A 218,999-nucleotide genomic window follows, 5' to 3' on the forward strand; every position below is an offset into this window, starting at 1 on the left:
AAAGAAGAAAAGATATTTGGGCAGATGGGCTCCTTTAGTCTTGTAGCTCACATGGGCTTGGTTTCGCCTGTTGAACATGATATCAGGAAACAGAATTGAAATCTCATTTCTTTCTAAATCTAGCATTTCTATAGCAATTGTCACCATGGTATCCTGATGTGTTCTGACAAGGGAAGTTTCACTTTTTAAAAAATGTGGTAATGAGGGAAAGAGAATCTCCTTTCATGCTTAACCTTGGAGGCATTTCTTTAATGAAGAACTCAGAAATGTGTTTTTGTGGGACAGAAGCTCCAACATAGTGACCCAACTTGTACCAGTGAGGCTCTCAATGACCAGCCTACCAATATCCTGCTGAATCTTTGAATATAAGGGTTGGGAACTAGCTCAAGTTCAAGCACTACTTGTGTAGCTTTTTTCAGTATTAATCTCACCTGTCCAAATTAATCTTCACTCATCTGTGTTAATCTCATTTAATCCTCAATAACCTGGTGGAGTAAATATTGCAAGGATCCCATTTTAAGAGACAGAAACAGAACCACTGAAAATCAGGAACTTGGCCCAGGTCACAAGAAAATCATGCTCCAGTCCCTGTGAACTGCAATAGGTTTCTGCAGTTTCCTCATTCAGCTCTCATGGAAAGGCTCCAGAGGGCATGAGGATGCCATTCACACAGACCACCAAGTGAGCAGCACACCTGGAAGCTGTACAGTGTGGGCAGTCTGGGGCCTTGTGACGCTGATGGAAAATGTTTGCATGCAAGGTATTCTGCACACACCAATAAGACATGCTGGGTTCTGACAATTCATGGTGGGCTGGCTGTAAATCATTTTTTCCTCAGAATCATTAAATGATATTCAAAATCAAGTGGTGGTAATGGGACAGAAAATATCTTAAACCTTGTCAGATTGCATGTTTATTCTGTCCATGTGCTGACACTCTAAATCTCAACACTTTTTTTTTGGAGAAGGAGCCTTTAGGAAGTACTTACAGTTAGATTAGGTTGTAAGGGTGCTGTCCTTGGAGGATATTAGTGACCAAACAGCAAGAGATTCACTTTTTCCACTAGCTGTCTCCCTCCTTCCCTCTGCACACACTAAGAAAAGTCCATACACAGACACAGTAACAAGCTGGCCCTTTGCAAATCAAGAAGGCTTGAACAAGAACCAATGCCATTTTGATGATGGACTTCCCAGCCTACAAAATTACAAAAAATAAAAGAAAGAAAGAAATCCTTATGGAAGATAAGAAAGTAACATGATTATGAGAAAACATGTAAAATGAAATAAAACAGGACAGGTAGAGATTCCAGCCAGCTGGTGAGGACCTGCCTCAACTTTGGAGACTCAGAATGAGCCCAGAAGTATCAGATCATCTGAATTTTTGAGAGATTGCAAAGTTGAAGTTTTGTATTAAATTTCCCAGTGGCTAAGTGCTGGCAATTTATTCCTTTTTTCAAAAAACAATATACTGTATGTATCATACAAAAGATGTCTACTTACTTGATTTAGTCCATTGGTTCACATTATGCTAGATGTGTGTGTGCGTGTGCGTGTGCGTGTGCGTGTGCGTGTGTGTGTGTGTGTGTGTGTGTGTGTGTTTGAAACAGGGTCTCACTAGTTGTTCAGGCTGGCCTTGAACTCACTATGTAGCCTAGGATAGCCTCAAACTCATGGCAATCTTCCTGCCTCAGGCTCCCAAGTGTTGGGTTGTAGGTGTATCCCTAGCTTTCAGTGGGATTTAATATTCTGAATTAGTTTACAGCTTGTGACCACAGCTGTGCATAACACCTAATAACATTTTAAATTTAAATTTAAAATAGTATTTTAAAACAGTACTATGTTTTATTTGATTAAAACTTATTTTTACTTCATAAATGTAACATAAATCAATGTGACCCTCCAATTTATATGACCCATCCTAAATTGCTCTATTAAGATTTTTGCAAGCTCTTACTGAGTTTTAAATATTTAATCTAAAATCATGGGATGTTTGGTTTATAATTAAAAATTTATATAAATATCCTTGTTAGCACTATTGTAGAATTGCAGGATCATTTTATTAAATTCCATAAATTTCTTTATGGTACTCCAAGTATATCAGAATAATTGTTAATTCTTTAACAGGAATAGGAAGGAGATGAAAACTGTAAGAAATGTCAAAATCTACTAAGAGCTTACTGTAGGCCCAGGTACACACTGCCCCAATTGCTTTACATGAGTTAATTTATTCCTCTCAACACCTTGTAGAAGGAAGAGCCATTATGATTGTCACTTCTCAGAAGTAACAGCGACATTACATGTGCCTATGGCCACAGAACTAGAAGGAGCTTTTACTCATGAACTTTGCACTTAGCTGCTCTTCTCCAGTAAGTGACCTGACTCATGTTTTGTTTGGGCGATGAGACATTTGGTGGTCTTTAAACTCTTTTCTTAGCATATCCTATTTAGCTTATTGAGACTTCAAAATAGGTACATTAATTATATTAGTATACTCTTTAAAAATGTGAACATTTTAAAATACAAATTTTTTAAAAACTAAAAAATGTATTTTAATATTCATTGATCTGTGATTTATAATAAGCATTTAATTCAATTATGAATGTAGGCCACGATAGACTTGGCAGTAGCATCAGAGACCAGGTCAGAGAAGAAATTGTAGATATTTGAAAATCATAGTACAATGGTTGTAGAGAGTTCAAAAATTATTTACATTCCCGGAAACTTTGAAATTATCAATTGGGTTTGTCATTGTATTTTATATTTACTGTGCCAATAAAAAAGCACTTTTTTTTTACTACATTACAAATTTATTTTAATATGAACAGTTTGATCACTGGATTTTATATCCTTTATGATCCTATTGATTTTGTTGTTTGTCTTTTTGTAATGCTGGAATAGAACCCAGGGCCTCACTCATGCTAGACAAGTGCTCTGTCACTGAGTGACAGTTTCTAGCCCATCCTATGTGTTTTATTTGGAACATTCAATATTGTTTTCCTCAGAAAGAATCCATAGTTTTCATAACAGTGCCAAAAGTGGCCCATAACACAAAGTAAGAAAGTAATGCTACATGTTTGTCTGTCTTTTCATGTGTCCACATATTGGTTCCATTCAATTGACATGAATAAATGTTGATTGAGATCATTGAACAGAACTGTTTGCACTCACTGTTGGAATGTCCACTTTGTATGATTTACTTTTGTAACTTGAACATCTATTTCTGTGAGGACAATATGTAATTTATTGGCTAGTGATTTCTTACTGCTTTTTTTTTTTTTGAAACTATGTATTATTTCTACCCTTTTTCTGTTTTGTTTTTTCTTTTTTTATCTCTTTAAATAAAAAAATGTTGATTGACTATTGTGTGCTGGGCTTATAGTATAGAACCACTGATTATCATTTGATCTTAAAATCTATAAAATCTGCACAGTCTTCTCAGAATCTTCATATCTGAGATGCCTTTGATCACTGAAATACGCCCACTTAACTGTTAGTCTTTGCGCTCTAAAGGGAACTCAAGGCTGACCTTATTCTTGTCCTCCTCTTTTCAAATCTCTCCTCTTTTCAATTCTAACTTTTGTCTTATTTTTTGAAACTCACACAGGCATGCACTTCCTACCATAGAAGTGGAGCATCACACTTTTTAAAAACTGTTGAAAGTTTGAGCTTCCTGGCATTACATTCTATGACTTCAATGTCAGCATGGCTTTTCATGTCTGACTATAGAAGAGTGGTAGATCAGTGCCTGGATTCTGTTTGTGAATAGCAATTGAACAATCTAAGCTGGATTCACCCCTACTCCCAGGAAGGAAAAAACAAACAGTACTGTCCTGGATACCATCCAATTAGGCAAGAAACATTAGGAAGTTTTGCTGTAAACCCTCTCTATAAAAATAAACACATGTGGTTTTCAAATCCAGTCATGACAGAGGAGCTAGTGTTAGAGAAATCCTCCTAGATAAATAAAAGGGGACCGTGTATATAAACAACTGTTAGTAGCAAGCCATAGCAGGTCATGAATTGGGGCAGGACTTTTAGGAGCTGTTATTCCTGAGGGAAGGGCTGGGATAGATTTAGGAGCAACTGGGGAATAAAGGTGAGCTTTACTGGGCTAAGAAGAGAGGTTTTGGGGGTGGCCTGAGTGTTTAGGACTTTTAAGGACAAAGTTTCAGAGAGGAATGATCTTCAGAGACAGTGAAAAAACCTGCACATGATTTCATCTCAAAATGTAGGTTGAATTCTAAGCGGAATAGATGCAGGATGAGATTCTCAAGAAAATCAGCACAAAACAGTATCTGAGAGGCCTAAGAGCTGAGGGAAAAACTATATATAGCATAACATAAATAGCACACATTAAAACAAAACAAAATAAACCTCTAGTCAAGCTAGGAAGGATGACTGAAGGCTGTAATGCTAGCACTCTGGGAGGCTGAGGCAGGTGGATCACAAGTTTGAGCCCCACCTGTGCAACTTAGTGTCTTAAAAAGATCTTGCCTCAAAATAAACAAATAAGAAAAGGGTTAAAAATGCAATTCAATGCAAAGGCCCTGGGTTCTAACCCTTGTACCATTAAGAAGCCAAAAAAGAAAAAAAAAAAAAAAAAAAAACCAACATCAAAAAAAATACCCTCTAACTATAAAAGAAGAAAAATAGATAATTGGATTACGTTAAGACTTTTGCTATTTACATGTTCATAAAAATATTTTCCTTCTAGAAGTGTTATTGTTTAACTTTTCATGTATAAATATGATTCTGTTTTTATTATTTTATAGCTCTAAATATGATTCAGAGATAACAGAATAATGCAATGTGGGTTTTTTATAACCCTTTACCTACTGCTCAGAGTTGGTGAATCTGAAGCAGGCTCAGTTCAGTTGCTTGTTAGGACGTCCTCTACTGCCAGCACTTCAGATTTGGGAATCCGGGACTGGAGTTTGCTGCCACTATTTCCATTGGCATCTATGGCTGTTTCAGGTGAGGATGGGGTGCTTCAAACTGGAACATCAAACCAAGCTGTCTTGTGCTAGCACTGTACGTACTGAGGCAAGATCTTTTCAAGACACTAAGTTGATCAGGCTGGGCTCAAACTTGTGGTCCACCTGCTTTAACCTCTAAGAGTGCTGGGATTACAGTGTTTTGTGATAACATTACAGCTTTTGGATAGTCGGTGATAAGGAGGTAGAGGCTGAAAGTTGACAAAGGAAGGCCCTTAGTATGTGTCAAAGGGAGGAAAAGGCAGTGGTAAAATGCATCCCATGTGAACTCGTTTTTTAAAAGACATTAATACTGAAACTGATAAACAATGAATATTAAATGATGATGCAATGATAAAATGAATTTGACTCTGATAGTAACAGCCAGTATGTGGCTGGCCCTGCTTTTTCTATGAAGAAAAAGTATTTATTGTATTGCTAACATAAAACATTTTCAATAATAAAATGTTTTCTGCCAGAATAAAGCATTCCAGACTGGTTAAACTTTAAATGCTGATTTTTCAGAAGTAATTTTTTAATTCTACAAGGGATCTTGTCTTCTCAGAATGTAAATAGCAATACCCATGTTTTGTCTTTCATTTCTTTAGTCACAAATATACTTAAGTCTTCAACTCTAGCCATCACATTGTTTTGTAAATATTGTGACTCATTACATTTCATATTATTATTCAACTCCTGATTTCTCTCTCAACTTCTTTTCAAATAATGTCATCACATTTGCAGGTGAATTTAGATGATCTGAATTAATAAAGAAACAATCTTGATGGACAAAAGTAACTATACATTGTCATCAAGTGGGATTTGGAAGCATTGTAGGGTGAAACTTACGGCTCGAAAACCCAAATGTATTTGAAGCTTTATTCACTTAGTGTATATCAGGTGATTATGCTTAGAGAATGTTGATGCTTTACTTTATATCACAATTACACATAGAACTATCCATTTATGACTTTTTTCTACTTCTGCATGCTAAGTAAATCCTGAATCAATCATAAAAGCCATCTGCATATTTATTAAGATTGAAAGGAATCATCTGAGGTTCTTTATCCTTCAAGTATTACATTTCCTTTTGTATTAAACAATACATACTTTATAGTGAAAAGAAAATCTCAGCTTTGATTTTCTACTGGCTCAGACTCCTAATCAGAGAAGGAAAAAAAGGCCTGATCTCATAACTTATTTATATAGTTTTTAAACTTTCTAAGAAAATAAAGCTCTGCTATAATTAATACCTAATGGTATAAACATCCCTGCCTTGATGGTTGCCTAGTAACTACACACACTGCGGGCTTGTGGGGCTGCTAAAGAAGCTGAATAAACAGAAATACTCAGCTCCACTTCCAACGCAGGTGGATGAGGAGCAGTACTGGCCAGATTCTTCTGTTAAAAAATTTTTTTTCCATAATGGTTTTGCATTAAAATATCCTTCCACAGTATAACTTACTTTTGCAAATGATTTCTGCAAGTCAGAGTCCAAACTAGAGTAGTGGTTTAAAATTTTAAAAATATTTAAGGGAAATGAACCAATTCTAATTTGATGTTCTATATTAGCCCAAAGTCTGTCAGTGACTGGGCCAAGGAATAATGCTCTTATACCATCTTTAGCTATTCAATAAAATATGATACATGGACATCATTTTAGCAACTGAGTGACAAAATACAGTTCTTGGTTAAAGGTGCTATAAGAAAGCGATGGGGTCATTGACATAGTTATTTACATTTAGCTTTGTTTGCTTTCTATACACCAGATTTAACTCCCTGGTAATGTTTTGCTTTAACACAGGTAAACTTAGTTTGCATTAGCTTGGCACAGACAAACTACATTTGGTGGAGGGGGCCTTCCAAATTCATAGGTTATTGACAAGGGTATCAAAGTAGATGCAAATTAAGTTTATTGAATAACATCCACAAAAAGCCTGCCACATGTAGATAATGGTACGTTGCCTATTAGTGAATGTAGTTAGGTCATATGGTAACTCATTTCTGGCAGTATCTTGATTTCTAAGACATATGTTAGACATACAGCACTGGAAGTGCATTTGCACTCTTTGTTACAGAATTCCTGATATCAAGATTTGGGACTTCCTAGGTTAAGTTGTCCCCATGTGGGCTGGTGCAATAAGTGTGGGCTATAATATTTAAAATATATTACCGTGGTCTTTGGATATAGTCAGAAATGAAATACTACTCAGTAATTTTGTCATTTGGCAATACTAAGACAGGATAACATATGGTTTGCTCTGTGTAATTAACAAATGCTGTCATTTTACTGAGATAAAGTATGATCTTGTTCCCTGATGGAAACTGTTTTAGGATTTATGTATCTTCTTTTATCTTTGCACATGGAAGGAAGAATGCTGTTATACCACTATGTATAACTCTTTGTTTTTTTGACTTACTGGGTTGGAGAATGTGATTGGTAAGGATAAAGACATGGTTTAATTGGAAAACCACTTGTTTCCTCAACCACTGTCTGTATTCCCAGAGGACTCATTTCTCTACTCTTTAAAGAGATTCTTGAAGCGTGAGCTATAGCTCCAACACAAGCACCTCTATTCCAAGGTTTGGAAAATAGCCTCAAATTCTTTTGTCAGTGGGAAATCAACACATCATCATTACATTCAAAGGAGAAAATAATGTAAATGCAAATTTTCTCAATTTGCATTATATTCAGTAAAACTTTTGGGGGATTGAACCCAGGGCCCTTGCAATGAGCTACACCCTTTCCTTTTTTTTTTTTTTTTTTTTTTTTTCCTTGTAATTTTGCAACACGTTAGGGTTAAATTGCTGAATTGCTCAGACCGGGCTCAAATTTGTGAACCTCCAGCCTCAGTGTCCCGAGTTTCTCCTTCCATTTTAATGAAATGAAAGGAATTTACTAAGAATCATGATTCAGATCCAGGCAAGGTGATGCACACCTATAATTCCAGCATTCTGGAGGCCAGAAGCAGGAGGACTGAAAGTTCCAGTCCAGCCTAGGCAATTTAGTTGCTTAGGGAAAACTTGTTTCAAATTTTTAAAAAATTGTGAAAGGGCTGAAGATATAGTTCAGTGTGAAAACCCTGGCTGAAATCGCCAGTACAAAAAAATAAAAAAAATCATGATTCATTTTCGTTACAAGGATTTCTCTTCTTGCTGTTATATTTTTTTTCTGTGTCTTGTTATGCTCTACCTTTCAGAAATTTTCACACTAGGTCTGGGATATCCTTCGTTGTTATTATTATTTAGTTGTTTAATGAAGCTCCCAAAGATTTAATTTCTGGAGCCATTAAGTCACTACCCTTTCAGATCTATTTGGTTTGACTGTAATAGACTTCATTTTTGTGCTGCAAAGAAAGTCTTTCAGAACGAGTTAATATGTAATTGCAGCAGATGTTAATTCTCAGGAGAGAAGTTAGACCCGCAAGCGTGTTCCTGTGGAGAACAGTCCTGGCCCAGCTCTCCACGCTGACTTCTAACGCACTGCTTCTGTCCACTAGGCAGTACTCTTGGCAGTGGCAGTTTTAAGATAAAGTAAATGCTTGGCTTCTCTTTCCCAGGTCCAGGCATTGGGCATTTAGAAAATGTGCTGTCCTGCGGTTTTTATGCTAGTTTGTGTTTTCCTTTTACACACACACACACACACACACACACACACGCACGCACGGGTGCATACCAACATGTACTCAGGACCGCACGCACAAGTGAGAGGGAAGAAAACCAGTCAGGGATTAGTTCCTTTCCGACATGAGCATCTGCTTTAATTGTATTTAGACAAACCCAATCTCTTTCTTTCCAGGGATGGGTTATGTCACTTCATTTCACATTTCTGTAATCCCTAAGTGAAGTCCATCCCTTTTTCCCCCAGAAGTGAGCCAGTTAATTTCTTGGGTAGTAATTCAGCAACAGTAGAAAGAAAAATGATGGTGTGTATATATGAAAATGCATTTTGAAAAGAACAGGGAAGGTTCTTGGTTCCAACTTTAAATATTGACTGATAATTCAACATCTAACTTTTACTGTCAAATGTATTTCTTTTACTAGATAAGGAGCCTAGACATTTTAATATTGACCTGCTGGGAATATTTCATTTAAAAAAATAAAAAGAGGGGGGATGTAGCAAACAAGGTTGGAAACCAACGGGCCCAAAGAGGCAGCAGCTATTAAAGTCAAAGAAAATAAATGAGTGCTCACAAGATAATCTGCAGTGAGTCTCCAGCCTCTGACCTTTAACCCTAGGGTTCCAGGTGAAAGTTTTTTTTTTTTTTTTTTTAACCTTTCTTTTGAAAAAGTACTACTTGCACTTTTATTGATCAACCCCCTTTAGGTTTCTGTAGAAAAGGTTTTCTCTACTTGGTTTGTGTCATATTTGGAGCCAGCTTGAAGGTGAAGCAATAAAAGTGTCAAAACCTTTCATTAGGAGTTCACCAAGAAAGAGGAGACAGAGGAGGAGAAGAAATCTTTGGTCTGTAACCCCTGGACTAAACATTCTAGTCATTCATCTTCTGGAATTTGACGTGCAGGATTTGGTTACGGTTGACTTTGCTTCTTTGAGACACAGTCTGAATGCCTCAATTTGATTTTTTGCTTTCAACACATTTTTAGGGATCTGAAGATTTGGGAAGGGCTGTACCATATGGTCTTGATAAGATGATAGATTTTCACATTTTGGAATTGGCAGGAAAGGGTAGGAACTGAATTCATTGTGAGAAGGGAAAATTAAACTCTGGGGCCTAACTCATCTCATGAAAATTCTAGAGCTCTGGGTCTCTGTGGAGTCAATCTGAACAATGGTTTTGTGTGTGAGTGTGCATGTGTGGGTCCATATGTCCCCCCATGTACAGGAAGAAGTCTTTGTCTCAAGTGGAAGTCTTCCTGCTCTGACACTGTTTTGGAGAAGAAACCTCTGACAATGTCAAAGAACAAAATAGGGGCCCTAAGCCCCACCTTTCCTGCAAAGGAGATGTCCAGAAAGGCACTGGCTCTGAGGGGCACTAAAAGATGACAGAGGCGCGCTTCTCATTAGGGAGTGGACGATTGTGAAGAAGGTCTGAAGTGGACAAGGGATAAACACAAAGCAGGTGTACCGTACACGGAGTGGAAAGGACCCTGGCAGCCAGGAAATGAAGAAGGGGGTGGCTTCCGTGAGGGTTGACGGGGGACAGAGCCAGCTCAAGCAAAGGATGTTCGCTCTTTCCTCAGTCTTAGAGCGCAGACAGAGCCAGAAGCGGGGAGCCCCCAGCTCGGCGAGGCTCCGCTCGGGAGAGGCCGGGGGCGCCTCCTGTCTCAGCCTCTCGGAGCCCTGCGCTCGCCCCCGCGCGCGCCGGGCAGTCCCAGGCCGGGCCGAGCGCCCACTGCTCTCACTCGCGAGTCCGGGACGCCGCCAGCCGGCCCAGGCCGGGCCGAGCCGGGCCGGGCCGGGCCGGGGGCGGGGCTGGGGCGCGCGCTCCGGCGCGCGGCGGGTTAAGCGGCGGGGGCGGCGGCAGAGGGAGGAGGGAGCTCGGCGGCGGCGGCGGCGGCGGCGGCGGCGGCCGGGGCTCCGAGGCTCCGAGGCTCCGAGCGCCGTCCGCGCGGAGAGGGCTGAGCCCGAGCCGCCGCTCCGAGCTCGCATTCGGTTCCGCGGGTGGAGGAAGATGGCGACGGACGGCGCGAGCTGCGAGCCCGACTTGTCCCGCGCCCCGGAGGACGCGGCTGCGGCCACGGCGGAGGCGGCGGTAACCGAGGTCCCGGGGCGGGGGCGGGAGGAGGGGACCCCGCTGGAGCCGACCCAGGTCCCCGGTGCCCCTCGATCCCAGACCCTCGGGGCGCCCTCTCCCCTCGGTTTGGCCCTTCCCCTCGGAGCGTCCCTTCCTCGAGGTGCCCCGACGGACACGGGCGGGTTCCGGTGGGGCGAGGTGGCCAGCGGGCTGGGGGTCCTGGCATCCTGTGCCAACCCTGGCCCACCTCTTCCCGCCCCCGGGATTCGGCCGGGACCGCGTCAGTGCGGGCGGCGGAGCGGACCCCCCATTGTTCATCACTGGCAGCAGGCGCCCGTCTTGGGTGCCTGGCACCTCTGCGCGGACCCGGAGGGCACGAGGCGGAGGACCCGTCGCTGGGCAGATGTGGGGATGCCCATTGTGTGTGTGTGTGTGTGCGCGCGCGTGTGTGTGTTCCTCGGTTCCTGTGCCTGGAGAGGCCCGGAGCGCCACCGTTTCGGGTCCCGTTGCCCCTCCTGCACTTGGCGGTGGCAGGGTCTTGCTTCTCAAGGTAGTGCCCGACCGAGGTGGAAGGTTTGCACCTGGTTTCTATGTTGTTCCCTTTCGCTGGTTTCTGAAAGAGGAATCCTCCTCCGTCCCTAGCTGATCTTGGCTTTGGCACCCAAAATATGCCCGACAACAGAGACTGGTGGGTGGTTTTCAACCTCTACAGACACTGGGGAGGATGATTTATATTTTCTGGGTGGAAAACGTTCTTAGGGTTTGGAAAACGGCTTCGCAGGGTTTGCAAAGATCTCTAAAGAAAGGCCGATCTGGGGAGCGCCTCCCACTCTCGGCCGGATCTGGCAGCTCCCGCCAGTGATTCCGAGGGGGATGGTGCGAGTGGATCGCGGACGCCCCCTTGATTCCTCCCACCACCTGGGCTGAGTCTGAGTGCGAGCGACCGAGGCCAGGGCGGGGCGTGAACGCCGGAGCTGCCTCGCCTCCTCCCACTGTGGAAGGTAGGGCTGGAAGAAGAGGGAGAGTTCTGGAGGAAAGTGGGGGTTAGAGGAGCTGCTTTTGGATAGGAAAGGCACTGAGAGAGGCAGGAAAGAGGGCTGCTGATCTCTGCTTGGAAACTGGCAAATTTTGACCTAAAACTTTAGGAAAATCGAGTTTTCATTCTTTGCATGGAAGATGAGAACTTGTAAAAGAGTTCTAATGAAACCCTTCCACTGGTGAATCAGTTTCCCTGAGGTACAATAAGGAAGTTAGCTAGCTGTTAAAACAACAGACCTCTCTGAGAAGTTGAAAGCTTTGCGCGCTTGCATCCCCAAGAGATGGCTAGGGGAAGGGAGGAGGGGGAGGAGGAATAAAAAGGTGTGTGTCTGTGTCCCAGAGGGCTGAATTTGTTTGATTACCTAGAAGGGGCTTCTTTCTGCGTCGCTTAGTATTTTAATCACCTGACATTTAAAGGCAAACATCTGATTTATCGTGTACAGCTGACATATAGATTTATTGGACTGTAAACAATGTCTTGGTTGCCAGGAATATTTTTACCCTAGCAAAGCCAATGTTTCCAGCCTGCTGCTTAGGATTCGGATTTTTTCTGCTGCTCCTTTGGGATTTGATAATTTTACCCTTGTTAATGAGAATGGCCATGAAAAATCTGTGAAAATGAACCTTCTTTGTTATTGATGTAGACTCCATTAGAGCTCCAAGATGCAGATGGTTCTTAACCTAATAGGTTTCTTTTTAAAAATAACTTTGAACTTTTAAGTAAAAATTGGATGATTTCTTATGCAGCAAAACTGGGCTTTTTAATTTTTCCAGTTAGTTTTGACTTGGAAGGATACAGCTGCTTTATATCAGCCTCTTGACTGAGACTGATATTTAAATTGAAAAACTAGGTAAAGGAATGATACTTTTATAACTGCTTTTTAAAAAGTGGTGTTAAAAAAGGCATATTCTAAATTTTGGGTGCTTGTCAATAGATGACTTATTTTAATGGATAGTTCTCTTTTTGTATTTTGGAGATTTAGTTCATTTCAAATTGATTTACATATTGTGCATTTTTATATATACATTTGGCAGCAAGGAGCCAAAGGAGCCTCCAAAGAAGTAGGCTATTTTTGAACATGAATGTTTTCACCGAGTTTTGACTATTTAGATTGTTGCCTAGGAACAAGTTTAATTTATAGTTTTTAGTTTTGTATCATTTTCAGTAGACTGTTTTAAATTTAGTTTGTGATTCTTGTAGTTAGCAGTTTAAATACTGAAAGCATCCCAAGTGTAAAGCTGGCTAACAGCTACAGTATTCAGTAGGATCATATTAATAGTGTTTGCTATGAACTAGGCCAGAAGATCTGAGTTATTTTCAGTGCCTCGGCCCAGTGTGACGACTTTTATAGGCCATATTGATAGTTCTGTTCTGAAACTATCTCCTAATAAATAAGGCAGTATGAAAAACAGAAATTTTCTGATTTTTATTGTCACTAATGAATTTAGGAGCTAAAGGAAAATGGAGATCTATTTAGAGCAATATTTGGGAAGCCAACCAGTGTTTTTTTTATTATTCTGGTCTTTCTGAAGCAGCTAATATGCAAAAACTAGGTATAAAGTTTGTTGTCATAGTGATAGTGACAAGTACTTGGACAATGTTTTTGTTAAAAAGTGCACAACAGTGATGCTAAACAAATTAATAGAATTTTTTTTCCTTTTTTTAAAACAATTTTTAAATTTTTCTTTAGAGATAGGATCTAGCTATGTGATTTAGGCCATTCTTGAATTTAATGTATAGCCTAGGCTACTCTTGAACTCTCCTTCCTCTTGCCTCAGCCTCTTGAGTGCTAGGATTATAAAATTTTCCTGTCAGCCACATTTTTGTATTTTAGAATATAGTACTGAGTGTAAATTCAATGAAAATAACCTTATTACCAATTTCACCAAGTTCTCTCAAACAACTAAATTATATATCAGCTATGGAATATTCAAAATTTCATAGAATATTCAGCAGGCAGTCGTGAGTTCGATCCCCGGTACCGATAAAAAGCAAAAAGACAAAAAAAAAAAAAATTTCATAGAATATTCAGAAGAAATGATATAGACTTATCACACCCACTGAACGTATTGAAAGGCAAATAAACAGCATTTTTGCTGCCCCCAAATAACATATTTCAAGTGATAGAAATTGTCATATACAAGGGAATCAAATCAGAGACTATGGTGTCATAACAGGTACAAATGATTTACACTAGAAGTATTGGGAGGAAGAATTAGAGAATTCCCAACAGAAAGATAGCATCTCGTGGGTCTTGAGATACATGGAAGACACTGACAATCCAGGAGGCAGTGTACACTATGACTGGTTCCTCAAATGCTTTTGTTTGTTGTTTTGAGAAAGGCACATAAAAAGAGGTTTCAGAGATGATTATAGAAGTTTTGATTTTAGCCTCAGTATGTGCTTTAGAAGAAATAGCTTAAAATGTACACAAATTGACTGGAATATTTTCCAAAGATAGGAATCTAACCACTTTCAGTGTGATGCTTTCCACTCTATTTTTTGTCTTAAATGATAGGTTGTATATTTCTGCTTGCACCTATTTTGTTTTGTTGGGTTGTTGGGTTGCTGTTCTTGCCATTATTTATGACAAGAGCAGTTTTGTAGAGAGAAAAACATTTGTCCTATTTGTGATTGAATCTGTGCCTCGGCTAGATTGCCAGTTGGTTCTATCATCATGTGTTTCACATAAATTTATGAATTGAGAAAATGTTTCACAGCCTTAGTGCTTAACAGTTTATAGATATCTGCTGTTGATCATGTGGACAGCAAGACTATGGCTGTGAGAAACTAAACTCTTTGATCAAGAAGAGTTGCGGGAGTTTATTTGTAAAAGAAAGCACAGGTTCCTTAGCACAGTGAGATAAAATGTCAAAACGCCCATCAAAAGCTGTGTCATGATACCTAATGTTGATTGGTTAATTAGAAAATTTTCTTCATGTGATGCCAGATTACAATAAGATCATTAGCTTGTGGTTTATAATATCTAATATCATAGTTATTGCAAATCTCAAGTCAAAATATGACCCTGATTTTTATCTTTTTCCATTTTAATTTTTATATTTACCCCCTACCCTGACCGACTGCTTTTCTCATGCTTTCCAGATTTAAAGTTTTTCAACACTACTAGTTTGTCTTTGGATTCCTTGTCTTCCAGGTTAAACTGAGCATAAGTAGTGGTAAGGGTGACCCTCAGTTCTTTCAATAATGAGTCAAAGCGGTGTCATCCACTGAGACATGGAGGATGTGATGATGGATAGATGAACAAGAGACAGATGGAGGAAAGTACAGATAATGAGAACAGGGAATGAAAGGAAAAACAAAGCAGAAGGGAGATCTGACAGGGTCTTCAAATAGTCTTGAACTGTGCAGAATGTGGAGCTAGAATTCAACTTCAAATGCCACGTCTTTGCCTACTTCCATGCCACCTAAATCTATTTGAGTATTGCTTTGGAAAGAGACTTTATTCAAATGTATTGTATTTGATTGGATTCATCTCCATCAGAACTCCATTGCAAAGCTTAGATAGCATTGAAAGGAAGACCTGTCTTGTCTCTTCAGTGAAAGAAGTGGAGAACAGTTACCAGAGAATAATGATGATGGCATCAATATATAAAGAATTTTTAAATTTTTATTTTAATCCTTTATAAATAAATTGTACAGAGATGGGCACATACTAGCAATGTAGAACTTGGTGCCAACAATATAGAAATTCTTATTTTAGGGGGGAAATTGTATTTTTTTAAAAAGTTTTTAGTAAGCAACTAATAGGTTGAGGATTGATTAGAGTGATTGCTGTAGATAATGCAGAATAGCCAAGTTAACATTACTGTGTATGGTTGTTTATTAATTATTTAATCTTGTCCGTTTTGTGTTTCATTGAAAAGGCAGCAAGATGATTCCAAAGGCCTGGATAAGATCTCCCACAAAATCATTTTGTTTTCCATGCCCCAGCCCTGTCATTTGAAAGCCAGCATGCTGACATTTGCCACCTATAGAGAATCAAGACAATATTCTTCAAAGCATTACAGGCTTCTTAAAGGACCATTGTTAGATCTGGATGTCTCCTTGCGTGTACAGCTCATCTGTGTCAGGCTGTTGGAACATTGAAAGCTGAGTTTTGATGGACATAGATTTGTTTTTTCTAGGTTGTGGCCCTTTCTTTCCCTGAAGAGGAAATGGAGTCTGAGAAAGGATCCGAGAGGAGGAAAAGGGAGGTAACTGGGCTTAATTATTAGGGAAGGCCATCCCTGACTGAGCCAGTTCTCTGCTTTTCATTCCAGCTTTCTCTTAGTTAAAATTAGTTGCATCCATTACCAGGTTTCCTTCCTGACATTGTTTCCTTGTCAATATTACCTCCTCCCAATGGATGAAGTGCCTCCTCTTGCATGAACGACCCCAGAATGTGGTGGATTTGAGATGCATAGTAGACTCCATGTCCTCGGAATGTTGGTTTAGAGGCTTCCTTGCCTTTCAGGTTACAGTGAATGACTTGCGTATCATTAACTGAATGAGTGGACAGTTACTTAGTACCTCCTAATATAATATGGTTCTTGGTGATTTTTTTTTCCTTAGGCTTCATGCACTAGGCACTTAACACCAAAAGTTGGGCTAACCATACATCTCAGATAAGATCATGGGAAATGGTAATATTCCTATTGACCTGACACATCAAGTGAGGGTGAGGAAATAGTGAACAGTCATTGTAAGTTTAATATGTGGAAATGCACACAGCAGGACATGATTAATTGCCAAATGAAATGAAACAGGAGTCTCCAAGACTGAATTGAGGCAGCAGAGTATTTCTGGATTATAGGAGGCGTGCATTAGTGGGCTTCCAGCTATTCACTGAAGAAAGATGGAATCAAATGAGAAGACAAAGGGGACTTAGAGCAAAATGAGAGATATACATCCCATCATGAGAACTCTTCTGTGTAGAGAGAGGAATCAGGACGAATACTAAAACAAGAAGTAACAAGCAATTTTTTAAATAGTTTAAAACAATGAAAAGCATGTAATTTTCTTTATGAAAAATCTTATAATGGACTAAATTCACACTGCATTCTTAGAAAGCTAGATTTAATTTTTTCCACATTAATAATAGTCTTCCGTTTTTTTTTTATCAGTTTGAAATTTCAAGATGTCCCGTTTTGTATTTCCTTCTTTACAGTCCTCTTTCATCTATATCACACAAGTCTTGCTTACAGAGTTCTAAATGCATTTTTAATTATTAGCATACATCATTAGACTAGGAGGAAAATACATTTCTGTAACTTCTGAGAAAAGAGGCAAAAATCAGTTTTCCCCAAGTACTTCTCAAAGGCTTTTAGTCTCAGGGAATGACCTAAATTTCCTTAGGCCAATAATTCAGTTACCCTGCTGATATGTGAAATCAAAACATTTGGTGGCTGGAGGAGATTTTAGAGATCATTTAGGCTAGTATCATCATTTTACTGATTAGAAACCTGAGAACCAAACAGATGAAACTTGTTTGCTTTCTTTGCAGATCGGTCACTAGCACATGTCTCACCATGCCTTGCAGTCTACATGCTTTCTTAGACAACCTTCCTTTTCTGTAGTTTAAAGTCATTGATAAAGGCAGGTGCAGCCCACTGAATTTTAAGGTTGGAAGGGTCCAAGGATCCAAGGAAGGATCATTGACAGGAAGAGCCGGAGAATATGTGTGACTTTTTGTTTGGTTCCCTGGTTTTATCCAGTATCCCTGATAAGACTGATTTGTTTGGGCAAAGGTTTGAGGGGCACTTGGGCACCGTGGCTCAGATTATCTCCTGAACACTTTTTTTTTGTAACTAGTCTGTATGCTGACTCTGTTGGTTCACCCAAGGGTATTGGCAAGGCCCTTTTGGCCCTATTTGACTGTGGCTGTTGAATTCCCCGCATAAACCCAGTGTTTTAGATTTGGAAGGAGAGATGAGGAAATTTGGTGTTGGCCTGTGTTTAATTCTGGCAGTTTAATATGACTAAATTCAGCCAGTTTCTGTTTTGTCTGCTTTCTGTCTCCCTGTCTGTATGAGAAAATCCTGAAGAATGCCTGCAGCACACCACCTTGATTAACTCAGGGCTGCAAAAACTGCTGTGTGTGAACACTGAGAGTTTGTAGTATTGTTCCTTTTTTCATTTATATATACATATATTATAAATAAGTACATTTTAATAATTAATACAGTACACAGTAAATTAATACTATATTATTAGACATGCCTTGTCATATCCCATAAAAGAGCATTTTCTACTTGGTGTCTAGAGGCTGGATTTTTTATACTAAGTATTCATAAGCACTTTTCCTATAACACTTCTTTTCCTGGCAAATGTAGTGGTGTAAGAGTGACTTGTGGTGTTGAAATTTAGCAGCTCTGCTTTGTTTTTTATTATTTTGAGTCCCTTTCTATCACTAATACATGATGAATTTTTCTTTTTTAACTGGGAAGTGAGAAAAGAAATCTGACAGTGAGCATGTCTAATGTGATTATTGGGGAGGGGGTCATGTTTTTACAGACACCTTGATGGAAATCTTAATTTTTTTTATGTGAAGCACAGTATTTAGCTCTATTCTATGTTCTGTCTTGAAACTTGGACTGTCAAGGTTGTCTTTTATAAATAGATTATAAGATTTAGGACAATTTTATTATAATTATAAAAATTTAGGTCAATCTTATTATAAGATTTAGGACAATTATTTTTGCTTTGTACCAAAGAAACATTAATGATTTTTTTTGCAACTTTCAGTACCTTTGTATCATGCATACATCAGATAAATGCCATTTCTTAATTGGGACTTTTGTTTCTATACTTATTTTTCCAAAAATAGCAAAATGCATTACATTTGTTTATAAAATAACCTAAGTCTTAAGATCTCTAGCATGTTTTTTTCATACTTTCTGTTTTTCTTTTACTCTTTTTTTTGGCCAGAATAGGAGTGGGAAATTAATATTTTCAGAATGAAAATCTGAAACAATTACTATAATATTTTTATTATTTAAAGCCAGGAATTAGTGTTTTACTGGGGAAAAAGACATATAGGGAAGAGAGAGATACACATTATACTGTATGAAGTATTACTTAATACATTGTGATTAGAGAAGGATTTATTTTTACCATTTTGTGTGACAATCTATGGCTCAGCAAGGACCCTTGTAACAATTTTTTTTAAAAAATGAATTTTTTTTGATGATACAAAGAAAAACAGTTGGTGCAGGGCACATGCTGGTGACAGAAGCATGGTGAGTTCTCTTAACTCAAACATCAATCAGGATCTTGGCAATGTTCTTTATAATTTGTTAGTTTTTAACGTGGTATACTTTGCTTATAAAGTTTTAGGGAAACAAGGACAGTAAAACATATGATTAATTAAAACCTTTAAACCAAGCAGGAGCAACATTAATACGACATTAACCTTTAAAACACCTAGGAGTTACGCTTATTGCCCCATCTCAGTAGAAAAAACCAGGATACAAGTCTGTCTTTCATCATAGTCAATAAACTGTGTTTATTGTGTTTAGGCTGGTAGGTTTTCAGAGCAACTGGCTCTGAGCCAGTGTCCCACTCCTCCCTACATAAAACATTTGGATTAATAGTAACTGCCTGTGTTTATTTAGTACTTACATGTTCTTGTTTAATCCTCGTTAGAACTTTGAAGAGTAGATGTTAGGATTTTTATGGTATGCATGAGAAAACAAGAGACTCGGGTAAATTGTAGGTATGCTTTTTAAAGTGCAGTTTTCCATCAGCAATATCAGCAACAGCTTGTTAGAAAGGCAAATTCATACCCTGCCCTGGTTACTGAATTAGAATTTCTAGGAACGGGCCTCAGCATGTAGTTCATGTTTTAAGCAAAAGTATCCAAGTGATTGTTAGGCGTGCCAGAGTTTTAGAACAATTGTTTAGAAGGCTGTATGTGCTAATGCCCTGTAGTGGAAATGAAAGTTGGAACCTGGTATACTGGATCTTACTGTTTACTGGGAACAGCTGTAAACCTTCTAAACAGTGTTCTTCCAGAGCTATATATATGTTAGACCTGCTATAGATTTATCTCTTCTCTCTTTCCTTCCATAGGCCCTTTTAATTTCTATTTTCTAAATAATTGCTCTATCTTGTGTATATGTGCAAAAAAAAACAATTTAGATAGGAAGATCTTTTAAAAATCTTCCTTCGTAGCACCACCTAACACTGATCTTTTTCCCTTTTATAGCATCATATCTCCTTCCAAAAGGCTTCTTTGAAATGAGATGTGACTCATCTTTGTCATGCTTTGTAAGAACCCTGAGATCATTTTTGTGCTTGGTTATAACAATACTGTTCTGTATTCATAGGGATAGCCTGGTGTGAAGTACATAAATGCAAAAATAATTCTTATTGGTTAAGTTATTAGAATGGCGGCTTTTAATCTGATCTTACAGAGCCTATTCTGGAATGTTGGTACAGTGTGGTATAAAGTGTGAAGACACAACGCAGTATACAGTATATATAAATATATATGTATGTATGTATATGTATATATATATATATATATATGTTTTATAGTTTACTAGTTGCATGATTTGCATATGTTATCTGACTGAGCTGTAGTTTGCTTAACTAGAAAATAGAGATGATACTCTCCCATGGATTAGAGTTGGTTCCTTGAGAATACTTTGAAAACCATTCCAGGCTACAGATGTGATTTAATATTCTGGAGTAAAGAGTAGCTTCTGAAGTTGGGTGCAAGGAGAGATTTGGGGATGAATGTGCCTGGGTTGGTCAATTGAGATCTGCACAGAAGGGACCTGTAGAGGGAATGTCAAATGAGACTCCCCAGAGGGCGGGTGGAGGACTTCAGGCTTTAGGCTCACTGGGGCCTGGCCTTGAGCACCCTAGCTAACCTCGATGGGTTGTATCTGTGAAATGAATGTCAGAGACTGACTTGAGAAAGTTATGAGGACAGAAGTTATTGTTGAAAGCAAAGAAATTGAGAATCAATGCAGGCAAGAGCCTTGAATTAGGATGCAGTCACCAGGGAAAGAATGTAGGAGTGTGGGAGGGGTAGAAGAATGTTGGGAGAGGATTTGTGACCCCCAGGGCTCCATGCTGACGCCTAACAGGACAGCTGGATCTCTAGAAGACCTACTTACTTATTCTAGCCTCAGGTCCCTAACTGGCCTGCCTTATAAAATGACAAGTAGCTACAGAGAATAAGGATAAGAAAATACTTTGATAACTCTATAGCAGGATTTCACCTGATAATAGGTCTGTATTACTGAACATGAGTAGTGGTGCAGGCTTATTAAAAGCGTATCCTAAAAACACCAAGAAAATAAACAACAAGAGTACATCTGTGTGTGTGTATATGTGTGTGTGTGTGTGTGTGTGTGTGTGTGTGTGTGTATGTGTGTGTGTGTGTGTGTGTGTGTGTGTTTTGGTGAGAGAGAGTTGACAAAATAAACACGTTGCTTTGAAAGTGGCAATGATAGTTGGTTTTGCCCATTCCTTGTGGGAATGTGAATCTGGTATTACCTGCTTGACTTTTGAAGGGAAGCCTGTATGTGTGCGTGATCTTCAGTTTTTATCATGTTGACCGAATAAAGGAGACAAAAAAAATAGGACCAAGTTATACACATCTGCAGGCCAGATTTGCTTATAGGCTGCCGACCGGTGGCCTCTGCTGCAGAGTGTTCTGTAAACATGACCTGCTATTATTGGAGGTCCTGGAATTCATAATAACCTCCCAGGAGCCTTTCTGTCAGCCTTCTTCTAGGAATACATCTGTGTTTGCTTTGCTACCCTGAAACCCTTCCGCCTCCAACATATCCCAGACCTGTTTTGATACAGACTCCAGGGACTTTGAATTTGTGCCACATAATTTGAAAAGATTCAGAATCCATGCACATGCAGGCGGGCTGGAAAGTGTATCTCCTTAGAGGAGAGATTTGAGAGAGGGCATTAAGAAGGTTAAGACAGAGGTTTTCTGTTGTCCAACAGTACCTGGGTGCCTCTTGCATTTACTGAGCCCCTGGGATAAAAATGATCCATTGTATACCTAGAGGATATGTGTATCTTTCTTAGAAATAGTTCTTCATGACTTTTTAAAAAATTTGTATTGCAGAAAAAAGAATTCGATGTGGACACACTCAGTAAATCAGAGCTGCGAATGCTCCTCAGCGTGATGGAGGGGGAGCTGGAGGCCAGAGACCTGGTGATTGAGGCCCTGCGGGTAAGAGCACTCTAGGCATGGTGTCCTTGCTGTGTGATTTTCTTTTCTCATGGAATCAGTGATAGAGATTCTTCTCCTTAATTTTTGAATAGAGTAGATTTAAAAAGTTAAATCAGGTTAAAATGTGCCCCTCACTCCATATATCAATGCAAAACCTTTGAGACTGACAGACACTGATGGTCACTGAGATGTGGGTGACTGAGGATAAGCTGTTGAATATGGGTGGCTTGAGAATCAGCTGTATTTCAGAAATCTTTTTCTGCCTCATATGCCTTTTTGGTTAAAGACGTATATTTAAAAAAATTATTAAGTTGGTATCATTTATGAGGGCAGTGAGGAAAAATTAAGAAAAATCATTTTTAAAAATACTGCTAATTATTTCCCTTCATATATAAATTACAAGGCTTTTTTTAATTTTAGAAACTTAGAGTTCAAAGTAATTATATATGTAATATATCTTCAAATTATTATATCATCTTGTCATTTAAAAATATTTCATTATAGTTTGCAAAGCATATATTAAAAGTTTCGGTGAAGTTTTTTTTTTTCAATATTGATTAAATTTTCTTGATGTCACATTACTTGGATATTCCAGATCTTATAATATTTTGCCATATGAATCAAGTAGAAATTTGTGTTGTTTTCCTTTTGTGTATGTAGTATTTTGTACAAGTAGATGTTTCTTGGCTTTCAATAATTTAGCTGAAAAGGATATAGTATGTAGAAAGTATGCCTTCATCTTATTTTTTGAGGGAGTGTTTTCTCAAAGTCTGCCTGAAGGAGTTTATTTTGACACATGAAATTTTGTAGAATGTGAGCAAATTGTTGCCTGTGAAAAGAGCTTACCTGGTAAAGAAGGCATGTAGGGGTGGTGAAGGTTACCCATGATGGAGAAAGGTAGATGTGGTGAGAACCTAGTCATGGAGGAGATGAGCTAGTTCCCAAATTGAAGTCTTTGGTGTATTTCCACAGGTCCGAAGTTGGGACAGTACGTATCTGATAACCCAACAATTGGATGACAGAGAATAACTTTCTCAGAATAGTGATATAGTGACAGCATTAGCAAGCCAATATTAAGGTGTAAATGTTGCCTTTTAATCCCAAGTTTTACCAAGAAGACATTTGTACAGTTGGTGGTGAGAGGTATCCATCCTCTTCCACATTGGTAAGATAGATATCCTTGAAGGAACTTTCTGAGGCAGTACATCACTAATATGTGGTGGCTTCATCAGAACAAGGGTGCAGTCACTTATTGAGGCTGAGAGCATAGCCTTTTGGGACCAAACAGAAGCAAAGAGTTCCAGCTATACTTTGGATATTTTCCTATTCTTCACTATTAACATGTGAAAAGCATCAGTACTGTGGAATTTCCCACTGTTCACATAAATATGTGAACATTTAGTAGAGCCTGAAGTCACCTGTACTTTTTAGTTTGATTGGAATTCTAGTAGAAGTGAAAGCTTGCTAATGGTCAAGATATGTTAAAGTGTACATTTTTTGTAGAATCAATGACAAGGACCCTTGTATGATACCATGGGTCAGTGGTCTGTATCACCATCAGATCTAGCATCTCATTTTCACAAAATATTATGTATGACCCTTTACTATCCTGTCATGAGATTTATGGATAATTGCACATATGAATAGATCATACTAAAAAACATGCCACAATTACATTGTGATTTAAAGAGAGTAGGGAAAGGGGGCTGGGGATTTAGCTCAGTGGCATAAGTGCCTGCCTTAAAAGCAGGCAGTCGTGAGTTCAATCCCCAGTACTGATAAAAAGGAAAAAGACAAAAAAAAAAAAAAAAAAAGAGTAGGGAAGTAATTTATAATAAAATATTTATTTCTATATATAAATGCTAACATATGCATAGACTCTAAGACATGGTAAAGTAGGTGTCTCTTTGCACGTGTCTCTTGCATGGATGTTAATGCCAAAGTTGTAAAGGAGTTCTGACCCCAGAGTACCATATTGTTGACTTAGTAAAGTGATTTTTTTTTTTTTTTGAAATGAGATGACTTTTTATAAAGTTCCAAACAAACATACATATTTTCATGGAAATTGAATTCCTGGAAAATTCAGTTTAAAATAATTAAGATAATTTATTTACAAGGAAAAAAGAGTTAATCCCTTGATTTGAAGATTCTAGTGAAAGGAATGAGCAGAGGGACATTTGAAAGTTTTAGGGGACCTGGATATTTCCAGGGTGTGTGGCAGTTCCTTCTCCCTGCCCCATGGTGCCATTTACTATGAAAATAAACCACTCTTGCGGCTCCTTGAAACACCTTGGAGTCCTCTGCTTCTATGGGAAAGCACTAGCTGGGACTGATCTGTTTTGCTTGTAAGACTAAAAACAAACAAGAAGGGATCTCAAAGAGATGACAACCTAGCTAAGGTCAGAAGCGGTGGCATGCACTGGAGTTTTCGGCTGCATTTTCACACAACCTCCCTTGTTGAACATGGTATATAGGGGGATTTTTAAACATATTGGAGTGCTGTTTTGCCATGAAGAAAGATAATTGTGAGTCATTTGTAGAAAAATGGCTGTATCTTGAGACCAAAATGTTAAGTAAAATAAATCAGACATAATAAGCATCAATATTACGTGGTTTCTCTTAGATGAGAAACCAAGGTTTTAAGTAAAGAACAAAATAAAAGATTGATATTAGGAAGTAGGGAGATCTTTCTCAAATGGGAGAAGGATCAAGGGATGGAGGGGAAAAGGAAGCGGGAATGAAAAAAAAGAAATGAAGATGTATTATGTATGTACATTTGCCAACTCTACACTAGGAATGTAAATAGTACTGCAAATATGTACTAATGAAAAGTAAAATTGAGAATTTTGATTTAATATTCAAGCAATTGTATATTTTTAAGAGTAGGTGGTAATGTCATTTTCTCACACCTGGGGTAGGTGGCAGAGACTCACCATGGTGACTCACTGGTTGACTATTCTCTGGGGCATTCAGCGGAACTGGTCAAATATTTACTTGGGTACAAATATGCCATTTAGTTGCCTTTTCTTGTAAATTGAAAGCTAATGTTCCAGAAAGAAACTGAGAAGATGTGAAACTTTTATTTCATGTTTCAAAATAAACTTATTCCTAGATTAAGAATCAAAAGTTCCTTAAGCAGTATTTAGTATGCTGCTTTTCAACTGGCATTTTTAAAGCCAAAAGTAGCATTTCCCTGATAATAGAATATATTTAACATAATGTGTAAATCAAGATACCTAATATGTACCCTGAACCGTAATAGATTTAGAAATGATTTTATGAGGTATTCAAATTATTTAGAATTTTAAGATCAAAAAAATTAAAAATTAAAAATTTTAAATCTTTTCTATCCTGATGATTTTCATTTTCAAGCTGTCACAAAAATTCCATATGTAGATCATTGAATTAACAGTAACACATTTTTCAGAACAATCTGTACAGTTTTTAGAAGAATGCTGTGGTGAAATCTAAAAAAGCAAAAAATATATTGAGCTCAAACAAAACAGCTTTTTTTTTTAGATTTTTAAAATGCTTCTCTCTAACTTAAATTGGCTTACAGATAAGTGTCATTAGAGTTAAGAACATATAATGGAAAATATTTTTATCTGAAGCAAATGACAATAATAATAGTAAATTTCACCATAGCATTCTTTTTTTTTTTTTTTTTTTTTTGTCTTTTTCCTTTTTATCAGTACCGGGGACCGAACTCACGACTGCCTGCTTTCAAGGTGGGCGCTTATGCCGCTGAGCTAAACCCCCAGTCCCCACCATAGCATTCTTAAGAAATACTTAAGTAGTTACAGATCAGACAAACAGATGGATAGACACACATCAGACAATTATTAATAGACTGAGTGCACTCAGTTGTATTTGGCCGACTTTAGAGTAACTCTTTTATATTTCAGAACTTTTATAGGTCAAATAACAGAGCTATCTTGTAATAAGAATTAGAATAAAACCCTTTTTCTTATAATCAGTATTTCTTAGTATTTTATTTTGTCTCAAGGATTTTGGCAACTCCATGTCCTCTTATCTAGTCCTGGATCAGTCACCTCTATACCTTCTGATACCTACCCAGGCTTATTTTTTTTTTCCTAACTGTGGAAACTCCACCTGCAAGGGGCGACCCCAAGGCAGCTTTTGTTGTGTTTTTATCTATCTTTGACTGTCTGTACTTTATGGTTTATTTTTGTCTCTATGAGGTGGAGGCTGTGTACCTGGCCTGGGTATGGACTACAGTATTTAAACAGGATAAAATATCTCTCCCCAGGAAGGAAACTGGGCTTTTAGGCATAATTAGAAATGAGTGAGTGAAGAGAAAGCCATCCCGGTTACAGTTTACAGGTAGAGAAATGGCAGGCTACCTCTTTTACTGAGGTATGACGGCAGGAAGGAGGACCAGGGTTAAAAAAGAAGAACCAAGAGGCATGTGCCAGTGTCCAGCAATACTGTGGTTTATATTTGTTTTGTTTTCCTATCGTCATAAGTGCTTGGGGCTTCTCCATGGAACTTACTGACAGCCAGCCGGAGAGAGAAGGCAGAGTGCCTCTGGGCCCTTGGGTCTTGCTAGACCAGCTGGGAAGATGAGCTTGACTCTGGAGCCTCTGCCTTAAAGTGTAGTCTCACTTTCAGTGGCCAGGTTTTCAGTCCATGGGGTAGGAGGCCTCTTAAGGCAGTCCCTCATAAGGTGACCTGGCTTTCTGCAGTAGTGGCAGGTGACTTTAGTTGTTGAGCCTTTCTTGGAGCTCCAGGCGTCAGAGTGAGGGTCTGTTCTTTTGAAGGCTAAAACAGTGGCAACCATTTCTTTTTGGTCTCTTTGTTTTTTCCTCCTTGTTTCCTCTTGGTCTTGGTTATAGAATACTAAGGAGGCAGTTTTTACTAAAGTATCAAGTGAACTATGTGGAGCTAAAGCTATTTTTGTAACTTTTTCTTAATATCTGTGACTAACTGGGTAATGAACTTGTCTTTAGGAATAACCTGTCTTTCTATTGAATCGGAAGTTACGGATGTATGTTTTATCAGTGCCTCTCATAAATGACATAAGAAGGCAAAGGGGTTTACATCTTTCCTCTGATAAATAGTTGACACTTCAAAATAACTGGAGAGTTTGGTTTTTTTTTTTTGTTTTGTTTTTGTTTTTTTGTCCTTCTTACACCTTCCAGAATATACACCTGAAAGTTTTTCTGACTCTAATCTGTCTGGCCGTTAGGCTAGTAGGGGTCTTGAGTAGGGACTGCTTGGGCTCCATTGGGAACTGGTTGTTCCACTGGTTGTTTATCTTCTGACTTTATAAAGTTAAGATGGTATTCATCCCCAAATGTAGTAGTAGCTTGTAATGCTGCTTACTTATCAGTAGAAGTTAATGCTTTAACAGTAACATTACCTCTTGCTAATTTAATTTGTAATTCTAAGTAAGTCCTCTGAAGACTTCAGTGTACTTATCAAGATCTTCTGAAAACTTTCCTAGACATTGGTTGGTCTGCCTTAGGTCACTGAGAGTAAGGACATGTGAACATGGGTAGTCTCATATGGCTTATAATTATACTTTAAGAACAAATAAGAATTATTTCTTAATGTAAAGAAACTTTGAACATAATGTAATTCTAACCATTTTTTCTCTTACAGTACAATTCTAGTTGTAAAATAGCGTTGTAATTAATAATTCTCTTTCTATTCCTCTTTGGCTCTAGAGAGTAGGCAGGCCATGTGTAAGTATAAAAAAGTATCAAATGGCTCTTCTTTTACTATATAAGGGTCAAACATGTCCCAGTGCTTAGGAATATATTCTGAAGGAATGAGATTTTGACACAGAGTTCCCTGTATCTGAAATGCGAAAAAGAAAGAATGAGTGTCCCTTTAATTTCTGTTTGTTTTGCACATGCTTGGGGCATCACTCCAGTTAATTCCACTCCAGAGCAGGTGGATGCCATCTGGAGAGAGACCAGAAGGTGAAATTTGACCAGCCTATCCACCTTCCTACTGGTGCATAATTTTCTCTTTCCAGGGAACTCGTGTTCTTATTTCCATAAGTGTTTTTTGCAAGCACAAGTTGATCTCAGCTCTAACAGTCATATTTAAAGAAGGCAGCACTGCTTAGTACTAAGCTTCTGCTTTCTACTTCTTTGAAAGAGAAGGTAAGTAGCAAAAAGTGAGTTGGAAGTAGTGGGAGCACTTCTCACCCCACAAAGGAAATCATATCTAGAGATAGGTAAAAATGGCCTGGAGAAAAATCCAGCCTTGGGTCCTACAGGAAGAAGTCTCTAAGACATTCCTGTTATCTGCCTAGTAACCTAGGCAACCTTTTCTAGCAGCAACACAAGGCTATGCTTTAAGTCCATTTGAAAAGTTTTATATTGCTGGTGCTCACAGATTTAAACTTATATCCATCCCCCACAATCACATTTCACGTTAGTAAAGAACATTTATCAGTCTTTTATGCACACATGAAAGAAAAAGGCTGTCTCTTTCTTATTTTTAGCATATCCAAGGCACAAAAGCAAATCACTCTCCTGATAGCTGTTTTCCTCCTTGAAAGGCAAACAGTTATTGAAAGATGCCTCAGTCTGAGTTCCAGAGGGAGAAATGGTCTAACAACAAGGTGGTTCTAAGTGAACTCCCAATGAGTGGGAGAAAAATTAGGGTTTGTAATTTATAAGCAAGTCTAAGCCTGTAGCTCAGCTCTTAATGGTGGCTTTAAGAAAGGGCTTTAACAGCTTCCACTGAGGAACCTTTGGTTATCCACCAGAGAGTAGCTCTGGTCATCACCTCTCAGTTGTCCTCTAAGTTTTCATTGGCCCTTGCAACCAGAGATTGGTCTATGAAAGGAAATCCAACTGCCTGTGTCTTCAACATCCATTGACTATTGGCCTCAGTGGGGGTTCACCAGATAGTGCTAGAAAACCTGTCCTGTACTTTTAAGTGTGTTGTGGGTGCTCTAAGATCCTTTAGCCAGAAGAGTAAGCACTGTTGTTAGTTTTGTGAGGGATAGATAAAAGCCTGAGCTAAATGCAGACTAGATTTTATTTAAAAAAAAGACCATTTTACATTTTGTGTCACAGTCTAACTAGATGGTGCTCTAATGCTACTTTTTCTTAACACTGTTGTCTGAGATAACAAACCATAATAGTCAAGTCAGACTAAGTAAATTCAACAATTAAAAGTGGCATATAGCAAGAATAAAATGTCCCATTACAGAGGCATCACAACCTTTCCATGTTTTCAACTTAAATTTATCCTTATAACAAAACACTAAGCAGTTGACAAAGACATAAAATAAAATTCAAAGCATAAATACTTTGATTACCTAAGCAAGTCACAGTCCAAAATCTGTGAAACAAAATCAAACTGTTTCTTCCATCCAGTCATCTTGGTGGAAAATCTCCAAATGATTTAGAGAGTACAATCTAGGAATGATATATCACTGCCAAATGATATAAGGGAAATGCACACTAAGCTCATGTTCTCTAAGATTGAAGAATGAATTCTAGGAACAGTGGAGGGTAAGAGCAGTATGTATTGAGGAAAAGAAAGCTGTATTTATTGGGGAAATAAAGCTGCTAAGAGACAAGGGATCCCAGGTGGATTCCCCTATTTTCCAGAATAAAATGTGAATGATTCTATAATAGATATAATAAGTGACATAATTTTTGTTGAAGGGGATATCATATTTTAAAAATTATATTGATGGAGAATCTGAATTTCATAAAGCTGTTTAGCTGAGTTTTATTTTACTTTAATCACATTTGTTGTTGGTTTCCCCTTAATTACAGAATATAGGAATGTATCTTGGATTAATATGTTTGTTCAAATGAAGTACAGAATAAAATGCTTTGAACTTTAATAAAGAATGTGCTCAAGGAAAAGCAGCTACATTATCTGAAAACCAAAATAGAGCTATTTGAGTTAAATTTAATTGAATGTTGAAAATTTGAGTCAGCAGTTTTATCTAGAAACCAGCAATTCAAGGTTATTTTAGTGTCTGGCCTTCATTTCTTTTCCTCACTACTATGCTAGTATTCTTATGAGTAACTTAGTGAATGGGGAGCAAGGACAAGATGATGAAAATGCTAATTGCAAAATTTTAAAAAGTGAAAATTATTTGTTTTGGCATGCATTTTATAGGACCAGCTTGCCATCCTTAGCATAAATTTGCATAAATGTAATATTAAATCAGTGTCTTTGTTTGGTAGTTATCCTCACATTTTCTCAATGCTTTCCTTTTAATTAAAAGATAGTTTACTGTATTAAAGGCACAGAAATCTTCTTAACCTTCATAGACAGACTATGTAATGCAGACTTTCAGTTACTATTACTTGCGATGAAATTTCAAAAATATAGCTCATTTAACATTTCTTCAGATAGATTGCATTTGTACCTGTGGTCACATTAAAGACAAGTCAAATTGTAGAATTGCCATATACACGCATCTACAACAAAGAGACCCAAAGTATAACAGAAGTCCTCTCCCTGTACACACAGGTTCTTGAGGTGAGTGACGCCAGCTGCAGAGACAACCTTGTGCCAAGCAGACATTCAGTAGTCAGGGTTATTTCTGTTACTTCTCCTCTTAGGAAGTTGGCCTCGTGTGCATTGTTGAAGCTGGGTTCAATCCAATTCCACATTAGTGCGTGGTGAAGGAGAAAGAAAGTGAAAGACAGACAGCTTCCTCTAAGCACATGCTGTGCTTTCTTCTACACAGTCACACCCACGAATGTAGGTGAGAAATTTTGGACGTGTCTTGCTGCATAGGAGGCTGGGAAATGGCCCTGGATGGCTGCAGTGTAGTACTATGGAAAAGGATTTTGAAGGACCTTAACAACCTGTGAAAGTCCAAGAATAGGTTTCTCTTGATTTAGTGTTACATTATGAAGAACCCTGGAGTATGATAAAGAAAGATAAGTACTTATTCTTTTCTCCTTTTTTCCCTCAATAGTTATTCAGTTCCTTTTAGACACTAGGCATGAAAGTAATATTTGAAGCACATATTATGCAAAAATTGTGTACATTTAGGAATGTCTGTGTCCCAACTTTGTATTTTAAAATTGTTCTTGAAACTGCCATTTGGGCCTCAATTACTTTTTTTTTAGAATACTAATCAATATGTTCCAAGTTTGTGTAGGATGTTCCTACTCCAATACCTGGTCATTGGGTTTGAATTAAATAAATTTAAAGCTTTTTAATGATATGTTTTTAAAATGTTTTCTCTTAACCTTGGTGCTGTTGACCTTTGAAACTGGATTTTTTTGTTGTGGCAGAGCTGTGCTATGCATTGCAAAATATTTAGCAGCATCCAGCAGTGGTGGCTTCCCAATAAATGCCAGAGCACCTCCCACTTAGGATGTCATCCAGTTCTTCCCAGGAGGGGCAAAATTTGCTTCACTTGGGAATTGCAATACTTTAAAGTAACATTGGCATTACTGGAAATGCCACTTTAAAAACCATTCTTCAGGACCTGGGATTTAGCTCAGTGGCATAAGTACTTGCCTAGCAAGCACAAGGTCCTGAGTTCGATCCTTAAAAAAAAAAAAACAAAAACTATTGGTTAAAGTGACTGTAAGAATTTTAAATATGATTTAAATGCATTGTATTATTATGCAGTGATTTTCTTATGCAATATTGAGCCTTAAAAACTAATCTGAAAATGCTTATTTTGCAAATACCATGACCTTTTAAAAACATGCATACTTTCCTGTTTAAAATTGTGTTCTACTTTCTCATGCAGAACCTAAATGCTTTATTTTTCAAATTGAAAACTCCTTCTGATTATGTATAGCTCTGTGCCAGCATCTTGACATAGAACATAGGTGATCTCTTTAAATAGAATAATGTTTCCACTCTAGGTTTTTAAAATGCTATCAGTATACAGCAGAGTATTGAGTATATTTTTCATATGACATGTCTGCCAAATACTGATAAAAGAATACAATCTGGCTTTTATTAATTTCAGCTGAGTGAACATGCAGTCTTTTGTATTTGAGAATTCTCCTATGAATGCAGGCAATTGACTGGCCAAAACATTTGTGCTCTTCATTTTAATTAATGAATGAATTTGCTGTGCAGAGCTGAATTCATGAAAACTTAACATCAATTTCTTTCCTTCCTTGTCTGCGGAGATAACACTTTTCCATGACTAGAGAAAGGAGGAGTGTTGGCCAGAATTTATGTTGTTTCTGCAAGGAAATCAGTTTTCATAAAGTACAAAGAGCTAATGATATTTGAATAGCATGTATTTTTTCCCAAAACACAGGAACTGTGAATTTTCTGTCTTCTAAGAACTCTTGTCTAATAGTTACTGTTGTGAAAGAAAAAATTAATATCAGATAAAATATATGTAATTTATATTTTATATATAATATATTATGCTATATATAATTATATATATAATATGTATTATATAAAATTTATATCTATAAATTAAGATGAGGCTTTCCCAGTTCAGTAATATATTGTAGATCCATACCAGAAGTATGATAAAACCACGATCATAAATAGAATGAAACTAAGAATATATTTCTGTACACTTTGAAGATTACTACAGTTGTGAGGATTGTCCATTGAACAATACATTTTTAGATTAGATCTGTTCAACCAGAAAATGTAGGGTGGCCCTTTCAGTCATTCTGGTGATATTTTAGCCACCTGTTATTCTTAACACTCAAAGGTCAAAGTACAAGCCTTGGGTTTTTGTAGAAATTTCTCTTACATTTATTACTACTAATGTATCTTAATTTAAAGGAAAAAACTACTTCTCTGGTTATGGTTTTTGGGGTAAAATATGAGGTTTTTGTTTTTAACCTGTCACAGTGAAAGTGTAAATACATTTTGAGTAAATGAAATGAGGAAAAAGCTAGATCCCGTATTTCCAAAAGCGACTGGAACGGAGTGAAGAGAGTAAGCAAGGGGATCCATGCACTCATTCCTTCACTCATCAGCTGCTGTCTTTCTAATCCTCTGCATGTGCCCTGGGTCAGGGGGTTCCTAGTGAATGAGGACTGTGATTTCTCTTTCTGTGGATGTTAGATGCTAGTGGGACAGATGGGCATCGAACTGATAAATATGTAGATGAATTATATTTAATAGTGTATTTGGGCAAAGAACAATTCATGAACTGGACAGCACTCATAGCCAGAAAAGGTTCAGAGAGTTCTGCTGGGCAGTTTGGACAGTTAGTATTTGTTGACAGTACAAAAAGAGCTTGATTGATTGCAGCTGGGCACTTGGTTTTATTTGAATGTGGTCTCAGCAGTTGGCAACCTGTGATTGGTTGACACTGGGCTGCTTGTGATTGATTGGCCAATACTCAGTTGTTAGCTACTTCTAAATTAGGTTTTCAGTTTGTCTACATGGTAAGTTTGGTTGTGGCTCGTATGAGACAGCCTCATGCCAGTGGCCTCCTGCTTATTTGATTAAAATAAAAATATGGAAGTACAAATTATAATTTTAGAAGAAAAAGAAACAATACTGTGAGAGATTATGGAGAAGACTGCAGTCTAGATGGGGTCAGGGCAGGCTTTCTGAGGAAGTGAGACCCCTAGACTCCACAGTAGAGAGACACCATCTGCTCTGCTGGAAGGAGGTTCAGGTGCAGGGGGATACCATAGGCAAAGAATTCAGAGAGAAAAGAGCTTGGAAATACATTGCTATTATTTTATTTATTTATTTATTTATTTATTTATTTATTTATGGGATTGGGGATTCAATCCCGGGCTTTCTTGATGAACTACAGACCTAGCCCCTTCATTTCTTTAAATTTTGAGACAAGGTCTTGCTGAGTCACTAAATTGCCCAGGTTGGACCCAAACATGGAATCTCCCTGCCTCAGCCTTGAGCAGTGCTGGATGACAGTTGAGCGCCACCACACCCAGCTGAATTTGACAGTTTATATGAATTCCAATGTGTCAGAGAGAGAAATTTGTAAGACTAGATAAGGAGACAGGCTTGGGTGACAATGCAAACCATGATGATACCTTTGACTTTTATATCAGGTGGGAGGAACATTGGATTACCTGAATTTCAGAATGCTTGTGATTTAGTTGGCATTTTCTAAAACAGAATTTCCAAAAAGCAATTATATTGCACTTGATGTTTTGCTTTCAAAGTGTTTTTTGTTTGTTTGTTTATATGGGGTTGGTTTGTTCATTTGTTTGGTTTTTGTCCTGGGGATACGACACAGGGCCTTCATACTGAGTACCCACCTTTCTCAGGCAGAATCTTACCAGGATCCTAAGTTTCCCAAGCTGGGCTGAAAACATGCAATCGTTCTCTAGCCTCCCAGAGTACTGGGGTTACAGGCAAGAAGCACCATGCCCAGTTTAAAAGTTTTAATTTATTAATTGTAAATATTTAAAATGTATCACAAGTTTCAAGGAGGCAAGGATACATAAATATTGTCAGCTGCTGGGCCGACACAGGAGTGCCAGGGTGGGAGCAGAGCATCCGCAGGGGTCATCTGGGAGCGGCGGGTACTCAGGTGCTGCCCTTTTCTAAGGTATGGAAAATGTGCTTCCTCGTCACTGCCTTGCTCAGCAATGGACAGTTTTGCTTCAGATCATTAAGTTATCTAATTATGGTTTTCGGTTGAGATTGATATAAGATAATGTTCTCCACTTGACAGTTTTTTTTTTTAAAAGGCAAAATTCTGTCTTTGGTTTTATTGTCACTTATTCACTTCACCACAGTTTTTAAATGAATTTTATTTTTAGAAATCTTTTGAGGATTTAAAAGAGCTATATATTTCCAAAGATGCACTTGTTATAAAATCAAATGAATTCTTCCATATAGATTGAGGTAAAATAGCAGAAGACTGCTTCACATAGTGCTGAAAGGGACTTGATCTTTGAACTAAGTCTGAATGTGCTCTGCTCTAGTAGATCCATGCTAGCTTCTTTTTGAGTGGGTCATTGTAGTGTTTATGGCGATCTGATGACCCCATGCAGAAATTACATGCTAGAGTAGACAAGCTCTTCAGCAATCTGTATCACTCTGATGAAATTCTTCTATGAAAAATAGGATCAGTGCCAGGCATCTTGCCTATATTCAAATGAGATTACATCTCATATGGCGCTTAAGTTTTCATGGTTAAAATATCATAGTAAACTCTTAGGAAGCTTTTAGGCTCATGATGCAACTCAGTGGTTGAGTGGTTGCTTAGTGTGTACAAGGACCTAGGTTCAATGGCCAGCCCCTAAAACAAACAAAAACACCCAGTTCTTCAGTGACTTTAGAGTACCTCAAGCATGGTATTAAGCAGTAAACACAGAAACTCATCTAGTTGGGAAAAGTCACCCATTTACTATCTGGGCTTCCAAGCTATTCTATCATCAAGGTTACCTTTAAATCTCTGCATAAATGGAACAAACGCATGTTTCAATATTGTACCTTCTTGCCTAATGCACCATCATAGGTTTGTTTGTATTGTAAGGATTAACCATGTAATACACCCCAAGGCCCAGAGTCAGCTTGTAAAACATAGCAGGTACTTGAAAAAAAAATTGTATTTTCATCTAAATCTGTCTCGATAGACTTTTTCTTGAACTATCTTATTCTCCATGTCCTTCAAAAGTTATAAGGCCGATCTTGGTTACATGGTTCCAGTGTTCTCAAGTGGGCATTTGTTAGAAAATGCCAGTCCAGATGGGAACGATGACTAATCTGTGTCTGTTAATTTATCTGCACAGCAGGCATAAGACCAGCCAGAAAATAATCAGTGTTAGGAAATCAGATAGGTATTATGGATGGTCAGACCACAGGCTAGTAAGAGCTAGGATCAGTGACGCTTCTCAAACTTAAGTGACCACTGTCTGTTGTCCCAATGGTTAGCTAGGAGAGACCTTGGATGAGGTGAAGTGGCATTTGTCACATGTTACTCAAACATTTCCTAAAACAAAACTACCCCGCCCCCTCAAATTTAAGAATTTGGAAAACTTTTAAAGTATAATGGAAATAGTATATAGAATATTCTTAATTTTTAAGAAGTAACTTAATTTTAAAGAAGTAACTTTTAAATAAGGATGGCTTGGTGAGTGTCTTATATGGTACATACCTACAGGTCCAGCTAGTCAGGAAGCTGAGGCCAGACCCCTTGAGCCCAGGAGTTTCAGGCAATCCTGTGCAACACAGAGATCAGACCCATGAATTATTTATACACTTAATTCCCAACTGTCAGTCTGTTTCCCGAATGTCTGTGTTTAAGCAGTGTATTCTGTACTAATGTTGTTAATGTTAAGTTTTGGTTTTTGGTTGAATCATTTTCAGCTCTGCATGAAAATGATTTCAGTCCTGCTTATGACCATAACCATCAGACAATTTCAAAAAAGAGGTTGTTTTGTTCTTTTAAATTAAAGCAGTGTCTTTTCTATAATCTCCTCCCTCCACCCCATATCTGTGAACTTTTCATGAGTTTACTTCCTTTGCCTGCAGATGGAATTTGAGCAATAGATTGAGATGAAAAGACTTAACATTGTTGGGTTTTGTTTATGAGGCAGGCAGTTCACCTGTGTTATCTCCTTCTAGCCCTATGAAATCCACTGTGATCAGTGATATTACCCCCACTTTAAGAATGGAGACACTGAGAGAAGCCATTTTCTGACTGACCCCTTAAGTCTACTGTCGCCAGAGGCAGTATTCAATACTGAATATTAAGTACTGTACTCAGAAGTAAGCCTTTGTGGAACTGGAGGTCATCATTCACATATTCTTTATTTCACTCTAAATGCTGCACATTCTCAGAACTTCTCTCACGCACCTGCAGGCAGCTGTAAATAGTAAAAGCTACACAGAAATCATAGCAACAAAGAAATTGTTAATCAGTGTTTAATCATTCACTTGCTGCTCACCCAAATGATTGCAAGTAATTGTAAACAGAATTAAGTCCTTTATGATTTCTCAGATCTTACTGATTGGCAATTACGATAATATAGACAAGCATCATTGATTATTAATGTTTTTGTCATCCTATTAATTATCATACCTAAAGTTTGTACTTTTTGTAATTGGGATGTGATTCTGTCTTCTTCTGATGAAAGAAAACAGTGCATGACCCAAGTTTGCTGTTAAACAAATGATAAGAGATTTCTGAAATGAACAAGGACCTAATTACTAAGCAACCATTCTTTCTCATTTGACCCTTTTCTCACATTTCAGTCATTTCTAAATCTGTTTCTTATAGTTGCATTTGATTTTGTAATATTTGATCAATTTGTTTTGGATCTAAAAAAGATTAGTAAATTGAGTTTTTAGTAAGAATTTAGCTGGTTTTCCATGAAAGGCTCTTATACTAACTTCCTTAATATTATATAATCTTTTGACTTTTCACAATCAATACAAATGATTGTGAGGGTAGATTTGGAAAGCCAGGGCAACAGTAAAAGCACTGTCAGTGAAACCTCAATGTTATAGATAACGGGTAGGTTAGAATGCAGTGGTAACTAGCTTTGTAGAAAGTTCAGGTTTTCTTTTACAGAACCCCAATCAGCAGAATCTAGTTTTACATTATCCTGAGTAAACTTTTAAAGATCCTGTATGCTAACAGGGAGTTGACAGTTGTTTTCCCCTAATGAGTCTAGTTTCTCAAGGTACTGAGTATACATCTTCATAGATACTTTCAAAAGTACATCTGGTTTTTTTGCTGGGTTTCTTTAAAAATAATGAGCCCTTACAAGTGTGCTGGGAAGCCACTTTCCATCGCTTCTCCTTGGCCATAGCAAGTTCCGTGTGATTTTGTGCATATTGGGAAGCGGACAGTAAGATGTATGGTGGGTTTGGTGGGAGGGTAAATAGGACACTTAGTTAATGAAAAGGCTTTAGAAGTCTTTAATGGTTATTGTGCATGTGTTACACCCTTAATGAGTTTAAACTTTATGGGGTTGAAAGTTGAGACTCACTTTAGGACCTGGGATAGGAAAAGGATAGGATAAAATAGTGTTTAAGAGAGATAGTATTAACCACTTTGGGAAGTATATTGACAGAAAAAGGCAGAAAGAGGGGATCTGAGGCAGCGGTTACAGTTAAAACTTACTCTGTGGTTCTGTACAGCCAATTTGGGCGATGACTCTAAATGCACGTGGGTTGCATGTATGTGTGGGGGGTGTTATTAACAGGACTTGCATAGACATGGGATTCTGAGTAAAGATACTCCCCCAACCAAAGCGTACAGTATTTCCTGAAGACAGAAAACTATTACTCCTAAAGCAATTTCAGTGTCAGGGTAAAAACTTTTATTCTTGAGGACTTGGTGTTTATACCCTACATGAATTCATGCCCAAGCCATTCAGCACCTGCTCTGGCTCTCCCGAATACCTGTGCAGTGCGAGTCATTCGACATACATTTATCGGAGCCTGTCACACCAGGTCTTGTGTGGGGTGCTGGGGAAAGAGTGTAAACGAGACAGTGTTGGTGCTCGTGGGACTTACTGTATAGTAAAGGACACTAACTGGAATTTACAGGTTCCATTACGAGAAGTGTAGCAATAGCCAAGTACTAAGAACTAATAATAGGTACCCTAACTGATTGAGCATTTTTATAAGACCCACTAGCAAAGGTAGTATAAAAAGAGTCAAAGTAAAACTACTAAAAACTAAACTAAATATGAAGATTTTAAATTTAGTGAGACAAAATAATTATTTCTCTGGTGTAGTCTTCATCCTTGTTCCCCTAAATTCTGTGTTACTTCCCAAAAGGTGTTTCTTGTTGTGTGGCTGTATGCTGTGTCTTCATCTGGTCCCTCCTTCCATGCAGATGGTGGCCTCGTGGTCTCTTTTACATGTAAAGTGAATGTTAATCTCCTTTATTTATTACTCACTGAGTTATTTGAGTATGCAAAGCCCTGTGGCTGTTGTGTGCCACTGAGTTTAGAGAGATGCTTTTGTTTGCTTAGGAGCCCTATTTATATTTATGGACGCTTGATCTCATTTCAGCTCTGGTACTCTGGGAGGTTAGGAAAGTGAAGACCAAGGTTGTATTTTTTTTTGCTTTAAAATAAATTCTTTTTCAAGGGAGTTCTACATCTATTCACAAAATGAGATGTCTTGTGAGTATTTTCACTGTAGAAATAGGTGAGCTTTGTGATGAGCACTGCTTAGGTGCTGACCTACGATTTGCTGTGCTAGAAAGGATAAGTGGCATGTGGAGAAGACCTGTTCCTGCCTTGTCATCTGTTGCCTGCGTGGTTTATAAACAATCCCAAAACAGTAGTTTGTAGTCATTTACTTTGCTCCCTATCTGACTTTTTTCTCCTTTCTGTGACAAAATACCTGACACCCAAGTTGAGGGAGGAAAGGTTTATTTAGCCCAGTTTGTAGAGGTTTCAGTCATCCTTGACTGGCTCCAAGGTAGGATGGCACATGGCAGAGGGAGGGTAGTTCATGGTGGTGGAAGACAGCACCAACAAGAGCAAAAAGGGCAGGGGTGAGCTTGGTTCTTCCCCATATATTGCATGCAGGCTACCTGCCCAAGGGTGGGTGTAACACTCACACCCTTAATCCTGGCACTGGACCAGCCCGTTTGCCTGTATGATTTTGTAGCATTTGCTAGTGTTGCCTCTTTTCATCTTTCTTTATTCCCCATTTTCAGGCTGAAAAGTATATTTTTCTATTCAGCTATGATTAGGCAAAGCAGTATCTAAAGAATTTGAACATAAACAAAAGCATAAAAGCAGTTATGTCAGTGTTGCTTAAAGAAAATGAGAGTCGATGTCAAATACTTTTTATTTAGAATAGTTTTTATCAGAATAAATGATGATGGCTTGTAATTTAAATGTTTTTCCATTACAAATTTGTGAGTATGCTTTATAGTGTAAGTATTGTCGGTTGACATTAGACAGGTGTTTTCCATAGAAGTGAAATAATTTTGCTAAATATTTCCCCTAATAAACTTACTTGGACTTGGAAAGTCATCAGTTTGAAAGCTTATCAGTTTTCCACATGGCTGTTTTTTGGATGTGCAAACTGCATTTATGGTTCTACTTGTCATTGCTTTGAAAACTAGTTTATACTACACTTTTCTTTGGTGCTTTTCAAATAATATAAAATGTTGTAAGCACTTTGGTAACCCTATTATCTAAAATTTTATTTAGCCCTTTTCTTCTTCCCCAAGAATGGTGTAAGGACTTTGGTAGAGCCTTGTTACATGTCTGTGGTGTCCCTTAGAGTCTTAAATTGATTCTAAGTCAATTTGTTTTTAAATTGTAACAAAGTATTACGTTTGGTAAACTTTACTAACCAGGCATAGCTTTCAGTAAGCTTCAAGGTGAGCTTTAAAATGAGTTTTATTATGAGAGAATATTAATTTACATAATTTTTCCTGAAAAGCCACAATATTCAAGAAGCTAGTTTTAAAATGTGTGATATAGTTTAACAGAAGTATAAAGATTATGATAGTAATAACAGTGGAGACCTTTAAACCTTTATATTAACATATCAACTTTGTAACTTATAACAACTTGCTCTACTGGCTCTACCAGTACTTGTTCATTTTCTTAACTGGGTCCATAGCATTGTATGTTATTTTAAAGTCGTATCTCACTTTTGTATTTTTTGTATGTGATCCAGTGGACCCCAGTGGAATTAGACTTTCTCTGATTCCATTTTTCCTCCTCGTGACCGGGTTTTACTTTTTCACCTACCACACAGTTTTACAGTCTTTCCATGGAAACATGTAGCATTTGATTTTAAATTATTGACTTAAAGATTTCCCAGTAATCCCACTGCCACAATGTGGTTATATTGCCAGGTTATATTCTTCACTTTTTAATCAAGCATTTAAAGCATTTTTAGTCTTTCTAGTATTCATGTCTTTACCTGCTTCACTCTCCTATATTTCATATATTGCAGAATCAAAACCTCATTAATGCTCTGTATTATCTCATCACTATTTTTCTGGTAGCTGTGCACTAGGATGATATTCAGGATACTTATCAGTGATTCAAAAGGCTGTCTAACTAGACAGGAGAGATCACACACAATCTACCATCTAGATGTGTACTAGAACTGTGAACAACAGGCCTTCCACATGTGGTTTTTAGTGACATTCTCCCTGGAAAACCCTCCCAGTCTGTCCCAGCCCAGTCAAATGCATTGTTTGTAAAAATCTATTATCGTAATGAGCACTGGTGGCACCTGTTTTGATTTTACAGCAACCTGAAACATGTAATTTAGATGAGTACAATCATAAATAATGAAATTTGCAAGGACTTTTAATAGCAGTGCTATTTAAAATAAGTTTTCTGTAATTATTAAAGAAATAAATGTTCTTTGTAGACTTCTGCAGCATAAAAAGGGGACTTTTGCGTCACTCAAAGGTAATCATTTTTCGCTGTTAAAAAACACATACATCGTTCTGAAAAATGGCGAAATGATCTGTAATAGTAATTTGTACAACCTGCTTGCTTTTTTAGTATATTGAGAACATGTCTCTAGACATTCTTCAACATTGTTTTATAATCACTGTGTATCATTTACTTAATGAAAGCAGTTTTCCTGACATTTGCTTACTCATTTAGAACACATGAACTATTGCAGCAATTTCTCCTTTCCAGATCCCTGATTCTCTTGGTACTCCTTCGGCAAAGCCCTGGTGCTTGTTAAATTCAACTCTCTGCTTAGCTCATGCCCAATGCCCACACCTGTAGGGTTGCGCAGGCCTGGAGAAGAACCTTTCATCTTGCGAACTGGACTCACTTTAAATTCACAGGCATATCATCCTGTTAGCCTTTTGTGCTCCTTGGAGTTGGATGGCATTTCTTGGTGCTGTTACTCAGCTCTTCTAAATTGTTTGACACTTTCTTTTCTATTTTGAGACCTTTAGTGTCTCTTGCCTTTGCTTCACTCTGCTGCTTTCAATTTCTCTGAGCATAAGAGCAGTCAGAAAGAATGTCTGTCCTTAGCCCAGCACAAGTGCATGCCTACTTAGCCACTCAGTACTCAAGAGGCCAAGGCAGGAGGATCCCATTCAAGTGTGAGACTTTGTCTCAAAGTACAGTTTAGAAACATGCTACGTAGCTTTGTGTACCCTGGATTCAGTCCCTGTTACCACAAAATAAAGCAACAAACTATCCATCCTTTTTCACCATGACATCAGCACACATACTCGCTTTTTCTGCTCTCCGGGAAGACCATCTGTGTTCATGGCTCAGGTTTACCTGGCCATGCATACTTAGTTCTGTGTCCTCACAGAACTAAGGAACTCAGGAACACTTCTTTCAGTGAATATCTCCACCCTTCTGTGTCAGCAGGTTTTTTTCTCAAATTGACCCTGTCTCCCCTATGGCTTCTGTGAGGTTTCTTTTTTTTCTTTCACAAAAATCCTTGCTAAAGTTGTCTACTAACTGACCCGAATTCCTTTGCTTTCATTTGTACCTATTGTAATGACTTTTTCCAACATTAGTCCAACCACAAGTCACCCATTTTTGTAGTTGCAAGGATAACAATTGTGAAGTAAGACTTGGCTTCTCTTTTCCTCCCACATCCCCAATCCAGCCTCTCTGTAAATCTCACTGCCTCTGAAACACACATCCCTAATCCTACTGCTGCTTACCCTTGTGCTCTTACTACCATGTGTTAGTCTCCTTTTGCTTCTCTACCAAATTATCTCAAATTTGTTGTTTTATAAACAACACAGATTTAGCCAGGTATGTGGCACACTCCTGTAACCCCAGCACTCTGAGAGAGGCTGAGGCAGGAAGATTGCTGCAAGTTTGAGACCAGACTGGGCTACAAAGTAAGCCCAAGGCCAGGCTGAACTGCCTCAAAAACCAAAAAACAAAAGATTTATTATTTCAAATCACAGATTTATTATTTCAAATTCTGGAGATCAGAACCTTCTAGGTCTGTAGAACCCACTTCTTGTTCCTCCAGGTTCTAGGGGCTGCCTGCAGTCCTTGACTTGTGGTCACTTTCTCCATCTTCAAAGCCAGCAGCACTGCAGATTCTATCTGTCTTTCTCTGACCTCAGTTTCTGTTGTCACATCGTTCTCTGAGTGAAGGCTTCTGTCTTTCCCATATAAGGACCCTAGCAATTATATTTACCCACTCAGGATAATCCAGGATTATTTTATCATTTCTTAATCCTTAACTCTATTGCATTTGCAAAGACCTTGTTGCCATGTAATTTATTCAGAGTCCCAGGCATTAGGATGTGGACTATCTGGGGGTCACCATTCTGCCTACCACACCCCACTTGTCTGGAATGTTTGAACAGTTTGCTAGCGGGTCCCTTGCTTCTGCAATGCATTGTGGTTTGCTCTCGTACCAACTACAGTGACCTTATTGCAACAGATTTCAGACCGTGTACGCTTCAGCTTCTGCTAGTGTGCTCTATCTGAGTAATGATAATGACTTTCTAGTGGCCTCAAAGCCTTATGTTCTGCATTCCTGTGTATCTGATACATTGCATGTTCTCACATTTGTTTTCATTTTTCCACTAGAAAGTAAACTCCATGATGTCAGGGATTTTTTCTTTCCTGCTCTGATGTATTCAGCTCTATAAAATTTTGTTGAATGACTACATTGACTTCAAGTTTCCCATTAAATATAGATGCATCTTTCTATCAAAGAAGTTGCATCAATATTGTGTAGACATAGAAATAATTTCCCATTTTTAACTTTCCAATCTTACACAAAAATATATTTCTCTGATTTTAGGTGAATGCATGTTTCCTATTTAGATTTTCTTTTTCTTAGATGTTATTAGAGCCACCACAGAGGACAACATTTAAGTATTTTCTAATTCTCTTGTGCTCCTGAGTATCCATTTTTATGGAGACAAGAATGCTGTGCTTTATTTTGGCTTTTTAAATGTGTAATTCCACAGTACAGTACATAGAAAATGGTTAGTGGTTAGGAAACCTGGTAGAGCTTGTGAGAAATTGTCCAACTTAGGTTTGTTTTTTCTCATTGATTCCTACATGCCTTTCCCAAAACAAGAGGTGCTGCCTTGTGTTTTGTGCCTGGGTTCTAGAACCCTTCTAAGTGGCATCCACATTTGTTGCCTTTGATCTGGATTGTAATACTTGTTGTCACTCTTTTTTTTCTGTTTTGTTTTGACTTTCTATTTTTTTAATATCCCATCATGTTTTAGTCATCATGGAAGAGTGAACTTTTCTTTGACCACCCTAATGAGTCGTGTCTCTAAATTTATGTATGTAGCATAGAATCATATACTCATCAAGCCTTTTCTTTTTCCTCAATTCTTATGTGTACAATTTCTGGTGAAGAGGAAAGGTTCACTAGAAAGGCCAGGCTCTACTAAATCTGAAGCGTGCTTTTATCTCTGGAGAGGAACGAGGCAGACACTATCACCACAGTGGCCTTTGATGTTTGGAGGTTGCTGTTCTTTTGTTATCCTTCTGGCACAAGTATAGATGGAGGACTCTTCACCCTCTGTAATAACACTGATTCAAGGCTGAAATGCTCCAGCAAACTTAATGAATGGATAGCGATGAAAGGAAAATAAAGACAGAGGAGCAGAGTACAGACTAGCAGTTCTCAAGGTGTACACAGGGAGCCAGGGGCCCAAAACCCTCCTAAGTAGTGTATGGAGTCAAAACAGTTTTCTTAATAATACTAGACATTGTGTTCTTTTTCTTCTGTCTTTCCATCATGAAGCTTCATTGGGCTTCCCAGCTGCTACAATGGCATATGATTTCCCGACACATTATATGGGAAGAAGCGAGTCTTTTATTAAACCAGATATTAGTGTGTGGGAATGCAAAACAATGCCTTTCTTCTCAACTAACTTGTTTAGATTTGGAAAAATTTAATGATTTTGTAATATCCTGTTGTTTATGTCAACATTTGCTAGATTTATTGTTTTAAACTGACTTAAATGTTTTTGGTTTTAATTTTTAATAACATAGCAATAACTGTAAGTTACATTTTAAAAAGCTGTTTATGCTTTTAATAATTTTTTGGAGTGTAAAAGGGTTCTGAGATCAGAAATGTAGAGAACCTGTAGTCTAGATAACTTGGCTTTTGAAACAGTTCACTTATATTCAGCTGCTCGCACTCCCTTTACCCCTTCTTCTGTCAGAGCCAGTGCTGGAGTATTTAAATTTCTCAGGTATATGATGTTTCTTGACTGCCTGCTCTCACCTAACCATTCTGACTTCCCACTTGAGAACGAAGCTTTCCTCCATACTACATGAGTGACCTGAACTCTCCTTGAAGAGACAAGCACCGTACTCTCCAGCAAAGCCAGCTACCTGCAGGTGATGCCCAGCGTGCACTTCAATGAGCACCAGGTCACATGCATAGGGGAGGAGGCTGGAAAAGCTGCTGTGGTCCTGCAGTGCGCCTCACCCCAGTTCCATGTCAGGGATGTGGGTGGAGGTTAGAAGCATCTCCTGTCCTCTGACTCTCTTTGACTGAAGGATTGGTTGTTAAGGATACCGCTTTTCCACAGGGATGATTTTTTTTTCCCCCTGCTAGATTGTTTCTAGCACTATAAAGGTTTGAAAAATCTGTGGTTTCGGGAAACCTGAATGCTTACATGTAAATTTGTACAAATGTGCTCTTACTATGTATGGATTGTGTGAAAGGGTATGAATGCATGTTTGCACATATGTGTACAGTCAGTTGAACCTATGTGTATGTGTCCCACATAAATTTGGAATGCTAAATCTTTTAAGGTTAGGAAAGTAATTGGAGTCAGTTTTAGAAATGTATTGATCAAGAGTTGATTATTTAGTAGTTTGTTAGAGTTAATGATCATAAACCAAATGTGTGACAAAGACTGCTTTCCATTTTAAGGGAAGATTTTCAGAAGTAAACATACATTTCTCCGTGGGACCCTGAGGTCGTTACACTGTAGATAATCAAGTGGAAATATAGTGACACTTTTCTTTTTTTACATTTTTTTTAAATCTTTTTTATCGGTACCGGGGATCGAACTCATGACCGCCTGCTTGCAAGGCAGGTGCTTATGCCGCTGAACTAAATCCCCAGCCCCTATCATGACACTTTTCACATGGCCAGAATCTGTAAGTGCTCAGGACCCACCAAGGAAATAGGACTAGGACTGGGCGTCAGATTCCTGCCTCTCTTCAGTTTGTGATGTCAGAGATTTGCTGTTACACCAGTCTCTCTACATTTGTGACAATGTATTTGAAGACCACTAGTGAATTCTTGAAACCACAGATCGTGGGTGTACATACAGTGTGTATAGATATACACATGTATAGTGATATGTGTATATATATATTTGTGTATGTAGTGTATGTACATAACCATACAGATACATAGTTTAATTTATAAATTAGTCACAGTAAGCAATTACAATAATAAGGTACTATGATTATAAAAAGATAGTATGATGAGTTATTTAAAACTTACGAATTGTTTATTTCTGGAATTTTCCATGTCCTGTTTTTGTACCACAGTTGACTGTAGGCAGCTGACACTGTTGAAGGGGAAACTGCCCATAGTGAGGGAACCAGTGTACTTGTTAGTGGGAGCATTTTTGTTAAATTACCATGGTGTGGTAGTGCTAATAAGAACACATTAGCCAAAGTAAAGTGCCAGGATTAAAATGAAGAACCTACAAGCATATTGAATGTAACAGTTCGTCCACTGAGGCCAACCTGGGCTATGTAGTAAGACCTTGTTTCAAAAAAAACCCAAAATACAAACAAACAAGAAGTGTTGAATTTTTTTCTTTCTTATGATTGCTTCAGTTGTTTCTAAAGGATTTCACCACAGTATCAGATGACTTACAAAGGGCAGTTCTGTGATTCTAACATAAGGCATTGAGTCTATAAATCTGGAGTATTAACTACAGTGTTCCCTAAATCTCAGTTAGTCATTACAAGTGGCATAACAGTTATCATAATGTGCTCAGCATTCAATGAATCTATATATGTAAACTCTGATAGTTATAATTAACACTTAACCTGGTACTTATAATCTGCCAGGCAAAGAGACTGAGAGGAATATATTAAAATAATTATAAATCATGATGAGATTTTCTGCTAACAAATAGCATGTTGATTTCTACTTTTGATAGGATGGTTAGAGAAAACCTTAAATTGAATATTACTGTTTTCTCTGGGAAATGATTATGAAACTAAGGAGATTAAATTTTAAACGATTTTTTAAAAGCTCTCATCTGAACCATTTCTATTCATTATTAAACAAAAATGAAGAAAACGCTTTGAAGAAGTGAAGAAATTCCAAATAATAAAGTGGTAGTATGATTCCCACCTACTACATAAATTCATTTAACTAAAGATATTTGTAGGAACAACCCCAGGAAATTATAGTTGGTCCTTTATTCTAGTGCAGCTTTTTCTTAGTATTTTGCCAGATATGCCGCTGTTTTCATTAACATTTTTATAAAGGCTAAATTAGAAGTGATATATATGTGTTGCCCTCCCAAATTAAATATAGTAGATTTTTAGAGACTATCTCAGATCTTCCAAGCTAGATCACCTGCTAAGCAACCTCTCTTTTAAAAGAGAAAAAAATTACTGAATTCATGGCTATCAGTCTTTTGAATGTCTAGAGCAGGTCTCAAAGATTGGATGTGTGATTAATGCAGTTACTATATTAACACATTTTAAAAATCCCTTTTTTGAACAATTGGTGTCTGAAGAGAAAAATTTTCTGTGGTTTTTCCTCAGCCTTCCTTCTCTCCGGGAAAAAAGACAAGGTGCCAGATAACCGCATTAAACTCTTTAGTAAAAGTACTAGCATTGGAGATGGTACTCACGTGTCCAGCATTCTTTATAACAGGCCCCATTTTCCTGGATGGGAAATTGCACTCTCCAGTCATCCTGATGGCGGGTCTGGGCTCACACCTTTGGGATCAGAGTCTAGAGTGTTTTTCCCATTTTACCCTGGTGGTTGCTAATATCAAAGATGGGCTCTTCCACTTGGGGAACGTTTGTGGAAAGCATTAGCATATCTGATGCCATCTTGTTGTGTGGTACTTACCTCCACAGAGTGTCTTCCCTCAGGAGCCTCTATCCCTCAGGGTAATGTTTCCAGTGTCCATGTCCATATAACAAACTACTAGAATCTTGTTGCTTTAAGTGGCGATTTATTTATTTCCAGGTCTTCGTGGGTTGCCTGGGCTGAGCTGGACTAGTTACAGGATCTAGTGGTAGGAGCTGAGGCTGAGAAGCTGGAGGGAGGCTGGCTCATCAGCACTGTGTGGGCCACAGTCTCAAGGAGCTGTCACTTTTCTGGGGCACTCATGTCATCCTGTATAAACAAGGACTTGATATTTTCTTAACTGGAGAAACTGGTTAGGGCAAATGATAGACCAAAGAAAATAGCCAGGGAGAGCTGAGAAAGGAGGAGGAAAAACCAGAGTCTGGAGAGGATGCTATCAGTGAGTGTTAGTGGAGAGGACAAAAGCAGTTGAGGTTTATTAGGCTGGCAGATGTTTGTAAGTGAACATTTTGTTATGGTTGCCATTGTTATATAAAACTTTCTAATTTAGTACCTTATTAATGGATTTTTTGATTGCAAGTGACAGAAACCAAATACTTCCCAAGAAGTGTATTGGCTTATGTAACTATTGTGTAACTGTGAAAAATTATCAGACTAGGGTATAGCTTTTAGGTATGGTCACTTCCAGCAGCTCAAAAAATGTCAATCAGAACTCAGTCTTACTCTCTGCCTCTCTCAGTCCTAATTTCTTCTGGTTAGCTCTATTTGGGCAAAAACTAACTGGATTTCCTAAAAACTAACATTGGTAGAAAAGATAGAGCGGAGTACTTTTTATACAAGAGTAAAGTTTATTAACACATTTGGTCAATACTCTTAAAGATTACTGTCTTCAGTTTTGTAAAGAGAACCATGAGGAAAAGACAAGGAATCATAAAAACTCTTAGCTTGATAATCTGAGAACATGGCTTGTATTTCACCTGTGATGATGGAGCTTCCCCTAACCAACTTGGACAGGGTAGTTTGAAAGAGGCGTGTCAATTATTCACTCTGCTTGAGAGTAACAGAACAAACACTTCTCACTGATGGAGGTAACATGTTTTGTGCTGTATGTTCATCATCTCTATGCTTTATGACAGTTCTGTGATTTAGTTATTGTAATCTGTGTTTTGCATATGGAAACTAAAGGTTGAAATGGTTAGTAACTTGGCAGAGGTTACAGAGCTAGCAAATTGTAGAGCCAAACTTCAAATTCAGCCGATTGGAAAGCAGAGCCCCCAGTCTGGACTGAATATGTGGCCCTGGATCCTGTAATCTCCACTTTTCTTTCCAAATGGTTATCCAGTCATATAGCATGTTACTGTAGATCTCTGACATGTGGACAAGACACACTAATAACTCGCCATGCTGTCCTTGGGGCTCAGTATCATTCCTGCAAATGTTTTTAAAATGCAATTTCACTTGTCCCCTGTGGGAGGCTGGATGTTCAGAACATCTGTCCACTCATGACAGCAGGTGAGCTTGGATTTAGAATTCCACCTAAGGTTGTAAATGCATTGTAAGCTGTTTTCCCTTTTATTGATGCTGGGCATTATCTGAAGAGTGTAGGAGAACTGGAACACTCTGGCACCACTTTGCAGCGCTCTCAAGAAGTACCTCTGGATAAACAGTAAAATCTGAATTGGTTTGCTTATGTAGATTTTGAAGGGCCAGACTTGTTTGTTTCAAGAACATAAGTAAATCTAACTTAGCTCCTTCTGTGTATACTGAATTAGTTTGTATATCTCCAGTTCTGGCTTAAAACAAATTATGCAACCTCATCACTTGAAACCATACACTTGAATACTCTTACATGAGATTTCTCTAGATGTAAAATGGAGAAATTTATGATCAACATTTTCAAAAGTAGTGTTTATTCATTTTTAAATGTTAGTTTTTGTTAGAGTTCTTAAAAATTGACTTTGGTACAAATTCTTTCCCTTGAACTGTGTGTACTTATCTTGAATTACAGCAGTCAAAAAGTTTCAGTCTTAAACTATCTTTCATGAAAATGAAGAGGTCAACTTGTTTATATCACTTATCACTTCTTAATTGAAGTAAATTTCATAATTGTGTTAAGTAAGAAATGAAAAAGAGATTAGCATAAATTTCTAGCCCAGAAACAGGTTATTTTCTCTTGTGATATTTTTTTTTGTTTTGATCACTGTGTATTCAGGCTGGCCTTGAATTATGTAGGCTTGGCTGGCTTTGAACCCTTGGTGATCCTCCTGTCTCACCCTCCTAAGTGCTGGGATTATAATTGTCTGACTCTTCTCTGTGTGTGTGTGTATGTGTGTGTACTAAAGGGGTTCTGCTATGAATTTTAAAATAATATTGTATACCACTGTACTATATTCATGTGAAAATAGATGTGTAAGTCAATACATTTGATTAGTTGAGTCAACATTAAGGTGTTATCTGTATTTATTTATTATGGGTAGTTTAAATGAGAGTAAGCTGTGTCTGAAATTTTTACTGATCAATTTTCTAATGTATACTTTCAATCTAAAAGCTCTAGTTCAAAGCAGCACAGCTAACCATTACCATTATTCAGTTCTGACATTAGCAAGGCACTTAATTCCTAAAGATTGTTTACTGTGTAATAAGTACTGTAGGCTGTGTTCCTGATAAACATCAGTATGGCCCAATGTCTCTCTTAAAGCTTAAAGTCTTGGAGGAGAAGAGAGATGAACTTGCAGACAAAAGCAGTGTCATGGTGAAATAACAAGGATTCAGTAAAGAACTATATGCAGAATAACAGTGGAGGCACCAGGGGAAATCGACCAGCATTGGGGTGGGTAGGGAAAGGCTTACATAAAAGACAAAATAAACACTGGCTCTGGTGGATAAATGCAGCTTCCAGCTGTATTTGCACAGGCATGACACAGCATGGTGAACTCAGGCCTCTGTAAATACTTTTGCAGCTAAACTTTGTTATAAAATATACCTGCTATTGTTTTATTCTGATATGGTAAGACACAGAGACATGGAAATGACTCTTCATGCTCAGGAACCCTAGAAACAGGAAGTATAACGTATCACCAGAACTGCACGAGAAAGTGCTAGGGATGATCAAGAGGCAGAAGAGCCAGGGAAAGCCTGCCTGGGCTTTATTGTGGTTCTCATGAGAAGGAATGGGTGAGGCAGAGTGATCAGGTGTTGAACTGGTTAGTCTGAATAATTTCAGCAAACTCCGGAGTATGGGCACTGAGCCTGATTGTCTGATAACCTGGTCTTGGAAAGATTAGGGGAGAGGGTAGTGGAGCAGTGTATAAAAGTTCTGCAAAGGAATAGAGAGAAGATATGATTCTGCATTGGTTGGTTCACAGATACACATACTCTCTGAGAGGAGTCATTTGCTATTTCTAAGAATTGTCAAGTCTTGGTAGTGGGGATCATTCTCTCCCTTGTCAGTAAGGTTGCAAATGCCAGAACAGAAAGAATACACAGATAATGTACAGAGACACAGATGAAAAGCAGCGGGATGTAGTATATAAGAAATAAGACAATAGAGACTAAGAGATCACATCATATAAAGCCTTGAGGCAACCTTGAGCTTGAATGCTGAGTCTTGAAGGGCTTTCTGAAGCCTTAAGAAATGGGGTGCAGATCTATACTGTACAGTGATCCCTCTTCACAACATAGAGGATTGTATATGAGCAGGGTTTTGGGTCGAGTTGGGGAGACCAAGCAGGAGACTGCTGCAAGTGTCTGTGTGAAAGACAACCAAAGATAAGAGTAACACTGTGGTCACTGGGATAGGGCGTGGGGGATAAATTGAGTGATATTTCAGGTGTAATAGTTATTCACCTTTCTGAGTAACTTTGAGTGAGAGGGAGACCAACATGTCACTAACACTCAGGTTTCAGATGAGATACAAGATGATAGTGCAGAATATGAGGATCGCAGGTGTGGTACACAATATGAGGTAAGAGGTGTTTGATGGAAAAGACAGAGCTCAGTCTCATACTTTAAAAGGACTGATGAACATGCAGTGCAAGTTATTTAGCAGATCATTGGATTTAGGGTTTTGGTAGAATAATTTTGGTCATAGAATATTTTTTAAAACACTTTGAGACAAAAGAATGATAGCAAAGCATAAAAGTGGTAATCATAGAGGCAAAGAAATAGTTTTCCCAGGGAAAGATAAGACAAGGAGCAGAATAATAAGAGAACCTCAAAAGGAAACTGATCCTTGCAAGAAGGAAAGCAAGGCTGAGTATCAGGAGGACAGGATGGTTTTGAAGTGAAGTACTATAATAACTTTATATTCAAGGAGAATTTGTCCCAGAATCCTGTATGGATAGCAAGTCTGTGGGTGCTCAAGTTATTCATAGTATTTGCATGTAACCTAAGCACATTCTCCCCCATAATTTAAATCATTTCTGAATCATTTCTGATACCTCATACAATGTAAATGCTGTGTTGTAGTTATTGTTAAGGAAATAATGACAAAAAGTCTGCACATATCCACTGTGGAAGCAGTTTTTATCTTTGACTATTTTCAGTTCGAGGTGATTGAATCCCCAGATGTGGAATCTGTGGACAGGAGGACTGACTGTCTAGTGAATGAAATATCCACTGTGGAACTAGTGATGCCTTGTAGGACTGGCCTCTGAGCAAAATAATTAAATGGAACAGGAGTGGGCTTGACTTAGTGGGCCATAGTGACTTTGAAAAATCTCAATGTACATAGTCTCTAAAATCTATTACACCTGTTCCTTAGAGAGACCAAAGGGAGAAGACTATGGACAGACTACAGTTTAACATTGAAAAATAATAGATAGAAGGATAGAATCATGGGAAGAAACGTCATGAACTCTACAACAGACAAAGAAGGAAAGTGGTTGGGGAATGGGAGGTAAACCGGGGAGATACTGGGACTTTGTGCTGTGATGATGCTCATGAACATGTGAGGGAAAGTTCTAGTGAAGGCTGTTGCAGACAAGGATATTTAAGAAATTATGAACTCTTATTCTTTTCTTTCTCCATAAGATGTAGGGCCTCCTGAATAGTGATATTGTTCTCAGTTAATGGAGAATCTAGAATCTTAGAAAAAACATAAAAATGTCTTATCTAAGTGTTTGAAATTAAGTGGTATACTAGATAATGTTTCATTCACTGATTTACCCTTTTCTTTACCCCAAGATTCATTTACCTTAAAAACTAAATGAAGAAAAATGCTGACACTTGGAAACATAGTTAGTGCTTTTTCTAGCCAATAGGCTCTTTTGGCCACTTGGAAGTCTAGGCTGTTCATCCCTATGAGGTAGTTCAAATATAAATTCCTGATGTGATCTTGTGGAAAAAACAAACCAACAAACTATAAGCATTGTGTTTTCACTGAATTCAGAAAGGAGAAACAGGCAGCTTCCAAGAACAAGTAGCCAGAGAAAGGAATGCTCTAGAGAGGAGCATTCATAAACAAGGAAGAGCAAGCAACTGCTATTGGGAAGCCTTCAGCTCTTAATGACTCTGCTGCCCTTTGGGTCCTTCTTCCAGATATTGTACAACCGCTGAGCACAACATCATCCTAGGGGCTCACTTCGTTTTTCTAATACTTCACTTTTGCTTCCAAATCAATGATGTTTGAAGAGGGAAGGGGAAGGAATAGGAGTTGCCGGATCCACTGGGATGTTCTGCTTGTCTTTGCTTGTTCACTCACACATAGGCTGACAGACTTTCCAGTCCTGGGAAAGATTCTTAGTATTAATAAAATTCTTCATGTTAGACAATCTCTCTAGTGTCCTTGCTGCTGGCCTTCTAGTATGACTCAACAGACTGGTAGCAAAAGCTTGCAACACACGTATGTCACCTGTAGAGGTGCATTTATTCAATTATTATCTTCTTTGACTTAAAAGAGAATTTGATCTCCTGTTATATACATTCTGAACTTGGAAATGTATTACATTCTGTGCTTGGAAATGTATTAAAAAGTTATATAATCATTGCTGTTAACACTGAAAAATTGGAACTTAAATGACAATTGCTGATATTAAATTGGTTTTAAAAATAATTATCTTGGAAATGAATTAAAATTCTTTTCTCTGCAAAAGTTCCTTTAAATTGTCATTCTAATGGATTCTTCTGTTGCTATTGGTGTTTATATAGAATGGAGTAGAAATTGTTTCAATGAATGCCAGAATCAGTTCTCAAGAACATGTTACCCTTCTCAAACAGAACTGCAAGTATCCATGTGCCTGATAAAAATAGGCCACGCAGGCAACACAATCTGCATGTTCACTGGCAAGCACAGGATTATTTTAGAAGGGTTTGAAAGTGAATGCCAGTACTGAGTCGGCTCAGATGGCTACAAAGATGCCTCACATGTTCAGATCACTCTTTTGTAAATTCTGATGTGCAGTTTGATTAGTTAATTTGAACATAGAAATATTGTAACCTGGGCTGTTAGTATGATTTCTACTTGGGATATTCACTGTAGCAATATCCACAAAGGCAGGTAAATTACACCTGTACCCCTTTATCTCTGACTGGTGGGGAGAGATGCCTAATGGGAATGGGAAGAGAATATGTGGGGGTGGGGCCCTTACTAGTCCTGCTGTGTCTTGGGAAGGTCCACTGCATGATGAAAAGGAAGGCCTGCAGATGAAAGAAAATTGCTGACCTTTAGTTTGACTTGTAGTAACTACAGGCTTAAAGTTCTGTTTAAAGTAGTTTCTATGTAACTAATGAAAGTTTTAAGAACTGGTGTGGTTTGTGCAGTCCCATGCTTAATTAACTTAGTGTTTTTTATGATCCTTATGTTCTCCAGGAATATTAATAGGCAATTTGGTATATTAAAGGACAGAGACAGATGCCTTCATTCTCTGCTCCAGGATAGAGTGGGTGGGAATGGCTGGATTCTCATCTTCTTCCTGTAGCGAATTCCAGCGAGCTCTGTCATATGCCACCTACACAGAAAAGTGGCATCATCTGCTTTTTGGCCACCAAGCCTTCAGGCGCACATTCCACTTTCATCAAGAAAGTGGATGGCATAGTTTGAAGAAGGGAAAATGGATTCTTACCAGAAGAGACTTCAAAAATAAACTTCAGGTTTACTGTGTTCCAAAATTGATCACATCCAGTCCTAAATTACATTCTAGACCCAGGAAGTTATTCCTATTCATCTCAGGCTGAATATCTCTAGAAGAGACACCACATTTTAGTGTTTCATCATGTGTTGCACATGTTTTCAGTATTCTGTAATTTATTCTGCATTACAGATGATTTCAGTACACCACTCTCTTCCCATCTTGCCCACAAATGCTAAGCAGAATAAGGAAGTCAAGGGAATCTAGTTGCTAAAGCAAAACACCATTGCTTGATGAATTCTTCTGAATAAATGATGTAATGTAAAACAAAAAGTCTAGCAAAAATAGAAGCAGTGGAGCATGTTTACCCATGTGAACCACTGCAAACAGGACTGTGACAAATGACCTGTTCAACTGAATATGAATAACAAATTGCCTGTGTACTTACTATACTTGATGATTTATAAGGCATTTCTCATAGCTGTTATTGCATCATCTATAGTGGAGGAAGACAGACAAAACTAAATGTTCTAAAATGGAGCCTTCATGTTTCTGTAAAAGACATTTGTCCTACTGAAACCTTACTATTCCTTGAAGGAGACCAGCTCGATCCTCCTCCCTTCTGGCCAGATCTGTGTGCCTTTGAATTAAGGTAACGAGAAGTTTCCTATTGACAGTTTGCACATTTACCACTTCTTTGAGGGACCTGTATTTGCTTTATTGCAGCCTATGATGAAGTTGCCCTCCAAGGACTCTGCTATCTCTGAGCTTGCCGCTTAGGCTATGTAGCAATTTTCTGGCAGCCCCAGAGGTTTTCATTGCTCTAGAGAGTAGCAAGAGAAGTACAATTCTTCAAATGACTGGGGAGCACTTGAAGGCAGTAAAATTACTGGCAGGGTTTGAATAAAACTGTATGCAAACTGTTGACATTCCTTTTCCCTTGATTGTTTTTGGTATGGGGTGAGTCATTTTCAGTTGGTAGATGGTGAGAATGTTAAGATCTTTCTGTTTATTTTCTCCAGATGCTCAGCAGTTCTTGTAATTGGGTAGGAACTCCTCAGTGGCCCAGGCTGGTCCTATGAGGACTTGGGGTGGGTGCAGTAGCAGAGCAAAACTGGCTCTGCCATGCTCTCTTGTCCTGCGGAATTTCATTTTTATCCAATTTATCTTTCGTGGAGTTATAAAAGGGAGCATATTTAGTGTTCTTACTGCAATCTCTGCCCACAGAAATCATCTGTGGTATTATCCCCTATAGACAAGGTACTGTCTTTATTTCTGTTTTTCACTTTTTAGTTTTTTGTGCTAGGATACTTATGTTGTTAACATTGTTCCCACACCCACTGCTGTTTCTACATTTCTTTTCTTGAGTCACCAATGAGCAGGCATTTCCAGAATTGTCCTGGAAAACTACACTGTTCCAAAAATACTAAAACACTTACAGATACTGCTTGCGTTCTCTTAAGGTTTTCATTTCCTGGTTTATTTGGGTATCTTCTAACTTGTTCATTTTAGGCAAGATTTTTTTTCTATTATGTGGCAAAATAGTCTAAATGATTAAATATTAAGACATTCTCAGAAAAGCCAAACAGAGGATGATTTGTGGAGTTAAATGATGTAAACAACATGCATGTTAGGTGTGTGGGAATGGTGGATCCAATTTGGAAATTTTCTGAGCATGTAAAGGCAGAACCTATGAAATCCCTACCAGAGTGGTTGATGCAGAGATGCTCCGTCCCCCCAATGTGACGATGGTTTCTTAGGGATAACTTGAGACCACACTTCAGAAGCCTTATTTTTCAAATACTTACTTTGAGCTTACTGGTCAATCAAAACTTAGCTGTATTTTAAATCATTAGAGCCTATTTTCTTATACCATTGTCTCTTTAGTGAAGCTATTATTTTGCTGGTTTATTAAATGTTATTAACTTGGATAAGTGTTATGATGGAGTTGTTTGAAAATTGAGTCAATTTAGTTTCTAAAAGCTGTAGAAAATATCACAAGATGATGATTTAACCCTAGCATGCATGCATGGGCATGCATGTATATATGTATATGAGATTTTAAACTTAATCAAATGAATGAATGGCTTCTCTTCATTTATTTTAGGGCAACAAACAGTATACATGCCCATCTCCAAATTTATTCTGAAAGCTAAAAACTATACCGATTAATAAGAGCAAAGGTTATAAAGCTAGTAGCACAACAATGTTTCCTTTCTCTAAATATAATGCCTCCAAGAGCATCATGTATATTAGAACTGATTTCATGTATTAAGGAATGGTATTGAAATAGAATTGTATTTTGTATTTTGATTTAAGTCTTTGGCTTTTGCTTCATAATTCTTATAAAAGAGTTCCTTAAGTTTTTTGTGTCTAACATTGTACATAGTTCTCCTAAGTGTTGGATGATAATGGTGATGCGTTCTATCCATGACAGGTTGATTACATTTGACTTCACGAGTAGTCATTCTTTTTGTTGCCTGGGGCAACAGTAGACCAAACAAGCAAGTGGCCAACTGTGAATGTTTGCAGGAGATCACAGGTAGTTCTGGTGAGCAATCAGAATTGAATTCTGCTGCTTTAGCAGTTTGAATCATGATATTTAACAGAAAAATGGAAATGAGAATACTTCCAAAGATATTTTAAAATATTTACTCTCAAATTTATGCAAATTGTTTGAAAATACACTTTTGTTTTGGTACCGCAAATTGAACTCATGACCTTGCACTTGCCAAGCAGGCATTTAGATCATTCAGCTATATTCCCGGCCACCAGAATACACTATTTTAAAGATAAAATTTAAATGAAGTCACAACTTTTTTAATAATAAGAATTAAATTATCGAAACGTCTTCTCTCAAACACATCTCAGGCTTATGCAATATTCCAATTAAAATTTTTAATTTATAGATATTGATATAAATTAAATTTTATCTAGAGGAATAAGCTGGATGTATAGCATAAAATTTTTAAAAAATGAATACTGTTCAGTAGTATTCAACTGTACTTTTGGTTGGTAGCGGTCAATAATAAAAATAATTTTTATTGATAATTATGGCTAAAAATAGAAAACCAAAGATTAAAATTAGACCTACTATTATAGAAATAAAATTTATAATGACAAAAGACAGTTAATTAAAAAGGCATAATTATACATGTTTATGTGGTCATAATAGAGCCTCAACAAAACCTGACAGAAATAGACAATTTCATAATTTTAGTAGATTTTAATGTCTCTCTTTACTTAATAGAACTAGAAAAATCTCAGTAAAACATAGAAAATATGAATAATATTTTTAATCACCTTGATTAATTGACGTTTGTAGGACATGAAATTCAACAACTGTAAAAAATAAATTCTTGCAAGGACACAGGGTGGATGTGTTGGGAGAGACCATATGCTGAGCCACAAAACAAATCTTGCTTTAAACAGATCTAAATAATGTGGAGTGTATTCAGTGACCTCAATAAAATTAAACAAAAAATGAATCACAGCTATTTAGCAAAACTGCAAATATTTGTGAATTTTTGGAAAAGATCTCTTCAATTCGTGTATCAAAGATAAAAATCAAAAGACAATTAGAAGCCAGATGTGATAGTACATCTCTGTGACCTCAGCACTTGGAGGGCTGAGTCAGGAGGATCAAGGGCATACCTTGTAGTACCTGCCAGGTTTAAGGTAAGCCTGGACTATGTAGCAAGACTTTGTCTAAGTAAGTAAGTAAATAAATAAAACAAGCCAGGCAGCTGGGTAGTTGTGGTAGGACATGCTTGTAATCCCAGTACTTGAAAGGCTGAGGCAGGAGGGAGGCCAGCCGTAGACCACTTGATACCACATCTCAGAAAAACAAAAACAAAACAAAGAGCTGAATGACAGCAAACCATAACATATTAAATCATGTGATACAGCAAAAGTGCTTCTGAAAAGAAAATTAGAGCTTTAGAAGAGAAAGACATAAAACCAACAAGCCAAGATTTTACTCTCAGAATTGACAAAAGTGAAAGAAGTAAAAGTAAATGGAAATTTTTTACTTTTGCATTTTGTCAAAGAGCAACAAAAAAACCATAGACAGTAGAAAAAAATGAAACCCAAAACTGACTCATGGGTGAGATTAACAAAGTGGATACACTGTGGCTGGTATGAACAAAAACAAAAGAATACAAATTACCTATAATAAGAATGAACAAAGGGATTATCATTCCAGGTGCTGCCGCTGTTGAAAGGATATTAAATAAATACAAGCAGCTGTAGACTACTATGAATACTTTGAATAATGAATATGTAAAGGGACATTTTTTGATAAAATGCTACTTACAAAATTGGTAGAAGTAAAAATCCAAATGGGTTTTTCTGTGGGGAGGGTGCTGGGAATGGAACCCAGGACCTTCCAAATCTAAGCCCCTAGCCCACCTTCATTTTAAAAATCAAATTCATTATTTAAAAGAATAGAACAAAATATTTTTTCTGATAGAAAATCTCAAGCCTAAATACATAATTTCATTGGAGAATTCTTCCAAACATTAAAAATAAGTAATATGCATAAGTACTTTTGGAAAACACAGGAGGCAACTTTATAGCCCAACTCATTTATGAAGTCTGAAGTGCCCAAATCCCTGAACTGACAAAGATATTAAAAAACCAAATTGCAAAAAATCCCTCGCAACTAAGCAAAATATTAGCAAATTAAATACCAAATAATAATAAAACCAAATGAATTCATCATATTAATGACTTAAAGGAGAAAAAAGACCATACATGTTCTTAGTAACAGATACTGAAACTTTTCAACAGCAAACCAGAAGTAGTGGAGAACTTCCTCACGGTGACAAACAGCTATAACAGTGATAGTGGAGGGATGCAATTGCATTTTTCACTCTTAAGTTTTTTTTTTTTTTTTTTGTCTTTTTCTTTTTTTATCGGTACCGGGGATCGAACTCGCGACTGCCTGCTTGCAAGGCAGGCGCTTATGCCGCTGAGCTAAATCCCCAGCCCCGAATTTTTCACTCTTCAGAGCGGCAGCAAGGGAGGGATGCCTACTTATACCTCCTCGCTGCAGCTATGTGTTGGCAGAGCTAGTCATTAAGTATGAGAATGAAAAGAAAGAGACATAAAAGTTTTACATTTGCAGGTATTATTGCTTATGAGAACATACTAGGGAGTCTTCAAAAACAATTCCTAAAACTAATTAATTTATCAAGTTGCAAAATACGAAGTTCTATTTCAAATTCTGGAGCTGGGCATGGTAGCACACTTCTGTAATCCCAACACTCAGGAGGCTGAGACAGGAGAATTACTGCAAGTTCAAGGCCAGTCTGGGCTACCTAATGAATTCAAGGCCAGCTTGAACTACATAGTGAGACCCTCTCTAAAAAAATAAAATAAAAATTATGAAACTGGGTAGTGGATATATGGATGATAGCTGCCCTCTTTTTTATGTTTGGAAATTTTTCAGTTAAAAACCTAGTAGAATTATGTGCTAGTAGAAAAATAAGTTATAAGACTTAAAAAGTAAATTTATTGAAAGACATCCAAGTCAAAGATTTTGTGCTTAAAAAACATAAAATTGCTGAGAGACTATAAAGATCTCCCTAAAGCCAATCAAAATTTCAGGAGGCTCATTTATAGAAACATATAATCGGATTCTAAAATTTACATGAGAATCAGAGATCCTGGAATGACAGAAGTAGTTTTAAAAGGAAACTTTTAAGGACTTACTCTTAAACTTACTAGAAAACAAAAACAAAACAAAACAACAACAAAACCACATATGTACCTCATTGGAATAGAAGAATTGAGAAATAGATCCATACATATGTAATCAGTTAATTTTTTTTCAATGCAGAATTAAAAAAATTGAAAGGGAAAAAGGATAGTCCCAGGGGGCAGGGTTGAGGCAGGGTCTCAGTAGGAAGTGACAGCTATTTTTAAACTCACTTGTGTCACCCAAGCCTAGTTAAGGATAGACTTTTCAACAAATGATTAAACATTGTATCCATAGTTGTAAACATCAAAGTTATTTTCCCCCAAACACTAGACACAAGTATTACCTTAAAGTAGATTGTGGCCTTTAGTGAAAGATCAAATACGTTGAACTTCTAGGAAAAAATTATGTAATGTCAGATAAGCTAAAAGTGCCTTAAATTTTATAAAATTTAAAAATGGTTAACTTGAATAAAAAGCATTCTTTTTAAGTAATAGTGAAGAAAAAAGGCAATTTTTAGAGTTGGAGAAAATGCAATACACATGTCTGACAAAGGACTCCTATTCAGGACACATACAGTTCAATAAAAATTACTCCCATTTAAAAAAATAATTTACCTAAGAAGACATGCAAAGACTAGATGAGATTGTTATGGCTAAAGTAGGCTAATATGTGAGAAATTAGTCTTGTGCTGCTAGTGAGTGTATGAACTGACACACTTCTTGTAAAGAATTTGGTAATAAATGTCAAAAGGCTGAAAATATTTTGTTCCTTAGTCAAGTAATGCTACATCTATGGATTACTCTAGTACGTAAATGGGTTTACATACATATTTTTAGTGAGTAATCAAAAACAAACTAATGATAAAAAATGCAAGATTTTTTTGAATGAGGGTTTGTTCATGAAATTCCATTAAAATACTGAGGGAGATTATTTTTTGAAATGGAGCATATTTACAAAGTGAAATAGATAGTCATTTATAGTATTCACTTAAATCCTCAATAAGTCTTCTTAATATATCCTTCGAAAAGATAACTTGAATAATACAAATCAAACTTAATGGTAACTATCTTTTGATGATTGAATTATCACTGATTTTTTTTTTCTCTTTGGTCAGTATTTTCCCAGGTTGTTCAGCCAGCATGTATTATTTTAAATACAGACATAAAATTTCTAGTAAAATCAGTTTGAATAAGTGCAGGTTTAGATTGATTTGTTAATGTTCAATAATAATGCCTCTGTCATATATTTATTTTGTCTTTCATAATGAAATATTCATGTATAATTCCAGCCACTAGAAATGAGTAGTCCCTGTTACAGAAGCCATTACTTCTAACCATCTTAAATACCTCACTGGTATATGTGGGGTATTCTGGTAGTAGTTCTTTTAAGTTACAAGGTTGTAAAAGTTGTAAACATATAACTAATTATAGTGATTCAGTACCCTGGGGACAGAATCCAGTTTGGTTCATCCTTCTTCCAGTTCTGATGGATAGGTAGTGGCTACCTAGAGTTCGGTATTAAGATAAATTTCAGGACTTTTTCTAGATTTGGCTTAAATTGTGCTGATAATTAGATAATGTCTGTTCTTGGCAAGAAAGCAGCAAAGGACAGAACTTGTATCCTATTCTTGACTTTATTAGGGATTAAAGGTGATCCTGTTTGCTACAGATGAGCATGGACCTCCAAACCTTGCTGAGATCAGCCTGGAGGGAATGTGTGTAAGATGACATATGAAGTAAAGCAAAAGTGTCATGAGACTTCAGAGACAGGGATTACTTCTGGTTCTGCCTTCTGTAAAATCTGACTATTCCTGGTTTCTGTTAGGATTGTTTACATTTATGAGAGAGAATTCATAACTTATTGAAGCATATCTTTCAAGTTTTAGCCTCAGTCAAGAACTAAATAAATCTGTCTTGATAATATGATTCAAAATTTGTATTGTTTTTTTCCTGGCGTGAGAATTTCTGCACGTGGAGACTATGATTCCATACGCAGGAAGCATGTTGTACATGGCAGAAAGGTTGGAGTTATGGGAGATGAGAAGGAAAACTTGTCTCCTCTGGTCTTCTCAACATTGCATGGCAGACATGTGACACCATGACCGTCCTGCTAGCTTCCACCCCCATGAATGCTGCCTTAGCTGAGCAGAGTCTGAGATATATTTATGGAAATGAACTCTCTTTTAACATTCCTAACTCTGGAAGTTAGGTTGTGTTCCCGGGTAATAAATACCTAAAGCTTTCTGATCACTGGAGGACAGTGACTATCCTTTTGCAGAAGACTCTGTGACTTTCATATTGCTATCCTTTCCTGTGCAGTTACCCATCTGCTGAAAGAGAATCAAAGGGAGTATGAATGGAAATGTGGAAAATTCACCCTTATGCTATTCTGCCCTCTTAGTGTGAAGATGAGTTCTGAGAACTACGGTTTATCTCTGGCTTCCTTTTCCTTTTTGTTTGTAATAGTATCCGCTCTACTGCCCTTCTTAGAAGAAGTAATTTTTTCTACTTGACCTCTTTCCACAAAAGATGGAGATTTAGGGCTGAATAGGTAAACTTTGGTGTTGACTGTTTGGGAAAAACTCTCTGTACTTTCCATCCTAGTTGACTTTGAATCATTGTATTTCTAGATTTAACAGGAATGAAGCAGTTTTGAAGCCAAAGTCTTCCCTAAGTTTTGAGTGCTCTGCATTACCTTGTTACTGTGTGTGTTCTTCGCCTGGGTTTGAAATATAGCCAGAGACAGAGTTCAGGCCAGTCTAGTGCAACCCATTGTGTCTTTGGAGCAGCTTTGACTCTTAAGGTTGTTTGTTACATAGGCTGTAATGCTGTTCCTTAAGAACATCTCTTTATACTTCGTATGTAAATTTATATATTTCAGTGTTATAGAGAACATAAAATTGAACTCATGGGGTACTATGCAATGTTTCATGAAATCTTTCTTTAATCATAAAGTGTTCAACTAGGAGACTATCACAATTGTGCCTCCATAAATCTCTTTTAAGCATCTCTGATTCTTTCTACTCTTTCACTTGAGTCTTGTTTTCAAATCCTTTTGCTGTGGTTCATTTTTTTCCCCCAGTGCGTCAGCCTAAAGTGAATCAGCAGTTCAGGTTGTATAGTGTAGGCTTAAAAAGAGCCAACATTCAACCTAGCAATCTTATTCTAAGGCCTACAACTCTAGCCACTAAAAGATCCTTATGATTAGAGTAGTTTTCTGCTGATGAATGAATGGTCAAGTTGCTGGTTTGGGGTACAGGAATGGGCAATGTTCATTTCATTGTTTATGCACGTTGAACCAACTGTTGATTCAAACTCCTAAGTGTTTTTAATACTTGCTTCTGTATTTGTCTTCCAACTGATTTGTGTCTTCTTGCCTAAGTCAGATTGGACTTCACATTTCACCCATCCCCAGTGACTTTGTATCCTTGGCACCAAGATAGTGACAGCTGTGTTGGGGAGCCCAGAGCTGAGACAGGATTCCTCAGCAGTCTTTTTGAAGGTAGATCTGCATTATTACTGGTTTGTGGTTTTTTTAAATTTTAGATGACCAGTGGTTTGGGGAAAAGAAACCTTAAAACTTTTAAATTTTACACATATATGATATATTCTGTGAAGAATCTTAAAACAAATGGATTAAGTCATTTTGGGATTGTAGCATAGGTAACAGTTATTTTTTAAGTCATGTGTAGTCTTCCAAACTACTCTAATCATAATGATCTTTTAGTGGCCAGAGTTGTAGGCTTCAGAATAAGATTGCTAGGTTGAATGTCAGCTCTTTTTAAAGTGACTTAGGCCAAGTAAGTGAATCTAAACCTCAATCTGCTTGTCTGTAAAATCTGAGTTAAAATAATTACTGTTTTCTGGTCTTATTTTCATGACAAAATGAATTTAAAAAATTCTTGCACTAAATAAGAAGCCCTCAAAAATTATCTTTTATTACTATTTTTTAAAAAATTGTTACATAATTTTTCCAGCTTTTCAGAAGGTAAAATTATCTTAGTTATGTTTGTCAATTTGTGTTAAAATGTACTGTATCATGTTTCATAACATTTTAACTACAATTTACAATGCAAGTTTTAGTTTCTTTTCCCAGGAGCATTACATATGTGTTACATTTCCATTATAGTAATGGAAAGTACTTGAGATAATCAGTTTATATGGAGGACAGGTTTATTTTGGCTCATATTTTGAGAGGCTCCAGTCCATGATTGCTTTTAGGCTTCTTTGTGGTGTGTGTGTGTGTGTGTGTGTGTGTGGTGTGTTGTGTGTGGTGTTTGTGTGTGAGCAGCACATCATGGCAGGAGCACATGGCCAAATGAATCACAGAGTGTTTGTTTCCTGGTCAGGAATAGGAGAGAGGAAGCGGAATAGACTGAGGCCCCTCAGTCTTGTTGAAAAGCACTCCCAGTGACCCAAACTTCTAGGCCTCTTAAAGAGTTCACCATCTGCCAATAGAGCCAAACTGAGGACCACATGTTTAACACACGAACCTTTGGAGCACTGCTGACCAAATTATAGCATCATGCAATAGAAAAAGATATTTTAAGCACTTTCTCTTTTCTTCTTACTAATTATGTTCAGACTAGTTTGAAACAGCTAAACAAGGAAAGCCAAAGTAAGTCTGTTTAGCTTAAATCTTGTAGTGATTCTGATGATGTTTTTATTTCTTTGCTTGTGACTTTCTCAAGATTTTATACAACTTCAGTTTCAGTGAAATTGTATTTCATTCAGGATAACTAGGCTTGAGAGTTCCTTCAAGAGTCTGTTTTTTAATTATATTTTCTGCGTATCTTCATAATGAGTCATTTCCCTGAAATACATTTTATCCTCATGTAATTCTGATATACAAATCAGGAAATTATGTGCATAATCAGCTCTTCCTTTTTTTTCTTTTTAAGGAAGGGTCTCCTCAAACCCAGTATGATAAAATTTCACACCTTTTTTGTTACATGGTCTCCTTATATATTAAACTTTCTGCATTATTGATCTGCCCTTATTTTTTAAGAAGCAGAGCCTCATAGTGTTCCAGGGCTGGTCCCAAGCTCAAGTAATCATCCAGTCCCAACCTCCAAAATGAAGAATGTTCTACTGTGCCAGGCTGTTGATTTGCTCTTACTGAAAATAACATGGCCAGGTTTGGTGGCACATGCTTGTGATCTCAGCACTATGGGAGACCCATACAGGATTATTGCAAGTTTAAACCCAACCCAATTTAGACTCTGTCTCAAAATAAAAAATAGAACAGGATGGAGGTATAGCTCAGTGCAAAGGCCTAGGTCCAGTCCTCAATACCACATAAAACAAAAAGTAAGTACATTGAAAATAAGTACTCTATTTCGAACTAAGCCATCCTAACAAAGATAAACTTTTTATAAAAACGTTAGAGGAATAAGCATGTTGTTGGCTAAAATATAAGTAGTGTTTTCAGGTGGCTTGGCTTGTGCTCGAGTCCAGGTGCTTCCCTGAATCTAAGCTAAACTCTGAACCTTTTAAGATTAGCAGAAGAGGAGATGGTGGCAGCTAGGGTCAGTGTCAGTGGACAGTTACTTGGGGCCAGAGGGTTATCTGTCCTTAGCTGTGAACATGATATAGACAAAGGCCCTGGGCAAGGGGCGGGAGTATTGAAGGCCATAAACAAAATGGCTGAGAAGGTTTCCATTTCAGAAACTGCCCTTTGAGTTTTATGGTATATGTATGACAGGTGTTGTATACAGTCCACAGTGGAATGTACAAAGAGCCATGGAAAACCAATGGTCCCCCTGAAATTGCTGTCACCAATTTAAGATTAGAGAGTTAATTGAGTCCTTCTCAGGATCATCTTTTGCTGTTTTAGGCAATAGGTGAACTGAGCCTTATCCACCATTTTCTCTACAGTTAGCTCTGCATGGAGGATTCTGACTGGCCTAACTTCTACCCTAAGTTTCTAGTAGATCGCTCCAAGATGAAAAGATTTTACTTCCTCCAGTTAGGAAAGGAAACCTGAGCAATTTTCTCAGAATACTCTGGGTGACGTAAACCATTTTCTTGAACCTGGTAGATGCTACCTTTATCCCCAATAAAGCAAGCATCCTTTATGAAGGAAGTGTGCATTATATACCCTTCGTATGCCCTGTGGTAGGTTAGAAGAATGTCACGTAAGTAAGTCTCTCACTTGAAAAGAACTCAAAGCAAAATGGTTAAGAGAAGACAGAGTTCAGGTAATAGCACAATGACCAGACACCTCCCATAAATCAGACAGTACAGAGTGAATTTTCTGCTGGCCACACCAAGCTGTGCTTTGACTAGGAAAGTGTCATGCTATTTTAGACTTGATTGCCCTCTGTTAAGAGCACAGCATCTCTCTAGCCTTCCAAAAGCCTGTCAAGTACACATGCAGAGCTGGCTGCCTGGGCCCTGCAGGAATGTGTATGTCTACACTGCTCAGCATCTTGGTAGTGAGATCTTGGAATTTCCAAGTTGCCTGAAGTTCGCAGGTACATAATTGGAATAACCGTGTTTTTCTTCTTTCAGTTGGGAAAATTCATCCACCCAGGGTAGGAAATGTTGACAGAAAAAATTTTTCTGAATCTTTCTAGTAAGAATCAGTGAAAAATTGATATTTTTTAATACCAAGAATATAAAAATTGATTTTAAAGTGAGTTTTTTAGTGTATAATTTGCCATATTCCATATGAAGAATCCACTAAGAGTTGATTTGAAAGCAGTTCTTCATGTCTTTCAAACCTCAAATCAAGATAAGCTACTACCTGGTTCTTTAGAAGTCTGACAGAAAGATAGAAAGCTCTGGGCAAAACTGAAAATTTTATGTCTTAGGATTACTAATTCTATAAATCTTATAAGCATAGACACAAAACACATGTTAGATACTTATATAAACATAATGTGTATGGTCATAGAATACAGTTATTACAGTACTTGACAACTCAAAACAATAAAACTGAGTTCAGAGGTTCATTTAATATTATTGGAGTAAATGAGGTCATTGACATTCATTTTACCTGAAGTACTTACACTTTTAGGAACTTAAAAAGTTGAAATCAGGTTTGTTGTCTAAAAAACGCAAGGTTTCTAAGAGAATAAATGAAACTTGCTTTATTTTTCTCATTTTGAAAACTAAAGATAATCAGGAACATAGTTTCTTAGTTAGCAATTGTTTTGGTTACTTTTCTCTTGTTGCTGAGACAAAATACCCAACAGTCAAAATTAAGGAGGGAAAGATTTATTTAGCTTCCAGTTTGCAGAGGTTTCAGTCATAATCAGCTGACTCCAAGGCAAAGTGGTACAGCACAGGAGCAACAGTTCAAGGCCGCAGAAGAAAGCAAAAGCAACCAGAGCAAAAGGAGGGAAAGAGGTAGCCTCTTCTACTCCCTTATTTTGTAAGCAGGCTGCTCACTCACCCAGGATGAGTGTAGTACTCAATCTGGCTCCACATCCTGCCTTACACAAGCTGAGGAACTCTGCCTTTACCAAGTGAGGACCCTGGCACTCTGCTAAGTCAAACTTCTAATCTTCTCAAGTGGACACAATGTATCAACCATTACAGCAATAAACAGAGAACCACCATTTCTACCTTAAAAGAAATCTAATGTACATATCTTGTACCTCATTGTAAAGATCAGGCAGTCAGTTCATATTTGCAAAGCAAAGTAATTAGCATTTCCATGTGCATGATCAAGTATGTGTATAATGATACAGCATTTTCAGCAGAAAAAAAAGTCAGTATTTTAAAATTTCATATGTGACTGTCCATTAAAGCTAGTAATTAAACATTTTTTGACAATCTACTGTATGTCTTGGGAGACAGTGTGGTAATTTGAAACATGTACATAATATATAATGATCAAATCTAAATAGCATTTGCAACTCCTAAAATGTAATTTCTTTGGGAACTTCTAAACTCCTCTCTTCTAGTTATTTTGAGATAATTGTTGTAAACTATAGTTAAACTTATGGACTAAAGGACATTAGAGCATATCCCTCTTCTCTAACTGTGTTTTAGCATTGGTTATACGATCTCCCACTATACCTTCTCTTTCTCTAGTGATTACTATTCTATTCTCTCTAGGTCAGCATTTTTAGCTTCACATACAAGTGAGACCATGTGGCTGACTTATTTCATGTCACATGCTTCTGGTTCTATCCATGTTCCTAAAAATGACTGGATTTCAATTTTTTTACAGTGTGTGTATATATATACATTACCTTTTCTTCCTTTATTCATCTGTCAATAGGCACCTCCATTGAGTTTGTATCTTGGTGTCTGGTTATTTTTCTCTCATTGCTGAGACAAAATGCCTGACACCAACAGTTAAAGTAGGAAAAGTTCATTTAGCTCACAGTTTGTAGAGGTTTCAGTCCATAATCTGCTACTCCAAGGGAGGGTGGCTTCCCAAAAGAGAAAAGCTCATAATGGGCAGAAGATAGCAAAACAAACAAGAGACCTTAACAGCATCTTTCCATGGCTTTTACCCCGAATCTAGGCTTCTGGGATTAAGGTGGTACTAAACCAATCAGTGGACTGATTCTGTCATCCCTCAGCCTTAATCCTACAGTGGTACTGTGAATTAGTCACACACTGTAAATTCAGTCACTTCTAAAAAAACAAAAAGCCCCACCTATGACCACATGAGGCTTTTGGGGGACATCATATTGTGAATAAAGGTAGACATTTTAAGATAAAACTAAACAAAATAAAAACACACAAAATACTTCACACTACTTTAAAAGTTTTTAGCATTTTCCAGACCAGAAGATTTACTGGGTAGAACTAGAAGTGAATCCATGATATTTACCTCTTTTGTAAACATTAATTTCAACCCATTCATTAAAGCTTCACTCTGATTTAAGAATAACCTATGTGCTAAGAAATGACTTGAGTTAGTGTTGTATTATATATCATAAAGTATCTTTCCTGGGTAAACAGACAGTTCATCCAGATGTAGTAATGAAAATAGGTTGTTAAAATGTAAATTTCAGCAGGGAACCCATAATGATAAATATGAAATAGTAAAGTAAAGATGAAGATATAAATTTGCAGAAGAAATATTTGAAATAGGTTTTGACTTACAAACCTTTTACCTACATTGAGAGTATAAAAAATTTGAATGGCCTTAGATGAAAGTGGAAGATTTCATCAAAGTGCGTTTTCCTCCAGAGAACTGTGTGATGGGTCTTACTTTGTCTAGTAGCTTTTCCCTTCATCTCAAGTGAAGACAAAAGGCTCCAAGGAAGACTATGTAATGACTTAATAGCTTTTTTCTGCAGATCTTGTGGGGCTAAGTGAAGGAAGGGTTGAATAAACAGCCATTCTGTGGATGTGAAAAAGGGGCCACAGTGACTGGTGGAGATTGTCAATTTGGTGTGGATAAAGATTTGTGAATGTTTTCAAGGTGGGGCTATGGACATCAGAATGGGAATAAGAATGACTCAGGGAATGACTAGGTCAGTCTAGAGAGAACTCAGGATCTCCTTCAGTAAAATCTAGATTTGAAATTCTGCATAGGGAGCATATGCAGGCTGGCTTCATGGACATTCAGCCTGTGTCCTTGGAAAGATCATGCTATTAAAAAGGCCCCATGCTTGGTTAGATGTTATACTGTTGCCATCTTAAAATTCTTAGTAATGTTTTAAGTTAAAAGCCCCATGTTTCCATTTTGTACTGGATCCTGCAGATTAAGTAGTCTGTTCTCAATTTATGCCTACACTGAGGAATTTTGATAAAGGGGCCTTAATAATGGAAGAGGGGCACCCTTTAAGAAAAGCAGCAAGTACTTCATGAGAAAAGAATGAGCATTAAATACTGATGTTCAGCCGATAAATATGGCAGTCCAACTGAATTGGTCAGGTACCCTATTACAAATTCCCTCACTTCTCCTTCCTCATCCACCTCCAGCTCCTCCAGGCTCAGAGAGGTCTAGAGCAGCATAGAAAGAGGGCAGAGAGGCTTTGATAATAGGGTGTTGGTGTTGCCCTGCAGCAGATGCCAGCCTGTGAGGGAAAGCTGCCATGGATTTCCAAATAGCCACATTGAGACGTCGGATGGCTGAAGGTGACTATAGACTTTCATTAAATAAAAGTGATGAGAAAACCATAGGACTGTTCAAGCTTTTATCCAAGGATGAGAGAGGAACTACACTGAATAAATATGAAGAGAAAAGTGAAGTACAAAATGGAATTGCATTTGAAATTGCATCTTTCAAGTGATACTTACTCAGTGTATTGATTATATAATTGAATTTGAAGAGTGTAGAAACATCAGAGGCTTTTAACTCATAAACTCCGTTGTCTTTTAAATTTGAAATGATTTTGTGAAAGCTAGATTCAATTTTATGGTAGAACTAGACTTGTTTTACTTCTTAACCTAATTTGGTAATAAAAAAAGAAATGTTAGATTTTTCCCATTTGACATAGCATTTATTTATGTAGTTGTTCCCTTGCTGATGGTGGTCTAAAAATGGGAAAGTTTAATTGTTTAATGACTTACTGATATGTAGTATTTCTTTATAAAACATATTTAACATTTGAGAGACTTGAGCTTGGTTTTATTATAATTTAGCCCCCCCCCCCATGGTAGTGACATGGAGTAAGTTTTCTGTGCAGTGGCTGTTCCAAAATGACCTGAATTAGGAAAATGCTAACCAGTTTTCAATACATTTCTGCTGTTTTCAATACATACTGCTGTTATATTTTATGCAGACTGTTAAAGGTTAATTATAGAAAATTATATTTAGTGTGTTCATTACATGACTATGAAATTAAGTTGGTCACCAATGGACTGACATTTAGACTAAATGAAGTCGCATTCTTTCCTGGGATTCTGTGAACTATATTTAAATGGCCTTTAACCATGAGGAGATAATTGCATTTTTAAAAATTTTCTGGAGGCGTTGTATTTTGTCAGGCTTTATAAAATATGTTTACTATGATTTTCTTACATAAAAAATTTTGGAGATTATTTTCTTTTTCTAGCGAATGCCCTTATGCTTACTGTCTAGGAAGAAAACACATATGGAATTTACTTGTTATTACTTAACCTAGTTATTCTTTGAAATACAAGTTCTATAATGATAGAGATAATTTTATTTTGAACTTTTGCTAAAATTTGTTTTGTCAGTATTTCTTTGTTTTAAATTTTTAATTTGTTGAAGTTCTTGGTGTACAGTCTAATAACTTGTACATGTATAGTGTATAATATCACAGATTTCACTTTAAATTGGAAAAGGTTACACTCAAAATTTGGGTTTGAAAGGGAACTTCATCATTCTTTCTTTTTTTGGTACTGGAAATTGAACTCATGACTTCATGCCTGCCACACAAGTGCCACTGAGCTATGTCCCTGGCCTGTCATTTATATTATAAATGACAATGTTCATAAGTAAAGAAACTTCCCATCACTATGACAAAACACCTAAGGTAATCAATTTAAAGGGAGCAGAGATTCATTTTGGCTTATGGTTTTAGAAGTTTCAGTTCATGGCCACTTGGTCCTACTGCTTTAAGCCTATGGTAGCACAATATACCTGAGCAGGAGCATGTGGTGGAGGAGGCTATTCCCCTCTTGATGGTTAGCAAGAAAAAGGAAGAAGAGGTCCCAAAGTGCCCTTCAAGGGCACACTTTGGCAACCTAACTTCCTTCTAGTTGGCCCCTACCTCCTCTTGTACTTCCTAGTTATACCACAAGTTAGGTACCCAGCCTTTACCAGATGGGCTTTTGGGGAACCTTCAAGGTCTGAATATAGCTTTAAAATTGGACTGATAGCAGGCCAGAGTAGGCAGGGGTTAGGGATCACAGTGGCCTTTCTCTCACCACTTGACCTTGTAAGCCATCATGGCAGTAGTACAGTCATGAAACCTTATAACATAATTCTGTGTATTTTTTATTTTGTTTTTCAATACATGCCTCTAATTTTGTTCTAGGCTCGCAGGAAGGAGGTGTTTATCCAGGAACGATATGGAAGATTTAATCTAAATGACCCATTCTTGGCACTCCAGAGAGACTATGAAGCAGGTGCTGGTGACAAAGAAAAGAAGCCCGTTTGTACCAACCCCCTCTCCATCCTGGAAGCAGTCATGGCCCACTGTAGGAAAATGCAGGAAAGGATGTCTGCCCAGCTGGCTGCCGCTGAGAGCAGGCAAAAGAAGGTACTGAGGTTTTCAGACAATTTTATCTCCATAATATAGAGTAAAATGAAGAAACCAACGCTGAGGTGGTTGTTTTTTAATACATTTTCTGTAAAGATTGTTAACTACTTAGAAGTACTGAATGCTGGCTGGATCTGTGTCCCTTTTAAAGTGAAACTTAAAATGTTTACAGTGTAACTGAACATGATACTACATCATAATATATGATAATGAAATTGTGTTTACCATAATAGTGACTGAGACTTTCTTTCAAATATGTATTTTGAGGCACTCTTGGCTTGTTTTCCCAGTGCAGCAAGACACTTAGTTTCATGGTAGCTCACTCCAGCAGCACAGCTCAGACTCTGTGATCATCGTGACTCTCCTGAGGTGATTTATGTCTAGTGCTTATCCAAAATATTCCTTTGCAATTTGAAACTTTTTATTATTTTGCTCTTTATTATTTCCTTGAATAATGAAAATAATCTGAAGAGAATGTGAAGAAAGTTGCTGTGGGTGAATATCCAGGGCCACTGTGTGTCATCAAAAAGTCCTGATTTCTGCCAACTCACTTGGGATCTACTAGCCATGGCAGCGCAGATCCCCAGACCACCTCCCCTCTTCCCTTCCCTCCAAACACTCACATTTCTTGCACTTGTGTACCAAGTTTGAGAAAAACTTACTTTGATCAGCCTAAGCAAGTAAGTTTCAATTTTGTCCTTCTGATGTGCTGCAAAGACTATTATTGCTTTTATTAGAAAAGAAAGGGAGTCAGATAAGCTAATGATGTCTCGCATGATTAGAATTCAGACTAATATGTTTTCCTCACAATTATTAAAGCATAAATTAAACTGTTTCTTCTAGTTGCCCTTTTGAGATAATCCTGTCTCACATTTAACACCTGGTAGACAACCTGAATATATGTGCTGTAAATATTTATGATAATGCTGTTAAACATGTGTCTTTCATTAACATATGAATACCAGTGTTCTGGTGCAGGTGTTGAATAAAAGCAGACATTTTCCTCAGGATATTACATGATAGAAAGCTAAAGCTCTGAGTGAAATAGTAAAGAATAGAATTTGCCTCCATGGACATGAGGCAAAATTAGTTTTACTCTGGACTCTGCAAACTCTCTGCAAAGCTCTGCCGACAACCACTAAGGTCTCTGGAGGTTTTCAAAAGTCCCCACAAACCACATAATCAGGAGCCAGCTTATTTCAGCTGATGTCACTGAAACTCATTTGTACTTCTTGGATGGAGTGTGTTTCAATGATGTTCTTAATGTATCAAATGAACTACATCATAGTAAATTATTTCTGCCGCATTTTATGCTGCATTCTCAAAAACCAAGAAGATATTTTGCTTTAATACATAAGAATGTATGCTTTCCTCAATTTTACTTTACTTTTGTATTTTCTTTATCATTTCTTTTTTAGGTGAAAAAGAAATGACCTATTTCTAGTTGAATCAAAGATTTTATTATCTGGTCGATTAAAAAAAATCAACTTACATCCTGTTTACTTCTGAATGACTGGGTCATTTCCAACCTGGCCGACTGTGAAAGGAAACTGTTTCTGTCCTATGGGCCGTGAGAGGCCGATGGTCTGGCTCCCCGTATAAGAGGGATACAGGAGGCCTTTATGGCCAAATTCATTGGCTATATAGTCTCAGTGAAGAGTCGCTTTGACACTGTGCTGCTTTTTGTTCTTACAGAATATTCTAATAGATTAGAGTGTGTGAAAAGAGTTACAGTTTATTTTTTTTACCCAGTACCTTTACTTATAAATAACACATCAGCTGATCAAAAGCAGAAACCCTGAAGTTATCTTTAATAACAAATTATCTTTTCCCTTTAGTCTTAAAAGTGTTTTAACCAAATGTCTTCAGTTCCCTGACACAGAATAAACTGCAGCTTTAGCTATCTGCAAACAGGAAGGAAAAAGAAATCATTATTTGAAATGAGCCCCATTCCTTACATTACTAACAGCAGAAGTCTGAGAAAGCAAAGATTCCATTATCTTCATTTCAAATATTTAGTATCTAACACTGGCATATCTCTCTTGTAATTCTGAGACACTTGGCTTGCACACTGCTCTCCTTGGCCTGTGCAGGCGGGAGAGAGGCCCCGTGCTCATTCATGTGTTGGCTCCTGCTGAGACTACTAATGGGAGGGTTAACTGTTTGATCATTTGTGTGCCAGAGAAATTTGGGCAAAAGTCAATTTAGCAAATGGGCTGAGCCTGTAAAACCACTTTGAATAAGCTAATGAGTAATCATCCTAGGGAACTTGGCCTCCAGGTAAACGCCTTGTTTTGAGCCAGAAACTGAGGGCCAGGGCAAAAGGTATTTTTGTTTTGCTTTGCTTTGTTTATATTGTGCATCACTTTTTAATAGACCATTTAGTTTAATGTATTTGAACAGTAAGGAAGGAATGTATATTTTTTCAAGTATTTTATTCATATTTACAAAGTGTCATTTATAGCCCTGATACAGAAAATTTGAACAGCGCCTTTAAATATAAAACCCATAATAATTACAATATTCAGGGAAAAGCCCAAGAATAGCTCTGTGTATCAGATACAGCCTTTTCTAGGTGGCAGCTTGGTGTAATTGGGTCAGCTACTTGGCAGTAGATGGCTTTGATAGGACTGAGTTTAACCAAGGAAAGCCAGTGTTCATTGGTTTAGGTGGAAAGGACATTTACTGACTGACAGAAACATTAGCCACTTCACAGCATGGTTCTGCAAAACTGAAACACCAAGAGCTTAGTACTCACCAGCCAGTGTCAGACACATGTTCTCTGCAGAGATTGTCTGTAGTAGTTAAGGCTCATGCTGAGGAGAGCTAGAAGCTGCAGCTCACTCCTTGGCTGTACTCTTGCCAGACAGCACAGTGCATCAGTGCATCTGTGCCAGGTGTGACTACCCAGCCTTGCTTCATCGCTCATTGCCTGTTGGAAGCCAGTACACGTTTATGGGACTGACCAAGCTGGAGCCACCACTCCTCCTCCCTCAATCGCTACATGGAAGAACAGGAAAGGAATCTGTAGACATATGTGGTGCCCAAGGTAGAAAATTCTCCTAATACATGGAGTTTCCAATGATAGATAACTGAAGAAATGGTACACCCAAAAGGAAATTATTTCACATGCCATTTTTTCATATAATGAATTATTTATCATATTTGATGCTGCCACTTATATTCAGTTCTCTTTCATCGTATAATTGTTACGTTATCAACGTATATAAATATCATTTAAATTGCTTTCCAGAATTTCATCCAAGAATAACATACTAATCATCTATAATAACATTTTTAGGAACAATGTTTAGCATGTTTTATACACTCAAGATTATTTTAGCCTATTCCTAAATGTGTAAATCCTGATGCATAATTCATTGTTACATTTCAAGATGCATTTCCATCTCCCAGGAGCATTGCAGAGCAGTTGTTAGTGGGGAGCCAGAGACTTAGTTCTGTGACTCTGAAGTGAGATTTAAGGACAGGGCAATGTGCCTCAGCCTTATGGGAAGATACCAGCAAAAATCCTGCTTTCAGGCAGCCTTTCCTCTCTATATTACAGTTTTTAGGGAAAGGGAAGATGAGAACTGCAAAGCCCAAATTGCTGACCAGTGCCTACAGGACTTTTAAGATAGAACTTTTAAAAAGCCCTTTAGTATGTCGTATTATTATATGTTTGTTTAATAGGGTTGAACGGTGGGTAGGGGAGACTAAAGGAAGACCAAGACAGGGTAGGGAGAGCAATAAAGAGTATTCTTAAATGTCATAAGAGAATTTTGTGATGTGAAGAACATATACTCTGCTTTCTCATTTAGTAAATGACCATAATTACTTTCCTTGCTGTTTTCCACTTTGAATTAAAGCTAACTGCCTTTGTGTTGCTGCTCTGCCCCCACCTCTGTAGCTTTCCCTCTCCTTGTGTGAAACCTTCTGTTTCAGGTCTCCTCATTCATGGCTCCCAGTGTGGGTGCTATTCTGGGAGCCACCACCCACTTTCTCACTACCGGGGAAGCTGTGTTAGTTCCTTCAAATGCTTCTACACTACCCACTGCAGAAGGCATTGCTGATACTGCTCTCTGAAAAAGTGTCCTTAGCCCCTACTTGCAAATGATTCTGAGAATGTGATATAAATCAGACAATATTAAAACAGAGGAAAGCCGAACTCAAGACTTTGTGTATTCTATGGTTCCTGTATAATTTAGTATGGAATTCTGATAGCTCGCCTCTGCAAAATTCTTATGTTTGAGAATTGGAGTTCGTCAATTTTTGTATCTTAAAAAGTAGCTGGTGCTCCTTGTACATAGCTGGCACTTGACCTGATTTTTTTTCTTCAAAAGCTATTTTAAATAGATTTTTAACAAATGAACATCACTGATATTTAGATTATTGAAATTTAAACAAGTGCATGGTTACTTCCATTCTGATGACCTGAGCTATCCTATTTGTTCATGAAAATATAAAACTGAAGCTACCTTGTTGATAGGAAAAGTCAGCAGACTCAAAGAACTCCTGGTGGAATGAGGGGGGGAGATTTCAAGATTGTATGATCAAGTCCAGACAGAGCTTTAGGGACTCACCTAAGATGTAATGCGTTTACAGGGCATTTGTTAAGCACATGCTGTGCACTGTTGAGTTAACTCACTTGGTCCTTAGAATATTATTTAATAGGTATGATTATTATTTCATTTTGACATAAACAGGAAAAGGCCACAGGCAGTTTGTACAACTCATCTTTTTCTTCTTTCTCTTTTAAACATTGGAGCACAATAGTCTACCTCCAAAGTTCATGTACTTAATCACTTTGTTCTGTGCCTCTGAAGACCATGTGGCCACTTGGAAATCTCCTGCATCTGACACTTGGACACTATATTCACTGTGCACTTTTTCCTTAATGCTAGACAAATTATAAGTCCTCAGTAGCTTAGATTTTTAATTTTAACATTTCTTTATATAATTTACTTAAAGTTGAGGGATACAGACCACCACCCTCCAGTCCCACCTCCATGCTGGCAGTAGAACCAAGGGCTGCAGGCATGTTAGGCAGATGCTCTGCCTCTGAGCTACATCCCATTCCTATGGATACAGATTTAAATACTTTTGTCCCAGTAGCCCTGTGGTCAAGATAATACCTGAAAGTTTGAGAACACACACATATGCACATGCACACATATACACTCATATGAATCAAAGGTTACTTCTGATGCTTTTATTTATTTTTGTTTTTATTTTATTTTTGGTACTGGGGATCAAACTCATGACCTCACACTTGCCAGGCTGGCACTTATGCCGCTGAGCTAAACTCCCCACCCCATCTGACACTTTTAATGTTACTTGTGTGATTGATCCAAGTTTATGCCTCACAAAGAGCCAAGTGTTTGCATGTCAGTCAACATATATTAATAAGGGTCATTGCAGTTAAAAGCAGAGGCTACTGAAAAGATTTTGCTTAAAATAGGGCACTTTTTTCACATATTATGGAGAACAAAAATGAGGAAATGTATAACCCGTAAAGAATCTTCAGTTTGGGCACCAGCAGCACTGGTGGTTTTAGAAATTTATTGGTCTCATAAAACTTAATCAAATAGGGGCTAGGCTTTTGAACCAAAAAGGAAAGAATTCCAATATTAATTTACCATACGAAAATACTCAAAGTCGTATGTCATCACTTTGTTTTTAAGGACAGATTGTCTTCAGTGCTATTTGGTACCAGTCTCTTGGTGTATCTTATCAGCTGTCTTTTCCCTTCATCATTGCTTTCTCTGGCTTCCTAGGGGAATGCCTTAAATCTATGAAAGTCCTGATGTTTGCACCCATACCACTTGAATCTTGCTTCTCTCTGTAATTATGTCTCCTGGTGGGATTCAGATATGTCCTTTGGATGACTTAAAACTTCCTTGATGTGGAAGAAAGCCATTTGTCCTTGGTTCTCATTTTTATTTTGTGTCTTTGAAGAAATTCCTCCTCATATTCAAATGGTTTACCATAATAGGTTTTTATATAACGCACTTTTCTTCCAGTGTAGGTTTTCCCCAATGTGCAATTTTTTCGACATTGTTTAGTTTCCTATTTATAGAAAAACTTCTGTTATACAATATCAATATCACTTTTGCCCCATCTGATTTATTATTTCTGCTTCTCCCCAATAAACATAAACACAAGTATTCAGGCACACCTTTTTTCTGAACAGTTAGTAAATTAGACACTTTTTTTAATCTCTAAGTGTATGTGTATTTCTTAAAAATGGATAATGCTTTCATTAGTCACATGTGCTTTACAAAACTGGAATAGTTATAATTCCTTTTTATCTAACTCATATATTCACTTATTATGTTTCCCAATAATGATCTTATTAGCATCAAAAGCTTTTTCTTCCAGTTTAAGGTTATGCATTGCATACAGTTTCAGGTCTTGTAAGTTTCCTTTAAGCTTAGTTCCTCACCTTTTCTTACAGTTTTTTTCATTGATATCATCCAGAGAGCACAGGCTAAGTATTTTGTAAAGTTTCATTCAGTTTTGCAATTTGTCTATTGTTTCCTAATAGTCTTTGGTCTTGGTTGATACATTTTAGGCAAGAATATGCTAGAAGTGATACAAGTCAAAAAGTATAGGATTTTGATCTTTCCCAAACCAAACCACATAATACTACATTGATCACCTGGGAAAGGTGGTATCTGCCAGGTTTCATACTGTTTATAAAACAGTTAATTCTGTGCAAACCAAGCTCATAGTCTCACAAAGTCAAAGAACGAAATCACAAACACGGAAAAAGTTAGGAGAATGTTTAAGGAGAAGAAAAATAACTCCTAGATTTCCAGGAGGGACCCCAAGTGAGTGTCACATGGCATCTCAATTCAAAGCCACTATGGAAAAGTGGAGCTTGGGAATTGTTTGGTTGTTTAATGACCATCTGTCACAGGTGGCTCTGGATTCAAAATGACCAGTTGGAACTCAGGTTCTCTGACACAGTTACCCCGCATGTATGATTTGAAGAAAAGGCTGGGGATATCGCCCAGTGGCACAGTGCCTGCCTGGCAAATCCAAGTTCCTGAGTTTGATTCCCACTGCAAAAAAAAAGTTAAATGACAGAAACTGGGATTTTAAAGAAAAAAAAAAAAAAACAGTTACTTTGCATTCCTTAAAACTTGGGAATTTAGTGGAGAGGAACTGCAGTCCTCCTTTAGTAGGGAGGAGCCTGCATTCTGTGTTGCTTCATAAAGTTCATTCTTGGTCCAAAGTTCAAGTTCGCTGTCAACTCTTGTTTTTTACCAATGTGGCCAGTCACTCAGCTCTATCTTGGCCCTTCCCCAGCCAGCTGCCTTACTCATAAGCTCACTAAATAAACTTTTTTTTTTTTTTTTTTTTGGTCTTTTTCTTTTTTTTATTGGTACCGGGGATCGAACTAACGACTGCCTGCTTGCAAGGCAGGTGCTTATGCCGCTGAGCTAAATCCCCAGCCCCTAAATAAACTTTTTAAAACATTAAGTCTCTTGTGACATTAGTGACTAAATTGGTTGGGAAATAATTTGAGATTCTTTAGAGATCTTGTTATCCATTAAATATTCATCCAATAGTTTTATATCTGTTGATGATTTCTAACCCCACCTTTCCTTCTCCATTTATGATTAACAATCACTGTAAAGAACAGCTTTTCTTTCTCTGTTCACTTTTTTAATGTTTATATCAGTGTGGAGTCATGGATTCTCGGAATTAGAAACTCACTATCATGGTTTATATACTCAAAATTGTCACAGATTTGTGATCTTTGCCTCAGGCTCAATTGATGTGTTCCCATCATTCTTTGGGCGTGTCTTTACTTTCCTGCAGAAAGCTGTTTCCAACTCACCTTGTTTTTCATTTCAACTCAAGGAATTATTTCATCAAGGAGCATATGTTTCTTTTGTAATACAAAATGGTATTTACAGCTAGAAATTCATGGATTTACTATACACATATACACATCTGTGCTTCATCTGCCTCTCAGTGTAATAACCCATGAGTTCATGGTGCTGTTGCCACCCTTGATTCTAACCTGAAATGACAAAAGTATATTGTAGTTTTTGTATGTGAGGCCTTTAAGTAACAGTGAGGAACATGACTTCTGTTTACTTCGGTATATTACTTACTCAAGCCTAGAACACACAGACTAGTTTTTAGACTTCGTTAGTTCGTACTGTTGTTAACAACAACAACAGCAAGCCTGGAATTCAGTATTTGATTAGTTTTTTAAGAAAAAATTTACATGTGTCATAAGTGTGCATATGAAATGCATTTTGAATATGCATGCATATCTGTAATGAAGCCCTAACAAAAGGCAGAATATTTCCATCACTTGAGATGTGCTCCCTTTCCCAACTCAGGCAACCACTGAACACTGCTGATTTTTTTCATCATGGGTTAATCTTGCCTGTACTGGAACTTCAGGTAAATGAGAACTTTGGTTATAGTAAACCCTAAGTGCAGGACCTGTACATCTCCCAAATTGATTTCTCTTAATCAAACTTGTGTTGCCTATCATAGGTCCATGGCATTTACATCTTTTAAAAATCAGTTTGCTCGCTTCTCCAAAAATTTGCTGGAATTGAAATTTTGTATACTCTGAAGATAAATATTGTGAGAATTGACAGGTTAACAAAATTTTGTCTTCTAACCCATGATCATAGTATGTTTCTGCATTTCTTTGGATCTTTAATTTCTATTGGCAATATTTTATTGTTTGCAGCACAGTGGTCTTAAGTGTCATTTATTGATTTCATTCCTATATTATTTTTTAATTAAAATACTTTCCTATATGTTTGTTACTAGTATATGGGAATTCAGTTTATTGTTATATTCTATGATCTTCCTAAATTACATAATAGTTCAGGCAGTTACTTTTTATGTTGCACTTCATTTTCTAGGTAAACGTGTTGAGTATGAATAGAGCACATTTTGCTTTTCCAAACTGCCTGCCTGCATTTACCTTCCCACCCCTGCATCATTGCAGGGATAGAACCTCTGCTATATGTTAAAAGGAGTGATGAATATGGACTTCTTTGCTTTTTCCTTTTCTTAAGGAGAAAATATTGTACTTCGCACCATTAACTAGATAATAATTATGCCATTTTATAGATACTCTATCTCTTTGAGTTGCCATTCTATTTCTTATTGAAAGATTGCATTTTGATGAATATGTTTTGAATTTTGAAAAATGATTTATCTCCATCTGTTGATATAATCATGGTCTTTCTGTCCTCCTAAAGTGGTAACTTACACAGCTTTATTTTTGAATACTAAACCTATATTTGACTCCTAAAATATTTTGCTAAGGAATTTTGTGTCTGTGTTCAGAAGGCTGTATATATATATAAATATATATAAATGTATATACATATTTATACACAATAGATATTTATATATTTATATATTGTGTGCAGTAAATCCCTAACTTATAAACATTCAAGTTGCAAACTCGCAGAGATGTATAGTATAAGACTCACTTTGTCAGCTTATGAACAAATGTGATGTATAAACAATTCTGGAATAGAATTCTAAGTCAGGGACTTCCTGTATTTATATAGGATATATTATATATGTGATATATGTTTTTATATATGATTTGGGGGGAAGTGAACCAATACTACGTATTGAATCTAGGGCATTACACATGCTAGGCTAGTGTTTTAGTTCTGAGCAATATTCCCAAGCTTTTTTATTTCATTTTGAGTCAGGATCTTGCTAAATTGCCCAAGATAGCCTACAACTTGTGATCCTCCTGCCTTAGCCTCTTTAATAGCTGATACTACATGCATAATTCATCATACTCAGGTGGTTTAATGATCTTAATTGATTTTATTTTTATTCTAGAATTGAACAACGCTTCATTTCATAAATGAAGTTTTGATGGGCTTAATAGAGATTTGTTTTATAGACAAAGGCTGAAGAAAGAAACAGGAACAAAATGAATTGATCATTTCAAAGTTACTTTCTTTGTAACATGGACAGAAAAACAGAGTAGGAAAATAACTGATTAGTTAACATCGGGTTATGTCAGGTTACTTCTTTTGCATATTAAAGCAGTGGAAACTCTTCATCATGTTAGTATATCCTGGCCAGTTTGGGAAATTTGGCTGTTATCTTTCTAATTCTGACTTGAGAAGTAAAAAGTTTAGTTTTATCTTGATGATGTGTACTTTAGTGTGAATGACTGTGCATTAGTATAGGAGTTTTGCTCAAAACAGTGGCTTCCTATAAGTTTTAACACATGGCTCTTTCATTTGATACTATGAAGTTATTACTACTACACTCTATTTTGCAAATAAGGGAAGCATATACAACCAATCTTTAGAGTGCTAACTAATTCAAGTCTCACACAACTAAGAAGTTTGGGATCAAAACTTAGTACTACATTTTGATCTTTTTGGCCCAAAGACTTTGTCCCTGGTCAGAATGGTCAAGGAATATTTTTAATATACAATTATTTTTGTAGGCCTCATTGGTATGTTCCTATAATTCTAGGATTCTGGAAGCTGAAACAGAAGAATTTAAGCCCAGCCTGGGAAATTTAGAAAACTCAACCTCAAAATAGGAGAGGAAAAAGAAGGGTAGGGCTGTAGCTCAGTGGAAAGGTTTTATATTTAATCACTAGTGCCCTCCTCCACAAATTAAAGCATGTCTCTTTGTTTCTATACTGACTGGAAGAATTTCATAGAGAGCAGATGCTGGATATTTATAAAGAATGTTGTGATAACTGATACAGCAAGTCCTAAAGGTGACGGGGAAGAATAAAGTTAACTGTTGAAGAAGAATCTAATGCTGAACAGATGGAAGCCATTTCCCCTTAGATTAAACAGAAGAACATAGGCAGGTTGGTAAGGCTCTAATAAAAGCTTAAGGGAAGAGACCAGATGCTGAATAGGGAATGAGCTAGTGAGTGAATGAGTTTGGATTTTCTTGATAACAGAGTCTCTGGTAGACTAGCAGTCCTTTGAATGGTCATTGGATAAAGTTTTGGTAAAGTAGCAAAGGTCAAATAATCCTGTAGTAAATGGTAAAAGAAACTAAACAAAGGTACAGTGATGGATGGCTGAGGGTTAGAACTCAGTGGAGTTCGGTGTCATGTCTGTAGTAGGTGTATCCTTCAGGAGATTTTCTGTGTGCTCTGCTGCCTGTGGGAAGATTAAAAAGACATGTGTTCATCTGAGATGGAATTTATGAGATGCAAATGATAGGACAACAAAGCTATAAGAATTATGAGTGCTTTATAGTAATAGAGCTTTCTATATAAATAAATTGAGTTGCTCTTCTGCTGGAATGCTTTTTTATATTTGATTCTGAACTAAAGGATGAAATTTATTTCAAAATTAAAATGCAGTGATCCATAGTGAAGGAATACCATTGGCAAGATGTATAATAAGAAAAAGGTTGGTTAAAACAAGTAGAACCCTGAATGATTGTCATGATTTTGACCTCGGTTAGCTGAAGACATCAGAGAAATCGCTAACGTGACCTGTAGTAAATTTTGTGTAATGAGGATGGGACTTGAAATTCTACAACATGATTTTCCACCTTCAGAGGTAAATTGGGATATTCACGTTTTGAAAGTAAACTGAAAAATGACCTAACTTGTGCTTTTCCTTACATTGTTAGAGTTCTTTAACATGAAATACAGCTTCCTAATAGTCCTGTCTTTATGGGCACCTTTTCATGGAAGTCTGTGACTTGGTACAGTTGGAAGACTTAAATGTGCTTTAGCCAATAATAGATCAAATTTTCTGTGAGGCACCTATACAAATAAAATATATATATATATATACAAATGTTCTACAGCTTTGGTTCCCCAAATCTTTTCTGACCTACTTATAAAGTCACTCTTATAATTTCATATAATGGAACACAGTGTGATGTTTTTCTTGAGGAACTATATTTCTGATCACCTATTTATGAGATCCATCCCACAATTGCTATTTAAAAACTGTTCTTCAAAGCAGAAAACATCCCAAAGTAAATAAAGAGTATCTCTGAGCCCCAGCTGGGCAGTGACCCAGTTTAATGTCTCTTTCCTCTGTTATGGATGATTGGAATCTGAGTTCAGTAAATATTGGCTCTCATGGGAACATATAGGTTTAGTGTCAGATTATTTCAGTAAAGCAAATATCAAAATAGATAACTGTTTGATCTTTCAGTGAGTTATATAAATGTTCTGCTAAGATTGTACTGTAGTCTGCTAAGTGTAGAATAGTGTTATATTTTAAGCATATGTATAACTAAAAATATTCGTTACTGCGAAAAACTGTGAAGAATCATCTGAGCTTTTGGAAAAATAGCCCATAGACCTGCTTGACACAGATTGTCAATTTGAAAGAAAAACCACCATATCTGTTAACCATTGTAAAGAAGAATACAACAAAATGAGATATGCCTTATATTTGTTTTTAACATCTAAAGGTGAGAAAAGGTACCTCCCATGTCTTTAACCTGCTAGGTCTACTTTAACCTTTGTGAGCTGACAAGCCCTCAGTGGACTGCAGTAAATGTCTCTTTCATTGGACAGACGAGCCAACCTGACAACTGGGTGGCAGCTTGAGAAGTACCCTTTGCTCTTCACAACCCAAATAAAGATATTCCCCTAGAGGGAAATGAGAAACCCATATTAGAACAGTGCGGCTGTAAAGCTGCCACATATCCAGAAAGCCCACCAGTGTTTTCACGTTTGATGTTTCTGTGGACTAGTATTAATTTCTTTCATTGATTGATTCGTTCAACAACTTGCTAAGCGTTGCTCTATGATAGCTACTGTTCTAGGATTGGGGCCATAGTGAGTCACAGTCCTTGGCCTCAGGAAGAAACTACATTCTAATAGAGGCATGTAGGTACTAACCACAGGTGACAGGTGTAGGGGAGGAGGCACTGTTCTCAGGTGACACCAAGGGGCAGTGCAGCAGAGCCCTGAAGGAAAGAAAGGAGCCAGCCTCTTGTGTAATTAGGTGCTTTTCTTTTTCTTTTTCAAAGAAAATCCCACCTGGAGAGAGAAAGAATTTTTTTTTTTTTAATTTTATTTAAGAGGAAAAAGAGAAAAACACAAAACAAAACAAAGCGATGTAAGGGTACTCTGTTCTACATCATGTGCTATGTCTATCCTTGGTTTTGACTGACAGCTTTGTTTTGCCATATTTGACTTTATTCTCTCCCCCCAAAAAAGTAATAAGAACTAAGGAGTAATAAAATCCAAAATGTGTAAATTTTGTTGTAAAAAAGAGAGGGGAAAAAAAAAGAGCTCTAACGGATATAACAGCAAGTGTGTTTGGGGGTGTTAAATGGCTGACTATATTAATGTTTTTGGATCATTGAACGCAGCTGTTTGCAGTCTCTCTGTTTGAATGTCAACTTTGTATTCTTTGATACTGTGATTTGAGAGAAAGACTTTTAAAAGCTACGTGTTTTGGTCAGTCAATTGAGAAATATTTGTTTTCTGGAAAGCACTAATGCTAGGGACCTATGGTTCAGTGAGCAGCCAGCTCCTTTTTGTGAAGGGAGAACAGACAGCCCCATACCTGGGCAGTGCGATGAGTAGGGAAGGCCCCACTCACTGGTCACACTTGACCTACACAAGAGCATCTTGCAAAGGTTTGGAAATGTGTGGTGGAAATCTGGGTGACAGGTCTAGATGGTCAAAGGTCCCAGGGCAGGATCATGTGGCAGAAGTACTAGGAGAGCAGAGTAGCTAAATGAGAGAGCAGGATTAGAGAGACATGATCAGACTTCCAGTTCACTGACTCTAATTACCACTCTGAGAAGATAATTACTTAGCTCTTTATGCTTTTCAAAAACTTTCATATATGATTTCATGATTTCCACAATAATTATATGACATCCAAAAGAAGTTCATGTATTTTGTTAAGTGGTAAGATTGGTGAATATTGGAGTTTAGAATTTAACTTAGAATTTAACCCGAGTCCTTTTCATGATTCTTAACCCAAAGATTAGGAAATATTTGAAAGCACTAAACCCTTTAAATATCACCAGTTCCCTCACAAAGTTCTACTTTTGCAGAAATTGAACTCACTAAATTCTGTGCTGCAGCTTGAAGTATCTGATTATTTCCTCTTTCTCTGTACTTTAATAGATTAAAACAATTGTTGTTGTTACTTGGATGTTTTTCACGAAGCCATTTTACAGCTATTTTCATATTGTAAAGAGTCTTTGAAATATTTTTATCACAACACATTCTGAAAATGTGGCATTTTTGCTGACCGAAACCATACAGTGGTTAGAACATTAATAAAAACTTCCCCCACAAACCTCTTTGGTAAGAAGAATATTGTGTATGTTAATCTGGGTTTCCCTGTGAATGTTTTCCAGCTGGAAATGGAAAAGCTTCAGCTACAAGCCCTTGAGCAAGAGCACAAGAAGCTGGCTGCCCGCCTGGAGGAAGAGCGGGGCAAGAACAAGCAGGTGGTCCTGATGCTGGTGAAGGAGTGTAAACAGCTCTCAGGCAAAGTCATAGAAGAAGCCCAGAAACTGGAAGAAGTAATGACCAAACTGGAGGAGGAAAGGAAAAAGACGAATGAGTTAGAAGAGGAACTCTCAGTGGAGAAGCGGCGAAGTGCAGAAATGGAAGCGCAGATGGAGAAGCAGCTCTCAGAGTTTGATACTGAACGTTCCCAGCTTCGGGCCAAGCTGAACCGAGAAGAAGCACACACCACTGACCTCAAAGAAGAGATAGACAAGATGAAAAAAATGATCGAGCAGCTGAAGAGAGGAAGTGACACCAAGCCAAGCCTTTCCCTCCCACGGAAGACAAAAGATAGGCGTCTGGTGTCCATATCTGTAGGAACAGAAGGACCTGTTGCTAAGTCTGTTGCTTGTCAGACTGACCTACTGACTGAAAGCACGGACCAGGGGAAGAAGGTGCCTTTGACTGTGCCTGGAAAGCCTTCTGCAGGAAGCCCCCTAGTTTCTACAAATGCAAAGGGAAATGTGTGCACCAGTGCTCCATTGATCAGACCTGGTATTGACAGGCAGGCTTCCCACAGTGACTTGATCAGCTCCTCTCAACCCCCTCCCCCACCTCCAAGTGCAAGCAAAATTGAGGAAAATGGACCAAGCTCTGGCTCAGCACCTGATGTAACAAGTAGCACACCCCCACTTCCCAGTAGTGCACCCCCCACTACTGCTCAGACATCAGGCACAGCTCCCCAGACCTATTCACAAGTTCCACCTACGCACAGTTTACATTCACCATGTGCCAATGCATCTTTGCATCCAGGTCTAAACCCACGGATCCAAGCAGCTAGATTCAGATTTCAGGGCAATGCTAATGACCCAGACCAAAACGGAAATACTACACAAAGCCCTCCACCAAGAGATATCTCTCCTACCAGTCGTGACAACCTAGTGGCCAAACAGCTAGCGCGGAATACTGTGACCCAAGCGCTGTCAAGATTTACAAGCCCTCAAACTGGCGCTCCCCCTAGGCCTGGAGCGCCCCCTGCAGGGGATGGCGGCACCCACCCTCCAGTCAGTCGAACCGGTGTAAAGACTCCCGGTGTACCACGTGTTGATAGGGGAAATCCTCCTCCTATCCCTCCAAAAAAGCCAGGGCTCTCCCAGACTCCTTCTCCACCTCACCCCCAACTCAAGGTTATTATGGATAGCAGCAGGGCCTCAAATGCAGGGGCCAAAATTGATAACAAAAGTGTGGTTTCACCTCCCTCCAGTCTACCACAAGGGAGCAGGGTAACAAGTGAGGAGAGCGCCCCTAAGTCATCCTCCCCTCAGCTGCCACCAAAACCATCCATAGATTTAACTGTGGCATCTACAGGCTGTGCAGTTTCAGCCCTGGCCACGTCTCAGGTGGGTGCCTGGCCTGCTGAATCCCCTGGACTGAGCCCACCTGCATGTTCAGACAGGTCCCTTGTCGTCCCCACCACCATTGCCTTTCGCTCTTCCATAAGCCCCATTAGTGCCTCATCCTGTAGACCAGGTGCCTCAGACAGCCTCCTGGTAACAGCATCAGGTAAAGGGATTGAAATCTTATACCCTTTGAAAGAATGTGGCCTGTCCTCTCACTTGCCTTAATTTTCTTCACGTTGCTTTGAAACTTTTTTTAAAAATTTTATTTAGTTTTCCTATTTCTTTCCTCTCTTTTGTAATTTTCTTTCATGGCTCCTGGGTATGGTGATTCATCTTGCTCTATGAATTGCAGTTTCGTTATGCTAAGTGCTTTCTTTTAAGATAATCTGAAAGCAGTGATTTGAAGCACATGGAGACCATTAATTTAGAGTGACTAAAACATTTCTGTGAGTGGAGAGAGTATCTCTTCTTATTAAATAATTATCTCACAAAACCTCAATATTAATGGATCATGACTAGACAGTATGTGTTTGGTTCTGTCCCTTCTGGGATTTTTCTTTTTTAGGTCAGTACTTTCTGAAATAATAAATTGATTGGGTTTGCCCTGTAGTTGGTATATTCTGAGTTTTAATATTAATTTGATTGTTAAGGTTCTGTTCTTACCCTCAGAAACAGAATGTAAATGTTCTTGGTTTATTTCAAAAGGCATTTGTGCTATTTTAAGATACTGTCTTCCAGCATTGAGGACAGATGGATCACGTAGCATGTGGGCTACTTATAGATGCTTTCCATCATAGATGTAATTTATAAAGTCACTGAATCTGGGACTGTTGAAGACAGAACTAGATTTTTTCTTCTTCCTGTTGTAAAGTGTTAGAGCAAACATACTCCTTTCTGCCCCTTGCTGGAGACTGAACACAAGGACCTGGGCATGCTAGGAAAGTATTATTGAGCTACATCTTCAGTTCGTGTTGTTTTTGAGAAAACACCTTGCTACATTGCCCAGGCTGGCTTTAAATTTACAATCCTCCTGCACCAGCCTCCCAAGTAGCTGGGATTACAGGTATGGGTCATCACACTCAGCTTCAAAGCAAGCATTACTTTTTATTGCCATGACCAAATTAGTTTTCTTTCTTTCTTTTTTTCTTTGCAGTGCTGGGGATCAAACCTAAGACCCTGTGTATCCTAGACAATCACTCAGCCTCTCAGCTGTTCTCCATTTCTGCTGAATTAATCCTTTGTTGCGCATCTGTGGCTGTAAAATAATGCTACAGTGTTAGCCTGTTGATGTTTTGGAGAAGCATTCTACCATGGGATGTTAGTAGTTAGCAAATATTATTGATTCTAAAGGGAGAGAGGTTTAAAAGTTAAAGGAAGATATGAATAGTATAATATTTGAAATTTAGGAGAGTAAGAATTCAAAACACAGGTACCACTACTTACTACTATCAGGTAAGAAGATCAGTATACCATAATTTATCTAATTATAAGCTATCTCCTTGAAATTAAGCTCTTTGAGAGGCTGTGTCCATATTTTGAGATGCACAATTAAGAATTAGAAACAGCATGGGCTTTGCAGTTATCAGATCTGCGTTGGAATCTAGATCTTGCCTTTTACAACTGCATTTTTATGATCTTTCTCACACTGAGCAAGTTTTCTCTTCCTTTACATGGATTTTAGGCCATTTAGGGGGCAGGGGCGGCTGTTAGGATCAAATTCCATTACAAGTCAAAGAGCACAGCATTGAGCTTGGACCAGTGTGAGTAATCACTAAATAGAGGTATTGCTGCCTCAGTGATACTGTTGCTTACAGCATTGCATGATACCTTTACAGGAATCGACATTTTTATTCAAAATGGTATTACTGAGACAAGGTTGGCTAGATCTCAAAAATTAAGCCCACCTCCCATAGAAGAGAGGGAGAACTGGAGAATGTATCATAAGCTCTGTAAACTGCCATAGAAGTTGCAAAAATGTCTGGAGCATTGGCTATGCTTTGCATAGATTGTAAAATAGAAAATGTTACCCAGGGTATGTAAATTCTGTCAGTTGGGGTTTTTGTTGTTGTTGTTTTCCTTTTAATGCAAGGCATTTGTCCTTTGGTATCGTGAGCTCTACTAGCTGTTGCCTTCGTCATTGGTATGATTCCCAGTCGGGCTGCAGATGCCTTTTGGGCTCAGCAGAGAAGGTTTAAGACCAGCATCTGTGTAACGAGGAGCATTTTGTCAGCAGAATTTTAAGCTTTAAAAGATGGAAAATTTCTAAATTGTTGTATATTTTCTAGAACAACCTGTCTATAGCATACAGTGGAATTTTGTATGAAGGATCCAGGAGAATAAATTTGATGAATTTGCTTGTGTCTGGGGAACCAAAGACAATATACATAATAGTTTCAAAAACATGGCAGACACTGATGGTACATGCAGTTTGGCCCTTGCTTTATATTCTGTGATGTTTATAACTTGGCTGAAATATTCTCAGAAGTATAGGATTGCCTTTTGTGGAATAACAGGTTTCTGCTGTTTAAGTGTAATTATGGCTTCTGAGCCAGGTAAGGTGGCATGTGCCTATAATCCCAGAAGTCTGGGAAGTTGAGGCAGATGAATTGCAAGTTTGAACCTAACCTGGACAACTTGGTGCAACTCTGTCATAAAAAATAGAAAGTTCTGAGTATGTAGCTCAATATAAAGATCTTGGGTTCAATCCCCAGTATTAAGGTGGGGCAGAGATAGATACAGCTTCTTAAGGAAGAGAGGAAGTACCTAAGGTCTTCAGTCCTTCAAATGTTTACTGAATACCTCCTCTTCTGTTCAGGGAATAGAAATGTTATACTGTTGCATGAGAGAATTGTATAGCTTTGTATCTCTACAGTGGGTCTAGGTCAGTCTCAATTTTCAGTGAGATATAGGATTATAACTCTGTAGTCCATTTAGATTGCCCCAACTTTTCTTCTTTCGATGATGCTGAGGATCAGACCTTATGTACACTAGGCAAGTGCTCTGCTACTGAACTATACTCCCCACTCAGTCGACCTGGATTTTGTCAGCATTACCACTGCATATAGTAAGCAGCAGAGCTCCCTGTGTCCTGCTTTTTTTAACCCAAATGTGCCTAGGTGACTCTCCAAGTCATAAGCTCATTGGAAGATATTAACACAAACATCCACTAACACCCCTGTCATTGCTAGCAACAGGCATGGGGACAGAGCACATGTGCCAGATACCTAGCAGATGTCTATTTCCATTTCCATGATCAAGGAAACACAGACTTGCGTGTGAGAAAGCCAGGGTGGTCCATCCCTGCCCCTATTCGATATCACCCGGAAAGCAGATTTCCTCAGAGCTATTAGTAGTTTTGCCACCTAAAAATGAAAATAGTGAGTCAAAACATTTGTTTCCAAACCAAAGAATGTCTGAAATTCGCCTGATGAATTGTGAAGTACCAGTTTACTGCTTTGTTCTCCTGGAGACTCACTAGATCTCAGATCTTTTCTAAAATATTTGTGTGTGTCCATGTCAGCTTCTATCTGTGACAGTTACAATTAATTTAAACCCCTAACAAGAACTGGAATAACTGGATTACATGGTAGATTACTGTAAATATACTCGTAATTTCTATAGCCACATCTTAAATTTCAAAAGTGTTTTAAATTCTAAATGAATTAGAATTTGTAACTCTCCAACTTGTCAGCTGAACCCATTTCAATTGTTGGATGCACAAAATCTAAATCAGAAATCACTCCAGGCAACTGAGTTTCCATACCCTTGGAAAATTATTTTCTGTTTTCTTTCTGTTGTTGGGCACATTTTATTTAATTTGGTTCAGACTTTTTTTCTTTAGTTAAACATATTTTAAAAATTATTCTCATGGATGATTGGCTTAGAGGCTAAATCAGAACACAAGAATAATCTGGGCTATGATATTAACCTTCTGCCCTCTCTGAAGCTGATGCCGGAAGCTGTTCTTATTTCCTCCTCCACCCACCATTGCATGTTCTATCCATTCCCTTCCTGGCATGCTGTGTGGACGCTCACCTTTACTAATGTTTGTGTATGACACTGCAAAGTTGAATGCCTTTCTAACTTCAGTAGAGTAGTTGTGTGAATATAGATCTGTTCTGTGATTACTAAACGAGTCAACTAAGTGTTACCATTTATATTATTGCCAGGTATTTCAGATGAACAATACCTTCTTATTGTTATAGTGAAATTTTATTTTGTTTTTCCTGTATCTATAACAGGATTTATTAACAATAAGTGTGTGCTACAGAGGATTGCAAATGATAGTTAATATGTAACATTTATTTAAAGTTTAAGAAACATGGTATTATAAAGTATTTTTATGAAGATTTTTATAGTCTTACAGTCCTCTAAGAAAATAAGAAAACTAACATTCTGTAGTTCTGTGGGACAGAAAGAGAACTATGAGACTCTTCAGTGGCCTAAGGCTTGAGAAAATTTTTTATTAAAGTTTTTAACTTGCTGGATGAGGTGGCACATGCCTATAAATTCAGTTGGCAGGAGGCTGAGGCAGGAGAATGACAAGTTCAAGGCCAGCCTGGGCCACATAGTAAGACCCTGTTGCCAAGAAAAAAAAAAGGCATTTTTATCTTTCAGATAATTTTACATTGCAATGGAATTTTCCAAGAAATTATGTCTATATTTTAATGTTTTCATATTAAGCAGTTAGAAAATATATTTACATTTAAATTGCCTCCTTCTAAATCCTAGAAAAAAGGAATGAAAACAAAATTCAAATGAATAGCCAGTTGTTGCAGGGCATGGTGGTGTGTCTGTAATCCCAGCATCCCAGCCCATGGGAGGCTATGACAGAAGGATTGCTATAAGTTCAAGGCCAGCCTGAACTACATAGCAAGACCCTGTTTCAAACCGCCTCCCACAGAAGAATAGCCAATGGTTTAATATATATGTTGACATTCATAGAAGAATAACTAAGCCACCTTGGGTGAGATAGAGATCAAGAGAGAGACACATAGCAGGAGCCATAGTCCATCCTGTTCCACAGAGGACTGTAGTGTGATGCCTTTGTGTTGCCTGTGTTTGCTTTACAGTCAAGGTTTATAATTTCTCTGTTTATCATTTATTTCTAATAAGTACTGATTTAATTTTTGTGGGCCTGTTTTTTTGTTTGTTTTTAAGAAAATACAAAAGGTAAAATGTACCAGAGAGGAGCCTTCTTGTAAGTATGAAGTGAAAATACGACTTTTGTAAGAAGACCTAATGAATATCAATGGGAAAATATCACAGAGTTTAGAAAAATATTGAATTCTATAAGCATTTTGTCTGTCACTATAATCCTAATAGGGCAAAAACAAATTACTTCATGAACTCATATAATTGATTATGAACATGCACACAATTTTTAAAAAATAGCACAGTTTCATTTGTATAAATGACTACTGTTTAGTTTTTTTATATAAAGAAGTTTTTACTAAGAAATTTCAATATTTATTAAAATTAAAGACCAGTGGCTTAACATTTAATAACAATTGTTTTATATATATATATATATATTAATATAGTACCTTCCTATCTGGAAATATGATTCTGATATTAATGTGCAGAGAATGCAAAATATCTGTTTATTGTTTCTGATTAAAGGTTATTTACTGTATATGTGGAAAGTGTGCCCTAAGGAAGGAGTACGTGTACATGACATTATTTTGAAGTGTTGGATTTCTTTAAATCCAATCTTTAAGGAAACCAGAAGGACTTATTTTGGAAACTCACTGTACTTAAGCCTAAAAGATACAAATACCTCTATATCACTTTAAATAAACATTTTACATTACTGTTTTTGCAGCCTTTTGATCAAGGAAGAATTCAGAAAATTTTCCATGCTGTATACAACCAACTTCATACCCTTAACAGATTCTCTTCTAAAGCTGCTAAATTCTGATAAGAAATATCTAACCCTGATAACTCCTAACGATTTTTGTTAAAACTGTATGATAGTGTCCTGTTTTATTGGCTGATTAAAAGTTTGTTAGACCTGTTGTAAAAATTCCATTGTAATATAGTCTACAAAGTTGTTATTGAATATTTGTACTGCTATATTTTAGGTTCAGTTATATATGTTGGGTTTCTATTAGCTCTTAAAACTTAGTAGTAGTTAACATCATCAGTTTTATTGCCAAATAAGGTAATTGAAGAAATATAAATAGATTCCTTGACAGTGTTAGATCTATCTTAATAGATTATGTATTTATAATTAAATTTGAAACACAGTTAAGAAAGGTAGTCTATTTTATACTGTCATTTTATCTATCCAGAAAAATAATTTAACTTTCTTAGACTGATACTGAAATTGAGGAAACCTTTATATCATTTTAAAATTCAAATTGTTTTGAAATTGTGAAGAATTTAAACTTTAAATATGTGACAGCCATTTTAATTTCCTAAAACTAGTCACTACTTTTAACACTTGTCTGTGTAAGACTGACAACTAAAAATAATTTGTCACCATGTGTGTGAATTTAATTAGTAGCAGATATAAGATCTGAAATAACAGTATAGACTTGTGCTAAGAAAATATTAACAGATTGATAATGTTAAAAACCACATAATACTCTAGTGATCTGTGTTCATATGTCTGTGTGTGCGTATGTATATAATTCAGGAAGGAATAGTAATATCTGTCTCATGTCCTTACTCCCTCTCTCTAACGAGGGTCACTTTAACCTACAGGCTGGTCACCCTCCCTAACCCCTTTGCTAATGAGTGGTGGTCCTGCCCCCCTGGCTGGCAGGCCCACCCTTCTTCAGCAAGCTGCTGCCCAGGGAAATGTCACTTTATTATCAATGCTGCTTAATGAAGAAGGACTGGATATTAATTACACCTGTGAAGATGGCCATTCTGCCTTGTATTCTGCTGCTAAGAATGGACATACAGGTAAAAATGGAGTGATCTTTCTTCACACCCCACGCAGGCCAAAGGACTGACGGTGAACAGCACTTGTAACTGCTGTTAAAAGCAGAAAGTTCATTTGGTTTCAGTTTTCTTTTAGAGATAGTAATAGATAATTTTCTACATGAGATTTAAAGTTTTATGAATATTTAAATTCAATGTTATTTAATGTAAACTTTTACCACAGCTGATTAAAAATAATCTCTGTTTTGTGCACAATGAAATGTGCGTTTATAAGTTTGAGATCTATTTGCTACAAAGTACATTTTAGAATAAAGCTGTCCATCTTTCGTCCACCTTTGTTCAGGACAAAATAACTTGTCTGTTAGAAATAACTAATGGGGGAGAAAGACCATTAGAGCTTTCAAAAATGCTACAGTGAGGGGGACTTTTGGTAGCTAAGAGAGATCATAGATCTGAAATTGTTCTGTGGTTGCAACAACATATATTTTTTTTATTTTTTATTTTTTTGCAGAGAACTGAAAAGTTGTATAACTCTAAATGGCATATCAATGAAGATTTGAAATTATTTAAAATACAAATTCTGTACTTAGATATACTAAAATATATGGTAGTAAAGAAAAAATAAACTGCAAATATACAATCCAATAGCATTGCATATGTTAGTCATCTGATTGTAAATTTACTCAGATAATTTCAAATTCTGGTAAGCTAAGATAGCCCAGTAGTTCCAGAGTACTTTAGAATTTTTCAAAAAATGGGAATTTTCATTAATGTAGAGGAACTACATCCAAGTAATAATAATGAATGGGAGCAGTAGTTAATAGGATGTCCAAGGTATCTGTTTTTATGTAACTTCTTCATTATCCTCAGTCCTGCGGTTAGAGTAGGATGGCCATATACAAATGCACTTAATGATTAAATTAATATCATAAAGCAAGAATTTATGTAAATAAAAATAATGGTATTCCAAGTTGATAAGTGGATTTGGTTTGTTGTACAGAAACATTGTTCCTGGGATAGGCTGATGCAAAACAATGTGGTAAATCATTTTCTGGTATATAACGTTGCTCATCAGTAACTCTTCCTAAAGCATTGGAAAAAACATCATGCCTTACGGAGTAGTGGGGCATCATAAACTTGGGAGAAAAGAAGCAGTTTTCCTTATGAAATAATCTGGAATCTCAGGTCTACCATAATAGAATTGTTCAGATTAGCTGCATAGGGTAGAGGTCCTTTGGGTTTCAAATCTGTCTGCAGCTTGCAGAAAATTTGCTTCATCATAACTCAAAGTGGGAATTAAAATTGCTTTCTATTAAAATCTACAGACTGTGTGAGATTGCTGCTGAATGCAGATGCCGAAGTCAATGCTGCTGATAAAAATGGCTTCACACCCTTGTGTGCTGCAGCTGCTCAGGGACATTTTGAGTAAGTGATGCTTTTAATTCTTTTTTTTTTAATCTGAAAATAGTCTGTTTTTACATTTTGCAAACATATTTTAGCTCCAGCTAAATGTATAAGTTAGTGCTTAAAATCCATTAGCAAGTAAGTTCAATAAACGTATTTGCAGTAGGAGACTGTTGAGAATGTTGCTGTTTGCTATTTTTTGCCAAGCTCTACAAAGGCTTTTTACTTACAACAGTATTGAAAGTAAAACAGATTTATATTGTTTTAATGTTTTTAACTTCCTAATGGCAATTTACTTAGTAATATTAAATCCAAGATACTCATTTTCTTTCTCTGTTTTAAAATACTGAGGAAGGAATTTTACATTTTGAAAGTAATTCAGTTATCAAACCGCTAAGGGAACTAGGTGTGTTGCACACCTGTAATCCTGGCACACAGGAAGGTGAAGCAGGAGGGCAGATAGTTTGAGGCTAACTACGCTACAAAGTGAGACCCTGTCTCAAAAAAAATGCTTATTATCGAACACAACCTTGCACTTGCCAGGCAGGTGCTTATGCCGCAGAGCTAAACCCTTAGTCATTAGCATGGTTTTAAAAACATCATATTTTAATAATAGATCTTTGACTCCATGGCATAGCAGTTGTGGGAAACGCAGCTGCTTTCCACCTTTTTAGTTCAACTGTCCTAGTACAAATGTTATTAGCAATTTGGAGAATTTTTTAAAAATGGATTTTCAAGTTCACATCAATGTTAGTGACCATAGGTATAAATTCCATAGTACTTAAAATGTATCATTAATATATAGGATTATTTTTCTACACATCTAACACCTGTCTCATCACTCCAACTTTACTGTTGAAAATCAGAGACACTGATTTTTTGTTCTTTTTAAATGTATACTGAATCTCAAAAAATAGATTTTTCCTTCTGGGTTATGCTTTTACTTTTACCTGTCACCTGGCAGTGTGTGGGAACAGTTGCTTAGAAGGTGAAACAGTCACAGGAATGGAGACAGAGAGAGCTTTGTAAAATGAAAAAAACTCTGAGATTCAATCTAGGAGTCTGTTAATTTTAGTATGTATGATACTCACATGTATCAACATGTAAGTTATTTATACATACCAAAATAGATTATAGATATATTTTAACCAGACACTGTAAAGGAAAGCAGAAAAACCAGGCATCCGAGTGTCTTTTTTAAAGTGAATTGCTTTTTAAGATTAGTCTTTTTTCCTAAAATTTTTTCTGAACCAATTTTGCAAACTCAAACTCAAGCTCTGCGTTTTGCTAGTCACTAAGTTGCCACCCAGTCTTGACTTCACCTTCTTTCTTTTCTTCCTCCCCGAGTTTCTGCATAGCTGCCCTGGTCATCCAGACCTTTCAGGAGACAGGACAGTCTCCATCGTCTTTCATCTCTAAGACAGCTTTTTCTCAGACTCCTTGCTACTTTTTATAAAGGAAGCACATGATGCCTTGCTGTCTATACTATTTATAATTGTTTTCTCAAGCGAAAAATTGCAGAATGATTCAGCGTCTTGACTTTTCTCAAGGGGGGGACTATTTTGAACCACAAATTCCAGTTTGTGTGTATGTGTGTGTGTGTGTACATGTATCCAGTAAGATTAAACCATTCATTTTGATAAGTTAAGCTATTCCAAAGACCCCCTTTTTTTTTGTCCTTTTCATTTTTATCAGTACCAGGGATCAAACTCATGACCACACACTTGCAAGGCAGCTGCTTATGCTGTTGAACTAAATCCCCAGCCCCTAAAGACTTCATTTTTTCAAATTGATTAAAGAGAAGTGACTTAAGCCACAATTTATCACTTAATTAAATCTTAAATTTTCATACAATTAAATTTGATGATTAAAATATATTTGTAGCTTTGCAAAAAACCCATGCAATAAAATCCACAAAAATTGATATATATATATAAAGATATATATATATATATATATATATATAGATGCAGAGTTATTTTAACATTGTTTATAGTTAGAATCCTAGCCAGATTGTATCTTTTAGGAGTTAAACCCAATTTTTATGAAATTAATCATTATCTTGTGTTTAGGTGTGTAGAATTATTAATTGCATATGATGCTAACATTAATCATGCTGCTGCTGGAGGACAGACACCTCTATACCTGGCCTGTAAAAACGGAAATAAAGAATGTATTAAACTCTTATTGGAAGCTGGCACTGACCGGAGTGTAAAAACCAGAGTGAGTACCTATTTATATATGTGATTTACAATGCATCTGCAAACTCTGTAGCTAGAAAAACCAAGTGTAATTAGTCTCCCATATCTAAATCTCTTACATGTTCAGATTCAACCAATTTTGGATCAAAAAATTTTAATTGTATATGAATTGCCCTTGTGCACACTTTCTTGTCAGTTCCTAAACAATGCGGTGTAACAACTGTTTAGATATCATTAATAGATATTATAAATAATCTAGGCATGACTTAAAGAATGGGTATGTGAGATTATATACAAATGTTATGTCATGTTTTATAAAAGACGTGAGCATATGCAAAGGGGAATCCTAGGACCAGTTCCTATGGGTACCGAGTGATGTCTGTACATTAGAACATAGGTTACTTAGTTCTATTTCACTTTAGGGTATTATGTTTTGGAAGTGCATAACCTCTTGAGTCTCTTCCTTGCTCAGGAAAAGCCTTGTGCATTAATTCAAGCAGTGTTTCAACCTGTGAACCTCAAATTACTCATCTATAAAATGAGAAATATTGTGTTGTATTTCTAGAACTAGGGAAAGCAGCAGGAGTATAAGTTTTTATTCCTTCAACAGTTACAGTAATGCTTCAGTTCACGAATTTAATTTTTTCTTCTTTACTGTGTTCACAAAGTAATCAAATTCAGTGGTTAGGTTCATTGTTGACCTTATGGGGAAATTTGATTTGGTTCATGACCAATTCAATTTGTGACCAGAATTGTGGAAAGAATTAAGTTTGTGAACCAAAGTATCAGTGTAGTGATCTTAGTGGGCTGCCTTAAGAAATTATGACAACAAATACAGACAGGTAAGTATAAAGTAGGATACAATAAGCCAAGTGTAAGCATTTCCATTGAATCTTATTGCTAGAGCTTTAAAATTAAAAAGCTCTCCTAGTAATTTTTTTTAAATCTGAGAAAATAGTTTAATTTTTCATTTCTGTTATTTTATCCAAAATTCTGGTGTTCATGTATACCTATTATAAAATCTTACTGAAAAATAAATGAATTTTGTTATTTAAGCTGAATAAAAAATAAGCAGTGCACATAGAATGGTAAATCACAGCCTGTGTAAGAAAACAAAGAAATTCATGCTCATAAACTAGTTATTGTTGAGCTGGACAAAAGTATAGAGATAACCAGTATAATAGGGAAATCTTAAGAGAGTAATTATGTCTTGTGCTTTTTAATAAGAACGCATCAGAGGAGAATGGGATACTGAAAGTGTTTTTCCTGGAAATGCTTTATGGCTATTGTAAGGTAAACTTGGGACTCTCAGACAAGCTTACACTCTGTAGCGGGCTTACATAAGGCTGCTGCCCAACCACTGAAGTCTGCAACCCAACTGAGCACAGCCATGAGACTGATTCACCTGACAGGAACCTGATGATGATACTCCATTCTGGTTGGTACCTGTCCATGGTTTTGGTTTGGCCATCCATGGTCTTACTGATGTGAGGTCCAGACAAGAGCAAAAGCCAAATCATCAGCAATCAACATCAGCAAATGATCAGATGACCTAGTATAAACAGAAGTTGCTGTCATTTCTTATCTGTTTCTCTGTCTTTCACTGCATTGTTTAAGGGAAAAAGTGTTGTAACTCACTGAACCATACTTAAGATAATAATATAAAATATACCATATGAAAAATTAGAGCATAAAGCTAAAATAAAAATTAGTTCTTTCATGAAATACTTTTAAAACAAAGGAAGATAGGTGCCTCTGTAGCAAGCAGACCCATCTATGTATAAAAATGAAAGATTCTAGATGGAACCAAGGTTTCCTCTAGAACACTGTTGATTATACTTTTGTGCATCTTAATCATCTAGCGGGAGTGGTAGACCCTCAACCCCATCCCCAAAATTTCCGATTCAGTAGATCAGGGATAAGTTGTATGTACCTGTATGTCTAGAAGATTCTCAGAGAACCTAATGTTCCTGTACTGGGGACCATGCCTAAAGAGCAGTATCCCAGGAAAGAGTTGCATGTCTTACCCTGACAGCCAACCGAGTGATGGAAGCTTCAAAGTAGAAAATGAACCAAAGTAGAGAAACTTCAGTTGGAACACTTCTTAAATTTTTCATAATCAGTATCCCTTTGTAATCACAAAACATTCAGCAGATTCATAGATTTCTAGTGAAATGGTTTGGCTTTGTCAAATTTTTTTAGCTTACATGTCTACATTTCCCCTATTATCTAGAATCTTTCCTTCTGGAAAGGTTGGTATAAATTTTGAAAATGATCACAGGCCACTGCCTTTTAAGTTAAACAGGTTTATAGCAGCATTCTCTTAGTGCATTACTACTAATATTATTATTACAATTTAAAAAAAACTTTAGGCTAAAGTCATTCCCTTTTATAGTATTAGATTGAGATTAGATTATTATATATAATCCTCAGTTTATGGGTCTGGGCAGTACCTCCTCCCTCCAGATGATTAATCATTAGGTGGAAATGATTATAAAACAGCAAGCATGCGTCATAGTAGTGGGCAATCAGTGGCCAACAGAGATGAGGTAACTTTGGCTAGTTAGCGATCATCAGGATTGGATTGCCTACTTCCGCAGCTTAGTGCTCCATGCCCACAGACATTGAGAGGTGGATGGACTTTGAATAACACTGTTCTCAACATCAGTGTTGTCATCAACCCTTTCTCCCTGGTCATTTTATTTCAGGATGGGTGGACACCAGTCCATGCAGCTGTGGAAACTGGGAACGTGGACAGCCTCAAGCTCCTTATGTTCCACCAAGCACCCGCTCGTGGAAACCCTCAGAGTGAGGAGGAGTGTGAGCCTGGCTCCTGTGCCTTGGATGGAGGGGAAGAGAGTCCTGAAGACACATCCCAGCCTGTTGTTTCTGCAGACCTCATTAACCAGGCTGACAGAGAGGGCTGGACTGCTGCCCATATTGCAGCTTCAAAAGATTTCAAGGTGTGTGTGGTGGTGGCAGCTGGGCTCATCACACAGTTGTAATTTAGTGAGTTCCAATGTTTTTAGATGTTGATTGAATGATGTAAATTGAATAATTGGAGAGTGATTGATACTCTTACAGAAAATGATGAGCTACTGGTACAAACAGACATTTTTCCTATCCAGCAAATATTTATGGTCAAGGGTATAAGATGTTTTATTTTAAAAAATCATTGTACAGTGGTACCTTGGGTCATGAACATAATTTGTTCAGTGATTTCAGAAAAGGTGGCCATGTTTTTGTTTGTGCAGGGAAGATGGCCATGGTCATGTTTGTCACCCTATGGAGAGTTTACAAAAACAAAATTTTGCCAAATGCAAAATTGTTCGTGAACAAAAGTATTTGTGAGCTAAGGAACCACTGTATTTGGAGTGTTAATAATAAATGAGAGTAATTACAGTAATTGCAGACATTTGTCTCAATAATGGTAGAAAAAGCAGATAGTGTGTCCATGTAGTTGCTCATCTCACTACTAAATGCAGGTCCAGAACTACCCCATTCTGTAGAGTTTGTGATCTTACTCTGTGTCCTCACCTGCCACACTTACTGCCTGTACTAACCTCCTGATATCTAATGGGAGCTCTAGGTTTCACTCATCAGATATAATACAAAAAGATTCAGATTATTAAAGAAATAGCATAGTATAGTAGGCCTCATGATTTTTCTATCTAAACCACTGTGGCAATAACAGGCTTTATAAATAATAATCTATTGGGAAATTCCTGAGTGCAAGGCACTGACACACCAACATTTGCAGGGTTGATATTTGCCAGTGGACACTTCCTAGTCATTACAAGTATATGACAAGAGAAACACAAAAATGAATGTGGGGTAATGGACATGCTTCTGGAACAGCATAGAAATGCAGTGATTGTGAAAAAAAAAGAAAGAGACCGTGCAGTTTTAAAGAGCTGCAATGGGAATGTTAGACTTAAGAGTGACTTATTCTGGAGGAGAAGGGAATTTATTTTGGGCTTTTCAGACTGGGCTAAATTTACTACTTAACACTGGAAAAGAGATTAAAGTGGAGGAGGAAATAAAAATGGAGACATGGAGTAGAAAAATGGTAACACCTTAAATTCTACTAATGAAGGGTAGTGAAAAATACAGTTAGACTGAATTTAATTGTAGGCAGGGGGCCTTCACTGACATTTAAAAATTTACAAGTGAAATTTTGCAATGAAATTAATTTACCAGTGAAAGCAAAGCTATTGGAATATTTTAGACAAACAAGATAAATCAGTTGTGTACCTCAGATTCATTAATTTAGCAGTAACATTTTGAAGATTTTGGGTTATGAACAATTTGGTAGCAGAGAGAAAATAAAGGAGTACAAGATACTAAGAACAGTGGAACTAATGAGGGACATTATAAGCTAGGAGTGTTCAAGGGTTGAACGCAGAATAGAAGGGAAGATGAGGGAGCTGAATGGAAGGATAATGGTGTTCCAGAGAAAGGACAGGGATCTCTGTGTTCCAGAGGATAGGCTGTGGTTTTAAGTATGCTAGATATAAGTGCTTTGATATGTTTCTTCCAAATGGAAACATCTAGAAATGTGTGTTGAGAACATCTGCTTGAGTAACTTCCTGTTATTATCTATTACAAAACCTGTTTATTTTGAATATTGGCTTTTAAAAAGTGATAAGTATAATTTAATTTGGTACTGATTAGCTGTAGGTTTTTCCCATTTCATCCTTTAACAAAATACAAAAATTCTGAGGCTTTGATATACACCATTAGTGATTTAAGTGGAATGCAATATAATATTTGACATAAAAGTATTTGGAAGAACCAAAGTGGGAAATGCGAACAGTTCAAATTTGAAAATGCGTAGTTATTCTAAAACTGTCTCATTTGATGTTGGAGAGCTGCAAAGCGGGGGTAGTTTGCAACCTAAAGCCACCCTTGAAAGGTGGGTTGTCCTTGAACTCAGATAAAGTAAAAGAAAAACCTGAGCATCCTTGACTTTCATAAATTCATCATCTGTACTCTCTTGGTAGGCAGACAGAGAGAAATCCGCTCCCCGGGGGTTATAGAAGGAAGTTGCCTTGCTGCTACTGAGCTCCTTCATTATAACTCCATTATGAACTCCTGATTAGCATGAGGGCTCTGATAAGCAAAGATGATATCTTCACTGATTCCCAGGATGCAAGGAGTGAAAAGAATTTACCAGCAAATAGGAAATGTAGGGGGGAAAAGAGTTTATTTAGATCATAGAACACTGTCAAGAGGGCCAGTGGGGCAGTTTCCAAGAACTGCAATATCAGGGTAAGAAATGGTTTGTTTTGTTTTAAAAGTTTAAAGATGTAGAAAATTTGTCTAGTGAATGTGATTACCATAATGATATCTTTTCCCAGATCAGTTGATACTCACTAGATCTTCAGGAAGCTACATCTTCAGGGAACACATGCATTGCATTTAAAATGTTTGCAATTTTAATATTGAGAAGACCATTTTCCCTGGCTTATAGTAGTCCTTTTAGCTTTAGTGAAGAAGTCTTTATATACCTTTCAGAGAAAGTGGGTTAAGTCATTGGATGGAATAAATAGGCCTTACATCAAAGGTTTGCTTTTGTCTTGTGAAGACTTGACCGGTATTGTTTTCTTATGAATAGCTGCAAAGAGTGGGATGGCCTGTGAGGGAGCTGGATGGCTATAGCATGAGTTCTGTTGCTGAGTTTTAACATTTTGTTGTTGATAGCAAGCCACTGTACTCTCTTTCTTTTAAGAGTTGTAAGTTTTGAGTATTTTGTTCCAGCACCAGAAAAGTTAACTGATACAGGAAGTTTATATCAGAGGTCATTACTGTGACTATACCTGACCATATGGTTTGAAAGTCTTTGGAATTAGTTTCGAGGAGCAACTTGGAAAGATTTGGAGGTGCAGGCTAGAGAAGCCCTAGAATGCCATTAACAGAACTTGATGAATGATGCTAGTTGAAGCTCAGAAGACCAGCACATTGCTATCAATGCAGACAGTAAGGATAAGGCTCAACAGATTTCAGTTAAGAACAAGGACTCTAGTGGAAAATGAATTAGAGGCCTGGTGTGTTACATTCTAGCAAGGAATTTGTCTACATTCTGCCCGTGTTATAAGGCTTCTTGTAATACTCAGATTAGGGGTAGTAGTTTGATTAATCTGGTGGAAGAGATTCCTGTGTTGTCCAACATTCTAACTATCACATGGGTACCTTGGCTTCTTTTATCCTGATTTATAGTGCAAATGAAGGGCAAAAAACAGAGCAGAAACATATGAAAACCAAATTTTGACCCAGAAGGAATTATATGTAAATTTGGGGCCAAGGAAAAACATGGTTGCTGAAAAAGATTAACACTAATGAGCAGTCAAGTACTTTTCATCAGGACAATGAGAAAGATTACTTGAAGATAAGTAAGGAAATGTACAGATCTCACCAATTTCAAGATCAGAGAGTAAAATGGTAAACTCATTTGAAAAGCTGCTTCAAGAAGAGAGCCCCAGGGTACCTTGCTCATTCAGGGTCATAGAGGGAATATATTTCCCAAAGTTTAGCCATCTAGGCACTCAGGTCTCTACAGCTATGGTCCTAGGGAGACTGGATACCTCTCTAGTTTGTAGCAGACCTTGATATCATCCAGGAAGTGCTGCTGCATTGTTAGGCATTCAGAATATAGTTGTGGAGTCAGAAATTTCAAAGGAATGCCTAAGAAGCCAAGAAATGTACCTCTGAGAGCACCATGTGAAGTTGTGATAATGAAGGCAAAGAGACGAGAATACCCAGGAAACTGGAGATGCCAGGAACATGGACTGTCTGCAGAGAAAGGCTATAGGTAGTGAAAGAAGCCAGTACAAGAGAGAAGCCATGTGGACTGCAGCCAAGAAGGCCTCGAGGGCAGTACTGCTCAAACCCTTTGTAACCCACATCTTACCACAACCTGCTCTGGGTACAAGATACATAAGACAATGTTTGCCCAGCTGGATTTTTTTCTTTTTGCTTTGGTCTGAATCTTTTCTTTCCCCTATTTCTCCCTTTTGGAATAGGAATATTTACTGTATGCCACTGTAAGTTGACAGTGTTTAGTTATATTTTGCTTTTAACAGCTAACAATTTGCCTTGTGTCTCAGAGGAGAATTTAGACTTGGACTTTTCAACACTGCTGAAAGTGTTAAAATTTTGATGACTTTTTGAGATGGACAGGAGTCTTTTGAAGCCCAGGGATAGAATGTTATGCTTTAATTATAGAATGTTTCTCCAAAGTTCTTTGGGTTCAGAATGGGGCTTTTGGAATGTGACTGGGACTTGGGAGCACTATTACTTATTGGTGGGTTTATCCTTTGATAGATTCTCAATTAAATGTGCTGTTAGAACTTAGGACCTGGCTGGAAAAGGTATGCCACTAAGGGCATGCCATTAGAGGGTATATCTCATGCCCTGGATCATCGCTTTTTCTCTTTGCTTTCTGGGTATCTTGAGGTAAACAAGTTTTTTCCATCATGCCCTTTCACCATTGCATTTCTGCCTTGGAACCAGCCAACTATAGATTAAAAATCCCAAAACCATAAATTAAACCTGTCTTGGGAGCTGTGGGCACCCAAGTATTTTTCCCCAGCAACAGCTAATTAATACAGGAATCATATGTAAAGATGGGGCCATTGGAGGTGAGGTTGCTAGATAGATAAACACCATTAAAAAGAAACCAAGTACTCAGTACAGGGACAGGAAGAAAAATGTCTTGAAGGTATCTCAGAAATAAGGGAGACATTACTCACAGACTCCAGGACACATAAATGTAAACCTTTCATTTGAGAGCACACAGCTGGGCTCCCTGCTGCAGAAGACTTGCCTAAGGAATTGGTTCCATGAGATTAATTTTACCATGCTCACCTAACCAAATGCATCAGAGCCTGCTCCAGCCATGGTCCAGAGAGACCTGACTATTGTTCTCCTGACAGCAGACCTTAACATTGTTCATATGATGCTTGTTTTATGGAGCATGCAAAATGTAAGAGTTGTGGGTTCAATGTTTTCCACCGAAATTTCAAAGTAAGACCTGGGAGCCTTGGCAAGTAATGCTTGTAAGGGCAGTTTGTGAAGTTACAGCAGTGAAGCCAAAGATTCAGTAGAAATCTCATGAAGTCAGAGATGCCAGGAACTTGGAATATCTGTTGAGGAAGGCTGCACACCACTAAGAGGAGCCAGCCCAAGACAAAGGCCATTTGGTCCACAATGGGCAAGGCCAGAGGGATGGGACCACCTTAGAACTCAAATTTAATCACCATGTACCCTGTATCTTGGATATACAATATGGTATTTAATGATTTCCCTGCTGAGTTTCAGTGTATCTCTGGTGTGATTTTTATTCTATATCACTATGTTCAGTGATGGTGAAGCTCTTACAGCTTTCAGTGGTACAAACACTGTATTGCAACATGGGTGCCATAAGTTTGCCGCCACTGCCCTATACCTCCCTTTTGGAATGGGAATGTTTCTCTTGTGTCAGGATTATGTAGCTTGTTATTTATTTTTACAGAGATGCCTTCAATCTCAGAAGAGACTTGAGATTTGACTTTTGAACTGAGCTAGAACTGTTGAGACTTTGGTGAAGAAATCTTATTTTTTTGGCATTTTCAGTTGTATCCAAGATAGCTGTATATCATGTTATGCAGATTTTGAACTTGTGTTTGGGGATTAAGTATCATTTAAGGAGATGTGTTTGAGGATTAAGTTGATAAGCAGTAGGATGTGATGGTTATGTTTGATTGCATCAATTCGATTGGGAGCTCCCTAGAGGTTTGGTGATGCACATTTCTGGGTGTGTCTAGGTACATATGTCATAGAGGGATGACCTTGCGTACTATACCTAGTCCCTCCCTTTCCTCCATTGCTCACCTGCCCTGCTTCCTGGCTGTTAGGAACTAAGCATATTTGCTGTGCCACAGCTTTCTGCGATGATGTTTCTGCCTTGGAGTTAGCTGACCTTGGACTAAAACCATTAGCAAATTAAACTTCTTTAAATAGCAAATGTTAGATATTATGTCTCTGCAACAGGAAATTATTCTCTTGTATTATTTTACTTTCAGAAGTGTATGATGAATTTTTGACAAGAGACTTTAAAAAGTGTGAATAACAACATTCATACACTGCTAGCATGTTAAAATATAGATTTTCTGGGGGCTAGGGATTTAGCTCAGCGGCATAAGTGCCTGCCTTGCAAGCAGGCAGTCGTGAGTTCGATCCTACTGATAAAAAGGAAAAAGACAAAATATATATATATATATATATATATATATAGAGAGAGAGAGAGAGAGAGAGAGAGATGTTCTTTAGCTCTAGAATGGACATTTGATCCTTTAGTCTGTGTTCTTCATTTTATGATTAGGATTTAAGCCCCAAAGGGTCTAATAGATAGAAGTTGGGGATAAAGCCAGGTTACCTGATTCAATTACTCTTTTCCTTTCTAGTCAAAAGTAGAAAATATGTTTGTATCATTTCTTAAAAAGATGTTTCTAGTTTGGCTGAGTTGCTAAGGGCAGTTTTCTAAAAAACGAATTATAATTATGAATGTATTGGTGGAAAGATTCTACACTGATCACAAGTAGAGCATTAAAAAATATATTGTTTCTCTCTACAGCAGCTTATGTCTAGTCTACACATGGTGCGGGTAACAGCATTACCTAAGATGCAAGCCTTATTGTCTACCTAGTTCTACTAGGGAATAGTAGGACTTCATAGTTCAAAGGGACATAACTCATCCAGTCCAAATTCCTTGTGTTGTAGACAAAGAAATCAAGTCTTAGCAAATGGTGAAACTGATTTTTCACCAGTTCATAAATGATCAGATTGTCAAATCAATGCTTGCTCCATTTTAGTCCTTGATCTTTTCCCACTGGCTAGGATATCTGTGTAAATTATTGTCTGATGTTTTGTATAGGACTACTTCTCTCACAAGCTGGGCTGTGACTACTCCTCAAAAAATGCTACACTTAAGGATGTCTTTTTTTAATCACTTGGTGTGAATAGTTAAATTCTTAATAAAACTTTTCTATCATGAGACTTTGAGCACCTTAAATTCCTGTAACAGAAAAGTTAAGGAGAGTTTCTGAATTTGAGCATCTATGTCAGTGAAGCACAGCTAGTGTTTGTTACATCTGTGAAACTGTGACTTTCTCACTATGGGGAGAGTAGGTTTTACTTCTAGCTTATTTGTTTTCAAACTCTGTGGCTTCCTGTCGCTCATACTCTTGTTGGGCTCACTGGGCTATTTAATATATTAACTCTTCAATACAAACACCTTTCTCCCTGGGCTTCCAGAACCCTTCATTTTTCCTTCTGACTTCACTTTGGCAACTTCTCAGCTCCCTTTTCATCTACCACCTCATGTTTTTATATAACATATCCATGTTTTTTTCAGATTTAACTGCAGTTCCTACAGTAAATAGTCCCAAATGCATGTCTCCACAGCTTTTTACCTTGACTTTTTAAAAAAATGTCTTCAGGATATGTATTTCCAGCATCTTGCAAATCACGTCTAGGCAGACCCACTGGTCTCTATTCTGGAGTGGCCACCTGTCAGGACTGTGGTGTGACTGAGGCATTATTACCTTATTGTAGCCATATGAGAGTTAGCTATTTCCTTTCCCTATAGCAGCCACCAGTTGTCCACTAGGTTTCCATCAATTAGATGTGTTCAGAGGTCTGTATGAAGCCCCAAATTTGTATTCCCCTTCCCTGTATTTTAGCTGCAAAGAGAACAAGATAGTAGATGTTGCTGAAGTTCTGCCTTGCCACACAGATTTTTGGAATTGGTTTAAAGAGGGAAAAGTTACTTAAGATGCCTACAAAACACCAAGTTATGGGAACTAGATGGTTCTCAGAATAAATAGAAATCATTTCTTTTCTAGATAAGTACAGTGGTACCTCAGTTCACAAACTTAATTTGTTCCATGATCCTGGGAAAGATGGCCACATATATGTTCATGCAAGAAAGAGGCCATGGTTGTGTCCATCACCTGATGCAGAGTTCACAAACAAAAACAAAAGTTTTCTAAACACTACTGTTTGTAGTGTTATCAAATTGTTCATAAACAAAAGCATTTTTTAACCAAAGTACCGCTTCATTTCCTTTAGTTGTTAAATTTTTTTTGAAATTGCCAGACTGTGTGTAAACAAAGGCAAGGTCTTCTTAAAATACACATTTCAGATTGTTCAGTGAATTAAATTATTACTTGCTTCTGGACAGTGGTGACTAAGGGGCAAAACCCTACAGGGAACATAAATTCAGCCAGCCAGAGTTATGCTCCACCCATCCTGAGGCATAGTCTTTCACCTGAGGTATAGACCTTCTGGTATCTGTCCACTTGCACCTCACATCCATCTGGCCTTAGGCCCTTTTTCTCCTCTCTGTGTCCATTTTCCCTGGAGTAATCATGTTGATCCCCAGAATATAATCGCTAGGGATTGCAATATTTTATCCATAGTGCTGCTATGTGTTTCCCAGGACCATCCACAAATGTGCTATCACAGGGCATCTTTTGAATAACTAGTAGTAGAAACTTTGAGGTTTACCGAGTCTGGCCGACCTATCCTGTTATACCAGTGGAGCCATTCAGTACCCTCTTTTACTCCTTATGATGATCATGCTCCACAGGGAGCTCCATGTGGGTGCGTATTTGGGCCCTGGTGTGTACCATAGCCAGTCTGCTGTGTCTCTAGGTTTTTCTCTTAATCTAATGGCATCATCTGCCATTTGTGTTTACTTGCTTCATTTTCTTAACTTAATGACTTCAAATGATCAGTATAGCTCTGGATTTCATCCTCTATAAGTGAACTTAGAATATGTTCCTCCTCCATCCACTGACAGGCACTGCCCTAAAGACCCCCAATCTTCTGTTGAGTGCATGTATTCTGGGTCCTCTTCCAGTCTCCCCATCTCTAGTGCCCACCCCTGCATTGCCATGAGAGCAGCCATCCTAGCAGATTAATACTGTGATGGAACTTACATGCCTCACATCTTTCTAGGGCTCTGCCATGCTCAGCGTAAGACAGGACAGTCCAGCTCCTTTCTGCTGGCCTCCATTCACCTCCCCACAGGGTGCTTCTGTCTCTTCACCCTTCCTAGTGCACAGTGCTATAGCCATGCACTGCTGGCCTGTGTGTACATCCTGTGCTTTCTTTCCTCTCCCAGGAATGCTTATGCTCTTCCCATTGGCTCTTTTGCTGGTTCTTATTCCTTTCACCTCCTATGACTTAAGGTGTTCCCAGTCACCTCTCTGTATTTTTCTTAGAGGGCTTGTGCTTTATTGATATTCTACACCCCTTTTCCTCTCTATTGCCTCTGAAAAATTACTCTTTCATCTTTGAGTGACTGGGCTATGGCAGTTCTTTCATAACTGGTCTTTCTCCCTTTACCCTCTTCATTTCCACCATATCTTCCTGTGTGCAACCATCAGCTTTTAGAACAGAAGCAGTCATGGTATTTTCTACCTACACATGTCACTGTGTCTACAGTCAAGCCGGAAAGCTGCTCAGCACTCACCCCTCCACACAAAATCGAGCTGACTGTCTTTGGCCACTCACCTACATCTCCCTTCTTGCTCATGCCACAATTTCCCACTGTACCGGCATGCATCTCCCCTTGCTGCAGTGCAGTGAGTACAAGTCCATACCCAAAGGCTGGGCCTTATCTGTGGATTTACAAACTGTTTTTGCTTTTTCCCCCTGATATCCAATCTCAGACTCTTAGCTCCCTGCCATGACTTTGATTTTATCTCCAACTCTTTGAACTTGGAAGTTTCTGCTTAATCTCCTTGGCACCTTGGTTCTCAGCTCTCCTCAGAGGACCATGGTAGAAACTGCTTATCATCCCTTGACGTCTCTTCTGCTTTTTCTCTGTAATGGATCTCTGTTTTCCTCTGGGCCCAAGATCATCAGTCTGATTTAAAGATTGCATTCTCCAACCCTCATTTCAAGTAGCAATGAACTTAAGGGACATGAGTGAAAGTGAAAATTGAAGCCTAAATGTGCTGTTACTTTGGGGCCTATGGCCCCAAATGTGATACTCTGGTCATGAGTGACACCACCCAAAAGGCAGGAAGCCTGGATGGAGTATAAAGGGACAGAAAGAAGCTGCTTCACTACTTAGGAGAAACTTAAACCCATCCATCTGGGTCCCTGAGTAGGATGCCCTGCCTAGTTTAGGACCGCTGGGAATCCACTTCGGTGATTGTGTCATAGCATTTGTCCTCTTCACACAGTCCCCTCCAGCAAGGAGAGAAGGAACATAGATACTTCCTCTCCCTCCCCCTTTTACTCCTACTCCATTAAGTAAAATTTTACTCTCATCACATCCATCGCTTTCTTGCTAAGGTTTGGTAAGTTACTCCTAAAGGCCCATATGGTAAAAGCCTGGACATGAGCCTATGGCACCACTGCAAAGTAAATAAACCTTTGAAAGATGACATTGGTGGTAGTTTCCTAGTCACATGGGGGTGGTCATGGGGTGTATCTTTGAGATGGATATTAGGACTCTGGTCCCTCTTCCTCTTTTTGCTTCCTGGCCACACTCCATGAATAGCTCTGTTCCTCCACTCCCCCTCCCCCATTATTTGCTACTTTGCTATTGGCCCAAGAGCAACAGCAGCAACCAGCCATGGACTGAAACCTGTGAAACTGTGAGTTTAAGACATTTTTCCTTTTCTAGGTGACTATCTCACACATTTCTTTGTTGGTAACAGAAAGTTTACTTAAACTACTACCCAATAGTGATGTTCATTCTGGATACCTGGAGCATGCATGTAACAGATCTTGACCATTTTCAACCTTTCTACTCCACTCTTCCTCTCTCTACCCTATGCCCTTTCCTGTCATGGACTTGGCCAAAATCCCCAACTGCCTGTAAGAAAAGGAAAGGATAAAATAAGAAACCAGAGGCAAATTTAGTAATGCATGAAGATGTCAGTGCCTCACGATGGTCAGAGGCAAAGATACTTCACACCAGCCACTATTTATTGGGTGTATACAGTGATAGGAGAGATGAGCATAAGATTCAAAGTAGGCAGAAGACTTAGAAGTGGATGACTCAGTGGACAGTGGATAATCTTGGAATCACTCAAGAGGGCAGAGATGACCTTATACTAAGAAGAATCTTGTCCAGCAGTGCTTTTTAATCTTAGTAGTTGTAGGTTAGCATTGGTGAGTGTCATATTTTTTGTCAGTGGCCCCCAAGCCTCATGCAGTTATGGACTTGACCAAATCTAGCATTTATGATTGGTTTGTTGTCTAGCACTCAGATTGGTGGTGTGAGTGTTTCACCCACCCAGGGTGAAACACTGGGAGCCGGGATATGATGTAAAGACAGGAAGAATGTGTCTCTCTCTCTTGTTGGTTTGCGCCTTCCTTTTGCAGCCAGCCATGAACAGCGGCCTGCCATGCCACCCTGAGGCTTGGAGCCAGCTGAGTATGGACTGACATCTCCAAGAACTTGTAGGAAATAAACCTTTCCTTCCCAAATTTTGGACATCAGGTATTTTGTCTTAACTGCAAGTGAAAAGTAACTTAAGACAGAGAGGATGGGCCATCCCTAAAAAGTTAATGAGAAATCTTAAAAGGTGATACCAATAATCACAAGACTCCATTTATCCCTAAGGGAAGTATGTAAAATTAGCCATTGTGAATTTGTGGTCCCCAACACTTTCCAATCTCTACCTTCTAATTCCTTGTCTCCCCTTTATTTGATTCATTTATCTATTTATAGTTTAGATATCTCATGTAAGAGAAAACATGCAATATTTTCTGAGTACAGCTAATTTCCCTTATCAAGATAACTTCAAGTTTCTTCCATTTTCCTACAAATGATATTCTTCTTTGCAGCTGAATAATATTCCACTGTAAATATATACATTTCCTTTATCCAGTCATCTCTTGGTTAGCATCTGGGCTGTTTCAGACCTTAGCTATTGTCAATTGCATGGCTATAAACATGAATATACATATATATATATATATATCACTATAATATGGTGTTTTTAATACTCCCAGGAGAGGTGGAGCTGGGTTAAAGTATATTTTTTCAGATTTTTGAGGAATTTCAATAATAGTTATACTAATTTGTATTTCTACCATCAGTGTATGAGCCTCCTGACCCATCCTCTTCAGCATTCATTGTTTTTTCTGTTCTTGTTGGTAACCAGTCTGACTAGCATAAGATGGCATTTCAAAAGTTGTTTTGATTTGTATTTCCTTCGTGCTTAAAGGTATTGGACTTTTCCCCACTTTTTGTGGTGCTAAGGGTTGAACTAAGTGCCTTTGTATTGAGCTACATCCCCAGCCTGTTTATTTTGAAGCAGTAAAATAGGTGTCGGGAAGTTGCTGTATTGTCCAGGTGTGGCTAACATTTCTAATTCTCCTGCCTCAGCCTTGCAGAGTGGTAGGATTGCAGGCATTCACTACCTCAGCAGCATATGCCCATGTTTTTCATTGGATCATATGCTTTTTAGGGGTTGGTTAATTTATTTTTTATTTATTTATTTTTTTGAGACAGGATCTTGTTACATAGTTCAGAATAGTCTTGAGCTCACCCATGTAGGCTAGCTTTGCACTCACAGCAGTCCTCCAGTCCTACCACGTCCTGGGATTAATTTTGGGGCTTCTTTATATACTCTAGATTATCTAGATAGATTACATTCTTCTGTCAGAAGAGTAGATACCAAAATTTTCTCCTAGTCCATAGATTGTCTTTGCTATCAAGAAGCTTTTTAATTTACAGTCCCATGTGCTGATTTTTCATATTATTTCCTCTGCTGTTAGATGGAGTAGTCAAAAACTGAATAGCCTATGCCTACAGATTCACGTGTTTCCCCTGTGTTACCTTCTAGACTTTCAAAGTTCTGTTTTTATGTCTAGGTCTTTAATCCATTTTGATTTGATTTTAGTACAGGTGGTGGTGTAAGGATCTAGTTTCAGTCTTTTGATAGTAGATACCCAGTTTTCCCAGCACCATTTGTTAAAGAGGCTGTTTTCTTTCCAGCATATGTTTTCGGCTCTTTTGTCAAAAATCAGCTGGCTATAAGAGAGTGTGTTTGTGTCTGTCTTTAGTTCTGTTTCATGAGTTTACCTGTCTTTGTTTTTTATTATTAGTGTGTGTATGTGTGTGCCAGTCTCATGTTGTTTTTGTTTCTGTGGCTCTGTAATATAATTTAAAATCTGGTATTATGATGCTGCCAGCTTTGATTCTTTTGTTCAGTTTGTTTATTTGTTTGTTTTTTGGTAAGTGGGGGCAATTCTGGATCTTTTCTAATTCCATAAGAATGTTAGGATGCTTTTTCTAGTTCTTTGAAGAATATTCTTGGTATTTTAGTAGGGGTTGTATTAAATCCATAGATCACTTACATTAATATTGTGATTTTGTATTGGTTATTCTAAGAACAAGGGTTGTCTTTCCATTTTCTAATACCCTCTTCAATTTCTTTCTTAAGACTTCTATATTTTTTAATATAAGTCTTTCACTTCATTGGTTAGGTTGATTCCTAGGTATTTAATTTTTTTAAGCTTTTGTGAATGGAATTATTTTCCTGATTTTTGTTGTCTTTGTTACCTTTCTCATTGCTGAGACAAAATACCCAATACTCAAAGTTAAAGGAGGAAATATTTATTTGGTTCACAGTTTCTTGAGGTTTCAGTTCATAGTAAGCTGATTCCAAGGCCACAACAGCAGAGAAACAGTCCCTGGCAGGCAGAAGGCTGTGAAACAGTTTCTTTCAGTCTCTCTGTATTCTGTCCAGGCTGCCCACCTTAAGGTGGTGCCAGCCACAACCAAACAGGGCAACCTTAATACCAGCATTGCACTCTTAATCCTAGCATCACATACCTTAATCCATTACCTTTGAAACTCCCCATCTGTGACTGCATGGTACTGTAGGAGCACATCTAAGTACAAGCTTAGGGCATGCTAAGCTTTAGGCACTTCTGACACTGTAAGTACAATCTGACACTGTAAGTGACATTTGTCTTCTTGGCTTCATTATTGTTGTATAAGATGCTAATGATTTTTGATTGTGTAACCTATACTCCCCCTCTCCCTGTACATGTTCTCCCCGTGTTTCTCTCTTTATGACATTGCATTCATCCTTGATACATGGAACTGTTACCTTATTCATCATCATGACCTTCAGCCTTGACATAGTTCTTGGCACAGAGGTGCCATGAAGTTGCTGTAAGGGTTAAATGAGCATTCAATCAGTAATGTGCCACATAATGAGACGTTGATAATCAGTGGACTACATATGTGATGGTAGTTCCATCTTATTTTGTGAAAAAAGTCTGTGATGTTTTCACAACATAAAATCATCTAACACATTTCTTATAATGTATCCCTGTGGCAGCAACAAGTGATTGTACTTACAGTGTCAGAAGTGCCTAAAGCTTAGCATGCCCTCAGATGGTTGCTGGAGCTGTTGTTAAGTGACAGTTGTCATAGTTTACAACTACTTCGTGTTCACCATGGAGCCAACACACATCACTATGGAGTTTGTTCATGTGACAGTGTTTGGATATGGACTGCTGTCATGGGTCCTGACATTTTGTGCTTCCTTCTACAGAAAGTCACCCATTGTTGTCCATTGCCCTTCCTGAGTATAGGAAATACTGGAAACAAGCTTGCATTGTACCTTTTACTATAATTGTTTATAATTTGAAGTATCACTTAGAATTATCTCCAGCTTAATTGCATTTGTTGATATGCTATAATAACTCATCACCTAACTGAATATTGGGACTATTTTCTAATTGGTAATGATGAGGTTGATTATAATTAATCACAGCTGCTCATCAATATTGGGACTTTAGTACATGTCTAGAATATAAAGCTTTGTATCTTCCATTTAAGTCATATAAGAACCCAGTGAAATACAGATATTGAAACACAGTTAAGGAAACTAAAGCCAAAAAATGTCAAAAGCTTTACAATGGCTGCAGATTTGACCATTTGTATTGGCAGGATTAGAGTCCAAGTCTACTTTGGCTCTTACCCTTTTTGCTACAAGAATTAACTTGCATAATAATAGTGTGTTATTTTTGTCTCTTCTCATTTTAGAAATTTACAAAGCTGAGTTCTCAGATTACGTACTGTGTAAACTTCTTACATTTAATTTCTCAGTCAGCATCATCTGAGTTTCTCATGAACTATGTCTCATTTACAAGATTTATAAATATTAGCAATAATAGCTAAGAAGAACTATTAATTACATATTTGACTTTATTTTCATTTAATTACTTAGCCTAGTAATTTTTTTCAGTCTGAACCATGAACTCATGCAAGTCCAAGTTTGATGTTATAGAGACCACTCCAAGCTGAGCAGAAGGCAGTAAGTAACTGATGTCCCTGCAGGATCCATTTGCAGGAAGGCAGATTCCCTTTGCTGAAGGCTGTCTTGGTTGAGCCCCTCTATCCTGTGTGTCCCAGTGCCTTATCTACCACCTCTGAATATCTAAAATGTTTCTCTGTATCATCTCTGCCATCACCTCTGATTATCAGTGGCTTCTCAAATTTCACTTTAGTGGTGGTTGTCTGAGTTACTTTTCTCTTGTTAGTGGGACAAAATACCCAACATGCAAATTAAGGAAGGAAAGGTGTATTTAATTCACTGTTCGTGGAAGTTTCAGTCATAATCAGCTGGCTCCAAGGAAGGATGGCATGGCACTGGGGCAAAACTTCAAGGCAGCAACCAGAGCAAAAAAGGGAAAACAAGCCTTTTCTCTCCCTTATATGATACACAGGCCACCTCCTTCCCCCCACCCACAACTTCAGGGCAGATGTAGCACTCACAAAATCTCCCTGCCCTCCTTTGCACAGGATGAGGATATTTACAAAGTAAGAGCCCTGGATCCCTGCTGAGTCAGTTAAACTTCTAAACTTCTCAAGTTGACATAATGTATTGACGTAATATATCAACCATAACAGTGGTTTTGGTTCACTCTTTTCATTTTTTTGTCCTTCTGGATTTCTTGTGCTTTGTTGTCAACCCATTATTGCATTTAAAGTACTGTTTTGGAGACAGTCTGAAGCACCTGGAATTCATAGTCTTATAGAGTGGAACTTGATACAACTTCTCTCCTCTCCCTCTCTCTTCTTGTTCCTATCCTTCCTTCTTTTGGCACGGTCTTTTATAAAATCTAAATTGGCTTTGAACTCATTGTGTATCCCAGGCTAGCCTTGAACTCGCTGTCCTCATGCTTCAGCTTCCGGAATGCTGGATTACAGGCATGTGCACACCACACCTGTTTAATATTAGTACTTTGGAAAGCATTTCATGTGTATATACACTGATGGAAAACTGAGATAGGACCGTTTTCAGCAGTCCCATGTGAGTACATATTCCACAGTAATACAATGTTCATGGCAGAACTCAGTGTATACTGTGGTATATTCACATAATGGAATTCTCCACAGTAATTTCTTTTTCCATGGTACTGCAGATTGAACTCCACCCCTTTTTATTTTTTATTTTGAGATAGGGTCTTGGTAAGTTCTGGCACTAGCCTGTAACTTCTGTTCCCCCTGCTTTAGTCTCTTGAGGAACTAGGACTTACAGCTGTGTTCCATCATGTCTGACAGTGTACAGTAATAATTTTTTAAAAGGCAAGATAAATTATAATTACTTCTAACCCATGGATGGGTCTTAGTGACATTATGTTGAATGAAAAATGCAAATATAAACGTATACATATGATCCCTATTGAGATAAAAATAAGGTAAATCAGTCTCTAATATTAGAAATCAAACTAGTTATAGTGGCAGGAAGGTTTAGGTTGAGATGAAGCATATAGCAGGTCCAGTACCGCTTCCATAAGGAGGTTCAGTTCCTAGTGATGAGTGTGCTTCACTTTTCAGCGGATGACACTACTGCTGTGTTGCTGGAGTACAAGTCAGTTGTGCATGTGTGTTTAAGGGAATGATGGGAAGCACATGGCTTGTTTCGTTTTCATTGTTTCTGGCCTATTTATTTTTCTAATTATCCTTATGGGAAATAAGCAACACATTGCAAGATGGGAAAAGTTAATAAGACATAGTTCCTTGGGAAATAACCTGATATAATAGCCATACTTATTGGCCTTTACATTGTATTTGAAAAATTATGGAGGACTAAGGGCTTTAATATACTCAGTTGACATGATGTTCATATTAAAAAAAAAATAGGGCAGCATAAAATCTCCAATACAGATGTGCTTTTGGGGGTCCTGGGCAGAGTTGTTAGGGATTCTTTACTTTCCAGGAAAGTACTTTGTAGTCTAGAAGGCAACAGCTTCCAGTGGTAGCATATCTTTTTTTCTTTGAATTGCCAAATTACCATTAACGGATACTCTGCTGAAGTCAATTTTGTTTCTTATTTCATTCTGCAAATCTAAAGATCAGTAAACTTGTTCTTTCTTGAAACCTGAGAGTCTTCCACGTGAAGAAGGCTTCACATTTCAGTGAAGCACTCTGGGGATGGGGGCAGCTGAATGGTAAAGCACTTTCTTAGCACGTCCAAAGGCTGGGCTTAACCTGAGTACAGAAAAAGAAAAGTACATAAATTCAGTACCTTTGTACTTTGACTTTCTAGACATGACACAGATTACTCACAAATCAGTATATATTTTGGGTTACTGGAATTGAAATAAGATTTTTAGATGTGATTTTTTTTTTTTCTTTCTAGTGTTGGAGTTTGAATGCAGGGAGCTAGCCTTTATTTATATTATTTTAAGACAGGGACACACTAAATTATTAAGTTGCCCAGGCTGGGATCAAACTTGTGATCCTTTTGTCTCAGCCTCTCAGAGGACTGGGATTGCAGTTGTGTGCCACCGTGTCAGGCTATTGCTGTGAATTTTTATTGACTTGCTACAGGAAATAGGTTTTTCATTTGTTTTGTATTCAAGTTAATTCATTTGGACTTGGATGTAATAGAGCTCTTGTCTTTACAGAACTGCCTAGAAATCTTGTGTAGGCATGGAGGGCTGGAGCCAGAAAAGAGGGACAAGTGCAATCGGACTGTGCATGATGTTGCCACTGATGACTGCAAGCATTTGCTAGAGAATCTGAGTAAGTAACACTCACCTGCTTGTCCATCCTTCCTATTTCTGTCTCCCAGGCCTCTGGGTAATGAGAAGTAAATGAATGCAAGTACACTTTCCTTATCCTCTTTTTAACTTCTCTTGATCCCTTACTATTGCATAACATTCTGTTGATTACAAATGTAATTATTTTTTTTCAGCAATGTAGAATGATTTTGTAGAACTCTTTGCTTTTCAAATAATGTTAAATCTTCCTTGAATTTTCCTGATCTGTCTGGGAAAGCAATCAAAATAATGGGGCTTTTTCCTCCTGACTTAGACCATCTTTCTAAACATGAGACAGACAGGAAGGGAGAATTCTACCTGTGTAATATGCATCAGCTGATCTTATGAACCAGACACCTAGGTTTTCCTCCAGCACACGGTTGCCTACCTAACACCAAAGATAATTGATAGTCTTGTGGGTCCCTTCTAGCTCTAAGCGTCCATACTTCTCAGTACATTTAGTAAAGTTCAGTAAAGTTCACTTGTGGGTTTATGGAATACTGGGTCATATAAAATATTATGACTATATCAAGATTATCACCCAGTCCATCCACTCAGCCAGATGTTTCAGTAAGTGAACTTCAGGGTAAACAGAATTTTAAGTTAAAGTAATGTCTTAACCTTCACTTTTATACATAGGTTTTGGTCTTTTATCTCATTAAGAAAACTTGACTAGAGTAAAAAAGAATATGTGCAAACTACAAGATACATGAATATAAATAGATAAAAGAGAATCAAAGAAGTTCTCTTAATCTGAGGGGGATGTTTTGGCTACTTGAAATAAGTAATCAGATTTATTTTGGCCCAATAAAGGATTTGCTGTCATTTATTTAAACTCTGTTTTTTGTATTAAATCTTCAAAAAACTGATACTGATAGTTGTATACTGGATGTGAAGAAGAGGTGTGGTTAGAAGTGGGGTACATGAAGGGTGGGACAGAGCAGTGAATGTCCAGGCAGCTGAAGGCTCTTTTCAGTAATTTGGATTTTATATGGTAGATGGAGAGGAGCTAATTGGATCCTTGACTGTGCATACCATGCAGCTGGTGTTTGTAACCATGTAAATGGCTCTGTGGGGGACAAATGAACCTAGGCAGAGTATGAAAACAGATTAAGCATCAATAAGTTGTAATTGAGTGTCAGAAGTTGGACCAGAGCAATGAATGGGAATATAGTATATAATGGAGGCTTGGGAAAAATTCTTAGAGAGGACTTTAACAAATAGAAGACTGGTATGCAGGACCCAAGCATAGTTTCCATCTCAGACACATTGTAGCATTCGAAAGAGCATATTTGTGGCACATTGGTAGCTAGGTGACTTTGAGGGAAAGTACCTCTATCATAAGCCATGATCTTGCTTTGAGATCCCTGTAACCATGGGCAAAGTGTCCAATGGCCCTGATCTCAGTCTGCTCAACTCTTAATAGAGGATAATAATTACTCAGGTGCCTGTGAGTAGAAGAGAGGATAATTTCTTAAAATCGCTAGGATTTCTGATTTCTGACAATCTGAGAGAAGGAAAAATGATAGAACGGGACTTTAAATTGGAAAAGCACTTCCACAAGGCTGACAGTAGAAGCTGTGAGCACTAATGAAATACAGAGAAGCACAAAGCAGCCCATTTGTCGTCATTTGTTCAACAAACCTTTTCTTTCCTTGCCTCAGAACATAAACTGAAGGCCCTGAAGCATATGTGTACCAGGAGAGATAGAGAGAGATATTTATTGAAGCACTGTGTATAACAGAAGATTGAAAATTCTAATTGGAAATCTGTTGGGGAATGGAAAATAGAAAAAAATGTAGTAAGTTAATAATTTGAAGTGAAAAATAAATCATCATAGGTTAACAATGTTGAGTGAAAAAATCATGAAAAGATACCTAATCTCTAACCATCCACGTGAAATTTTAAAAACGTAACTCCATATGCATACCTCTGAATGAGGTCAAGTGTGAAAACCAGCTTGGAGGAGGTAATTAAAAGGTTCCCAGGGACGGATTAAAGTGAAAATTGAGGAGTTAGGTCAAAATACAGTCAATCACCAGGATAACTCTATGAACCATCAGGATATTTGGAGGCTTCAGAGAGCAAGGTATCATGGAGTCTGAAATGTAGGGAGAAGGAGGGATATGTTCCTCTCTTTCTCATTACTGGGACAAAATACAGCAACCCACAGTTTAAAGGATGAGAGGTTTATTTTGATTCACCATTTCAGTCCACGATTGGCTGGCTCCAAGGCTGGAGAGGGTGGCAGAGGGGCGTGGTGAGGGAAAAGCTGCTCAGGCCCTGATGTCTGGGGGGAAAGAAAAGGGAGGAGCCCTGGAGGGAGAGACCCTCCCAGGGACCTGCCTCTTCAGAGCAGGCCCCTCCTCCCTCCTCTGAGGATTAATCTGTGAGTATAGTACCCCTGTGATCCAGTCACCTTCCAAAGCCCACCTCTGAACACAGAAGGACTGGTGGAGGGGGGCATTCTAGGTCTAACCCATAACAAGAAAACTAGATATGAAAATGTAGTATCTGGTCAGTAAAAGGCTGCATATTTCTCCTGAGTCACTCCTGAGGGTATATTTTGACTGAATTCTAAGAAAACTAAGAATGAATGAATGAACATAAGCACAGAAGGGAGAGATCAGTAATGTAGAAATACTTTCTTGATGTAAGGGGGCGGGGCAGGGCACTGAGACCTGAACAAGCCAGGTGGGAGCAAGCTGGAAGTGGTGGTCCTAGGTATCAAGCCATAGGTGTGTTGCTAGACAGGGGTAATGTGTCTGCTGGGGAGCAAAGGGGTTAAAGACAAGCCCAGAGGAACCTCAATTGTAAGGGCAAATAGAGGGGAGAAAATGGCTTAGAAAGAAGACTGAGAAAAAATAGTAGGAGAGCTAAAAAAAATACTGTAATCTGCCTTTAGCTAGGAGTCATTCTGAAGAGGAAAGAAGTCCTCCAGTACTATCAAATTCCCTAAGATATGAAGGTTAGCAAGAGACTCAGATAAATTTGGTCTACTGTTTATGCTGACAACAGTCCTCAGGTAGGCTATCTGCACTCAGCACCACACTGATTCAGTTCAGCTGGTGTTTAAGTTGACTATCAGTTTTTTTCTTTTTACAAAAAATACTTTATTTCAATTATCACACCTAAGTCAGCCTGCACATTAGACAACAGCACATTCCATTTGCACATATTGCTTAACACAGCACATGTATTTTGCTTTCCTGGTCTTTTTGTGGACATTCTTGATATCTCAGTGATCTTGCTGTTTTGCTAGGAGCTTCTTATTATATTATACAGTGTGCAATAAATAGGAATGAAAAACATCAACAAAACTATTGAATTCTTAGTAAGTATTATGCCTTTAGAATATCAGTATTTGAACATCAGCTGTGTATTTGCTTACAAACCCTTAAAGATGACATCAAAAATAAAAACTTATATGAACTACAATGTAAACACGAACAGAAGTCTACCACAGAAATAAGCTTTGCTTCACCTGTCACACCCAAGGCAGTCTTCACAAGTGATGGCTGCATGTTCTACACCCAAGTACTCCTTACTCTCACAGCCCATAGGTTTTGTGTTCCTGTCTTTTTTATAGGGCACAGTTGATATTTTTGTTGTTATTTCCCTATTTTTCTAGTAGGTCTTTGTGAAATTGTGCCTTCTGTTCACCTGTAGGCTCATCAATGTGCTCCACAATTTTTTTGTGTAGTTCCCAGACAGAAACATTTTTTTTTCTCTGCTGTAAATAATCTCTGATGAGCTACAGTCCCAACCCTCTAAGAAAATTTCTCTGTGATATTTCACAGAGACTTTTTTTTTTAACTCTCATATATGACACACATGTTTAGGATCAAGTAAAATACAACCACTTGTCAATGCTTTGTGTCAAGTGACGTAGTTGGTACATATCTCATCAACATCTACTACACTTTTGGTTTTGTTGTAGAAAGTTTCCCTGCAGAGCTTCTGTTTTGTCAAGGTTTTCCTATGACTATTTCTATTATGATGAAATGTTGACATCAGAAGTACCACTTTGTTTTTCTTTGCCACATACAGTGCTAATGTTATATCTTTCTGAACTCTAAAGATTGTAAAATTCTCTCTTTTGAAATTGCAACATTTCATTTGGAATTTCTGCTTTTTTCCTGTGTACAATTCCTATGCTGGTCAGCATGTACTCTGTTAGCAAATGTAACATCAATGGGAAATTGGTACACCATTTGTTGAATAGCATATTCCAGTTTGTTTAGAGGAGGGAATGGTGTCTGTTTATATCATTTGGATTACCACTATATGAATAAGGACATGATGACTGAGTTCCAGGAAAAATATCTAAACTGAAAGCATCATAAATCTTCCTAACTACAGGGGCATACATTTTTATGCCATATTTTGACCTACTGCTTTTCCATTAAGTCTTTTGCATTCCTGTGATTACCGTGAGAAATTCCTGCTAAGCACTGAGACCTATGAATGCTTTCAGTTCAGCTAAAGATGTCATAATAAATACAGTTTTGAATATGGTTATTGTTGAATGAAGAACATATTACTTGCATTTCAGCCTTTGTGTCCCAGCATCTAGTAGCATTTTGCCTGTTACAGTGTCCAACTTTGAATGGCAGTTCTGGCATTCTGTCCAGTATCTTTCACCCCTGGTAAGACCATCACTTATAGTTTCAGAACTAGTTCTAACTGGATCAATCCATTTGGTTGTTTGGCCATTTCACATTTCAACTAGTCAAATATGTACTCACATTGCTGTTTTCTTTGTCATCTGAGTCAAGGAAGTATGTGTTCCCTGTGTCTGTGTCAGTCAATTCTCTCTCCATTTCATGACATGACCAAAGCCTTCTACCTCATTGTCTCCACCTAAAAGTTTAAAATGTGCCAGCTTTTGTCATTTGATTTTTTAACTTCTCCCATAAACCTTAGCTCCAGATGCAATATTAATGTTCCTTTATTATGTAAGGGAATAAATACACGGATTTTAGAGTAGGATGTAAACTAAGTAGGATGTAATCTGTGGGGTAAGGCATTACTCTCTCTTGCACATAGCTGGTAAGGTGGGAACTAAATGTTGCCCCAGTGAAATTTATCTATATCCGCCTTCCATTAAGACTGAAGACAAGATCATGTTACTGGGGACATTATAGCTCAGGATTATCAGCACTCTTCTAGAGCAACATGGAAAAACAGTTTTAAAATGCCCTCTTTGCAAGCCTGGCTCCTCCTAGTATAGGACACCCACCCTCCACCACCACTCCCACCCCACCCTCACTCCCACCCTTATGTAGTTGGTTTGCCTGGTCAGGCAGAGAGAGGAACCACTGCACCACCCTGCCCCACCCTGCCCACCATGTTTTCAATCTACCAAAGCTCTGATTCTAACAATAAGAGATCAAATGAACAGCATACAAAACAGTTCATTCACATGACTGTAAAATTGTGAAATGTGCCATGAAAAAGACCACAGGTGTTTGGGAGCTTGAGGGTGGGTTTTAATTCTAAAAATGACCACCAGAAAAGCTGTACTGGTGAGACCTTTAAGGGAGAATTGAAGGAGATAAAGGATGATAAAGAATTGAAGGAGATAAAGGAGATAGGTATGTTAGGTAAAGGTTTCCAGGCAAGACCTCAAATGGACCGATACCCTAAGGTAGGAGGTATCTGGTGCATCTGGTGACTGTTAGAATGAGTAAGGGCAGAACAGCAAAATAGGTCAGACAAGGTGCAGATTATTTTTGGAATTTATAAGCTATTGTAAGAATTGAAGACAGCCATAGTGACAGATACCTAGTATGTATTTTAACTACCACCAGATGGTTTGCTAAAAATAGATTGTGCAGTAGAATCAAAGTCATCAGTTAGAATATGCTTGTATTCCAGGTGAGAAACAATGATGGTGGCATAGTGTAGATTATTGCAAATATGATAGTATGAAGCACTTAGGTTGGTCTGAAGCTGCAGAACACAAAGTTGTTGAACTTCTTAATGAATCCACGGTGAAGTCGCCAAGAGAGAATTCACAGGTGATTCCAAGGTGGTCAGCCTGAGCAGCTGGCAGGATGGAGCCTCAGTCTCCTGTCAAGGGGAGGGCTGCAGATGAGGTAGGTTTTGCTTGTAGAAAGCAGGAGTTCAATTTTGGATATATCTTCCTGATGTCTGTGAAGCCATCTGTGTCAAGTCAGCAGGAACTCTCGAGAAAAGTGTGAGCTGGAATGTAAATTGAGAGTCAGCAGTCTCTCCATGATATTTAAAGTCATGGGACTGGATGAGATCACTAACAGAGTGAACACAGAAAAAATAGAAAAGAGTTTTGAAGAACTCTTGTCATTAAGATCTGGATAAAGTGGAGGGATCAGCAAACAAAAAACAGACAAGGAAAGAGCAAACAGAAGGGCCTGAAGAAATCTAGCAGGAGTCTGTTAAGGAGCAGAGAGGGGTCATTTGTATGCAGTACTGTTGAATACATAAGATAATTGAGACCTGACATTGGAAAATAAAATAATACACTACCCTGTCATTTATTGGGAAAATCAAGTTGAAAAGCATCATAAAAACACATTTAAAAATTGTTTTTTGAGACAGGCTGTGTAGTCCAGACTGGTCTCCTGATCTTTCTGCCTCAATCTCTCAAGTATTGGGATTAATATTTTAATATTAGAGCATACAAAATAAATCCTTCAAATTTTAAATTGTCTTCACTTTAGAATGCTTCCACTGATTGAAGGTTGTCTATATTTGTGTTTGAACAAAGTGTTCTTTTAATGCACCTTCTGTAATGCCTTGTGTTTGAGTATTTACGCACATTTGTGAAGTACACTGAAAACAATGTCTGTCCAGAAATGATTAAATTTTTTCTAACTTCATATTTGTCTCACTTATACCTCATTAAGTAACACTTTTCACAAACTCCATTGTTTCTCTAAAGTGCTGAACTTCATTTTCTTAATAACAGCAACTCATTTCATCAGTTTATGGAATGGTAAATTCTCTAATAGCAGTAATAAGTTCAACGGACAGAAAATTTGGGACCAAACACATAATTCAGCTCGCGAGAACAAAAGTGCACAGGGACACCACCTGCAAATGGCGCCTCAGTCAGTTGGTGCTGCAGAAAGATCAGAAAGATAATTCATCAAGACTCTGCTGCAGTTTACCACTTACCAAGTACTTGCTAATATTTACATATAACAAATAATGTGTTGAATTTATTGCAAACATAAATTCATTTCCTCTTCATAATAACTCAATATACAGTCTTTTTATGGAAAAAATTGAGGTATAGTGAGATCAATGCAGTAAAACCGATACTACAGTAAAAGAAGGTTGACCCTGAGGCTCAGGCCAAAGTCTATATGATGCTTAAGCCATTGTCTTGAGCTTTCTGAAAACAATAACTATCACCTGAATTGGTCATGACCTTATCTGTAAGAGTAAGAAGTATCCTGAGGAATCAAGGTCAAGGGAGAACTCTGCCATTCTCAGGTTTTGTTTTGTTTTATTTTTTAAAGCTGCTTGAGCTTTTATTGAAGGGAAAGAGTCAGTGAAAGGGAGAAAGCTGAAAATGCAAGGAAAAATAAACAGGTCGTGCAATATGCTTCTAAAAAAACTGTGAAGAGACTAGTATATGAACATTTGATTGACTATTATTGGAAGAAATAAAACTCCTTTGGATTATTTTAAAATGTTTATATCTTCTTGGTTTGCTGATTTTGCTATCAGTGTTTTTTTTTTTTTTTTTTTTTTTTAATTCTGATTCTTCTATTCTTTTAACAGATGCTCTTAAAATACCCTTAAGACTTTCCGTGGGTGCAATTCAATCAGGCAACGATGATTGTGATGACTCTGAATGTGAAAACACAATATGTGCTTTAAATATCCGCAAACAGACATCTTGGGACGATTTTTCAAAAGCAGTGAGTCAAGCACTGACAAATCATTTCCAAGCCATCTCTTCTGATGGATGGTGCAGTCTGGAAGACATGACATTTAATAACACCACTGATTCCAACATTGGCCTCGGTGCAAGCAGTGTGCGATCCATCACACTAGGTATCAGCCTTGCTACTGTGTATGAAAAGTTAAATTTGGGTGTTTATTTATGAGTGTGGCTTCATAACCTGATGCTCAGTTCCTTGATTAAGCATATTCATAGCTCATTTGTGGCAGCTGCCAGTGCTGTAAACCTTAACTACTCACAATGTAACCATTACATAAATGTACTCTGTTAATAAAAAAAAAATGCCTTTATGCCTCCAATAATACTAGGAATTGAAGAAATGGAAACCTTTAATGAGGCTTTATGATTACACTTGCATTCTCAAAACATGCAGAAAACTAACCATATTGTAGCCACTCCCTAATGCACAAATTCTGAACTCAGCTTTTTTGAGCCATTGTTGGGGGTGCTACAGTGCGTTAGCGCCTAATCTCCAGGACAAGTTTGTTAATCTAGAGTTGCAGGAAATCTTGTAATGAAGAGAAAATCTAAGCTTCCACATGGGATGGCTCAGAGTGATAACTGGTTTTCTTCTTGGTAGACAGACTCCAAAGAACTTATATAAATAAGAGTTGCTTTCTGATGAGCATAGTAAGTGCTTTATAAATGTTAGATGTTAGTTACCTCCTAGTTTCTTCTGTCTTGGACTGAAGAACTAACGTTTGTGGGGAGCCTGTTTTGCAAGAACTGTGTAGGACCCCTTAAAAATTGTTTTTACAAAATTGCCTGATCATACAGTTAACTATGTAGTAGAGGACTTGCTTAAAGTCACACAACTAATAAAACAGGATTCAAATTATACTCTGTCTGATACTTTTCAATATTGGAAAAAAAATCAAGGGTAAGAGAAAGGCAGACTTCTATAGTCCTGTTAATGTACATAGCTTTTTCTAGCAGAAAGTGTGGTATTCTAGTTACTCATGTATGCTGATCACTTGAAATTATCTTTTTTTCCCTCTAAAATAAAAAAACTTTGCTGGTAAGAAATGCATGGCCCAGAAGTAAAGGATTTGATGTCTCATTCAAAGTGTTTTGGGCTTGCTGTTGGAAGAATCATGAAATGGTTTTAGGATTTTGTTTTTTGGAGGTGTGTGTGTGTGTGTGTGTGTGTGTGTGTGTGTGTGTGTGTTTTGCTTTATTTTTAAGTTTTGATCAGGTTTTTTCTTGGGAACTTACTCTATAAATATCTGGCTATATTTTTGCCCTCTAGATATTTCTCTTAATCCTTCCTCAGTAATACTTTTGATAGGTCTACAGATTGAACACCTTTCTTTCATCCTTAAACAATATTTTTCCCCCCTTAGGGAGTGCAGTTTTTGTGTGACTCTTTGCATGTCCTGTATGTGTCTTTGGCAACGTAGTCTCTGGATTCCTTGGCAGTTTCACAGAGGACAGCATAGATTTGCTCTTATGAGAACGTCATGTCCAAGCTGTCCTTGACATTTCACTTCATTTCCTGAACTAGGAGATGTGCCGTGGCCAGCCAGTCAGAGCTGCACGCAGTCGCTGTGGGACTTTGTGAGGAAGAACAAGGCCCAGCATGTCACAGTGTTTTTGTCAGGTAATGGCGCTCAGGACTGGGGAGGTGTTCAGAGCGAGTTTGTTTCATATCTGGTCATGGTATGGCTTAAGTCTTTGTGTTTGGGTTCAGCATTTTCTAGCCATGCATCTGTGATCTGCAACAGTGAAATAATTGGATTTTTAAAAAATAAAACATGATCAAAGGCAAGAAAAATCAAAAATCATATTCCTGACACCCCTGGTAGTGTCTGCCCTGTCATTGACTGTTACTATTCTCATTGCTTCCCTATTAGAAATACCTTCGAGGCCAAATTGATGATGCTGCTAGGAGTCCCAGACGGTGTTGAGCGAGAAATGTCTTTTAGGTGTTACCATCAAGCACGGCATATGTTGACCTTGGTTGGTGGAGGGCTAGACCAGGGCTGGCGAACTTAGAGCACACTGCTTCAGCGGGCCGTTTGCATCACTGAGAGCTCTAAAAGGTTCCCCCTCACTGGTGTAGGCCAATAATGAGTAAGCACCTGCTGTTTCTGAGGTTCTGTTTATGTTTATAATAAATTCTAAGTGTGAAAGAATTCGATTCTCATAACCCAGTTGGGTATGTGTTTCTGTTAATTCCCATTTTATATATAATATTAAGACATGGACTTTTAAATTTTTTGTTGGTAATGTTTGTACTGCACAATTCTAGCATTCATGGGGAGTTGATGCATACACATAGCACATTTTAATTCTTTTTAGTTCTGCTTCTCCTTTCTTCCCTTTCTCTCTTCATCTCTTGGTTCCCTCACCTTTTGCAGAAGATTTGTGTCCTCTGTTTCCTATTACCTATCTCATATTTTGAACTTTGGATTATTTAGAATTTGAGATTTTCCTATGAGAAAAACCAAGCAATATATAAACTACTGTGTCCAATTTAATTCTCTTAACATTATGGTTTCAAAGTACATCCATTTTTCCACAAATGACTCAAATTTATCCTCCTTTATGGCAAAGTGTAGTACTCTGTTGTGTATAAATACTGCCTTTTTTAATCCTTTCATCTGTTGATGTACACATAGGCTGCTTCCAAGATTTAGCTATTATGAGTTGTTTTGCTATAAATGTGAGTATGCGTATCTCGTAATAAAATGTCTTTAACTGCCTTTGGGGAAAATACCTAGAAGGAAAATAGCTGGTTCAGAGGGAAATTCTATTTTTTTTTAAGTATCTCCACACTTATTTCCATAATGGTTGTACTAGTTTACATTCCCAACAACTATGTAGAAGTATAAGAATATATTCTAGATATTAGTGCTCTGCCTGAGGAATGGCTGGCAAAAAATTTCCCATTGTGTAGGTTTTCTCTTCATTTTTTTGTCTGCAGCCTCGCCCGCCTTCGTAGTTACTTGATTTCTTGCTGATAGCCATTCTTACTATAGTACGATAGAATCTCAGTATAGTTTCCATTTGCATTTCTCTAACGGCCAGAGATATTGAATATTTTTTTTCATGTATTAGCCAACTGTATGTCTTCTGAGTTATTCGTTTCAGTTTTTGGTTTTTGGTTGGGTCTTTTGTAGGTGTGATCTATTAAGCTCTTCATATGTTCTAGATCTTAGTGCTCCGCCTAAGGGATAGATTGCAAAAATTTTTCCTATTCTGTAGGTTCCCTCTTCACTGTTTTAGCTTTGTCCTTTGCTGTACAGCTTTTTGATTTGGTACAATACCATTTGTTATTCTTGATGTTATTTCTTGTACAATTGGGGTTCTGTTCAGAATGTCCTAGTCTATGCTTCCAAGAGTTTTACCTCTTATTTTCCAGCATGTTGTTACTGTTTTAATGTTTGAATCTTGGATCTATTTTGAATTTACTTTGTATGTGATGAAAGATACGAGTCTAGGTTTAGTCTTCTGCATGTGGATAGCCAGTTTTCCCACCACCGTTTGCTGAAGAGGCTGTCTTTCTTTCAGTATATCCTGTGTCCCCTTTGTCAAAGATCAAATGACTCAATGTGTCTGAGATTTCTTCTGCATCTTCTGTTCTGTTCCATAGAAACACGTTTGGTTTTTATGCCAGTACCATGATATTTTTATAACTCTAACTGTAATACAACTTGAAATATGGGATTGTGCTGCCTCTTGCTTTGCTCTTTTGCCTGGGGTTGCTTTTGCTGTTCTGGGTCTCTTCTAGATTCATATAAACATAGGATTGTTTTGTCTATTTCTGTGATGAATACTGTTAGTATCTTAATTGGGATTGCATTAAATCTATATATTAGGTTTGAAAGTATGGCCAGTATTTGACAATATTGGTTCTTCCTATCCAGTAACAGGAATGTTGTTCAATTTTTTGATGTCCTCTTTCCTATCTTTTTTCAGAGTACTATAGTTTTATCTACAAAATTCTTTCTTTCCTGTTAGATTAATTCTTAAGTATTTAATTTTTCTTGAAGTTAATATGAATGGTATCATTTTCCTAATTTTTCCTCAGTGCATTCATTATTGTTGCACAAAAATGCTATTCATTTTTGTGTGTTGACATTTGTATCCCACTAACTTGCTGAATTGATTAATCCTAGGAGACATTGGTGGACTTTTTTGAGTCTTCTCTGTGGAGGATCATTTTATCTATAAATGCTGTATAATTTGACATTTTTTTTCTCTGAGTTTTTTTTTAATCTCTTTCTTTTGCCTTAATGCTCTTGCTAAAGTTTCAAGCACAATATTGAATAACTTTGTCTTTTTCCTAATTTTAGAGAATAAGCTTTCAGGTTTTCGTCATGTAATATGATACTGATAGTGGGTGATAAATGATCTTTATCAGATTGAAATAAGATCTTTCTGTACCTGTTTTCATCCAGATTTTTATCATAAACAGACGTTGGCTTTTATCTAAGGCGTTTTCTGCATTTATTGAGATTATCATCTGATTTTTGTCTTTTGTTTATGTGATATATTCGTTGATGTTCATATGTTGAACAATCCTTACAGCCCTGTGATAAAGTCTGTTTTGTCATGATGTATGATCTTTTTAATGATTTGTTGCATCATGTTTCCCAAAATCTTGGATTCCTAAGATCCATCATGTTTCCTAGGATCTTGGATCCTAAGAGGATTTTTGCAGCTGTGTTTATTAAACAGACTGGTTTGTATGTTGTTTTTAAGTTGAGTCTTTGTCTGGTTTTGGAATCAAGGCAATGCTAGCTTTGAGGAAAGAATTTGGTAGTACTTGTCCCCTTTCAATTTCATTTTAAAGAGTTTGAGGAATATTATTAAGATGGTCCGTGAAGTAATACATTAGGGAATTCCTTGGCACTGGGCTTTTTTTGTTAGGAGATTCTCTTATTACTGCCTGTTTCATTGCCTATTATTCGATTTTATTCAGGGTTTTTATATCTTTGTGTAATTTTAGGAATTTATATGTATTTAGGAATCTATCCATTTATTCTGCAGTCTTCAATTTATTATAATGTAGGTTTTAAAGTAGTTACTAACAATCTTCTGAATTTTGGTCACATCCATCATGAATTTATCTTTGTTTATAATTGCATTGATATAGGTCTTTTTTTTTTCTTGTTTGAGGAAAAAGTGGTTAAAGGTTTATCTATTTTATTTATTCTTTTGAAGAACCAGCTCTTTTATTCATTAATTTTTTGTTTGTTTTTTTAAGTCTCAATTTCGTCAGGTTTTGCTGTTATCTTTTTAATTTCCTTCCTTGTTTGGGTTTTAGATTTGAATTTGTCTTGTTTTTCTAGGACCTTAGATTTACTGTTACGTTACTTACACTCACTCTGTTTTTCTAATGTAGGCATTCAAAGCTATAAGCTTTCTTCTTAGAAATGCTTTTATTGAGTCCCATAAGTTCTGGATATTGTACTGGCATCGATTTTCTTACCTAATGTGCTGCTAGTGAATGATCTAGCAATATTCAATTTCTCAGCCCTCGACTGAGAATGTTACCGATATTATCACTTGTTTCCCATGCTTGGGAATGTACTTTTTAAAAATTCTGTGTCAACTGTTGTATTTTAGTGTTTAAACTGTACTTACTGCAATTGAAAAGGAGAGTTCCTCCTAGAAAATTTATGCACACACAGTATATTGGGAGTGGTGGAAGTTGGGTCAGAAAAGGGGACCTATTTCTATACATTAATACTGGCCAAGGCTAAACTTTCTGAAGACTGAGATTACCTAGGATAACTTTTGCTTAGAAACAGTAAAACGATGAAGCCAGCAATTGGCAGGTACAGCTACCAGCAGGCTGGGATCCGGAGGCTCTTCCTGTGATTGCTAGGAGGTAGGTGGGCTTCCTGCTGCCAAGAAGGAAACCTGGGCACTCTCTAGGGAGCCTGGTTATTTACCAGACAGTACAGTGTGCAGATATTTTCACAGTGCAAAGGCACACTGGTGCTTCTTTGTCTTATGTCAGCTCTACCTACATAAATCCATAAACATACTGTTTCCTTGATGATAGGTTCTGTTACGTTTTGAGCCAATTTTCCTTCTGCATATTTGTTTTTTTTACAGGCCCCCTGGAAGGATGCCTCAGCAGTGTGACTTACGCTTCTATGATCCCTCTTCAGATGCTGCAGAACTACCTCAGGCTGGTAGGTTAGCACTGCCCAGTGGAGGCCTTCACTTCCTCTCCCTGCTCCTAGTGCTCATTGTGGCCCATTTGTGTATGGATAGGAATGCCAGCCCCATCTACCCTTAGCACATGCTCTCACACCATTGTTCTCCACAGCAGCCCTCTCCCTGGCAGGCTGCCCGTCACTCAGTCTGGTTCTGTCACTGCCGTCCAAGTGTCCATTGCTTGAACCCAAAGACTGTGCAACTTTTAAAGTGTCATAATTTGAGCAGGAGGGAGTTGTCTTTCTTTAATAAGGACTTGACACCAAATGAATGACTGTCAGTGTGAAAAGGAATGGCCAAACATCCTGAGATACCTTACTATAAGCTTTTATAATATAAAGTTGAATAAATGTGCTAGCATTGGGCAGAATTTTTATTTAGCTCTTAGCAGAAACCAACTAACTGTAGCTTAAAAGTCTATTTTTTCAAGCATCTAATCTCTAGAAGGTATAAGCTCTAGGGAGGGGAAAGGCAAGATGAATTCCCCAGGGTCTCAGCACCTTCTCCTTGTTCCTCAGTTCACCATGGTGTTTGTGTGACTTGGTCATAAGTGGTTATCACTACCAAGTTCACTTCCTACCCTGAAGGAAGAGGACTGGATGGTGGCCCTTTCCTACATTCCTCCTCATACTCCATGGCACAGAATTAAGAATCATGTCCATGTCCACCTGGCCTTCTGTGGGACAGCCACATGCCCTCCTAAAACTAGAAAGTCTATTACTCAATGAAAGAAGGAAACTTAGGTAATCAAGCTAGCAAATTTTAGATATAAAATAGATAAATATAATACTTTTACTTTCATTAAATAGTACATGAAAAGTAATATGCCAAGTGCTTTTATGTGCCTTACTGTATTCTTTAAAATCTCCCTGAGATAATTTCACCTATTTTAATGAGGATATTAGAGAGAGGTAAGAAAATATGCTCAAAGCCACCTAGTAAGTGATGAAGCTGAGATACTGTGTCCTTTGTGTAAGATATCTAAAACTAATATTAATGGTATGAAATAATAAGTAATCAATAATTTTGCTTGCTGCTTGTTTAGAAAGCCTTTACAAAAATAAGCAGGACTATGATCCTTTACAAAAGTTGTTTCCACAAGCTATGAATTGATGTCTTTGTTTTCACCCTGATGAAAGGAAATATTCAGAATCTTCCTTGATCCAGCTAGGCTCAAAGCTGGGACTGACATTGTACATGCTGTCCTGTCCTGGTAATACATAAGCATTCAAAAGCTTCACAGTGTGAGCGACATGGTGTCTTCTAAATCTGAAACTTTCATTTTTTTTTTTCCTTTGCTTTTTGCTACTCTTTCCTCAAAGTCCAAATATATACAGGACAGAAGGAGCTCTCTCTCTCTCATTCCTTTGCTTCAGTGAAGTTGAAGGGTATGACCCCGTGAATTTCAGGAATGTGAGCCTTTCTAGAACACTTACTTCTCTCTCTTCTTCCCTCCCTGCATCTCTGTAACTGGGAAAGAGTCTGGCCTAAGGCTTTCTTTCATCTGTTTAGGTGATGAAATTTTCAAAAAGCAAAAATTATGACCAATTTAAAAATATCAATTGGCTTTAATTTGTAGTACTTCATTCTGTTAAATATAGTGCACCATTGGGCTGGACAGAAAAGTTTGGATTTATAAGCAGAGAAGCAGACAGAAAATGAAGAACAAAAATGAACTGGCTATTTTGTAGTTAATGTTCCTTGTGTGTCAAGCACAGGGAGACAGAATAGAGGAAAAATAACTGATTCTTTAAAATCAGGTTACTTTTTAATAAGTATTAAAGCAGAGGGAACTTTATTATACTGATTGAAACTAGCCTATTTAGGAAACTTGGCTGTTAGTTTTCTTGATCTCTTAGAAGCTCAAATAACAACTCATTTTCAGTTTGAAGATGTGAGGCTTTAGCATGGATGGCTCCATTACATTTTTTCAGTTTAGTTTGTTAAGGCTCAGGGCAAGAACCTGATCCAAAGCAATGACCTTTTATAATTTTATTTAGCAAAAAGAATAGAAAGTCCATGCAACTGAATTAAAACCACACATTATCAGATAATAACTAGCAAATCTGTAGATTAAAACATATGCTACTCCCATTGTACGTAGCATATTCATAGCGCACATACACATGTGCTTCCTGGTTCATAAGACTTAGGTAAACACCAGTGATTAACAAACCAGACTGAATCAATTCTGATTTTAGTTCTTTTCTCAGTTTAGGGGTTGTACATGAAGGTTTTTGGTAATCTGTTAACTCTTGGATGGGCATAATGAAAATGTATTTCTCATTTTAACAACTGTTTGAAAATTTAAAGTGATTAAGACAATAATAGATTATAAATGCTATGAACGTTTCTTCTTTCATTCAAGATTTTTAGCTCCTTAACAGGAGCTCACAGTGCTTTACCCTAAGATCTCAGCAAGTAAGTGGTCAGACCTACAGAGCTGCACCTATGCTGCCAGCCATAGTTCTGCATACCATCTTATTCTATTAAGAATTACAGTACCCAGTTTTTATTATATATGCAGATGTATTACATGAAATGCATGTATGAAAACCCTTAAGCAGAAAATCACATGGATTGAGGGGGATTTTTGTTTGTTTCTATTATGTTCTTTTTTTTTTTTTTGTCTTTTTCATTTTCATCGGTACTCAGGATCGAACTCACGACCGCCTGCTTGCAAGGCAGGTGCTTATGCCGCTGAGCTAAATCCCCAGCCCCCTCTATTATGTTCTTAAATAATATTATTTTTAAAATATTTCATTTAATTGTTAGAGTTACACAGGTAAATTGTACATCTCTGTCCTTGAGTTTGTAAGGGAAATACTTAACCAAGTTTTGAATCAGCAAAACACTTTATTCAATGTACTACATTAACTGGACTTTTTTTCCCACTAACTTAACTAACATACTTCTCTTAGCTAGTATACAATTTTATTATTTTTTGGGTTTTTTTAGTATACAGTTTTATTAGCTTATTTGCAAACTTATATTTCAATACTTCAGTGACTACGTATACCCATTATATTAGAAAATTACTTGATCTGAGTCCTACTTTAAAATGAAGGACTTGAATCTTTTAAGACATGACTCTTGAGATGCTTCTACCTGTTGGCTATCCACTGAAAAATGTGCTGATACTAATCCTCAAGATTCAGTACTAGGAAAGACTCTCTTCCTCATAGCCCCCAAATAAAATTTCAACTTTTCCATAGAAATAACAATGTAAGTGATGGATATATTTCAAAGACAGCTCTCAAAACTCCATCAGCCCCTTTAGCAGGTGGCCTTTTTTACGGGCTGAGGTCCTAATGGAAGGGTGAGTTGGTTCCCTTCAATGAGGAAGAAATACTCACCATGCTGGTATTACCTCTGACATGAGTAGACCCTTTGGCTTCCATGGCAATTATGGGAGAAGATTTTGGAAAATCGATCAACAGTCAGCCCAGGAAGTACCTGCAGCAGGAAGAGTCTATGAGTGCTCAAGGAAGTTATGTCTAAGATACCAAAGAGTTTTATTGTTTCAGGAAAGTAGCTGTCTATTCTTTCTTTGCCAGCAAATGAAAGTCTATTGAAATTAGTAACCAATCTGAAAACAGTTTTTATAGTTTCAGTAAGCTCACTAACAATGTGCATGTAGATAGTTGGAAACATTGATAGGTGGATAGTCTCTGTGTGTATGTTAATTTCTCTTACATTCTCATTGCTATGCCTATTCTATAGGGACTTCAGCAAATCTTTAAAACTCTCTAACATTAAGGATGCCTTTTTAATTCCAAATGCTAGATGTATAGACTTTCAGAACATCCCAAGGAATATATTCTGTTACTAGGTCTTTTCTCATTTCAGGTTTTATCTTTTTTTAAAATTTTCTTACTACCTTACTAATTGATGTCTAGTTGTGATCATTACCATTTAAAATCCAAACAAAAAATTAACTACTGGAAGTAAGAGAGTGCTGCTCTTTAGAGCTATGGATAGTTTGGGGGAACTTTATATAAATAAATCAATAGTAATTGTAACTCATGATTTTAATGTTACAGATAAATGACTTCTTTAGAAATGGGTGAAACTTCTGTTAAGCATGTGGCTTTAAGTGGTAGCTATCCCAATTTTATTGGCTCAGAAAAGCACTGTATTTTTCATTCATTTTTAAGGTTAGCATTTCAGCACAAGATGGCCTAACACTGTCTGTGGACAGTAAAATCTTTTCCCCTAACTATGTATGACATGGCAAATGAAAGTTAAGATTTTTACTTTAAAAAGCTGCAAATCTGAAAATACAGCTGTCATACTGACAGAAGTGGAGACCACAGGCCCTCTAGTAAATGCTGCTCTGCAGAAAAACACTGGAGGAAAAACAAAAGGATGAATGGATGGTCCATTGTCAAGGTCACTTGTTTCTAGAATCTCTGCCTCACAAAGCACTAGTTGACATGTGATGTGCTTCCTGAATAGGCCGTGAGGACACAGGAATAGAAAGGATTGGTACCAATTGTGATAATGAGGTCAGTGTCCCTTTATGAATAAGCAGAAATGTCACACTATAAAGGAGATAATTCTGGTGACTGCGAGTCAGGCTATGACTTTAGAAATTGAAGTTTTTTGATTTTTCAAAGGACAGGCCTCTCTCCTTTCGGCATTACTAAAGTATTTCCAGCCCAACACCTCAGTCTGCCTGTCTTTAGAGCCCTCTGCTGGAAGCCTGGAGGTATGCCCAGTCTCTTGATACTTGAAGAAATGTAGTGTAACTCTAAAACAAATAGATTTTCTTGACAGAGCTTTTAATATTTACATCAATCTCAACAGTAAAAGTAATTTGCTCTTAGTAATTAAAACTTGTGCACATTTTTAAGTGGTAGCTAACACAATTATATATCTTTTAATGAGATAAAACAAAAAAACCATTAACTAAAAAATTGTGATATCCCAAATGAGAAGAGACCGTAGTGAAATGTGTGTGTTACAATATATAAATGATCTAAAAATCTGTAGTTTTCCCTATACTTACTTACATAGCTTCTTTATTTATATTCTACCGTATACCACAAAACATATTAGACTATGTAAACTCTAAGGGCTTATTGCTAGTGAATGGCCTTTTTGATGAAATTTTAAAGTGAAGGCTTCCTGTTGTTCCTAAACTAACTACCATCTGAGAACAAATAGGGGGTTGAAATAGCAGACAGCTTATCTATAAAGTTAGGTCTCTTGCTGTTATATGATTTCAGAATAAATCTTCAGGAAGTGTGGACAGTTTGACAGGATGGCTATAATGAATAGAGCACTCTTGTGTTCAGAAGTGAAGTAAGATTAAATTGCAGTGCAAGTTGAAAAGCTCAGGGGTAGAATATTCAGTAAACCTTGAAAATCTGCATCCTGTTTCACTAGTGTGAGACAGTTCATTCCTTGTGAGACAATTTCTCCCCAGTAATTCATAGCAATTTGGGATTAATTTGGACTGCTTGAGAGATCTGGTTTAAAATTGTGCCTGATTACCAGTATGGTGCCTATAATTCCCCACTAAAGTACTTTTAAAAAGTGACAAAACCTCAGAGTGAGAAAGAAAACCAGAACCAAGGTTGTCCTCTGGCAAGAATGTGGAAAATGTTTCTTTTACCTTTAACAGCACTGGAGTATTAGGTCCAAAATTAGATAGGAAAAAGGCAAGATTGATTCAAGAAATGATTTTATAGTGGTTAGAAAACTGGAGCATTGGTCTCTGCTTGTGCAGCACCATGAGCTACCCGTCTATTCCCTGACAATACAAATATTTCCACGTTCACTTATAAATCATGGCTCCCAGAAATACCCAAGCAAGTTGGTAGGATTGAGGAGACTGCTGAGTCCTGAGAGGTGTAAGTGTTATCCACAAACCCTCTTGATGGGGACAGAGACGGGAGCAGCCTGGTCTGCAGTTTACCTTCATAAGTTTGTCTGCCACTTTGGACAGCAGCAGTTCATGCCACTGCAGCCGTTGCTAGGTCTTGGAGTTTAACTGGCAACCATAGACATCACCCTGCCATCCACCTAGTGGTCTAAGTAGGAGATTTAGCCACAAAAATAGCAGGTAGCAAATGAAACCAATAGTGGTCTGCACGTCCTGCTTTATCACAGAATTCTTCCTATGGTTGCACAGTATATAAATAATAACAGACAGGATTATACTCGTTGAAGAATAGTGAAGAACAATTGTCATTCTGAGAACCTGAAAAGAAAACACCCTAAAAATTATCTGCTAGTATCTTAGTCCATTTGTACAACAAAACACCGTGGATTGGCAGCTAATAAACAATTGTTTCTCACAGTTCTGGAGGCTGGGATGCTCGAGATCAGGGCACCAGCAGAATTGGTGTTCAGAAAGAACCCATTTCCTGGTGCAGAGTGGCTCCTTGTTATGTCCTTACGTGGTGGAAAGGATGATGGGTCTCTCTCAGGCCTCTTTCCAAAGGTCCCTCTTTCTGTACTGTCACCTTAGAAACCTAGGATGTCAACACGTAACTCAGGAGTGGGGACAGACATTCAGACCAGCAACTAGAAAAATTGGGCAAATATTTGGAAAATTATGCTGATTCCCTGTAGAATGTGGGAAGATAAGACTGAAAACAGGGCAAGAAAGCCGTAGTAGTCCACTAAATTGAAAAGGAACAGTGCTGGCAGAGAGGTAAAGGCAACTGAAAACGCAGTGGCATAAAGTTGTCCTCAAAATGAGACAGAAATGAGAGAGTAGATATTCTGCTCAATGTTTTTCTTCTCTCGGGCTGTGTAGATGAAGACAGAGTTATGATGATGAGATGACAGCCCCACTATGGGTGGGTGAGAGAGAGAGAGGATACAAATATTTTAGATGTTCCATAGAAATAAAACCATAAAATGAGACATTATTAAAAACATAACTAAAGAAATTTTTCTCACCCAGCAAAGTCCTGCCAATCCATTTAGGATTGGGCAGTTGTGATTGGACAAATTCAGGCAGTGTTTTTAATGACAGATGCAATCCATGCACCCCCAGTCCTCCTCATCTCATAAATGCAAATGACTGTGCCTCAACAATAATTCATTTTTTAAGAATAAGCTGCCCTTGATGTCTGAGGTGCCATCACCCTGGAAGCCGAACCTCAGCTGGACTTTCCAGGATCATGTTTTCCTGGGGAAATCCTTGTTCCAGTCTTGGTCCTTGTCTGTACCGCCTCCATTGCTTGATTCATAGACCATCAATGCTCCAGAAGATAGTCCCTGCCCTGCTGAGTCCAGCCTGTGGCTTGAGGATCTTGACATTCCCTGGGCACTCACAGCCATTACCATGTTGTTTACAGGCATTGGAAGTCTTTTATTGAAGACTTGCCAATAATAAAGTAGTATTTAATTTCAAAAAAAAAAAAAATCCTAGTGGCTACCAGATAGGTTGCTTTCCAGAGTTTAAAACCCAGTTCCAAGCCCCACATCAGGGAGCCCCTGAAAGGACACTTAGGTCAGAGTCTAACACCTAGTAATCAAGCCTAACCTTCCTCCATGTTCCCCAAATTCGCAAAAGCATGTTTTGGTCTCCTTTGGAGCCCACAGCTGAAGTCTTGAATGCCCTGTAAAAAGGAGTTTCCTCTTTGTTCTGTGCTAAGAGCTTTCCCACAAGCTTTTATATCTCCTAAATCTGCCTCTTTCTGTAATGAAGGAACTAGGGACATATTTCCTGTCTTCAAAAGGTTTTCCCCAGCTACAAATGCCCTCAAGATTGTCAGAGGCCTTCTGCAATGATGTGAAGCAGAGCTTAATAGACTGTCAGCAGCACAGAGATACACGTGTGTCCATATATTGTCCTGTTTGTTACACAGAGAGAACAGAGCCTTGCACACCCAGCACTTTGTAAATCTGGGTGGTTCAGTATTCACACATGCAAGCAATCACCCATATCAGTTAGGTTGCAGCTTTACCTGCCTGAGTCCTCCTGTATAAAGAAAAATTGCTCCCAAAAACTTGCTCCCAAGTCTATGTGCTAGGCACGGAGGCTCAGCCTGGGCTAATGAGCTGAGGCTACTTCTGCACATCTTACTCTAGACCTTGCTGACTTACCTGTGTAGAGGATGGCTGGTTTTCTTTCAAAAGGAGTGCTGCCCTTAAAGGTGAGAACAAAGGTAAGAAGTCCTAAGGGCATCCAGGCAGGTTTCCTTTTTTATAAAGCAAATGTGATTTGTCTGTTTCTAGATTTCTCTGAAATACAGAATTCCCAAATGAAATAATACATTCATGTTGATCAAAGAGTTTTATATACTCATCAAGGTATCTTTTTACATAAGACATCAACACAAAGATATTTTCTGATACACAACAGCTGATCTCACTCATGTATGCTCCTTTCAAAAAAATGTAAATACATACACACATTTCATTATGCAAAGCAAAACCTGGAAGAAAACTATTTACAATGATTGCTTCTGGGTGCTGACACTATTAGTACTTCTGTTTAGCTTCTTTATATTTCTTTGTATTTTTCTTAGTGAAATGAACAGCTATTCTGATCACTACAAAGCACAATAAGCATTTGGAAATTCAAAGTAAAGAGCATCTATAAAAGAGAATACACTAGTGACTGTATCTCAGCTACCTTGCTGAACCTCCCATAAAAAATAGTAGGAAGCAAGTAAATGACAATTTTTTGTAAATTGGCAGCTCTTGCTGTCTTCACCTAACGTCTCTTCTTGGTTTGCTGTTAGGTCGAGCAATATCGGAATGTCATTTTCCATGGCCCAGAAGGAAGCTTGCAGGACTACATAGCACATCAGCTTGCAGTGTGCATGAAGGTATTGATGACTTTCATACTACCTTTTTCTTAGAGAATTGGAAACTGTATAGCCCTGATCATTCTGTTTGCTTATCCCAGCATAGACAAATGGCTGCAGGATACTCCTGTGACATAGTGAGAGCTGAAGTGGATGCTGATTTTTCCAAGGAACACCTGGTAGACCTCTTCATCAGCAGTGGTAAGACCGTATCAGCAAACTAGATAGTGAAAATGGGCTTTCATGATACCACTAAACAGAAATAAGCATTGTAACTTGACAATACATTTGTCAACTTTTCATTTATTCTGTAGCTACCATATGAAAGTTGGGAACCCAAGTAAACATTGCAAAAATTACTTTCATGTGTGTGCATTTTCTTTTTTTTTTTTTTTCGTGTTTTGTTTAAATAATTGCTTTGAATATATTATGTAAATGGCAGCAGTGGCTTATTAAGAGAAGAGGTATTCAGTAATAGTTTGCCCACAGTGGGACTATCATATCTTTGATCCTACTAGAATTGCTGGTTCATGGTGAAAACAAACAGTAGATTGATGTTAAATAAATTTTTCTATTCACACATTCCACATGCCACCAATATTCCCCTCATTACTACACCTGGAGCAGACTTCTCCATCTCACTTTGGGGTGCTGTTGATTGGCAGTTAGCTAAATATATTCATTCACTAATTAACTCATTTAATTTTGCCAACAGTCACATACAAGTAAGTATCATTTTTTTATTTCAAAGCTGGAGACATGGGCACTAGGAGGTGCAGTAACTTGTCTCAACTATGTAGCATCAGAAGCAGGATGAAACATGTTTATTAATATAAAATGTTGCATGCACTTGCTATTTTAGGCTCTAGAGCCTAGCACTCCAAATGTCACCATAGGAGGTGGAGGTGGCATTATTCTGTGTGAGATAGCATCACTGGGTATGCTTGAAGCTGCAGAGATTGTTGGGGAGGGGCTGAGAAGGCAGTTGCAGGATTGGAGAAGAATGAATTGATAAATTCAAAATCTCTTGGGAGCTTTGATCTTTGGAACCATGGAGATACTTTGTGACCAGGGCAACTGAGACCAGACTTAGGAAGATAGAAATTGCTCGTAGTTCTAAACCAAGAAATAAAAGCAGGTTTTGGGAAGGACTAAGGATTCTACAATGCTAGAAGCATTTGTTAGGGACAGGAACGACTTACTAGAATCTGAATGTACCATGTTACACAGGTCATGCTTTAACCAAACTGAACCACAGAAAGCTATTTTCTTTGGTCACCAGTAACAGCTAAGGTTTATTAAGCTTTTACTCTGGTAGGGCCTGCTCTAATGACTAAAGTGTTTGTGAACTGACAACCCTCTGAGTCAGGTTCCTGTACTGCCCCTGATTTATAAGCACTTGAGATTAAAGGTTAAGTACCCTGCCAAATGGTACCACAGTGCAGACACAGAACAGGATGCAGCCCTGAAAGTCTGGCTTATAAGCCTGGCCTTCATCACTCCAGCTGCCACATCTTAAAACATCCCTGTGCTAAAATGTCCATTTCTCCCCCTCAGCTATCTAACAAAAACACTCTGGTCTTTCAGCTTTCAGTCTTGTTTCATCTCAAATTAAGAAGCTAAAAATATTTTCTTCTTACACTGTCAGGCTAGATGGTAGCTGAAGACAGAACTTTCATGTAAGCTTAAATAGCTAAGAAAATTGGACAGCAATGAATTAGGTCACGAAGGACATAAAAGTGACCAGCTCGACATTTCAGAATCTGTGTTAGGCCTTTTCTTCAAAAGAATTCTTATTCCTAATTTCCCACTTTGGGGAGTAGCCCAGATCTATTGGTTCCTACACTTGAAGCTCAGGTCTTATTGGTAGGCTTGAAAACCCAAATGCCCACAAGCCACAGTAAAGAGTGAAGCCAGTGGAGTAAGGATGCAGGGAGCCCGAGGCGTATGTCGCTTCCCCACCAAAAAGCTGCAACTTGTGGCTCTCCTGGCTTGTTGCCAGCAGCCCCAGTGTTATGAACTCAACGACTTTCAGGAAGAATCTCGGTCTTCTGAAGTCTTTGAGGGTTTTTCCTTTGTCAGCTGTTGTCATTGTTATTGTTTGTCTCTTTCTATCTTTTTGAGACAGGGTTTTGCTATGCAGTTCAGGCTGGCCTTGGGCTCACATTGTAGCCCAGGCTGGTCTTGAACTTGCAGCGGTCCTCTGGCCTCAGCAAGTGCTAGGATTACATTGTCAGCTGTCATTATAGAGTGGCAGTGTTTGAACCCAGAGCCTCATGCATGTAAGGCAAGTGTTCTGCCATCAACCACACTCCCAGCTCTCAATTTAATTTTTTAAAGCAATATGAAAACCAGGCAGAACCCACAGGTCTACTGATTTATGTATCCTTCACCTTCATCCCTAGCCAGTCCATGGTCACATCTTACTGAGCCAGCTCTAAGTACCCTTTTCATATATTCCTGACACTATACTTGACTCCCCTGCTAATAACTTATTTACTTCCCTGAAAATGGTCTCTGGCATACTGTACTCCACCTTAAAAATCTGTGACTTAATCACTTTCTCGCTGTGAGCCAGTATCTGAAATTCATAACTAAAAAGATTATTTTGGCTCATAGTTTTAAAAGTTTTGGTCCATGGTTAACAGGCTCAGATGCAGAAATGTCATTGCAGAGAGGCCTGACATAGACGAAAGCTGCTCATGTTATGGCAGCCAGGAAGCGGAGAAAAAGGGAAAGAGCAAGACTTAAAATGTTACCCTTCCAGGTCACGCTCCCAGTTACCCGCCTCTCCCCACCAGACCCCACCTCATAACAGCCTTTGTAGCCAGGAGCTCATCAGTGGATCAATCTGGCATTGGCCAACAAACCTTTGTTTAAAACTGTCATTCCTGTGTGTCATCCTTCCATGACCCCTGAACTAAGCTGGTGCCACTGAAGTCCTTCCACTCTAGGACACTGATGCCCCCGCTTTGTTTACCTGACTCTTAGAGTAGAGGTCCGTGCTCTAGCAGAATATGAAGTTTCCTTCCTGCATGTCCTTTGCCTATCTACTCTCCATATCCTGTTCCATCTGCAGCTTCCTCTGGCATTAAAGATTTGATCTAAAGGTGGCAGGCACAGTGCAAAGTATGTGGCACACTAGACATTAAAATAGATATGATCTCTGCCCTTCTGGAAGCTAGAAAAAGCCTCTGTTAAAAAGCTACAAGGCCCCTCCCCAGATCATTCCAGCTGTGATAGTCTCTCTCCAGTGAACATCTGTAGATTTTGTTTGAACCCCTGTTCCCCACCTGTAGTTTAAGGCAGTGAGATTATTTGGGCTTTTGCCTCACCACACACATATGTTCTATTATGAGCTCCGTGGAAGCTGCTACAGTAGCTTATTCCCCTATGCAGCCTTCAGGCTGATTTAAAGGAGTTGATAAGGGAGTCACTTATGGTAGAGCATAAAGATAGAATGATTTGGATTTGAAAAATGAAATTTTGAACAGTGGGCTAAGGTAAAAAAAAAATCTGCACTATATACTGGAGCAGAATAGGAAATAGTGTATCATCTTCGAATACCTTAAGACTTTTATTCTGTGTTTGTCACAGTGATTTGTAAGTATCACTAACAGTTCAGTTTTTAATATCTCAAATGTAAATACAAGATTTATCTGCCAGGGTCTTGGTTGCAGTTACCTCTGTCAGTAGCATGAGCATTACAGGTCCCTCAGTTCACCTTCCCGCCACCCCAAGGGCATCCCTAACTATGTTGACTCAGTTTCCTTTGTCTCATTCTCCTCCTGCTGCTAATCTCCATTTCCCCTGCCAACTGTCATTTCTCATTGAAGGAGGTACAGAGGTTAACCCTTCTTTCCTGTGTTCTGACTCCCTTTGGGGTATTCTGCAGGGCCCCCAGAAGGTCACTCGAGGCTTCATAATGGTTCATAAGTGTTCCCTGCCCATGTGGTCCACAGGCTCCAGAATAAAAGCTAAATTTCTCCAGAATCTATGGTGTGTACCCCTACTGCTGTTAGTCTTCTTGTCCCGATACCACCTCCTCTAGAAACGCTATCTTCTCTGTAGGCTTCAGAGATCATGGAGAGCAGCCCCCTCAGTAGCATGGGGATGCTAGCTGCTGAGCAGTGCATGGGCCTCAGTGAGCAAGGGAAGGATTCCTGGCGCACACTGGCAGTGCTTCCCCTGCCCAGTGCAGGGAGCAGTCCTTTGGTGGAGAGGTAAAGAGCACAGGACAGAGAAAGCAGAGCTCTAGCAGGAGGGGAAAGGGGTTTCTAGGCAGTTTTGCTCATGCTTTTAGAATAATGCTTTTAGAATAATGCAGAGGAATTATCTGTCAGCTACTCTTTTACCTTTCTACCAAGAAATTAAAGTGATCAACTGACATTAGTACAAATGAGGAATGCAGTGATTCATGAGGCAAAGTCTATGTGCCCTTGCATTTTAACCTGGTCTCTAAAGAAAAACTAAGACTACTTGGATTGGGCTGGTGTTGAAATGCTGAACTTTTATCTTCCACTGAGCACAGCACATATATTACATCTATTTATTCATCTCTGTGTAGAAGAGAGCCAATAAAAAATCCTAGAATAACTAAAAGAAATATATGTGTTATTTGACTGTATTCTTCCCCCCCCCAAAGAAAGTAATAAGCACTAAGGAGTAATAAAATCCAAGATGTGTAAATTTTGTTGTAAAAAAGAGAGGGAAAAAAAAACAAAAAGAAAAAGAGCTCTAACGGATATAACAGCAAGTGTGTTTGGGGGTGTTAAATAGCTGACTTTATCAATGTTTTTGGAACATTGAACACAGCTGTTTGTAGTCTCCCTGTTTGAATGTCCACCTTGTGTTCTTTGATACTGTGATTTGAGGAACTATTTTCAAGAAGATAGTGTGTAATCTACTAGCAGGTGATTTCTTACTGTTATGTTTTGTTTTGTTTTGTTTTGTAGTTCTGTATTGCGTGTACCCTTACGCCGCTTTGGTTTGTTTTGTGTTTTTCTCTTTTTCCTCTTAAATAAAAAAAAAAAAAAAAAAAGAAATATATGTGCTAAAAATATAGGGAAGAAGAGGAGCAAAATGTTTTAAACTTAGCTTTCAGAATCTCAAACATATCTCGAGAAATTAATATGGTGCCAGTTCAAAAAAGTATGTAGAACAAAAGAATACTTCACAAAGAATGACTCAACACATATGCAAGCATAAATTACTTTGTGTTTATTTCAGAATAACATTTTCTTTCTCACATCACCTTTCGTGAGAGAGAACCATTTGACATGACAGTGTATTTGGTTAAGAGGGTGTGAATGGGTATTATAATTAGCTCAAATTTCTTCTCAGGCTAAGTCATGAAGCTATGTTAGCATGAAAGATACTTTTTTTAAGTTGCTTGTAATTATAAGTAGTAAAAAAAAAGCAATTTAACACGAGATTGGTATTTTAAAATAACAATTTGAGTCCCTGAGAAAATTACAGACGTGGGGTCACCTTATATATACACAGACATTTGGGTTGAACAAAAAGGTTGTAATATGTTAACCATTTTTAAACTAACTAACTAACTATGGAACTATCCAGGTCTTTTAAAAATGAAATCTAGCCTTTAACCTACTAAAGACCATGTCCAACTGTGATTAAACTACAAGAGAACAGAACTGATATAGCCTCTAAAACTGGAAGAGTTAAAAAAGAAATCACTAGTTTGAGAAATAGAGCCTTGAAGTAGCATCAAGCAAAGGGAATCCAAATGGTTGACTTTCTGACCACAAGTTGAATGGAACTGTAGATATGAGGTGACTGGCCTTTTTTCATGTCTCCATAAATCCTTACCAGAGACTATTTAAATCTTGACATTCCAAAGTGTATTGAAGTCAGGTGGGATTGTACATACTTACAATCTCAGCTACTTAGGAGACTGAGGCAGAAGGATTTCAAATTCAAGCCCAGCTTGGTAACTTTACAAGACCTATCTAAAAGATTTTTTTTTTTTAAAATCTGGGAATATAGCTCAATGCCTTCTGGACTCAATACCAGTACTAAAAAATAAGAAAACTTACGACAGTATTTTTCTCCTGTGGAATATTTTTCTGTTCTTGAAGTCTGTTCTTCTATAAGTCACTTGATCCAAACATGCTATTTCTCAGCTGAAATAAAACTTAGCTTTGTCTTAGATGTTAAAGGTAAGTGGTCAGATGGAGTACGTGCTAATAAAAATTTAGGAACTGAGGTCAGCAGCACTGAAGACAAAGACTTTCATCAAAGAAATCCATTTGATTCAACCCTTGACGGCCACCTCATGGGTGACCAAAACAAGCACAGCTGAAGTGCAAGTCCAACCAATGGGTGTGGACTGCAACCCCTCCCCACCCTGGTCTCGGACACGAAATGTGAAAGTCCATCATGTATGTGGGGTTAAGGCATTAGCAGTACAGTCCCTGATTGCATACTGAGAATGAGTTTGTTTCTTCCGATGAGACCTCTGCTAACACCTACAAACTCATACACTACCGTCCTGAATTCTCTTGGGTTGCTCTCATCCTTATTTCCTATCCTTAGCTGGACATCTTGGAAGTGATGTTCCCTCATCAAGCACATCAGACCTGGCACAGTCCACGACTCCCAGCCCTCTACACACACGCCCCCAGCTGTGTTGCTCTCTGCTGCCATTCACTGCACAGCTCCTCCCTTCAGGGGATCTCTGACATTTCCTCTTTGCCCCTTTCTGTAAACCAAACACGAAGCACCTTGTTAAGTCAGTCTCAGGGTACCTTTTCTTCCCAAACCTTGGTCTTGGAGCAGGACCTCTTTCCTTTGAACACATGTATGTCTTCACACAGAGCAGATCTCAGAGCAGGAGTGGAGTGATGTTCATCACCCTCATAAAGGCTTCCACTCATTCCCAGAGATGAGATTTGTTCCTCCCACCATCACATTCTGGGTCTTCTGCTTTTCAGTTTTGACTGGGATCTGAGACTTCAGAGAAGCAAGACTCAGCCCTGGCTATACATTCCAGTCTTGGGGAAGTATTACAAAATTCCAGTGTCGCAGGGCCAGCACAGACGGATCAGTCAGAATTATCCCAAGGGATCCTAATGAGCAACCAAGGGGGAAACGCAGTCCACTGCTGTACTATTGCCTGCAGTGGAGACTGCTTGATCCTCTTACTGGCACCATCAGCTCTGCCCCAGCTGTCTTCTAGCATGATGACTTTGATTTGATCCCTCTAAGACCCACATACACAGTCCTCATTTTTCTGCCTCTGCCCTTAGGCACAGAAGGCCTTCCCCTGATGTGTCCACTGGGTAAGATGCCATTTCTCTTAAAAGGCTAAATTTTAAATGCCAGCTCCTCCCTCCACATCAGAATCAGTCACCTTCAGGATGCACTTAGCACACTGGGCATGGAGGAAGGAGTCATGAAATGTTTTTTTAAATGCAATTAAATATTTCTTCTAACACACTCAAGCTGGTGGCTATAGTGTCAGAGCTACTCAAACTAGCCAAATGCTTAAAACAAATCAGAGAAAAAAGGGAGACTTTTAGGTCTGTGCTATACAGAAACATATATGAACCATTGACCTTGTGTATTTTTTTCATCATTGAGTAAAAAAAGTTTGTTTATTGTTGTTTCAATTATGGCCTTATACTTTCACAATACATGTATATCTGTAATATATTGGGACTCAAGCATACAATTTTAGCATCAGAAAGAATAGCTGTGTTAAATGAATCTAGTACAGACTGGCTTTGAGTATAACCACCACCAACCCTGAGCAAAGCTGAATGGAGAGGTGGCTGCTATTGTGTCTAGGCTTCTAGTGTTTAAAGCTTCATTGGTGCAGGAAAGATATTTGAGCTTGGCTGGGGATTTAGCTCAGTGGTAGAACACTTGTCTAGCAAGCTGGAAGCCCTGGGTTTAGTCCTCAGCACCAAAAACAATTTTTAAGAAAAATATTGCAGCTTATAAAAAGATTCATTTACAAAGTTCAAGGATTCTTTTGGAAGTAAAAATGCATTGTGTCTATAGTAACAAGACAAAGGAATATGCTCTCATAAGGATTTGTGAAAAATGGAATATTTGACAGTATTATTCTCCAGTAAATATAATTTTTTCTCAATTTACCTAGGCCTGGGACATCATAGAACCTTCTAAGAAGTTGAAAAAATGGCTTGTTTATTAGGAAGTGCTGTATACATTTTGGCTAAAATATTAGCAACACACGAGTATTCAGTAGGTAGCCGACAATGAGTTTGATTTGTGCAGTGATTTATTCACTTTCTTTATGTAATCATAATCTCCCTTTACTTTACATCTTTCAGTTTGGCTTTGTGTGAAGTCAGTTCCTTCCATTCTGAATGAAAGGAATCCTAAAATACAACTCAGAAGTCATAGATTTTATTCCTTCCTTACTGTTGTCCTTGAGATCTTAGTCTAATCACTTCCACCTCTCAGAGACCTGTAAATTGCAGGGAGGAATCTGCTTCTCATCCTAAAGCCATGTCTGCCTAATATATTGAACATTTTGTGAATGTATAAGTTAAAAGATGTGAGTTTTTAACCTTTTATGTTGTGAAACTTACATATATAAAGCATTATTTACACTTACAGATCAACGAATAATTTTAAAGAACCATTTAACTGCTTAGTAGGCCACAGAATACTTTCCCCTTCTGCAGTGCATCTAAATGCCCCCTCTCCTGATGTAAACTCTTCCTTCTGGAGATAACAACTCATCTGTCTTTTGAGATAAGCATTTTTTAGCTTTGCCTTGTTTTACGGCCAACACAGAGTTTCTTAATTATATATTTAGTGTGTTGCCTGTTTTGAACTTTGTGATGAAATAATATACTTTTGAAACACAATATTAGTACATTTGTAACTGGATACATGATGGTAATTTAAACATGTATATAATATATAACCAAATCTTAGTAATCATTATTTTCATCTCTTCAAATAGTAGTCATTTTTATTTGTTGGGAATCTCATATTCTTTTAGTCATTGTGAAATATCTCATAGGCTGTTTTAGCCAGGAGTTACCACTGTGCTAAAGAACTAGAAGTAACTCCTGCCTTCTGTTTTTGTGATCCCTATGGAACTTATCTCCATCCAAGCTGTGCCTTCCTGCCCTTCCTGGTCACTGGGAACACTATTCCTTTCCTGTTCTCCTAAGATATTGACTTTAAAATCATAGTTCTTAAATGTATGATTGATGATCGTCTTCTCTGTTCTTTAGAGTTGTAATTTGTTCAGCTTCATGTCCAGTTATATCAGTTTATCCCTATATATTTGTTTATTTCTTTATTGATGTATATTGGGATGGTTTCACTGGGAATCTGTCATGGAACTAGAAGTGATAGGTCATTATGTGTATCTTCTCGTGGGCTAAATAATGTGGCGCTGCCTTTCAGAGTCACTACACTCACCTATCAGTTAGTTACAGAGCACGCTCAGACTTCGCTAACGCTTTATACATGTCTTCTTACTTTTAAAATTTTTGCTAATTTGTGAAAGTTTCTGTGAAAGCTCTAATGCCCAATGTCTTTTTCTGACCATAGCTTGTCTGATCCCAGTGAAACAATCTCCTGTTAAGAAGAAAATCATCATCATCTTAGAGAATTTAGAGAAATCATCATTGTCTGAGTTATTGGGGGATTTTCTGGCACCTCTTGAAAATCGCAACACTGAAAGCCCATGGACTTTTCAAAAAGGTAAGGGCAGTGGAGAAAGCAGGCTGACAAGCCAGCTTCTGTGACCTCTCTACTCTTTCTGCTCCCCCAGAGCACAAGTTATGTGTCATATTCTTCTTTCCTTAGCTAATTTCAGTGTGTGTTTCTCCTGTAATACATATGACTTGCTGATGTTGGACTGTGGGTTTGGCTTGTTTTAGGAAATGGGACATCCGAATGTTACTACTTTCACGAGAACTGCTTTCTGATGGGAACCATCACCAAGGCCTGTCTGCAGGGCTCTGACTTGGTGGTGCAGCAGCACTTCCGCTGGGTTCAGCTGCGGTGGGACTGTGAGCCCATGCAAGGGCTGCTGCAAAGGTTTCTTCGGAGGAAAGTGGTCAGTAAGGTAAGAGCAGCAGCTGCAGCCTATTGCCCTTATATAGAGTAGATGGGTAGTTACCAGGAGATTTGGGCTTGACTTACACTCACAGTGTGGCTGGAAGCAGGAATGATCTGTGGATACTTGTGGTTTAAATAAGATAATGAAATTGAACTCAGTGTCTTGACTCTAGTAAGAACAAGAAAATATATGTTTACCCATTAACTGTTTTTCTACTATACTAAACACATGGGAAAGGTAGCAATAGGTTTTACTATTGCTGTTCACTGTTCTTAAGGAATCTCACCAAGTTTTAAATGCTATAGACAGCTAGAGTTGGGTTATCCATTCTTCCAAGGAAAATTCACCAAGTGTAAGAGGCTGCAGAACCTTGTCCATCCACTCAGGCAAGTTTTGATGTAAGAATAGTGTGCAGGTTCTATGTTGCGGTTAATTTTAAAAAGTCACATGAAAAGTTGGAGTTGTATATCATCTGACACATTTTCAAGAATAGTAATTATGATTTTGTGGTGTTTTTCACAAAATAATAAAAGAAGTATTATATAGTATCCCAAATAAAAATAAAGTTGACCAAGTCAAGCACATTATTATTTCATGTCAAGATGAATGTCAAGATGGATGTGAAGTAACAGAGCTCAGTAGTAACATTTTTCTCATTTAATCCTGCACAGTGGGCCACTTTGCTGACAAAATGGACCTTTTGTCAGTGTGGAATTTTAAGATGAAAATTCTAAGCTTTGACTTTCTCACTTTCCTCCTTTATTTAACAAGGAAAGCTTTTTTCCAGAAATTCCCAGGAACATAAGACTTCTCTTTAATGTTTCAGTAACCACTCCTAGTGTCATATCCACCCCTCAGTCCCAGACTGTGACCAACCTATCTTGCCAAGATCAAAGCCTTCCACTGAGTCCTTTAACAGAATCCACTATCTGTTGTGTTAAAGCATGTGAATGTGTGTGCATGGTGTGTAGTGGGCAATGAGGGATATATTATGGAAACAGCTTTTAATACTTTTGTCTGTCACTGGTGATGTGAACTGGTATCTGAAATTCCATATTTATTCAGAGAATTCCTCCTAAATTACATTAAATTAGTGGTTGGGTCATAAATCCATTCTCTTCGGTAAGGCATAGCCATTGTCTCAATAGTAGGAAGAAAAGTGAGGTAAAGTCCATTGTAAATAGGTAGCTGTTCAAATTACTAATACGTCCATTAACTTTATCATTTTTGATACTTAAACCTCATTGTGAAAGATACCGATTCTGTTCTGTAGAATTTACATACCCTTCCCCTAGCTTCTGAAAAGAATTTGAAAGGGAAGCTCTGTTCTTTTGATTGTGTGTGACAGCAGGATGTGCTGTGAAGATGCAGAAAGGTGAAGAAAGGGGAAAGCCTTTCATTTACCAAGACTCACTTCAAGTAAGTTAATAAAACAAATTTCTGGTGTCCCTGCACAATGGGAAAGAATGACTACTGCAAGACATCAGAAATCTTGTGGTGTCAAAGACCCTGGTCCTTGGAAGCTCTTGGAAGCATGCCGGCACTTGATCATAGTTTCTTTTTCCAGTCCTTCCATAGATATAATAAAACAGACCTTTCAGGATAATAGTAGGTTTCCTACTAGTGTTTCATAAAAATAATTACACCTTTCTTAGTAGAAAATTAATATTTAGCTATCTTTAATTATAATAGTGATCTCAGAATTCTTGTTGAAAGACTATCAGAGTAAGTGTGGGCTATACATGATCATTTCTCCTTTGAAGAGAAGAGTAGTTTTCATAACAGAGCCCAGTGCCCCATCCAGCCTGGATGCTGTCAACTTAGTAGACCTGTGACCATCACTAAAGCATATTTGCTTTTAAAACTTTAGTATATTTTACCACTGTTACGAACTTCTGCCAACAAACAAATCCTCATAAGCTTTTAATTCATAAAACTAGAAAATTAAATGTATAAATCCAGTGAATCAAAAGTTTTCTTAATTTTTAAAATGTTTACTGTTATTAGCACAAGTTTGCTGAACTTAGTGTTTGCATTCACTGTGGGGAGTTGGTGCAAGCACATAGCACATCTTAATTCTTTGCACTTCCCCTTCTCCTTCCCGCCTTCCACTCTCCCTCCATCTCTTGGTCTCCTTCCTGTTTGCATCCATCTCCCTAATTCCTATTAGCTGTTGCTTATTTTGCTACTTAATTATAATCTGGGTTTCTCATAGAGAAACTATGCAATATTTAATCTTGTGGGTCTGATGTATTTCTTGTAACATTGTGGCCTCTTGCAAGGCACTCCATTTCGCTACAGATGACTCAAATTATCTTTCCTTATAGCAGATAGAACTTCATTGTGTGTAAATACCACATTTTTTCCCTGATGATGGGGCATACAGGCTGCTTCTAGGATTTAGCTATTATGAGTTGTGCTGCTATAGATGTGGGTATGCATATGTTACTATAATATGATGACTTTAAATCTTATTCCCTAAGAGGAGAATAGCTGGGTCAAATGGAATTTGTAGTTTAGGTTTTTGAGGAATCTATACTGATTTCCATTGTGGTTTATTAGTTTACACTTCAGCAACAAAAGGGTCCTTCTTCTCCACAGCCTTGCCCACATTTGTTATTACAGTATTTAATTTTTTGATGATAGCCATTGTTTCCAAGTAGGATAGGCTCTCAGTGTTGTTTTAATTTGAATTTCTCTAATGACCGTAGATGGTGAACATGTTTTCATGTATTTATTGGGCATTTGTACTTCTGAGAAGTTCCCAGGCTTTCAGTGGCCCATTTTTGTATTGAGTCTTTTATTTGGGGGATGTTCTAATTTTTGAACCCTTTATATAGTCTAGAAATTAGTCCTCTGTTCAAGTAGTAACTGGTTTTGTAGGTTGTCTTTTCATTCTGTTGGTTGTTTCCTTTGCTGTGATTTTTAGTGTAATATAATCTCATTTGTTGATTCTTGATGTTACTTCTTATGTAATTGGGGGGTTCTTATCAGAAAGTCCTTGCCAATGCCCACGTCTTTAAGTGTTTTATCTGTTCTATATCCAGCAGATTAAGTGCTTCAGTTTGAATCTTTACATGTTCAATTCATTTTGGTTTTAGTTTAGTACATCGGGTCTTCAGTGTAAAGCATCATGTCTTCCTTTCCTGTAAGTATCTCTTTTATCTCTTCCTTCTACCTGATTGCTCTTACTAAAGCTTCAAGCACTATAGTGAACAAGAGTCAAGAGAGTAGGCATCTTTGGGTGGTCCTGATTTTCAAGAAAAAGCTTTCAGGTTTTCCCTATTTAATATGTTGGCAGTAGATTTGTTATTAATGGCCTTTATCAGACTAAGATAAGGTCTGTCTGTGCCTATTTTCTTCATGGCATTTACCAGAAACACATTGAATTGTGTTTAAGACACTTTGTGCATGTATTGAGATGATCATGTGGTTTTTGTCCTTGCTTTTATTTGATGTATTACATTTATTAATTTGCATGTTTGTGAACCCTCCCTGCATTCCAGGGATGAAGCTTATTTGGTTATGACCTGTATGATCTTTTGAATGATTTGTTGCATTCTGCTTACCAGTTTGCCACTGAGGATTTTTGCATCTATATTGAATAAAGAGATTTCCCTGTAGTTTTCTTTATTTGAGTTCTTGTATGGTTTTGGAATTCAGGTAATGGTAGTTTTCAGAAATGAATTTGGCAGTACTCCTTGCATTTCAATTTTATTAAAGTGTTTGAGAACCCTGAAGTTACTGTAGAAGTCAGTGGTGAATCCATCAAGCCCTGGCCTTTTCTGAGTTGGTAGATTTTTGTTTTGTTTTGTTTTACTGTGTGTTTTATTGCCTATTATTGGGTTATTTAGGATTTTTGTATCATCTTAGTTCAGATCTGGAAATTCATATGTATCTAGGAACCTATCCATTTCTTTTGGATTCTCCCATTTATTGAAGTAGGAGGTTTTGAAGTCGTTCCTAAAACTCATTTGGATTTTTTATTTTTTAAGTCTCAAGTTCATTAATTCATGCTTTAATCTTCATAATTCCCTTTCTTGTTTTGGCTTTGTATTTAGATTATTTTTCTAGGATCTTGTGGTGCATCATTAGGTAATTTGTTTGGACTTGCTCTATTTTTGTGACTTTGGCATGTGTCTTAAAGGTTCTAATATTGTTGGATAATCTAGCAGCCATTTATCCATTTTTCATGTTCTCCTGTTTTTAAGGTGTCTCTGAGTATATGGTCACCTGTGTCAGATCTATCTTCTGTCCTCACATTGATTACTTTTACTATCATTACTTTTAATAGAATTTATCTCCTAAATTTGTGTTTGTTACTGTTTCATTTATGCTAATTCTTTGGTAAAATGGTCCCATGACTTTTTTTGTAGTTTTGTTTAGATTGGCTAAGCTTTTTATCAGTAACTTCTTTAACCTTATGGATCATTTTGAGTCCATTTTCTGTTTAGTTATATCATATTTGATTTCACTAAGTAAGTACCTTATTGATCTGGATTTGTTTTGTTTTGGTTTGGTTTGGTTTTTGGTCTCTTATATAACTTTGTATAATTCAGCTGTTTGAATTTTGATTTTTTTTCTCCATCAGTGCCTCATATGATGGGGAGTTGGAAGTTGTGGGTGGCATTTTGTTGCCTTACTTCTCATGTTTCTGTTGATGTGTATGTGTGTGCACACACATGCGCACATGCACACACACACACACATACACTCACGCATGTATGTGAACATTTCCCAAAATGGCTGCTGTTTAAATCCTCTCAAACACGGCAGGTGCACTTCACTCGATTTTGTCTTCAATCTAGCCTACGGGAGTGACTTTCAAGTAAAATCCCGCACTAGTTTCGCAGTGCACACTAATGATGGACTTTTCTTGGATCTGCATGCTGCTTCTCCATCGGTCCTTTGTTTCTCTCTGGAGCTGCCAACACTCGCCATGCTTACCTTGTGTTAGCAGAGCTGGGGTAGCATTTCAGCCTACTTCATTGTTTTCTCTGCTTTATGTTCAGTTTTTGTAGATTCTCTATAGTTTCTAGTATTTCTGTCAGTTCTCTGCCAATTTCTGGAGAATTACTTTTTTTCTTCACCAAGTTGTTTTCCAAGTGTCTTGATTTTAGGCCCCAGAGAAGCCATATTTGTCCGCCAGTCTTTACTTCACCATTTTTAATCTTCTCAATAATTCTTGTTTCTATAAACTTAGTAAGATTCTCTTACCTGTTTTAATTTAGAATCACTCCTTAAACCAATAACTGAGATATCGTTTTAAAGTGGAAACATGGGACTATTCTCATATGTGATAATGTTTTAAAGAAGTTTTAAAAATACTAAATATAATTATTCCTTATCCTAACCCAGAAAGTAGCAATAATATAGGTTTAATTATATTTGAGTATTCATGAAGATAAAAATATACCCTCCCCCTCCCCCAAATTGTTTTACATTCCCAAGAAACTTTGGCTATTTCTTCATGAAGTTGGGGAATTGTTTGCTTGGCTGGCTAAGACTGCATATCAGTCAGAGAGCATGGTGAGAGCTTTGAACTGAACTCAGATTTTTCTCAGTAACTGGAGGAGCCAGGAAATTCCCTTTAGCAATTGTTTTGTGCACTGTGTGTCTAAGTCCATGTCCACCAAGTAGGGTAGGTTCATTTTATAAGTGCCCTAATTTTCAGGCTAGTTTTGAGTGTGTAATTTCCATGATTTGTACTTCACACTAGACTGCTATAAACTAATTAAGCTGTGTGTCTTCCCAAGAGGCAGAGCCACATGTCTGAGAGATGATCATATTAAATTCCATATTCTCAGTGTTGATTCTGAGTGACTTCATGGGCATGGCACAAAGTCATGCTGGTTACAGTGAACAAATGACTAGTAGTGTGTGAAAGGAACAGATGAGGAGCGGGAAAGGGGAAGGGTATTTTAGGAAGGGTAGGCAGGAAGGCCTCTTCTGGTCACATATGGGACGTTTTAAATTAAATGAATCTGCAGTCTAAAGGGAGAAGAGTTAGCTGAGGTTAGGCAGAAGGGGTCCAGCCAGAAGAAACAGCAGTCACATCAAATCTTGAACATGAGTGAGAATAAAATGGTGTGGAGAGAAACAGAAAGCAAAGTGGAGTCCTCACACGCTAATGTGAGGGGTCAGATCCACTACCTTGAATTAGTAAGTTATATTGATTGTTTGCTTACAAAAAGTATGTCATGATTTCACCCATTTCATTATTTGATAACATCCATTTTCAAACCCACCGTCCCTTCCGATTCCTTCTCCATTCCATATTCGGGATGCTTTTTCCACCATCCTTCACCAAGCACATTCCTTTACACCCTGTGAAACACTGGCTGAAGTCCCACCGCTGCTCTTCACCTCCTGACCGTGCAGTGTTGGGTCAGTTCTCCTGAGTCACAATAGTGACTTGGATTTGTACTTCAAGATGTTCAGCATAGAAGGGAACTTGAGGATAATGAGTCTGGCCCATGCTACCATTTTACAGATGGTACAACTGAACCACAAAAAAGGCTTTGCATTTGTATTTGCCCAAGACACTTTTCATTTATTCTTTTCTGTAGTTTATGGTTATGCAATCTATGATGGAGGTTAAAGCTTTGTAGTAGAGCACATGCTTAGCATGCAAGAGACCCTGGGTTCAACCCACAGCACCATTAAAACAAAGCAAAGAACAGTCTTTCAGTGCTTTTATCCTTCCTAGTAGTGATAATTAGTGATCATACATACTAGGCATACACAAAATGCATTTTTAAATGCAGGTCTATAACCATCCCTACAACTGTGATTAAGTTAAATGAATATATTTCAAGGAAATAAACACATAGATTTTATTATGGAAGTTCTAGTAGAGCCTTTAAAGAAACACATGCCTTTAATGTACTATCAAGTAATAATCACTATTGGCCAACTTGCAAAATAGAAATTTTCAATAAACATCTGCACTATGGAGAGAAGGGGTTCCCCCATCCTCGGATCCTATGCATGGAAAATGTCCTTCTGCCATTGGGAATTAGGTTTTTCTCAATCAGAATATTTAACAGTGTGTTCTGTAGATGTAGTTCATTGGATCATCATTAAGAAAATAATTTAGTGTTCTTCGAAAAAATACTTTCTCAGAGGCTCCTGTTAAGACAAAGCTGTGAGCCTTTGCTCTCCTATCTTAACATGCAGTCCTGAAGTGACCTCCAGAAGACCCCATCCCCTCCCTTTGCAGCTGCCCCTGAAACTGAGCTCATCCCCTCTTCCCTGGCTGACTGCAGGGCATGAATTTGGGCACAGGCCATCAGAAATCTTAAGCTTAAGGAAGTAAAGGATGGTCTTTAGCTTAGTAATTCTTCTGACTTCATTTTAAATGTGATAAACTACTCCTTTACTACTTCAGCTATTTTTTTGCCTAGTACACTGTGTATACTTAATACTATCAGACACTTAAAAACTGCTGAGAGGTCTTGAGTGTTATTATCATTAAAGTATGTATATGAGGTAAGCAATATGTTAGCGTGCTTTAATCATCTTATACATATATTAAAGCATCACGTTATGCAGCATATTTATAATTTTTGTCAACTAGACGTTAATATTAAAAATGCAATAGCCTTGGCTTTGCCACCTGTTACATTTGTGACCTTAGGAATATTTTTATTTCTCCTCTCAAGTAAAATGTTTACCTCTGGCTTACAGTGAGAATTAAATGAGAGAAACATGTATTGCCCTAGCAGGTAAATAATATACCTCATAGTATGTTATCAGCTATCCCTCCTTCAGTCCAAGCAAAGATAAAGTCAGTTTCAGCTAGACCTGTGTTTTATAGTTTCAAGTTTTTATCAGTTTTTATTTTGGACTTTTAAAAGCAAGAGAAAAACAGCAGCATTCTAAGCCCAGCCCCTCTGTTCCACCTGTCTCTGCAGTTCAGAGGTCAGGTGCCCTCGTCCTCCGATCCCACGTGTAGAATTGTCAACTGGGTTCCGTGTGTCTGGCGTCAGCTCAACTCCTGCCTGGCCCGCTTGGGCACACCTGAAGCTCTTCTTGGCCCAAAGCATTTCCTGTCTTGTCCTGTAGTTCCAGGACATGCCCAAGCGACAGTGAAGTAAGTACTTTTTCTCTTTGACTACTTATGGTAAAGCCATGATAAATTTGGAGTATTTGAGAAAATATTGAACTGACTGCTTGTGCCACCCCCTGTGATTAACACACCGTGCTGGTTCTGAGCACTCCTATCACAGCATGGCCAGGACTTGCCTGGGTCCTATGCCAACTGTTGTGGGGAGGGTTTTTGTTGGCAATACTGGGTGTTGAACCCAAGATGTTTTCACTGAGCTACATCCCCATTTTTTTTTTTTTTTTTTTTTCTGAAACATGGACTCACTAAGTTGCCTGGCCTGGCTTGAATTTGCAGTCTTCCTGCATTCTTCCTGCCTCAGCCTCCCAGAGTTCTAGATTACAGTCATGCATCACCAGGCCTGATTAGGCAATTATGTTTTGGCTAAGAACTAGGTAGCAGTTTTCCCTCTGTTATGAAATATTCATCAAAACTATGTTTGGCTTTCTGCATAATCTTCTGGCAAGGTCTTGCATGAGCAATTTCATTAGGTGTTTTATGTTTCCTACCTCCAAAGACCCAGCATTCAATTAAACTGAAAAAGTTCCTCCTCCATAGATACTTACATACTTACTATGTTTTCCTTTGTTCTTTAGTGCAACTTAAAAGCTACAGACATATGTACAATAAAATTAATGAATTAGAAAATCAAAAGGAAATGGAAGAAAAGGTTTGCCATCATTTGCTTAGGATCATATTATTAGCTGCTAGATTTGCTTCTGTATTTTCTGGCAGAAATAGATTTTAAAAACAGGGGATACAGAATATAATATACCTCCCCTGTTGTGAGATAAAGCAATTTAGTAACAGTTAATAGAGGAACAGGAAGAAATTTCTTGCATTAAAAACATTGCATTCATTTATATAATCATTTCTCTCTCCGTCAGTATCACAATTAAACTTAAGTCTTTTTTACCTCCATAATCTTAAGATTCCTAGGAACCAGTTTTGGCCTTTCCCACAGGAGTACAGTCAGTGGGTGACAGGAACTGTGGAGGCTGAGACTTTCCACCCTTTTAGCAGCCAGCAGTTGGCCTTCTGTGGTTCAGGGTGCTGCATCCAAGACACAGACCCTTTACTCCCAGCATGGCCACAGAATGGGCTTCATGGTTCCCGTTGACCCTTTATTCCTGGGGTCCCCCAGGTGACTCTTAGGAGTCCAGGTGATGCTGGGTTTGCATCGCAGCTATGGTAACCACCCCAGCCCCATTTTCTAAAGAGGAATGTGAGCAATCTGTGCACCCTCTGTCCTGAAGGACATCATCATCCTGGTCAGGAAACAGATCTGCTCTCTGCTTCCATAGGGCACACAGTCTCTGTTTTCCAAGTCTGAAAAGCTAACACAGGATGTGCAGAAACACTGGGAATGATGGTTTCCCTACTGTCCTCATAGCCATGTGTGAGCTCGCCCCCTTTGTTTGCAATTAAAGTTTATAATCTTTGTACATTTAACACTCTGAGGAATAACTATATAATTTTGACCCCTGTAGTAGAATACCAAAATTTTTTTCTGTATTCTGATACAGTTTTAATTTATATAATAGTAGACAGTAACAGAGAAGCTTTCACTAAAAGATCAGTGCTTCCCACTTGGACAGTAGTTCCTATAATGCCTGAAAGTTTTATGCCATTATCTACTAGCTTTGAAAAACCATTCATATGCAACAATAAATCCTTGCCTCAGGACAGGTAGATTTAATTTAGTAATAATCTGAACTTCGGAAATATTCAAACATAATACTTATATATTCTAAGGAAGAGAAAGAGCTATTTCAAAATGAACTTTCAGGAAATCTGAATTTTTCCAGACTCCCTAAGACCCTGTCATGTATTTATTTTTCCATATATTCATTCAACACTCAGGAACTGATTCCAGGATTGAGACAGATGTGTAAAGAGTTTCACTTGAAATTCATTGTGCTTTTGAGGCAATTTCAGAGTACTTGGGTACTAGATAATTTCACTTATTCTGAAACAACCTGGGAATTGAAGCAAGCATATTTATAGAAGCACTTTTCTCCCATGGTCTTCAAACCTGTCTTTTGTGGAGTAGCGCATAATCCGGAAGAGGACGGCCTCTAACTATGACCCTATCTTCCTTGCGAGGTGGATGTCTAAACTGTGGAATGCTGTCATCGCACCCAGAGTCCAAGAAGCAATATTATCTGGAGCCTCTGTGAAAGGACAACCCGGCCTCGGGCAGACAGCTGCTAAGAAGCACCCCAGCCAAGGCCAGCAGGCTGTGGTTAAAGCCGCTCTCAGCATCTTGCTTAATAAAGCTGTTCTGCATGGCTGTCCCCTCCCCAAGGCAGGTATGTGGGTCCTACTGGGAGGAGAGGAAATTCACACTCTTAGGAACCACACCTTGGAATTTGTTTCCAGGGAGTTCTTTTGTCTCTTTGTAACTAGTGAAATAATAGACATTTCACAACTGTGCGCCAGAACTGTGTTTAATTGTTGGCTCAGGTTTGAATTCCAGAGCTCCAGGTAAGCTACGGGCCAGTTCATAAAAGCAGGGTATTCAACCAGACCGGGCTTCTGAAGAGTCAGTGTCTCTGAGAGTTAGAAATGTACTTTGCTTTATCCTATGAAGCCTCATTGTCACTGCCTTTTAGTCAAATGGGATCCTTGTTGTTTTAGAGCTAGAGCAGCACACAGCTGATTTCAAAGGAGGAAGTTTCCCGTTATCCATAGTTTCAAGTTACAGCAAGAAGAAAGGAGAGAGCGGCGCTTGGAGAAAGGTGAACACCAGCCCTCGCAAGAAGTCCTGCCGGTTCTCGGCACCCGTCTGCCACAAGCCGGACCTGAGCCGCGCAGGTAGGGGAGGCCCGCGCTGCGCTGCCCGCAGGGAGGTGGCGCTAAACGTCAGGGTTCCTGGGCCGACGGGCTTGTGTTTTATGTGTGCATTTTGCAAATTTCTAAATGCTTCAGTGCATATTTCCATGGAATACACGGTAAAATGTAATTTCCAAAAACATTTAAGACCCTGCTTTCATACTTGAATCCCAAAATTAAATATATATTTTGTTAATGCTTTTTAAAAATTAGTTTTCCTTGGTGTTTGCAATCAAATTAATGAATTGCACTTCAGCATGATTCTGTCTTTTTACCTGGCTGTTCCTAAGCCAAATTTATTTGTAAAAATATGTGGCAAGACATATTTGATACAAATGTAAGGCCTTCAGGGGTGAGTCAGTTTCACACTTCTGACAGATTCTGTGGGAGGCGGTGAAAATGGAGGAGGAGAAATAACCCTCCCTCATGGAGTCTCTCTTCTAGTCAGGAGCTAAGGAATTATGCCCACCATGAGCGTTCGCACTATAGCTGACTCAATCAATAAAAGGGATATAAATTTAAAGCAATATTATAAATAGGTCTAACTCAGAAACTAAGTATTTTAAAAAGTTAAATTGACTTTAAACCTATTTATATTTTAGTGATTGTTTAGACCTGATATATCAAATATGATTTCTTTTGAACCATGGAAGTGTCTGATTCATAAAATGTACTACTGTGAAGTCAGTGAGTTTACTGACTTCGAAAGAGATTTACAGACTCTAAAAACTAATTTTACGCAGAACATGATTTATGGACTGGTAGTTTATCTTTTTTTTATTTTCTATAATAATTATTTCCAATAATTGCACTGGATATAGGATTATTAAAACAATGTTTGAACTGATTTTGATTTTTTGACCCCATTGTTTTTAAAAAGTGACCCACACAGACTTGGGTGAAGCTCCTCGGTAGAACATTTTCCCACCAGTGTGTGAGGCCTGCGTTCCACCCTCAGCAGGACGCAAACAAAACAAAAATGCCACCATCACAAGAACCCCTTGGCATATAGAATACAATTTGAGCTCCCAAATGTGGTAGACATAACCCATTTCTTTTCTGACCTAAAACAGAAGGTATGAGCTTCCATAGTCCACAGCCCAAGGCCAGCATTTAATAAAGCAGTTAGGGAAAATCCTCATCACTGCTTTCAGACAACAGCAAAAATGAATAAAAAATTAGTACAGGGATTGTGTTCAGTGAGGGTATATTCAACTTTTTGGAATAATTCTTTATATGAAATTATTGCTGGCACAAATTTTTTTTCTAATTTTAGAAGTCTAAATGTATTATTGTGTCTATAAAGTTGAGTATTTTAGAAACATATTTTATTACAATTTAAAATGGTTAACAGCAAGAAATGCCTTACATTATGATCAGTATACACAAACCTATTATTACTTGAATATGTGTAACTGATACCAGTTAATATACTTTTTTCAAACAGTGTTAGGCTATTTTTTTTCTTAAATGGATCACCATTTGCAGCTTGAAAAACATTGATAGGATTTCCATGGCCCTTTGTATCCTGTTTATTTTTTGAGTAACACATAGCTATTAGAGTTTAAACTTCCACACAAACTGTAACAGACCCACAGCTCAAAAAACTACATTTGATTACAGCATCAGTAATGTCAGCAGGCAAACAAAGGCAGATAAAGGGAGATTACCATCTTTAAAGATAGGACCCTTAATGTGTCTGCAAGCTATGGCAATGGCCACTGTCTTGGGGAGAGTCCCCTTAGGAGGTGGATGCTAATCCAAGAACTGTATCATTGTATTCTACAACTGCATCATTATAATCTATTTCATTCAAACACCAAGTTCTAGACATGCAGGGATAATGATACGTTCTATTGAAAATTATAATTTTTTAACAGGTATAAAAAATGTGACTATATCACAGCTGAATTGTAACAGGAACGCTTCTTTGTCAAAGCAAAAGTAAGTTCCCCTTTCTGATTTTACTCAAATATAAATCAAGTGACTCTCATTAAATGTTCCACATTCTTAGCTTATATAATTATTATGCTGTTAAACTAATAGATTTCATTCACATGCTGGCATTAAACTAAAATCTAATGAATGAATGAAATCTTCAAGTAAAATAGCTAAAACTTCCTTAATCTTTGTTAATATAAAGACTTCATTTAGTTTGTTGAATAAGTGTAGAAGCATTATAGTCTTCATTTTTTTATCAAGCTTGATCATTACTATATCTGACAGTACATTGTAAACATTTCTGTTATTTCCCTGTAACAAGCTGAAAAAGTAAATAAGATCCAAATAGATATTGTGAAAGAGAAAGAAACTACTTTTAGAAACTCTTAGATGAGTTTTCTAACATTAGATTTACAGAAACAGCATGATTTCTATATTCATAGTGATAGTTTCAGTTGTTTCTAGAGAATTGTTATTTCAGTGTACAAATTGAGCTATCAAGGATCATTTGGTTAATCAGAGAAGACACATGTCTGGGTATTATGCAAGTGGGTCCTATGAATCGTGCGCCCTGGTCCCTTTGTGAGTAACATCTAGGATCCTGATCCCTAGTTTGCAGCATTAGAGGAGGGAAAGATAGAGAGACAGGAGGGCAGTAAAGGAAACTGCATTTCATGCTATTTCTGCCAGGCACACTACGAGGTCCATTATGCATCCCTGCCTCATGCTCTGAGGTAGGTGTAAGGAATCTGTACAGTGGAGGAAACCCAGGGATGAGATTGTAAGGAAAAAAAGCCTGAACCTGGCTTGGAGAGATGGAAGAAAAGGAGAGATAAAAATTGAATTTTCATCTATCTAAGTACATTTCGTTGTGAAGTAAAATTATAACCTATTAAGAATTTTGAGGAAGAGTTGGTAAGACCTATGATTACTTTAGTACTTTAATCTCTCAAGTTTTGGGGTTGTTGTAGTAAAAGTATTGAAATTCTTTCCCCATTCTACATCAGATCCCCCCAGAAAGATACAGTCTCTGTATTTCCATATTGGGAAATGAGTTGGTGCTTTTAATTTGAAAAGCTCTCTTCTGAACTTGTGCTAGGTCCTTAGAGAACGATCTCTCATTGACTTTGACTTTGGATCCAAGACTTTCTCTGGGTTCCGATGATGAAGCAGATCTTGTCAAGGAACTTCAGAGTATGTGCTCTAGCAAATCTGAATCTGACATAAGCAAGGTAAGCAGTGTGAATGTGTGAGGGCAGAGACTGGCTCTGCCCAGCAGCAGGGAGACTTACCTTGCTTGAAAACTTCTTTTTTCCAAACCATATATAAAAAGGGAGTTAGTAAAGCTGGCTTTTCCAACTATTTCCTAAAGACCTAGATAGGGTGTCAGTTGCATCCACACAAATGACACCAGCATCTTTGGACAACTTTTTATATAAGCCCAAATTTGAGTGTCCTCAGACTTTCTTGATGTTAACTGTGGCATGTAAGGCATCCATCAATAAGTGAGAATTGCAGTAGCTTCACAGTACATTCATTACAGTCAGAGTGATAGAAACTTCATTTTACAAGTAAAAAACGATTGCCCTGTATAATACATATCCTGATCTTTAACCACTCGGGAGTTTTCCCTGGGTATCACTGGGACAGGGCACTTGTTTATATACTATTTGGATCATCTGTCAAGCAGATGTCATTTCAATCAATCAATTCTTGTATTGAATAAATTTTATATAGTTTTTATATGTTCAATTGTAAAAATAAATGAAAATGTGCAAATTTTGGTAATGCTATATTTAATTAGAGTGGTGAAATTTGAGACCTAAGTATGGGAACCAGTGACCCAAAAATCTCAAGGAAAATAGAAATAGAGCTAAGTTCCAGCTGTTTTAGCATTCTGGTATCTGCAGAAAACTTAACCAAGCTTCCTTGATAACTGCCTTTTGCTTGGAGGGCTGCATACCTAAGACTTACAACCTGTGCACATTGCTCTGCAAGGGTTAGGTGTTGCACTTGAACAATCAAAATCTCTAGGAGAAAGTCCCAGTGACTATCTTATTTAACATTACTAGAAGTAAGAATTTCATTTGTAGAAATGAATTTAATTTCTGAGAAAATAAGATAATGAATTAAAAGTTTTCAAATTTTATATCCTCTACTTAGCAAATGACTTTTTCTTCCTACAGAGTTCTCCTTCTCTTCAACTGTTAGTCAACTCCTTTCCTTTAGAGAATAGTTCTCATGTACTTGCTGTCAGTTTCACATTAAAGCTTTGCGTATTTCCCATGAACAGTACAGGATTTGGGGGTGTGCTGTGTAGTGCTCCTGAGGGTCAAGTTAGCGCTTCTCTAGGTTTTGTCCTGTGACAGTCAGCTGTGCTTTGGGTGTGTCCCCACTGTAACTGTGGAGATGTGACTTGTAAGTTTCATATTTTCCAGATTGCTGATTCCAGGGATGATTTAAGGATGTTTGATAATTCAGGAAACAACCCTGCATTTTCAGCAACTGTTAATAATGCAAGAATGCCAGTGTCACCAAAGGTAAGTGTTTTTTCTGTTCAAAATAGGACAAGGAGTGATTGTGGAAATGATTTCACAAATCTTCTTTCAGTGTGAATCATGAAGTTAATTTTAAACCACCCCTAAAAAAATCAGAGTTAGGATAAAGGTAAAAGTACTCATTAATTAAGGTAAAAAGATGATGTTGTTCAGGTGACAGTTTTAACATTGCTTTTTCCAATCTATTTGATACTCTAATTTTTTCCCAAAATTTTAGGTGTCTTTTAAAAATTTTCCTTTGCTTTTCATTTTTACATGCCAATTACAAGTAGTGTTAGCATCTTTCACTGTGGTTATTATATTTTTAAATGTATTGCCTTGCATTTGAGAAAGTTTTAAGAATTCTTGCACTTTGGAAAAGTTGAGGTCATTACAAGAAGTCTGAATAATAAAGATTGACCTATTTTCAAAAATTCATTTTAATCTTAATTTTCTAACCTGCCATGATACTCATTACATGCCTTTTAAAACAAGGGAGAACAGCAAATAAAAGACTTGAGATTCCAATCGATTTCACTCACTCTTGAAATCACTTCCTTGACTGTGGCACTGGCTTTTTATCAATTGGTTAATAAGTGACCAAGACAGTGTGGTATCCTTGGGTAGACAGAAATATAAAACAATTTTTTACCCATTTGTTAGTAAAGATGCACTTAATAATATGCGGTTTGCTGTCCAATGCCAATTGCCATTCACATCCTGCTCTCATCTACTACTCCTGTGGTGGCTTAGGAAGACTTGTGTGTGAGACAGTTGGGGCTCAGAAGACAGAATGCTAAAGTGAGCCTGCTGTAGCTCTGAGCTCCACCCGACTATTTTCACTGCTGTATCAGATTTCAGCGCTGGGCTGTTAGGTGTGAAATTGTGAGCTGTCCATGTTGAGGGAAGAAGGCGGAGGTGGAGATCCTCAGAGCTTGAGTCCCTCACTAAACTCATAACGTGATGACTGAGGAGGAGCAGGGCCGCAAGCTCACTGTCCTGCCTCCACTCCGCATTGGTAACCACAGAGCAGCACACAGAGTATTTAAGTGAGCATGACCTCTAAAAGTGACCTGGTGTCATTACTCAGCATTTTGGTTGGAAAGTACTTAGCTCGGTGGCTGTCTGTCATCTGTAAAGTCTCTGTTCATCATCTATATAAGATGACCTATTCTGAGTGTAGATTGAGCAGAGACCGGAGCCCATTGTTTGGCCCACTTGGCCCAGTCTATCAGATTCCTTGTAGAATGTATTTCGTGGCAGGGGATGAAAGGATCCTGTGAGAACAATGAGCCACTTCCTCCACAGCGCAGAGTCACTTTACTGCATGAAGAGACTGACTGCTGCTGTTGGAAACATTTTTGTGACCTTATCTCTATGACAAGATCGCGTTGAAATGCTGCAGTAAGATACTGTCCATAAAAACGGTACGGAAGTAGTATAAGCGCTGAGCAACTCAGACAACTTTGTTTTAAAGGAAGTTTGAAGACAGTGGTCCTTGTATCCCATCTGAACTAATGCAGGGCCCGTGGTCATTTATTAGGACAGTGGGTGTCACCTTTCTCTTCTGTTTCTTTGACCTCTAAAGACAGGAGCTCCTCCTTAGCAAGAGGATATTTTTCTCAGAATTTACCAGCAGAGGGCGCAGTCTCCTTCACTTGGCAGGCAGGTTCTACTATCCTGGGGATAACTAGCATTTCTTGGTCTTGGGCCCAGTTTCTTCTGTTATCAGGAAGTAATCCCCTTTAGAGGTAAGAGCACTGTGAGTTTGCTGAAATAATTTTCTCCTTTTTAACCAGCCGGCTGCTGTGTCTCCGGAAAGGGGCCTTGCAGCCACCATTATCCATCCCAAGTAGATTCTCTTCGACGTGTGCTATGGTGTAACTCCTTTAACAACCTTCTAATTAGAAGCAACAACTACATTCACTTGATAGAAGTACTAACAAAATGTTTTCTTCTGTAAATGCAAACTAACTTACTTTAGCAGAAGTTCTCATCCTTGGCAGCATAATCAAGTCCACTTGAAGTTTGGGTTTTGATCCCCAGTGCCTGACCTCAGCCAGCTTTGGGTTCCAAGGCGCTACCTAGAGACTTGAAAGCTGTTTCTCATGTTCATCCAGGGATGACACCCTCAGAGCAGTTCCTCCTTATCACCTGTCACAATCCCATCTCCCTTCATGTTTCCCTTTTCTTCTTGTCCAACATTTGTCCAAAACTTCTTGTCCAAAACTTTAAAGTTTTCTGTATTAAAGAAAAGTGTGATCCACCTTTAACTCGCCTGCTTTGAGGAAGATGCTTCACTGTCAAGGTGTGGAGAAAATCATTCTTTCCTGCAGCACAGTGTCTGTCTGGCTCTTGTTCTGTTCTTATCTCCCAACTGTGATCCTCTGTGGCCCACACTAAGTCCAAGAGAATGCCCTGTGTTCTCCTCCAACCTGTTTATATACAGTGTGGACATGCCAACCACAATAACTCGTGGGCATTTTTCTTGCTCGCATGATGAAGGCCAAAGAACAGACCAGGAGAGAGTATACAGTGTCTCCTTTCCTCCTCCTGAGCCTTGACAGTAGCCCCATGATTGCCTGGGGAAGTATAACAATAATAGCAAAATTATATTTTTGATTCTTTAAGCCCGCTCACCACTGTCATTTTATATCATGCTATGTCTTCTGAACACTGTGTGTATGTTGGATTTGCTGGTGTTTTAGACCAAACTAAAAAATGCTACTTGAATTCAGTTCCATTGCACTAAAAGTCACATCCTCTGTTTTCCCTGTTGAAGTCTAGTTTTAAAACTTTTAATGAGTATGTTGTTACTGTCAAAGAGAGAGAATAACCAGTGTTTACTGTTTCAGAACAGTTAGCTGAGGAGGCTTCTTATCCTGTTTGCAGAACCTCATACAATAGGGGGAAACACTGCAAGGAAAGTTAAGTATCCTGAGGTCTAGCTCCAGCTTCCTCACGCTGATGCTGAGCAAATATCTTACCTGTCTAGCTCTGGTTCTGCACAGGGAAAATGGCAGACTCTGACCAAGCGATCAGAAGAGCTGTGAAACCCTAGAAGAGCCTGCACCTAACCACACACAAAAATGCTGAGCCACCTAATCACAGAATTGCTGAGCAGAAGCCTAGTTCACTAGACTGTAAACTCCATAAAGGCAGACATTTCTCTTTCTAGCTGGTTGGCAGACAGCAAGAGGCTGTGGGTACGCATCTGTCGTAAGCACTCAAAGTATTTGTTGAAAAGTGGAAAAGTGAGTTACCCGAGGTGACATAATTTGTAGAGCTGCCCACAAGTAGTGGTCAGATTGGTGTAATTCGGTGATTTCCTCCAGCCTGGCATTGTGTGAAGTTCTGCTAATGTTAGCAGTTGACTCACTGCTTGCTGTGTTTGGGAGTTTAGAGTAACAGCAAAGGCCTAATGAAGGTCCAAGCAGTAAGTTACTGGCGTTTATGATTCAGCTTCTGTTACCTTGTAATTTTTCATGAGAACTGGTGGTTAGGGAGAAACTCCTACATGTTTGCTCAGAAACAGAGATGGAAAGTGAGCACAGGTGAAAGAGAAGCTGGTGGCAAAGGTAAACTTGTTCCATTCCTCTCCTCTCGCAGGAGGCCCATCCTCCCAGCAGCCATCAAACTACCGAATGCAGCGACAGTAAATCAAAGACTGAGTCGGGTGTCTCACGAGTTAAATCTTTTCTTCCTGTTCCTCGAAGTAAAGCCGCCCCGTGTTCTCAGAACACCAAAAGAAGCAGCAGCAGCAGTAATACAAGGCAACTTGAAATCAACAACTCCAAAGAAGAGAATTGGAACCTACACAAACACGAACAAGTAGAAAAACCTAACAAATAGGCCTGCCTACAATATTCTCACTTCTGTACATTTCACACAGAAACAAAGGACAACAATGATTGTAAATACCTTCTAATGTTTTCATTGTAATATAAAGTATGAGTGCGGGACCACTATTCAATTTTTTGTAAAGAGTGTATTTAGGACTGAACTTCAATACCAAGAAGTTATGCCAACTTTTCAAGTAGTTTTGTAATAGAAACCTTGTAATCAAAATGTTCAGGGGTATTAGAATGTCTGTGTACTATATATTGCAATCTATACATATGTATATATGTACATATATTTAAAGAATTCCACAAGTCCTGTTATATACATGTTACAGAATGTGTACAACATTGACTTAGACAACATGTGCCATTTTAAATGGAGATCATTTTATGTTCACTTGAGGAATGACTAAAATGGGGCAATAACAAATCATTCTAAACATTTATTTTCCATTAAAAGCCATATAAAGTATTTTGCCTGTTAAATCCTAGTTTTACATTTGAATCTTCTAGTGGTTATATTGCCTTTTAGTTGCATCATGTATATATTATAGGTTTGCATTATGACTCCTGTAAAATATGAAATTATAATGCAATAAAAGTGTTATCTTTCTTACAAAAGTTTTGTACCTAAGTGGATATAAAAGATACTTGTATAAAGCCTTCAATAAATTAATTCCAAGTTATCTCCCTGTGCAATATTATTTCTAGTAGTACAATTAATAAAATAGTTTCTAAAAGTCTTAATGATGAAATTACTCGACTCAGTTAAGATGCTTTGATACAAATAAAATACTGAATTAGTGAAATAATTTTGCTCTCTTCTACAGCTTTTAAAAGTTCATCTGTGCAGTAGATGAATGTGTTTAATTTAGGTATGCAGATGGGGCTGCCATTTCACTAGCTATTCACAAAGAGACACGCTCACTAGGAAGTGTTGTCTAGCTAGTTGAAATAAAAATAAAACACTGTAACTAAAGCTCTAGCAGTAAAACACCTTTTTTTCATAAATATCTAAAAGAGTATAACTTAAGAAGTATTTATATATCTAAGGGTATTGAAAGCCCTTTGGGGCCTAAAATAGTTGTTTACATTAATGAACCCACAACTACATTGATAAACTTCACAGAAAGATCTGCAAATATCCAAGAAACAATGGATAGTGACGATGTCACATGGGAGAAGCAGAGGAAGGCCTTTCCACCTGTGAGGAATTAGATTTCAGAATCTGCCAGTATTCTTCCTGGCTTCCTCTTTTCAAGACAAGTCCTGGGGAGCTCAGCTACAACCCCATGCACAGGGGAGGGGGGTGTAGGAGGCTAGGAGGACTAGAGAAAGGGGCCGAGGGGCTGGGAAATGGGTTGAGCCATGAACACACTCCTCTGATCAGGGCTCAAGTTCTGAGCAACCTGGTATTTGATATTCTCAACTGTTTTCACACAAAGCTACTGATGGGAATAAAACTTCCCTGAAAATCACAGATCGAGACTCAGGTGGCTTTGGCATATTTTTTATCTATTTTTCTCCTGCTTATGTACAACTACTTAAATTTTATCTCCTTTGGATTGTTACAAGGCATTGTATTTCATATCAGCAGCTGTTCTGAACATAAAGATCCATTAACATACTCAGGAACCAAAGGTGAGAAAACCAAGCTTGGAAAAAATTGAAGACAACCTGTAGTAACAGATCCATGCAGCTTTGATTTGTTGTAAAATGCAATGTGTACGGTCCTTTACTATTGAATGGCAGACTGCAAGATACCTAAAGGCATTTAGATCAAGGACCTGCAAAATTCAGGTAGACATACTAATGGTCATATCAATTTAGTGAGTCATAACTGGCATTTTAAAAATGGAACAGTATAAAATAGAAAATGCCAAGAATCAATCTCTAAAAACTAAGAAGCTTCTGCTTCAGTTATGTGGCTATCTGCATGTATGTCCATGTGATTTAGAGTGTACCTGTGAGGGTCATGCTCAAAAGTCTCTGAATGTCAGTACCATATACCAGGGTCTAGTGTGGATGGAACTGTATGGGGGCACAACAGTCGTTGTGGTGAACTGCATTGGGAAACATCAAGCACTGCAATTACCAGCAGCTGTGTGGTATAAAACATGTTACTTAGCCCACAGTTAGTTTTATGGGGTATTAAATAAGGATCAAGACAACCCTACAAGTTGTCCATATACATTAACCGTAATATCGGGGCCTTAATTTATGTCTTACTGCCAGGCAGCTCTGATTTAATTTTATTAGTAAAAATGGATAAAAGTGATTAGATCCATTTGTGCCACCAGTGGTACAAGCCACCCAATGGTTCAGTCATGTATCTACCACCAGTGGTGTAAGCTGGAAGGAACATAAAATGAAACAGTTAAGCTTTTCTAGACCTTATTCAGTGGAAATCTGGATCAATATCTCAGAACTTCCAATGGCATTTCATATGAAGTGAGTATTAATAGACCTGAAGATAGAAATATAATAAAACTTCTTCAGTCCCCCACTTTCAAAATGAACAGATCATCCAGATAGAAAATAAGAAAATGCCAGAATTAACTTTTGACCAAATAGACCTAACGGATAGATGGATAGATATGCTCAACAGTAGCAGAATAAAGATTCTTCACAAGGTCTTAGGGAACATTCTCCAGGTTAGATCATTATTAGGCCACAAAACAACTTGTAAAGGTAACAAAATTAAAATTGTATCAAATACTCTTCCAATCACAGTGTTAGGAAGCTAGAAATCAGTAACGAGACATTTCAGAAAATTCACAAATACATTAAAATTGAACATGCTCCTGAAAACTAATAATGGGTCAGTGAAATCATAAAATACCTCGAGACAATGTAAATGGAAGCAACATACCAAAACAAAGGATACAGCAAAACAGCCCTAATGCAAGTTTATGGCAATAAACATCTACATTGAAAAAAACAACCTAACATTATAATTCGAGGGATTAGAAAAACAAGAGCCACCCAAAGTTACCAGAAGAAAATGCAACTAGAGCAGAACTTTTTAAAAACCTTTGTGACATTCCAATCTCTTTTCAAATTGTAATCACTCAGAAGTTTCTCAGTTACACTATGAATGTCACACTGTAAACTGAGTTGTGAATTGAATTTTTAAAGATTTCTAATGAAGTAACAAAACAGCAATTACCATTTTCATTTCATAGTTTACAGGTGAGCTTCTCAAAAGTAAATTAATAAATTTTGTAACTTTCTTATGTAAGCAAGAAAACGCTGATTACTGGTAAAAAATCTTCACAATCAATTTTTCACAAATATATTATTTGCCTACAGTTAATCTTTACTGAAAATTAAATTCAGTTGACTACCCTAGTGGTAGATTTACGTATCTGTTGTTAACAACTATGACTCATTGAAGAAAAGTTACTTTTTGAAGTTATGGGATGCTTTTGAATTTTAGTCTGTTTCTCTGCAAGGTCATTTTCCCTTAACATATAGTTCAAAGGACTAAATTATTGAACAGATATCCTCTGTTAATCTGCTTTTGACTATGAGTTTAGTTAGAGACCAAGATGCCTGATGAGGACTAAGGGAACTAGGGAAAGTTAGGTACTGAGAAGGAATCTGCATTTACCGTATCTAGACTGTCTTTAATAGGAAGATAACACTATCCAAAGTCATGGTCTCAGACTGGCCACAAAACTCACTAAGATGACACTTAACATCTTCAGGTTGTATAGAACTCATGCAGAAAGTAGAGGATTATTCTGCTTCCCAGGAGGACAAACACAATGGACACAGTCAAATGCTGACAGCTATTCCTATCCTTCCTAATGCTTTCACAAGGGTATCAGCTAAGCATGTTACAAACATTATTTGTGCTGTATTTAAGGGAACAAACATATTTCTCCTGCAAATGACTCAAGTTAACGGCAGCATAGTACTCCATTGTGTGTAAATATCACAAATTTCTCTTTCTCCATCTGTCAAGGGACATACTGGCTACTGCCACGGTGTAGCTAGACCATAATGTTAAATAAATCAGACACACAAGCTTAAGTATTCCATGGTTTCTGTTATATGAGAAACCCAAGGAAAGAATAAAGAGAAAAATAAAAAATAATAGAAAATAGGGAGCCAGGTCTATTTTAAAGGGGCACAAGAGATGGAGAGAGGGGGAAGAGAAGGAAAGAATGAGAGATTTAAACAGAATTAAGGTGAGTTATGCATATATACCAACTCCACACAAAGTGTAATCAATATGTACTACGCACAAGTACTAATAGGAATAATGTTCACATCTACTCAAAGTGCTTCAAATGTTATTCACTCATTATTAAACTAATATGGTGCTGGGGCAGAGAATAAAACAGTAAAACAAGCCAAACTCCTCCCATCTTGGAGTAAAACATGAGTAATTGAAGAAACCGCAAGGTAATTCTCCACTGTGTGTGTCCTAAGGCAGAGTGGATGGGGAGAACCAGGTAAAAACCTGGAGGGTGAATTACTTTAGGGCAGAAAGCATCTCCAAGGACCCGGCATCCACTGTGGCAGCTGCAGGGTGAGAAGGCACAATGGACAGAGGAACTGCGGGAAACAACTGGCTTCTGTTCTTAAACCAGACAGATGGACTCTATTAAAAGTTTTGAAGTTCCTACACAGCAACGGGACCCACCAACAGAGGGAAGAGGCAACTTAAGGAAGAAAATCTTTGCAAAATGTAAATCTGATAATATCCAAAATATACTAGAACCTCAATTTAGCTGCCAGAAAACAGCCTGTTTAAAAACAGGAAATGAACTCGAATCTGTGTTGCTTATGAGAAGACGTAGACATACGGAAAAAATGCCTGACCTCATTATGCTCAGGAAAATACAACTTAAAAACTACAGGATAACAAGTTATAATTTTTAGAACTGTTATTATCAAAATGACAAAAAAATTAGTGTTGGCGAGAATATGAAGAATGAAGAACTCTTGTACGCTGTAGGAGAGGAGGTAAATTGGAGCCACCATTATGGAGAACAGTGTAAGGTCCCACTGACATGTTTTTAGGAAGTCAAAACAGATCAAGATAATTTGATGTCTGGGTCTCTATGCCAAAATATCTAAACAATCAGCATTTTATCATTGTGCTGAAAAATCCTTCAAAGGGTATTTAAAATCAAGTATAAGATTTCCACTACATTTTATTTTTTAATTGAAAGAAGCCCGTGTTCGTTTGGTCAAACCAGTTTGTTACTCATCTGACAACTTACTCTGAATTTTCAAACTTGACCTTGTGGGTAATGAAACTACAACACATGGAATGGTGTAATTCGAGAAAGGAGAATTTCCTGCCTCACTATCCCTCTCTTCCTCATTTCTGAATCATCTTATTAATTGATATATTGTGGTATTTTTGTGAAATACTAAATAGAGCACAGCAACTGAAATAATAAACTCCCTGTTCTGCCCTTGAGCAATCTATGTCATGAACCAGGTGATACAACCCTCCTGGGATGAATTTGTTTTTTTGTTGTAGGTGGTGGTGGTGTGTGTTTTTTTTTAATCTGAAATTAAGATAATCTACTTGTAACTCTAGAATTCTTTGCATCTATCATTAATCAGATATCTCAAAATAGTACAGATGTATCTTTTATTACTCAAATGCTGAAGGAATTGAATCAGAAGTATTACATTTATATAGAAGAATCCAATATGATCCAGGAAACAGGACTCTTAACATCAGCTGATGTGCCAGGTGCATGCTGGGAGGGGAACTGTGAAAGAATGTGCTGGAAAAGAAGGAGGAACAGCAGGCCAGGGGAAAATGAGTGAAAAACCAGAAAATAAATAAGAGAAAAGCATGGTAGGATAAAGATTAGAGTTTTGAAGATATTTCAAAGAGTTTTGAAAGATATTTCAAAGAGTTTGAAGATATTTCATCAATTTAGATTAGCTAAGTGCAGGAACACTAAGGGGAAAAAGTACCAAAGATCTAATATCCAGCCAACAGGAAGTAAACTATCACAACTACTTCAAGGCTAAGTTCATTAATGCCTTACTCATTTCTTTGTACCTCCAATACTTAGTACTACAATGTACAAGTACTACAATAGATGTTTGACAAGAACTATAAAAATGATGACAAAATAATGGCAATGCCTTAATCTATCAGGAACTTGAGTTCAAGTTCCTGTCAAGTGTAGTTGACAAAGCTTTTCTCCTTCACCAGCACTTTTATAGGTTGCATCTTTCTTGTGAGCTTTCAGAACTCCTGGAGTCCTCACCTGGCATAGGTAGATAATACAATCAAAACTAAAAGAGTGAACTGACAAATGGTGGCCTTTCTCTTTGGCCACCTGCCAGCATCCTTGTGGCTGTTTCTTTCTTGAACCATATTTCCTGTTTTTCCAGTCTTTGGTTCTCCACAAAAGAGTTCTATCACTCCCTTTCTGCTTGCTCACTTCAGGACAATCTGACAAGAAAACTTGGAGCTCCCTTCTTGTGAACTGATGACAAATTCAGCAGCCCCCTAAGCCCTAGTACATACATGACAACCAGAATGCTCAGTCCAGCCCCATGCTTATAAAACCACTGTAACACTCCAAGACAGCTGGCTTTCCCTGTTCTTTCCATCCATTTTTAGATTTATTTAGAAGCCTTACTTGCTTTACCCTGAAGGTTTTCATACTGTCTTGGAGTGTGTATTGTTAGCTTTCTTGTCTCTGATATGTAATACCTGATATTGACAAGTTAAAACAAGAGAGGTTTGATTTGGTTCACAGTTTGCAGGATTCAGTCCATGGTTGGATGCCTCTAACGCAGGAGCATGATGCTAGAAGAGTGTGGCAGAGCAAAGCAGTTTATTATGTCATCGTAGCCAGAAAGCAGAGCAGGGGACAGTACCCAGAGGAATGGGCAAAGGACCAGATATAGACTCCAAGGTCATGCCTCCATGACACACTTAGAAAAGTTTGCTCCAGTAACCACCTGAGTGGATCCCAAAGTCAATCAAGTTGACTTTTCAACCTAACATCAAGGAGGGTATATGTGATCGTCAGTGTTGATATCTACACTAAATTTGGATGAAAAATTTCAACTGTTTCCATGGGATAATAATACTGACATTATCATCCTTTCTGACTTTTGAGGTACTAAATATTACTTTAGTATTGCAAGATTATTAATACTAAATATTACTTAAGTATAGCAGGATTACTGCTTAATCCTGCAAATACTTACACATTAAGTATCTCTGCCTTTAAGCCTAATATATATTTTCCCAATATACTGAAGCATGTACCAATTAATCCTTTAAACAATGTACCAATTAATCCTTTAAACAATGTTTATGTCTGAAAGGTCAAGACAGTCTTGGAAGTCTTGTGGTTTATATTTCTTTATTTATTTCAGAATAAGCCTACACCCTATTTAAGGTCACAACTACCAACTTCCCTGTTATTAGAGCATTTTCCCTGCCAAGGTGAATTATTATTTTGCCGTTTGTATGCTTTATTTTACATACTTTATCACCACTTCATGTCTTCTCAAAATTAATGCTGAGATTCGTGGAATTACACAGTGCTTTGAGTGAAGACCTGAGATTAGTTATCTAGATGCCTAATTTCAAATCAAGCCACAGTTCCCATTTGAGAACATCCAACTTGAGTATTATAGCGTATAACCAGATACAACAGTCTTTCTAAAGAGACATCCGCACACTTGCACTTTGGTGGACATCACTTAAGTAGAATTCCACGTGAATGATATTTTCTTTGAATTGGAATCTGTGTCTTCACAGAGTAACTGACATTCATGTTCAAACTGGGAAAGAGCATGCCCTAAATTAAAAAAGTGTTGCTTCAAAACCCAGATGAGTGAGTCATCCACACAAAAACCAAAATATCTGTTAATGAAATCAGAGAGCAATACAAATTTTTGCAAGACTACTAGAATGGTCAGAAGTCTTGATTTGTAATGGTATCTGTCTCCACAATCTGGGGCACTCATATATTTACATTTTTGTTGAAAATCTGTAAAATAAATGAAAGGCTTTTTATAGTCAAGCAAAAATTATAGAAACACATACACTATTTCACAGCATTAATAACTGTTCCCAATATCTATTTTTCCTGTTTTTTCCTCTATTATTTCAGGAGATTACCCAGCTGCCTGTGTTAACTACTATTCATAGCACCAATCAAACACCTTCATAATTTTTCTTTTGGACCCCCACTTTTCCCAGCTTATATCTGTAGTTCATAAGTTAAGATGATAGATCTTTTATTCCTTTTTAAAAGGATATCCAAGAGCCAAGTATTCTATCTCACTTTTTTCTAATTGGTTCCCACTATGTCACAATTCATTGGTTTTCAAAGTAACATTATGTTAATATAAGCATAAAAAAGTGCTGGGAGCAATTTGATATCCAGCATGGCTTTTTGTAAAATGAAACTAAAAATGTTAAACTTCTGTGCATAGCCTAGATGGCTCAAAGATGAATTATAAGCTTGGTGTCACCTATTCAACAACACACAGTTTTAGAGATAAGGCAATACCTGTGTCCAGATAGAATTGCTTCTGCTATAGGATATAGTGCTGTCCTTTGAAAGTCATTGTGTTAACTGGATCAAAATAAGTCAGGTTTAGTCATACTTACTTAATACCAAAATATCCAGTCAATTCATCAGTGGATTAGAATTTTAAACTAACAGAGACTTCAGAAGACTTCTTATGGACATCTGTAATTTTACTGAGTTAGGAATCAAGACCTAGTGAGATTAAGTGATCTGCCAAGTAATGAAACTACTTAGTGACAACTTTAGACTAAAGGTACATTTTATGACTCATCATGTGGCACTTTTTAATCCTGATCCTTTTGTTTTTGCCTTTCCCAAATCCATTTTTTAAACACTTCTGATAATGTAACTTGATTTCCTTGCAAAACAATTCCTTTTCTTTTTAGTTAAGAGACCGGGTAGAGATGACTCTTTTCTGAGCTTCAAGAATTGGTGTGTGGCCCAGAGCAAACCAACCAGAGCCACAGGCACACAATACTAGAACTATGCTTCAGATTCAGTGAGAGGCATTTTCCCACTACCAGTGTGGTTAAGTACATGGAAACTCTGGGATGTTGGCACCACCTTTTTGCATCAAGGGGTAAGCCTGCCTTAGAATGGAATCAGCACAAAGAATAGCAAATAGGTAAAATGTGACTGAGCTTTAATGATGAGCTTTGAGCACTTTTTTCTTTGCTTAAGTCAGTTTGGTCAGCCTCGCATCTTGTGAGGGGCAATTCTGAGTAGTGAAATTTTCTATAAAAGTATGCCAACTTTGACTTAATATTGTAAAATGGAAACCCTGTCACAAACCCATTAAAGGCGATCTCTAATCATAATGTACATGAAGTGTTTTCCCTTCCCAGTGGTGTGTTTTGAAGGAATGAGAGAAAGCCTGGGGACGTGACAGTTTGTTCTGTCTAAATTTTGAAGTAAATGATGTATTTAGTGATAGGCACTAGACCAAATGAAGTGCAAAGAAGAGGCCCTAGCATCTGTTTCTTCACACTATGCATCCAAAATATGGGAAAATCCAAGCTAGAGAACCTATTATGAAAGCTTTTAAAAAGTCTTCCCACCCAGCACTTTTAAAAACCTTATACATGTGCAGAAAGTAGACTAAGAATTACTTAAGAGTGGGTAAAATAGAAAGATTAGGGGATGAGATAAAAAAGGGTATATACAAATTTTCTATTTTTAATTTGATAACAATATTCTAAGTTGATTGTGGTGATAGTTCCACAACTCTCAGTATATTAAAAACATTGACTTGCATACTTTAAATGGGAAAATTGGATGACGTCCTTCCTGTGTGTGAATTATATCTCAGTGAAGCTCTTAAAGAAAAAAATGACTAATACAAAGTATAAACTAGGAATCGTGCTTTTTCACAGGCCACACACAACTGTTTTCTTCCTGACACAGCAATGATACTGTAAAATACTCTATACAAAAACAGGAAGATAATGCAGATGTTGTACACATTTTGATTATGGGTATCATAGAAAAGCTTATCCTAACTTCCTTGGAAATGCCTCATCTGTAGATTTCATGTTAGCTAGCTATGCACAAGGTGTCCAGATAGTGATACAGGCTGAGTAATAGAAATTAAATCTGATTCATTCAGATTTTTCTTCTTGGGGCGAGAGATACGGCTGTTTTTGTTTGAGGTGCACAAGGGCTAAGCTGCGGAGCTCTGGTGCTAGGGCTGGCCTAGGACCATCAAAGATTTGGAGGAGGTGCCCTTAATCTCTAGCATATGACTGTGGTCATTGCAGTAGCGTACAACTCTGAGGAGAATGTTTGGAGGTTCAGCAAAAGTTAGAATAACAAACAGTGCATGAACTTTAGCATCTTGGTAAATTCCTTAGGCAAATTCCTTTCAACATGAAAACTGGACAACTATCTAAATTAATTATGTCTTCCCCAGAGAGGAAGATGATGGCAAGAGGACTTATGTTAGGAGAAATTACAGAGTTAAACTTGGAACAGGTAGCTGATGTGCCTCATTGACTTATGAATTGGTCATTTTGAGACATGTGACCTTTTTTTACCTCGTTCCATAGGTAAAAAGATAATTCTGAAGAGAACACATCATCCTAATGACATGAGTGGTATAGCACTCAAAACAACCTTGATGACTGAATATTGTTATATGAACTTCATATCCAACGTGTACTCTTGTCTTAGTTGTTTCCTTGCCAAGGCAGCATGAGAAGGGTTGGGCCATGTTCATTTACCTGGCAGTTACTTAAGGAAAAGAAATGGTTGTAGGCACAGTTTGGAAAATATTTTGAGGTCTGCTAAACCTTGCTCCCAGAGGATTACCGGACCAAAGGTACAAATGCTTGTTGATATAGAGATCTGATTGGTTGCTTTGGACAGATTTAGGCAGCAAGCGACTAGTAAGAGAAATGTAAGCTAAGAAATTTAAGAACCTTAACTCAACGCAGGGATAGCTCACTTCTCCACCCCCACAAGGGATAAAGTAAACTGAAAAATAAAAAGCTTAGACAAATGAAGAATAGACAACAGTCCTTCTATAGACTGGAAAATGTTATCAGATGGAAGCTCCTACCACATCCAGCCTTTCTGAGAATCCCTTTTCCTTAGCTGCCTAAAATGCTATTCTTTTATATCTTCCTTTCCTTTTTGACATGAGGGCTTTTTTTCACTTGTTGTTCAACCCTAACACACCACATATACTTTTTTTTCAAAGTGGCAACAACTCAACCTGCTCCCAAAGAAGAAAAAAAAATCTTTATAATCCTAAAGGTAAATATTGTGAATATAAAAGTATTACTAAAGTAAATCTAATGGATTCTGTTGACCTTGACAAAGTTTCATAAAAGTTGCTGTCTTTTCCTCTAAATGAACAGTTTCTTGGTAAACTAGTAGCAGTCAAAGATAGGTTGACCTCTTCATTCCCAAATTTGCCTCTACAAAGAGAACAAAAACTTCCAGAACGGTTGTAAAAAGCACCAATTATAATGCTTCTGAGCACTGGCTATGTGAATAAAGTCCATCATCAAAGTTTTTTTGAGGTGATTATTTTGTTAAACAAGGATTTCATGACTATATTCATTTACAGTTTTACATACAAGTCTACATGACATTGTGAAACCTAGAGTGAATCAGTCAAGTGTGAAGAGTTTTAAATGTGTTTTCATGACTGAGGTAGCATTAACAATGCAGGTAATAAAGCTCAGCACAGCCACTGATGGACTGTACTGAGCTGAACAACTTAGCAATAGCATTGAATAACCTTCTGATTGTACAATGGGCACATTTCCCAGAAAAAGGACCAAGTAATTTTTATAAGGCAGAGGCCATGACGATACAATGTTATACTTTTTGTATCTTCTAGTAGTTTTATTCTAAGTCACTGGAAAGATGGAAGAGAACTTCACAGATTTATTACTAATGGGTGAAAGTGCTATTCAAATAATTCACTGAAAACCAAAACGGGTCCAAGTAGAAAAACCGTAGCAGTTGGTTTGCTTGATTTGCAGCCTTTAAACCAAGACCTTGACTGTAATTTATACAAACTTTAGGCAAGACAACTAAGTACCTAATACTTTGCACAAACACTAGTGTGGTCCAAGCGCATGTACTTTCCTGCCCAGGATTATAACTCAGTAATTTTATTACAATCTGATAGAAATTCTTTTATTATACAAATGTGCAAAATTTGTGAATGTACCTAAAGAGGAACTATAGTGGTATCAGCTGTGTTTGGGAAATGGGAGAGGCTCCCATAAGCTTCCAGGGTATATGAACATCATAATTTATTCACCTGTGTTTTTAAGTCAAACATGAGAGAATAGACTCATGAGAATTTTGTGATTGAGCAATCCAAATTTGAAATGTTGCCATCCAAACCAGGGGAAGCCTCTAAGTAATGTAAGAGAAATTGGAAATTTAAAGAAAAATCTAAAACTTGTAAGTCTGCCACTGTATTCAAGGTCAAGAAAAGGCAGGTAGCCTGTTCCCACAATCAAGAGTGGTAAAACGTAGCCAGCCTTGGCACAACACCAGCTTGAACATGTACGTGTAACTCAGACAAAGTGCACCTGGTTATGCTAACCCATTCCAAGGTTTCAGGGAGCTTCCACCCAGTGATTGCTCAGCTCAGTCTAAGACGGTGACTGATTCTTCCTGCTCACCCTAGTCTTGAACTTCCTGCTATAGGATAGGAGGCCTTGAATTAACTCATTTGAGCCAAATCTGCCTAGAAACATTAAGACAGTAAGTAGCCAACTAGAGAAAGTCCTGGTATAAACCTTTTTAGTACTTCTTGCTAGCTTTTTTTATATTTCCTGTTAACAACATATATAAGTGTTTTTATTAACTCCCAAATGGGGCTGATGATTTGGAACTGACTGTCCCATCAGTCCACTGATGTCAATAAAGATGTCTGCCTCCCAAATTCCTCAGTGCTAAGCGACTTCCATATAGCTCAGTCCCACTTTTCTGCAACAGTGGGAAGATTAAAACAGAAGAAGGCGGCTTGGTGGTTGGTACTATATTAGACAAAGATGATAAACCCATCACAGACAGCCACTCTGTGAAGCCCAAGGCTCTCTTCATCCTCTCCTGCATCCTCTCCTCCATCACCCACTCAGATGCTATGTCCTTTTTCTGAAGGCCCAAGGACCTCTTTGACATTGCATCTCTGGCATTGCATCTTGTATCTTAATTAGAGAAGCAATTACAAAATGGAGGAAGCCTTGGAACCAGGGGTGTCATGAACTGTAAAGAGATCAGTCATAAAATCTGCTTTATTACTGCTCCATGCCTCTGAAGGAAAACCAGAGCCCTGCCTGTGAGTTCACCTCCCCCACCCCAGCCCTCCGGCTTCTGTTCGCTTCTGTTCTCAAGGAGACCTGATACAGCACAAAACATTTTAACTTCTTTCAGTTTGTTTTTACAAATCTTCCCCACTCAAGCCCCTCCCTCAATCCTGTTCTCTCCTTGTTATTCAGCCTACACCATAATACTTCCTACTTCAAAAACCAATATGGCCACAAGCTGAAACTTATCTTCCTGTCTTTTCATTCAAAGACAGCCATAGTTACGCCAATCTTTCCTCAGGGAAGTACAGTGCTCAGATTTCCTGCTGCGGTCAGGGTAACTGCTGATGACTTTTGGTCCACCCCTGACCTGCTTTGAGAGCAAGCTTCTTGCATGCTGCTCCCAGCCCAGAATGGAGGGGAGATTAACAAATCCTTTTTGATGAGAAATAGGACTTCTTGAGGAACAATAGGCCAGCTGTGCAAGTAAATCCACTAAACCCTTAAAGAAGAAGAGCTTTCCAACCCCCACCTATGCACACACAGTGGTTAGTATTACACACTGATTTCTACAAACTGAAAGTCCCTGTATTTCATCTGATTTAGTCTCCACTACAACCCAGTGATATTAAAACCCAGATTTGTTTAACCTCAAAGATCTCATTCTTTTAGCACAGTATGTTCTACGTGAGCTGTAAAAGGAAAGGAACCCTATTGTTGCTCATCCAAGTGCAGACTACCAGCAGGATATAGTAGGATGCCCTCTCTGCTTCTCACCTCCTCCCATATCAATGCACAGAGAGTGCAGAAGTGACACTAAGACTTCCCGTGCAAATGTTCACTCATATCTGCTCTAAAGACAATAAATTTGTATCTTTGTATCAAGATATTTTCACTGTAAGGGGCTTAAAGGTAAGAATGCCATAGGATTACAGACCTAGAATTCTCTCCAACCACCCCTATGTAACCACTGTGTATGTCTATATTTTTTACCATACCTAAATTTACATAAAAATAGATGATACATGACATACTTTAGGTATGTGGCATTTTTTCAACTTCCTTATAAATAATTTCCCCATAAACTATACCCACTTAAAGTGTAATCCATGAGCTTTTTTTTTTTTTTTTTTTTTTTTTTGTCTTTTTCATTTTTTTATCAGTACCGGGGATCAAACTCACAACCGCCTGCTTGCAAGGCAGGTGCTTATGCCACTGAGCTAAACCCTCAGCCCCAATCCATGAGCTCTTACAGTTGCATCTAGATGACAAACCACCACTACAATACAGACTCAATACATTTCCATCACCTTACAGTACTTTCTTAACATCATTTTATTTATTTATTTACTTCTTTTTGTCTTTTTAAGACAGAGTCTTACTACACAGTTCAGGCTGGGCTTGAGCTCACTTTGTAGCGCAGGCTGGTCTTAAACTTGCAAAGATCCCCTTGCCTCAGCCTCTAGAGTGCGGGGATTATAGGCATGCACCACCACACGGGTTCTTAACATTATTTTATATTTCACCTATTACTACCCCATATGTTATTTCTATATATAATAGCCTACCACTGAAGACATTATAGAAATTTTGTAAGTCAACTAATATATGTCAAACACATTTTTTATAATAGCCAACACAAGTAACATAATTTATTTATCTGCTCCTCTACTGGATTGTTTCCACTTTTGGCTTTGTAATATATATTACATATTTATATATAACATATATTACATATTTTATACATATATATATCTGCTATTATAATTAAGGTAAGAAAATTTGTGGTTCATTGGTTTTGTGTGTCTAACAAACCCATGGGCCTAACATTCTCTTCGCTAATATGACTTTGCTATGTGTGCATGTACTCCTATCTTAATTTGATGAGGTGGTGATTTTTATTAGTATAATCTATTGGTTTGTGCCTTATGTTTGTGCTGTGCAAGTAGGGTTTTTTTTTTTTCTAATTAGTTTAGTGTGTCCAACATCTCATGATTTTTTATTCACACAAATGAACTACTAAACAATTCTGGCTCATCATTTTACTAATGCTTTTTAGAGTCCTTCATGGCAAGGCATAGCCAGGAGGTAATGATTCTATACAACATTTACAGTGGGGCACAGCTTGATGTACTCTTCAGAGAAAACAAAGTCCTATTGATACCTTGATTTTTATATTACTAGAACTTTCAGGTCTTTTTATGAGTAATTTTCTGTTGTTTAAACTATTCAGTTTATGCTATTGTACATTGTTATAATAGCCCTAGGATATCAGTACACTACTGTACTTCTCATTAAAAGTAAAATGTGTTGTTTATTCAAAGGATATAATGGTATAAATGTTATGAAGACGCTAAAGAGTTTGATAATGTTTCACAAGCTCCTTCATTAGAGATGCTGAAGATCGCAAAAATGACAGACTGGTTAGACTGAGGACCTAACCGGAACTGGCATGGTCTATTGGGCCTCTGCCTGCACAACTTAAAAGTTACTTCCCCGTGCCTGGGTGTAAACATTCAGTGAAATCCATACTAGGAAACAAGGGTATTTTACTGACAGGAAGCCAAGAACATACAAGAACCCTGTATTTCTCAGAATATATATTACAAATACTTGTTACAAATATATTCTGAGAAAGCCAAAAACAAAAATGTATGTGACACACTTACACATGTATAGCATATTAAACAACATTCTGGAATGGATGGTGCTTATTTGGTCTACACTTGGCTACCAAGTCTTAATATAAATAATCAGTTGAGGCCCCTCCCCATCACTCAAAAGACCACAGCAGCCCAGGCGAGCCTCAGTCGCCCCTCTCTCACACCCAGACAACTTCAGCAGCCCACAGACTGTCAGTGACACCTTCTACCACCTGTAGTACCTTGGTCGGCCGGTTAGAGCCTTGATGACTCCCTCACCCCACCCAGAGGACATCAACAAGCCAGTGAGAGTGTGGTGAGTTCCCAGTACCAAGCAGAAGACAATAAAGGGTCAGCCTCTGTGAATCCTTCCCCCATCCAGAGGACCATGGTAGGCCAACGATAGCATGGTCAACCCTTCTTCTATATAGAGAATCATGGTTGGGATGGCAAGTGTGCTGGCAGGGCCTCCCCCCACTCAGAGGAACCTCACTGGGCATGGAAAACAGCCAGTGACACAGTAGCATGTGTCGTACACTGTGGATGGATCTGGTGGCCTGGAATGATCTGGAGTCACAGTAACAATATGAGCTAAGGGTTGGTTCACATCAATTCTCCTAGGCTAGTCAACCTAGGAAGGACATAAGACTCACACAACTGGCCCACAGGACAAATTCAGGTGACTTATCCCTCCCCTACAGTGCAGGACCCAGCAACTGGGTGAACATCAGCCACACAGTAGAACAGTAAGAAAAAAACAATGGACAGTCTAGACCAGTGGGATTGAAAAGATTAAAATATTATCCAAAAGGTAAAAATGATAAAACAAAAAAGCAAAATGCAATCTCAAATGCCCAGCCCATCTGGAACAAGTATAAGAGACATTGAAATAGAGGACATGGGAATTCCCACACCTGGAATTTCTGAAAAAATAGCAAATGAAATAAAGAAACAAATTCATGTGGCTATAGAGGAAATCAGATTGGAAGTAATCACTCAAGTAAAAAAGAAGTGGCAACTTAATGAAGGAATTCGTCAGTATAACTAGAGAAGACATACATTAAAAAATACAGGAGCATGGGAAGATGATGGAAACTTTGAATGAACAGTATAGGAAATAAATAGAAGGCATAAAAATGTCAAAGAGATATGCAGGAAGTTTAAAATTCCATTGAAAACTGGCAAAACCACTTGAACAAAACTGATGATAGACTTTCAGACCTTGAAGACAGGATTGCAGCTAGCAATCACAAAAGGAAAGAACTCTTAAAAATAACAAGAGACTGTGAAGTAACAATTCAATAGCTCCATGACAATGCAAAGAAAAACAAAATTAAGACTGATAGGTGTGAACAAAAATGCAGGAGTCAATTCAAAAGACATGAAAAAAAAAGAAAAAAGAAAAGAAAACTATATGCAGGAGCCATAGCAGAAAATTTCCCAAGCATGTAGAAACAATGTGATATACAGATAAGTGAGGCATACAGATGCCAAACAGTCACAACCAACATAAATCTACATCCAGACATACAATAATCAAGATCCCAGCATTTCATCATAAAAACACAACACTAAAAGCTGTTAGAGAAAAGAAACAGGTCACCTATCAAGGAATACCCATTAGAAACATGGCCGACTTCTCAACACAACCCTCAAGTCAAGGTGAGACTGGAGTGAAGTATTTCAAGCCCTGAAGGAAAACAACTTTCAGCCCAGATTGACGTGCCCTGCAAAACTATCTTTCAAAATTAATAGAGAAATAAGATACTTCCATGACAAAGAACTGAAGAAATTCATGTACACCAAACCAACTCTAGAAATAGTACTGAAAGACATTCTAGATAGAGATAAAAATGATCACAATTCCCAGAACAACAACAGAAAGAAATCACCAGGCAGGACAAGCAATTAAGCAAGGGAGAAAAGCAGAAAATCAACAACAAGAAAATAACATGACAAAGTTAAGCCAATACATATCACTTATAACCATCAATGTAAATGGCCTCAATTTACCAATTAAAACAAATAGGTTGGAATAATAGGGGAAGAATCAGTATCCAACAATACCAACAATATGTTATATTCAAAAAATACATGTAACTCAAAAAGAAACTCACAGATTGAAAGTCAAAGGATGGAAAATAATATTTCATGTATCAGGAACCCAGAAAAAAGCAGGGGTAGCAATTCTGTTTGCACTTCAAACCAAAGTGCACTTCAAACCAAAAATGATCAAAAAAGATAAAGAAGGTAACTACATCCTTGTTAGTGGAAAAATTCAAGAGGAAGAGATAACAATCATAAATATATGCACCAATACAGAACCACCAAACAATATAAGACAAATACTAATAGACCTGAAAAGTCAAATATGCAATGATACAATTGTGGTGGGTGATTGTCACAAAGAGATAGATCAACTAGATAAAAAGTCAGCAAACAAATAACAGAACTGAATCAGTCCTGTGAACAAATGGACTTGCCATTTGGTAAATCCATTTACAGAGTGTTCCACCCAACATCAGAATACATGTTCTTATCAGCTGCACATGGGACATTTTCAAAAATAGACCATATATTAACCACAGAACTTGCTTAAGTGCAAAAGAATTAGAATTGCTCCATGCATATTATCTGGCCACAGTATATTGAAATTGGACATTAATGGCAAAAGAAACATAATGGAAATTAAGTAATACCCTTCTGAACAACCAATGGGTTAACATATCAAATTGAAGAAAAAATTAAATAATATTATAATTAAATAAAAATGTAGGTGCAATGTACCAGAACCTGTGGGACTGCAATGAAAGCAATTCTAAGAAGGAAATATATAGCAATAAATATATCAGGGAACAGTACAACCACAAATAAACAACCTAACACTGCCTCTCATGCTTCTAGAAAAAAAAGAGTAAATCAAGACCAAAGCTCACAGAAGGGAGGAAATTATAAAGATCAGATCAGAAATTAATGCAATTGAGACTAAGAAAATAATACAAAGAATTAATGAATCAAAGATCTGGTTTCTTGAAAAAATAAACAAAATTGATAAAGTCCTAGCCAACCTTATAAAGAAAAAGAAAGAAAAAACTCAAATTCATGCAATGAGGAATGAAAAGGGTGAAATTACTATACATCCTGTGGAAATTCAGAAGATAAACAATTAAAGATTTGAAAATCTTTAATTGCGTAAGTTGGAAAACACAGAAGAAATGGAAAGATTTCTAGAAATGTAAACATTATCAAAGTTGAATCAAGAAGATATAAAAATATTGAATAATCCAATATCAGTTACTGAAATTGAAAACATAATTTAAAACTTACCAACAAAAAAAAGGCCAGGTCCTAATGGATTCACAGCTGAATTTTATAAGAAATTTAGAGAAGATTTCACATCAATACTCCTCAAACTCTTTAATGAAACTGAAAGGGAAGCAATCCCCCCTAACTCATTCCTGGGGGCAAGTATTATTCTGATACCAAAACCAGAGAAAGACCCAATCAAAAAGGAGAAATACAGGCCAATCTTCCTAATGAACACTGATGCAAAAATTTTCAATAAAATACTAGGAAACAGAATACAGGAAATCATCAAGAAGATTACACACCATGACCAAGTGGGATTCATCCCAGGAATGCAGGGATGGTTCAACATACACAAATCAATATACCACATCAACAGAGCCAAAGACAAAAATCACATGATCATCTCAATAGATGCAGAAAAAGTTTTTGATAAGTTCAACACTTGTTCATGATATAAATCCTACAGAAAATTATAATAGATGGGCTCTACCTCAATCTGATAAAAAGCCATCTACGATAAACCAACCGCCAACATCATACTAAATGAACAAAAACTGAAAGCTTTCAACCTAAAATCAGAAACAAGACAAGGATGTCTATTATCACCATTCCTATTGAATAATATAGTTCTGTATACGTTAGCCAGAGCAATTAGACAAGAGAGGGAGAAATAAAAGGAATCAGGATAGGAAAAGAAGTTAAATTATTATTATTTGCAGATGAGATGATGCCCTACATAGAATGCTCCCAAAACTACATCAAAATACTAGAGTTAATAATCAAATTCAGCAGTGCAGCTGAATAAAGTCATCACTCAAAAATAAATATCTGTCCTATACACAAACTCATTGAGAGAGAAATTATGGATATAACACCTTTAACAATAGAATCCAAAAAAAATTTCATACTTACATATCAATCTAACAAAGGGTGTAAAAGATCTATACATTTAAAACTATAGTATTCTTTAAAAGATTAAAAAGGATATCAGAAAATGGAAAGATATCCCTTGCTCTTGGATAGAAAGAACCAACATTGTGAGAATGGATATATTGCCAATTCTGTTACCCAGATTTAATACAATGCCAATCAAAATATCATTAGCATACTTCACAGATCCAAAGAAAACATTCCTAACATTCATTTGGAAACAGAGGCCTAGAATAGCATCAGTAATCCTGGGCAACAAAGGCAAGGCAGGAGACATCACAATCCTTGAACTGAAATTATACTACAAAGCTACTGTGATAAAATCAGCATGGAACTGACAAAAGAAAACCAGACCTGAGGATCAGTGAACAGATTCAAATATACAGACACAACTACAAACACACTCAGCCACCTTATCTTTGGTTTAAGGTCCAAACATGTTCACTGGAAGAAAAATAGCCTCTTTAATAAATGGCGCTGGAAAAATTGGCTTTCTACATGCCAAGGGCTAAAACTAGACCTGTGTCTATCACCATGCACTAAAGTCAAAATGGATCAGATATCTAAATATTAATTCAGAAACACTAAATCTACTAGAAGACAAGGTACATAGAAATCTCAAAGACCTAGGGCTAGGCAGGGAGTTCATGAACAAAAACCAAACCACATGGGAAGGGAAGCACTTCAAAGAGTCACTAACCAGGATCTTACCTTATTAAAAAGTTTCTGCACATCAAAAGAAATCACTGACAGAGTGAAAAGAAAGCCCATAAAATGGGAAAAAAAGTTAAGTCAATTGCCCTTCAGACAATGGTCTTATATGTAGAACTCATAAAGAATTTAAAAACCTCAGGCTCCCCAAATTCAAAGACTCAATCCCAAATGGGTATCTGAGATGAAGAAATACAAATGGCAAACAAATACATGGAGAAATGTTTGACATCTCTGGTCATTCGAGAAAAGAAAATTAAAACAATATTGAGATTTTTATCTTACTCTGGAAAGAATGGCTATCATCAAGAAGTCAACCAATTACAAACATTGGCAATGCTGTAGGGAGAAAGGAGCTGCTTTCCATTGTTGGTGGGCATATGGACTAGTACAAACACTGCCAAAATCAGGGTGTTTCCTCCAAAAACTGGGATTGGAAGTCCCTCTCAGTGTAGTTGTTCTCCTTCTGGGTATTTTCCTATAAGAAATGCAAACACCATGCCACAGTGATATTTGTACACTCATGTTTATAGTGGCACAATTTAAAATAGATAAATCTTGGAAACAATGCAAATGCCCATCAACTGAGAAATAGATAAAAAAGATGTGGTATTTTTATACAATGGAATACTACTCAACTATAAAAAAGAATAAACTTGAGACTTTTATAGGTAAATAGATGCAATTTGAGACCATACTCATAAGTGAAATAAATCAAACTCACATATGTAACTATTGTATTGTCTCCCTAGTATAAAAATACCTGAAAGAGTAATAAAATCCAAAATGTACAGTAAATACTGTGAAAATGAAAGGGAAAGAAAGTGTTCAAAAGGAAATAAAAATTGGGATAAGGAAATGGAGAAAAGAAATATGGGAAAAGATTATATATATATGTACATGTATATAAGTATACATATATGAGTGTATATGTATAATACAAGATATATATATGTATATATACACAAGATATGTGTATGTATAAGGATATCTACAAGACAAATACTTCTCTGTAAGTTCATTAAAAAGTAGAGTTTGTGTTTTCATTTTTTGTTTGATCATTTTTCATGCCTAAATTTTATAATCTGAACAACTACTTTAAAGATAACAATATGCAATATATTAATTAGTGCTAATTTCCTATTTTTTTAAAATTCTGCATTTTTATCCTTTCTTGTGTTTTGTTTTTAAAATTAAATCAGCTCAGGTTATAGGTACATATCTTTAACAATACCTAAAGGAATTCTTCAATCTAAGATACTGTAAAGTAAGAATTGAGAATACCTAATCCTACCCTATAAAAAATATTTTTATTTATATAAAGCACTCTATCTCCACCCCATGTTCCCTTTGCTCCAGTGAATTCATAAAGTTTAATTAGGAAGGAAAGATGAGACCCACTGGAACAGAAAGAGCTGAGTTTCATGGAGGAGCAGGCATCATGCCAAGGTTTCATGACACAATGTTAAGCTATTTCTCAATTCTGCAGAAGGATGAAGAGAAAATAATTTTGCTATTTAACGGACAGACTGTTACCTCCTCATAGAAATTTATGCGAAGGCATAAAGAGTAATAAAGAAAAAGTTGAAAAAGACACAGCTCCTGTTATAAGGGGTTGTTCATTTTATTGTTTTAAACACTAGGAAACGGGTGTTTCAGGATGAGCAAAAAGGTCAATATCAGCTCTTTCATAAGACTCGACCTTAACCCTTTTCCCTAGAACTTTCTGGGTTGTAGCTTTCTTTTTTGCTCCTTTTAGAAAAAGGAAGTAACTTCCAGAATTCAGCATGCATAACACTACTAAATAAGTCCTTGGATTTGAGCTTAGAAGTTTAACTTTTCTTTCATGTCAGTTCTTGCAGCAGAGGTTATAGTAGGAGAATCCAATAATAGTTAATTCTTGGAATGAGGATCTTTAAATCACACCTAGGTGATGATACTGTTTTATAATTTTTCTAATGTGTATGATTTTTAATACATATTATTAGTTTGCTGTATTATTTTCTTTAAAACCCTTTGGTTTTAAAATGCTTTTCTATTAATCTACACTGGGGATTGAACGCAGGCTCTCACACACGGAAGTATTCATCCTCAGCTTTGTCTCATATTTTTGAGACAGAGGTTTGCCAAATTCTCCAGGCTGGCCTCAAACTTGTGAATTTTCTGCCTCAGCTGCCCAGATGGCTAGGATTATAGGCATGCTCCACCATGCCTGGCTAGGGAAAGATTCTTTATCTTCCTCTAGCTTTTCTCCAACTAAAACAAGCTTAAACAGGAACTCTCCACCCAGCACAATAGTCTACCAATGGACAGACTAGCTAATGACAGCTGAATGGCTCACATACCTGCATGCACACACTAGCCTAATCCAGGAATGCACAGTTGCACCGACTCTGTTAGGGGAAATAGAATATTACAAAAATAGCACGTGAGTGATGTAGATGTTTTTATTATTTTAATCTTTATAGCAAAAAACAAACAAGCAGAAAAATATTTGACTTGAGATAGAAAGAATGCAGGTGCCTATACTCTGAAAAGATGGAAATCACAAAGACAAATATCATCCAAGACACCTGCAAAAGAACTGCTTGTGCTGTATTTACTGATTACACTCATTTGGCCCCTTGAGTTGGTATCAGTTCCTGATCCACCTTAGATGGCCACTTTAAAGAAAAACTTGTCTATTTTCAGGGACTCTGTGCAGGTCAATCTACCTTTTCCCTGCTGCTTTCCCAAAGGCTAAATTTCCCAGCAGCCAGGACAACGATCTTTCAGGAAACTCCAGGACAAATTACTGCAGGGAGCTGCACCTGCCAGGGCTTCGTCCAGCTGAGAAGGCAAAAGCTATGAAACAACAGTTTGACGACAGAATAGTTTAGTGGACTTTCTCCTAGTGCATAGGATAAATGTTCAAACAAATGAGCCAAGCTCCTCTGAAAACCAAATGAACAATGTTGTAAAAGGTAAGCCCAAAGGCAGAACCAAAAAGTTGACACTAAAATGCTGGGAAGGTAAACATGATGCCAGCTGGTTGTGCTGACATGATGCCAGCTGGTTGTGTTACCCTCCTTCATAGAGCACTGTCTCTGATTTTTCAATTTAAATATCCTTTCAGCCTTTTCCAACCAGAGTGCAGCAAAAAGTAGTCATCGTGCTCTACGTGCCCTTTCTGGGTTCTGGTCCATGATTAGAGGGGAGCTTCATTTAAGGTTTATTAAGTATGCTTAATAAAATTGTATGCTTAAGAATATTGTTTTTTTAACCTCAATGGGTAACTCAATGTAAGAAAAGTCTTGGTATGTATGAAAAATCCCCTAAAACAAGTGCAGAAAATGCATATAAAAGTCCTGAATGCCTATTTTGATTAAAATTAATTTTCTTTCCCACTTTTCAAAAGTTCAGCTTTCTCCAAGGATGAAAACTAAGCATTATTTCTTACAAATGATATTGATCTTAGCATGAAAAAGATCCTACAAAAACAGAAATGATCTTAATATTGGTGGAATTGAATAATGGGCTCAACAAATGTCTTCCAAAACTGTATGACCCTTAAGATTTTTGCATCTTATCAAGTCTCTGAACCCTTTCAATGGCAGTGATCTGGAAATTTAAGTAAAATAAATTTTATTTCTTAATCTATTAAGCTGCTGGTTAGACACCTGACATAGTTAATGACATGGGGTTCAACTGGAACTGCAGCAGCCCACACACCTCCCTCCTGGGGGCTTTTAATTCAGTGTGCTGAGACCAGGTATCCCCCAGCTCTGATGGTTGTTGATTACACTGAGGGATAAGTGCACATGACTTACAATAACTGACTTTAAAACACAGCACAAGTTATGTCACCAGTGTCATTTCAGAGATTGGCAAATAGCCTCTGGACTTTCTTTTCAAACTTGGTATTCATTTGTTTTAGTATTGCTGTTGATTTTGACAGTCAGTATTAGAGTTAATTTTTTTTAAAAAAAAGCTATCAGAGATAGTTACAAATTGACCTCTACTTAGAGACTTGGGCCAGAAAAACCTTCGGGATTGACTGGAATTCTTTAAGTCTGCATATGTAGTCATAAAATATCTGTGGGCAGTGGGAGACTGATACTTAAACTGCCTGCTTTTGGTGAAGTGAAAAATCCTGGACTATCTTTTACATATTCAAACTTGCTGTCTTAGAACAACAGGACAGAGTGACAAACTGCGGAGCCCATTGGTAGCACTGGTTGAGCAGCATAAAGGAGACTTATTTTGCCTGTACAACCACATAACAAAAACTTTCCACACTGTCATTAAATCAGGAATGGTGTGTGCACACAGATAGGACAGGGCTTCTCAGGTTACTAGAAGGACTACAAGGTGCTCTCAGAAATTGCTGTGGGAAGGGAAAGAATTATCTCACACAACATTTTGCTGAACGACCAGCAGCGGTTGTCTCTGGAAGCTTCAGTAGCTGCCAGTTCACAGATCCTTTTGAATTTGGTGATTCAAACAAATCTGTTCCTGCTTGTGTTGTCTTCGGGTGTGAGTAACACAAATGTTATAGCACCCACAGTAAATTAAAGCAAGGATTGAGCACATATGGACACACCCCCATGGCATCTAATCCCAGGCGGGTTTATGGATTGCTAAACCCTCAGGTTAAAAGTTCCTTTTGCTAAAGAAGCTATCACAGGGTGATTTGGTGGTAACCATTTCTAGTCACGAAAACACCATAGTGAGATGCCAAAGGCTGATTCAGTCGTCTTCACTCTTTATTGAGGGAGGGGAACAGAAACAAGACCTGTTCATATTTGCTCTCTGACAGCTGAGAAGCCTGCTGCACATCATTCTAGATCTCAAGGGCTGGGCCCAAGAGGAACCGTACTGCTGCTGAGGATTTCCCATCCTACCTCTTTTTGGTTTTTTTCTAAAACAATATTTTAATAATAAACTCCTGCCACTGAAGATGGCCTGTGGAGGACTTAGCCCAACTACTTCAAGTGTCAAATGGAAAAAGCTTCTTCTCCCCGTCAGGTCACCAACTGCTTGTGAGAAGTTGGCCACTCTTCTCTCCTCCTCTTCCCAGTAGTTCAACAGCAGAGTTGTGACCAACCCACATTTAATCCTAGGTATGAACTGCCTGGATTGCAAAAATCTGGTCTCATATTGTAGATACGGAAATAGTTTCTGGGAAATTGAACTCTGAAGTGAGTAATCTGGTAACTTGGATAACAAGTGCTAACAAAAGATTGCCCAATAAAAGATTATGAGGGTGGGGAATTAAATCTCAGCTAGAACACAGACAGAATTCTGGAGTTTTCTAGCTATTCCTTTGTACAAAGAGCAGTGATGTTAAACCTTTTAGAGCTTTCAATGATACAAACAGCCTGTAACAGCACTCATGCTGTAAGTTTGCCACCAGTGATACAGAGTTTCTGAAAAAAAATGTGTCAAGATGAGCCACAAACAACTTCATTCAAAACATCAGAAATTGAAGAATCATGGAGATCTGCAGCATGAACCATTACATCTAAGAGCATTCAGGACCCCAGCCATCACAAGCACCATACGGCCCTTGCATCAACAGTGGAGATTCATGTCCTTGTGTATATGATTAAGGTGGAATAAGGGATGCTTAAGATTTGTATCAATGTTTAAGCCAGCAAGAAGATTCAATGAGGAGGTCCTAAGGAGGACAGTCCTGAAAATAGTTAATCATTTTTCCAAATGAATTATCTTAAGGCGGAGGATTAAGACAGGACTTTTTTCTCACAATTAGATTTGATTACTTTGTGGAAAGTTTCAAGAAAGGATTTAGGGAAGGCCAAGAAGTTTTCTAAACTACATAGTGGAAAAAATACAATCTTAAAAATTTGTTCTCTGAAAAGTGATATTATATCAATTGTACTTAGGTTAAAACTCTATTTGGAGTTGTCACCAACAAATGTAACAGCAGTAACAATAACAGGAAGTCCAGCATCTCAAGCTAGGCATCTACACATCCCCAAGTCAGATCCCATTTCTTAAGCCTCCATAAAACCCCATCTCACGTTGTGCCCAGTATCAGGGCCTTCTCAGCAAAATAGCCTGCATTTTCAAGCATATGGCTGACTCTCCACATCATTCTAATGAAAAGCTGACTCCCATGAAGATACTTTTGTGGGTCCCTCTGAAGTGGACTACTTTCTTGCCCACATGCCTTGTACCACCAGATCGGAAGTAGACAGTGAGGTCCTCCTTGTTGCTTATGGTGACTTCCACGTATTATTCACACCACCACCACCACCACCTCTGCCAAAATATCCCTCTGAGTTCTGACATCAGACTCTACTCCAGACTACATTAGCTGTCCTCTTAATAGTCATGCTATGCAAATTTTGGCCTTACCTTCACTTGTTGAAGATCTTATCTCCAGGTTCCCTGTCACCCACATCTGTTACTACTCTTGGTGATTTTAACACGATATAAGTCAACACACTGACTTCTCAGTTTATCACCCTCTTTTCTTCAGTCATACTTCAGCTTCTCCTTTCCTGTTTTGCCCTGACATTGTCATTACCAATACCTGCTTCCCATCCACAATCTCAAGCATTTTATTCTCCAAACTCCGCCCATCTGGTACCCCAGCTTCACAAACCAACGAGCCCCCAACACACACAAATTCAAGATACACTGAACTATCCCCTTTAAAATATTTCCCTCTAAGGTCTGGGATTGGACTTGGTGGTATTTGTCTGGCATGTGTGAAGATAAGGGTTTGATCCCCAGCATTGGAGGAAAAAAATGTGTGCTCAATACTTTGTACCTACGCCACTTCCTCATTCCTACCCCATTTATACTCCATGATCACAACTACAACCTTTCCTGTGCGTGTCTCCTCAGCACCTCTGCTTTCACTGTTGCACTTGGAAGACGAAGCCTCAAATCCAGTACTTCATGTATTACAACTGTGCCGTGTAGCCGAAGGTGGCTGAATATCACAGATATGCTCAGCAGTCTCTTCAGACACGAACTCTCCTGTACGTGGGCCCTTCCAGACTATCTGGCTGTCTTGCTGCGTCTTGGGTCTCCTCATTCTCGGCTTATTCCAAACGTCCCCAAATTATGTGCTGAACAGAATCAGGATGCCAGAAGATACTACTCTTTTACCATATGGACACTAAGAAGGATCTGCAGCAGTCAGAGCCCAGTCCCCTCCTGGGTCCCTGTGCAGTGCTATGGGGAGACACAGGGACCAGTTGTGCTTTTCAGGTTGTTGTTACCACGTTCAATGAATTGAGCAGAACAGCTGTGAATGTCAAAGGTTGATACTTAGGGGAAAAATAAGGAAAAGGTAAAGAGGCGCAAACCAAGTGCTCAAGCAGAGAAGCGCTGGGAAGGAAAAAGAGAAGCTGTCAGGCAAGCAGAACAGACCTCTCTCGGTGAGAACGACAAGGCAATGGCAGCAAAGTCATTGCTGCTGTCTTTTTATATCTCTGTTGATAGTTGATGCACGTGGTTCCACTTGATCTCATGCTGCAAGGCTGGCATCAGGCTCTGGGCTCTGCTCGTTCTTATGTCAGAAGACTGATGTCAGGTGCCAGGGTCAGCGCGCTGTGTCAGAAGATTGGTCCTGGGTGCAGGGCTCAGCTTGACCTCATTTTAGTTAACAAGTCTCTTCAACAGGCAGATTGTGCCCAACTGCTCCAGCCACATTGCCATGCCCAAGTCGTGTGTGGTGACTTTAAAAGGTTGAAGGGAATTGTCTTAGTTGACAATTCATACTTCTTTCTCCTTAAATCCTATTTCCTCTTCTATTAACTGGTAACTTACTACTTATTTTACTAAGTAGATTGAAAGAAAAATATAAAGTGCATCTCTTATCAGAAAAAAATCAGTTTCCCGTTCCTATGTGTGCCAACATGGCTTTTCTCCTGTTCCTATGAAGAACTACCCATCTCCTCCAAAAATTGATCCCTCCCTTTTTGTCACTGTGTCCCTTCCCTCTCACCTCAAAGTATTCTGGGACAGTTTTCAACTATCACTGAGCTACACCAACTCCTCCCACTGCCCCGTATTTAACTATCCTCATATCCACTACACTAATAGGATGTTATTTCTCCTGCCTTAAAAACACATCTCACTAGACCTCACTTTCCCATCTACCCTCTGCCCATTTCTCTTTAAGATAAAACTCATAAAAGTCTACACAGTCTCTTGGTTCCTTTTCTTTTAATATTATGAATCCCATTGCAATGATCTTTCAGCAATAACCAATGACATTTAGTTTGCTGTTCCTCTGCACTGGACTAAATCAGTCACTTCCTGATTCTTGAAATCCTCTCCGAATTCTCCTTTTCCACTATCATCTTAGGCTCCATCTCCTTTTGCAAGGCTTCCAGTGTTAGACTGTCTCAGGCCCTCAGTCTTCCTCTTCCACGTTTATTCACACTCTAGGTCACCGATGGTGAACCTCTGGAGACCCAGGTACACAACAGCCTTCCCAAACACACTTGTGTGTCACAAAGTGCCAGTACTGAAATTAAATCTGAATACTGAGACTTTAGTTTATAACAAAACAACTGTTATCCAATAATCAGTTGCTAGGGTGACTTGGTCCCTGGGTTGCAGAGTACTTCGTGTGCCCACTGCAGCATATATGCCATAGGGATGCCACCTCTCCTCTAAGTCATCTAATCTAGACATCTGTCTTAGTTATTTGTCTCATCCTGAGACAAAATACCGAATACCCAAAGTAAAAGGAGGAAAGGTGATTTTAGCTCAGTTTGTAAAAGGTTTCAGTCCATAGTCAGCTGGTTCCAAGGTAAGGGCAGTAGGGTGACATGGCAGAAGAGACCAGCTCTTGGTGTGACAGGAGGAAGAACACAAGCGGAGAGCCTCCTTTTCTCTTTATTCCATTCAGGCTGTATGCACATGCAGAACGATGCGAAGCTAATCAGTGGGGTAATTTAGTAATCACACACCTTAATCCATGTTCACATACCCTAGTCAGTGGTGCTGAACTTTGCAGAGCTGTTGATGGTATCAGCAGCCCACTGCAGCATGTATGCTACAGGTTCACCATGACTGCCCTTGACCCGGCCACCTCCAAAAAGCTTCACTCATGAGTACGTGAGGGGACACGTAATGCAGGCCATAGCATCCTGTGCTTTCAAAGTACTTACAGACCACCTGGAGATATCAAAATGCCAACACTAAGAGTTCTTTAGTAACATGAAAGTGCATTTCTCACAAGCTCCCAGGTGAGGTTGATGAGGGTGTAAATAACAAAAATCTAGTCAGTTCATGCTCATGATGTCAAACACGATTTTTAAAGCGGTTCTGTGACTGAACCCATGATCTTTTCACTGAGCTACATTCCCAGCCCCACACCATTCCTTTCATTATTTCTTTCTTTCTTGTTCCCTATTCTCTTTTAGTTATTGAGACAAGATCTTGTTAAGACTCCAAATTGCCCATGCTGGGCCCAATTTATGATTCTCCTGCCTCAGCCTCCCAGTGCACTAGAATCAGGCATGTACCATCTGGCCCAATTTATGATCTGCATTTTGAGGGCTTTGGTATTTCTGTTCAACCCTTTCTCATGAACTTAGATTTAGAATCAGCTGCTCCCTTATCATTCCACTTGAAAGTTTCTAACAAAAGATGTGGAAAACATTCCTGAATCTTAACCCCTATCCCCAACTTTTCTTCCATTCTTACAAATCTCTAAATTCTCAGACCAAAATACTTAGCATCAACCTTGAGTCCTTTTCTTTTTTCCTACCCCATATGTACAAAGTTTGTAGCTTTATCTTCAACCAACACTCCTGCAGAATCCAACCAGCTCTCAGACGCACCACCGCTGCCACTTTGGTTTAAGTCACTGTTCTGTCTCACCAGGACTAGTGCAATAGATGGCTAACTGGTCTCCATGATTCCACACTCCTGCTTATCAGCCTGACAGTAACACCACCAGCGTCACCCTGCACTACAATGTGCCCCAATCGAACCACTCTCCACTCAGAATCTCACGCTGGCTTCTTTCATCAGTTGGACTTAGGTCCAGGGTTCTCACAGATGCCCGTAGCTCTGACCCTACTCTACCCTATTCTGTGTCATTCTCTAGTCAGGATAGAGCATGTCCTTGCTGCTTCCCTCAAATAACAAGCATGATTCTACCTTTTGCTTCAAACACCCTTCACACACCCACACAGTGGACTTCACTTCCTTCAGGTGTCTGTTCAGTGGCCCCTCGCTGATGAGGGCTTTTGTAAGTACACTATGTGACTCTAGTTCTCCACTGCTTCCTTATACACTGTCAGCCATGCAATGTACTGTAAACACCTATTTTCTGTCCCCACCCACCAGAGTGGAGATCTCAGGGACAGAGCCTGTTTTGATGATGGTTCAGCCCCAAACATCCAGAACACATGGACAGCATTCAACGTTTGTTGAATACCTAGGTCAGGATTTTCACTTGATGTCATCACCACCTTTTTCTTTGGTGGTGCTAGGGATCAAACCCAGGGCCTGTGTCTGCCAGGCAAGAACTCTGCTACTGAATCACATCCCCAACCCACCACTGCCTTTTAAATGACACCTAAAAGCCTGGTCACTAGCAGGTTCCATGGTTCTCACCTGGCTACACATTAGACTGACCTGGAGGATTTTCGGGCTCTGTTTCAAGTTGTCTGTTTGCTCAAAGTCTCCTGATTTTTTCAGTATATCTCCTGGTTCCAGAACCACTGCTCTAGTGATTATCACTTTAATCTCAAGTGGGTAGTTTGCGGATTTTTAAAACAATCAGTGCAAATAAAGATCACCTGGAGAACTCGTCAAAGTCAAGTTGCCTGGGCAAAGCCCCAGAGATTCTGAGTCAGTAGGCTGGTAGAAGGGGAAGATGAATTTTGAACAAGGTCACAGATGCAGCTGGAGGCCGTGGTCCCAGGAAGGCTCTGAGCCCCATGGCTTACATTCTTTTGGGAGGACCAGTGTCTCTGGGGGAGAATTTCCAAGGTCCTACACAGGAGGAAACGTCTCAAAATCCTCACTGTGCCCTCCTGGAACCCACTTTTGAGGCTCAGGCAGCAGAGGTGTTTTTCACTGTCCTCTTCCTAAAGGAAGGCCGCTCCCCAAGAGTGAAGGCAGAGCTCATTCTCCTTTTAGCGAAGCTTGACTGAACGTTGAACTTAGTCAGTCAACATTTAATTAAGCTCTCATGTGCCAGGCCTGTGCTTGGCACTAGAGAATACCACAGCTGGTCCTTGCAGCACCAGAGTTAACCACCTGCCCCAAATTGGTTTTCTAAATCTCTTCTGAGGATCACCATTTCAGAGTTTTCTAGGCAGAATGTAGCTGAAGCCTCACAGAAGCTGTACATGTTCCTCAAGGCCCTGTGTGCAAGAGATGAAAAGCAGATATTTTCTTCCATATGTAGACCCTAAAGATACCAGGAAAATACTATCGATATGAAAATATTTCTGATTCAGGGGTTCAAAACATGGCACCCTAAAATATGCCACATTGCCATATTAATTACCCATATAGCAAATTGAGAACCATGCCATATAGAAAGGCTCCATCCCTTGCTATTGCCTGAAATACAAATTTTCCTTTTCATAAAGAAAATTAGGATCTGTCAGTTTCATCTTTCATTAAAAAAGCTACCTGTAGCAGGAAGAACTGCTCCAAAGGGAAAATTTTTGTCACCTGAATCTGCAACATTTATCAATACTACATTTCCTCTTTTCATTCTCCCATAATTTATCTCCACTTCCCAGAAGTTCTAAACCTGTCTTCTTTTCTGTAACTTGGGATGCTATTTAAATCTCAGTCATCTGCCTACTTCTTCTTTTAATTACATACCTACCCTAGTGGGTAGGTATGTAATTAAAAACTTTTTCTATTAATCTGTCTTAGTTATTTCCTTGTTGCTGGGGCAAAATACCCAACATCTATAAATTAAAGAATGACAGATTTATTTTAGCTCACAGTTTGTAGAGGTTTCAGTTCATAATCAGTGTTCCAAGGCAGGGTGACATAGCAGAGGAGAAACAGTGCATGAGATGGAGGAAGCAGCAAACCTACTTTCTTTCTTTCCCTTCGTAGTCCGTCCAGGCTACAAGCCTATTGGTTGGTGCCATGCACACCAAGGGTAGGGCTTCTCTACTCAGTTACCCTATCACTCACACTATGCTAAACCAATCAATAGACTGTTTCAGCACCACATACCCACCTTCCCTAAACTTCACCTGTAAATGTCTGAAACTTTGTGAAGATATAAGCCTTAGTACTGTCTTATGTCAACTAAGTTTTTATACAGCCAAATACAGTCAGAGTTCAGTATAATTAGTCAAATTTGGTGTTCAATGCATTTTGATATAAAAATTTTGTCCTGATATTTGCACACCATTTGGTACTCAATGTACAAACTTATTGCTGATCATTGCCTCGAGATTTGCAACCCTTTCCAATCAAAACAATTTCTTTGGTACTTATGGCAAATTAATGACTAGCCAATGAGAATTTGCCACAAGTGGAAACAATTAGCAATGAGTACTAAAGTACCACTGTAACCTAAATGGATCGGAGAAGGCAAATTTCCCTCCTCTATATAGCTAGTGGTAAGGATTTCCTGAGTCCTTTCCTTGAAGAATAAGTGTTTTAGGCCAATCTTCTGCAAAACACAGTGTAACTGTCACAAGAAAATTTAGTTGCTTGGCCAAATAAACTAGGAAACATTACATATGGTAGGTTACTGTGAAGGCATCAAAATATACCTTTACATATTGAAGTCTCAAAGGAGCCCTACAGTAGGTCAACTAAAACTCTTTGTTATATCTTTACAGGCTCTGCTATTTGAGGCAGGATTAGTTTGTCATTTTCAAAGCTACTAAAAATCAATGACAATTACAAACCTGAATCTCAGGAGTGCAGGAAAACATTAGCTTTATCCTATTATGGGCATTCTGTTTCCATGAGATTTTTCTTCAATTGAGATTCCTTGGAAGGGAAGAGCAGTGCTGATAGATTCTGTAGAGGAAGTGGTTCCCTGACTCTGTGTCATAAACTGTCAAGTGACTTCCTTCTGATTAAATACGAGTCTCCATTTTTTGATGGATAAACATTTTCATGCTCAAAAGCCAGGAATAAGACGTCTTTTTAGGAAGATCCTTAACCTTTCTAAATCTCAGAATTCTTCAAATCTCATTTGCAAGGGCTGTATGAGGAACCAAACGAGAATTTTTACAGAAAAATCTCTAAATTCAATTTTAAAAAGAATTATTTCAAAGCATGGAAGGGAAAAACTGGAAAACCACAGAAATTAATATTAAATTGAAAGGCAACTTCTAGAAATGAAAATATGAAGGTAAGGCTAACTCTCCAGCTCAATTGTTAGTTTTTCTTTTCATTTCCTATATAACTGAGTTTTTAATGCTTAATATTTTAAGACTATTGAATAATAATTTTCCCATTACTTACAAGTCTTATGCAAAGCAAGGAGTACTTATATATGAAAAAATAAGTTAACACTATGACATTTATAAGGTCAATGAATATTTAAAAATATTAAATACAACATTTTTAGTTTAGTAAAGATAATGTGCATTTTTTAGACTCCAAGAAAAAGCCTTATCTTTAGAGATACATGCACCTGGGATATGTTTAAATACAGGAAGGAAACAGATGAAAAAATGTAGCCACTGAGCTGAAAACTCCTGAAGCGACTTCCGAGAGAACATGGCAGATAGATAGCAACAGCTACGGAGGCTCTCTGAGATACCCCGCTTAGAATCCAGGAAAGGTGCGGTACGAGGAGTCCTAAGCAAGGGGAGATATTCGCTGCCAACCCAGGAACGAACTAAGCTAAGAGAAACCAACTGGAAATGCAATCCTGGTGCTATAACAAGAACAGATAAAATCTCAGCCTGGAAGCTGGAACCCACACCACTGGAAGCTGCGATTTGAATTTCCTGCTGCCGCTGCTGCATCCAAATCGGCATGGCAGGGAGAGAGATGTGCGAAAGCTCTGAGAGTGGGAATCGGTAAACGGAATTGAGAGTGGGACTGGCAGGGAGTGCTGTATCGACCTGTGGTGAGTGAGTGGAATGGGGACCCTTTCATAGAGTAGGAGGTTCCAACAAAGGACATACTGGGACCGGGCAGACTTGCCAGAACAGGACGCTGCAGTGAGTTTAGTTGCATATTCCCTCTCAAGCAGGATTGGTGCCTGGCCTGGGTGACGATGTTGACTAAGACCCAGTAGGCTAGCCCAAACCAGGTCCCAGCACCTGGTGGTGCACCCTAGTGGTGAAGTCTTCGGTAGGTTGACCTGGAGGGGTGGGCCCAGCATAGGCTGCTCAGGTCTGTGTCTCCCTAGTACACTGCAGTGGGCGGGAACACCTAGCCGGCACAATTCAAACAAACTGTAACAGACAAAGAGAAAAAAAAACTGGGCCTCCTATATTTGCTTGTATGGAAGGAACAAAAAGTATGGGAAGAGTTAAAAACAAGAAAGGGTCCTCAGTCCCCAATCCTGAGAACACTGATCCAGGAAAGGGAAATGCAAAGGAGGACAGAAAACATGCAATTATCAGACACAGCACCAATAGACATAAAGCGATATCTCCAGAGCCTCATAGACGAGTTTAAAGATGAAGTATTTAATGAAATAAAGCAAGATATAAGTAGAATAGTTAGAGAAATGCCAAGCACCACCCAAGAAAAAACAGATGGTGAAATGGAAGAACAGAAAAAAAGGGGAAAATTGTTTGATGGAGAAGATAGAGAAAACATAGAATACATGAAGCAGGTTCAAAGAGATTACCAGGAAACTAAAAACTCCATCGAAAGCTCCATAACAGCTTGAAAGAAACTAAGGATAGATTATCTGAACTGGAGGGCAGATTGGTAATGTGTGAGCATGAAATAAAAAATTTCTTAAAATAACAAGAAAACAAACAGCAATAATACAAAGGTTAGAAGATGATAAGAGGATCTATAACTTAAGAATTAAGAACATAAAAGAAGAAGTAGGGACACAAATGGACTACAAAAGCTATTCACAGAAATAATCCAAGAGAATTTCCCTAATTTAGCAAATGGTAAAGATACTCAGATGTATGAGGCATACAGGACCCCAACCACCTACAACCCAGGATATCTTGTGGTGAAACACTATTTTGCTTAAATGGTTATGCTTTGACCTGTGCTGTTTTGTTGTTATGCCCTCTTTTATCTCAACCTCCTTTTTTTTAAAATTATTTACTTTTTTATTTTTATCTTTTTAATTAAGGGAAAAATAAAAAATAGCAGGATACTTTATAGTAACCCACTTTGATTTCCTATTAACTTGATTTGAAACCCTGTATTGCCCTCACCATCTTGTTTTGACTGATTTTCCTCTATTCTGCTTTGCTTGATAGTACCAAGTTCGAAAGTATAGGCAACAACTGTGAAGACAATAAGATTCATTATGATGCCCATTCTGGTTGACTATTATCTTCTTTTAAAGTCCTGCAATGTCTCCAATGTTTTGGCTTTATTCTTTACTGCTTTGTTCAATTTTATTATAACTGATGATATAGGCAATTCTTTTTAAGATAGCAAGAGGCAATATGGTAACCATTGTTGATCACCTAGTATTTTGTTTTTACATTATCTATTATGTCCATCCTTTTGATTTGACTGATTCTGTTCTGTTATGTCACATTTGGTTTTTACTCTCTTCAAAAAAAAGTAATAACTGTGGGAGTAATAAACCCCAAAATGTGTATTTGTCATTGTACAAAAGAAAGGAAAAGGAAGTTCTCTAAAAGATGTAACTGCATATATATTTAAGTGTATAAGATAGATAACCATATTACTGAGTTTTGTTGGATCATTGAACAAAACTGTTTGCAGTCTCACTGTTTGAAAGTCCACTTTATATGCTTTAATTTTGTAACTTGAACAACTATTTCTAAGATAACAATATGTAATCTATTAACTAGTGATTTCTTACTGTTTAGTTTTTCTGAAATTCTGTATGATTTGTACCCTTTTTCTGTTTTTTTCTTTTTCTCCTTAAATAAAATTAAAAAAAAAAGAAAGAAAACTCCTGAAGCTCAGTAAAAGGAGCATGAAACTTACTACAGTTTGTCTGCTCTGTATATATGTTAAAAAAATAAGAGGCTTATATGTTAAGGTTTATGTCTAGCTGTCCCCCAAAGCCTCATGATCTCAGAGGTTTTGGAGAAGTGACTAGCTCATGAGATTATAATACCCACATATCGTTAGTATCGTACCCCATTGATAAGTTTATAGCTAGTTGAAACTTGGTCCTAGGAGGTAGTCTACTAGGTATACTAGGATATATTTCCCTCTCTCGCTCTCTCTGCTTCCTGCCTGCAATATCATGAGCTGTTTTTAATCTCGGCTCTGCCTCCCTGCCTTGAAGCCAGCTGACATGGACTGAAACCTCTAGAAACTGTGAAACAAAATCAACTTTTCATCAGAATTGTGGGCATCTGGAAAATAAGAGAGCATCTCAGACTCACTTGGAATGCTTACATTCACTTCTAATATTTTACTAATATTGATGCCATTTCAATAGCCTGGCAACAATACCTGGTTCAAATATAAGTGGCTGGAGTAGATTCCAAGGAAGGAAAGATGTTATGTTTGTGTGAGGACACTCTGCCTCCTGCTTTAGCTCCTCAAGGACACTGGAGCATTTGACCCAACTGAAAAATAAGATAAAACTGAAAATTTCTTCCTTATAAAAGAATTACCTACACTTTTTCCCCCAGATTATTAGATCATTAATAAGCCCCTGGCACTGGCTTCAATGAAGAGACAAAGGGAAAGAGATTACAAAAACTGATAGCCAAGCAATCAACTGTAGCCCAATGTATTAATTTCCTTTTAATAAAAGTTTTTTATAATTTTTATAAATTACTGTATTGCTTTAACTTAAATTTAATTTAATAAGCATTAGTTCCAAGGCAGATATTTGTATTTTCTTCTTCTTCTTCTTCTTCTTCTTCTTTTTTTTTTAATAGTAGGGATTGAACTCAAGACTTTGCACTTACAAGAGGGTGATTATGCCACTAAGTTATATCCCCTGCCAAATGTATTTCATTTCTAAAAATCACTTGTGCTGATACTTGTCAATCAAAATACAGTACAACTCAGTTCCATTTATCACTGTGATAATTAAAAATCATTCCTTCTATTACTATATCAGGGACAAAGGAAGATTATAAAAAGTTAAAGAGCTAGTAATACTCTCAAACTATTGTGTTAATTTCCAATATTCAAAATTGCTTAATGATAAAATATCTTGGAGATTCATTTAAATTGGTGTCTGAGGTTTTATACTCACTCCTATCTGTGGTTAGTACAGTATATGCTGAGAAACTGGCCATTCTTAACTATAAAACCACACCTCCAGCAGGGGGCAGTTGCTGAAGGTCGAGTTGTACTTTTTGTACAACTTTATACTTTGATCACTAGAACGTGTTGGAACTGTTTCAAAACTTTGAAGTAGAATTAGTGCTGTTATTAGTTTATCTTGCCACATAAAATAACTTATCATTAGCATATCCACTTAAAGAAAAATCTTTGACCACATTTCAAAAGTTACTATGCTATTTAATAACTAGGGAAGCCAACTTATTAAAAAGTAAATGAGTTTTGTATTACAATAAATTAAAGATAAAACGCAAACTTATTCCAAAAAACCATCTTTCTTCAAGAAAGTATGCAGACACTATTTCCCTGTTCCCTGTCAACTGAGAGCAACAATGGCCTTAAGCTCTGTGTATGCAGCAGCTCCCAATCCCCAAACTAGTGATTTGGAGTTCCCAATGTATTTGCTTTACATTTGTAAGTTTTTTCATTTACCTTTTAATAGGAAACTGTGATCATCCACACCTGTTTTAACAAGTCAAACAGGTTTTCATATGGAGCTCTTTATAAACCTCATTCTAAATTGCTTTCCACTAGTATTTGAAAATCTTTTTTTACCCAACTACTAAAATATTTACTTTAAGGTTTTTATTAGTTTTTCACTGTAATACGTGGCAATTTCTCAACTTTGGAAATCCCCTGGTTACTGAAAGAAATGTATTAGTTTCAAGTTTTTACTTTCTTCTCCTGAGGAATATGAAGTGAAGGAGAGGAGAAACAAATTAAGAAAGTGCGTGTCAGACCACAGTGAACTTAGCCTGAGCCTGTACAGCCAAAGAGTCAAGACTCAAATAAAACAAATGAATGGAAAGTCTGGGGCCAAAATCACTTATTTTTAAAATGGAAGAAAATGTGATCTGAGGAAAATCCAAGTGGTCTGATAAACAATGGAGCCTGGATGGCCTACATGGACCTTGACTTCTTATTTCAGGGTTTTCCTTCTTTCATTAATTAGGGCTTCTGTTGTCCCATTTAGTTTGCATTTGACTCTGTATTACTCACTCTCTGGCCACTGGGAAAAACTGACACTTGCAACCTAAAGGAGGAGAGGTTTATTTTGACTCATGGTTTTCAGTACATGGTTGGCTAACTCCAAAGCAAAAATAGCATGGCAGAGGGGCATTGTTATAGTCCAGTGGGCCAAAAATAGTCCAGGTTCTTGTGTATAACAAAGAAAGGTGCATGCCAAGCGTAAACTTCATAGTATATAGTAAGTAGCTATGTTTATTGAACATCATGGGATGTAGGACTAGGAACAAGCAGAAGGGCAAAGGGAAAAAGGTAGTCAGTGACTCAGGCTTCCAGTATTTAAAGGGTCAGACACCTCTGATCCTGCACACTTCCCCCTGTCTAGCTCACTGGTAAACTGCCTCCTCAGGCAGTGAGACCTCCTAAATTTACACTTAGATAATCGTGAGGGTGTGTTGTGTTTATTGTTGAATGGAGAGATGGGAGTGGCCCACTCAGCTTCCCAGTTTCTAATTGTACTAACTCTTTAGATTATGCAAGCATGGATACTCCTGAGCGGTGTGGCGTTTATGGTTGAATGAAGGGAAGGCAGTGGTTTACTCAACTCCTTTGTTTCTAACTATACCAGTATGACCGAGGACATGTGCTCATCTCAAGGTGGCCAGGAAGCAGAGACAGAGGGGAGGACCCAGAGATGAGAATAAACCCGCCGGGCCACACCCCCAAGGAGTTGCCTCTTATGACCAAGCCCCACGTCTGAGCAGCACATTCATCTTTGAACTCATCAATGGAATAATCCACTATCCAATCACCTTCCAAACATGGGATTTTGGGTGACCATAACACACTATCCAGTTTTTCAAAGTTCTGTGCGCACCCCCTAAACTAAATATGAACTAGATAGACTTTCAGTTCCCAGTCCAGCACTTAAAGAATTCAGAAGTCATCACTGTACCACAGTAAAAACACTGAAGAAACTAAAAAACTTACCACTCTTCTAAGATACTTCAGACAAGTCAGGTTACAGGACAAACCACTGCCCCAAAATTGGAGCAACAGACAGGTGGATAGAAAGAAAAACAACTTACTTAAGCAAAACTACCAAGCAAAATCTCCACATGACCCAGTACCATGCATGGCTGGGAAACCTAAATTATGCTTGACAATTTCTTGAGACTCAGAGTGAACAACATGAATAATTAAAAACTCTAGGGAGACACAGTCGGAGGTGAGAAAGCCCACACTTTCATTCATGGTCATTGCATATGAGAGTTCTGCCAGAAATGCTGATAGTGCATACTGTGAAATGACTAAATCAAGCAAATTAACATATTCATTACCTTACATATTTTTGTGTTGAGAATAATTAAGAGCTGCTTTCCAACAATTTTTAAACAATTGTAAAGTATGCAATGTACTATTGTTAATTTGTCATGCACAATACAGTAAGTCTTCTACTTAGGAACATTCAAGTTGCAAAGTTTCACAGGTGTACTGTAAAGACTCACTTTGTTGGACAAGAATAAATACATATTAGTAATGTTCTTCCAGAATGGAATTCAACTGTAAGTTGGAGATTTAATGTAGATAATAAGTTTATTCTTCTTATGTAACTGAAATGTTATATACTTTGACCTTGTGTTCCATTCTTCCTGCTTTATCCCCTAGTAATGACCACTATACACTGCATTTTTTAGTTTCAGTTCAATTTCTTTCTTAAATAATATTATCTTTCTTGATGTTTGCTTTGTATGCTTTGATATATGTTTACATTTCTGTAATTTTTATTGGTAAGTCCAAAATGTTATATCTGGCCTTTCAATTAAAGCAATCCCAGAGTTGCTTTTCAAAAAGAAAGGTCTCCTTTTGCTTCTGCAGAGGGAAGGGAGATGGAGTTGCTTTGAAAATCCCAACCGCATTTTGTTGCTCTTAAGACAGGAGAACTCTTAGGCTAACCTGATGGGGTCTTATCAGTTCACATAGTAACTGAAGGAAGGAAAACAGCCAAAGCCAACCTCCTCTACCCATTTTGTTTCACCTAAATAAAAGGACAAGCTCCAAAAAGCACTGTGATATTCCAGTCCAGGGCCTCAGGATCACCAAAGACCAAGTCAAGGACTGTTGAGGATGGCATTCCAGCCCCAAGTTTACACTATGTTACTGAAGCCCTGGTCACAGCTCAATTGTGTCTGCCTTTCAACAAAAACTAAAAAGCAGACTAGAAAGAGCAAAGCATAACTTGAACAATGAGCAGTCATCAAAACCACAGTCAGACATGGTAAGAATATTATAATTATCAAACCAGGAATTTTGAAACAACTCTGGTTGATATGCTGTGGTTGTTATGAAAAGAGTAGACAACATGAAAACAAGTGGATAATGTAACCAGAGAGACGGAAATTCTAAGAAAGAACCAAAAAGAAAAACTAGAGGTCAAAAACACTAATAAAAATGGAGACTGGCTTTGCTGGGTCCATTAGTATGGTAGACATGACAGAGAACAGCCACTGAGTTGAGGATTTGACAATAGGAAGTCCCCAATTGAAATATAAGGAGAAAAATGAATGGGGCGGGGGAAAAAAATTCTAAAAACCAATGTGAACAAGACAACTAAAATTTATGGTACAGATATAATAAAGTGTAACTTACTTCTATTTTATTAACACGTTTGCAGTATATAAGGTTTACATTTCTAGCATGTGGTTAATGCTTGAATATAACACATTTTAACTTCTTTATTTATCTCCTTTCCCTCCTATCCTTCCTTCATCTCTTGATTCCCTTCCCATTTGAGAAAGACCTATCTCATTATTATCTTCTGTTTTGCTCTTTATTTAGAATTTTAATTTCTCACATAAGAGAAACTATGCAATATTTTCAGCTAGTGTGTTATTTCCCTTAATATTCTGTTCTCAAGGTGCATCCATTTTCTTACAAATGACTCAAATTTCTCTTCCTTTATGGCAGAATAGTACTCTGTAGGTATAAATACCACATTTTATTTAACAGATTGTGTGTAGATGGATATAGAGGCTGTTTCTATAATTTAGCTATCACGAATTGTGCTGCTATCCACATGGATATGCATGTGTCACTGCAATGACACTTTAACCCTTTTGAGTTTTTAATTCTTTTGGGAAGATACTTACAAGGAGAATAACTAATTCAAATGAAATTTCTAGTTTTAGTTTTTTGAGGAATCTCTACACTGACTTCCAAAATGGTTGTACTAGTTTATACTTCCACCAACGTAGAAGGATTCCTTTTTCCTCATACCCTCTTCAGAATTTGTTATTAGTTGATTTCTGATTTGTGGCCGTTCTTTCTGTGTTAAAGTGAAATCTGTGTTATTTTAATTTGCATTTCTGTAATGGTCAGAGATGATGAGCATTTTCCATTTATCATGTAATTACTGGCCATTTGTACTTTTTCTGAGAAGTATCCAGTTGGGGTTTTTTGTTTTTGTTTTTTGTCTTTTTGAGACAGTTTGCTATGCAGTTCAGGCTGGTCTTTGTAGCCCAAGCTGCACTCAGACTTACAAACTTACTTCCTGCCTCAGCCTCCCAAGTTCTGGGATTACAGGTGTGTGCCAACATGCCCAGCTAGTTGCCTATTTTTTTATTGGGTCTTTTAGCTTGAGATTCTTATGTTTTTGAATTCTACATTTATTTTAGATGTTAGTCCTTTGCCTGAGGAATCATGTGGCATAATTTTGTTTTCTACTCTGTAGGTTGTTTTTTTACTGTTAGTTGTTTCTTTTGGTGTGAAGGTTTAAATTTGCTATAAACCTATTTATTGATTCTTGGTGCTATTCCCTGCATAATGTGGGTTTTGTTCAGAAACTCTTTGTCCATAACTATGTCTTTAAGAGTTTTACCAATTTTATCTTTCAGTAGTTTACGTTTTTCTATTTAAACATTTACATTTTTAATCCATTTTGATTTTAATACCTGGTGAGAGGCATGGGTCTAGCTAGATTCAATCTTTTTCATGAAGTTAGCCAGTTTTCCAAACACCATTTATTAAAAAAGCTTTCTTCCAGTGTACATTTCAGTTATTTGTCAAAGATCAAATAGTTGAACGTGCCTGGGGTTGTTTTTACATCCTGTATTATATATTCACTGATCTTCATGACTGTATTTGTACCAGTAACATACTGTTTTTATCACTGTAGCTTTGTAATACAACTTCAAACCCGAATTGTGATAGCTGCTGCCTTTCTCCTGTTGCCTAGGACTGCTTTTGATATTCTGGATCTCTAGTTCTATACGAACCTTAGGATTGTTGAGATTCTCCAGTTCAATGAAGAATGCTGTTGGTGCTTTGATTGGGATTGGGTTGTATCTCAATGTTCATTTTGAAAGTATAGTTATTTTGACTATATTGTTTCTGCCTAACTAGGAACAAAGGATATCTTTCCATTTTCTGATGCCTTCTTTGATCTCCTTTTACAAAGTACTATAGTTTTCATTGTAGAGGTTTTTCACTTCCTTAGGTCAATTCCTAAGTATTTATTTTTCCTTGTACTATTGTGAGTGGTATTTTTTCGAATTTCTTTCTCACTGCGTTCATTATTGGTATACAGGAACAGCATTGATTTTTGTGTGTGGACTGTGTATCCTGCTACATATCTGAATTTGGTTATTAATTCTAGGTGTCTTTTGGTAAATTATCTAAGGGGTCTTCTCTATAGTGAAACCTGTCATCTACAAATAATAATTTCATTCTTCCTTTCCTATATATATTTTATTTTTCTTGCCTAATTTTTCTTGTTAGTATTTCAAGTACTATTTTGAACAGCAGCAGTGATAGCAGACATCTTTGTCTTGTTTCTGATTTTAGAAGGAATGCTTTCAGTTTTTCCTCATTTAATATGATGCTAGCAGTAAAATTTTTCATAAATGGCTTTTACCAGGTTGAGATAAGTTTTTTTTAAAACCTATTTTCTTATATTATGAAAAAGTGTTGGGTTTTGTTAAAGATTTTTTATACATCTATTTAGATGATCATGTAATTTTTGTCCCTGCTTGTTTATATGATATATTATACTTATTGATAAGTATATTTTGAACCATCCATCCATTCCTGAGATGAAGTCATTATGTATGATCTTTTTGACCATGTATTCCCTTTTGTTGCCAGTATCTTGCTGAGGATTTTTACATCTACAGTTATTAAACAGATTGATCTATCGCTCTCTCTTTTTGCTTGGATCCTTGTCTAGTTTTGGAATCAGGGCAATAGTAGCTTTGAAGAAAGACTTTGAGAGCATTAGTTCCCTTTCATTTCCATTAAAGAACTTGAGAAGTATTTGCATTAGATCTTTTCTGAAGTTTTTGTAGAATTCATCACTGAATCCAGCCAGACCTGATTTTTTTCTTGGTCAGAAAGGTTTTTTTTATTATTGCTTCCATTTCATTGCATCTTCTTGGATTGTATATATTTATATTTATATGTGTATAAATATATATTATAAATATAAATATGTATTATATATATATATATATATATAGAGAGAGAGAGAGAGTGTACAGGTTTATAAAGGAAAATTCTGACATATGATACAATATAGATGAGCCTTAAAGACTTATGCTAGTGAAAAACACCAAACACAAAAGAAATATTATATGAGTCCTCTCCTAGGAATTAGCTACAGTAATCAAAATTCATAAACATAGAAAGTAGAATTTGCTAGTACATGCCTGTAACCCCAGCACTTGGGAAGGCTGAGGCAGGAGGATCACTGTGAGTTTGAGACCAGCCTGGACTACAAGTTCAAGGCCAGTCTGAACTGCATAGTGAAATCCTGTCTCAAGAAGTTAAAAAAAAAAAAGACAGGAAGAAAGAAAGTAGAATCAAGGTTTCCAGGATAGAGGAATGAAGAGTTATCATCTAATGGGTAAGGATTTTCAATTTTTCAAGTTGAAGAAAATTCTGTAAATGAATGGTCATTACACAATGTGAATTTATAAAAGGTTACTGAACTGTATTTTAAAATGGTTGGAATGGTAGCTATTATATTACTTCAATTCAAAAAGATAACTTTAAAATTTGCATCCTAATTCATATGAGATTCTGAAAGAGATTAAAAGGAGAGATTCATGTTTTGTGTTGTATGAAGTTTATGGACTAAATAAGAGATCAAAAACAAAACATGACTAATGAATACAACCCAAAACAAATGAACATCCCACAAATATAAGGATTTTTATTGACACATGGTATTTTCTTACAGTAATAAATATAATGAGATCTTCTTAAGAGTTAGTTTGGAGTTGGAAAGGCAGTTTGCCCTTGTTAGGAACAGTCAGATTTCTTAACATCTTTTTCATCTGAGAGAAATGCAACTGAGAGGTATCTGTGTGCTGGCCAAGAATCACACAGATGTGCATAATGTCTGCATCAACCCCAATTCTTCTCTTTATACCATAAAGGTGACTCATGGCCCCTGGATCATATCACACTAGGTCCTCCCTGCCCTTATTTTAATGTAATATATCATAAAAATAGCTAGTGCCACAAAAAGTCAACATTTCAAATATAAAAATTATTTTATACAAATACAATTCATAATCATTTAAAAAATACAGCATTGTTGTATATAAGTTTGAAACATTATTAAAATAAATATTTCCTAGAGAAAATTTCATTTGCATCACAAAATTATAAAACAGAAGCATATAAAACTAGTTCATGATTGAATCGTCTTCAGGGTGTTTCCTATTGACTCTCTCATTTGGTGTAGACAGTATAACGCACATATAGCTAGCCTGAAAACGCACTGCTACCATCCTGTACCTCACTCAGGATGCTGAGATTTCCTGTGCGTTCACCCATAGCATCTATGGTTTATTTACCTACATATTGTGAACTTGGAGCTTTTGTGGTAAGAAATGTCCTGTACCAATTTTCACTAACACATTTTTCTATCCACTCTCTGGTTGAAAGGTTTTATGACTTAATTATCTCTAGGGATTGGAAAGGCATATCAGTGTTTGCATCAAGGAAGTCAGTCCATCCTCTACAGGGGAAAATAGCAACCATTTCTCAGGTCAGGTTGCATTCCAATTGTTTGCATTACTTAGATGTTTGGTAGAGCTGTGTGGTATCAACACTGATTTCTAGGATCTGGAAGTTCTCATTCCTGAGTGATCATTAGATGCTGAATGGTCATATTTTAATGGGCTATCTTGTGACTCTTGCATATTGTAAGTATTTGCTTGGAAATGAGACAGCTGGAATGCTTAGTAGACAATATAGTTGTATGCCTACATACCTTAGAGAGAGGAGAGAAAAAGTAATACAAACTACATAAACCATCAAGCTGTTATTGATCATATCTCTAAGTAGCATGATTTC

At 37.7% G+C, this 218,999-nt stretch overlaps 1 protein-coding gene across 8 annotated transcripts; it reads left to right on the top strand.

Annotated features, from left to right (window-relative positions):
- The first annotated feature begins 10,445 nt into the window (after positions 1-10,445).
- On the top strand, positions 10,446-173,113 carry Cttnbp2 (cortactin binding protein 2). 8 transcript variants are annotated; one of them, XM_063241657.1, is made up of 23 exons: positions 10,449-10,695; positions 21,807-21,914; positions 72,487-72,711; positions 87,052-88,708; positions 95,254-95,457; positions 96,762-96,861; positions 98,913-99,063; positions 101,750-102,004; positions 119,982-120,099; positions 127,890-128,165; positions 129,578-129,673; positions 134,143-134,222; positions 142,956-143,042; positions 143,123-143,222; positions 152,583-152,735; positions 152,915-153,102; positions 161,013-161,191; positions 163,310-163,515; positions 163,844-164,020; positions 165,919-165,982; positions 167,079-167,211; positions 168,418-168,519; positions 172,126-173,113. In XM_063241657.1, the coding sequence occupies exons 1-23, from the start codon at positions 10,606-10,608 to the stop codon at positions 172,366-172,368; spliced, it is 4,992 nt and encodes a 1,663-aa protein (XP_063097727.1). In that variant the 5' UTR covers positions 10,449-10,605; the 3' UTR covers positions 172,369-173,113. The 8 variants fall into 8 exon arrangements, with proteins under 8 accessions (XP_063097768.1, XP_063097761.1, XP_063097727.1 ...); XM_063241660.1 differs by having other exon boundaries at positions 10,450-10,686; XM_063241675.1 differs by lacking the exon at positions 10,449-10,695 and adding an exon at positions 10,704-11,218.
- The last annotated feature ends 45,886 nt before the right edge of the window (positions 173,114-218,999 follow it).

Source organism: Cavia porcellus, unplaced genomic scaffold, assembly GCF_034190915.1.
Source record: "Cavia porcellus strain 051 isolate PalLab524CR breed Dunkin Hartley unplaced genomic scaffold, mCavPor4.1 scaffold_2, whole genome shotgun sequence".
Classification (NCBI taxonomy): Eukaryota; Metazoa; Chordata; class Mammalia; order Rodentia; family Caviidae; genus Cavia; species Cavia porcellus.

Coding starts and splice junctions, on each gene's coding strand:
- Cttnbp2 (XM_063241675.1), top strand. CDS start 11,072: ATGTGGGGATGCCCATTGTGTGTGTGTGTGTGTGCGCGCGCGTGTGTG. Junction 134,223..142,955: donor TGCAGAACTACCTCAGGCTG/GTAGGTTAGCAC, acceptor GTTTGCTGTTAG/GTCGAGCAATATCGGAATGT. Junction 161,192..163,309: donor CATGCCCAAGCGACAGTGAA/GTAAGTACTTTT, acceptor CTTCCTTGCGAG/GTGGATGTCTAAACTGTGGA.